Source organism: Rhinatrema bivittatum, chromosome 4 (genome assembly GCF_901001135.1).
Source record: "Rhinatrema bivittatum chromosome 4, aRhiBiv1.1, whole genome shotgun sequence".
NCBI classification, from domain to species: Eukaryota; Metazoa; Chordata; class Amphibia; order Gymnophiona; family Rhinatrematidae; genus Rhinatrema; species Rhinatrema bivittatum.
The window spans coordinates 105377872-105631783 of record NC_042618.1 but is presented as its reverse complement, the minus strand read 5'-3'; the positions used below and the strand labels follow the sequence as shown (position 1 = coordinate 105631783).

Genomic DNA, 253912 nt, shown 5'->3' with positions numbered 1-253912 from the left:
GACAGTGTCAAGAGTTGCACGAAACTTGATAAGAGATACTGTGAGAATTGGTCCCGTTGTTACCATCTTTTACCTGCAGATATACAAACCAGCCTGGTGGTGACCAGATACCAGGTGACCTGGCTGTAGTGAGAGTGGGCCGGCTCTCTGGGCTTACGCCACAAATATGAAAATGATTCCTTACCTAATTTTAGATTAGTCCAGACGGTGGGTTATGACCCCCATCCAGTGGAATGTGCGTCTTGGGGCCGCGGCAATGGGGGGGGGGGGGGGAAAGAGGTTGAAAACCTCCAACATGGAGCCCCTGATGGTCTTTATTTGGAACCAACCTGAGGAGAAAATGCCCAAAAACACACTTACCCCATTTCGGCAGGAGTGGGAGGAAAGCAAGAAAAACAGACAGAGAGAGAGAAGGGACAACTCTGCAAGCCTGAAAGCAAAAAAGTCTCTCGTGGGTTTTTTTTTTTAACTAGTGAGCTTGATCCATCTAAGAAGCTTCACAGAAAAAATAGAAAGGAAATAAGTACACTGACAATATACTGGGGAATCAAAGGTTCCCCTTCTCCTATCTGCTGGAGTCAGAAAGATACTAAAGAGCAGCAGAGGGTGCAGTGGCTTATAAAGTAGCACCCTCTGAAGCTTTGTCTGACTCCATCTGCTGGACGGGGGACATAACCCAACGTCTGGACTGATCCTGGTACGTACAGGGAATCCCATTTTCCTGAGTTGGCGGAGGGAAGGATTTGGGGTTTGCAGTAAGGGCTGCGGTTCTCTTTGTATCTCCATGTATTATCTGTTCATATGCTGTGTACAGAGTGGTTGGTCTCCTGGGAGACAGGGGGGGGGGGGGGAGAGTGTTAGGGAGTACATAGTTAGGATGTGTGGATTGAAAGTTAGATGGATGATGAATGGCTGGAAGTGTTGGGCTGTCTGTGAGAGAGTCGGTGGATGAATGGGGGTGCTTTCATTGTTTAAAAATGAAGATTGCATGCTGGTAATTATGGCAGAGCAGTGGGGGAGGACATGATGGTTGTTTCAATTTTCTCAATGACTACTCACTGTCTCTGGTTTTGCCTTGTATCTGTATGCTATTGTTCTACCTATGAGCTGCATATCTTCTTAACAAAAAGGATTCTGCTAAAAAAAAAAAAAAAAAAAAAAAAAAAGAAAGACGGGTGCTCATATTGAGTGCCCGTTTTAATGTGCGTCTTATTGCATTGGCCCCTTGGTTTGCAGTTTTAAAATATTCTTTGTTTCCTTCATTGATTTAACTATCGACTTTTTAAACAGTGTGGAGATATTGACAAATGAGTAGGAATGTGCTTTCACTGGAAACAAAACAAGAAAAGTAAACATAATTTTGTTTGTTTTGTTTAAAAAAAGTGCCACTGCTACCAAAAGAGACACCCACCTCTGGACTCTCTTCCTTTTGCTGAAAATGTCTTCACAAGAAGGAGCAACTCCTTGCTTGCTCCTGCCACACTGCTGCTGCTGCTGCTCTTGCAAATGGCACCAACAGATTAAAGCCAGTGCCATTATACATTTTTGCTGTTTAAAATGGCAGCTGCTTGGACCATTTGCAAGAACAGCAGCTACAGGACAGGAGAGACTGGGAAGAATTCAACAATAGGGATAGGGGGGTGGAGGGGTTTGACTGGTGCATGAAATGTCTGTGCATATCCCTAGACATGAACCAGCTTTAAATAATACTAATAAACACATTAAAAATATAATAATTTGCAGTGAATTATTAAAGACAATTCTATTCTAAAAATGGGAAAATACTTCTATGTCCTAAAGGAACAAACTCAAGCAGCATTCCCGGGGCACCTCCTTTCACATGTGTTGCAAAAGGATGCCAGCTACTATGAATGCTTAATGCACAAAATGTGTACCAGTAATTACAAACACCACCAATTAAGATTTCAGTGCATTCTCTGCCGCTTTATTGCTAAAACAAAAACAAACAATTCATACATAGGTGCAGAGTTTCCATGATTGGGGTTTTGTTTTTTTAAACATCTTTTGGACATCACAATGGTAACATTACTGCCAGCAAATTCATTGATTCTAACTCCCCTTCCACCTCCACCAAAAAAAATGCATAGGTAGACAAAGAAGCCTCTCTTCTTGAACATTTGAGCTATAGATGCTGCCTCTTGCTTTATGTATTAACATGAGTAATAAGTGCACTGCAGTTCATAAGAGATACATCCCTTTAACATGTAGTTATATTGTTTAAGAACCTTTACCATATCATTTAGACTTAGTAAACTGACAGTCAGAGGGAGATGACATCACAGGAAAATAAAAAAAAAGGCCCTCACGTTCTGTAAAATGTTTACAAGCTACTGAGGTCACTTTGTTGTTCTACAAGTCAGAATCTTGGTTACCATTATGATGCTAAAATTCTAACACAATCTTGGGAATTTACTCACAGCCCCCCCCCCCTCCTTTTTTTTTTTTTTTTTTAAACTATCAAGAGCAATTTTCTTTATTTTAAATGTAGGGATAAAACATTATTCAGGTTTTTATTTATCACTAAAATGTGACTATGGTCTTCCATATGGTGATTTTCTTAGGAATAAGGAGCCAGAAATAACATGGTCACAAATATTCCATGTCGATGACAGATTTTTGCTGTAAACTACTCACTTGTATGTTTCAGACCATTATGGTGAACCTTATTGCTTATGACACCAGTATTATATTTAAACATAGCGCCTAGGTGTCCATTAGGCCATCTCTGATTTGCCCCTGCACCGGGTGGTATATACACTATTTAGTTCCTGTCCTTGATACCCCTTCCCCCCCTTCTACAGTGAAGCTGATAGCCATATTTAAGCCCTTACTTTATTTGGGTCTCAGTAGACTCTCCCCACCCCCCTTCTCTGAAAACTCTCTGCCACCCACTTACTAACACCGCTAGGTTGGCTGAGACATTTGTTTCTTGCCACCACATATGCTTAGTTTGTGCCCACTTTCTACATGCTCGCGGGACAAATGCAAACCAAGCATGGAGGTCAAGGCCAGTTTTCCTATTTGTTTCTGGTATACAGCTTCGGTGCCATGCGCTATCCCTGTGGACAATATACCCCCTTCCTTTTGGAAAGTTAGAGCATTGCCCATTTAAGAAAAAAACCTATAATAAAAAGCAGTAAATTCAAGCTATTGGTATATTAGTTTCTATTGCTTCATTAGTGTATAAATGCATATATCAATTTACTTGTAATACCTACATAACACTATACATTTTGAATCATGCATAATTAGAATACTAATTCTATAGAACTTTGATTCTGTGACATTTTCTTTTTTATGTCCTTACTCTTTCCACCATGACTTTCAGGGTCAACCCTGCCTTTATTGGACACACAAACTGAAGCTCGTGTGACACTGGTTTAACAGAGCTTGCACTAGGCACATGCAAGAAAAACATTTTGTTAGTAAAAATTCACATTTCTGCTTTGGTTAGGAGACACATATGTGGAGTTTAGTATAACTTGGCCTAAATATAATTACAAATACACAAGCATTTATTTTACAAAGCTTAGAAATAAATGTAGAGAAAAAAAGTCCACTAGAAACTTGCACAACTGAAACCCAAATACAGAAAAATATAGGTAAACAGCAACAATGGAAAAGTGTAAGCTCTGTTTATAACATCTGTAGCCTATCCAGCAGTTTACCATAGCCAAGTACTCTTCAACCTCTACAGCAGCAGTGGCCAACTCCGGTCCTCAAAAGCCAGATTTTCAGGATATCAACAATGCATGCACTGCCTCCAGAGTATACAAATCTATCTCATGCATATTCACTGTGGATATCCTGAAAACCTGGCCTATTTGTGGCTCTTGAGGACCGGAGTTGGCCACCTCTGCTCTACAGCAAGGGCTCATTAATAGCCAGGTTCTCCCGTCACTTAGCCTTCAGCGTCATGCAGAAAAGGTACAATTCACTTAAATTCTGGCCTCTCTTTCAGACTTTCAAAACAGCCTTTATTTCATAAAATTCCATCTACAGTCTCTTCTAATTAGTCTACCAAATGAAGCCAATAGTCGAACATTCATTTGTGAACGACAGATCAGAAGTTCTATTCTTTACAGATCTGCAATTTTCTAGCCCAGACCGAGGTGCTCAAACTGGTCCTTGGGGAGCCCCCAAGCCTCTCAGGTTTTTAGGATTTTTCTAATGAATATGCATGAGATTTATTTACATGTATTATCTATGTATGCAAATGTGTTCATGCATATTGATTAGGAATATCCTGAAAACCCAAATGGCGTGGGGAGAGCAAGAACCATTTTTAGCAACCCTGCTCTAATACCATTTACATTAGTGATACTCAACCCAGTCCTCAGAACACAACTAGCCAGTCAGGTTTTCAGGATAGCCACAATGAATATGCATGAGGTAGATTTGCATGCTCTGCAGATCTATCTTATACAAATTCATCACGAATATCCTGAAAATCTGACTGGCTAGGTGTGTCCCACTGACTGGGTTGAGAACCACTGATTTAGATTATTCCATTGAAGAGACCATTGCTTGCCAGCATTCTTCTGTTCAACAAAAACACATTTAGACCAATTGGTATTAAAGCCTGTATTAACTCCTGGATTTTATTTAATATTTGCATATCCCATTTTTATATTGTCTTGGCTTCACTCTGCTCTTTAGTTCATGCTATATCTGTACTTTAAATACTAATGTAAAGGTGGCCAACTCTAGTCCTTGAAAGCCACAAACAAGCCAGGTTTTCAGGATATCCATAATGAATTTGCATGATAGATCTGCCAGCAATGGAGGCAGTGCATGCACATCTATCTCATGCATATTCAGTGTGGATTTCCTGAAAACCTGGATTGTTTGTGGCTCTTGAGGACTGGAATTGGCCACCCCTGCTCTAATGTGATTTCTGCATTGTATTATAATAGGCAGAACCTTGCTTACTAAGGGGGGAATGGGAAGGTAACAGGTGCTTTCAAAACTTTATAAGATAACTAATGCATGAAATACAAATCGGAATGTGACAAGCACATTTTAATTATTTAAGTTGTTGCTCAGTTATTGATTTACTTTTGCTTGTGCTGTTGCTTGAGGCACTGATGCCAGGTACAGGATGTCTTAACCAAAGTCTCCTTGCCACTCACCCCTGAAGAGAAACACAGTTAAAAACAGAAATGTGTAGCAGCTGTATTTTAAACATTTTGAAAAGTGCATGCCACAATGGGTCTATCCACAGGAAATGCTTGTCCCTCAGCACAAAAAAATACCAAACATATGTTTCTCTTTTGTAAGCCCAGTCATCTCAGTTATGTTTTCTTTTCCTGCTAAAACTAAAACTCTCTGGAAGAGGCTCTAGCTTTAAGAACCTGGATTTTGTTTCTCACTGTTTCATTATCTTATAGCACTACTACATACACCAGTCACTGACCCCTAGCTGAAAGGAGGCTGCCATTTCCAGACCTTCATCCCATATCAGCTCAGAACCTCTCAAGGAAAAGCAGCCGTACTACTCAAATTAGCTGTTTTCTTCAGGCACTGCTCCTTACCGAACGCGCAGGCTCATTTGGTAATTACCCTTTGTTCCACTGTACAGTAATTGTTAATGCAATCAGTTACTATTACATGCAAAACAGTTATTGCTACTAAAATTCTATTAATAAATCATTTTATGGCTTTATTTGTATTAGGAATTTTGTTTTTTTTCCTATAAACTGGTGCTATCTTGCATTCCAGTTTCAGAGGTATTTCTTTTCTCAGTTAAGTTACACAATGGATTCTCCCAAGCAATAAGCTACTTGAAGCAATGCTACAGCTAATAAATCTTCAGAACTGAATTGTTAGAATTGGATCCCATGTCTACCAGAAGAGATTCCTCGGTGGAGACCTGCTGTAAAAGGCCAACCTCCAAGAAGTGGTTTTCTTCAATAAGAGAAATTTGTGCATTATGAAGAGCAACCCTAAAGGGACAACTTCAAGAGTTTCATTATACCACTCAGGCCAGGTCCTAGGGATGTGGGGTCATGGGTAAATTAGCTTGGCTGTGTGGCATCTTTAGCTAGGGGGGAGGATTAACAACACAAGCTGACCAGAAAGAGGGAGCAAGTGCAGACTGAGTGGCAAGTATGGGGTTAGGAGTAGTTGCCCAGCTTGCGCTCCCTTAAGACTTCTCTGCTATCTCTTGTAATCGTTGACAAATTCAAACTGGAGTTCCTTCATTCCTGAAGGGGGCCATTTACAGACAGGATTCACTCAAGGAGAAAGATGCAGTATTATTTCCAGATTGACAGTAATAGGCTTCTTTGCAATCCATGTTTACAAAAAAGTTAGGCCCTCCTATGTATAGTTAGAAAGACTTTCAAGAACAGGTGCATGACAGTAGTATGGATTTAGTTTTTTATCCTTTAGTAGTCAGAATATTCCATGATCCATAAGTATTAAGGGATTTTCCCATATTGTATCTATGCCATTGATTCACACAAATTGAGAACTTTATGCTCAAAAGATATTTGCAAGTAAAATTAACGTCCTGTTTAAAAAAAGTGCAGCTCAGATGCCCTGCCTATCTGGGGAAAATATGGAAACCCCTAATATTTGTTTTGGGTTTTGAGGCTGGCCCCCTTAGCTTTGGGTAATACATTCTTATCATAACTGCAATCTGCAGAAGCTCATCCTCTCTCCCCATATTGTCAGCAACACCCAGAACTGGAAGCAGACTGAGCCTATTCCAACTGTGATGTCTGCTTGAACTAAGGACAGGAAGCAAAACACTTGCCCACATTTCAGTCAACATGCTGTCTTATTTAAATATGCTCAAAATCATATATGTAGCCTTGCTCTGCAGGATTCCATGGGGAAAAAGAAAAAAAAAAGTTTCCTTACCAGGAATAGTGTTTTCTATAGCTAGCAAGATGAATTAGCCATTACATATGGGTGTTGCCGGACGACATCACTCACATGTAATGGCTAATTAGGCCTGCTTGTCAATGGAAAACATTAAAATCTTGACAATATGATTGGAAAAACCATGTATATTTATAAAGATATCACAGTGTCTGTTCCACAGAGATTAAGGAATGCTCATAAATGTTAAAATAAATAAATACATAAATAATTCTCTCATGCCCATTGTACACTGCTTTGCCATTACTCCCTTATAACTAACACTGCATGTCAAGGAGAACCAATCCCTTCACAAACAAGACTTCAGGTCTTTTCATAATAAACAAACTTCATTCTCCTAGCATAACTCTGCCTGACATCTGTAAACTGAATGATATAGTGCAAACTATTCATAAGCAAGGGACAGGAGTTATGATTTAGGAGTAGAATGATGATCTGGCTAAGATGCCAGATCATGCTAAAAATATGAGTTATTTCATTAAAATTCACTGACATCTATTGTCTGAAGTACAGTAAAAGTATAATGGAAGTACTGGGAGAATGTAGGCAGACATGGCATTCGAAAACACACACATCTGGACACAGACCACTGATGTCAATCATGTTTCCTCTCAGTCTTTTGAAGACACCACTAACCATGCACACTTAAAAGAGTTTACGTTAAGATCTTTGCTTTGACTTAGGAAACTACAGATGGATCACTCACAAACACATAAATGATCATACAACTACCATACCAGCTGTGTGATCTGGACATAGCCTTGTATATGATCCCAAAGGTGGCCTATCATACCATGCCTCTAGTGTGGTTTTCATCATTGCCTTACTGAGTTCAAAGATGATCATGCCCGATTCTGAGGGAATGAAGGCAGCCCCTTTTTGCAGCTGGTGGTACAAAACCATTACTGGGATCTGCACAACATATCTTGGAGGTTCCCCCCTGCTTGCCCCTATTACTACTTTTCCATCAAATGTCATATTTGATTTATAATCATATTATAATTGATGCAGAGTTAATGATTCATACCAGTGCCTAGGTCTACTGATAACCTAGGATAACAAATTAAAATGCTTTATCTAGTATGGGTAAATATGTTTCAATGGCTTGTAAGAGATAGTTTGCTTTGATTTTGCTTTTCAGACCGATGCTAAAAAGACCATAAACCTCTTCCTTGGGAAGGCGTGCAATCTAGACATTGTCCCACCGAGACCGTGAGCAGGACAGCAGGTTTCCCCACGGCCACTAGGATGATGAGTACTTTTTTTTTTATGTTTGAAGTTTTTAAATGTCTGTGTATGCATGCCTGGCTGCTAGTGTGAAATCATGTGCTGCCTTTTGGTAGCTAATGCTCTTATGACAGCATACCTGTGGTGTGCATTTTATGCAAGTGAGATTTGTGGACTTATTGCATAACACTGTACAATGTTGCAATTGCTCTACATGCATTTAGTGGTAGATTTTAGTTTACTATAGGTTTGATGTGTTGCTATAGCAGGGAAATAAAAGTTACATTCTTGTTCTGGTAAGTGGTGTCAGTGTCCGTGGTATCTAAGGGTCCAAGAAGCAAATAAAAAAACAGGCTATGAATTTAGATGAAAAGGTGTTTGTAGGCAGGTCTTTGGGCAATAATGAAGAAATTAATGAGTGTCTATAGTGATTCTTCCTGCAGGCTCCAAATTTTTATTTTCAGTTTAATCTAAATATCTTTTTTATACTGTATATCTCATGAATAATCTCTTTTTTACAATTATCTGGCAAAATCTCAATATTTTTCACTATTCAGCTTCCAAAAGCCAAAGTGATTTGAGTCCTCTGGAAATAATGATTAGCACAGCTGACCCTCTTCAGAGCCTAACATCTAAAAACTAACATGTTAAAGAAAAACAAATCATGAAAATAAATTACAGCAGCCTGCTAGAAGCAGAGAGATTATGGATTCTTTGCAGGATAAACTGTTCTGACAACTTGTAACAGAACTCACACATGAGGAGGTAATACTGGACCTGGTGCTTACAAATGGGAAGTATTTCTGATGTCATAGGAGGGAATCACCTGGGATCCAGTGATCACAAGCTGGTAAAGTTCAGTTTTAGTTTTTTTGATGTCCAGGATTCCCGCCTTTGAATGAACCACCTCTGCCCGTGTTCTAACTTTGTTAAGATGGAGTACTTCAAGGAGACATTAACTGGATATGATAAGCTATGAGAAGTAGAAAAGCATGGACAAAACTAAAATAAGACAAAAAGGGAAAACAATGTTTTGGTTAATAAAGTAAAGGGGAAAAAAAAAGGCCACTGTGGTTTTAAGGAAGTGGCTGATAAAGTAAAAGAAAAAAGGTTAGCATTCAAAAACTACAAGAGATGCAAGAAAGGAGGACAGGCAGCAATATCTGGAAAAGCTAAGAGAAGCTGGGAAAGTAGTCAGGAGAACAAATATGCAAGTACAAGAAAAACAGCAAATGCAATACAACAGGGGACAAGCCTTCTTTCAGATATGTTAGTGACAAAGGGAAGTGCAAAAGTGGAATTTTAAGACTAAGAGGCAAACGGGAGGAATTTGTAGAATCTGACCAGGAAAAAGAAGAATTGTTTCATATTTCTGCCAGTATTTACTTGGAAAAGTATGGCACAGGACTACAGAAAACTGCCACAAATATGAATGGAGCTGATGTAGATCACATTCAATTTTCAGAAGACTGTGTTCATGAGGAGCTAGAAAAACTATAAGTAGATAAAGCAATGAGACTGGATGGGATAAATCCAATGATATTATGAGAATTTAGGGACGTACTGGCAGCTCCACTGTTTTGACCTTTTCAATGCTTCTTTAAAGGTGGAGTGGTTCCAAAGGACTGGTGGTAACAGGTAGATGAGATTCCTCTTCACAACAGTGGAAGTAAGAAAAAGGCTGGGAATTGCAAGCTGATTAGTCGGACCTCCCTGATGAGTAAATTAATGGAATCTCTGCTAAAAACAGAGGATAGTGCAATTTCTGGAATCCAATAGATACAGGATCCGAGGCAGATTGGTTTTATCAGAGGTAGTTTTGGTCAGGCAAATCTAATCAATTTCTTTCACTAGGTGACCACAGAATTACAATAGGGGAGTGTGCTAAATGTAGTGTACTTTGATTTCAACAGGGCTTTGAAATATGAAATACTTGCCTATAGACAACTTATAAACAAACTGAATGCCTTGAATAGGGACCTTAAAGTAACTGACTATTTCTAACCCAGTCAGTCTAACTGACTGGGTTAGAAATAGAAACTAGATGAATGGGAGGAGACAAAGGATAGCAGTAAAGGCAGTTCACTCTGAAGAATGAAGGTTTACCAGGAATTGGTCCTTGGTCCAGTCCTATTCTGTAACATTTTCAAAAGCTCAACTGCAGAAGGACTATCAAGTAAAGTTTGCCTTTGTACAGATAATACCAAAATTTGCAACAGGGTAGATACCTAGTGAAGCGTGAGGAATGGTCTACAGTTTTGCAGCTAAGAATAATGATAAATACAAGGTCATACAATTAGTTTATAAAATCCTAAGAGAGCAGAATATACAGGGTGACGATCTCTGCACAAAACAAGTGAGGGATCTGGGGGTGATCATATCTGGTGATCTTAAGGTGGCCAAACCAGTAGATAAGATGGCAAAAGCCAGAAGGATGCTTGGATGTAAAGGTAGGGAAATAGCCAGAAGAAAAAAGGAAGTGATATCTCTATATAAGTCTCTGGTAAGGCAATAGGAGGTCAATATTCAAAGCTGGCCATTTAAGTAGCTTAGCTAGATTTAACTTATCTAAGTTATGATATATATTCAACGGCACAGCAAAGTCGCTGAATATATATATGTATACATGCACACTTAGCCGGATAAGGCAACCCGACTAAGTTTAGACCTGGTCTACTGGGGCATCTAAACGTAGACATACACTTATACGTCTAACTCCAAATATCGGTATTTAGGCGTGTAAGTTATATGTCCAACTCTATCCACCCAGTACATGCCTACTTTTTATGCATGTACATTTTAGTTGTATAAGGGACTTAAATGGCTAAGTGGCAGCCGCTGAACATAGGCACATATTCAGTGGCTACTACTTAGCCACATTAAGTCCTGCCTATCTGGCTAAATAGCGCTAAACATGCTTTGAATATTGACCTCTATGTGGAGGAGTACTATGCACAATTCTGGAGACTGCATTTTCAAAAGAATATAAACAAAATGGAGTCAGTCTAGAGGGCAGCTACTAAAATTGTAATTGATCTTCTTCAAAAAGCATACGGGGTAGACTTAAAGAGCTAAATGTGGGTAACCTGGAGGAAAGCGGGGAGATGAGAGATATAAATATCTCCAAAGTTTACATGCACAAAAGGTAGCCTCTTGCAATAGAAAGAACGCTCCAAAATGAGATCATGAGATGGGCTGAAAGATAAAATCAGAAGTAATCCAAAGAAATATTTAATTATAGAGGGATGGTAGATGAATTAAACAAGCAGAGGATCTGTTAATGAGAGAAAGATTGTAAAGCTAAGCTTGTGGTTTGGATGGGCAGATAAAGACCATCTTTCCGCATGCTGTGGGTTTTTACGTATTTTCAAAAATTAGGGTCTCTCTCTATATTTTCTGCTCAAGATTTAAAAGTATCATAATATTTTGATGGTACCATCAGTGCAAACAGTGCCATACAAGGTAATTCACACTCAGACCCTAAAGCCTGATTTTCAAAAGCATTTACATGTGTAAAACTGGGTTTTACACATGTAAATGCACTTTACCTGTGTAAAGTGGGCTTTTGAAAATTGCTACAACATACGCCATTGAATTGTCCATAGGATTTACTCATGTAAAGTGCACTTTACGCACATAAATGGCTTTTGAAATTTGCTACAATAGTATGTTACATTTTCACATGCAACTCCTTTGAAGATTCACCTAATTGTGGGCACACAAAAATGAAAGCAACAGTATAAGAAAGATTCTTGGCTCAGTTCATCATTTCACCTTACTCCATTCCCAGGTCTTCCTTTTATCTAAATATAGTTCTAATATATTTGCACTTTTGGAATACAATTGTATCTTATTATAGCCATAACATCTTACTTTAAAAATCTTTCCAGAGTGCCTTCTTCAGGTGTTCCAAAGAGGATTCATATAGCAGCAGTCCAATTTACTCCGGTTCAAAATAAGGGAACACATAGGAAGAGATTTCAACAAAGTAACCACGCATGCTTCCTCAGGAATGAAAAAAAAAAAAAATCAGAATGTAAAGGGGATCCTAATGGTCTGTTTTAACCATCAACTCAATTATTGAAAAATCTTTTTGCTAGTACTGCTGCTTTATAAATATACTCAATGTCTTCAAAGAAATACTAGCAAAACCATTTTGACATAATTCAGTTAGCAATTAATAGAAACAAAATCACTACCATTCCCCTTTATCATTTTGATTTATATTTCATTCCCTCTTTAGACACCACAACCAATATGAATCTAATTATGGATGTTTATCAGATATGCAAATGGACAGTAACTCAGCCTGACCTTGATTTGTGCCACAGCTCACAAGTTTCAAACTTGTGCTAATTCAACCCTTTCTTTGTCTAAGAACACATTGGATAAGCACAGGGGATTCCTACCTAGTAGCCAAAAAAAAGAGGGTAGAGCCCAAGATCAAATCTGGTCTATGGCACTGCTCCAGTAAGTAAACTGGATGGACCTGAGAGCCCTTAATCTCACGGCATTCTGTGTTCCTGTATTTAAGTAAATCAGACTGCTGCTGTGTTGATCCTCATCAGAATATTACACAGGCAACACATTGATATATATACAGCATGAAGAACCAGCATGGACTTGAGAAAAAAAGTTTAAAAAATGGACAGCAGACATAAGTAAAAAAAAAACAAAACTAAAAACCCTAATTTATTCTATTAAGTGTAGAAGAAAAAAACATAAAAATTAAAAGAGATTAAAATAAAAGAAAGGTTAATTAGGAATAAAACCCAAAGAGAAAGGAATAGCACCAAAAATAGGCAAATCTGACACAGAACTCGGCACTGCTTCTTTAAAGAATATGAACAAAAGAGAATATCCAGAACATGAACTACTGCAGCTATGAAAAACAGGAAGCATAATGCATGATATTTTTTTTTTTTTTTAATGATCCAGCAGTCTTCTTCCTGTTTCTTTGGGCTTCTAGCTCAATCAGAACCAACTTCTAGTGAGCTATAGCACCACATTCTGAGTCTCAACTACCCAGTGACTTTCACCAAACCCTTCTATTACTGATAGTGCATACTGGATTCCAGACTATGGCTCCCTCTGGAATCCAGTATATGTACATACTAAGTCTAGCTAGCAGGTGTCACTGTTGAGAGATGGCCCATAGTCTCTCCCCTTTAGGAGCTGTGAATGCTTAAATCCAGCCACCCTGGCAATCAAATCTGTGTCTTCCATGCACTGTCATTGGGCCATCCGAAGCATGGTCATTCTAAAAGCAGACAACTTATCAATTCTCCTGGCTAAGTATCACTAACAATATTCATATCTGCAAAGGGAGCAAAGAATCACAAAGCTGTAGCTTTATTTTTAATCTGAACATAAAAAGAGTATATCACCAAGCCCAGGTTGGCAATACACTGCAAGACTGTGTATATATTTTTCTTCTTCAAAAGAAAAGATAATTCTAGTTTAGATATGAATTATCATGCACCTAATTCTTCTTTCATTAAAATGTATTTTGTCCACATTTAAAATAAGCTGGACTCCATGCAGTCTAAGCACGCTATTGCTGCCTTTCAGGAAGCATACTGCATCTTTCCATGACACCATTTTTAAAAAAAATTTTTTTTTTTACAATTGTTCATTATAATCACTCCGAAATTGTAAAAGTACTACTAGAATCTCATGCACTGGCCCTAACATGGCACTACAGTTTGCTACAAAGCACTAATGCATATGGAACTATACACATCTCAAAATGGAAGACATTGGTGATTTTGTTGTTCTCAGACAACTTGTAACATCATTTTGTCCACAAGTATTAAAATATACATATATGGATATATGGATATATTGCACATGCCCTTTGTTAGTGTTTGTGTAATGTTGCAAAGGAAAGACTTTGGAGCAATAGGGAGAACCAGAAGATATGTGATGATTCAAACAAAAAGACTTGGGTAGCAATGGCCAGCTCAGCACAGATGTAGCATGTATATGCCACAACAGAACTTTAACGTGAGCAAGGCTAGCAGTCACAAATGTTATTACTAGTCTCTGACAGCATTCAGCCACATGGCTGCACATCTGAAAAAAAAAAAAAAAACACAAACAAAAAAATAAAAAAAACCTACAAATAGCTGCCTACCATTTCCTATTTCAATCATATTTATCAATAAGACTGGCAGCAAAGTATCTACGCCTGTAGCTGAAATACCAAGGCTGGGGCACACCTTCCTCCAATGACAATTTCCAGAATGGGGGCGAGCATAGAGAACTACCATCCATTATTTGGCTACAGCCTCTCCGTTGCTGGCATGCAAACTCCATACTCACACGTCCCAACATACCACAAAAGGAAACGGCAGTTGGAAAAACTGTATTTACTACAAAGGATGCCTTCAAATTTTAACTTGTGGGGCCTACACACTAAGCATTTTTCCAGAAGACCCAAAATGGAAATAAAACCCTTTAGAACATCTGGCCCTTCATGCCAAGAGATGGTGCTGCCCGTAAATCGGTGCCTGCAGATTCAAGAAAACTTGGCCCACAACACGTTATAGGCCTTCTCCAAATATCCCAATCAGTATCTCTATGGCAGTATTTGAGTTATATTCTGCCTTTCAGACATTTCAAAGCAGATTACATTTAGGTACTGTAAGACAAGATAGTGCAGTAAATATTTGTTCAGAGATTACCTCCTTTTCTCTGCAAAGCAGGTCACTATTGCTTGCACAGAGACTCTGATGTAAGTGTGTGTAGCACAAACTGCATATAACTCCTGAACCTAGTCTGATTCTGCTCCAAAAATCTTTACCTCCAAGCCGCAACTCCATTATTACAGTGACAATTATAGCTTCTGAACTAAAATCAGACTCAATAGCATCTCACCTCCCAGCTTCCCCTCTATACACACGCATGCACTGTTTTGCAAAATGTTGCACTTTGCACCTGCTCGCTACATTAAGCAAAAATATCTGTTGCAGATCTTATCAGAAGTAGCTTCTGAGCAATTTCTCAGCTGAAAATAGCAGGCTGTGAACCCATACCCAAAATCTCTTCAAAAAAAAAAAAAAAAAGCAAAACTTAACAATACTAAATTAGCGTTCTCTCCTGATCATCTAAAAAAAAAACCCCTTACTCAAAAGCATTCCAGGCCACAGAATACTAAAGCTGAAGACTATTTAGGGGGCCGACACAAATTTCACTAACTGCATCACTGAGAGATCACAAATGCTGGCGATGAAGAGGACCAAACCAAGGAGAGAGAAGGCTGGTTTGAAAATGTATCCCAATAACTATTAGACCATTTGCCTTACTTCTTGAGGTTATGTACTGATCAAAAGGTCTCATGGTTTTTTTACATCTCCTTCTTGGAAAGAAAGTACAGAAATTACATGAACTTCATTTTGTTGTGCTCATCTTGGTCTGTTGCTGTTTGCCCTGGCTAAGCATTTGTACCAATTTGCAGTCATCTTTTCACAAGAAACTTTAAAGTGGCTAAGAACTGGATCATTTCTTAAATGCCCTGGAAGAAGACTTAAAACATTAGGCAGAAGCACCACCGACATAGCAAGCCTAGTTAAGTTACTTCTCTGGCATTTATCTTTCCTTCTGCATAAAACTCTAGTCTTCTTGGAGCTTCAGATTCAACTGTGAGATAATACATCAATCCATAGGCACTGATGCTCTAGAACACGCTGAATAACTAAATGCAAGCACATGGCAAAACCTACAGTCCTAACTGTGCACATCAGACACAAAGTATCAAATGATAAGTGGGAGATGTTAAAGTGTTAGGTCTTACAACCAGGATCTTTTTTTTTTTTTGTACAGGGAAGAGTTAAGGTGTCATTTTTCTCTTCCAAGTGAAAGGAAATTGTATTGGTTTTGCTGCAAGAGAAACTAGTGAAAGATCCAATTTTCATGGTATCTTGTTGTAGCCGCTAGAATGTTCCAAACCTTAAAAAAAAAAAAAAAAAAAAAAAAAAAAAGTTTGCCATTTTCCATGTCTGAGGTTTTCTGGGATGAAGATCCTACAGCCTTGCTCATTCTGTCAGGAAGGTAAAATAATTTTGTCTTGGAAAGATCACGCACGTGCAGAGAATCCTGAAACTAGCAAACAGTCACGCATCCACTCATCCCATTTGTTCTATATGTTGCAAATTTCAAATGTTTGGCCACAGATTCTTCCATCTCTGGACATTTTTGTCAAGGGATTTCTGAATTATCTTTCCTTATTTCCAGATTTAAAAATGAAAAGCAGGTTTTGGTTTCTTCTTGGAAGACCTGCAGAATCATATTGTAACCCAGTGTGCCAGGCTCAACATCAAATTATTCCACTGCCGTCTTCCTCTTTTAAAACACAGAAAAAGAATATTAAATCACATCATTACTTTCCCTTTAAACCTTCTTTCAAACTACTTTAAACACTGTATTTAGATCCAACATGTTTGGAATTCTGAGTGAACATGTTCGTGCAAGAGGAGGTTATCACAAGAAGTTTAAGTTGTCTCCGTTTCACTGAAAAGGTTGGGATGGCACTAGAGGGATGTTTAGAAACAAATGATGTAATCCTCATAGGTTAACAGCTGGTGTGAATATTGGAGCTTGAAGGAGGTGGGAAGGTAGCAGCCATTGAAGACTTTCCTGCTATATTCTAAGCCAAAAGGGAAGTTTGATCCTTTACATTCCTCTTCGTTCTTATTTTCAGGAAACCAAAGAGACGAACCTTCATTACAAAACACAAGGCTCTTCTCCCAGGGAAGATAGAGAACAGCCCTGCAGAGAAAAAGAACATAGGAAGATTAACATCAGGTGTGAAGTCTAATCTGCCCAATTAAAAATAATAAATGACTCAAGTCTGCAGGAAAAAAAAACCTCCTAGAAGTTTAAGTTCTCATTGAGGTGAGAGGTCTGTCACTAAAAATGTATGCTATAGTTTACAGCAACTATAAAATCCCAATATGATTAGTTTATATGAGTACATTACAATTAATATGGGATACACTTAAGCTGAAATCAGTTTTTACCTACATTGAAAGTATATTTATACAGTCAATATTATTGTATTAGAACATAGAAATTAGGAAATTTTAAGTATTATCTGAATGAACCTATAATTGATTAAACATCTTCACAAGTTAAAACAGCCCCAATCAAATAGACGAACTGAAAATAGTAAGGGCTTAATTTACCCAAATGCTGAAACTAGGTAGGTTCAGGAGCAACATAAGGAAATATGTCTTCATAGAAAGGGTGAAAAATATATGTAACAGCTTCCTAGTGGAGATGATGATTAAAAAAAAAAAGTAAATTAAAGAAAGCACAGAAGATCCTTATTTGCAGAGAAATGAATATAAAGTGGTAATCAAGCAGAATTTGCAATATAGCAACAGGAAAGGGAAGTGGGCAGACTAGGAATGGTCATGTTCTATGTTTAAGAATTTTAACGGGCATAGTTTTCTCATCTATCAGTTAGCATTGGAAGTTGCAGAGTGGTATCTATCCTCCAATCAGTTATTGCCAAAGCTCTCCTAGATTCTTATATTAGTCCTCTGCCAGCTATTGCTTCTACTTTGCCAGTAGATGCACAGCACTTATTCAACTGTGTGTTTATCTGAAATCAGTACAGCCAGCACACGGATCTCCACCACTCGCAGGCCGATGCAATAAAGTGCACCCAACCTGGCGCACAAGTTCACTTGCGATTGGCAGCGGAATCGTCGTGTCTGATGCAGTAAAAAGAGTTTAGCACATCCATATCGGGCGTCCTAACTAAAGCGAATCCCACAGTGTCTGCCACATTTAAATTGCATGCAAACAAAGTCATTAGCTATTACCGCCCGATGCCAGAAAGCATACCCAAGGCATATATTTTTATGCTGAAAATTAGCTCCAGCTTTGGAGGTGGAGTGAAGATTACTTGCAGTGAAGGGCTCATGAAAAACATACAAAATGTGGTCCTCTGTATTGCAATAAGTGTGCCCCTTGTAGGGTAGGGCTGTTTAGAGAGATTAGTATAAGATTTAGCTGTTTGGGGTTAGGACAAAAAATAAAAAAATGTATATAGGGATTAGTTGAGTGGAGCATGATGATTAGCTAAAGGACACCTTAAAAAACCACAGATGATTCTTTTACTTTTGGTAAACAACAGGTATTGCAGATTTCTGTAACTTCATACTAGGAATGCACAATTTAGACCTCCATGTGCCTGATGCAATAAACTTTTGAGCGCCAGAAATGCACATTTCTCCCTAGTGTGCTCTTTTTGTACGCCGCTTCAATTTCATTCTCATTAGAATATTGCAACTGGTGCACGGGGTAAGTGGATGTGCGCACATTAGGAAAATGGGCGCTCAGTACAAGGGCCCATTTCTTGCGTGTATCTTATTGCATCGGCGCGTCAGATTGTTTCACCTTTCTTAAGCTGATGTAGCTAACTATGGTAAAAAGTGTGAACTAAAAACAAATAAAACTTGTCAATTGACGGTTTTACAGGATTAAGGACATATTTTTAGTCTTCTAAATTAAAAAGTGTGCAATACCTCATTTAATTGTTGTCTTGCCTGTTAAGTATACAAAAAAAATTGTGCAAGAATATTCACACACAGGCCGCTATAGTAAAGCGTGCAGGGAAAATGGGCGCTCGGTGTTGAGTGCCCGCTTTCCTAACACGCACCCAGCCACCTTTCCTGGGCGTACAATACCGTATTTAAACAAGGGCGGGGTCATGCTAAAAAGGAAGCGTTTAGGACAACAGTGCGCCCTTAGTGCCTCCTTAGAAAGCAGCGGAAGCCCAGGAGAGGTGGCTGTCAACGGGTTTGGAAAAAAAGGATGCTCAATTTTATGAGCGTCCATTTTCTTAACCCGTTGGCTGCGCACAAGTTAGGAAAACGGATGCTCATAAAATTGAGCGTCCGTTTTCCTAACGTGACCCGCCGGCACATTTAAAAAAAAAAATTTTTTTTTTAAGCTTTTGGTTCCTCCGACTTAATATCATCATGAAATTAGAGCCTTGGGCAGGCTCTAATTTCCGAGTGTAAAATGTGAGGCTCCGGCGCACATTTTTTTTTTCTGTATCCCAGGCAAATAGCTAATAGCCTCGTCAATATGCATTTGCATGTAACGAGCGCTATTAGTTTGTTTTTTTTTTGGGGGGGGGGGGGTGTTTGGACATGCATTTTGAATGTGCTAAACGCCTTATTGTATCAGGGGTAGTGGCTGCGCATCCAATACGCACGTCCAACCGCGGGTAAAACAGAGTGCTCAGCTGAGCGCACTTTACTGTATTGGCCTATTAGAGCTGTACAGGGAGGATTGCTTACAGAATGCATTATTCTCTGATCACAGCGGTGCACACACACACATGGCCATGTCTACTAGAACTACACTACCCAGGCATTAATAATGTAACCAACTCGTACTGCATTTACACATTATAAACTTTAAAGTAGGAACATAAGAGGGGAGAAAGGGCAATAATATAGGCAGCCAGGACATTCACACTCTTGCATCTACCCCTTTACATAATTAAATGATCCACAGAAGCCAAATTGGAGTTAACAAGGGGCTGCAGCTTTAATAATTACAATCGAAGAATGGTGTGAATGGATACTTCTTACTGGGTATAGGAAAGCTCACTTAAGGGTTAATAAGTTGCAGTAGCAACTAGCCATAGCCCAAGAAGAATTAGAGACATTAAGGCGGCATAGAGTGGTGTTGCAATGTCAGTAGTAGCTTTGTAAAGATAAAGTGGACATATATCAAGTGGAGGCAGATAGGGCAGCCGTACAGGCAATACAAATACAGCGACGAGTGGCGCAGGATCTTTCCCGTTGAAGCTGTGTGCTCCTGTTTTTCGGTCGCACTGGGGGTTCCCTGACCTGATGAGTGGCAGGATGCTGATTTGGTATGTATTATAGTCACGGGAAATGAAGTATGTGTGCTGTAAATAAAGCTATATTTTCATTACTGTATATCTCGTATCTTGTATCATAGTGTGTGTGTGTGTTTAGTGAGCCGCGCTACGCAGAAAGTGAAAGGAAATTAGTATAGTGACTTCCTGGATATCCCGGGATGGGAAAATAAATCATCTTACAAGAACTTCGGTCTATAAAAATTAAAAATAAATAAATAAATAAATAAATAAAAAATGCTATGTGAAAACTGAAAATCAATGGTGAAAGTTTTATATGAGCCTTTAATTTGTGTCTGTGTATTCCTTGATCTTTTACTGTGAAGGGCTGATTTGTTTATGTTGGAAACGTCTAGCTTGTGTTAAGAATTTTTCTTGTAATTTGCAGAAAGGATAGTGCATAAGAAAATCTATTGAGTATAGAATATTCTGTGTGTATTTAACTTTAGCATTATGTGGCAACAGAAGGTGACGTTTTTTTAAGAATCACAAGGACACTAAACTAGAATTAAAAGCAGAAACAAAGAGAAAGCACTTTTTGGAGCAGCAGTATGTGGGAAGAACCCATGGCATTCTAATGTCTTAGCAGACTTAAATTCTTTTGATGATATAGAAAATAAGATTTTTAAGTATATCCATGCCATAATGCTCAAAAATAAGAATAAGCAGAGCACAGCCTTAATATGACTATTGTTAAATATTACAAATGCTTGGTCACAACGCCTTAAGATATTGACAGATAGGTTGAGACAAGAAAACTGTAATTGGCTAAAACTGGAGAATTTTTTTTTTTTTTTTGCAGAAGATAGACAATGCTATGAGCAGTGTGAGACTGATTTAAATGAGAAGCTAAAAATTGCTAGTACTTAGAATGAAACTTTAAAGTCTGAAATTACCCGTCTAAATAGTTAATCCTTTGGGAACACCGTAAACCCAAATCCTCCTCTGATTATAAGAATGAAAAAGAAGGTAATATAAAGACCACTGCAAACAGGGGAGCAAATGATCCAGAAGAGGGGGGGGGGGGGTGAGAATTTCGCCACTGCATGCATCTGTGACAGGATGTTAAAGGGAAGGCCTGTATTTAGTTAGAAGTTTCGTGGCATTTGTTATCGATGCAGGAGAAAAGTACATACAGCAAAAAATTGTCACAAACCCCTGGATTTTACATTCAGTATTTACCTTCCCTTCCCAGCAGGCCCGTAGATTAAGTTGGGGGTGGCTGACCACAGTCCTTCTACTATCTGGCACACCCAATACTTACGTGTTTGGCCTCAGCTGATAACCTAATGTAAAGTTTGTAATATTTTAATTGTGCAGCTATAGGTTGAGCAAAAAGATTTTGTAGAAGCAGAGAGAGATCTGTCTAGTAAACTTTTTTTTCCTTTCCCCTCTCTCCCATCTATCCCACATGACTACATTTGAAGGAATGTAAACAATTCTGGTTTCTGTGATTAAGCAATCAGAATCTTTTAGTTAGAAGATAATCAAAGTAGTGATTTTTAACCTTAATGGTGCTGCTCAGTTACTTATAGCTAGCCATTTAATACTTTGTAATGTGATTTAAAAGATTAAAATTAACCTCTCTTTGTATGTGAGATTTTTCTTTTACAGATTTACAAGAATAAAAGCTGCTGTACATGAAGCTGAGGGTTTTTCTTTCTCCTAGATTTTTTTTTTTTTTGAACAGATCTGTTTAAAAATTCTGATTTTTGCTTAATTTTGGATCCAAAGATTTTTGTTTTTACTTTTAAAAGGCCTACATTTTGAGCTCTAATGTTCGATAATTGTTTATTGTCTGTGGTTCTCTGTCATTATCAGGCCTATCCTGTAAAGTGCGGCCGCGTTTACCCTGCTCCTAAGCCGCTTTTAACTCACGTTCCGGCCGCGTTAGCCCTTCCTGCGATCCCGAATCCCCTTTAACCTACTCCTACTGCATCCTAAATTCCCCAGGTAACCCCTTCCGCCCGCGGCATGTATATTGCATGCAAACGAGCGAATTAGCTCGATATTGCATGCAAACGAGCCAATTAGCTATTCCCCTAGCATCCCGTAACCCGCGCCCCGACTAACGCTACCTTTCCCTGCCGTTTTGTCGCCCGTTTAACCTGCAAACTTACCGCCTACCCTGACCCAGGCGGTAGAGGCATGGGTAAGGGTAGGTGGCAAGCTTTCCCCCAGCCCCCGCTCACCTGCCCAGGCCGCGGTCATGGGTGCCGGTCTCCGTGGCAGCCCCAGTCCTCTCCCCTCCTCCCGAAGCCAAAAAAAAAAAGCTTTTTTTTTTTTGGCTTCGGGAGGAGGGGAGAGGACTGGGGCTGCCACGGAGACCGCTTTCCCCCGTGCAAGTAAGTTGTTTCGCCGCTTGTCTCTTCTCCCCCCTCCCGGAGCAGGGCGCGAAAAGCTGCCTTGCTCCGGGAGGGGGGGGGGGGGGGAAGAGATGACAGCGGCGAATCCAAAAAATAAGCGAAAAAAACTTAAAAGCTAAAAGTAAGTTGCTTCGCCACTGTCATCTCTTCTCCCCCCCTCCCGGAGCAGGGCGCGAAAAGCAGCCTTGCTCTGGGAGGGGGGGGGGGGAGAGATGACAGCGGCGAATCCAAAAAATAAGCGAAAAAAACTTAAAAGCTAAAAGTAAGTTGCTTCGCCACTGTCATCTCTTCTCCCCCCCTCCCGGAGCAGGGCGCGAAAAGCAGCCTTGCTCCAGGAGGGGGGGAGAGAGATGACAGCGGCAAAGCTTTCCCCCAGCCCGGACGCTGGCAAAAACTTACTTTTTTGCAGCCATCAGCCCTGAGCAGGAACACGATCTGGCCTGCCTTAGCTCCTCCCGACAAGATGGCCGCCTGCACGGGGAAAGCATGCAATTGGCCGCTGAAGACGTGACGTCACGACATCACGTCTTGAGCGGCCAATTGCATGCTTTCCCCGTGCAGGCGGCCATCTTGTCGGGAGGAGCTACGGGAGCCAGATCGTGTTCCTGCTCATGGCTGGCTGCAAAAAAGTAAGTTTTTTGCCGGCGTCCGGGCTGGGGGAAAGCTTCACCGTTGCTAGTGTCCCCCCTCCTCCAGGAGCAAGGCGGCTTTTCCGCCCTGCTCCGAGAGGAGGGGGGACCCTGAAAAGTCGTTTCGCCGCTGTCTTCGCCGCTGTCAGTGTCCCCCCTCCTCCCGGAGCAAGGCGGCTTTTCGCGCCCTGCTCCGAGAGGAGGGGGGACACTGACAAGTCGTTTTGCCGTTGCTTCTGCGCTGTCAGTGTCCCCCCTCCTCCCGGAGCAAGGCGGCTTTTCCGCCCTGCTCCGAGAGGAGGGGGGACACTGAAAAGTCGTTTCGCCGCTGTCTTCGCCGTTGCTTCGCCGCTGTCAGTGTCCCTCCTCCTCCCAGAGGAAGGCGGCTTTTCGCGCCCTGCTCTGAGAGGAGGGGGGACACTGACAAGTCGTTTCGCCGTTGCTTCTACGCTGTCGCCGCCGTTGCTTCCTGGTATCTGTCATTTCAAATGACATTTGAAATGACAGATACCAGCGTGGCGTGAAGCCTTAGGCCCGCGCACCCAGGATCCTGTATAGGCGCTCTATCCAGTATCCTGGGTTGCGCGGGCCTAAGGCTTTTCGGATGCGGCTTACATTTACATATAATTAGGCTTCAGGATCGAGCGGTAGGTGAGCTGCACTGTGCGGGCGGTAACCGCGGGTGCCGTAGGCACTAACGCAGCTCTTCCTACCGCTCGGTACTGGATAGGCCTGTATGTGTTTTGTTTGTGTGTGTGGTACATGTTACATTGTGTATAAATGAAGACAGAGTTTACTGGCTATAGAAAAGTGCAGTGAATAAACAATAGCTTCTGACATCATTTAAGCGATGCAGTCACTGCTGAAGTTTTATGGACAAAATGTTTTAAATAAAGTTCTAGAGTATAATATGCTAAGGGATGATAATTGCATTTTTTCTTCCCTCTTCTCTTCCTCCTTGTTTTCCTGTTAACTTTTGTTTACTTGCAAGTAAGGGGGTACTGTGGGGTGGGTTTTTGTTTTCTTTTTCTTCCACTTTTCCTCCTTCCACCTTTTGGGGTTTATGTACAGCTTGAGTGAAAGGATGACTAAGTATCTGGGTTGCTTTTGTCTGAATATTGTGTTACTTTATAGGAAACTGGGGAAACAAAGCAGGGATTAGATATTATGTAGCTATTTCTTTGAATTATGATAAAACAATATTGGATATCCATATGAATAGTGTATATAGGGATTATTACATACGAGAGTTTTTTATTTACTTAATTTCGGTTTTTATTCATCTTATATCAGGTATTAATCCATACACACAAACATCTGAATTAGTGCTGGGAGTGCAGCGGCTGTACTTCGAGGACAGCTTCCAGAGTGCTGTGAGACATATTCACATCATTTGTCATTGACCTCATAACTTGAAATCATCCCACCCTTTGCCACAGAAGATACCTTGAATCTTTCATTTTATGGACTGAAGTGCTCAGAATTCCTGTGTTCCATGGGGGTGGCCTTACTTAGACCATGCTTTTAAGTAATATGTATATCTCTTTGAAATATAATAACTGATTATCATGATGAAATATGATTATGATACACTCAGTAATACCTAGTCACACTGTTACTTGCAGATGCTACTATTTTGATTCTCATGTTAATGATAGTCTGAATTGATGCAGTTTTATTGCTCTGTAGTTGCTCTTCTCTGTGTTAATGGTTCAGACAGTAATTTTTTTTTTTTTTGTAGAAAGACCTAGAATAGATTTTTGAAACAGGAATTTGTTGTTGTTTTTTGAGGGTTTTTGGCACCACTAGGGGGTGGGGGGGAGTATGTACTACACCTGCCTTTAACTGTTCCAGATATCTAAAAGAGAAGGAGATTAGCAGGCTGCAGGCTGCCAGTGGGAGATGCTGTTGAGCAAGGACCTAAGACCATACTTCATCGAGGAGTGGAGAGGCACCCAAATAACTGCACATGTGGACGCAGGCTATACTGAGCGCAGTAGGCCTGATGCTGGATCATCAATGAACATTGGCCTATATATATATATATATATATATATATATATATATATATCCTGATGAGCTGGGTGTCCCCCAGAAGTCAGAGAGGCCAACCACATACAACAAGCAGAATGGAGATCGCAATGGATGACAGAAGATACTGAGACCAATCACTGTGGACACTCCTGGCAGGCCACAGGCACGCCTTGCTACTGTTTTAAATTGGGCAGATCTCTGTGTCAGTTAAACTCCAGGGCCATGCAGTTTAGATGGGGCTTAGGTATTGATAAGGATATTCTGACCTATTACTCAGAGGGAGCTTTTCTTGCAAATATGGTAGTAGCCCTTGTTTTTCTATATTTGCTAGTCCTAAGAGGACCAGCGTTTAATGCATGTTTATATCCAACAATTAATACACATTGTTCTGACCAATGTAAATATAGATTAGCAAACGTTTCAACTAAACACAAACTAGTCTGCAGGCCGCACAGTTGTTTCTGAAAACTGGTAAGAACTTAGAGGGAGGGAAGCTGTTTCCACAATCATTTGTAGTGTATTTTATTTATTTATTGATTTGTTTCCTGTGTTACCTCTGTACTTGTTATCTCACCTATTGTGTTCACCAATTAAGTCGACCACACCCTCTTACTATAGCCTCTTACACTCCTGTGGATTCCGGACATGATTACACAAGGGGTGGAGTATAAGGGAAACTGCAGAATCAGCTAAGCGCAGCATGTTTGCAGCACTGACCATCCATCCTTGAGTCTGGAATGCATTGTTTAGACTGGGACTGCTGGCACAGGCCTGATTCTAGGATAATGAGTAATCCTGTCCCACATACACACACTTTAGTTTGACACACACACTTGTTTACTTTAGACTATAAAAGACAAAACAGTTATGGCCCGGAGAGAGAGAGAGAAAATCCGCTTTTCCTTTGCAGACGTGCAAAGTGATGCTTTTCCTTTGCAGACGTGCAAAGTGATGAGACCCCTTCGCCTGTGAAGCTCTCTCTCTACCAGGCTGATGATTAACAGGGTGTTGTGAGTATTGGTTGAGATACAGTGTACACATATATATATGCTTAGAACTATATGCTTAGAACTGTATATTTTTAATGCTTAGAACTATTAAGATTGTATATCAATAAACATATTATTTTACTTTTACCTTGTTCTAGCTTACCTCATTCTTTACAGTCCCCAAGCCGGCTCCGCCCCCACCCGAGAATGCGAACAGCCGCCTGCGCCTCTAACAGCCCCTCCCCTAGCAGCAGAAAGCGCCGCTGAAATGAACTCAGAGACAGCGGCAGCCGGGGGAGCTGCACGCTTCTCTATGGGCCCAGGCACGGTAAGATCGAAGGAAGGGGGGCAAAACGTGCCGCCCCCCCGCGTCCCCAGAAGGAGTATGGGTAATCCCAGAACTCACCGCGGGCACAGAACCAGCAGGATCGCTGCGGCCGGGAGACAGCTCGGCTCCTCCCTCCTCACCGGCATAATCCCCAGCCATGGCCGCTTCCTCAGACTCCATGACGAGAACGGGTAGGAGATAAAAGCAAAAAAAAGGAGGGGGAAGAACAGACAGGGGAGAAAAGAAACAAGGAAATAAACGGAGGAGAAAGGTATGTAAGTAGTTACAAATAAAGCAAAAAAGTGAGGAGAGAACGAAAAATAAAATAAAGAGAATAGCAAGGAATACTGACCACCGATAGAGCCATGCAGCTGAGGAGATACCAGCAAGTAACGCTGCCAGCATCACCCAGCTCAACTCCTCCCCCTGCTTCCTACGTGCCAAACCACGGAGCCAATAGCACCCAGCCAGCAGCCTAAATTATAATAAGGGCTGGCAAGTCAGCCAGCACGTACAAACCCCCTCCGCATCATCCCACCCCACCCCCTTCCCTTCCTAATCCTTAACCCTTGCCTAGCAAACTGTCTGCCTCACTCACCATCCCCCGTTCTCCAACTAGCCGCCCCCCGAGGTCATATCTTTCTGGACAAAAAGGGGCCTGCACCCGTTGTGAGCCTGACACAGAGTCTAGTCGACCTCCCAAAATAAAGAGTGAAATTAAATCATTGTCTTTTCCTTAATTCTCGTCAGACACTGAATGCAGCTGACAAGGTGAAAGCTGTTTCCAGCTCTACCGGTATGAAGACAGACACACACAAGTACCCTTATCACGATTCCAAAAGAGGAAGCCGAGGCGTGGGCGCCTTCTGTACATGTATGTGAGGAAAACACATACATGTGCTGTCAGGGCTGCACAGAGGCCTCGCGCCTGCACTGTTGGTCTGGGTCCCTTGGCATAGGCCTTCTCCCCAGTCCCACCGAAGTGGGAGGTAGTGTCCCTTTAAGGGGAGGCCTAATGGAGTGGGGAGAGGGGCAGGAGGCTTCCCTCCATGCTGGGTCCCCGTGACCATTGTGTGCGCCTCCTCTCAGAGTCCTTGCAGGGAAAGGAGGTAGACTGGTAGAGGGTCTTCTGCAGGCTCCGCGTGCCTTTGCTGCTCCAGCCGTATCTTTCTGGAGCGGTCGGTCCTGTGTGCGCTGCGGCTCCGCTTGGGCTCTTTCATTCTCCACCCACCTCTCGGCTCCTGGAACGCCAAGATGGCAGTGGCACTGTGGCTGTGGGCGCTGGGCTGGCAGCGGCGGCTACTTTTACTCACTGACGGGCCGATACAGTAAAAACTGCGGGAGAGCCTGTGCTCCGAGGCGAGCGCCCACTCTCCTGGGCGCGCGATCAAGTATTTAAATGAGGGCCCGCGGTAAAAGGAGGTGCTAGGGACACTAGCGCCTCCTTTTTGACAGAAGCGGAGGCTGTCAGGGGGTTTGACAGCTGACGCTCAATTTTACCGGCATCTGTTCTTGAACCCGCTGACAGCCACAGGTTCTGAAAATGGACGCTGGCTAAATTGAGTGTCCGTCTTCCAACCCCGCGGGGCATGGGCAGATTAAACTTTTTTTTTTTTTAAATTTTGGGGCCTCCGACTTAATATTGCTATGATATTAAGTCAGAGGTTGCACAGAAAAGCAGTTTTTTCTGTACACGTTCCCTGGGCCGGCAGAAATTAACTTCTGCCTTTGGGCAGGCATTAATTTCTGAAAGTAAAATGTGCGACTTCGCTGCACATTTTACTTTCTGTATCACGTGGGAATAACTAATAGGCCCATCAACATGCATTTGCATGTATGCAGGCGCTATTAGTTGCGGAGGGGGGGGGGGGGGGGAGGTTGGCCACGTGTTTTGACGTGCTATTACACCTTACTGTATAAGGGGTAAAAATAGCGCGTCAAAAACGCGCGCTCGGCCGAGCGCAGCATACTGAATCGGCCCATGAGAGAGCAGGGACACGGGGATCCATGGCGGGGGGAGAGGCGCCATTGGCCAGGCTAGAGCAATTGAGCTGGTGCAAGACAGACACGCCACGGGCATAGAGAACCTCCGACTTTCAACTAAAAACATCCGTACATTGAACTTGGGGGTTGGGTTGCAGCTCCCGGCTGCACTTGTCCTGGACCATTTTGTTAATTATAATCGATTTCTAGTACTTTTCGATCGACGCGATCGGAAGTGCATTTCATACAGTCTGAGACAGACGGCGATTGCCAACCGCTGCAGATGACATGACGGTGACCAACCAAAAGTTAGTATTTGAAAAAGTAATTTTGGTAAAATTGGAATTTTTCTTTTTTTTTGGAGTTGGTGGTTAATCAGAAGACCCATCACAGTGTTGTATTGAAGTTAGTAGTCTATGAACTGGAGCACTAGATCTAGATATAGGTATAGGTATTTTAACTCAAAAAGATAAGATTGAGCAACTGTACCATGTTGGGTCAGATCAAGGTTTCATCGAGTCCAGCATCCCTTCTCCAATAGTGGCCAGCCCGAATCAAATTACCCAGCAGCCTGCAGAAAGTATATGATTGCTTTCCCAAGGAAACCACTTAAGGTTAGAGCGAGCTACGAGCCAGGCAAACTGGAGTTCAAATCATACTGTTCTTCCTTGTGACCTTAAGCAAGTCATTTGACGCTTCGTTGTTTCAGAAACAAACTAGGGCCTACATTCATCATTTTGTTATAAATTTTACATGAATTGAGGCTGTGATAAAAAAGGGGCATGGCTAGGGTAATTTTTGAGTTGCCACAATGCGTGCTATTTTACAGCTTTGCACAGAAGGCTCTTATATTAATCAAGTTATTTATATCACTGTAGGAGGGTCAGCTAGTAACTTGAAGTGAGGTTTTGGTGGTGGCCTAGGGCATGGGGGGCAGTTTTACATGCAGTGGAGGCCTAGGGGCGCGCGCGTGCGACGCGGCCCCGATTGAAGTACCGGCATTAGCGCGAACCTCGGGGGACGTCACCCGCAAAGGATATTTAAGGTCTCAGTATTTGCTAACAGATCAAGTTAGCAAGGGTTTCGCTACCTAAGCAACTCAGCCTCCTCAGACTTACCAGAAGTACCCGCTCCTCGGGGGCCTCACTCTCTCTTTGTTTTTTCATGTGACAGTCTGGAACCGGTACTCGCTCCTTGAGGGCTCTGATCCCAGACTTGCTTCGTATACTCTTCTGCCTGGAAGTCTTCACTACCAACTATATCAGCTACATCAGTGAATTACCATCATTCTCTCTGAGCTTTCCCTGGAACCAGGTACTCGCTCTTCGAGGGCCTATACTTTCCAGCTCCTGGGCTTTAATGGGACATTGTGTGAGTGTTACCATCTGCATACCCTGCCTACTCACTATATCTCAGTCTCTCTTCAGCTCAGCCTCCAGGGATTGCTGTTCCAGTCTCGGAGGGACTACAGCCCAGCCGGGCTTACCAGCTCACTACTGTATCTCTGGTGGTTCAGTATACTGTCTAATAAAAGAACTAGTGTGTGTTTGTCTCCTAACTCAGAGCCTGACCGGTGGTGCCTCTTGGGATCATTCCCCGGGGGCGTGGTCATCTGCCACTGGTCCAAGGATCCACCCTCTACTCTCCTATATAACTACAGATTGCTATCTCCAGCAACTCCGTTAATAACAGGTTGCCAACTCCTATCTGATTGCTCCTCCCATCAGGCATTATATTAACAACACTAGTGCGTGCGCTTCTCAGCGGGAATTAAAAGGGCCGCAGCACGCTAGGGCTGCTGGGCCTCCCAGGATGATGTCACTCTTCCAGCCCTATATAAGGCAAGCTCTGACGGCCAGAGCTTGCCTTTGCAACAGGTTTCCTCCCTCGTTGCCTCTGGCTCCCTTCAAGACCTGGTTCTGGTTTCCTTTGAACTGATTCCAAGCCTAACTTCCGTCAGCCTGACTACGTTGTCTTCTTCAAGCCTGACCTCTGCCTGCCTGACCACATTGACCTCTCCCGACCTGAACTGCACCTGTCCGACTATGCCGTCTGCTTGCTGCCCAGATCTTGACCTCTGCTTGTTCACTGACCATGTCTGCTTGCTGCCCGGAACTTGAACTCTGCCTGACCACTCTCAGATTGACTAAAGGTACTGTCCCCTGCTTTGGCTGACCATTCTGGACTGATACTCTGGCCTTGATCCTCGCTATCCAAACGGACACTCTATTCTGGCCTCCTGTGACCGCTGGACTCTCTCACCTGAACATCGACTACACACCCTTGTTCGTGGTGGGCACGCCCCTGGGCTTCCTCTCTAGGAGACCCTGCGAGGCCCAACTAAGACCAGGCGGCTCGGGTAACCAAGGGCTCAACCTGAGGGAAACCCCGGGTTGCTATTGGCGAAGCTCCAGTAGCCTCTGTCTCCTCCTGTGCTCCACCTCCTGGTGGCAGGCGCTCTCTGGGTCTGACCAGAGGGCCGTACCAATCCTGCACCAGGCCAAGGGTCCACTTCCAGTGCAACAGGTTACAAAGGCCATGGACTCGCTGGAGTCCTCCGCCTTACAGGCCATTCCTGGCTTGGCTTCCAAGGTATAGGCACAGCAGCGATGTCTCGATGCCTTGTCCTCCTCCCTGGAGCATCTGCATGCTCGACTGGATTCCTACCCCGGGATCATTCAGAAGCTGCAGTCAACTCTGGACCATGTGGTAGCGGATGTGAATCGCCTAGCTACCCTTCCTGAACCGGTTAAACGTCCCATTACCCTGCTTGGTGGCTCCTACATAGAAACATAGAAATGACGGCAGAAGAAGACCAAACAGCCTATCCAGTCTGCCCAGCAAGTTCTGCAATTTTTTTTTTCTCATACTTATCTGTTACTCTTGGCTCTTAGTAACCTTTTGGTTCTGTTTCCCTTCCACCCCCACCATTAATGCAGAGAGCAGTGTTGGAGCTGCATCTAAGTGAAATATCTAGCTTAATTAGTTAGGGGTAGTAACCGCCGCAATAAGCAAGCTACACCCTTGCTTATTTATTTACCCAGAATATGTAATTCAGTCCTTGTTGGTTGTCTGTATATAGATCCACTTTTCTTCATTCCCCTTGCCATTGAAGCAGAGAGCTATGCTGGTATATGCGTGAAGTATCAGTCTTTCTCCCCTGCCGTTGAAGCAGACCGGGTTAACCTACAGCAGTTAACCCGGTCATTCTGGATCTTCCATGGCTGCAAAAGCATCAACCTCAATTCGACTGGGCCACAGCTGATCTCATCCAGTGGGGACCGCAGTGTTTAGAGTCCTGCCTGGACCCAATTGAATCTCCCCGGTCCTTAACCGTGGCTACCGCCCTTCCTAATCTCCTTCCTTGCCAAAGGACTCAGGAGACCCAGACCAGTTCCATTTCACCTCGGAGGGATGTCCTGAGGATGGTTTTTGCCCAACTGGAGGACCAACTGGCATGTCAGATGACTGAACATGAAACCCTCATCAGGAAGCATAACCAAGCCATGAAAGGGTTTCTATCCCTCTTGTCCTTCAAGGAAGATGAGGCCCGGAGTCTTCATACCCTTCTACAACAAGAGAAAGAGAAGCATTGCCTTTCTCCGGCTGCAGCTGGTGCTCCAAGTAACCTTGGAACACCTTTTCCTCCATACCCCGTGGGACCTCAGGCCGCAGACTCACACGACCTTGAGGGGATTCGGTACCCAAGCCAACGGAACCCTCTGGCGGGGGGCCTTGATGAGGGGGTACTGTTGCGACAACCAGCCACGGGTTCCGTGGCTGGCTCCCCTCACTTCCTTTCTGCAGCTCTGCTGGCTTCCTTCGGCTGAGCAGCACAGTTGGGATGCCGCCGCTGCCCCCCTTCAGGGCCTATCCCGCGGCCGATATGCCCCCGCCAAGCTCTCCCCTATTTGGAGCTTCCCCTAGTGCACGCGCCTCTCCGCGGGATTTAAAGGGGCTGCGGCATGCTAGGGCTGCCGGGCCTCCCAGGATGATATCACTCTTCTAGCCCTATATAAGACAAGCTCTGACAGCCAGAACTTGCCTTTGCAACAGGTTTCCTCCCTAGTTGCCTCTGGCTCCTTTCAAGCTCTGGTTCCGGTTTCCTTTGAACTGATTCCAAGCCTAACTTCCATCAGCCTGACTATGCCGTCTTCTTCAAGCCTGACCTCTGCCTGCCTGACCACGCTGACCTCTCCCGACCTGACCTCTGCCTTTCCGACTACGTTGTCTGCTTGCTGCCCAGAACTTGACCTCTGCCTGACCTGACTACTCCCGGATTGACTAAAGGTACTGTCCCCCTGCTTCGGCTGACCATTCTGGATTGATACTCTGGCCTTGATCCTCGCTATCCAAGCGGACACTCTATTCTGGCCTCCTGTGACCTCTGGACTCTCTCGCCTGAACATCGACCACGCACCCTTGTTTGTGGTGGGCACGCCCCTGGGCTTCCTTCTCTAGGAGACCCTGCGAGGCCCACCTAAGACCAGGCGGCCCGGGTAACCAAGGGCTCAACCTGAGGGAACCCCGGGATGCTATTGGCGAAGCTCCAGCTAGCCTCTGTCTCCTCCTGTGCTCCGCCTTCTGGTAGCAGGTGCTCTCCGGGTCCGGCTGGAGGGCTGTACCAATCCTGCACCAGGCCAAGGGTCCACTTCCAGCGCAACAAATACCACCTCATCTTTTGACTCCTGGGATAAAATTATCAATGAAATGGCGGATAGCCTATGCCCAATCCAGACAAAAATGTTCCAAAATAAAGGAACACAACTAAACAAAAAAAAAAAAACAACAACAAACACCTTGGTACAGTAAAGAACCAAGGCACACTAAACAGACCTTGAGAAAATCCGAAACGCAATGGAGAAAATACCAATCTACAGAATCCCTAGAAAAATACAAATCCCTATTAACAAAATACAGAGAACAAATCAACAAAGAAAAAAAAAAGAATACTATACCAAACAGATTCATGGTGTTATATTTAATTCCAAATTACTCTTTGAAACAGAAAAAACCTAATCAAGGACCCAGCCATCCTCCTCCACATCAAACAACCATGACTTTTCTAAAAACTCATGCGACGACTATGCTACCTCGCTGTTAAAGAAAAATCAAAATACTAAAATCACAATTCTCTACCTGCTCAACATCAAATGAACCTGAAGAAAAACCTGACAAGTAAAACTGAGCTCATTTGACCCAGTATCTAAACTAGAAATAAACCAAATCATCACAAAAATGAAGCCTGCTACTCACCCACTGGACCCTATCCCCACAAGTACCCTGAAAACAGTGAACAGCATAGTAACTCCGATATTCACAACTATAATAAACCACTCGCTAGCTGAGGGATTAGTCCCCGATAAGGCAAAACAAGCTGTGATTAAACCAATCCTAAAAAATAAAACTGGCTAACTCGATGATTGGAGCAATTACTGACCAATTTTCAACCTGCCTTTCATCGCTAAAGTCCTAGAAAAAGCAGTGTTAGCACAGCTGGAGAACCACCTAAAAGACAACAATATACTATACCCAAACCAATTTGGATTCAGAAAAAAATGCTCAACAGAAACCCTACTCATTTCCTTAGCCGACTCAGTTTTACAAGGGTTTCCCCACTGTTCTATAAACACCAGTATTCTCGACCTTGGACTACTGTAACACCCTATTACTAGGCCTACCCTCAAGTCTACTAAAACCATTACAGCTACTTCAAAATGTCTCTGCTAGACTTTTACGAGGGACAAGGAAATTCAAACATCACTCCCTCACTGATAGTATTACACTGGCTTAGTACAATCCAGAATTCACTACAAAGTATTAACTCTAATTTTCAATATCATCAACATTAACCCTTGTTCATTAGGAGTGACACTTCATTGCACACCACAAAGAGCCCTAAGATCACAAAACAAAGGTCTTGTAACGGTGCCTTCCACTCGGAAACATACCTAATGCAAATAAGAGACCGAATGTTTTCCATATCAGGCCCCAAGTTGTGGAACTCTCTTCCAGAGTCTTTATATCAGATAACAGATAGAAAGAGTTTCAAGCGAGAACTGAAAACATGGCTCTTTAGAAATGCATACGATTTAATGTAAAATACCAAAATGCCAAGACCTCCAACTTCAGTACCAGAGATAAAAGCAGTGGAGTGAACAAGTAATGTTCGATGTAAAGTATAATGTTAGCAGAATCAGAATTGGGATTTGTGTCAACCAAAAACATGAATAAATATGGACTAGATTCTATAGTTATTAATGTGATATTCTAGAATATATATGATTATGATCTAGAATGTGTATTTGTTATGGTGCTAACCTAGAATGTGAATGTTGCCACACAGTATGTGATTGTTGATCAAGAATATGAAGGCTGATAATGTAAACAGTTGTGATCTTCTTTTAGAATGTCCGTATATAAATAAAGCATAAATAAAATAAATAAATAAATGTTTTATTTTTTAGCTTCCCAGGCATATTAGGCCTATGCAAGGACCTGGTTGTGAAGTACTATCTTTTTTTGTGCTGAACTTGGGAAGGACCTTGAAACAAATTCCAGACATTTCTATGAATTCAAGTGCTGCAAAATCATAGACTAAGAAGGTTGGCCTCCAGGAAAACTGCCTGGTGCATGTAGCTACTATTTTTCTCCACTAAGAAAAGAAAACCATTCTTCTTTATAGATATTGATAATACAGCAAGAGCTTATATTGCTGTGCTAGAACAAGAAGCAGGAAAACCGCTCAGAGAATGTTTTATTTTCAGTTTGTTCCCTATTCATATTCTCCAGCAATCTGCTGTACAATGTTGATGTTGATTAAAGAGGAAGACTAATACAGCTTTGTACACAGGGAAAGATACGACTTTAGAGAAATGTTTGGAACCTATACATGCTCTTCTAACTTAATTAAATATGGCACAGTATAGGATGAGGAGCAGTTAAGTTACCAATTGGGGGCAGATCTCTTAAGTGTCCAAGTGTAAGGCAGAAGGATAGCTGAGAGAACAGGAGTCTATTCGATAGATTTAGCTGTTGTTTGTAATGAAGCTTCAGCTCAGCTTACAGGTGATCCATCATCCCATGTTTGGGCTGACAGCAGCATATTTCTGAGGCTTGCTAATGTCTGCTAGCTGTAGCTAGTTAGGTTATAAATGCAGATTCACTTCTTCATTCACTGTTGGGTTTCTAGGAGCTTTGTATAACCACTTTAATTGACTCCTGAGCCTGCCTATGTTAATGTCACTCCTAACACTGGCAGTAACTTAAAGTGGAAGAAACAAGTATTGATTGTGTTTAGGAGGATGCAATTACCCCTGTGATGATTTGTTTTTATATAGCATCTTTAATTTACACAGTAACCCAGTCTTTTATTACTATGTGAGCTTGTATTTGTCTGCTAAGATGATTGTAATTTTAATATTGTTATGTACACTAGTGGAGCTTTTGCAAGGGTAGATGGTTTATAAATTGAAGGCATAAATAAATGCTGCTGTGTAATTCTACCTCAGAAATATACTTAACACTTCTGTGGTGAATTATAGTAAGGACAGCAGAAAAGAACCATCCAGTCTGCCCACTAACGGCCCACGTGCGTAAATAACGGGGGTTATGTGTGTGGCTGGGCCTCGCATTCACCGTGCGCATTTTTGGAAGGGCCCAGCCACACATGTAATCGTTATGTGCCGAAGTGCTGGGCCTCTCCAAAGGGGCAGGTCGGGGGCGGGATCTGGGCGGGGAGGGAGAGCACCATTAGCCATTGTCCCGGTTGAAGTGCGCGGTGGTAGCCAGCCAACGTGCAGAAGATACTGCTCCTCTGGAGCAGAAGTAAGTATAAAAAAAGGGGGGGAGAGGGAGGAAGGATAGGGTTAGGGAACCACGCGTATTTTTTTAAGATCTCCCGTTACGCGCATGACAGACATCCGCCTGCACATGCCTATTATAAAATCGGGCGCGCATGTGCATGCAGATATCGTATTTTATAACGCGTGCACCAACGTGCACGTTATAAAATAGCCGCATCCATGTGTGCGCGCTGGGAACTGTGCACATATGGACGCCCCTGCATGGTTTTTGTTTGGTTTTTTTTTTTTAAATCGACCCCCAAGCTTCTTATGGTAGTATGTGCCATGCCGTGCAGGTTACCCTATGTTTCTCTTAAGGGTAGTAACTACCACTCCGTGCAGTTATCCCCAAGCCTTATAATAACCCATACAAAATTTAATGTTAGCAATATTTTTACTGGGTGATAAGACTTCTTGAAAAGTCAGACAGGGCTGCTTGATGTGCTAGGCATATGGACTTGGCTGTAGAAGCAGTATTGTGCTTCTTCCCATATTTCTGTGTATCAGGACCCCAGCCCACAAAGAGCAAGTTTGCTTACCGTAAACAGTGTTTTATGAAGATAGCAGATGAATTAGCCATGCTGTCTGGGTACGTCGTCCGTGCCACTAGGTGGCAGAGCTCTCATAGATCACCAAAGTCTTTTTGAGAGGTGATCCTCCCTGTATCCTTCCCCTACTCCTCCAAGTCTCCTCAGTCCTTATCCAAGCAAGATGAGATGTAACGGTGGAACTGTCCGGGGAGGCGGGCGGGTCAGCAAGGCTAATTCATCTGCTATCTACCAAAAACACTGTTTACAGTAAACAAACTTGCTCTTTTCACGTAGATAAGCAACATAAATTAGCCATGTTGTCTGGGAGTCCCCAGCTGCAGTATTGAGCATTTGTTGTTTGTGTTATACTGATTGTAATGCGCTCAATACGGAAAGGAAATATAGGCGGACAATTCTCAATAGGTGTTGTGTTGAGAAGCAGAGGTGCTTCCCTGGAGAATAGTCAGTCCCATATGTGCATCATCTGCGGTCTGTTTGTCTAAACCAGACCTGGGCAAGGGGCGGCCCGCGGGCTGAATCCGGCCCGCCTACGGTCTGAATCCGGCCCGCCCACTGCTGAGAGCAGACGGGGAATGAGGCACTGCTGCCTTCCCTTGCAGAGGGAAGGCAGCAGTTCATTCTCCGCTCCCTCGCTCCCCGATTGGCCGGCCAATCGGGGAGCGGAGAATGAACTGGTTTGTTTTTTTTACAGCGTCCGGGGGGGGGGGGGGGGGGGAGGAGGGAGTGACTCGAGCGAAGGCACGCTGTCCGATTGGCCGGTGCTGGGCAAGCCTTGCCCAGCACTGGCCAATCGGGCAGCGTGCCTTCGCTCGAGTTTCTTTCCTACATATGTCACGGAGTTTTTTGCCGGTCCGCGGCGCGCGCTCCCGGTCTCTCCCGCTGCCGTTGGGCTGTCAGCACGTTCAAGCCCAGTGGAAACGGCAGCGGTGTTGGAAGAAGCTGTGGCACCCGCGGCTGGGCCTTTTCTTCTTCCCGCGCCTGCCCCCCCCTCCCGTGACCCGAAACAGGAAGTGATACACGGAGCGGTGCGCGGGAAGGAGAAAGAGCTGTGCCGCGTTGGCTGCAGCATCGGTCTGCGGGGGCTCATGCTGCTGACTCCTTTCTCGATTGCCGGCTGGTTCAATTGCTCGGGGACCGATGCTGCAGCCGACGCGGCACGGCTCTTTCTCCTTCCCGCGCACCGCTCCGTGTATCACTTCCTGTTTCGGGTCACGGGAGGGGGCAGGCGCGGGAAGAAGAAAAGGCCCAGCCGCGGGTGCCACAGCTTCTTCCAACACCGCTGCCGTTCCCACTGGGCTTGAACGTGCTGACAGCCCAGTGGCAAGGGCAGCAGGAGAGACCGGGAGCGCGTGCCGCGGACCGGCAAAAAACTCCGTGACATATGTAGGGGGAAGAGGAAGTGAGTAAGAGAGAGTGAGAAGCAGCCAGCCAGCCTGTGTGTGATTGAGTGGTCAGAGAGCTGATGTGTGTGTGTATGTGAGAGACAATGAAAGTGATTGCTCAGGGAGATGACTGATGTGTATGTGAGAGTGTGAGGCAGTAGTCAGGGAGGTGACTGCTGTGTGTGTGTGTGTGAGAGAAAAAGCATGGAAGTGAGAAGTCTGGGTATGTGGGAAAGCATGAGCATAAGAAGCCTGGAGTTGTGGGAGTGAGAAACCTGGGTGAGTGTGCATGCATGAGAGAGAGAGACTGCTTGGTAAGGTGACTGTGTGTGTGAGAGAAAAAGACTGGTGTGTGTGAATGTGAGAGAATGTGATTCAGGGAATGAGAAGCCTGTGCATGTGGAGAGTGAGCATGGAAATGAGAGAGACTGGTGTGTGTGTAACAGAGAGAAAGTGATTATGGGAATGAGAAGCCTGTGCATGTGAAGAGTGAGCATGAGAGTGAGAAACCTGGGTCTGTGTGAGACACAGCATGGGAGGGAGAAGCCTGTATATCTGAAAGAGAACTTGGGAGTGGGAAGCCTGTGTGTGTGTGTATGCATGAGTGAGATCAGGTGACTGGTGTGTGTGTGTGAGAGAGAGAGAGAGAAAAAGTGATTATGGGAATGAGAAGCCTGTGCATGTGAAGAGTGAGCATGGGAGTGAGAAACCCGGGTGTGTGTGAGACACATCATGGGAGGGAGAAGCCGGTATATCTGAAAGAGAACATGGGAGTGAGAGACTGGTGTGTGTGAGAGAGAGAAAGAAAGTGATTTTGGGAATGAGAAGCCTGTGCATGTGGAGAGAACAAGCATGGGAGTGAGAGACTGGTGAGTGAGTGTGTGTGTGTGTGTGTGAGAGAGAGAGACAGAGAAAGTGATTATGAGAGTGAGAAGACCATATATGCAAGTAGAACACGGGAGTGGGAAGCCTGTGTGTGTGTGTGTGTGTGTATGGCATGAGAGAAACTGTTCAGGAAGGTGACTGGTGTGTGTGTGCCAAAGACTGTTTGGGAGATGATTGGTGTGTGAGAGACAGAAACTGGTCATGGGGGCATGACTGGTATGGTGTGTGTGTGTGAGAGACATGGGCACTAAGGAAGAGGACCATAAGTATAGAGCTTAGCTTCTACTGCTGCTTCTGGTGTGTGCCATGGCCTGCAGGGAAGGGGAGTAGGAGAGCTGCTGGAGGGGGTAAGTAAAGGTGGCTTTAAGTTTATTTTTCTTGACTGCCATTTTAATTGTGTGATGTCTGCTTTTTTGAAATATTTTATTGGTGTTTGGAGAATGTTTAATAGTTTTTATGAGTTTTTAATTGTTGGATGTTATTCTGTTCATAGCTGTTTAGAAACATTTATTCTGCTTATTAGTATAGTTTTACAATTATTTCTGTGTGGGGATCTATAGCTGCTTGCTAGTTCTGTTTTCCTAATAAGAGGTGTATTGGTGTTTAGGGTCTGATGTAATATTTGTAGTGTTGCCTTTTCATAGATAGGGTTGCTCCTGTTTGAGTGTATTCCATAATACAGGTGTAACTGTGTGCGGATTAGTTTATGTGCATTACTACAGATCCTGGGAGTATGTTAGGTCAGTTCTGTGTCTGTTACCGAGATGAGATATTTTGCTAGCATGTAAGCGTTTGTATCGGTCTTATTTGTTGTGTTTTCTCAGAGGACATACATTGGTGGTAAACTGCTGTCTTTTCATAAGTAGGGCTATTGAGAACTGAGTTAATTATATTAGTCCGGCCCTCTAAAACCATCCCAATTTCTCATGCGGCCCCATGGGAAAATTAATTGCCCACCCCTGGTCTAAACAGTAGTGGGATGTGAAAGTATGCAGTGAGGACCAAGTGGCTGCTTTACAAATGTCCAAGATAGGCACTTCGTGGAGGTGGGCAATTGAAACAGCCATCATACAAACCTGATGTGCCCTGGGTGAAGCAGGTAGCATCTGTGAACGTTTGTGGTAACAAAACTGAATGCAGTTGGAGATCCAGGACAAAAGTGTTCTCTTGGATACGGGGAGTCCTGGTGAATTCGGGTAAAAAGAATAAAAAGTTGAGGGCCTCTGCGCAGAATGTGTGCGTTGTTTATAATAGGAGAGGGCTCATTTACAGTCTAATGAATGTAGTCGCTGCTCGCCCTCGTTCGCATGAGGTCTTGGAAAGAAAGTAGGTAGATTTATGGTTTGGTTCAAATGGAATGCAGAAACCACCTTTGATAGGAAGTTAGTATGTGTACGCAGAGTAACTTTGTGGTAAAACTGAAGGTAGGGTGGGTAGTGAACTAAAGCTTATAATTCACTAATGTGTCTCAAAGAGGTCAGGGCAACCAAGAAGAGGACCTTCCAGGAAAGGTACTTGGGATGACAAGTTTCTAATGGTTCGAAGGGTGGTAGCATGAGTTGTTCCAACACTATGTTTATGTCCCACCGTACTGCGGGTTTCTTAGTTGGGGGTCTAAGGTGTAGGACACCTTTCATGAATCTGGAGACCAATGCGTGACAAGAAATAGGTTCTCCATTGAGAGGTGTGTGGTAAGCTGCTATGGCGTTTATGTGTACTCGAAGCGAAGCTGTAGCCAGACCTTCTCTGTAGAGTAGATGGAGATAATTTAGTAGGCACTCTGGTGGGCAGGTGAGTGGATCTGCTCCCTCAGTCATACACCAGGATGCGTAACGTGTCCACTTCCTTTGATAACTGGAGTCTAGTTGATGGTTTCCTCGAGGAGAGAATATCCTGGAGATGAGGAGGGATGTTCAGGTTTTGGATTACGAGCCTTTCAACCTCCAGGCAGTGAGATTCAGGGATGAATGCAGTGGGTGTAGTAGAGATCCCCCTTCCTGGGTAAGCAGTTGAGGGCTGTTGCCCAGGGGTATCGGTTGGTGTGTGGACATTTGAATGAGGTAGCTGTACCAGGGCTGGCGTGCCCATGCTGGGGCAATGAGAATCAAGTCTGCGTTGTCCTCAATGCATCGCTGGACTGTGCAAGAGATGAGAGGTATTGGAGGGAACACGTAGAGTAGGTCTTGGGACCAATCTATGAGGAACATGTCCTGTGCCAGCCGGTGTGGGCTGGGGTATACTGAGCAAAACAGTTTGACTTTTTTGTTGTTCTCTGTTTCAAAGAGATCGATCCGGGGATGAGCCCAAGTGGAGGAAATTCGATTGGCTATCTCTTGTTGGAGTTCCCATTCGTGGGTGTGAAAAATCCTGTTTAGTCTGTTTGCTCTGGAGTTGTTTATTCCCAGTAGGTATGTGGCTTGTACGGAGATTCCTCTGCTGTGAGCCCATTCAATGATTCTTATAGCTTCTTGGCAAAGGTTCCATGAACCTGACCCTCCTTCTTTGTTTATGTAGAATATCGCTACCTGATTGTCTGTATGGATCATGACAATCTGGTTATGGAGACTGTGTTTAAAGGGCATGTCACATGGCCCGGAGTTCTAGAAGGTTTATGTGTTGGGTTCATTCTCGGTTGGACCATCGTCCCTGAGTTTGTAAGTATGTGAGATGGGCTCCCCAACTGAGGGAGATGCATCTGAAGTGAATATTGTCTGATGGCGAAGGGGATGTAGATATGAGCCCATTGTTAGGGCTGGTGGTGTTATCCACCCGTGAAGATCTCGCTTCATGTTGGTTGTTATGGTGACCTTCTTGGAGAGGGGGTTGCTAAATTGGTCCCATTGTCTCTTTAGGCCCCATTGTAAACGATGCATATGAAGACGCGTGTGTGGAACTACATAGATGGCTGCTGCCATGTGGCCCAGGATGGTAAGGATTTGACAGGCTGGGGGAACTGTACTGTCCAGAAGCTGATGGGCGATTGTTGTCAGAGTGATTGCCCAAGGTTCTGGAAGGAAAAGCCTTGTCTTGAATGGTGTCGATATGTGGATCAATGAATTGAATGCACTGAGCAGGTTGCAGGTTTGATTTCTCGTAATTGATGGAGGCCCAGATGGTCTAGGCAAGATATTGTGTGGAGTAAATTGCTTCGCAGGATTGATTGACTGGAACTACTAGCAACCAATCGTCCAGGTAAGGAAAAAATCTGTATTCCTTGGCGAAGGAACTCCACCGCTAGGCATTTTGTGATGATTCTCAGGGAAGAGGAGAGTCCAAACGGTAGTAACTTGTACTGGAACAGTCTCTCGTTCATGGTGAAGCAAAGATATCACCAAGAGTTGGGATGTATCAGTATGTGTTCATAGGCATCTTTCAGATCTAGTGAGCACATCCAATCTTTGGGTTGTAGGAAGGGCAAGATGGATTTTAGGGATGTCATCTTTAATTTCTCCCTTCGCAGGTATTTGTTGAGAGACCATAGGTCTAGAATGGGTCGTAGCCCTCCCAATTTTTTGGGAATGAGGAAGTATTGGGAATAAAATCCTTGTTGGATTTGTGACAATGGTAATTCTTGGATACACTTCTGGTGGAGTAGGTGATTTATCTCCTGTAGGAGAGGTGACTCATGCATCTTCTGATATTTTTGGATGATCAGATGTGGGAGAGGAGGGCGGGTTTTGAAATTTAGGGAATAACCCTTCTCTATTATATTGAGGACTCAAAGGTCAGATGTAACTGTTCTCCAAGCTAGTAGAAATTGCGATAGTCTGCCACCCATGGCGTGGTTCGGTAGCAGTGGTGATGCTATTCTTAAAAACCTGGTTGGTTCTTGGATGGGTGAGTTTCATTGACTGTTTTTGTTGACGTGGAGCTTGGGGGCGTTGGCGCGGCCCTGGTTGCTGATATGGTTGTTGGCGGCTGTGTTGGTAAGGCTGTGGGCGATATGAGGAGTAGGGCCTGTAGGTGCGACGGGGATAGTTAGACTTCTTGAAAGATGGTAAATGCCGTCTTTGGCCTTCTGGTGGGCCAGTTAAGGACATGACACTATGATCTCCCCCCCCTCTCACCCAAATCATCGGCCTCACTGCTCTATCTTTAGTCCTCCTAAATGTTCAGTCTCTAAACAAAAAGATACCCCTTCTCTGCAACCTTCTCACCGACCAAGACCCAGACATCTGTGCTATAACAGAGACCTGGCTAAAGGAATCTGACACTGTTCTCCTAAACCAATTTCCATCTGAAACACACGACATTTTCTCCATCCCCAGGCCAAAAAGGAAAGGAGGTGGTTTACTTTTAATCATAAAGAAAAAATTTAACATGATTCTCCACCCCATCCCCCCCCGCCTAAAATTGAAATAGGCCTTTTCAAATCCCCCTCTTTACAAATATGTCTCATTTATGCTCCCCCAGGTACACTTCATACCAACCCTTCAACCCTTATAGAATATATTGCAACTAACATCTCCATTGACATTCCTGCAATCATACGTGGTGACTTCAACCTGCATGTTGATACTTCCCCCCGCACTCCCTCATGTGATGCTATTCTCGATTCATTAAATGCTTTAGGCTACAAGCAATCTATCCATTTGCCCACTCACAAGGCGGGTCATACCCTTGACCTCCTCTTTACCAATCCCCTCATACAAACTGACACCCCCTCTCACACACCTATCCCCTGGTCAGATCATCACCTTATCAAAACTGAGCTCTCCATCAAGACACCTACCTGCCATGATAGTACAAAAAAAACCCCATACATTACAGGAAAAACTGTACCAGAGATGACCTTATATCAGCCATCGCTAACAAACTTGACAATCTAGAACTCACCAATGTAGACACAGCTCTTGCCTCTTGGTATGACATCACCAATAATATAGCTAATTCTGCCTGCCCCCGGCAAACTAAACTTATCTGTCCTCAAAGTAACAAGAGTAAGAAACCTTGGTACTCCCAAGAGCTAAAAAACCTTAAACACCACCTTCGAAAATCTGAAAAGATTTGGCGCAAGGATCCCTCACACACACACCTGGCACAATTTAAAACCTCCCTACATCTATATAATGACAAACTTAACATGACAAAACGAGACTTCTATGCCAACAAAATACACCAATTCCAATACAACCCTAAAGTACTATATGATTACGTTAACTCACTTACCAAGACGGCTGCCCCCGACATCCCTGACGTAGTAGCCAAATCCAAATGTGAAGATCTAGCCACCTTCTTCCAAACCAAAGTAGACAAGTTACTTTCAAAGTTCACCCCTTGTGCCAGTCCCATCAACATTGTCGAACCCGATTTCATCAATACAAAGACTTGCAACAATACTACTGTTCTCTCCTCCCTAGACTGCACCTCAACATTAGAAATAGAAACCTTTATCAAGAAAGCCAAACCTTCCACTCACCCATCTGACACCATACCCACAAAACATCTCCTCACAATACCCAATATTATTGCTAAACCATTAACAAATATCATTAACCTCTCCATTAACTTGGGACAGGTACCTCTCCCCTTGAAACAGGCTATTGTCAAACCCATCCTAAAGAAACCCAAACTTGACCCCTCTGATCTAGCCAACTATTGCCCTATTTCCAATCTTCCATTTATTGCTAAACTCCTTGAAAAAACCGTTAACAAGCAACTCACAGAATACCTTGAAGACAATCACATCCTTGCCCCCGCACAATACGGCTTTCGGAAATCTCATAGTACTGAGACTCTTTTACTTTCCCTAACAGACCACATTATTAAAGGATTTGAGAAAGGACAATCATACATACTAGTCTTCCTTGACATCTCCTCCGCATTTGACACCGTCAGCCATCCCATTCTCCTACAGCGGTTGACTGAAATAGGCATTACAGGTGTTGCCCACAACTGGTTCAATTCATATCTCAGCAATAGAGATTACAAAATTCAGCTAGGCAATCATGTTTCCAAGGCTATCCCCCTTAATCAAGGTGTCCCTCAAGGTTCATCCCTCTCTTCAACCCTCTTCAATATTTACATTCTACCCCTCTGTCACTTCCTATCCAGCCTAAATCTCCCACACTACATATATGCTGACGATGTTCAGCTCCTCATACCCATCACTGACTCTATTTCTAAAACCATGGATTTCTGGAACGATACTCTCCAATCCATAAACAATCTCCTTTCTTCCATCCACCTAGCTCTCAACACTACTAAAACTGAAATCATGCTCATCTCACCCCTTAACCACTCGATCCTTCCCCCTCTTTCACAGTTCCAATTTGCACAACAAGTCCGTGATCTGGGTATCATTCTCGATGGGCATTTCACACTGAAGAAATTTATCAACATACTAAAAGATGGCTTCTTTAAACTTCATACACTAAAAAAACTAAAACCCTTACTACACCCCTCCCGATTTCCAGACAGTGCTCCAAACCACCATCTTCGCCAAAACAGACTACTGCAACTCCCTTCTCCTCGGCCTTCCTAACAACGCCATTCACCCCATTCAAACTTTACAAAACACAACAGCCCGAATCTTGACCAACTTACGCAGACACGACCATATTACACCTGTTCTAAAAGATCTACATTGGCTCCCAATAGCTTCCCATATACAATATAAGACTCTCTCACTCATCCACAAGGCTTTATACAATCCTGAAATGAACTGGTTTAATGAATCCTTCTGCTTACACCAGTCTAATAAGCCTACTAGACATGCACATCTCGCAACTATGCCCATCCCTTCCCCTAAACTCTACAAACTAGCATCTACCAGAGCCCGTGCAATATCGATAGCCGGGCCGACCCTTTGGAACACAATGCCAGTTGAACTACGGCAAGAGGAATGCCTCAAATCATTCAAGCGGAAACTCAAGACCTGGCTCTTCGCCAAGGCATACACCTAATTTCTCCCTTCCTCTCCACTGCCCACCCTTCCTCTCCTCTGCCCCCCTCTTCTGGCCCTCTATCCCCTCACTTCGCCCTTCTCCTACCTTTTTCTCCCCCCCTCACCTCATACACTTTTTCTCCCCCCCTCACCTCGTTCCCTTCCCTCTGCTCGCCACTCCCCCCTCTCCTCCTAGCACCCCTAAACTGCTTATCTCTTAGTGTCTTCCTTTTGTACATATGTATATATTTACAAACCTCGTTGATTATTTAATGCAAATTTCCCCTTGTTATTCACACCCTCATTTATTCATTTGTTAACTTGTTTTATTTGTTCAATGTAAAGCGCCATGCCTGTGTTACACTGTAAACCGATGTGATATCCTGGATGAATGTCAGTATATAAAAATTTTAAATAAATAAATAAATAAATTAAATAAATGACCAATACTTTCTGCTCCTTTAGCTACCATCTCCGTTAACCTGTCACCAAAGAGGTTATCTGGAGGACATGGAAGATCTGTCAGCTTCTCATGGACGTCATCTCTTATTGCACTCAACCTGAGCCAAGCCATGCGTCGTGCTGTGATAGCATTTGCAGTGGCCTTCGCCGATGTCTCAAATCTTTCGTATATGGAACGAAGAAGGTGGCGAAGGCCCGTCTCCATGTCAAAATGTTCCTGAGGAAGGTGGGCATCAGATGAGGCATCTTGCAAGATTGCCTTCAATCTCTTAAGCCTCTCTAAGTATTGAGTGACGTAAAATTGATGTTTTTGGATTTTTGCGTTTAACATGCCAGATGAATAAGATTTCCTTCCAAAATCATCTAAATATTTGAGGTCTCTTCCTGGAGGAGCGTTAGCATGGAGCTTTGATTTCCTTGCTCTTTGCATTGCAGATTCCACAACAATGGAATTATGGGGAAGTTGCACTGTATTGTAGTAAGGTGAATCCCTTATGCGATATTTTAAATCTGTCTTTCATGAAGTTGGTGGTTAAGTGAAAGGAGATTCCCATGCCCTTTGCATTAGTGAGTCAAGAACGGTATGTGCGGGAAGTGCTGTAGGCTCTGACGGGGTATCAAAACTTTTTAGAATACCCATCATTTTCTGTATGGGATCAGGAATCTTTTTAGTTTGAACATTGAGTTGTTGACCCACCTTCTCTAAAAACTGTGAGTAGGTAAGGTCTTCTGGTGGTGAAACTGGTTCCAGCAGAATCTCGGCTGGATCGGATGGGTATCCCATAGATGTGTCGGACGAGATAGATACAGGAGGAGAAGGCATGTGAGGATGATGTTTTGGTGTAGGGTCCAGAGCATGGGGCCCTTGCGGAGGTTAATGGAGCCTCAGAAGGCCTGTCCGTTGGTTGACTTGGTTGTTCTACTGATTTCAGGAACTGAGACAAAAATCAGTGATATCTGAGAGATTGCCTGGGAAGCCATCCCCAATGGAGGGGGCAGTCTTGATTGCATTGGTTGACCTGCTGGGGGAAGTACCACCAGTAGTATGTCCAAATCCAATGTTCTGGGTCAGGTTATGTCGACTTGTGGCCAATTGACTTTCTCATACAGTGGGTCCTGCAGGCTGGAACTTGTGTGGAGTCTGGATGCCATGGAGAGTGCAGAAAACACCTCTGACAAGGATGAAGCAGCATCAAAGGGCCTTGGGGGAAGAGGGATCTCCCTCTGATTCTACATTTATTAAGGGAGAAGGTCTCTTGTGACCGGAGGTGTGTTTTTTTATATGGTCTGGAAGCAGGCTGCATCAGCAGCATCGATACAGATGGACTGGGAAGTGGTCCCGTGGAAGGCTGCGTTGGCAGCACTGATAGTTGATGCGATATGCGTCAACAGGGGACGCTGAATCGGTGATGGTGCATCGATGGGAATAAAATCTGGTGCACTGTGCTCCGTGCATCAGTCGCCCTTAGAGGCATCGATGCGTCAGTGCTTTCCTCTTGCGTTGGCATGTCCATGCTTCGATGGAATTTTGTGCTTCGGTGTGGCTAGCGCATCTGCCGCACCATGCATTTACTTTGGACAGGTACTTTTTGGCGCCAAATCAGAGGGTCCAGGGGGATCTGCTGAAGCTACTAGACGGTGAGAGGGAGCTTTTGAGCACCCGGGGATGATCTTGTAGAGGCCTCTGATGGGGCATAAGATCCCGATGTTGTACGAAGCTGCTCAATCCTGGCAGCTCTTTGCCTCTGAGCCCTTGGGGACATGCGTCCGCAGTCCCGGCAGTTAGCCTGGACATAGTTTGGACCTAGGCATATGTAACATAACTGATGCCCATCCGTGACAGACATTTTTCCACAGTGGCAGAATTTAAAGCCTGGTGGACGATGCATAGTGAAGAATTCTGCCAATGCTGAGACAGTTTGATGGGTTTTTTTTCTCAAGTAACAAGTTTCTCACAGAGAGAAGAGAGCTCCGCGTGTTCTCTGTTGCACAGAAAAAATTGGACTGAGGAGCGGGGGAGGATACAGGGAAGATCACCTCTCAAAAAGACTTTGGTGATCTTTGAGAGCTCCGCCATCTAGCGGCACGGAGGACTTACCCAGACAGCATGGCTAATTCATGCTGTTTATCTACGTGAAAAAGTCAGATGTGGGTTGTTTGAATATAATTCCTCTTCCCCACCCTCAAAGAGGGGAGTGATGATGATGCAATCTTCAAGGCTTATTGGTTAAGGGTAATAATCCTGTGCCTTTTGTTAAGGATAGTAATTGCTGCTGCATGCAGGTTAACCCCTTGCTTATCAGTTCTCCAGACTGTAAACTCAGGGCCCTAGATGGTTCTTGTCTAAATCCAGTTCCCCTTTTCTGCAGCTGCTGAAGCAGAGAACAATGATGCTGTTGCATCAAAAGCATCAAGGTTTATTGGGTAAGTGTAGTTAAATGATGCAGCAGCAAGTTACTACCATGCATCCTTTTGTCATTTCCATCCTCAGCTCTTAATGATCTACAGTGTTTATCCCATGTGCCTTTGAATCATTTAACTGTTTTCATAATCACCTCTTCCTGCAGGGCATTCCAGACATCCACCATTCCTCTGCGTGAAGAAATAATTCCTGAGTCATCCCCCTGAAGTTTATTTTCATGACCCTTAATTCTGTTTTCTTTCCAACAGAAAAGGTTCAAAGTGCATGTATCATTATAAACTTTCAGGTATCTGAAGGTCTTATATATTTATTTAAATTATTTAACAACCACCCTTTCTATGTTCAAGGCAGGGTACAAAAGAACATACACAGTGAATACAAAAATAAAAACATTAACTTAAGGGAAACCAAAGTACATTTAACATGATTCATCAAGTAATACAAAAACAAATCTGAAAGTGGTAATATTCAGACCATTACACTGAAAATGCCTTTTGACACAAATACATTTTTTTTGGAAAGCCCTAAAAACTTAAGTTCTTTAATTAGTCTAATCTCCTTCAGGAAAAAAATTCCAAAGAAGAGGGCCAGCAGTAGAAAAGGCACACTGTTTCCTCAAAGTGGACTACCTTTGGCGAAGAAACATGTAATAGACTTTGGCTCAAGGATCTTTCTTATTTATTTATTTGTTTGTTTGTTTGTTTCTTATATACCGAGGCACGTTTGCAAAACATCACCTCGGTTCACAAAGTAACATAACTTAGCAACAAGCTTTACAATAATAATAATAATAACTTAGAACAAGCTTTACAATAATAACATTAACAGGTAGCGGTTTATAGGGCAGGGGATGATAATACGAGATATATATACAAATGTACATGTTAGTTTTAACAATAACGTTATATAAAGCAATCAGGAAAATCAGCAGGGTGAAGTGAACGATGGGGGGGGAAGATGAGGAGAGGACCTAAAGAGGTTGGGAGGAGGGGGGAGAGGATAGCGAGGGTGAGGGTCAATTGGGTAGGGAGAGAAAAAGAAAGGGCGAGGGTCAGGTGGGCGGTCGGTTGGGCAGTCAAGTCATATCTTAGGTGAGAGACAATTCGTTAGTCAGGGTATGCTAGTTTGAACAGCCATGTTTTAAGATTGTGCTTGAATTTTTTGTGGCAAGGTTCCTGGCGTAATTGGGAAGGCATTTTATTCCAGTGGGCGGTTCCTGCGATGATGAAAGATCGCTCTCTAAAGGTGGTATGCTTCATGAACTTTGGAGAGGGTGTCTGGAGTTTGGCCAGGTGATGCGTTCTTGTGGGTCTTGTCGGAGCGTGAAGCAGGAGATGTTCAGGGAACCATCGCATGTCATGGTTATGAATGGCTTTGTGTATGAGAGTGAGTACTTTATATACTATCCTGGAGGCTACGGGGAGCCAATGTAATGATTGAAGGACGGGAGTAATGTGGTCATGACGGTGAGTGTTGGTAAGGATGCGTGCTGCAGCATTTTGTAATAACTGTAGAGGTTGTAGGGTACTTTTTGGTAAGCCTAGGAGGATAGCGTTGCAATAATCAAGTTTGGACAGGATCATAGCTTGCAGAACTGTGCGGAAGTCAGAGGTATGAAGAAGAGGTTTGATTCTCTTCAAGGTGTGGAGTTTGAAGAATCCGCTTTTTATGGTGGCTGAAATGAATTTTTTTGAGATTAAATTGATCGTCTATCATAATGCCAAGGTTGCGGACTAGTAGGGTAGGAGGGCAACTGGGTAGTGAGGGTGTGGGGGAGAGACTGCATGAAGGGTTGTTGGGAGGGGAGAGAATGAGTAGCTCTGTTTTGTTAGTATTGAGTGCAAGGAAATTATCGGAGAGCAGTTTATTTATCTCAGATAGCGCAGAGTTCCAGATCTTCATTGCGTTTGCAATGGAATCATTAATAGGGATGAGTATCTGCACGTCGTCAGCATATATAAAGTGCTGGATACCCAGTTTCGAGAGGAGTTGGCAGAGGGGGAGGAGGTATATATTAAAGAGTGTAGAAGAGAGGGAAGAACCCTGTGGTACTCCTTGAGATAGTTTGACAGAGTTAGATTTGTTACAACCAATTTTTACACTGTAGCTTCTGTCACTAAGGTATGATTGGAACCATAGTAGGGCTGTGCCAGCAATGCCAATTTCCATGAGGCGTTTGATGAGTGTGAGGTGGTTTACGGTATCAAATGCCGCAGAGATATCTAATAGTGCAAGTATGTGGGATTGTCCGTTGTTCATGGCTTTAAGTATAGATTCTGAGAGGGTGATGAGTAGTGTTTCTGTACTATGGTGTTTGCGAAAACCATATTGAGATGTGGAGAGTATGTTGTGTTCATCAATGTATTCAGTGAGTTGTTTGTTGATAATCCTTTCCAGTATTTTGGAGAGGAAAGGGAGGTTTGATACTGGGCGATAGTTGGCTAGTTCGTTAGGATCCAAATTAGGTTTTTTGAGAGTGGGTTTGATAATGGCGTGCTTGAGTTGCTTTGGGACTTGGCCTAGGGTAATGGATTTGTTCAGTATGTTTGCGATGTGTTTGGCTGTAGTAGCTGGGTTTGTGAGTAATATTTTGGTAGGCAGGTTGTCTGAGGGGTGATAGGCGGGTTTGATTTTTTTGAGAGTGGTTTCAATTTCTAGTGCAGATGTGTTTTCGAAGTTCAAAAGTGAGGAGTTCTAATGTTCTAGTCAGACTTATGTATTTTCAAAATCACTGCAATCCATGGTGAGGAAATATTATTAGAGCCGGTATGAAATTGAGAGCCAGTGAAGCAAGTTTAAAACTGGGGTAATGCGATTACATATAGGGGTTCCAGTTAGTTGAGCTGCAGAATTTTGAATAATTTGCAACAGACAAATTATAGAAGCTGGAAAGCCAAGAAAGAGTGAGTTGCAGTAGTCAAAGCTGGAAAAAAGAAGAGACTGCAAAACTGTTCTAAAATCGTTGGGGGTCTAATAAAGGCTTCAAATGAGAGAAGAGACGTACTTTGAAAAAGGAGGCTTGTGTTAGTGTTTTAACATGGTCCTGCTTTGAAAGAGAGGGAGCCGTAAGAATACCCAAATTACAAGCTACTCGTGATAGTGAGATAGTCATGTTTGAAGACAATTTTGTCCAGAATAGTGGAAATGGGAAATCATGAAAGAATCATAATTTCAGCTTTTATAATATTAAGAGCAAATTTATTTTGAGTAAGCCAATCATGAATAGTAGAAAGGTAATGAGACAAATTCCTCTGTAAGAGTCCATGATATCTTAAGAGGAAAGAAAAATTAGATACCATCTGCATATAGCTTATAGCATCGGTTCTCAATAGGTGTGTTGGGGCACACTAGTGTGTTGCAAAGTCCCAGCAAGTGTGTTGCAGAGCCAGGAGAAGACTGATCTTTCCTCATCAGTCTGGGCAGGGGTTGGCTGACTTCTCTTTTATTGGGTATGACAGGAAGCTGCTCTTGCTTCTTTCTCCTCTTCCTGGCCAATGGGAGGTTGTTCCTTCCTCCTTCACCCAGATTAGAGCACAAAATCACCAGCTCCTATTCATATGAGTAGCAGCTGCCTAGTGGTTAGAGCAGTGGGCTACAAACCAGGAGACCAGGGTTAGAGTTCCACTGTCGCTCCTTGTGACCTTGGGCAAGTCACTTTACTCCCCATTGCCTCAGGTACAAAGTTAGCCCTCTGGGGACAGGGAAATAACTACAGTACCTGAATATAATCCACTTTGAAGTGCTGAAAAAAAGTGTAAAAAGCAGAATATAAATCTAAATAAATAAAATAAATATGGGCCCAGCAGGACACCAACTTTATCTTCCTCTGCCTGGCTCTGAGGCTACTGATGCTCTCTTCACCCCATGGAGCCTGGATGTGAAAGCAGGAGCATAAGGGAGAAAGGTGCGTGCTCTGTAGATCTGCTGCCTCTCCTCAATGCTTCTTGTCCTCATCTACTGCTGCTAAAGAGGGAGGGAGACTCCCCAATGACAAGTCTTTTCTGCTGGCTAGAAGCCAGGAGGGGGAAATTTAATGGGAAGGAAGGCATGGGAAGATGGGGAAAGGAGGTTGGTTGGTTGCTGGGTAGGGAGTAGAGGAGGGAGGGGTTGGGGGACACTGGGGTATGCTCAGCAAGAAGGGGAAAGGAAAGAGGTGGTTAGAGGTATTCTGGGAAGGACAGAGTTGAGCACAGGGAAGATGATGTGGGATGGGGGTGTCAGAAATGTTGGACAGCAATATGAGCATGTGAGGGGATGATTGAGTAGTTGGGAGAAGTGACGTCGGCGTTCGCTGATGCACTGCCTTGAGCGCCCAAATTGCATTCATTCACCTTCGCCGGCGCTCAAGGCAGTGCATCAGCGAACGCCGTCACACGCCGTGACGCCAAACGTAGTGACGTCACGCCTCGAGCGGCCAAACTGCACGCACAGGCTGAATGCACACAGGAGAAGTGGCCGCAGCTGGAGCGATCGTGTCATAGGGCCCGTGCAGGCATCCATCATCACCGGCGGGGCCGCTTTCGCCACCGGCTGCCCTCGGGAGGCAGGGGGCAGCCCTCAGGAGGCAGGGGAGCTGTGGTGCGTCTCCGGAGGAGGGCTGCAAGAAAAGTAAGTTACACTTCACATGTTGCTTTTCTCCTTTTTCGCTTTAGTTGCTTCGGGAGGAGGGTAGAGAGGACTGGGCTGCCCCTTTTTCGCTCACCGGCCAGCTTGCGTTGCTTTGGGAGGAGGATAGAGAGGACTGGCAATCCCGAGCGATGGAGAACCTAGCGTAGGAGAACTGTCCACTTCCTGGTACCTGTCATTTCAAATGTCATTTGAAATGACAGGTACCAGGTTACTGTATAGGCGCTGTATAGTGCTCTATTCAGTAAAATGGATTGCACGGGCCTAACCCTTCTCAGATGCGGCTTGCATTTGCAAGCTATTTAAATACAGTATCGAGCGGTAGGTGAGCCAGACTGTGCGTGCGGCAAACGCAGGTGCGCCCGGCACTAACGCAGCTCTTCCTACCGCTCCTTACTGTATCGGCCCGATAGTTAGGAAGCAGGGGACTCCTGTGGATGCAGAGCATGCACTTATATTAAGTAAGATGGTCATGTGTTCAGTGTGTCACACATGTGAGCATCATATCGGAGGTGTCTCCTCATAGAAAAAAGGTTGAGAACTACTGGCTTATAGTGTAGTCCAAGGCTAGGCAGAAGAAGGCATAATGGGTTCAGAGAGTTGTTGAAGAGTGCCATCACTAATGCAGAGGCTTGGGGAAGACCACAGCTGAGCAGGGTCTCATATAAACAGCTAACTTTCTATAGTGTTATTTTCCAATTTTATCTGATCTGCTATAATTTTTAAGTATGGTATAAATTTCTCAAAGAACACTGTCTCATTACCCTATTTTCCATATCAATTTTCTTTATCTAAAAATCTTAAAAATGAGTTTCTGTTATGTAAAATTGGCAAGGCCAGATTCTGTTCAGGTTACAAACATCTCAGGTCAGGAATGTCATATTGAACACTGCAATATTGCTACTTTATAGGCCCACACTGATATTAGAATTCCAGTGTAACCTGAAAGGTACGTTCTACTTGCCTGTCTGCAAATTATAAGCTGCTTTATTATACCATGGTGTAATAAGGGGAAGTTTGCCTGATGGTGGTACAGACAGCAAATTTGGTGGCCTAAGACTCTTTGCAGCAAAATTTCCAGCTATCTTGGAAATAGTGATTGTTAGAAATCTATGTATTAGTGGTGGCTGGCATATGATTTTTGGATATGGTTTGATGACTTGTATACTGAGTTGTGCTGTAATGTCTTCCTGATGGCTCAATAAAACTATTAAAAAAAAATACAAATAAAGCCTCCCATTATCACCATAGGCTTAATATGGGATGCTTTAACTTGCTGCTATGAAACAAAAAGTCAACTGAGAAGACAAACAGATGCCATTTAGAACTACCAAAAAGATTTAACAGTTAGGCTTCCAAGATTTAATTTTAAGCTTTAAAACCTCAATGTGCTTCAGGATAATATAGAGACATTTTCAAAAGAGGCACCAGATGTTACAAAATAAGATAGAAGGCTTAGACAATGCAACAGGAGGCAGGAAGATCAGGCAGATTAATTTTCCAAGGAAAAATCTGAAGCAGCTGTTCAAATGATAAAGCAATATTATCTGGAGATTTTAAAGATTGCCGAGAACTTATCTATTGCCAAGACTTACTATTTATCATCAGCTAAGAGTGCCTCATACGAATTCTTCATCACAAGATCCTATGTTATTTTGAACTTAACTGATTTTCTTGAAAATTCGTTGCTGAATTGTTGATTAGGACTTTATTCTATAATTTTTTCATAATAGATCCATTCCTTTTCTAGATGTAAAAAATATTTTTTTCAGATGTGGCAAAGGTAACATGCTAGGAGGAAGAAGTTTCTGTTGAGATCTGGTGTGCTACAATTGGGTTATTTTGGTTGAATTTTCCCTGTAAATGTGTGGTTAAATTGAATAGGGTGAATATCTCTCATACATACAGCAGTCCACTATTCACACTATCTGAAGGAAATTTCAACCAAAACTAAGCAATAAATTGCCAAGGAAGCCTCCAGCAGCAACCCACAATCTGCAACTTACTCTCCAACCAAAGACGAAACCCTAGGAGCCAAGGGCAAAGGTAAAGCTCTGATTGGATCATGAAGAAATAAAATGAACTAATTCAGAGGGATCAAAAAAACATTTTTTTCTTGGTGTGTATTTCCACTTGTTTGTGTTCTCTAAGCATGTTCTGTTCAAGAATGTTTCTTGGTTGTTAATTTAAAATTCAATTAAAAAAAAAAGTTTTATAAAATGTGTATATTATTCCACTTTTATGAAGTTTGGGTAGTTGAGATAACTATCCATACTTTTTCCAGTGTCAGGCTGCACCAACAGTTGGGTGATCATATTACAACACTCGTCTCTTGAAATTTCCAAATAGGAGAAGATCTGAAATTGTCTTGCAGCCCAATAGCACAAAATTACAAACAGAAGGTACGATTTTTACACTGCAGCATTTATTTAAACAACTGAAGCACACACAGCCCAGAGTCGAGTGCACAAATATGTCTAGCCACAACCAGAGAAATATCAAACTGATTTACTGCTGAATTTTAAATAAGGGTACTCACCAACACAGAGTACAGACACCTGTTCCTCCACCTGCTTGATTTGCACTGTGGTCCCAAAAAAAAAACAAAAAACCAAAAAAAAACTAACAAGAAAAAAAAATAGTGCAGCTTACTTGTGAATACATCTTTTTTTCCCAGAAAGATAGCACCGTGTGCTCTTCACAGTACAAATACATCTCAGTTGACTGATTAGTGTCTTAACATTTCTTCCCTTTTAACAGAATTCCTCCTTGGCGTAAACTAGAGCAGAGTGCAAACTGTACTCTCCATTAAGACAGAACTGTTTGCCCACGGCCTGTTTACTTCCTGCACATGTTCCCTGTGGCTCAGCATCACAGAGTAGCTTCAGAGACTAAGAACAAAAATAAAATTAAAAAATGTACAATGGTAAAATACACATTTATTAAGCATATGCATCTCTTTAGCATGCGCTTAGCCTACCCTAGTACACGCACAAATTACGTGCGCACCAGAGATACACCTAACGCAAAATGAATGACCAACAAATGCACATGCCTAACATTGAATTAGAATTATGCAAAATGTTATTTTCCTAAAGTAATCAGGCATTGTCCAAGCCATATGGTACTACTAAATGATATTCTAAAAAGCAATTCAAGTTTAAAACTCATTAACAAAAAAACCAAACTGTCCTCTCCCTGAACAAAAGAATTTAAGTAGATTTATAAAACAGTATTGAGAAATACAGTAGTGAAGCTGGGCCAGTCTAGCTGCTGCCCTAAGTCTTATCAGTGGAGAAGTGGGGGGTGGGGGAAGGGTAATATAAGCAAGAGGTGCATTAGCAGGACTGCCCTGGATAGCTAGGTACAGTACCAAGTGACTGGCACAAGAACATACCCGATGTGATCAGCAATGTGCCATATACATTATTCAGCTCTTCAAGAATTTCTAAGACATCTTCTGAACCAATCCAATCCATTTCATAATGGTACAAACATCTCGTCAGTGGTCCCAAGGCCAAAACAGGAACACAAATGTACTGCACAAGCACTGTTCCACCCCACCGCCTCTTGATACTAGACTCCAGCAATGTGAAAGACTGTCAGACTTGGGACACAGCTTTCTGTCATTGGATTAGGATATGTAGATTTGAACATGCTGTGTACCAGCTTTTATTTTGTAAAAAGATTACATAGGGTACAGTAACAATCCTTTCCTCTTTCCACACCTGTCATCTCAATCTAGTTACAGCATCCTATATGGCACTCACTCCTTACAGTTTCAGAAAAGAGCAGATTAACTTTGAATCCAGCCAGTGCAAACACTGGCTAGGATAGAAGTGCTGAAGGAGAGATCTCGGTAAAGAAAATCTCTTCACAGAGAACAGGTCTTCAATCCAGTGTTCCTCCTGCAGCAACCCCAGTTATAGCCCCTGCAGGAGAGACAGATATGCTCCCAAACCACACACTGGCTCTGTGTTAATATCCATTTAAAATTTCCTGTCTGCAGGGTGTTCCCTCTCTCCCAAGCTCAGATATTATGTATGCTATAGGGTGTAGCTGGTATTTGAGAGACTTGTTTATATAAAAGCCATAGTGGCTTGTTGAATAGGTAATGGGGGGAACTGAATACAGTAATGCTACTATATTCATGAACTGAGAAGTTTGGAATATAAATGAGCTTGGACAATGGAGGGGGGGGGGGGGGAGGAGGAGGAGAAGAGATCATTGCTGCAGGAGGAGTACTCTGGGAATCAGAGTGAAGGGGAAGGTAGACCTTCCATTGTTGTCCTACAATGAAGGAGGGGCTTCTATGCCATCAATGCAGGAAGCGGATGCTCATTTTCTGCTCAACGTCCACCTTCTCCAAAACCTGCAAGAAAACAAGGATATGAAATGAGGCAGAGCGAACTATGGGGCGGATTTTCAGAGCCCTGCTCGCCTAAATCCGCCCAAAACCGGTGAGCCTATTTTACATAGGCCTACCGGCACGCGCAGAGCCCCGGGACTCGCGTAAGTCCCGGGGTTTTCGGAGGTGGGCGTGTCGGGGGCGGGACCGAGCGCAGCGGCGTTTTCGGAGCGTTCCGGGGGGCGGGCTCGGGGGCGTGGCTACGGCCCGGGGCGTGGCCGCGCCCCCCGCCCCCAGGTCGCGTCCCGGCGCGCTAGCGGCCCGCTGGCGCGCGGGGATTTACTTCTCCCTCCGGGAGGCGTAAATCCCGGTTAGGTAGAGGAAGGGAGGGGAAGGTGAGGGGAGGGCGTTAGAGAATTCCCTCCAAGGCCGCTCCGATTTCGGAGCGGCCTCCGAGGGAACGGGGGTAGGCTGCGCGGCTCGGCGCGCGCCGGCTATACAAAATAGATAGCCTTACGCGCGCCGATCCCGGATTTTAGCGGATACGCGCAGCTCCGCGCGTATCTACTAAAATCCAGCGTACTTTTGTTGGCGCCTGGAGCGCCAACAAAAGTACGCCTATGCGCGCTATTTGAAAATCTACCCCTATGGTTCTAGTCTGGGCTTCTCTCCCAAACCCTAGCATAGAGGTAGGCAACTCCAGCCTTGGAGTGCCACAAACAAATCTGGTTTTCAGGATATCCACCATCACTATGCATGAGGTATATTTGAATGCACTGCTTTCATTATATTCAAATACATATCATGCATAGTGATGGTGGATATCCTGAAAACCAGACCCGTTTGTGGTACAGTAGGCCTGAAATTGCCTATCCTAGCCTAAGCTAAGAAACCAAAGCCCTGAGCTGGATGTGTAGCTATTGGCCAGAATCTGGATACAGGCATACCAGAGTCGGAGGGAGCTACAGCTTATGATCCCTAGCCAAGGACTACTGCTACAATGAATGGGCAAGATAGAGAGGAAGGGGCTATAAAACAGGAAAAATACTTCAAGTGGCTGCAAATGAAAGCAGATAGCACCGTAGCTCAATGGAGACCAGCTTCCAAAGCAGCAACAAAAACTGCCGGACAAAAAGAAAAAAATAAGCTGGATTTATAGAATAAGTCTGTCACTGGAGATAGATGAGGCCAAAACATTTACAGAATTAAAAAAACAAACAAAAAAAAAACCCAACCTAGAATAAGAACAGATCCTGGGTTGCAAGGAAGCAAGGGACAGGGTAAGATTGCATCAGAAAGGGACAGACTCAATGGGCTTTGTGGTCTTTTTCTGCTATCATTTCTCTGCTAGTTTTCTGTTACCAGAGCTGGGGCTGCTGCAGAGGCAGCGTTCACAGCACCTGGAGGGAGGACCAGCCATTAGACAACAGTGATACCTGATGGCCAAATTTAGGGCCCACAGCTGCAGGGTTCTAAAAGGAGCCCTTGTCCATAGCCCCAGCCAAAGACTGTTGCTGCAATGATTGGGCTGAATTAGGATGGGATATAAAATAGAGGAAAAGAAGTCCACAGCTAGTTGTAAAGGAAGGCTCTTATTGCTGCATTCCAGCCCTAGTTCCAACTAAGCTGGAAGCCCAAAGGAGTAGGAGACTGCAAGATCCCTTAAAAAAAAAAAAAAAAAAAAAAAAATCCAAGAACTAGTTTTAAAAATAGTTTTTATAATATTGTCACATCAGTATTGATGGTAGAATACCAAAACCCTTGTCATAAGCAGTAGTTTCCTGACCTTCACAAATTCTGTGAAGGAGATGGCACTGTCCCCATCCTGGTCAGCCTCCTGGATTGTCCGATCGGCAATGCTGCCCAACTGTTCATCTGAAATGTTCACCCCAACCATCATACGCAATACCTGTGGGGGCACAAGAGGTTGAACATTACACGTACTTTGGATTCCAAGACTATTTTCAGCATTCCGCATGTGCTTTCCCAAAACAGCAGTCTTGAAGGTAAAAATTAGGCTTCTTACCTGCTAATTTTCTTTCCTTGAGTCTTAACAGACAAGTCCAAATCATGGGTTTTTCTCCCCCATCAGCAGACACAACAAAACCTTTGCTGAGACTCCGTCAACATAAGGAACTGTGTCACCTGCAGTCTCTTAGTATTATGTTATCAAAGCTAACTCCCCAATGAGCACGGTTGAGAAAATAGAAACATGTCTGTAAACCTCAAAAAAACTGGCCCCCTTTACCAAAAAGAGTCCAATAACCAACAAATCGTAGCCATACTAACACTTCATAGCATAACACTCCGTCTAATCTATGTACACAGAAGAACTAGATAAAGGCTAACTGGGTGGGGCTCTAGACTGGTCTGGTAGGAGTCAAAGAAAATTTGCAGTAAGCAACCTAATTTTGCTTTTATCATTGTCCCACCAGACCAATCCAGACCCATGGGATTTACCCAAGCTACCCTTAACCTGGGAGGGAGCCAGAAAAGCCTTCTCTCAGAACGCTCACCTCAAAAAAAAAAAAAAAAAAAAAAAAAAAAAAAGTCTGCATCTCTAGCTTGCACATCCAAATGATAATATTTGGAAACCGTGCAACAAGGACCAAGTTGCCACCTTACAAAATGTTCTATGGCAAAACTGGTACTCTGCCGAAGGTGGAGCTTGGGCTCTAGTGGAATACGCCCAGAGACCCTCAGGAAACTACTGCCCTTGCAATTATGTGCCATAGCACAGTTACTCACCTTGGAAAGGTGTTGAGGTAGTGTGATTGGGTTTGAATAGGGACCAACATTTGTTAATCAAGAGAGCAGTGAGTCACTCTGGCTGACTAACTAAGTGTTAAGGTTGTGTGTTTGATGTGAATAGGTATCATTCTTTGTTAATCAGCACAGCAGTGAGTCACTCAGGAAAACTAAATGAAGTGTACATCTCCTAAGGGATTGTTTTGCACTAATTTACCTTAGAAGCACATTATAAATTAGAAGGGAAGAGCTCAGTAACCCACATTCCAGTGGGAACACAGAGAGGAGAGGATCACCTTGCTGGTGGCTGAAAGGAATCAGTAAGTTTTAGCTTGGGACATTGCCCCAATACTTTTAAAAAAGACAAAGTTAACTATTTGGGAATATTATTTAGTGTGTCTGTGCCTTTAATAGTCAGAATGTTGCGGTCGCCACCGCTTCCCCTCGCCTTGGGCTCAACCCTGCATACCTCCGCTTCAGGAACTGCCGCGTTCCGCCGACGCTGGACCCTGGGGGCTTCTCTCACTCCACGTGGCGGCCGCCATTACGTGCCTGCTTCTCCTCAGTCGCGCGCGAAGACACCCGTCTTGAGTGCTCAACTCCCGGAAGCCTGGCCCCGCCCAGGTCCCGATATAACCCGCGTTCAAACTCTCTCTCATCGCCTTGCAACGAGGTTCACAACTGCCTAGTTGTCCTGAGTTGCGCTCCTGTTTCTCTACGGTTGCCTGCCTCTGACTCCGGTTTGCCTACGACCCCGCTTCAGCCTGCCGCCTGCCTACGACCCCGCTTCAGCCTGCCGCCTGCCTACGACCCCGGTTTGCTACAGACTCTGCTTCAGCTACAGCCTGCTTCAGCTCCGGTTTGCTACAGAATCTGCTTCAGCTACCGCCTGCTCCAACTCCGGTTTGCTACCAACTTCGCTTCAGCTCACAGCCTGCCTCAGACTCCGGTCTGCTACAGTTCCGCTGTCGCCTGCTGCCCTGTCATCAGCTGGCCCTCGGCCCTGTACTGCCGGGTCCTGCTTCCCGGGTACCTTGGACTTCCTATACTTCCAGTTTACTCTGGTCCCGGTCTATGCACACATCTGCCTCTGGTCTTTTTTTGTGTTATATTTCATTGGCTTTACACCTTTAGATTTGGTGTTATAGATAAGAAAATTATTTCTTACCTGCTAATTTTCGTTCCTGTAGTACCATGGATCAGTCCCCCGTCCAGCAGATGGAGTCAGACACAGCTTTGAAGGGTGCTGCCTTATAAACCAGTGCACCCTCTACTACCCTTCAGTAATAAGAATATCAAAGCAAGATACACAGAGAAGGATGGATCAAGGGAACCAAAACACTAACTTCAAACAGTGTGAATAGAACAATTAGAAACTCATGCCAAAGGGCATACTACAAACTGATGCCAAAGGGCAAACTTGCAAAAAGAGATATTGAACGGCCCCATAAGAGAGGGGCTACCGCAGAGGTCAGAGAATAGAGATGCAAAGCAAGGAAGTCGAGCAGTAAATCCCAAACAACTATCCCAGTCAGGCTTAGGGAGGGCATCTGGACTGATCCATGCTACTACAGGAACAAAAATTAGCAGGTAAGGAATCATTTTCTTTTCCCCGTACGTACCAGGATCATTCCAGACAGTGGGATGTACCAAAGCTTCCCTACTTCGGGTGGGCTCTTGATAGTCCTGCTCGAATGATCCTTTCGCCAAAAGACGACGACTGGATGTTCAAGCAATAGTGTCTAGCAAAAGTATGCAAGGATTTCCAGGTGGCCGCCCGGCAAGTCTCCTGGGCAAAAGTGGACTGACACTCCGCCCAGGGCGCCACCTGAGAACGCAGCGAATGGGCCCTGACGCCCAACGGGGTTTGTTGCCCTGCTCCAATATACGCAGTCACAATGGCTTCTTTAAGCCAGCGAGCGATTGTTGACTTTGGGGCTTTGGATCCCTTTTTGGGACCATGCCAAAGGACAAACAGATGATCTGACAGAGGAAACTGTGACCGCCAGGTAACGGATCAGGATGCGTTTGACATCAAGCTTACGGAGCTCACGTGGCTCAGAGGAGAAAGAGGGGAGCTCCACAGTCTGATTCAGGTGAAATGCCGAAACCACCTCAGGCAGAAAAGAGGGCACCGTACGTAAGGTGACACCTGAATCTGTGAGTCGGAGGTAGGGCTCCCTGCAGGACAGCGCCTGGAGTTCTGAACAAATGGCCATGAGGAAAACAGTCTTGAGTGTGAGATCCTTGAGGGTAGCGTCATGCAGAGGCTCGAAGGGAGGACCTCCCAAGATCCTTAAAACTAAGTTGAGGCTCCAGGAAGGACAAGGAGCCTGAAGTAGAGGCTTTAGATGCTTCACCCCCTTGAGGAACCGGATGATATCCGGGTGAGAGGAAAGAATAATTCCCTCCTGTCGATGGACCAGGGATCCAAGAACAGAGACCTGAACTTGCAGTGAGTTGTAGGCGAGACCCTTCTCCAGGTCCGCCTGGAGGAATGAAAGGATTTGAGTGACCGAGGCCGTCCGTGGTAAAGCTGAATGGGAAGCGCATCAGGATTCGAAAACCTTCCACACTGACATAAGCGAGGGACGTAGACGTCTTCTGAGCCTTGAGGAGAGTTGAAACTACGGCCTCCGGATATCCCCGGCGTCTCAGTCTACGCCTCTCAAAAGCCAGGCCACAAGACAAAAGCGATCTGCCTGGTCGAAAAATACTGGCCCTTGATGAAGTAGTCGTTGAAGGTGGCCGAGGCGGAGAGGGCCGTCCACCGCTAGGTTGATCAGATCCGCGAACCACGGACGGCGGGGCCATTCCGGTGCCACCAGAATCACCAGACCCTGGTGGACTTCGATTCTCTGAAGGACCCTGCCAGCAAGAGGCCACTGTGGGAACACGTAGAGGAGAAGGTGACTTGGCCATGGGAGCACTAACGCGTCCACCCCTTCCGTGCCGTGCTCTCTTCTGCGACTGAAGAACCGCAGCGCTTTTGCATTGTGGGAGGTGGCCAAGAAATTCCAGGTGAGGTGTCCCCCAATGCTGGATGAGAAGCTGCATCGCCTCCTTGGAGAGCTCCCACTCCCCGGATCGAGACGTTGTCGGCTCAGGAAGTCCGCCTGAACATTGTCTACTCCTGCGATGTGAGAGGCTGCCAGCCGTGAGAGGTGGGCCTCCGCCCAGGCCAGCAGCTTGTCATCTCCAAGGAAACATGACAACTTCTCATTCCTCCCTGGCGATTGATATACGCTACCGTAGTCACGTTGTCCGAGAGAATCCTGACCGCCCGATGATGGACGAGAGGGAGGAAACTTCGGCGCCAGGTGAACAGCTCTGGTTTCCAAGCGATTGATTGGCCATGTGGCTTGAGACCTCCTCCATTACCCCTGGACCGAGCTAGTTTGACAGACTGCCCCCCAGTTGGAGAGACTGGCAACCGTGGTAACCACCACCCAGTCCGGTATGTCCAAGGGCATTCCCTGCGCCAAGTGGAGCGGGTCGAGCCACCAACGCAGGCTGTCTCTGGCGGGCTGCGGGAGTGGAAGGATGGCTTGGAACTCCTGCGACACTGGTTTCCAGTGGGAGAGTAACGCTCTTTGGAGAGGCCGCAAAGGCCCAGGGTACAAGATTGATCGTGGAAGCCATGGATCCCAGGATCTGTAGGTAATCCCAAGCCGTGGGCAACAAGAGGCAAGAGAAGTGTTGAACCAGCGCAGAGAGTGCCTGGGCGCGATCTGGCCTGAGGAAGACCTTGCCTGTTGCTGTGTTGAACCGTGCCCGCAGGAAGTCCAGTGACTGCGAAGGAGTAAGTCTGCTCTTGGTGTAGTCGATAACCCAACCAAGGGATTGCAAGAGCTGTACCACTCTGATGACCACCTGCTGACTTCGCTCGAACGAGCCAGTCGTCCAGATACGGGTGAACTAGAATTCCCTCCCTGCGGAGAGCTGCCTCCACCACTATCATTACCTTCGTGAATGTGTGGTGGGCGGTCGCCAGACCGAAGGGTAGCGACTGGAACTGAAAGTGCTGCCCTAGAATCTTGAAACGTAGGAAACGCTGATGCTCCTGGAGGATGGGAATGTGAAGGTAAGCCTCCATCAGATCCAGAGAGGCCAGGAATTCCCCCCGATGGACAGCCGCAATCACAGAGCGCAGGGTCTCCATCCTGAAGTGAGGGACCTTCAGCGACTTGTTGACCAACTTGAGGTCCAGAATTGGGCGGAAAGAACCCTCCTTCTTGGGAACCACAAAGTAGACTGAATAATGGCCGGAGCCCAGTTCCATGGGGGGCACTGGAATTATTGCCCCTAAAGCCAGGAGTCTGTCGAGAGTCTGCCGCACAATGAACTACTTTTGGGAGGATCCGCAGGGAGAGAAGAGGAATCTGTCTCTTGGGGGTTGAGCAAAGTCCAATGCTTAGCCGTGCCTTAGAATATCGAGGACCCACTGATCCGACGTGATCTGTGCCCACTCCTTGTAGAAAAGAGAAATCCGGCCCCCGATCTTGGGAGTTGGGGAGTGGGCCAGTCTGGCATCATTGTGGGGGCTTAGAGGAGGCAGCCTGCGCCATCCCGTCCCTTGCCGGTCTGCAGCCTCGAAAGGGACGGGACCAAGACAGAGCGAGAAGAGGGCGCCCTAGGTGTGGCCTGTCTGGTGGTGAGGAAGCGACGTTGACCACGGAACCAGCTTCTGGAGGCATTGAATGATCTGGTAGTTCACGGCCGATCTTCCGGGAGCCTATGTACCGTGTTTTCTCCGAGAGATTTGATGATCTGGTCCAGATAGCTCCAAAAAGGAATTTCCCTTTAAAAGGCAGGGATCCCAACTGTGTCTTGGAAGCAGAATCAGCGGACCAGTTGCGGAGCCAGAGAAGATTGCCAAAAAATACCCCAAAATATGTTTTTTGTCCGTGCTAGAAAAATCTCACAAAAATACAAAAAATGGTTTTGAGATCAAAGTTTTAAAAACAAAAATAAAATTAAAAAATTAATCTTTGATAAAATAGCATTTGAGAAAGATGAGTGCTCCAGCTGTGGTAGCTTCAAGTTGTCACTGGATAACCTTCAGGAAGAGAGTGATAAAATTTTTACTTCTACCCTGCCATCAGAAAAACCAGTAGGATACAATTAGAGCCTCTCAGTTGCTTAAGCTAAGCTACTTTATGAATTCCACTTTAAAAAAGGGAGATAATGGCAGGGTGAAAAAAGAAAATACAACTGTCTAAAGTCTGTTCAAGGACAAGAGATATTTTCATACTTGTAGCTGTCAGGGCCAGCTTTTGGGATGTGCAACCTGTGCGGCCACAGAGGGAGCTGCTGTACCATCTACTTCCCCACCAGCCTGTGCCCTTCCTCAGCATTCACTCTAACTTCCAGAAGTAGCTAGCAGCCAATCCAACAGGTCCAGAATGCAGCCACCTCCTGAAGAATGGAAAAGGTGGAGCTAGCTGTTCTATGCTGCTGCCGCCATGTACAGAAGCACTCGAGAAAGAACTGCAAGCTCACAGCCTGCACAGGAACCACTAAAGCCAAAGCCCTAGAGTTAAGGAAATGTCACAGCCTGTAAAGGAGCCACTGCCACCAAGCTAAAGCAGGAGGGCAAGAGTGGACTAGGGTTGCAGGGACATTATGATCAGTCTGATGGGAGGGATGGGGGAGTGGTTAGAGCAGCAGGCTGCTAATCAAGGAATCCAGGGTTCAAATCCTGTTGCTGCTTCTTGTGACCTTGAGCAAGCCACTTTTCCCTCCATTGCCTTGGGTACAAACCTAGACTGTAAGCTCTCTGGGGACAGAAAAATCCGCTTTGAAGTGGTTGAGTAGTCACAAATAGAATATTAAAAAAACACCTTATTTTTTGATTAACAGCGAGACAGAGGGCTGTGACTGACAGAGGATACACCAAGGCCAAGGGAGGTGGGAGGTGTGGAAGTCTTAAGGCGGTACCGAATGATGGGATGAGATGTGCGAAAAAAAGCTTCTGAGCACTGTAGGGGGGAGGGGCACCAATTTCATATAGGGTACTGGTTAGCTAGAATTGGCCATGGTTATATTTTTATTTGCCTTCCTGTGCAAACTCAATCCAACTCTGAACATATCAGACTCAAAAACTCTGCAAGAAATAAATATCACAGAGAAATAAACATGGCATAGCTACAAACTAATCTTCATAAAAATAATATCTGAAAGACCTACAAAAACAATAATCCCCAAACAAATGTTCTTGTTAATTAAGCTTGCCACCTATAAGGGGGTAAAATGAGTGAGTCAACAGCCTTGCAGTGGCATAGAGAGGAGGGGGAAGAAGTGGGGGGCCAATGCCTCTGGGTACTAGACTTAAAAGGGGTCACGGCAGCAGGTAGCCATCGCATTCCCCCGCTGCCGCAACCCTCTCACGCCTCCCTGCTCCTACGAATCGAAGGATTGTGGTCTGCTTCTTCTTCCTCAGCTGTCAGCACTTGATTATGCCATTCGTGTGCCAGCAGTCGGGAAGGAGGAAGCAGCCCGCGCTGCAAGGCCACAATCCTTCGATTCTTAGGAGCAGGGAGGTGTGCGGGAGGGGACTGCAGCAGCGCCGCAGGGATGAGTGAAGTATGGAGGCTAAGTGAGAGGGGTTTGCAGCAGTGCAGGGATGCGTTTGTTACCTGCTGTGAATGTGGGGGAACATGAACTGTGACTTAGTGAGGCGACATGGGAGGGGGAACAAGACTGCTGGAGAGTTGGGAGTCCAAGAAGCAGAGCCATAGTGTGCCTGTGGTCAATATGACCATGGCCATAGGCGCTGCTACCGAAGGGTACCATGGCGCCACCAGCACCATCAAGAGCAGCGACTGACAGAGGATATACAGAGGCCAAGGGGGGTGGGAGGTGTGGAAGTCTTAAGATGGTACTGAATGATGGGATGAGGTGTGCGAAAGAAGCTTCTGAGCAGTGTGTGTGTATATGGGGGGGGGGGGGGGGGGGGGGGGGGGAAAGAGGGGCACCAATTTCACACAGGGTACCGGTTAGCTAGAACTGTAATAGACAGTGCAGCCAGTGGGGTGTAAGCAAGAGAAGGAACAACACGGATAGAGGTTTTCTCTGGGAACCTAATATCTTTGCAAGAGTGAACACAAGTGCGAGTGAGAATAGTTTCTGTGGCTCCTTTCTCCAAATTCATGACAATCTCAGGGTGAATGGAAATAAAAAAAACAAACGAAAAAAACATACCATAGATGGAGAAAAGGAGTTTTTTTTTACTCCTTATTAGTTTCATTATTGGATGTTATTTGATGTCTGCTGTTCTGAAATATTATATTGGTGTTTTGGGAAATTTTATAAATATTTTCATGAGATTTTAATTATTGAATGCCCTATTCATTAGTTGTTTTGATATATTTATTCTTTTTATTAGAATGGTTTTACTATGATTTTTCTTGATTTCCTTGTTTGGTCTTCTGTGTTCTGTATGTGTGACCAAGATGAGGGATTCTGTTAGTGCATGGGTTCTGTGTTGGGCTCTATAGTTCTTTTTTCAATCAGAGGTGTTTCTGTCTTCTAGGGTCTATTGTAATATTTGCAATGCTGAACTTTTCTGGATAGTGTTATTACTGTTTGACTCCTGAGGGAGTTAGAGCTGCTATATGACATGACAAATTTGGTACATATGCACGGATTTTTGTTACTGAGATGATATGATTTGAATTATTTTTGTATGGTGATTTGTATGGGGAAATAGTCATTTAGTACTGCCACTTCTATTAAGTAATGTTCTTCTTTACCACGGTGCATTTTTCTAGCATCAAAAACTTTTTATTAGTTGGTCTGGGAATGAATAATTCTATTCTATGATTTATGCAAAAATGAATGACTGACAGTACAGGTATAAGAAATTGGCGGGAGGCTAACAGCATCTATGTGAGTGAGCTAGAGTAGGAAGACCAAACTTTGAGCCACGCCCCCCTCTTCTATTCATGCAATTGGTTGGGCCTCCCCCCTCCCCAAGATTGGTAAGGGGGGTGAGGGGGTACAGAGAAGTTGCAAATGCATTGGCCCCTGGGCACCGGAGACCCTTGCTACACCACTGCGGCCTTAGTTTCTCATAACTCCAGACTCTGCCACAGAAAGGGTCTTTAAAGAGTCGTATCTACATATCCAACCCTAGTCACACAGGCCATGGCAAGGCACAATCCAGGTTTGAAAGCAAACTTCTCCTTTGCACAAATGTAGAGAAAGCCAGAATAAAATAGAATAATTTAAAAAATAAAAGTCTGAAGAAAGAACAGAGTAAAGATCTGTATCCCGACAAAATTAGATACAAAACTGATGTATCATCTATAACATGTGAGCTTACCTGAAGGAGCTCATCCCGAGAAATTCTGTCATCTTTGTCCAAGTCATAGAGACAGAAAGCAACTGGCAGGAAAAGGGGAAAAAAAAAGGTCATTCTATCTTCCTAGTCTTAAGAGCTCTGTGGAACAAGTAGGGATGGAGGTTCTAAGGATTAACAATTTGTGGGATCAGAAAGGCTGAAGGACTGCACAGCTGCAAGGCTTTACTTGAATGTCTGTAAAAGTGCTTGAACAAGCTTGAGTACTCGCTTAATATCAGGCCCTCCTCTTTAAACAGAGTCTCTTCCAGTGTAGGGGCCCAGGGAGATAATACAAAAGGGAGGAGGAAGCATGTGCTAAGCACCACGAACAGAATAATAGTTTTAAGGTCCACAGGGCAAAGTACCATTCATCTAGTATCAATTCATTTGATTATTTGTAAGTTGTTTTTAAGCAGCTTTTATGCAGTTCCTCTGCATCACTGAACAGTCACGTCTACATGAGGGGTTGGAGGAGGCAGTATTCATACCCTAGGATGTGGGGGGAGAGGACCCCCAGCCATTGGACAGTACTGGCAGCTAGTGACTTGTCTTAGGGCACATGCATACCGGGATCTGGGGCCCCTGGCAAGGCACTTGGTCACTGAAATGACTGACTAGAGAGAAGGGGGTGGGGGTGTTTAAACCACCCCCAGCCAGGCTCAAACTCCTCCCCTGCCTCACCACAAACAAATCCCCCACCTCCAAAAATGGTTCTAGATGTGAACCAAGGCTCTAATTGCATTGCCCAAAAAAGGCTGAATGCAACTGAATTGAAATCCAAAGGAGAGGGAAATTAAACAAACATCACACGCTAGCAGTGCTGGCAAGGCAGCAAGTAGACTCTTACAGCGAAGTTTGTTGTTCCGACTATTCAGTGGTTCTGGGCCACTTAGATCTTTGTTCTTCTCATTATCCTCGATAGGCCGAAAATGAGCCAGGGTCCTCATGAACCCACGGAAGTTTACTTGGTCCTCCCTAGAGGGAAAGAAAGGGGATTTACAAAACCACACATTTTTTTCTCTAACTGGACACCATATTTATCCACCTCTCTCTCTATTATAAAAAATGTTAGAACCTGGTTGAGCATCATAGCACGTTTCCACATGCACGAGCATAGTGATGCTCACCTACAGCTGCTGAGAGCAGGGTTGCTGGGATCAGTACCGCAGGTCCAGCAGTGCAAAGATTCCCATGCTCCACCCATGAAAGGAGAAAAGCAAAAAAGCAGCAGTGGCAGGGTAAGTGGATTTCCCAGGCTCCATCCTTTATAGGAAGCAGCTTAAGCTGCAAGATTTTTTTTTTTTGGGGGGGGGGGGGGGGGGGGCCTAGTAAAGTGAAAGAGGAGAGACGGGAAGAGAAAGTGGGATCAGCACTATGACTGAGATCAGCATCAGAAATGATGATGGGGGACAGGGAGGTTCATGCTCCTCCTGCAGCAGGAAGCAGCCAAGAGAGAGGGAGCAAGGCAAGTAAGAGAGTGAGATGAGGAGTACATATGCGCCCCCCCCCCCCCCCACAAACACACATCCACCCACCACTACTATACACACAAGCGCCAGCTTTGTGGGTGCTTGAGCACCCACAATATCATCTTTATTTATTTAGATTTATATTCCGCTTTTTGCACTTTTTTCAGTGCTTCAAAGTGGATTACATTCAGGGACTGTAGGTATTTCCCTATCCCCAGAGGGCTTACAATCTTAAGTTTGTACCTGAGGTAATGGAGGGTAAAGTGACTTGCCCAAGGTCACAAGGAGCGACAGCAGGACTCGAACCCTGGTCACCTGGTTCATAGCCCACTGCTCTAACCACTCCTGCATTTCTGTGAATTGGAGCTTAAAGCTCCATGCTACTAGGAAGTAGCAAGGAAGTGCTTCTGCTCCCGCCTCCCCCTGCAGCCTATTGAATATCTGACCAATAATCTGCAGAGGGCTAGAAAGAAGCAGCAATGTAGGATAGACTGCCTTCCTGAGGAGCAGTGAAGATGCAGAGTACCGCTGATAGAGGGGTCTGGGAAATAGAAAGAGTGCAGAGGAGCTATGATGGGGGAAAGAAGGGCTGACGGGTGATGGGGAGGAAAAGCTGGCTAGGACAGGACTGTGAGAGAAAGGGGCTGATAATGGAGCTGTGGGAGAGGCAAAAGAAGCAGAAGAGTAGATTGGCTATGAGAGAGGACATGCATTGTGATCAGAGATTAGGCAAAGGGAACTTAAGAGGTGAAGACTGGGAAAGGAGCTGTGTAGGACAGAGAGGAGGGGATTTGACAGGGGAGGTAAACCAAGGAATCATGGTGGAGGAAAGATGCAAAAACAATGAGGAGAGCAATGGAAGTGGCCGGAAGGCATGAGATTAGGAGAAAGTGAGCAAAAAATAAGGAGCGGTGGAGACATCTGGTGGATAACAAGATATACACATTGAAGAAAAATAACAAATGATAAAGAAATGAGAGTAAAGACCAGAAAAGAATAAGGAGGCAGAGAGGAAACTAAGAGAAAATCAAGAACAAGCAGAGACAGAAATTCAGACTACAGACACAAAGGTTGGAAAATTATTTTAAGGGTGGCGATGTGCTAGCTGGGACAGGTGGTATTTGCCCATTTCTTCCAAGCCCGTAGTCACAGGGATAAATACTGTATTTTACTGGAAGGATGAGAAGGGGGGGGGGGGGGGGTGTAATGTGGTGGCATGCGATGCTCCTGGGCTGAAAATCTCTTCAAAAGTTGCTTTCCCCTTGGCAGCTCCAATATTGAGAATGGCTATGGTCAAGGTTTGACAAAAATAAACACACAAATCCCCTTATATCCCACAGGATACAGCAGTTCTCTGGAGTGAGTGACCAATTGCTGCTCCTACAGTTTGAGAGTCCATGCTCTTAACAAAAAAGTAGTGTTTTTTGCACTGTGCCCCAAGGACCACCCCCCCCCCCCCCCCTGTCTCTTGCACTGGCTCATTCTTATTACAAAGTGATGTGGAGGAGGGTTTCTGACTCTTGGGTGACCAAAACCAGTTCAGGTCAGAACATCTGTTGACCTATAATTGCAGGAGATGGTAACAGTAGGTGAGATGGGTAACTGGACAAGTTAAAAAGTCTGAGCATCATCATGTAATGGAACAGGTTTCAATAGAACACCCCCCCCCCCCCCCCAAAAAAAAACCAAACAAACAATCTCACATTTCTCAGCATAAGACCTGGCTGACTAAAGGGAAAAAAAAAAATCTTACATCCATAAAAGGAAAACACAAACCCCCCCCCACACACACACACTCACTTACCCCTCAGGGAAGAAGGCATTGATAATCCTGTCTCCCAGTGGGTTGATGGCCAGCTCTGGAATACGCTGGAAGTCCTCCCGGCTGCAGACAATGGGAAACGGTCAGTACAAGACAAAAAGGCAAAAGTTTAAGAAAATGTAGAGGAGTATTTCTAGATACAGGAATTCAAATCCTGGTCTTCAGACTATAATCCCACATTAAATCAAACTAGAATGCATCTTAAGGAAGGGAGAGGGCTTCCTAGTTGTAGTTTATTTCCAGAAGATTATTAATAATGTACATATTAATAAGGACTCCCTGTTCCTACAAGAATAGGATCTTAAAGGCACTGCCTAGTGTCCTAGATATAGCGCACATGTCTATTGAAAAGGATAAAAGATAGGAGATATGTTTTGGCCAAACGTTTTTACAAAAAAATACAGCATTAAAAAAAAAAAAAAAGAAGGGAGGGGGCATTATGAGGCCCCATAGTGAGTTGGAGAGGAGCAGGACAGGCGACTGCTGTGCTATGAAGACTGAGTCCTGCCCCACAGCGTTCTGATGCCAGAGGAGGAAGAAATGTGGCATAGCCAGCAGCAAGTGAGGCATGGAGGCACAGAGCTGCAGACTGGGAGTCCACTTTTTCAGTGCCTTAACTGTTGGCAAAGGGAGCCAAGGAGAGTGAAACAGGTACAGCATAGCAGCAGCCCTCTGAACCACACACACATACACACTCCCCCCCCGCCCCCTCCCCTATGCTGGCTGAAGAGGTGCAAGAAGGGAGGGGCAGAGGGTGCAGTAATGGCCAATGGGAGGTTGTGAGGGGGAACCCCTGCCCCAGCTCTGCTCCAGCCCCACTGTTTGAAATAGACTCGTCAAATTCTTTCGAAAATAAACAAACAATGTATTAGGGTAGAGGAGCAGAGTGTGAAAATGGCAAACCAACTTGGATAAGAAGTGATATCTTGCAAGCAGTCAAGCTTGTGCAACTGACACTGAAATATATCCTAAGCTTGAGCCTACTGGGTGGACAACTTGGTCCTCATCTATTATGCTAACCAGAAGCACTGACAGCAAGGCACCGGGGACTATGTGGGAGAATTATTTTTTTCCTTTCATTCTTCCTCTTCCCTCAAGCTCCACCATCGCAGTTGTAACACTCTGGCTAAAAGGATATGGAGCCATGTACAGGTTGCACTGTTTCACCCAGATGTGCTGGTTGTGTAAAGCTACAGGCATGCTGAGACCTGGATACTTCACACTGGCGACACACAAGAGCTGTCAGAATATTCAGGTCAGCCTTAAGGAGAAAAGGATAAACTGAAATGAAAGCTTTAAGGGGGTACTTGTGGTTATATTACCATCTATTCTATTAATACATGCTCCAGTCTCTTAAATGGAACAGTAATTTAACAGAAATCATTTGCACAGTTGTAATGAGACCATAAAGTAGCTGAAGTCAGTGAGGCAAATCATTAGCCATCTTGTACCCCGAGGCTTACTTTCCTGGGAGAGCAGCTGGAGACCTGTGCTTACTGGCCCAAGCTGGATCACACAGAGGACAACGGCTAGTAAAAGTATCAGCTAAACCATCACTTTGGTTTTTGATCCTCTTTCTTTTTCATCCTAATATATTTTATTTCAAAAGCATGTCCAACCTTTTTCAAATGAAGGAAAGGCTATGCAGCTTGTACTAGGACTAAAGTCTCCATTTTAAGAACCTCTCCTTCCAAATCCATTTTATATTCTTGCTTCATTTACCAGAGCAGTGCCTGCCTTGAGTTCTGATGACCATCAGCACAGCAACACCTACAGATTCCTAACCAGGGGAGCAACCAACTAGAAAAGTTTAAAAAGTACCCACAGTTTAGAACAAAGCATTTCTTTAGGACTGAAATACAAAAATTAAGCAGCTCTTGGAAGCTTTTTTTGCCTGAAAAGCACACTATATATGGATTTCCATGCTTTAGCACCATATTGGTTCTCACTGGGAATTTCTAGTACTCTGTAAAACGGAGCAATAAGATGTAGTTGTTAGAAGATAAGTCAGCAGCATTACAGTCACTGATCTGCACACAGACTATGTGACAAGGCTTCACAAGGAGGGTTCTGCTCTATCATCTGACTTGTAAACTTATTCTCAACACTTTGAGGCAGCTCCCTGGAAAAGATGTTACCCAAGTTGAGAAAGGATGTCATGAAATTAGAGCAAAATAGCCAGGAATTATATTTGTATACTGCCATACTTAGACATAGTCAAGATGCTTTTCAAAGAATCAAAACAGAATTCAAGTTGAAGAAACAAAGCAATAAATGTAAAAAGTCAGTATCTGGTACAGGAGAAGATGTGAAGCCTAGGAAATAGTGGAGGAGGACTGACTGGTAGTCTCATCCCAGATCTGAGCATGGCCCCAGGAGGAGAAAAAAAAAAAAGACTCAATAAAAGGGAGACTATGCCAAACAGGGAGCTACCACATAAAAATCCCAAAAAACTATTTACGAACCAGGATAAGCCAAAAATCAATAAAAGTATGAGAATCCAGGCCAGCATATGCATACTGGGAAACCCAAGACTGAAAATAGAAGTAGGGCAGGCAAGATGCTGTTCCACAGAATACACAATATGCTTTATAAAAAAAAGGGGGGTGGGATCTGTAAGTGAATGCATTAATAGAAAGGAAGTCACAAGGAGATGGTAATAAACACGGATGACATAAGCTGCTGCCTGAGGGGAGGGCTGAGATGGCACAATGCAGGTCAAATCACTAAGATGGCCCTGGGAAGGGAGAGGTAAGGGTCCCCTTGGAGTTTGCCCCTTTTGATGACTGGAAATGCTGTGGAAGTGGGCAGGCAGAGGTCAGAGTTTCCAGATAAGAAGGTCAGTGATGATATTTCTAGGAAGCTGGGAACCCCATCATCCTGGAATGTGGGAGATAAGTGAATGGCAAGGGTCAGTGCCTAGTGCCCTCTCTCAGGGCTAGTGCAAGGGTATTAGGTACTCTGCGAACCTTACAGCCTCACACCCATCCTCCCCAGCTCTCACCATGCACACAGTTAAACATTATGCATTTATAACAGATTTTAAAGGCATTCAAAGTACGGTTTTCTGATGTAAAAATATCAGTTTCAATAACATGGATAGCAAATTTTGCTTACCTGATGTAACAGGTGTTCTCACAGGACAGCAGGATGTTAGTCCTCACAAATGGGTGACATCGAGGATGGAGCCCACCACGGAAAACTTCTGTCAAAGTTTAACAGAACTTTGACTGGCCCCTACTGGGCATGCCCAGCAAGGCACTGACCCTGCAGCCAGCAGGGGTCTCCCTTCAGTCTGATTTTCAAAGCTACAGGCAGTGCCTAGAAAGTAAAAATAAAACGAACCCAACACCGCGGGGTGGCGGGCGGGTTTCGTGAGGACTAACATCCTGCTGTCCTGTGAGAACACCTGTTACATCAGGTAAGCAACATTTGCTTTCTCACAGGACAAGCAGGATGGTTGTCCTCACAAATGGGTGAGTACCGAGCTGAGGATGTCCTGACCTGCACCAAATGTACCCAACGATGTGCAACAGGCACAACAACTGGGGTGGAATTTGGGAAAGGGCATCCGCACCCTACTGGGAAGGTGGAAGGGTGTTGGTACATCATGTTGGAAAAAAGGTTACGCAAGACAGATTGGCCGAAGATGGAGTCTTGTCTTCCAGCTTTGTCCAAACAATAGTGGGCTGCAAAGGTATGGAGAGAACTCCAGGTTGCAGCCTTACAGATGTCAGGAAGCGGCACCGATCGAAGGTGTGCCACTGAAGTCGCCATGGCCCTCACAGAGTGTGCTTTGACACGGTCTTGGAAAGGAATGCCAGCTTGCTGATAACAGAAGGAAATGCAGTCCGCCAACCAGGAGGAAAGAGCCTGCTTACCCACAGGTTGTCCTAACTTGTTAGGATGGAAGGAGACAAACAATTGAGTACTCTTTCTGTGAGCAACTGTACGGTCTAGATAAAACGCTAGAGCTCGTTTACAGTCTAGGGTATGCAGAGTCTGTTCCCCAGAGTTGGAATGGGGCCTGGGAAAAAAGATAGGTAGTATGATGGATTGATTGATATGAAATTCAGAAACTACCTTGGGTAAAAATTTAGGGTGAGTGCGGAGTACCGCCCTGTCCTGCAGGAGTTTAGTGTAAGGCGGATAGGTGACTAAGGCCTGTAACTCACTAACCCTGCGAGCTGAAGTAATAGCCAACAGGAATAATACTTTCCATGTGAGATACTTCAATTCACAGGAGTGCAGAGGTTCGAAAGGAGGTTTCATAAGACGACCAAGAACCAGATTAAGGTCCCAAGATGGGGCCGGAGGACGTAAGGGTGGCTTCAGATGGAGCAAGCCTTTAAGAAAGCGTGTCACCAGGGGTTGTACTGAAATAGGGACACCCTCTATACCTTTATGGAAGGCGGCTACCGCACTGACATGCATCCTAATGGAAGAGGTCTTTAGACCGGATTCTGATAGGTGCCATAAATAGTCCAAGAACTTAGAGATTGGACAGGAAAGGGGATCAAGGGACTGAGAAGTGCACCATGATGTGTACCTTTTCCATTTGTATGAGTAAGACTTTCTTGTGGAAGGCTTTCGTGAAGCTATCAGGACCCGAGAAACTGAATCTGAAAGGTTAAATGGTTGAAGGACTAACCTTTCAACATCCATGCCGTCAGGGACAAGGCTTGGAGGTTGGGATGGAGGAGGCATCCGTCGTTTTGAGTGAGAAGATGCGGGTCCATTCCCAGAGGAATGTGCCTGCGGATGGAGAGATCCTGGAGTATTGGAAACCATACTTGGCGTGGCCAGTAAGGTGCTATCAGGATCATGGTTCCTCCGTCCTGGCGTAGCTTCACGAGAGTCTTTGACACAAGAGGAAGTGGAGGGAATGCATAGAGCAGACCGGTTGTCCACTTGAGGGAGAATGCATCCCTCGGCCGAGAGTGCTGGCTCCGAATGAGAGAGCAGTAATCGTCCACTTTGTGGTTCTGAGGGGACGCAAAGAGGTCTATGCGGGGAGAACCCCACTTGTGAAACAGAGTGGTCGCTACCAGAGGATCGAGTGACCACTCGTGTGGTTGGAAGACACGGCTCAGCTGGTCTGCCAATACATTGTCTACTCCCGGCAGGTAAGTGGCCCTGAGGTACATGGAGTGGGAGAGGGCTTCCGCCCAGATCTGCGCAGCTTCCTGACATAGAAGGAAGGAGCCTGTGCCTCCCTGCTTGTTTATGTACCACATGGCCACTTGGTTGTCCGTCTGGATTAAGATTATCTGATGGAATAGATGATCTTTGAAAGTTCGGAGCGCATAGCGGATTGCTCGAAGTTCCAGGAAATTTATCTGGTGTTCGGCTTCCTCTTTGGACCATAATCCTTGGGTTTGGAAGTCGTCCACATGGGCTCCCCAACCGATGTGAGAAGCGTTGGTGGTTAGGATTACTTGCGGATCCGGTGGAAGAAAGGGTAAGCCCTGAAGGAGGTTGACCTGAGTCGTCCACCAGGTTAAGGATAGGCGTAGCGCCTGTGTGACTGTGATAATGGAGGACAGAGGCTGAAAAGCTTGAATCCATTGGTGTCGTAGAGTCCATTGTGTTACTCTCATGGCTAGTCGGGTCATGGGAGTGACTTGAACCGAGGATGCCATGTGTCCTAGGAGAATGAGGAACTGGCGAGCCGTGGCAGTGTGTTGCGACTGGAGCTGGCGAGCTAAGGACATGAGAGTGTGGACTCATTGAATTGGAAGGTAGGCTTTTGCCTGTAAGGTGTCCAAGTCTGCCCCAATGAAGGATAAGGTCTGAGATGGGACCAAGCAGGATTTCTCGTAATTGACAAGAAACCCTAAGGAAAGGAGTGTGTGAATTGTTAATTTTAGGGAGGATTGAGCAAACTGAGGGGTAGAGGCCCTGATGAGCCAATCGTCCAGATAGGGGTAGACGTGGACACCTTCCTTCCTGAGAAATGCTGCTACTACTATGAGACACTTGGTAAAGACTCGTGGAGCAGATGCCAGACCGAAAGGTAGTACCCGGTATTGATAATGGTCGTGGCCTATCAGAAAACGCAGATACTTGCGATGAGATTGTGTTATCGCAATGTGGGTATAAGCGTCCTTGAGGTCGAGAGAGCACAGCCAATCCCCCTTTTGCAACAGAGGGAGCAAGGCGCCCAGGGTTACCATCTTGAACTTTTCTTTTTGCAGATACTTGTTGAGGGCCCGAAGGTCCAGAATTGGACGAAGCCCCCCTGATTTCTTTGGTATTAGGAAGTACCTGGAATAGAATCCTTTCCCTTGTTGACAAGGAGGGACGGGTTCTATAGCATTTGATTGTAGAAGAAGGAATACTTCTTGTTGTAATTGAGTCAAATGGCTGGTTAGACTCCATGCCTGAAGGGGCGGGGAGTCTGGCGGAAGTGTTATAAAGTTGAGGTGGTAACCCTGTGCGATAATTGCTAGCACCCACTGATCTGAGGTGATCTGTTTCCAACGGTGTAAGAAGTGGTACAGACGACCTCCCACAGGGATGTGTGGAAGAGGGAGTTGGCTTGTGCTCAATACAGGGAAGTCAAAGGCCCGCCGCAGGCCCAGGAGGTGGGGCTACAGTAGGCCCGTGCTTTCTCGGCTGACGAGTCTGAGGCCTGTTAGAGGACCGTGCAGGACGAGCCCTAGTTGACGGAGGGTAGTAGCGGCGTGGTCGAAAGAACGACTTTTTAGAGTCCTTCTTTTGCGGTTGCTTGGAGATCACCTCAGGTGGGATAGACGAGAGTTGTTTCAACGTCTCATGGTGGTCTTTTAACTCTGCCACAATCTGTTGAATTTGTTCTCCAAACAAATTGTCGCCTAAGCAGGGTAAATCAGCAAGACGATCTTGGACCTCTGGGCGAAGGTTGGATGACTTTAACCAAGCCCAACGTCTAGCTGAGATGGCTGTGGCTGAAACCTTCGTGGAAGCATCGAATATATCGTAGGCAGTCCTAATCTCGTGCTTCCCTGCCTCAAATCCCTTGTGAAGAAGGGCTTGAAGTTGCGGTTGGTACTGGTCCGGCAACGTGTCAGCGTAGTCTTGCATCTGCTTAAGGATAGCTCTGTTGTATTGAGTCATATAGAGTTGATATGAAGCTATGCGTGAAATCAACATAGCTCCATGGTACACTTTTCGTCCCACACTATCCAGGAATTTGTTGTCCCTGGTAGGTGGGGTAGAAGAGTGCGGCTTAAGACGCTTGGCCTTCTTCTGTGCAGACTCAACTACAACAGAGCGATGATCCAGTTGAGGCTTTTGGAAACCTGGTGCTGACTGGACAAGGTATGTGGAGTCAGCTTTCTTATTAACTGGAGACACCGATGAAGGAGATTCCCAGTTTTTCTTGAGCAGATCCAAAAACACCTGGTGTATAGGGATGGAAGCGATGATTTTTGGCGCATCCAGAAATTGAAGGAGTTCCATCATTTGGTGTCTATCATCGGCTTCAGATTGTAACTGAAAAGGTACAACTTCTGACATCTCTTTTACAAAATTAATAAAAGAGAGATCCTCAGGAGGAGATCTTTTTCTACTCTCTGTAGGAGATGGCGGCGAAGGCAAATCTGTGTCAGAAGATGTATCATCATCATCACCCCAGGTATCGTAGGGATCATGTGGGGCTTGTAGCCCTGATGGACCTGGCTGAGGTTCTGAGGGCATCGATGGAAACCGAGGTGGAATCGGTGCCATAGGTGGAATCAGAAATGGCATCGATGGCTTCGGTGCTGCCGATGGAATCGGTGTCTGGCGCGGAATCGATGGAGCCGAAGGATATATCGGTGGAGATATGCCAGGAGGTACCGATGGAACCACCCCGGAAGGGGGAATCCGAAACGGTGTTTCTCCTGCCGATGAGAATCCAGTCGGAGACGGTGGTGTTGTCGATGGCACTGGAATCACCGATGGAAGGGCCATCATGAGCGCCTCCATACGGCTGAGTAGCGGTGCTAACGCTTGTATCAACGGCTCGGTGGTCGGTTCCCTCCTCGGTGGCGAAGCCGGTGCCGGTGTCGGTGCTGGGGACGGCACTGGAACCGGTGCCGGAGACGGTGCCGATGGAGGTTGTAATTTCTTCATCGCTTTCTCGATGGCCTTCTGGACCAGCCGGTCCAGTTCTGCCCGGAGACCAGGGGTAACCATACCCGGCTCGACGGGAGAGGGAGGCTGAGGCAGGGCCGGAAGTACCACCGTAACCGGTGGGATTACGGCCCCCGCACCCCGGGAGGGTGAGGGTTTCCTCGATGCCAACGAACAAGACGTGGAGGATGTCCGGTCTGTTCGCGGCTTCTTTGTCGGTGGCTCGGCTTGGACAGAGGTCGATGGCTGTGGATCCTCGACAGGCCGAGACTTGTGCCGTCGATGGCGATGCTTTTCTGTCCGGTCCCCTCACCCATCCGGGGAAGGAACGGGAGTCGATGGCCGAGAAGCGATCGATGGCAGACGGTCACCGGAGGGTTGGCGATGATGGTACAACTTCGACTGTGCCGGTTCCGATGACGTCGATGCTATCGATGGCGTTGGGGTGGGTGCATGGAAGAGGAGCCCCATCTTCTCCATCCTGGCTTTGCGACCCTTGGGTGTCATTAAGGCACATTTGGTGCAAGTCAGGACATCATGCTCACTACCCAAACACATTACACAAACCCTATGGGGGTCTGTGATGGACATAGTCCGGGTACAATCCGGACAACGGCGGAACCCCGTTGCCATGGCTGGAAGCCAAAATTTAGGCTGGGGATCGGTAAGTGCCAACAGGCCTCAAGGGCCAAAATCGACAGCAGTCGATGGAAGAAGGCAAAAAACTTACCGGGTTCCGAAAGATGATGGTTAGAGAGCTCCTTTCACCGCGTGGCAACTGCTGCGTGGAAAAAAGAAGACTGAAGGGAGACCCCTGCTGGCTGCAGGGTCAGTGCCTTGCTGGGCATGCCCAGTAGGGGCCAGTCAAAGTTCTGTTAAACTTTGACAGAAGTTTTCCGTGGTGGGCTCCATCCTCGATGTCACCCATTTGTGAGGACAACCATCCTGCTTGTCCTGTGAGAAATTATATTTACATGCAGTGCTTTGGTGACAATGAGGAAACCCTGCAAAAAAAGGCACTTGGAGCCCAGAGGCCTATTGTAAAAAGTGCATTGGGTTTTGGGCTTGGCCCTCAGAAAGCCATGAATAAACTGAAGTACAACTACAATATAGTAAACATCCCAAATCAAAATGACCTTAAATGCCAGCACTCAAGAAGGAAGAACCCTACACATGAAAACTGCCACACTGCAAATATTACACCAAGCCCTAAAACATTAATACAGCCTTCTACTAAGAAAACAGACAAGCCAGGCTGCAATAGATCCCTACACAGTAGCAGGAAAACCTTACCTCCATCACACACCAGAACATAGACAGATCCTCACCACAGGAGTATTTTAAGGGGCACCTTTTGCTGCCTCACAATAGAACTGCCCCTGACATAAGAATAGCAGGTTTCACCTAATTCAGCCAAAGCAAAAAAGTTCTTCCAGGTTTTTTTTGTCTCTTTATAAAAAATTAATTAAAAATTGCTTACACAACAGGGCTCTAAATGATGTACATATACTTACATGAAGTCAGTAGCTTCTTAACCTAGCTTCTTTCCTGTTTACTTGCTTTACTTCTGTGCCCTTTTATTTAATGGAGAGGCCAGCAAAATAATGAAGCAAGAAAGAGGAAAAAAAAAAAGAAGAAAGAAGTTTAAATACTTATCCAGATCATGAACAGGTTTTTCTCTGGTATCCCCTTACAAAAGTGGGAAAGGTTGAATTTTCTCTATATGTTCCCCCCACTTTATTTATATTTTTTGGCAAGATTGGCTGCTAAGAGAGAAAATTAACCTGGTACAAGAGGGAGATCAAAAACACAAGTACATTAATATCTTCCTCCTCTCAAGCAACAAAACAGAAAAGAAAAATAAACTTCTCCAAGTGGGTTCTGGACTGGTCTGTCAGGATTCATAGAAAGGAAATAGGTAGGTTGAAATTTCCCCTTCCTCTGTCCTGCCAGACCAGTGCACAAGTGTGAGATGTGCCTAAGCAGTGTCTACTCCGGGTGGGATGAGGCCTCAATGGCCCCTAAACCTTTTCTGTTGAAGAACTAATCCTCCCCTTGCCTTCAAGTCCAGTTTATAATGCTTTACAAAGGAATGTACAGACAACTATGTAGCCACCTTACAGATATCCTGTGGGAAACCAATTTCTATTCCACCCATGATCAGGCCTGATTCTTGTTGAATGAGCTCTCAATCTGGGTGGTATCTATGTGCCTTCCCCAATGTAGGCCACCATCCCTATCACGGAGACCATACATAAAACCATATCCTACTGGAAAAAATGCCTCTCATCCATCAACGATCTGCTAACCAGCCTCAACCTGGTGCTAAACACCAAAAAAACGGAAATTCTCATCATAGCACCAGATCAATCTGCCCCGCCAACATCCAACAACTCTCCAGACACCTCAGGATATTCCACCGCACCTCAAGTCAGAGATCTGGGTGTACTACTTGACAACAAACTCAGCCTCAATAAATTCATAAATAACACCACAAAAGAATGCTTCTTTAAATTACAAGTGCTAAAGAAACTAAAGCCCCTTCTACTATATAGGGATTTCCGCACAGTACTCCAAGCCATCATTCTAACTAAATTAGACTACTGTAATTCACTCCTGCAGGGCCTTCCAGCATACACTACCAAGCCACTCCAGATGGTTCTGAATGCCACTGCAAGGATCCTTACCAATGCCAAAAAAAGGGACCATATCACCCCAATCCTACAGCATCTCCACTGGCTCCCCATCAAATATAGGATCCAGTTCAAGACCTGCATGATTGTTCACAAGGCACTACATAACATCTCCCCCCTCAACCTAACTTTCCAGCTTCAACTACACTCTTCTAACAAACCAACCAGAAGGGCATACCAGAACAGAATGATCACCCAATGATCATCCGCCTAGAACCGTGCCATACTACGTTCAAGGTGAAACTCAAGACTTGGCTCTTCCTTCAAGCTTTCCCAGAGAGCTAAAGCAGGAAGAACAAACATCCAGCCTTGTCTTACCACAATAATGTAATGCTCACATTGAGTCAGTTTTGTTCCAAGTTGTTATCTAAGTTGATCTTAGTTGTTTCTTAATATAATATATTATACTGTATTATAGTTCTTCTGTTCATTATATTATATTTGATATGTTCCATGTAAACCGCCTACCCGGCGATAGTTATCTCTGTTAAATGTGAACCGGAGTGATATGTATTGTATACAGGAACTTCCGGTATATAAAAACCAATAAATAAATAATTGCTTCCTTGATCCATCTTGCAGTGGATGTTATGGATGCCACCTGGCTCTTTCTTTGGCCTCCATACAGAACACACAATGTTAGATTTCCTGAAGTAATTCGTGATCTTGAGAGATCACAGCATCTGACATCTAGAAAGCACAGGCTTCTCTCTGCTTGAACATGCTGTCCTCTTAAACGTGGGCAGAGATATCTCCTGGATCATAAGGAACTTCAACACCACCTTAGGCAAAAAGAAAGACTGGGCAGATTGTGATCCTGTCTTCCTAAAACAGTAAGTAGGGATCCATGCATGACAGTGCCTAGAGCTCCAAGATGCTCCTGGCTGAGCAGACTGCTATCAAGAATACCATCTTCAGCACCAGTCCTTCAGAGAGGCTTCTTTGAACAGAGGATTCAAAGGCTGCTTTTGTTAAGGCCTCAGCACTAGGTTGATTCCACACTGGTACTACCTGCCTAACAGGGGGTTGCACATGTTTCATTGCTCTAAAGTGTGCCACATCTGAATGGGCACTCAGAGGATCCTTCCACTTGCCTCTAACATGTTAATGCTGATACCTGTACTATCAATGACTATGTTGCTGTCTCCTTGTTTATCTGTAAACCAATACGATGTTCTCCAACGAATGTCGGTATAGAAAAAGCTTTAAATAAATAATGCCAGAGCCTTGCTTAGTTCTTCTTGCAGAAAATCTAGGACTGTCTGTACATGTGATTTGAATGGGGAAATACCTTTTTTCCTGCATCAGGTCTCAAAAGGTTTCCAGATCCTACCATGTGTCAGTTATATGGAGTGTTTTCTCACTCTCAAAAGGATTGAGAACATAGCATCTGAGTAGCTTTGATTTTTAGTGTCCTCCTTTCAATAGCCAGATTATAAGAAAATAAGGGGCTGGATCTTCCATCACTGTCAGATCCTTAAAGGAGAAGGCCCCTGGTTCCTTCTAGTTTGAGTGGCCTCTCCCTCCTCAACCTTACCATATCTGTGTACCACAGGCCCCCTGGCCAGTCTGGTGATACTAGAATGATCCAGCCATCGTGATTTGTCACCCTTCAAAGTGTCCTTGTGATTACTGGCCATAGTGGGAAGACAGAGTAGCTCGCTAGATGACCATGACTTAATCAACGCATTTATTTCCTCTGAGCCATTTTCTCGGGTTCAGCTGAACAATTTCTTGGCTTAGGCGTTCCAATAGGTCACCATCAGATCCCAGCAGGACTGCCCCATGCATCCACTATGCTCGCAAATGTCTCCTTAGACAGCTCCTATTCCCCTGGATCCAGTGTATGTTGACTGAGATAGTCTGCCTGCCTGCTCTTGCTATATGACTTGTCATTAGTCCTTTTAGGTGAGCCACTGCCCAGCTCATCAGAATTCTCGTTTCTCTACCTGCGAGCTCTGAGTGCCCCCTTGTCTGTTCACATATGCTACCACCATAGCACTTTCCAACAGCAATCTTTCAACCTCCCCCTTCAACTTGGGGAGAAAGCTGTCAAATGGCAATCTGATTGCTTTTATTTCCAGGCAGTTTAATCGATCAAAAGGATTCTATTCCTGACTACTTGTCCTGCGCTACCTCTTCTTTGCAATGAGCCCCCCAGCCTACCATGCGATCGTGAGTCACCATCACCCATTTGGGCGAATCCAGAATTATCCCTCCCAACAGGCTGGTGTGATTCAACCACCACTGAAGATTTCTTCTGGCCGCTGCTAGTATAACAAGTCTTCTTGTATCCCCGACGCCACGGGGGACCACCATGCTGGTAGCACCCTTTGCATAGAGAACATATGAGCCTTTGCCCAGGGAACTAGATCCATGGCAGTAGCCATTGAACCTAGAATCTGCAGATAAGCAGGAAGCCCAAGGTGAGGGCCTGCCACCAGTTTTCTCACTTTGGCTTGTAGCTTCATGACTCTTTCCCAGGTCACAAAGAACTTTCCCAACCTCAACATGCCCCCAGATACACCAGGAACTGGGAAAGCTGTAATGGCTTTTGTCTTCATTCATGACCCACCCCGTAAGGACTCCAAGATTTGCCTCACTGAGTGGACTGCTCATTTTCTTGCCTCAACTTTGCCCTCACTAGCCAGTTGTCCAAATAAGGGTAGACCAAAATGCCTTCTTTCCTTAGTGCCTTGTCCAATAGAGGATCCGGCACATCATACTTCATACAGAATGAGCACGCCCTTGAGCTCTATCGGATACCATACTGGAAGCACTTCCTGCGTCTGTATGCTATGAATCCACCAGCAGAGGAGGATTCTAGCTGCTATCACTGCTTCTCACTCTGCATTTCTCTTGTGCAACTTTTTTTCGCCCAGCACTATACAGGCAGCAATAAGGAAATAAACTAGACCCAAACAGAAATTGGATTTCGAGAGAGGGAAGAACAGTTTTACCTGGTGTCCCTGGCTTTTGTTGTTCCTGCTATTCCAGACCAACCACAACAAGTTAGCGGCAGAGATATGATAGAGGTCTTTAAAGAGTAGATGGGAATCTGTTATTTACTCTTTCGGATAATAGAAAGACTAGGGGGCACTCCATGAAGTTAGCATGTGGCACATTTAAGACTAAGCGGAGAAAGTTCTTATTCATTCAACACACAATTAAACTCTGGAATTTGCGGCCAGAGGATGTGGTAAGTGCAGTTAGTGAAACTGGGTTTAAAAAAGGTTTGGATAAGTTCTTGGAGCAGAAGTCCATTAACTGCTATTAATCAAGCTGACTTAGGGAATTGCCTCTGCTATTACTGGCATCAGTAGCATGGGATTTTCTTAGAGTTTGGCTATTGGCCTCTTGTTAGAAACAGGATGCTGGGCTTTATGGACTCTTGGTCTGACCCAGCATGGCAATTTCTTATGTTCTTACTTCATATCCTGCTATCCACAAAATATACAAGCAAGTATCACATCCAAGAAAGAAGACCTTCTCTGCCACCACTTGCTGGTGAATTAGTGCAATCCTACTTGTCTGGATTGAGCTGGCAGGACAAAGAGGAAAGACTAGTTTTGTTCCTTCTTCTAAAGCCTCCTCTTAGGATCATCACTGTTATTTTTAGGCTTTCTATAAGATCAGAGAGATAATGTATAGCAAAATATGCTAAATCAGCCTGGTCATCCCAATTAAAAATCAAGCATAAGTTTGGAGTAGTGCATGGTTCAGAGGCTAGCAACCAATTCTGGGCATCCAGGCTCTGACTGTGAAGGGGTAGATAGTGCAATAAAATACACTATACTCACTGATACCAGGATAGAGAACTGAACCAGTCAAGAAAAAAAAAAAGTGAAGTGGTAGAGGTTTACAAAAATAAAACCAAACCAGTAAAAGAATTCAAGGAGGAATGGGAGAATCCTTAGTTAAGGAGAAGGTAGAGATCATCTGGGGCTTAAGACAATGCAACAGAAGTAAACTGGATAGACCAGATGGGCCTTATGTCTTTATATGCCATCATAGTCTCTGTTTCTATTAAGGTGACTTTCAGAATCAGAAGTAACTATTCAAAGCCAACAGCACTGATCACTCTTACAAAGTAGTAAAAAAAACAAAAACCCAGAAGCAGATACTGATGCACTAAGAAATGTGTTATGGGATAAAACAAACCTCTAGAAAAAAAAATGAATACATAATAAAGGCCTGGGATCATGATAAAAGTTTAGTCAGTGTAACACTGCCTTGATGGCTGCGGCAGTTATAGAACGCCAAGAAGGGGAGGGCTCCTTCTTAGCACTTGCTGCTGATTTTAACTAAGGGATCGGCCTAATTTCACCTTCAGGAAGTCTATCCTTATACCTCCGGGCTGAGGGAGTCTTTGCAAGATTTTATTTTATTTTATTTTTTAAATATTCTGCTTTTCAGCATTTCAAATCAGATTACATTCAGGTACTGTGGGTTAAAAATATATATACACATATTATAAAAGCTCCTAGGCATGCAAACACTACCATTCACAGACTATTAAAGTCCACAATTAGTGAGAACAATTATGGGCCAAGGTAAAGGAGTGCCTCTACAAACAAGATGCAGGATGACGACCAGGAAAACCTGCTCTAGTGCCAGCAGATAATGTAACTTTCTTTCCCTGGCCGCTTCCTCACCATGCATCTTCCAACACAGATGAAAGGAGGATGGGCCAGGAAAGCACATGTCCCAAAATACAAGAAACACCCCACTTCACTCATCTAGGAAATAAGAGCTTTACCAACAAGATTTATACTAGTCAGTTTGCCAGACAAACCACCACACATTTACAATCTCTGATGCTACAGAGAAAACTGTCATCTCCTTTGTTCCCAGACACCCACCCTTCTGGCTAATGCTAAAGCAGCCACACTAATAGCATTGCTCACAAGATCCACCTCTTATTCTCAATTCTCCTTCTGGATTAGGATGCTCTTACATTTTTGTAATGAAAAAAAGGTATGTACTTATGACCACACCTCCATTTTTATGAGTGTCTTAAGTCCACTCCAATTATTCCTGCTTTTTTCATGATGCACATACACTCTTGTGAAGCCAGCAGGGGTTAGAGTGAGGGTCAATAAAGCAGTGACCAATTTATTTGGATTTTCAGAGTGATAGGGAGGATTTGGGCAGTAACACCCCCCCCCCTAAAAAAACACAACAAAAAAAACCTAAGCACTAACCCAGCTGTTCCCAAACTTTCTATGCTTGCAGCTAGATCAGCTGGGTTTAAGGTTTTGGGTTTTTTGGCCCATATGCAGCTAGGAGAGGTGGCATGGCAAAGGCTGCACACCCACTGGCAAAAGAGGAGTGCAGTAGGTGGAGTTTCAGCAAAAGCTGCAGTGTCTATGGGGTTTTTAGCATTCCCCTGCCAGCAGAAGAGGATGTAAACAGGGGAGAAGCAGAAGATGTAGCAGTCTCTGGTCTGGGCAGCCACACTACTTTCGAGTGCCCACCACAAACCTGGAAGAGGGCCCAAGAAGAAAACCAGCATGAGGATTGCTGATCAGCTCCCACTATTGTGGCAGGCTACAGGGACCCCAAAAAGCATGGACAGCGGTTTCAGCACCTATCACAAACCTGGCTGCAATACTGGACTATGGTGCTCCTGAAAGCCGCTACCACAAAGGAAACTGGCCCAGCTCAGAGGCGAGCGAGCAGTGCCAGGGTTCAACTTGGCCAGCTCTACCCATTGCTGGTAAAGGGGGAAGTTTTAGTCCTGTGACTAACTCAGAAGTGGCAAGCACTGTGGGAGAGGAGTGATGTTTCTACCCAGGCCAGTTTCAGTGTTCCAGAAGTCCAGGAACAGGGTACAATTAGACTTAGCTACTAATTTTCTTTCCTAGAGTCCTAAAAGCCCAGTCCATTCCAGTGAGATTTTCCCTCCTACCAGCAGATGGCAGCAGAGTGCGAGACGCCTTCCTATATAGCTGCTTGGTCCAGCAGGAAAGAAGTCAGTAGTCTGTTGTCCAAGCTTGTTCTCCAATATGTGGCTCCATTTTCACCCTCCCCCCCCCCTTTTTTTTTTTTAAATTAAATGTCAGTATGACCTAAAAAGAACACACCCCGGATAATCTGATTCTCATCCATTTAAATTAAAGGCAGTCTCCTGCTTGAATCAGAGTCCGCTTTTTCCTTTCACCGGGGAGGATTTCTCCTATGTTGCGTTCTACCTTCTTGCTACTTCTCCCTTCTTTTTATCAACATCTCTCTTCCTTCTTTCCATTTTTTAATGGAAAATGGAAAGTGCAAGAAAAGCAATTAAAAGAAAAAAAACCAACAAAAAACCTTATTATATTGGGTGGGTTCTGAACTGGGCTGTCAGAACTAGAGGAAAGAAAATTAGCAGGTAAATGTGTACTTTCCTCTTCATCCTGCCAGTCCAGTCCATGCCAGTGGGATGCACCAGATCTGAACTCATACCAGGTGGGAGATCACTTTCAGGACTCCCATAGCAAAACTAGTCTCCCTTTTCTCCTGAATGTCTAGCCTCTAATGCTTTGTGAATGTGTACACTTCACACGCATGTCTGCTGGGACAACTGCTCTGTATTCCGCTGCCTGCACCCTTGTAGAGTGAGCTCTCAGGCCCTCTGGCAGAGGCCTATTTCTCAACACATACACTGAAGCTATGGCCTCCTTGATTCATCTAGCAATCAATGCTTCAGACGCTATTTCTCCTTTTTCACCTGCAAATAGGACAAACAACCTATCTGATGTTTGGAATTCATTTGTTCTCTCTAAATAAATCAATACTGCTCTATGCTCCTCTCTCTCAATCTCACTGCCAAGGCTTAGAAAAGGCAGAGTGTATCTGATTAAGGTAAAAGGCTGACACTACCTTGGGCAAAAATGAGGGTACTGACCAGATGGTCAACTTTTTTATTTTGAAAAAGACAGGTATGGATCCCTGCATGACAGGGCCTGTAACTCTGAAATTCTTCTGGCCGAGCAAACTGCCACCAACAGGGCAGTCTTCAACTTCAGGTTCTTTATCAAGCTCTTCCTGGGAATTCGAACAAGGCCCCTAGTTAGAGCCTTCAGGACCAGGTTTAAGTCTCACAGTGGCACCAATGTCTTGAACAATGGCTCTACATGCATTGCATCTGTTAAAAACTGGACCACATCAGGATACCTGCTATGGACCTGTCTTTCAGTAATCCTCTGTAACAGGAAATTGCTGATTCTTGGACCCTTAGTAAATTCACCTAGTCTCTTCTCTAGTTCTTTTTGTAGAAACTGTAGAATCATGGCAATCCCTGTTTTTTGGGATTCTATTATCCTCTGCATACACCAACCCTCAAATATTCTCCAGATTTTGCTGTTTGTCAGGGACATGGACCACTTCCTGGTCTTTAATAGGGTTGTAATCACTTGGCCTGAATAGCTTTGCTTTCTGAGCCTGTTCCTCTCAATAGCCAGGCCACTCCATAAGCAAGAACCTCTCTGATCTTTCATGATTATTGGTCCTTTTTCAAGTGGTCCTTTACCTCTTTGAGACTGATGGGACTCCCCATCTTCAGTCTGATTAGATCCACATACTAGGGTTGTGTAAGCCAGTGATTAGAATCACTGGGACAGTATGATGTGCTACTATTCTGAGCACTCTTCCCACAAATATCCAAGACGGAAGATGTACAGTAGCCTGTCCGTGGGCCACTTTTGGGACAATGCATCTATCCCTTCAGATCCTGCCTCTCTTCTCCAACTGAAGAACTTTGTTGCCTTAGTGTTTGCTTGTGTGGCCATCATGTCCCATTGAGATGTCCCCAAGCAGAAATTCTGGCTGTAAGCCTCTTCTGCCAGCTCCCACTCTCTTGGGTTCTAATGCCTGGCAGCTGAGAAAGTCAGCATGAGTATTGACTGCACCTGCTATGTTGGCTGATGAAATATCCTGTACATATTTCTCTGCCAGGCTCATTATCTTGCCTTCTTCCTATGCTATTTGTGGACTTTTGGTCCCTCCTTGCCTCTTCATGTATGCCACACTTGTGGCATTGTCTAACAGTACCCTGACCACCTTTCCAGTTAGTCTCTGTCAGCCTCATCGCCCTGGTCTCTAAATGGTTTATTGAATATAGCGCCTCCCTCTGGGATCATATGCCTTGAGCCACCAGTCCTTCACAGTGCACACCACATCCAACAGCTTGTGTCTGTCATCACTGTTATCCACTGCGGAGGCTCTAGGCTGGTGCCTATATCCAAGATGGCCTTGGAGAGCCACCATTGTAGGCTACTCTTGACTAGTGCAGACAGGTGTATCTTTTTGTCAAAGGTTCTGGCTTTGTGGAAACTACCTGGATAACATGGCCCTTTGTTGCAGTCTCATTTGTGCCTTTGCCCATGGCACCAATTCAATTGATGCCATCGACCCCAATACCTACAGATAGGTCCATGCTTGTGGGGACTATGCTCACGAGAGCCCTTTTCTTCCAGTGCAACCTCTCTCTCTGACCTTTGGTTAGATACAGTTTCGCTGTCCTTGTATTGAATTGTGCCCTAGGTACACTAATGATGAGATGAAAGGACCTGATTCTTGATTCTGTTTACTATCCAACCCAAACTCTCTAGCACTTGCATAAATCTGACACTTGGTACCCCTCCTGAAAGGAATTGGCTCTTATTAGCCAATTGACCAGATACAGGTATACATCGATAACTTCCTTGCACAGGAAAGCTGCTACTACCACCATTACCTTCGTAAATGTCCTCAGTGCTGTTGCTAGGCCTTGAGCTGAAAATGTCGCCCGGCCATCACAAAATGCAGAAAACGCTGGAACTCCTCCCTGATTGGTATGTGTAGATATGCCCAAGACATCTGCGGGCTAGTCATCTACGAGTTTTCTGCTTCTGCCTGGGCTCATATCATCAAGGCCCTGGCAATATACCCCTACCCCCAACTAATGCCTGTAGGGCAAGCACAGAGAATGTGAAGGCCCTTTTTAGCAGAGCTTCTTCCTTTTTATCTTGGGAATCCTTTCACATCACTCCTCCTCCTACTGGAATAGTAGTAGGTTGTTTTTTGGGTTGTTTTTTTTTTTTTACCAGTTGATACAGCCACATCCATCTTCAGCAGTTGCAGTAGCCTATCTTTATCCTGCTGCTCCACAAGTACAGTTTTTGCATCTTTCTACAACTTCTCAATCCCAATTCTGGGACTTCCCATCCTTCTGCTAGCATATCCTGTATTGCCGAGTGAATAGGGGAGGCTCAAGCTGATTTTCTAATGCCCCTCAAAATGGGGTTTCCTTTATGCTTAGGTCCCTTAGGCTGTTCCTCATTAAGACCTAAGACCTGCAAGACCTTGGTTATAAGGGACCTAAGCTCTTTTGTCCTAAACAACCTAACTGCTGAATCCTCTGGCAAGCCTTTGGGGTCATCGTCCTCTTCTGCATCAGAGTTTTCTGAGGCGAGCATCTTTCTCTAGCAGGTTCTGAGGCTGCAGCAGCTTTCTGTCCAGTTTATCCAGATTCTTGATGCAGTCTAGAGTATCTCTCTCTCGCTTTTTCCTGCTCAAAAATCACAGGGAATGCCACCACGGGTGAGCTGCACTACTCTTGAGGCCCCAGCCCCACCCACCACATCCACTGCACGTAGCAATTCTTATAGGAGCCCACGACGCTTGGGATGCATTGGGCTCCACACTTACTGCGCTTTCTCCCCCATCCATCCCTTCATGAAGTGGTGATCCTGGAGAGAATCAGGCTGGATCTATGGTCAAAGACCTTCCTCTAGGCATCCACTAATACTGCCATGAAAGGTTTTTTGTTTTGTTTTTCTTTTAAGCGACAGCTTTCTATATGCACCAGGAAATATAAGGAGAGAACTCCCAATTACTCTGGGGAAAGGAAGATCAGCCCATAGGAAGACTGTGGTCTGGAAGGGTTCACAACCCAGCCTTGGCTAGATTTGGGGTGGGAAATCACACCCTTATGAAGGCCATTGCCCTAGAGCCATGCTTCCTTCTTTGTCTGCTGACCCAGCAAAGTGCTACCAACTGCTGGAGGCAGAGACTTCTGATGCTTTTCGTGATCGGGTCAGCCTATATAGGAGACATCAGAGAAGGGAGTCTCACGCTCTGCCTCCATCTGCTGGTAGGAGGGAAAATACCACTGGTATGGACTAGGCTGGCAGGACAAAAAAGAAGGTTTTAAAGGGAGCATTTCTTCAGCGTGAATGGCAGAAAAGGAAGACAGAAGAAGAGGTGAGTGTGTTGAAAGGAATAAAGAGGGAACAAAAAGTATATTTGGGAGAAGGGGTGTGAGCTGGAGTGTGCGCCACATATATACCTCACCCTGCCATTCCCCCAGGGGATGCAACATAGTTGTCAACTTCCTAGAAGTATAACCGACATTATCTGTCATACCTCTGGAAATCCTGCCTCTTGCCTTCCCCACATTTTAAATTACAGAAAGGAGTAGACTCCCGCCCACACTCCCCTCCCTGTGATTTCAAATGTCATATATGGCCTTTCACTGGAAAGCTTTGGGGACCCCTGCACCAACACCTCAAGAGGAATTAGCATAGTTGATAAAAAAGAGAAAATGGATTTTGCTTGTTGTAATTAGCAACACTGTCTATAAAATATCTGTTACTAATACTGCTTGATTACTAAAATCCCTCATATTTAACTGAATGAAGCCAACGCTCAAAGATTTTCCCCCAGGCCTCCTTTGTTCTCCAGAGGGAAGGATATGGTGTGTGACAGGAAGCTCAGGGCCAGGAGCTGCTGTTCTGCATGAATGAAACCTTGCCTCCAAGGCTGCAGAGAAAAAAAAAGTTTTTACAGCTGCAACAGAATATATCCAGAGTCTCCAATAGCCAACACCCAAAGGACTACACCCTGCAGAATGAACACACATACTATTTCATAGATCAGTTAAACTTTCAATGTAAAGAGAAAAAAAGGGCTGGCACAAATTGGATCTGAAATAGATATTATGATCTTAGACCTATGCCAAGAAAGTGATCATCATGATGTTACATAGAGGGTGTTGGGAGAGTGAGGCTGCATATTTATACAGTCTCACATAAGATGTCACGAGACAGAATTGATAAATACACAAAGGCATTTTTTCAATGAAACAAAGCAGACTTTCTTTTTTTTTTTTTTTTTAAGTTCTAGAACTAAGGAAAAACCCCTTCACACACTATGCCTTCTTATACAATTTACCCATAGTGGAGCACATCAGCCAAAATCACCCTCTGACAATATTTAAACAAAATCATCTCACGAATGCCTCTTCCCACCAGCGCTCTTCACTATCAGGACGATAGGAGTTTTACCTTTCCTGTGAGGTGTGGCAGTAGCTTGGGGGAGGGGAAGATACAAATAAAATATTTTAATAGAAGTCTCTAGAAATAAAATCTTATGCCAGAAAAACCTTTGTTCCCAGACATACAGGGTGAGGGTGCACTAAACCCATGGACAGTGTGCTAGTATCTCCCAACTCTTATGATAAGATCATGCATGAGGCAGCTTACCAGAGGGTCCCATTCTCTCCTTTGTCCAGGCTAGTGAACCGACTGTACAAGCGAGTGATCTGACTGTGGGAAACTGGAGGGAAAAAAAAAAAAAAGATGGAGTATGAGCCATAGCCAAGCACCAAACTCAGCTCCAGAATGTAGCACAGCCCCCCCAGGCTGAATGCAGCAGGGTCTTAGTCGCCACAACTAGAGGCAGTTTAGATTTAATGAAAGACTTATCCCAAAATGTCATTCCCAGGGAAATGCAATTCAAAATGTTAGACAGAATTATAAATCTCACAAAGTAGATACAATTGTTTAAAAACTAGAGAGCAGATGAAAGTCTCCAGTGACTGCCGATGGTAATGTCATAAAATATCCCAAATGTGAAGAGATTTAGTACATTTCATCTCCAAATCTTCAGAATGTAATGTGCCTAAACACAGAAAACATGTATCATAGGCATTATACAAAAAAAACAAACTGCCTGAAAAAAAAGGGACACACTGGACACTGCAGGCCAGATGTACTAAAGGATTTTTTCCATTTTCTATCTATAGAGAAAAAAAAATAATGAAATGCTGTGGTCTGTATTATGATTGCTTGGATTGACTCAAACCCCATTTATCTTTACTTGTGGAAAAAGAAAGACATTTGATTACATGGAACTGAAATTGGAAAGCTGTGCAGCAAAATCTTGGAATATTGTGTTAGAAAACTACCTGTCTAGGCTAAAATAATAACATTTTGAAGCTCTTAAACATTTAGCTTGGTTTGTGTATTCTTAGTCAAAAGTTTTAAGTTGGCTAATTAGGATTCAGTTCTTTACAAGTGAGGGCCAGAAATGATTGGTAATGTTTAATTGGTCGTGTAGCTTGTGACAAGATTCACATCTACAGAAGCCTCCAGAACAGTGTAAAACTTGTTACCTTAGTGCACTGTTGATAGGAAAATCTTTTGGCTGAACTTTTGAAATATGACAAACTAATTTGTGCAGATCTCTTCTACATTATCTCTACGGCTGTTACTACACACACAGATGCACAAAAATATCCTGGAGTACTTTACATTACTAAAAGTTCAGTCACTTCTAAATTAGGTCTTTATTAAATTCTTGTGTTTTGTTAAAAGGATCAACTTAGATATTCATGACAAATCTGGTTATCTGTATAATTAAAAAGGTGCTATCCCCCCCCCCCCCCCCCAGCTGACTGATATAATCCACAAATTATAGGAGGGACAGACAGGGGGAGTGCATGATTACAATTGCAGAATGCGGCTGACCTCATGCACAAAAGAATGCCAACACTAACCAGGCTCTATTTTAAGTCTGATTATGGGCAGCCCTCCCTCTTTTGAATGTTACAACTTTTTCTCTGGTTCCCCCTGGCAGAGGCATCAAAGCCTAAAAAGCTAAAATTTAGGCTCCTTTTGGAGCCACTAGACCTGGCTTTAACAAAGGCCATGTAACTTCCATATATGAAAGAAGCTCAAAAACTCTTCTCTCCCTTTTCTAGGGTGATCTGATGGAGTGGCTGCAGTAATAAAGAGGGGGAAAATGGGTGGGGAGCAATCTTCAGCAACACAATCACGTGCAGACCAGGGTACATCTGCTCAAATAAAGAAATAAAGCTGGGAGGGAAAGGGGGTCAACACTACAGAGTAAAGGGCCCTCCAATCCATAGGGCTAGACATTCAAGTTCAGAGTCCAGGAAATTAGGGACACACCTGACTTTTTAAACCTTCTGTTCCATTAGGATTTCTGTAAGAAAAGCTGGCCTGCAATTCTTCTGTACAAACAAGATGAGGGGGGCTGTTTAAAATGTAATTAAAAAAAAAAAGTTCATCCACAATTTCCTCAAGAACAGCCTTGAGTCGCAATGGAGTGGGAGTGGCTCATGCAGTGCGCAATGTCACTAACCAACCATAAAGAGGGAGGGAATCTATGACTTCCCAGGAACAGCTGGGGAATTGTAGGGGAGTGGCTTCAAGAACTTCACAAGAGGACTCTGTAATAAAATTATTGGAATCCATGCTATTGCTTAAGTGTAGTGGGTTTTTTTTGGAGCCGGTAGTTTCTCCTTTTTCTTCCAGCTCAGTCAAAACCAGTATGGAATCCTGGCACCGTGAACCTTCATTCACAACCACCCAGAATGGTTTCCCTATTTTAAATAGGCAGACATCCCACCGTTCCTAGCCTGGTCACTGCAGCAAGAGTCCTGAGGTTGGGATCCATGCACCTGGGCTCCTTAAAGAACCTGATATCACGGCTCTAAATATAGCTACCAGGTGTCACCCTTAATGATGAGCACAATGCCTCCCCCTCAGGGACCGAACATTACCTTCACAGCATCCCCATCTTACCCAGTGTGCAGAAGACCTGATCTGGGAATCAAACCAGTGACCTTCCACAATGCAGCATGAAGCTCTGTCACAGATCAACTGGGCCAGCCCCTTTATTTGTAGTTTTGACAAGCAAAAAAAAAAAAAAGCCACACCCCAGGTAATTCATATTTTTTACTTTAAAGGCATAGGTCCCCTTAAGTACCCCCAAAATTGGGCAAACTCCTTCAGGTTGACCAGGGAAGGGTAATTTATATTGAGTTTAGAATCCCAATTTATTTTTTTTTGTTAACTCTTTATACTCCTCAATTGAATAACAGTATGCCTGCAGTAGTTTTAATGAAATAGTACTTTGATGTGAAAAAAGTCAAATACTTGTAAAATTAGTTGTTAAAATGTGAAAGAAATATATTTTAATTTGTATTAAGTAATTCTTAAGGTTTCTTTCAATTATAGAGCCCAACACAGTTGCATATTTTCAAGCACACAGCTGTTCTAGAGAGAGTGTTAACCACTCTGTGGTTTTCAGCACAATTTTAGATTTTACAGTACATGCACAGTCTGTTTTAAACTTTTGTTTTAAGGATTTTGTTGGTTATTGCATATAATTGTATGTTCATTTGAAAAACATTTACTATCAACAAAACTCTATAATGAGTTTTTTAAAATTGTATAATGCTAACAGTAATGGAACCACTGTTCTCACAAACTGTACCATCAAAACTTTGAAATAATTGACAAAATGCTTAATTCTTGACTATACTTATTACAGAGCATAATTTTTTATACAAATGTTTTCTTCTTTCAATTATAAAGCCTTAAACATAGATGCATCAGCCATTCTACAGTGATGACAATTTTGGCAGTTCTAGTGTTAAAATCTCATTCTCTCTGTAAAATGTTTAAGAATCAACTCAAACACAAGGATAGCTTTAGAAATTTGTACAACAGAAAGGGTCCGAGAATTTAAAAAATCTGGAATAAAGACAGAAGAAATATCTGTCACAGCCACAGACGGAGCCTTATCCTCCTCCTTCCTCATGCCTAAAGGTGCTTTTATCTGCAACATGAAAAGCTCTACCTGCAGGTAATGAGCCTTCCAGCATTTTTTTTTTTTTAAACACTTCCATGAAACAGCCCACTGTGGACATTTTAAAAAAAAAGTCTTCCATTTCTGCTTTTAACTGGATTTTCAGAATTAAGGGTCAAATAAGTTGTAGGTGATAATTTTTCACTGGACTAAATACATCTGTGCTTTACTTGAAAGAGCTATCCTTTCTCCATCAGATCAGTGAAGAAACAGCACAGTTAACTGGAGTTTAAATAGTACATCTTAGACTGCCTGTACAGCCATTACAGCTCAGTAAAGGGAACAGGAGGTGGTGAAATTGCCAGAGGTGGTACGACAGTAAAGTTTTACAGTTGAAAGGGCCTATTTCTGATACTGGGTAAGAAAGCCTGTGTCCTTATTAAGTCTTTTTCTGTTCAGTCATCCTAATTTCAAAGGTTTTCTGTTCTTATATACTAAGAGGAGTATTACAGACTGTTCAGTGGTGAGTATGAGCCTGAGTGACTTCTTACAGTGTCCAAGACACTTCCTACTAGAGCATGATGGTTGTCCACCATCATGGACAACAAAACTATCAATTTGCCTGATATATAGAGGGGAGGGCCACCTCAAGATATAGGTTTTTTTTGCCCTTATACTTACCGATGCAAAAAAAGTCAAAATACAGACTAGCTAAAACATTCCACCCGCATCTAGTGTGCGGTTGTTGCCATCTTCGGAGGGTTTTTTTTTTCCATTGATCATGTTTCCAGGGATTTGGGTGATTATCTTCTAATGATATATACTATATTTACTCTAACAAGCCCAAGACAACAGTTCTAGTCAATTCCTTACAATATTTTCATATTCCATGTCATTAAAGATACTTTTGCTATATGTTCATGTGTAAGAAATGCTGGTTAGATGATGTATGAAAGCCAGTGATTAGAATGGTCATGATCCGAAATATAAGCTCTAGCCCCTGCCTTTTATTGCTTTCACTGCTCAAGGTAACTCATGCACCAAAAGAATGTTAAAGCTGTGACATCAACAAATGCTATGCAGTTATTATTGAGTGGCTAAAAGAAACTACAGATAGAAAATGTATTAACAAGGAAAGCCCAGACTATAGTATATTTTACTGTTCCCTTTAACTTAAGTAAAGTGAAGTAGCAGCCTAGTGATTAAAGCAGCAGTCTGGAAACCAGGGTTCAAATCCCAAGGACACTCCTTGTGACCTTGGACAAGGCACTTCACCCTCCACTGCCTCAGAAACAAACTTAAAGGAGAGCCCACAGTTGCATGAAAATGTTACTCCCGATGCAGCAAGTTTTGCACTGAAAAAAAAAATGTACATGTAAAACTGTATGTTCTGTTTAGTACCTTCACATGGAAGTCCATGCAAATGAAGCATTAGCTATTATCCCCTGATGCAGAGAGGTGCGCTGGCTTAACTCCTGGTCATAAGTGGAGTAAAGTTTTCAGTGCAAATGTCACACTCTATAGGCAGAAGTAGAATTTCTAGTACTGGGACCCATAATTGGGATTTCTGTGCATATAAATTTATATAAACATAAATCATGTTTTGTCTGCATAAAAGTATTTGTATACATAAAACATGTACAAGAGGCTCACCTAGTTTAAAATGTGAATTCTGCCTATTCTGTGTGCCCATTTTCCAGTCCACATACTTCAACTCTAGATGCATTAGCGCAACAGCTTACTGCATTCGAGAGTTAAACTTTTTTTTTAAATCTGTGCATTAAACTGTGAAGACAGTTTTAACCCACACATTATTGCATCGGCCCCTTAGTTTGAAAGCCCTCTGGGACTGGAAAAATACCCTACAGTATCTAAATATAATCTGCTTTGAAATATCACAAAAGGCTTAATATAAATCTAACAAAATGTAAGTATACTGGATCGAATGCTCATAAGAGCTAACTTTTCAAACAAATTATTCCTCCCTGGACACAGCAATGGCATTGCTCAATATTGGGGGGGGGGGGGGGGGGGGGGCGCTCAAGCACCCACAAACTGGCTCCTATTCCTATGCTAAGGGTCAGGGTCTCGTAGGAATAAACACCACAGAGCATTACAAACACGTTTCATTCTTCTCCAGTATGTAGTTAGATAACAAAATCTGCTCCCTTTTCCATTAAAAAAAATTATATATATAAAATAAAACTTTTATGCAGGTCTGAATCATTTTCATAAGAGCACCTCCAAGAAGGGATATTTGAATACTCATGGTCTAATTAAAGACAGCGTGTAGAAGTGGTACAACAAAGATATCAAGGAAATGAGGAAGGTTATCTCTGTTGTATACGAGCCCATATGAACAGCGACGGATGGTAAACTACACTGGAAAAGCAATTGCAGAACGGACAAGATGGTCCCCTTGGTCAAGGGGAGGCTCAAACACCCGACTCCATCGGAAACAAGCAGCTCGGGGATTAATCGTTAACTTCTATCAGAGCACCAGCACAGCTCGAGCTGAGTAGACGCCAGAAAGATGTGATTGTTGCAATAATGCCAACACAGGAGAAAGGCAGCTTGCCAGCCCAGGAGATCACTTCGCCCTTCACTTTTCTTACGGCAGTGGCAGAGATCAGGAGCGTGTTCAACTCGGCCAAATTATTCCAAGCACAGAGGCGGTCTAACCTTGGAGCCTCCTCACCCTCCAATTCCCTGACAACACCAACCCAGCACTGCCTCCCCACGAAACCGGCGTTAACTCGAGTCCGGGGATCCGCGGCCCGTTCCCTGGTGCAGCCTAGGATGCCACTTACATCCGGTCTCCTTCTTAATCTCCTCGATTTCCTCATCCCTCAGTAAGGTGGAAGCCCGCGAGCCCATCCTCCGCTAGCCCTCGTGCACTCGATCTCTCTCGGACGAAGGACACAACTCAGCGCAGTTCGCAGGAGACGCAAGCTGACGTCGGGCTCCTCTCCTATTGGCCGCTTTACTCCCTTTCAACCGCAAATAAGTAATAAGAAAGAGCCGAAAGGTGCTAAGGGTCCACCGGCTAAACGTCGCACCGACCAAAGGAAAGACGCAGCGGGATTGGCTGGCAAATAGCGCTTCATGCCCCGCCTGGTTCTTCATTGCGCCCGCAGCCGCAGAAACGGTTGGTTACTGGCAGTGCCCCCAGAGAAGATAATCTTAAAAGGGCAATGCCACTGTGGCCGACTTACTTAAAGGGGAAATGGCATTAAAAGAGCAAAAAGGGAACGGGGGGAGTTGAAGACAGTGAGACCACAATGTACAGGGCATAATCCATCCACCCCAAAGGTTCAATAAACCAACTTCTTACGAACATAATTTTCAAAGATATCTAACCTGCAAAAAAATTATGGAAACCTTCTAAAATGAAAATCTAGATTGGACATATATGACGTTTGCTTTTTACATAGAACATAGATCTTTCTGTGCTAGCATAGGAGAGACCAAAGGCAAGGACTCTAGTTTCTTGCCATAACTCGGGTTATATTCTGTATCAAGAATTAAAACATTCTACAGCAGGGTTTTAATGTCCTGTGATAATTTATTGCAGAAATTGGTTTATTATTCCACATTATGTACGAAGCAAAACATTTAAACATAATGAAAGTTTTCTAGCCTGTTTATGGATGGATTGGGTTTTTCAATTTGTTCCGCTACTTTCTCTTTTTCTTCTACAGCAAATTTACAAAAGACACTCAAATTGCTTATATTTGTTGAAGACCCTTAAAAATTTGTTTCTGGTTCTACAACTTAATGTTAAACCAACATCAACTTACAAACTGATTTGCGATGACATAAAACTTTCAAAATTTGAATGAAACAATCCCTTCGTGTCACCCAACTTTTGTGGTCCATTCCAGCAATTTCTGACAGATAATGTTAGAGTGAGTTACATAAAAAACATAAGAACATACTTCTTGACATATTGGGTCAGACCAAAGGTGCATCAAGTCCAGTATCCTGTTTCCAACAGGAGCCAATCCAGATCACAAGTACCTAGTAGGATCCCAAAACATCTATAGCTTCCATGTTGCTTATCCCAAGAACAAGCAATGGCTTTCCCCAAGTCCTCCTTAATAATGGTTTATGGACTTTTCTTCCAGGAACTTGTCCAAATCTTTTTTAAACCCAGCTACAAACAGCTTTCACCACATCTTCCCACAACAAATTCTAGTTTAATTATGTGTTGAGGAAAAAAAATATTTTCTCTTATTTGTCTTAGAATTTCAGCAGTTATACAGCCTTATCCTACCTTCATGCTGCCTTCCCACCAGCAGTGGGAGAATATGTCTCATCACTAGTCTTTCATGTTTCTCCTCACTACCCTCGCTACAACCAAGTCCCAGCCCTAAGTAAATCCATCTTGCCTTAGTAACCTTGTTTTCTCATGGTGTCACTTCTGGTTCTGTAACCTGATTCTTGTTCTTGCTTTGCCTTGTGGCCTACGGGCCTTCTGCCTTGAGGCCCTCGGGCTTATCATGCCTTGTTCTCTGTCTTGAGGCCTTTGGCCTATTCTCTCTTGGATCCTGCCTTGGGGTATTTGGGCGTATTCCATCTGTTCCAAGCCTTGCTGCCTTCAGGTTTCTGTGTTTATTGTTCTGTGTTTTTCATGTCTAAGTCCTGCCCTAGACTGCCTTCTTGGTCTTGTCCTGTTGGTTCTAGTATCCAGTCTTGCTTGTATCAGACTGCTATCCTTGCCTTGTCTCACTCTTATCTAATTACATGTCCTGCTTGGTATCCAGCCTTGCCTTGTCCTGCCAGCCAAGTCTACTTGATGCAACCTGCCTTTGTCTCAGCCTTGTCTCCAGCCTACCTTGTCCAAGTCTTGTTGTGTGGACTCACCACTATGATATACTGCTGCCGCAGAACCAAAAGCTCAACCTGAGGGTGAGGGGGCTAGCTAGGCGGAAGACTGGCCCTTGTCTTGCTCAGAGTCCTGTCTTGTACTCCCTTGCTGCTCCCCAGGTGGGTTTCTGCACTCCGGGCCCCGTAATTTCATTGAATATCCCCTAGTGTTTGTACTTTTTGAAAGAGTAAACAACCAATTCACATTTACCTGTTCCACTCATTGTTTTATAGACCTCTGTCATTATATCTCCCCTTGCCCCCTTCGTCTCCAAATTGAAGAGCCCTAACTTCTTTAACCTTTCCTCATAGAGGAATCATTCAATCCCCTTTATCATTTTGGTTGCTCTTTTCTGTACCTTTTCTAATTCTGCTATATCTTTTTGAGATGCAATGACCAGAACTGCACACAGTACTCAAGATGTGGTCACACCATGGAGTGATATAGTGGCATTATGATATTCTGTTTTATTCTCCATTTCTTTCATAATAATTCCTAGCAATCTATTTGCTTTCTTGGCCACTGCCATACACTGGATTCAACATATTATCCACGATGATGCCTAGATCCTTTTCCTGGGGGGTGACTCTCAAAGTTTAACCTTGCATTGTGTATCTATAATTTGAGTTGCTTTTCCATACATGCATCGCTTGCAGTTGTCCACATTAAATATCATCTACCATTTGGATGCCCCAGCTCCCTGTCTTCCATTGATACAGGCTTGCCCACTAATTCAATCTGGGCTCTACAAGTAATCCAGAATGCAGCTGCTTGAGTTCTTACTGGTCCTTGCTCCCACCATCATATAATTCCTGTTTTGAAATCATTGCATTGGCTTCCTATTGCATGGCACATAAAATACAAGGTAGCCTCTATTGTTCACACAGCCTTAAATAATGAGGCTCCCTTGTGCATCAGTTCTTTCTTGAAGGTATATTTTCCAGTTTGTGCTCTTCATTCCAGTAGCCAGCGATGCTTGCAGTTCCATCTCCTAAGTTATTTCATCTTAGTGAGATGCAAGCGAGAGCTTTCTTGGTAACAGGCCCTACATTATGGAATTTGCTTCCAGCCCAGCTTCATGATGCTATAGAATGCCACAAGTTGTTCAAAAAACATAACAAAACTTTTTTGTTCCAACAGGAGTTTGATGGAGTAGGTCACTAGAGCGCAGAATTATTTTTCAATTGAGGTGTGATGGATGATTATTTTTGTGTTAGTCTGTGTCAGAGGTGGGCAAACTACAGCCCACAGACCAAATCCATCCTATCAATGCCTTTCTTATGGCCCACCTAGATTTTACAACTGCTCCATTATGTGTGGCTGGATGTGCCTGCCTCAGTGACAAATGGTCGCCCTTATTGATGCAGTAAAAAGTGTGACATCAGGCAGGTCCGAGCTTGAGCACAATGGCCTAGAGAGGATATGCTCCCACTGCGCGACAGTGCCATTTAATTTCATGCTGGCAGGGCTCCCAACCCCCTGCCAGTGATGAACGACCCAAATCGGCAGTCCCATGATGGCACACTAGAGGTTCTCACTCCCGCCACCTTTATCCACAGGTTTAACCCCTTAAAAAATGAAGCACATTTGTTAGGCAAGACTTCCCTTGGGTAAATCCATGTTGACTGTGTTCCATTAAACCATGTCTTTCTATAAGCTCTATGATTTTGATCTTTAGAATAGTTTCCACTATTTTTCCCAGCACTGAAGTCAGGATCACTGATCTATAGTTTCTCGGATCGCCCCTGGAACCCTTTTTAAATATTGGGGTTACATGGACGATTTTAATGATAGGTTACAAATTTTAACAAACAGATCAGAAATTTCATTTTTTAGTTCCTTCAGTACCCTAGGATGCATACCATCCGGTCCAGGTGATTTGCTACTCTTTAGTTTGTCAATCTTGCCTACTACATCTTCCAGGTTCACAGTGATTTGGTTCAGTTCGTCTGAAGCATCACCCTTGAAAACCATCTCCGGAATTGGTATCTCACCCACATCCTCAATAGTAAACATGGAAGCAAATAATTAATTTAATCTTTCTGCAATTGCCTTATCTTCCCTAAGAGCCCCCTTATCCCCTTCAGTCATCTAACAGTCCAACTGACTCCTTCACAGGTTTCTTGCTTCAGATGTATTTAAAAAAGTTTTATTATGAGATTCTGCCTCAACGGCCAACTTCATTTCAAATTCTCTCTTCGCCTGTCTTATCAATGTTTTACACGTAACTTGACAATGCTTATGCTTCATCTTATTTTCTTCAGATGGATCCTTCTTCCAATTTTTGAAGGATGTTTTTTTGGTTAAATAGCCTCTTTCACTTCACCTTTTAACCATGCCAGTAATCGTTTTGCCTTCCTTCCACCTTTCTTAATGTGTGGAATACATCTGGACTGCGCGGCTAGGATTGTATTTTTAAACAATGTCCATGCCTGTTGAACACTTTTAACCTTTGCAGCTACACCTTTCAGTTCTTTTCTAACTATTTTCCACATTTTATCAAAGTTTCCCTTTGGAAAATTTAGTGTTAGAGCTGTAGATGTACTTATTGTCCACCTTCCAGTTATTAGTTTAAATTTGATCATGTTATGATCACTATTGCCAAGAGGCCCCACCACCATTACCTCTTTCACCAATGTTGCGAGCGCAGCCTTCGGGAGCCGATGGTGTGGGCTCGGCGCGCATCACTTCGCTCATAGGAGAGCGGAACCCTTGGGCCACGGGGCGCCTCAGGTCAGGACACGAGTCGCATCCTTGGTGAGGTGTGTGTGCAGGAATGGGCGGCATAGGAGCAGAGCTGGACAGAGCTTGGAAGACTGGACGTAGACATGGAGACTTGGACGTAGACTTGGACGTGGAGACTTGGAGACTTGGACATAGACTTGGTCGTGGAGACTTGGACGTAGACTTGGAGACGTGGACAAGAAACAAGGAGGGATGAGCAAGACCCTCAGGCGCTCTACACAGCATGTGGGGCTGGTCGTGGACCAGCTATAGTTACACAATGTTAGGTTCCATATTGGGTGCTATAACCCAAGAGAGAGATCTAGGCGTCATAGTGGATAACACATTGAAATTGTCGGTTCAGTGTGCTGCGGCAGTCAAAAAAGCAAACAGAATGTTGGGAATTATTAGAAAGGGAATGGCGAATAAAACGGAAAATGTCGTAATGCCACTGTATCGCTCCATGGTGAGACCGCACCTTGAATACTGTGTATAATTCTGGTCGCCGCATCTCAAAAAAGATATAATTGCGATGGAGAAGGTACAGAGAAGGGCTACCAAAATGATAAGGGGGATGGAACAGCTCCCCTATGAGGAAAGACTAAAGAGGTTAGGACTTTTCAGCTTGGAGTAGAGACGGCTGAGGGGGGATATGATAGAGGTGTTTAAAATCACGAGAGGTCTAGAACGGGTAGATGTGAATCGGTTATTTACTCTTTCGGATAATGGAAAGACTAGGGGGCACTCCATGAAGTTAGCATGTGGCACATTTAAAACTAATCTGAGAAAGTTCTTTTTTACTCAACGCACAATTAAACTCTGGAATTTGTTGCCAGAGGATGTGGTTAGTGCAGTTAGTATAGCTGTGTTTAAAAAAGGATTGGATAAGTTCATGGAGGAGAAGTCCATTACCTGCTATTAATTAAGTTGACTTAGAAAATAGCCACTGCTATTACTAGCAACAGTAACATGAAATAGACTTAGTTTTTGGGTACTTGCCAGGTTCTTATGGCCTGGATTGGCCACTGTTGGAAACAGGATGCTGGGCTTGATGGACCCTTGGTCTGACCCAGTATGGCATGTTCTTATGTTCTTACACTGTCTCCGTCGTGCTCTACACAGCCGGATGGCTGGTCACAGACCACGAGGAGAACGGAACAGGCTCAGGAAGTCTCTTAGCACAGGGTTGCAGCGACCCCCTCGGATCCTCCGCAGTTGGGATGGGAAGACAAGATAAGACCTTGGAGCTTGACAACTCGGATTAAAAACGGGGAATCTCTGGAGGCATGGGTCCTACAGAATCTGGAGCATTAGGACCAGATACATGATGGAACTTGGGACAACAAGGAGACTTGGAACATCAGAGGCTTGGAACATCAAGGGTCTTGGAAAATCAAAGGACTTGGGCATAACTGGATTGGAGTCACGGCTGTCTCTCTGGAATGCAGTCACGGACTGTTATGGTTTTGAGGTGTTGGAGTGGATTCTTGGGTACTCAGTGATGGCCACTCCCACGGGGAGGAGCCCCATGAGGAACCGCAGTACTAGGCTAGACTCTATACATGCAGACACAGAGAATTTGTATTTATTATACAGCTTGGTGGTACCGCCCAGGGAGCGGCAGCAGTGAGGTAACCCAGTAGAAGTAGTCCAGGGGTCCTCAGGAGAGGAGACCAGTCCCACACTCGAGTAGATGGTAGGCAGCGCAAGGTGGTAGAGGAAAGTCCCGGATGTAGACTCCGAGTGCTGTAGCAGAAGGTGAGACAGACATGACAAGGTTAGTTACTCACTGAAGTGGATAGCTGTATTGATGAAGATCCTGGCAGGCAGAAATAGTTGGTAAGGCACCAAGGCAAGGAGAGCAGGCCCTCGAGGAGCGAGTATCCGATCTTCCAGATAGGTACCTGTAAGAGAGCATAAGGGCCTCCGAGGAGCGGGTACACAGGTTAGTGATGAATTACCCCGAAGGGCAGAGAGAACTTGCTGCAGCAGCTAGTAAGCGGCAGAGCAGCTTAGACCGGAGGCAATCCAATCCTTGCTAACTCAGTTTGTTAGCAAACGAAGGACAGGCTAAATACCAGGATGTGATGACGTTACTCGGAGGGGACGCCCCCGAGGTTCCCGCCATGACGTGGATAAAGACGTGGGTGGCATGCGCGTGTGCACCCTAGGAGGCCCTCAGGAGAATCATGGCGAACACCATTGCCATTGCCGTTCCGGGGACGCTGGAGAGAACGGCATGAAGACGTGGCAGCAGCCATCTTCCCAAGGCTTGAGGAGAGAGAAGGAAGAAAGGTGAGGCACAGAGGTCGAAGCTGTCTGAGATCAACGGACACAACACAGACGTCTCTCAGGAATAGACTCACGGACTTTTTTCAGGAATGGACTCATGGAGCATAGACATCAGGACATGGAACAGACATTAAGATATAGGACAGACATCAGGATTCGGAGTCACGAACATCAGGACATGCAGCAGACATCAGGATCTGGAATCACGGACCTCCAGACTTGGAACAGGCATCAGGCTGAAGAGTTACGGACATCAGGACACGAAACAGGCATCAGGCTGAAGAGAAGTCTTCAGAAGCATTTGGATAGATGCGAAGACAATGAAGGAATGGAGCAAGGCCCTCTTATAGTGTAGACCCAGGAAGAGGGCGGAGACTGACAGTCGGTGGGCTGCAGCCACTTCCTGTTGCTAGCCCTTTAAAAGGAGGAGAGAGGCACTGCCGCATGCCTAAGGAAGGTCCAGAAGCAGGCTGCAGGACCCTGGAGAGCGGCCCTGCAGAGCAGGAGGAAGCAGGTCTTGTCGGCGGCATTCTAGCCGCATGGGAGGAGGGCCCAGAGGCAGGCGACGTCTGTGGCATCCCTGCCAGGTCAGAGGGCAGGGCTGGAGGCGCCATCCAGCCATGGAGAACCTAGAGGGCGGCCTCCTGCTCACGAGGGAAGCGGCACCCGAGGGCAGGCAGGCCCGACGTAGTAGCGGTGGCTTCCAGGCCGCATGAGGCCTGATCGTCAGCAGCTCCAGCCGCGAAGGCAGCAGTGGCTCCGAGCCGCGAGGAGCAATGGAGGGTAAGGCCCTGTCCGCGGGTACCTCGGGCAGGGGCGCAACCACCAAATCCTGCATTCCACTAAGAATTAAAACTAAAATAGCTCCCTCTCTTGTTAGTTCCTGAACCAATTGCTCCATGAAGCAGTCATTTATTACATCCAGGAACTTTATGTCTCTAGCAAGTCCTGATGTTACATTTACCCAGTCAATATTGGGGTAATTGAAATCTAATAATAACAGAAGCAAACCTTGCACATAAGCAAGTATACGGGATCACTGGTGCAGGAAAAGAGGTATGATTCCATGAAAAATTTTTAAAGCATTTTTATTTAGAAAGTTCAAAAGTCCTTACTGTGGCAACTCCATACAAAATAACAAACAAGAGTAACAGGTCCCCCGACACGGTCCGTGTTTCGCGGAAGCTGCATCGGGAGGGACCGGATGACATTCAAAATCTTTAAACAGTCATCAGGAGCGCTCCTGATGACTGTTTAAAGATTTTGAATGTCATCCGGTCCCTCCCGATGCAGCTTCCGCGAAACACGGACCGTGTCGGGGGACCTGTTACTCTTGTTTGTTATTTTGTATGGAGTTGCCACAGTAAGGACTTTTGAACTTTCTAAATAAAAATGCTTTAAAAATTTTTCATGGAATCATACCTCTTTTCCTGCACCAGTGATCCCGGGTAATTGAAATCTCCCATTATTATTGCACTGCAAAATTGGTTAGCTTCCCTGATTTCTCTTAGCATTTCATCACCTGTCTGACCATTTTGTCCAGGTAGACGGCAGTATACACCTATCACTATACTCTTATCCAACACACATGGGATTTCTACCCATATAGATTCTACTGAGCATTTAGTCTCTTTTATGATCTTTAACCTGTTGTACTCTATACCCTCCTGGACATAAAGTGCCACACGCCCACCAAGTTGATCATCCCTATCATTGATGGGGCATGGTGAATGGGCAAAAGCTATTTCAGGGAGTGAAATGAGTATATGTAGAGGTGGCGGGGTGGGGGTGGGGGGTTGCATGAGTGCCTGGAGTCAGTGTAAGTGTGCACATTGAGTGAATGTGTGTGCATGGAGTGGTTCTGCACATTCTACCCAGCCCCAGTATCCCCTTTCCCTGGTGCTCAATGTTCTTCATCCCCTCTTCCTTCCATAGTGCTTCAGTTTCCTTCCCCCTCCCCCAGATTACTCCCTAGGTGGGCCCAACATACAAGTATAATGCCCTATTCGCAATAGAGAGTAAGTGACCAGTTTGTTTTTTTTTACTTGTATCCAGTGGGATATTGCAGTTGCTGTCTAGCATTTATGCAGTTGTATCAGAAGGCAGACCCCTACAGCCAGTGAGTGACTCCATGCTGCACTGCCCAGTAAATAAAACACTTATAAAAATGATAAAGATACCAGAGTGTGCTCTATGCAACAGTAATTCTGATTTGTTTGGTTTTTTTAAATTGTGGTTGAACAAGGATTTCTAAATAGCTAACAGGTACAAAAGAAGCTAGCAATACTCTAATAATACATACGCATAGCCAAGGTTCCAGATTTCCTGCAACTGAGATTCTGCCACAAGGGCTGAAAAATTCTGCAGCACAGTTCAAGATGTAGGGGAAATTTTGTGAAATCTTAAATTTCTATAAAGTTTAATTTAAATGCAATTTTTATTGAAAAAAAATATATTTTAAAAATAAAATATTTTCCCAACTTTTGTTGTGCATGGCTGATTTTATTATTCTCTAACTTTTTATTTATAAAATAAGAAAGACATACATAAAAATTCCTAAAATACTATAGAAAGTCTTTTTAGACAGGGAGGATAACTTTCAAGGAGCGTGCAAGCGCATACAATGTACATATATGAGCTCACGAGCATGTCCGCAGCTATTTTATAATGTGCATGTGCATGCATGAGCAAAATATAAAATACGCAATTCTTTTATAGAAAATGTTTGCGTTTATATTAGGTATTTGCATAAATGCACACATGTATTTATTTATATACTGCCAACAATAAAGCCCTAGGCGGTGCACAATTCAACATTCATAATAAAAACAGCAAAGCTAACGAAGACACAATAAACATGAATGAAAAGATCAAAGAAGAGAAAAGGCCTGCTCGTAGAAAAACTGTTTAATCCCAAAAGCACCTTCCCTTTCATAATGCATAAACAAATAAGGCTTTATCCTCACTTTAAATGTTTTGTGCAGTCTGATACACATAATTCAAAGGGAAGAGAGTTCCATAGAACCGGAGCTGCCACTGAGAAGGCCCATTTTCTTGTCTCTGCAAAACATGTTTCACGCTCTGAGGGAATTTAGAGTAGACCTCTTTGTGATAAGTGTAAAGCTCGTGTTGGATTACTTATTCTAACAAGACCATTAACCTGTGGGAGGGAATCTAAGGCTAGTTACTTGTGCACCAGCATTGTTGCTTTATAATAAACTCTCCATTGATTTGGGAGCCAGTGAAACTTGCAAAGAATTAGAGAAATCAGGTGATCATAAGAACATGCCATACTGGGTCAGACCAACATCAGGAATGTTAAACCTGTTGTAGTGTTAACCTGTTGTGTTATTGTGTATGTTATTTTGTAATTCACCCCAAATTTGGGAAGGTGTGTCTAAGAAAAATTTTAAATAAATAAATAAAATAGATGGGCAAATGATGGGAGGAGCCCCGTGAGGAACCGCAGTACTAGACTAGACTCTATACACGCAGACACAGAGAATTTGTGTTTATTATACAGCTTTATGGTACTGCCCAGGGGTGGCAGTAGTGAGGTAACCCAGTAGAGTAGTCCAGGGGTCCTCGGCAGAGGAGACCCGTCCCACACCCCAATGATGGTAGGCTGCGCTGGGTAGAAGAGAGAGTCCCGGATGTAGACTCGCAGCACTGAAGCTGGAGGTGAGACAAGCTGACAAAGGTTAGTTTACTCACTGAATAGATAGCTGTATTTGATGAAGATCCTGGCAGGCAGAAGTAGTTGGTTTGCAGGCACCAAGGCAGGGAGAGGAGGCCCTCGAGGATTGAGTACCCGGTATCTCAGTTAGGCACCTGAAAGAAAGCATAGGGCCCAGAGGAGCGTTAGGTTAGTGGTGAATGGCCCCGGAGGGCAGAGAGAACTTCCAGCGGCAGCAAGGAAGCAGCAGAGTAGCTTAGACCGGAGGCATTCCAATCCTTGCTAACTCAGTTTGTCAGCAAACGAAGGGCAGGCTAAATACCCGGATGGCGTGACATCACTCGGAGGGGCCGCCCCCGAGGTTCCCGCCCTGACATGGATAAAGACGTAGGTGGCGTGCGCGCGCGCACCCTAGGAGGCCCTCAGGAAAAACATGGTGAACACTGTCGCCGTAGCCAGTCCGGGGACACCGGAGAGAGCGGCATGATGATGCAGCAGCAGCCATCTTCCCAAGCTTGTGGAGAGAGAAGGAAGAAAGGTGAGGCACAGAGGTCGAAGCCGTCTGAGACCGACGGACGCAACACAATGATACAAATCTCTAAGTATTTCCAGCAGATACCAGGGTTAATGGTGGATGCTAATCTTCAAGAATTACAATACGAGTTTATGAAAAGAGTCTATTTGGCTCTCATCTGGCTTTTTAAGGCAGGGCTTGTGGCATCAGACTTCTGCCTTAAGCATAATGGTGTCTGGGGTCCTGTCCCATAATTCAGAGTTTTGGGGAAAAGGTGAGAAAGTATTTAAAAAAGGTTTTGGAACAACCTATTGAATTTCCCCTAGAAGGAGGTTCTATCTGATAATAATGTCACTTTCAGAATTAAGGGATGGGGTACTACTGTTCTTGTCAGAAAAGCCTGCCTGATAGGGAAGGCGATCATACTTATGGCCTGGTGCAAACACACTTCTCCTGCTTTCTGGCCTTGAAGCAGCATGCTTTGATACAGCTGGAGAATATGAACACTGCACAGTCCTTTAAATGTAGTCTGTTTCATACAGATATGGGATAAATACTTACAGGCGTGCTTTCCCAGGGCAAGGTAAATTGTGCTTAATTACTTTTGAGGTGACTTCCTTATATTTTGAATACACAGTCTTTGGGGATGGCTACCCTGTTTTCTTTTTAACTGTCTTATTTAGGGATTCCACAAATTTGATGTGTATGGGAATGGAGTTTGCCTACTTTAGATCTCTATATTTTTAAGGGGTGGGATGCAGGCAGGAGGTGTTGCGCCCGCTGATTGCAGATGGCTGCGACCGCTCTGCCTTACCGCTTTTCTTCCCTAGTTTCCCTCTCTGGGAAAGATGGCTGCCTCCGGTGCCGAGGGCCTTGGCATCTCCAACTTAGTATGGGCGTTCCAGTCTGCCATGTTCACTCCTGTGGCCTCCTAGGGGGCGCGTGCGCGCACATCTCCTACCCTCATATACACTTCATGGCGGAAACCTCAGGGGCGTCCCCACCGCATGACGTTAATACCTCAAGGTATATCAAGCCTCCGTTTCGCTACCACTTTTGAGTTAGCAAGGGCTTCGGTTTAGCTACTCTGACCGCTCTAAGCTGCACGCTTAGAAGCCGCTTTCACTCCAAGGGCCTCGCTCCCTCAGAAGCTCTAGACACCCGCTCCTCAGGGGTCTCTTGCTTCCAACTACCCTTCGGGGTTCTCTACTAACTAGACAACCACTCCTCAGGTGTCTTTCTCTCTCTTCTACATTTCAGGATATCGGACTATCAGGTACTCGCTCCTCGAGGGCCTACCAGCCTTTGTATCCTGTACCATGGAACTTCGGTCCCACCACTTCATCACCAGGAAGACGCCCACATTCCTGTGAGTACCTCTACGATCCGGTGCTCCAATACCACCCACCAGCCATGGCATTACCCGCACTGCGGGCTCCCACCTATCGAGAACATCTGGGTGAGATTCTACATTCGAGCCTGTTGAACTTATTGGCACCTTGTGGATCTCAGTGCCTTACCTTCCTGCCTACATCATCTATCTACAGCAGTACAATAAAGCCCTCCATCCATACTGTGTCTGCTATTTGAGTTCAGCCTATCGCTGTGGTTCCCCACGGGGCCCCTCCCCGTGGGCAAAGTCATCTCCATAGCAACCAAGGGTCCACCATGCCACAAACACAACAGGAGGGAAGCAGTGATAAGTAAACTGCATATCTAGTTAATATTTCTGGTTAGGGGTTATAATGAAAGTAATGATGTATGTTATATTATTTTGCTTTTGATTTGGTATGCAAGTTATCAATGCATGCCAGATGTTTGCACTGATGGTGCAATAAAAAGTTTGAAAGTAGTAAGATGAGGATCATGGCAGAATCAGTAGTATTTCATGATTCTTGCTATATTTTTTGTGATTTTAGCTCCATTTTCAGCTACTTTAAAAAAATATGGGCTTCTCTCCCAGTCCCTTTCTCTCCCCATTTCTGGGTAATCACATCCACCTATAAACTGCTAATCTATTGATGTTTAACATTTTCCAAGGCACCTCTTTAAGAGCTAGCGTATAAAACCTGTTCAGCCATTTCAAATCCAAGGAAGAGGTACTACTTAACTGATAATTTCCTTTTCTTTATTAAGGACAGGTGAATCCAGAACCAGTGGGTTATGCACTTCTACCAGCAGATAGAGATGGAGCAAAGCTGGCATCACAGTATATATACCCCAGCAGTGACATCAGCTGCCAGTAATCTTTGCAAAAGCCAATTGTGGGCAAACTAACAAAAGCCTGATTGCTAACAAATAACCATGCCAGCACTCAGCCAATAGGAAAATACTGAGCTCAGACAAGCCATGTAATAACACTAGCCTAGGGAAGGGAGTAACACTTATCAGTAACCCTGGAACACACAGCCTCGCAGGAGGGCAAAGCACAAACATCTGGCAGCCAAGGGTGGGAAGGTGGATCCACCTGTCCTTATTAAAGAAAAGTGGGGTCCACAAAGCAGATTGGAAGACGGTCTGTCGAAGCCAGAAGGCGGAACAGAAGCAAGACAGATCAGTCGCCTTAGCTTGAAGATATTTGATATTTTTATAGTTTGGTCTAATTTTTTCAAGAGACCAGAACTCGCACCTAGCAAAATTGATTTATACCAACATTTAAAAAAAAAAAAAAAAAAAGTACAAAAATGTATCTCCTCTCCATTCTTTTGGCTCTCTGTTTTGTTCTATACATTTTTCTGTTTCATTCCATAAATACAAAAAAGTTTTTTGTTCTATATATTTTTATGCACGTATTTATGTTTTTATATGGATATTTATGTATTTAAATTTATGAGTTATTTATAATTATTATTTATTATTTATTCATTATTCTTTATGTGAATTTTTCTGTTATTATAGTATACCGTATTTTTCACACTATAAGACGCACCTGACCATAAGACGCACCTAGGATTTAGAGGAGAAAAATAAGAAAACAAAAATTCTGTCCCCATGAGGGGCTCTGTACAGAGCTCCCCCCCTGGTGGCTGTCCGTGGGATTTTTTTTTGTTTTGTTTCTTATAGTAAGGCAGAGAACATCCACACAAGAACTCACACTCGCTGGTTTTCTCTCCCTCACATACATACATAGGCTCTTTCACACTCACTAGCTCTCTCCCCCACTCAACTCACTGGCTCTCCCTCACATATACACATACCCACAGACAATCACACACTCAGACTCTCCCTCATACACACAGCTCTCTCACACCAGTTATTTTAAACTTTCATGACTGCTCCAAAGTTCAATAATAAATAGAGCTATATTACATTGATTAGGAGAGCAATTTGCTCCTAATATTTCAGCAGGTAGCCACTTAATCAGCACAGTCAGTAATTCTATTTGCTTTTCATTAATTTCAGCTGTCAAACTGCTAATCAGTTCTGAAAAGCCACATTGCTTCATATGCAAGAAACATTTTATCAGAAATCACTGATACACACAAAGAACCAAAAAAGCAAAGGTCTGTGTCATGTATTCTCCATCCCAGGCAGTATACCACCCCCATGACCCTCCAATACATCCAAGCAAATGAGAAGGAAATGGCCTGCACCAACCACAAACCCCGATGCCATGTATTGTCCTCTGCCGGCAGAGCCCGAGCTCCCCGCTGGTCTGCCGTTCCTGGGGTGCATCTCACTGCGAAGATCGGCGCGGCGCAGGTCAGACATCAGCTGTTAGAACCGCGTGCGCTACGGAGGCCCCTCCAGTTCAAACAGCTCCCTGCCGGTCTGCTGTTCCCGGAATGCATCTTGCTGCGAAGGCCGGCGCAGCGCAGGTCAAATACCAGCTGTCTGAACTGGAGGGGCCTCTGTTGCCCACGTGGTTCGGGTGGCTGATGTCTGGCCTGTGCTGCGCCGGCCCTTGTGGCGGGGTGCGCCCCAGGAGCAGCAGACCGGCAGGGAGCTCGAGCTCCGCCAACGGAGGATGACACACAGCATCGGGGCCCATCTCCCTCGCATCTGTCCAGACGCACCAGAGGGTCGTGGGGGCGGTGTGCATTTGACCTGCGCCGCCATGCTGATTGAGCTGAGTTGGGGGGAGGAGGAAGGGGACGGCGCGCAAGAGGGAGAGACGCTACATTCGCTCCATAAGACGCACAGATATTTTCTCCCCACTTTTGGGGGAAAAAAATTGTGTCTTATGGAGCGAAAAATACGGTATATACTAATCCTGTGGACAATGCCTGTTTTTAACTTTTTTTTTTAATTCTGTGCTTATTTATTTTTATGTTTATTTTTAGCCCCGACGCAGCCACTGTACGAAACTCGGCCAGAGTTGGGTTCTATTTTAATTTAAATATATGTGCAAATAAATATCTTCAAGCTAAGCTTCTGTTCTGCCTTATTAAAGAAAAGGAAATTATCAGGTAAGTAGTAATTTCTCCTTTCTTAGCGTTCAGACAGGTGAATCCAGAATCAGTGGGATGTACCAAAGCTACTCCAAGCAGGGTAGGAGGCTGCTCATGGTCCAGTCAACACCACACGCGCAAAAGGTTGTATCCTCCCGGGTCTGTACATCTAGGCGGTAATGCCTGGAAAATGTGTGTAAGTCCACCCGCATTGCAGCTCAGCAAATGTCAACGAGAGGCAACAATTTAACCTCTGCCCATGACACTGCCTGAGCCCTAGTGGAATGAGCCCTAACCTGACAAGGCAACGGCTGCTCAGCATCCACATATGCAGCCGTAACTACCTTCTTAATCCAGTGGGCTATTGTAGCCCACAACATCTGCTCACCCTGTTTACTTCTCCTGTGGAGAAAAAACAGGTGATCCGTCTTCCTGAGAGGTTCAGTAACCTCCAATAGCTCAAGATATGACTCTTGACATCCAAGGGCCATAACAGGTGATATTCCTCCATTTCTCCTTCCCTGTCCAGAGACGGCAGGGAAACTGATTCAAGAGAAAATCTGAGACCACTTTTGGCAAAAATGAAGGAACAGTATGCAGCAGTATTGCCCCTGGAGTCACCTGCAGAAAGGGCTCCCGGCAAGGCAAGGCCTGCAGTTTGGAAACCCTACGCGCAAAACAAATTGCCACAAGAAACACTGTTTCAAAGGTCAGTAACCTCAAGGAAAGGCTACACATTGGTCGAAAAGTAGGGCCCGCCAAAAAATCCAAAACTAGATTAAGACTCCACAAAGGCACCAGCAATCGCAAAGGGGGATGAAGATGCTTCACTCCTTTTAAGAAACGGGCCACATCTGGATGAGGTGACAAGGGTCCACCATTCACTTGACTTCGAAAACAGGAAAGAGCTGCCAAATGTATCTTTAGTGAATTAAGAGCCATCCCTTTACTCAATCCATCCTGCAAAAATTCCAACGAGGTGGAACCCCTCAAGCTTCACACCAAGCCTCAAACAGTCACCAAACCCGCACATAGGCTAAGGAAGAGGAGAACTTTCTAGCTCATAGCAAGGTGGCAATCACAGTAGCAAAATATCAACACTTCAGCAACTGAGCCCTCTCAAGGGCCATACAGTAAGATAAAACCAAGTCAGATGTTCATGAAGATCCAGTCCCTGCCAAAGCAGATTCCTGTGAGCCAGAAACCAGAGAGGAGAGTCTACCAGGAGCCTTTGCCAATCTGGTGCCACCAAAAGCACCATCCCCGTGTGACTCTCAATCCTCCAAATCATTCTGCCCAAAATGGGCCACGGGGGAAAGGCATACAGTTGCCTGCCCTCCGGCCACTCCTGCACAAAGGCATCGATGCCCAAGGACCTTTGATCTCTCCTGTGACTGAAGAAGCAAGGAATCTTCGCATTGCGAGACGTTGCCAGCAGGTCCAGAAATGGAAGGCCCCAGCGATCCACTATGAGCTGGAATGCCTTGTTTGATAACACTCATTCTCTTGGATCCAGACTCTGTCTGCTGAGAAAGTCAACTCTTACATTGTCTTTTCCTGCAATGTGCGAGGCTGAGATCCCCTGAAGATGCACTTCCGCTCATTCCAAAAGTTGGGCTATTTCCTGTGACACTTACTGGCTCTTTGTTTCTCCCTGCCGATTGATGTAAGCCACTATTGCCACATTATCTGATATTATCTGGACCGCTCAACCCTGCAATTGGTCGCCGAATTGCAAACATGCCAACCAGATGGCACGGGTTTCTAGCCGATTGATGCTCCAGAAAGACTCTTCTATACTCCAGCGGCCTTGCACTGTCAGCTCCTGACAGTGAACTCTTCAACCCTGGAGACTAGCATCTGTCGTGAGAACTAGCCAGTCCGGTGATCTTAAGGAATCCCCCTTTCTTAGATGTTCTGCTTGCAACCACCATTGAGGGAGTATGCAGATCTTCATTGGTAGGTGGAGCCGAACTGAATAGTCTGGAGACTGTGGGTTCCAACAAGACAGCAGAGTGCACTGAAGAGTATGCATATGCACCCTCGCCCATGGCACCACCTCCAGGGTTGCTGTCATCAGTCTGAGAACCTGTAGATAAAACCACACTGTGGGACGTATTATGTGCGTCAATAGTCGCACCTGTGCCATCAGCTTCTGAATTCGGCCCTCAGCAGGAACACCCTGTTCTACTTTGTGTTGAACTGAACACCGAGATACTCCAGTGACTGCGATGACTGAAGCTTGCTCTTGGCCAGATTAACCATTCAACCTAGTTCCTGCTTCAAGGAAATCACTTTGCGTGAGACCTGAAAGCTCTCTTCCAGACTCTTGTTCCAAATTAGCAAATCGTCTAAGTATGGGTGTACCAGAATCCCATCCTTTCTCAGCTCTGCCATTGCCGCCACCACCACCATAACCTTGGAAAAAGTTCTGGGCGTGGTGGCCAAACCAAAAGGTAGCGCTCGGAAGTGATAATGATGCCCCGAAACCGCAACACGCAGAAATCGTTGGTGTTCTAGCCAGATGGGAATATGAAGGTATGCCTCGGACAAGTCCAGAGATGTCATAAACTTCCCGGATTGTACTGTCATTATCACTGAGTGGAAGGTTTACATGCGAAAACAAGTCACCCGCAAATAACGGTTGACCCCTTTGAGATCCAGGATGGGATGAAAAGAGCCCACCTTCTTGGGCACAATGAAATAAATGAAATATCGGCCCATATTTTTGTTAGGGTTCTGTGTGTTAGTGGGTCGAGCGATGGTACCACCCAGAGGGAGGAGCCCTGTGAGTCTCATCGTCGGGGAGGTGAGGTCTTGGTGATGTCAGACACAGCTGTGGAACAGAGTCTTTATTATATAGAGAGAAAGAAAGACACTATCCGAGGAGCGGGTAGTGTCAGAGAACACAATGTCTGTATGGTGGGGTATACCCAGAGGGAATACCTCTTGAGAGTAGTCCGGTAGTGGTCTGCAGAGCGGGGTACGCCGGAAAGGTCCTCCGATAGAGATGGCTTGGTAGTGGCCTACAGTGCAGGGTACGCCAGCAGAGTTCCTCACGTAGAGCAAGGATGGTAATGGCCCGCAGCATGGGGTACGCCAATGATGTCCTTTGGTACGATGGTTTGGTAGTGGCCTGCAGCGCAGGGTACACCGGCAGAGTTCCTCACAAGAGCAGGAATGGTAGTGGCCCGCAGGGCAGGGTACGCCGTAGGCTTCCCACTGATGTTGGTAAAGGGGAGACCCACAGTACCAGGTGTATGTAGGAGAACGCAGTAGTGGCCCGCAGCGCAGGGGACACCGGAGAGAGGTAGAGATGCGAGACGTCAAAGTACTCACGGCAAGTAACGTTCTAGCAACAGCCCTGGAGCACAGGGTGGAGCGATAGTCCCAGATAGAAGGCCCTCTGAGGAGCGGATAGCCAAGATAGGAAAGGGCCCCCGAGGAGCAGTACCTGGAGGATGTATCGCCAGGGTAAGTGCTGAGTCGGAGTCCGTAGCGTGAGGTGCGGAATCAGCAAAGAGGAAACTCATTGCCAAATTGTAGGAGATCAGGTTCAGTCAGCTTAAATATCTGGGGTTGGAGACGTCAGAGGGGGACGCCCCCGAGGTTCCCGCCAAGTGGTGTTCTAGACTGACCTGCGCGCGCCTAAGTAATCATGAGGTCAAGACGGCGGTTGGAAGCTCCCACGCCGTCCCGGGAACGCCAGGCAGGTCGGCAGCAGATGGCGGAGGCCGCCATTCTCCCCAATGGAGTAGTATCGGAGAAAAGAGAGGTGAGCAGAAGTGGTTGCAGCCGTATGCGACCGACGGGCGTAACAATTTTCTTGAGACATAGGCACTGGAACCACAGCCTACAGGCTGAGGAGTCTTGACAACGTGCACTCTACTACCTGTCTCTTCTGCAGACAACTGCAGGGAGACACCATGAAAACGTCCTGAGAAACTCCAGAGCATAGCCATCTCTTATCACCTCAAGAACTCACTGGTCTGATGTGATCTCAACCCTCCTCCAATAAAAAAAGTGAGAGGCAACCTCCTATCCTGTTCCCGGGAGTGGATCAGCACAATTTCATTGAGAGGCTCGGGGTGCTTCACCACCCGAGCCTGCGCCCTGTCTTGGCTGTCTGATATGAAAAGACTGAGACCTACCCAAAGATCGAGTCCTCTGAAAGGCCGCTCCTCTGTAGGGTCGAAAACATTTGACCCCCCCCCCCCCATTATGACCTCTCGGGCTGAAGGAGTGTGGTGCCTTTCTTATCTTCTGGTAACCGAGGAACCTGGGACTCACCCCCTCTTACTGGCCATTTCTCCAGCTCACTCTCAAACAACAGTGAGCCTTTAAAGGGCAACTTCGTAAGGTTAGACTTCGAGGTTGTATCGACTGACCAATTTCTCAGCCATAGCTGATGCCTAGCCGCTATTACCAAAGCCACTCCTCTGGCCAAAGTGCAGACCAAATCACAGCCTGCATCTGCCAAAAAGGTAGGTGCTGGCTCCTTTTTCTGCCCTGGAGTTCACACCAGATTCATCGATATCCTGAGAGCAGTAAACAAGAGCGAGCCACCAGGGAACAACTGGAAGCTATCTGCAAATTCATTGCCATTGCTTCAAAAGCCTGCTTAAGGATAGCCTCAATTCTCTTGTGCATCCTTCAAGGCCACTCCCCCTTCTATGGGGATAGTCGTCCACTTGATAACAGCACACACAAGCGCATCCACCTTTGGAAAGTTCAATTGCTCCATCGTAGCTGGATCCAGGGGGTACAGTCCTTCCAAGACTCATCCCCCTTTAAAATTAGCTTCCAGGGCGCCCCATTCAAGAGCAATCAATTCTTGAATGGCCTTCATAATAGGGAAGAAACAAGAGGCTTTACGCAAAGAAATCATAATGGGATCTTTTTTTGGCTCAGACATGGATTCAGCACCAAAAACTCCCAGCATCTTCAACGTCTGGAAAATCAGAGCCGGTAACTCATCTCTATGAAAGAAATGCAACATAGTTCTATATGGTTCCACTCTCGGGTCAAATTTCCCCATCTTCCAGGGAAGCAGGATCAGCTTCATCATCCGTGCCATCTGGGTTCCCATCGTGGAGACCCGCAGCAGATCTAGGCTTACTCTGATGCTTACCTGCAGCACCAGTTGTGCGGGAATCCGCAGCCTGCGATCCTGACCTGTCAAGGCCAAGGACTGTGCCTGAAGAAAGGACTGCAGCCCTTGAAAAAAATTCTACCCAAGAAAAGCAGAGGGATTTATTTTATTTATTTATTTAGATTTATATTCCGCTTTTTGCACGTTTTTTTTTTCAGCGCTTCAAAGTGGATTACATTCATCCATGCCGAAACCCGGATGCATTGGACCTGCGCCCACTGAACTACCTTCTCCCACTGATGAACCAGCTAGGGGAATTCCAAAATCAGATGACACCTCTGGCTCCTCTTTTTCCATTCTCGCACCAGGCTGGGAAGAACCGGGCTTAGTAAAATCAGACTGAGATAATTCCCCTAGAGCCTCCAAACAGCGCTGACACAAAGGTTAGAGGGAACACCAGGCTGGGATGCCTGAATATTTATTTATTTTTATATACCGACATTCAAACTGAGATATCACATCAGTTTACAAATAATAAATGCAGCTGCTTATAATGGCTTCACAGTATGACAGGGCAAGGCTCTTAGGCTTCTTTGCTATGGGCGCCAACAGTCTGTCAATACATCCTAACAGGTATCTGATAATAGTTATCCAGCTTTGTTCATGCTACAAAAAACTAGGCGCCCAAAATTTAGGGGCTCAACACTGTACCTTGATAAGTGCAAAACGTGAGCTCCCACCAGGACGTTCAGACAGTGCGCACAAATAAGTGTGTGTGTGTGTGCGCACAAACTGAGCACCCCAGTAGGCGCCCCTATGCGCCCAACTAGGCACACAACCCGGACGCCCAAACGAAGGCACAGCTGGGCGCTCAAACATGAACTGACGGAACAAAAGAAGACAGTCTTGTATGCAGAAAAAACATGCAAAAACACCGCAATGGCTACCATGCAACAAACAAGACAAGCCTGAGAGTGGGGCCTAGCCAAAAAAAAAAGGCTGCTTAACCAGCCACGCTGCCCATGTCCCCTAATCTCCCCTAAAGGCAAGAACGAATGTTGGATTGGCACATCAAGCACTGAGACTGGGGGGGGAGAGGAATCCCTACTTAAGTCCCATTCTTCTTTTTTTTTTTTAAATTACCCTTTTACCTGAGCTCAGCCCGTCCCGGCTGAGTACACAGTTGGTCTCCAGCTGCGGGGGAATAGGGCAAGGACCTTCACCGCCATGCTCAGCCTCCTGCACCCGATTCTTGCCTTTCGGCCTTTTTTTTTTTTTTTTTTTTTTTACAGCTAAGTCCACGCCAGCTGAAAAACCAGCTACCCACCAAGGCTCTCATCTGAGGGAAGGATCCAAAGAGATCACCTCAGGAATTCTCAATTGAGGGAGGGACCATAAGGACCACAGGAGAGTGGGGCAAATAATTTTCCTTCTTCTTTTCTCCTTAAAAATTTTTAAGCAATCTCCAGTAGGGATGTCAGCTTTGCTTCGTCTCCATCTGCTGGTAGAGGTCTATAACTCACTGGTTCTTGATTCATCTGTCCGTTAATATACCAAATTGTGCTAAAATAACTAAATACATTTTAGATTACAATTTTTTAAGATGAGTGTATTATGAATGTATGTGAAAGATGCACAATGGATAGCAGCCAAGTTTGAAGCTCTAACAATTGACACTACTGCCCAAAAGGTTCAAACGTATTATTTCATGCCTTTTTTTGTGTCTGTTCCAAACAAGAATTTATTAAAGAATCCAATCTTAATCTTAAGCAGAAAGGCAAGAAAAATCAAGAAAATTAAACTACAATTCAAGAAAAATAAAGCACAACTTCTCAGTCAGTTCAGAACTTCCATATAGCTACTCACTTTCTCGTGTCACATAAGTCCAAATGAAGATTTTTTTCTTCTCTGGTCTTCAATGAAATCTTTTCCTCCCTTTAGGTCCCATTGAAGAACAGAAAATGTGTTCATCTCTAGCATGCGCTCACCCATTGGCTTCAGCCTGCCCTGGAATGAAGGGTGTTCCAGTTGGCCATTAGTCCCCACCAGAGTCACTTCTACTCTCTGCAGTGAAGCAGTACATCTTGATCAACTGAGCTCAAAACTCTTCTGAAAAATTTCTCCCTCTTACTCTTGGAGTCATCTTATATACTCTTTGGGGAAGGGTCTTCCTTCCATGCACTATCTCCCTCAAACCCCCTGCTGGAACGTTCTCAATAACAAAGGATAGTACCACATAGAGAAACCAGGCAGGGATCTAAGTAAATTCTAGTACAAGTCCTGATTTAGGGTCTGTGTAAGAAAAGAAAGCGTCATTAAAACAAGACCTGTATAGAAATGTATTAATTAAAATACCAAGATCTTGCAGTTCGAAAAATGATTTTTCCTCGTATATTAACACTGACAAATTTAGTGTCCTTTTAACCTAGGTTTTTTCACTTTTGCGATGGCTCCGCGTGGCGCTCTCACGAAGTTTGGCTCTCCCGGAGCCCGTACTGTGGCTCTTTTTTTTAATCATACGCTTGAGCTGCGAGCGCGCGGAACGTCGGGTTAGTAAAGGGACCGCGGTTCCATGGGCAGGAATAAGAAGGAGTGCTGGTTTGTTTTTTTGATTTTTGGACGTGGTTATTCGAGACTCCCAGAACAGAGCAATGGCGCGTGGTTCCAGTGCGGAAGGCCTCGCGGGCTCCTCCGCAGACTAAAGATCGGTCTGCTACGTCTTGGGTTTAACGGGTTCGGGCTAAGGTGCAAAGGGCCAGTCTCCGGGTGACGATGTTCCTCTTGGAAATCGCTGATGAGGAGTGACGAGTTATAGCTTAGGGAGCCGCTGGCGGGAAGGGGGCAGTGATACTGATACAGAAGGGGGACGCGCACGTAAAGGGTACTGGTCATATTTATGTTTTTTTTCTCTTAGAAATGGTGCTTTCTGCCAAAGGATGGTGTAAAGCCTCTGTGATCTTTTTTACCGGGTACTCTCTTTGCAGGACGTCTGGATTATCGGCTGTCAGTTCTCTCGCGGATATCAGCTCCCCGATCCTCCGTTATATGACAGAATTATGGAGCCCAAGATAGATCGCAGTTTTCTAAACCGGATTCTGGGAAAGAAAATGAAAATTACCCTGACTTACGGTTCCTTTCAGGGTATCTTACTGCAAGTGGATCCCAGTAGAACCATTCTCCTGAGTGAAGGTAAAATGCGGCGCTGTCCCATGGGTATCCTAGGGGAGGTAGGATTTGCAAATTGAAGGAGAGGATGACGTTTCGTCGTTGTGGTATTCTGTGCTAGTTGAAGGAGAGCTTCCATTTAGCATAAAGGATTTGAGGACAAATGTACTAAGTATCACTGTAACTCTGTGGAATGGGACTTGGGGAATGTTTAGTTCTCAAGCAATCAGGTGGAACTTCTAGGCAGAACTAGGCCCAGTATCTGCTTGCATCCTAGAATGGGTGCCCATTGGAAATATTCAAACACAAGTAAATGCATGTGAAAAATGTGTGACAAAATCCACTTTTCAAAGTTGAAGTTTAATATGTGATTATTTTCAGTTAGATATTTACATATTAAATAAGACACAATCATGTTGTACATTGGTAGAACCTGGTTTCTGATGAGGTAAAATGCAATCCTTGAGGTGCAATTATGAATGAGCCATAGATACTAGGCCCTGTTGTGAGTGTTCTGCAATTGCTTATTGTCCCCCCACATCAGTCCAGAGGCTTGTGTTTTTCTCCCCTACCAGCAGCTAAGAGATAGAGAAGTAAAATTTTGAAACTGTTAAGCCAATGTGCCACCTAGTTCCTCAATATTCTATCTCCAGCAGATGGTAGAGGTGCAAAACCTGCAGTCTGAAGCTTTGAATTTAAAAAAAGACAAATTGCTCACAGGGATGTTATGTTCTGAGGAGAGCCATCCCCCTGGTAGAGTAGGGTGAGCAGGGGGTTGGTGGCCTTGAATTCTCGCTGCCCTGAGGCTGTGGGAAGATTGATATCAAGCGATCTGGCACCCTCCTTTTCCCCACACTTCTCTCTCTCTTCTTCTCTAGGGAGGTCCACGGTGAAGACATCAGGAGGGAAATAAATATGTTTATTTCAGCTGTTTTGCCTTGGGGGAACTGTCTTATTTATTTTTTAAAACAAACAAGCATATGGGAGATAGGCCTGCTTGGCCCAGTGGAGCCATCTATTAGGGAAGAGAATCATAGTAATGTAGTAATTATGGCAGAAAAAGGCCAAATGGTCCATCCTGTCTGCCCATCAAGCCTCTTATGGTAGTATCTTCCATGCTGTGCATATTACCCCCCCCCCCCCCCTTTTCAGTTAAGGGTAGTAAATGCCACTCTGTGCAGTTATCCCCAAGCCTTATGATAAGGATAGTAATGTTTACAATTAAAACCCAGCAACTATCAAACCCATACAAAATTACTGCTAGCAACATTTTTGCTGGGTGAGGAGACTTCTTGAAAATTCAGACAGTGCTTTGCTTTTGGACTTGGCTGTAGAAGCAGTCATGAGCTTTTCCCCTATGTCTGCATATCAGTACCCCAGACCTTAAAAATCAGGGTCTGTGTTGGTTATCTGAATCCAATTCCCCTTTTTCCCTTCTGTTGTCGAAGCGGAGAGCAATGTTGAAGTTGCATCAAAAGGATTGAGACTTATTGGTTAAGGGTAATAATCCCCATGCTTTCTGTTGAGGGTAGTAACTGCCGCTCCATACAGGTTACCCCCATGCACCCTCTTCTTCATTTGTCCTCTAGTATTTAGGGATCCACAGGGCCAGATTTTCAAAGGGGTATGGGCGTACCCCCCGAAAACCTGCCCGAAGTTCCCCCTGCGTGCGCCAAGCCTATGTTGAGTAGGCTCGGCGGCATCCGTAAGTCCCGGGGCTTTCCTGGGGGTGTGTCCGGGGCGTGTTGCGGCGGCGCATCATTTGGGGGTGGGGCGTGGTTACGGCCTGGGGCGTTTTGGGGGCGTGGCCGAGGCCTCCGAAATGGCTCCCGGGCCTGGGAATCGCGTGCCGGTGGCCAGCCCGGCGCGCACAAGTTACACCTGCCCAAGGCAGGTGTAACTTGTGCAACAAAGGTAGGGGGGGGTTTAGGTAGGGGAAGGTGTGGGGGGGGGGGTGGAAGGAAAGTTCCCTCCGAGGCCGCTCCGATTTTGGAGCGGCCTCGGAGGGAACGGAGGCAGGGTGCATGGCTCGGCGCGCGCAGGCTACCGATTTTGCACAGCCTTGCTTGCGCCGATCCCGGATTTTAACAGATACGTGCGGCTACGCGCATATCTATCAAAATCCTGCGTACTCTTGTTTGCGCCTGGTGCACGAACAAAAGTACGCGTGTGCGCAAATTTGTAAAATCTACCCCACAGTGTTTATTCCATGCCCCTTTGAATTATTTGACTTTTTTGTCTTCACCCCCTCTGGAAGAGCATTCCAGGCATCCACCACTCTGTCCATGAAGAAATATTTCCTGGTGTTTGTTCTGAGTTGTCCTCCCAATGGAGTTTCATTTCGTGATCCCTAGTTCTACAATTTCTTTTCCAATGGAAAAGGTTCAAAGTTCTTGAATAATTAAAACCTTTCAAGTATTTTATGTTTGGCCAGCTGCGGGGTAAACCCATGACCGGCTCAACTCACTAGCAAGGTCCCACAATGATCACGACTTTGATGCCGCCATGCTCCAGCTCTTCCCTGGGGTTCTCTTAGGTGCATGCATGCAGCATGCAACAAAGCTTAAAGGGAAAAGCCATGTGACACTTGATGACATCACTGGCCCTGGGGGTATTTAAGGGCCTCACAAGCTGCCAGCTATTACCTCAGCAACGAGTCTCCTGCCTAGAGCAATGCATGTTGCTCCTGAGTTCCAGCTTTGCTTTGCCCAGCTCGCCTCGTCCAGTGTCTCCTCATCTGTCCTTATCTATTCTTTGGCCTGATATCCTGGTATTAACTTCTTGCCTTGGACCTGACCATGGTTATCTGATGTCTGGACCTGACCACACTTACCTACCACCTGGATCTGACCATTGCATTGAACATGACTATGCTTGCTGTCTGCCCTGACCCTCTGTCTGTTCCCGGTACCTTCAGTCTAATGCTTGTCCTGACCCTGTGGTGCTCTTGGAATTTTGTTCATCCTATTGCTCTAGGGACCCGCCTAAGTTCTGCTGGCACCAGAACTCAAAGGCTCAACCTGCGGGGGAGGCAGCTGGTATAGGTGAAGTTCCAGTCTGTCCCTCTTCGGGGCGTGTTCACCAGCTGTCAGCATAGGCCTCATAGGTTCTCCTACGAGGCTGCGTCAACTACGCCACAGCACTAAGGGCTCACTCCCATGCCACTCATCGCGGGTATCTGAAGGTCTGTATCATATCTCCCCTGCACCTTCTTTCTTCCAGAGTATACATATTTAAATCATCTAGCCTCGCCTCATAAATCAGAACGGGTGAGGCCAGGGATTTGCTGTGCGCTGCTGTGGGGCTGATTATTTTTCTTTGAGTTCCTTCTGCTGAGTGCAAGTTGGCCCAGGTCCCGGTTTGGCAGTGACCGTGGAGTGTGGGATATGCAGATCATTTGGGGCTAAGAAATTGCATATGAGCGTTTCAGGGCTATGCAGCCAGTGTATATTTGGTGGGGAAGTCAGCTCAGCATCAGCGATCATGGCCCCGGAGGGGAGAAAGTTGTCCCGATCAACTGAGACTGATAATAGTTGCTCTTCTCTGCAGTACAGAAGCTTCAGCCATTTTAGTGTCTGTACCCATGGTGCAGAAAATAGAGGAGGGGCCTGCTTCCCCCTCCTCCATTATCCCCTGCTGTGCAGGCCTTCGATAGTGCCCAAGATGGATGGGGGAGAAAACTTCAGAATGCAGCTTTTTCCACTGATTTTGTGCTATTGATGCACAAAGTCTTTTTGGCAAGAAAAAGGAAATTGGGGATGCTTTCCTGTTCTAAAGGTCTCCCATATCCAAATAAAACTTGTAAGGTGTCCTCCCAAGAGGGTCCAGAGGACTCTTGCATATTCCCAGTGGTAAGTGGCACTCCAATTGGGAATTGGAGGAGTCTTGGGGGGGGGGGGGGAACCCCTTGTGGGACCCCCCAGAGGCACGAAGATGAGGACAAGGACCCTTGGAGGAGGAGATTTCTGTGGTGGAAGGGGATGATCACAGTGGTTCACCTCTTCTGCAAGGAGGAATTATTTCTCATGATTGCCCAAGTTTTAAAAGAGTTGGGCATTATGGAGGTTTGGGAAGAGTCAGAGCATGAGGGAGAAGATACCATCATGGAAGGCCTCCAGGGTCCACAAAAGCTTTTCTCTTCCATCATATAGTTAAGAAGCTGGTCTCTAGGGAGTGGTAGAGGGATGGCAAAGCTTTACCCGCTGCCTAGGATGCGTTGGAACTCTTGAAGCTGCTTAAGGTGGATTCGTTGGACTCAGCGGTGACTAAGAAGACCACCATTTTGGTAGCAAGGTCAACTGCACTGAAAGATGCTCAAGACCAGAAGATGGAAATACATCTTGAAAACAGTTTGAAGTATCGGCCTTGGGCATACGGATGGCTGTGTGCACCAGTTTCATGGCACAAGCCTGTTTGCGCTGGGTTCAGCATCTTCAGGATTCAGAGGCAAGAGCTTCTCTTTCATTGAAGCAGACAGAGCTTTTGGAATTGACAAAGCCTATATTGTGGATGCTTTGTATGACTTGCTGCTCACTTCAGCCCAAAATATGATGCCGCTGTTTTGGCTAGGAGACTCCTATGGTTGCGTAATTGGTCAGTGGATATCTAGTTCAAACTGCAGCTCGGCAGTCTTCCCTTCAGAGGCAAGCTTTTCTTTGACTATCTGGAACAGCTGATGAAGCACTTGAGCGAGTCAAATGGACATATATTACTCTAAGATAAGCCCAAGGGAAACTAGAAGAGTTTCCCCAGAAGACAAAGATCCTGGGAGGTGAGAAGATATCAACCAGGCAGGGGAGCTTTCTCTCAGAGGCAGGCATCTGCCAAGCTGCAGTCCTTTTGGGGATCACGAAAGCCTGCCTGTGACTGCTCCGGTCCTGGTGCCGGAGGGAATAAAAGTGAACAGCAGAAGAGAGCTGAAACCTCATCTGCATATCCTACCCAGCAGCCCCCGAAAGAAGACTCCACAGGTCACGGCAAGTGACTTCAAGCTCTACGCTATACCTTGCAGAAACCCTGTACCAGCAGCAGAAAAAGACCGGAAGTGTGTATCTAATGGCACCTGCACGCACTACTCTTTATTGTACATTTACTGCAAGTTTTATTCAGAAGGAATTTAATTCAAAACAAAAGTCAATAAGGTCTTTCTTATTTCTTTCAAAAGGTAACAAGCTACCAGCAATTGAAGGATGACTGGGAAACGTATCACCAAATCTGTCGCCGCTGTTATTAGTTCTAGTGTTGTCCAGACAGATGTCCTGATCCACAGTGAGGAGCCAGTTCAGTGTGAAAAGTGTCTGCAGATCAACTCCCTCAGGAAAGAGGTGGCAGAACTCAAAGAGGAGGTGGCAAGATTGAGAAGCATCCAAGAGAATGAGGATTACATTGATGAAATGCTTATCAAGGCATCTAAGATGGAGAACTTAAGCAGAGTGGAAGGCAAAACTGGTTCATGAGATGATGCTGAACCTAGATTACCAGAGCTTCTAGACCTTATACCATGGCTCTGATTTCCCTTGAACTAAAGAACCAGTATACAACCCTGGAAGAGGAGGAGGAGATGTCATCCCATGATGGGGAGGATCAGGATATGCAAACCCCAAAACTGTGGGCATAGCAACCACTGCACCTAGGAGGTGGAGGGTAGTGGCTTTTGGTGACTCACTTCTGAAAGGTATAGAATCATCCATCTGCCAATCAGACATGTTGTCCTGGGAAGTTTGCTGTCTGCTGGGTGCCAAAATTCAAGACATTACAGAGAGATTGCCGAGAATCCTCAAGTTTACTGACCACTATCCAGTGCTGCTTATCCATGTTGGCACGAATAATACTGCAAGGATTGTATCAAAAATGACTTCATGGCTCTGGGAGAGAGGGTAAAACAGGTGCACATGTGGTATTCTCAATCCTCCCAGTTAAGGATAAAGGCCCAGGCAGGGAAGCTCACATTCTGGAGATAAATGAATGGCTTCATAGATGGTGTCGACTTGAGCGTTTTGGCTTCCTGGATCATGTGGTGATATTTCAAGGATTGCTGAGCAGAGATGGGATCCATTTGTTGAAGGAGGGGTGCAGCGTCTTTCAATATAGAATGGCAAACTTAGGCCTGGGTTTTCTATCGGCACATGGCTTTCTGAATCCCGGGGTGGCGAAGTGGGGGGTGGGCCTGCGAAAGCCGGCAGCGATCGCACCACCATGATGTTATCGCTGCTGGCTTTCGCACCCAATAGTGCCACTGTGAAAGGTGGCACTATTGGGCGCGTTATTGGCGGCGATAACGGGTCGTACCTTATCGCTGCCAGCGAAGTTACTGCCGCGTCCACCCCGACGCCGTCCCAACTCCGCTCCTATCAAGCTATCACACACGAAAAGAGACTTTTCGCGTGCAATACCGATAGAAAATGACCCCCTTAGTGAGAAGAATCATCAGGGATGGGTAAACAAAACCCTAATGTAAGTAAAACATTAAATACTCATATAGAAATGGGAAATATGGGGAAAAAATGCAATAAATGGAAAGCTATTTACCCCAGTGCTCATAGTACGGGAATAAAGTCCCAGATCTAGAGGCAGTCATGAAAGAAACTGATTTATATATGGTAGCTGACTCAGAGACCTGGTACATGGAAAGCCATGACTGGGATACAGTTATACTTGGCTACAATCTATTCACGAAGGACTGGGTAGGAAGGAAAGGATGAGGCATGCCATTATTATAAAGAATAGTATTAAAGCAACAGCATTGCTGGGTTTACAAGGTGAGGAGGAGGCACTGTGGGTTAATCTGGAAAGGGGGAATGGAACATCTGTTTATATTGGTGTAATATGCAGACCATAAACAAGACCTATTCAGACCTCCATCACAGACAGAGAAGATGGATTGAGATTTAATGGAGCATATTCACAGGATTGTTGTGAAAGGGGAGGTGCTGCTGCTAGGGGATTTTAATCTTCCAGATGTAGATTGGGATATCCCAACTGCAGTATCTTCTAGAAGCAGGGTGATCCTGGATTCTGTGCAAGGAGAAATGTTCTGTCAAGCGGTAACAGAACCTATAAGGGAGGGGGCGATACTGTAACTGGTGCTTACAAACGGGGATAGTATTTCTCATATTGTAATGGATGATCACCTGGAAACCAATGACCACCAGATGGTGTGGTTCAATATTAGGATGCAAGAGATGAAGGTTCATTCTAAGGTGAGGGTCCTAGACTTCAGGAAAACTAACTTTCTCAAAGTGGGGGAGTACCTGAAGGATTCATTAGCTGAATGGGGAAATCTAGGGGAAGTAGAAGGGCGGTGGGAAAAACTGAAAGGAGATATCATAAAGGCAACTAATCTTTTTGTTAAGAATGTAAATAAAGGGAAGAGGAAAACGAGACCATTATGGTTTTCTAAAGAAGTAGATGAAAAGGTAAAGGAGAAGATTTAGCATTCATAAACTGCAAGAGATCGCAGAAAGAAGACGACAGGCGACAATATCTGGAAAAATTAAGAGAAGCTTGGAAAGTAGTCAGGAATGCAAAAATTCAAATAGAAGAAAAATTATAAAATGATAAAATGGGGGGACAAGACCTTTATTTTATTTATTTACTTTTTTAAAGATATGTTGGTGATAGAATGAAGTGCAAAAGTGAGACTCGACGGTAAAGGGGAGGCTCATGAGGAAAAAGCAAAATTGCTTAGCAAATATTTCTGTTCAGTTTAAGATTGGAAATGAGGTAAACTTCAATTTTCAGAACAGTGTTCATGAGGAGCTAACTAAACAAAGTAGATAAGGCATTTCACAAGGCATTAGCGGCTGGATGTTCAGTCGCCAGAGGCAGCTGGTTTTGGAGAGAGTGTGCTGCATGCGACTCTGTTTAGGGGCACTTGGGTACATCCCATGTATCTGGACTGCTCTGGGGCACAATAAGGAAATCCAAAATTGGTTTTTACCTGTTCATTTTTGTTCCTTGGGATCCACAGATCAGTCCAGAGCCCTACTGTCTCTGAAAAAAAAATATTCTCATTTGTGTGCAAACAGATGTTTTGAATCTCTCTATTTGCAGGGCTCCAATTTGGGGGCTTATCCGCTAAGTTCTTGGCGTGGTTACAATACATACTGAGGGACTGCGAGGGACGCACTGGTTTAAGTAACACAGCTTCAGCAAAGCTTTGCTTCTCAGTCTCCATCTGTTGATATGGGAGGAAAACCCATGTGGGACACAAAGAAAGGAAAACTGGATCTTACCTTTTTTTTTTTTTAATTCTTTATTTATATGATTTACAGAATAAATTCCAATTATACACATTGAAAAGATCAATACAAATTAAAGAAAAAAAAATCAATTAATTATTCCATCTTCCCCCCTATCATATTTCACTATTTAAGCGGTAATACAGTGAGATCCAAGATATAAAAAGTACATTATCTATACAATTATTTAGAAAATAAAAAATTTAGGGAGGATACTGAACATTCTATCTAAGCTCGAGACTTAGGTTACACTGCCCACATTCTTATGGCTATCTATAAATATACGTAGATGATCCGGTTCATAAAAAATATAGTGGGCATTATTCCAACTTAATACAGATTTGCAAGGGTATCTTATTGTTATCTTGGCACCCATCGACCTTGCCTCCTGGCACATCTCAAGCATCTTTTTTTCTCCGAATTTGTGTTGGTTTTGTAATATCCGGAAAAATCCAAATTGTTTTCCGGTAGAACAGCTTTTCCCTATTTCGCAAAAATAATTTTAAAATCATATCTCTGTCCATCCTGAAGACAAATGAAACAGAAACTGTTCCTTGTGACTCAATTTGCTCTTCCATTGGTGACTCAAGAAAAGCTGTTAAATTACTGCCAACATTCAATGGTAGGTCAGCCAGACTCGGTTTATTTACGAAGTATATATTTGCAATTAGAGGCATTACTTCTGGGGAAACTTGAAGGGTTTCTATCAAGTACTTCTTGAATTGATCTCTCAATGAGATCAACTTCACTTGCGGAAAATTTAAAACCCTTAAATTCAAATATATTTGTAAATTCTCTAGATTTTCCAACTTTCTAGTATTTTCCAAGTCAGATTTTTCAAGATTTAATTGAACCCCTTGCATCGCCTCAAGTTTGGAATCCAATTCTTTAAATTTTTCTTCATGCCGTGCTATCACAGGTTCAATCTTTTTAATATTCTTCTGGTTATTATTCAAAGCCAAAGTTAACGAAGTAATTGCTTTTTCTAAAGTTATCAGGGCACTCCACACCGTCTCTAAAGTTATTACATTTGGTTTAACCAGTTTTTGAATGAGGCTAGTGCCTACCTTTGCTCTTCGACAAACTTCTGAAATTTGTTCAATTTCGTTGGTCGAGTCCCCTTCCTCCATCGGATTGAAGCTGGCAGCACTTGGTATTTCATTGGCTCGTCTCTCCCTTCTACCTTCCAGGCCCTGTTGTTGCTCTGTTTCCACGGTGCTTTCCTCAACTGCGCTCGCAGCAAGCAATCCTCTCCCCACCTCCGTTGCCACGCCCTTCTCCAGCAGCAGCTGGTGGGCTGACCAGCCTAGGTCTTGGATGTTGCTGCGGGTCAGAGGAGAGGGCGTCTCAGGCACTCCAGGGCTCAGCAACGTTTGAATATCCAGGGGTAAGTCAGCGTGTTCCCTGCTCAATACCCCAGCGGACCCACCTGGAGTAGAAGCTGCAGTCTGAGCAAAGAAGCCCACTATCGTGGGTTGGGAAGGTGTCATCATGGCAGGCACCGAGGAATCCTGTCGGATCCTGCCTTTCCTCTTAGTGTGTGGCATGAAAAATCGAGGAATGAATGCTGTATAGCAGAGCGAACTTTACTGCGACCTCTCCCTAGGACGCCATCTTGGATCCCCTCCTTACCTCATTTTCTATGTTCAAGGTGGGTTGGATCTTGGGCAAGTTTTTTTTGCTGTTAAAGATCCAAGCTGACGGGTTGGAGGACGGACAATTTATTTTCCCTGTACGTACCCGGATCAGTCCAGACTCCTGGGTTTTGCCCCTCCCCCCCCTCTAGCAGATGGAGACAGAGCAGTTATCAAAACAAACGCCGCCTATAAATAGGATGGAGCCACCTACAGTCCGGCAGTATTACTCTGTCTCCAGCAGATGGTGGAGGTGCAAAACCTACAGTCTGGGCTGTGAGCTTGGTTGTTTTTTTGTGGTTAGTCAGGCTTAGGTACGTTTTTTTGTTTTTAGTTTCTGGCTAATTTCAGCTTTAATTAAAATAAATAAATAAATAAATAAGAAGAGGAACTTTGTGGCAGCACAGTGGTCTGTGGCCTCCCAGGGGGTCGTGAGGTTCTGAGAGAACCATCCCCCACTGGTCTGAGGTAGCTGCTTCACAGGGTTGAGGGCCCTACTTTGCCTACTTAGCAGCTTGGGTGTGACACCGGGGAGCCCGGTTCACTCCATCAGATGGGATCAGCACTTTGGACCACTGCCGGGCAAGCTTTCTAACTTAAAAAAAAAAAAAAAAAAAAAGTTTTGGTTTCGTTTTTGTTTTCCTCAGCTGCGCCGGCTCTCTCTCACTCCCTGACTCAGCGCAGCATTATCTGCTTATTTACAGCTTTAATTTAATTTTATTTAATTTCTACTTCGTGTGGGAATTTTTTCAGTCACATCCCGATGTTGCGTTCATCAGTTTGCCGCGCGGCGGGTTCGCCCGCGTCTCTCTCGGGAGGGACTTTGCTCGGCATGCATCCCGGGGGGAGGGATCGGGAGCTGTATGGAGTGAAAAAAATGTTAAATCAGCGAAAACCAAGTCTGCCCGAGTCCCGGTGAGGACAGCTGCTGCAGATCAGACTGAGGCTGATCTGTTCCCGTTCAGAGCGGGAACGGAAGCCATTTTACAATCATTTAGAGTTGTGACTACTACAGCGCCAGGGGAGGGGAGGGGGTTTTACCACCTCCTCTTTCTCCTCAGCAGGTTTTTCCAAGGGATAGGGAACCTTTGCTACCTGATTCCCCTGATATGGAGGATAGCCCTGAGGGGGGCCTCCGACGACTCTTCTTCCTCTTTCTCCTCACAATTTGTATTGCTGCTCCATAAGGCTTACAAGGAGAAGAAGTTAGAAAAGCATTAGCCTGGTAAAAAAAATTTGCTTCTCCGGGTTCTAAGCTCACTGCTAGGAAGCGGCCCAGGTCCAAGGAGGGTGCGGAACCCTCTCAGCCTAAGCTTCTCTGTTGCACAGGAGTTTCTCTGCTTAATAGGTATACTTTGGGGCAGGATACTGGTCCAGATGTCCCTGATCTCCAGCCCAAGCCTTCGCAGGGGGTGGATGTGGACCCTGATTTACAGTCACAAGGTACATTGAGAGGCGCGCATGGGGCGGAAGGGGATGACTCTAAGGTGGTCTGCCTCTTTAGGAAGGAGGAGTTGGGTCCTCTTATTCCTTCTATTTTAGCTGAACTGGGCATTGAAGGTCCCCCAGAGGAATCCAAATTGGGATCTATGGGAAGGAGGAAGTGACGTCACCTCAGGAGATGGCTGCATAAATCGAGAGTTCCTCAGACTGCTACAAAACTCCCTGAAATTAAAACCACCTGTGATAGTATCTGATTATAAAAACTCACGGAACAAGTCCTCTACTAGCAAAGATGTCTACGAGAAGGAAGCAAGTGGACTTTAAGAAATTCTCATATCAGAAATCGGACGAAGACGGGAGACCGCCGGCAGCAGACATCTTGGCGGAGGACGAAACAGCTCTAGCAGGGGCTGAAGGCCCTGACACTCTGGATACTCACGTGGATGATGGGGACCCCCCAACCAAAGCTGAGATGCGATCTTGGTTTGCGGATCTGAAAGCTGAAATAGTGAATAATACACAAGATATTATAAGAACATAAGAAAATGCCATACTGGGTCAGACCAAGGGTCCATCAAGCCCAGCATCCTGTTTCCAACAGTGGCCAATCCAGGCCATAAGAACCTGGCAAGTACCCAAAAACTAAGTCTATTCCATGCTACTGTTGCTAGTAATAGCAGTGGCAATCCATCGAGGAGCTGAAAGGTGAGCTAGCTGAACACAGCCGTCGGATTTTTGAACTAGAAACGCGTGTCGACGAGAACTGTGAGATTATTAAGGTTACCCGGGATCAGCACACTCACATTACCTCTGAACTGGAGCGGATTCAGGATAAAATGGAAGATTTAGAGAATCGGTCGCGGCGCCAAAACCTACGATTCCGGAGTGTCCCGGAGACATCGGAAAATAAAGATTGCATGGCAGTTGTTCAAAAAATATGCGCCATGTTGCTGGCTTCTGAAGCGACTCAAAGCAGTGAGAATGCCGATGGGGAACTTAAGTTTGACAGAGCCCATAGAGTTATGGGACCTCGAGTTGCTAATAAGCCAAAAGATATACTGGCTTTCTTTCATGACTTTGCTAAAAAGGATCAGCTGGCGAGCATAGCAAGGAAGCAAGCCACGTGGCAATGGCAGGGATCGGCCATCATGATTTTTGCGGACTTCTCGCCCACCACTATCAGGAGACGACAAGAAATGAAGCTTATAACAGACTCCCTGTGGGCGAACAATGTTCGATACCGATGGCTCTTCCCTTTTGGGATGAGCTTTTCATTGAAAGGTGAAACTCATAGTGTAAAATCTCTGACAGAAGCAGCAAAAATACTACACACTGCAGGATACTCTGGTTTTGAGCAACTGCAGAAGGGGCCAAAAATTAATGGAAACAGAGAAGAGTTCCCGCAATGGCAGAGGGTAACTAGAGGCAACAAGCGTTTAAGAAGGAACACAGATGCTGTGCGGCTGCAAAGTGACGCTACTTGAGTTTCCTGACGGCGCTCCAAGTTTTCATGCGAAGACGCTCGGGTTTACTCCAGGGCTAGCGGTCCGATAGGCGAACTGGCTAATGGTGGTATAATTGGACTGCATTTTTCAATGTGTTCAGGGTGGTTATCTGAAAGTTAAATGTTGATTGACTACATTTCAGGGTTTCTTTATGAGGTTGAAAGGTTTATACCTTATTTATCTACGGTTGGGGGACAAGATGCAGTCACGCTGTGATGGCGGATTCCTCCTTTCTTGAGACAAGTTGGATGTTGGGCGCAACACCATTTGAGGGGATTGTGGTAAAGCGGGAGGGGGGTAGGGGGATGGGATTTGGGGGAACTCACGCACAGCACACCGGTTGTTATAATCAAGCACTGTTTAATGTTATCCTTGAATACAGAATGCTTAACTCTGGAAATCCTACGCAGAAGTGCATCAGGGTCCTTGATCTCATACAGCTCCGGGACTGGGCCCTTAGATATACAGATAGATGGTTCTATTGAATTTTTTATCCCTTAATGTAAAGGGATTAAATTCTCCTTATAAACGGCACTGCTTATATTCCGAATTGACTAGTTAACATACTTCAATTGCCTTTCTCCAAGAAACCCACCTAAAAAGGCGCCATGAAAGCCTCCTTAGACATCCCTCTTTTCCTGCACAATATTGGGCAGCGAGACCATTATCTCACAAATATGTAGGTGTAGGAATTTTAATTACCAAAGATGTGATGTTTGAGGAGTTTGCTTTACATACTGATCCGGATGGACGCTACCTTATTTTTATTATTGCAAATGGGGGGGGGGGGGGGGGAATATACCTTAGTCAATGTATATGTTCCAAATAATGGACAAGGTATTTTTCTAAGCCGTCTTAGTCACATTATAGACAAATATGCAGAAGGACATCTAATAATGGGGGGGGGGGGGGGGGACTTTAATCTTACTTTGAACCCCTTTTTGGACAACTCCCGGGGCACTGCAAATACACCGAGGAATGATTGGGGGCTTTTTAAATCCTTTATGTCGCACTTGAATTTAGTAGATGTATGGCGTGTATGGAATCCCAGAGGACGACGCTACTCCTTTTACTCAAGAGCCCATCAAACTTACTCCAGGATTGATATCTTTCTTATTGCTAAAAGTTGTATTAATACGGTGAGGGATCCACAAATTGATTCTATTACATGGTCTGACCATGGACCGATTTCCTTCCAATTAGACTTGAGCTCCTATGATAGGGACAACAATTCTGGAAATTAAATGAGTCTGCTTGGGGATGATGCTTTTGTTCAGAAACTTCAAGCCGACATAAAGGAATACTTGGATTTTAATGAAAAGGATGGAATATCACCTATGACGTTGTGGGATTGTTTAAAGGCAGTATTAAGGGGGAAGTTCATAGCTCGGGGAGCTTACTTAAAAAAAAAATTAGGATGAAGGATAAAACTGACACTTTGCAATTGCTACATCAAATTGGACTCAGGCACCAAAGCTCTGGAGACGTTACGCTCCTGGCTGAAATGGATAGATTACGAGCCCATCTAGAAACATTGGAAGCGGCCCAAATTGCCCATAAACTTACCATAACTAAACAATTGTATTATGAGGGGGGAAACAAGGCGGGGCGTCAACTAGCTAGGAAATTGAAAAGTTAGCAGACACAAAATAATATAATTAAACTGAAAGATGAGCATGGGGAACTGCTGACTTCCAACGCTGATATACGGAAACGATTTATTCGTTTTTACTCTGATTTGTATGCTACTGACCAATCTATCAAGGTCACTAAGATTGACGAATATTTATCTAAGTCTAATCTCCCCGTTCTTCTACCTGCTAATCAGGAATGTCTGGATCAGGATATATCTCCTGCTGAGGTCACTTGGGCTATAAAGGACCTGAAAATGGGGAAGTCCCCGGGATTGGATGGCCTCACAGCTGCCTTTTATAAAACATTTGCTGGGGAAGTGACACCTTTGTTGGTAAAACTCTTCAATGCTCTACAAGGTTCCGTATCTCTTTCCTCATCTGCTAACCTGGCGCGGGTGACTATACTGGCTAAACCGGGGCGAGACCCTACTGTGTGTGGGTCTTACCGCCCAATCTCCCTTATAAATTTAGATATGAAGATCCTAGCAAAAATTCTGGCAAATAGACTCAATAGCTTACTTCCCCAAATAATTCACTCTGATCAATCGGGCTTCATACCAGGCAGAATGGCATCCGATAATGTTCGGAAAATAGTAGACCTTATGTGGTGGGCTCGTGATCATAACATCCCGTTGTTGTTACTGGCGATCGATGCTGGAAAAGCGTTCGATTATGTTCATTGGCCATTTTTATTTCAAACCATGAGAGCTTTTCAGTTTGGGGAACGTTTCATTTGGTGGATTCAGAAAATGTATGAAGCCCCGAAGGCGTGTTTAAAGATTAATGGTGGGTATTCTCAACCGTTTACCGTGGGCCGGGGTACCCACCAGGGATGCCCACTCTCCCCATTACTTTTTGCTATTTTTTTAGAACCTTTCACGAATCAAATTAGGGCCAATTCTCACATCCATGGGGTTGGGGTGGGATCGTTTTCATCAAAATTATCCTTATTCGCTGATGATATCCTCTTTACCATGACTAACCCAACTCAATCGCTTATTGCACTTACGGAAGAAATATCGGCCTTTAGTAGAGTTTCTGGTTTTAAAATAAATTGGGGAAAAGTCTGAACTTTTGAATGTATCAGTCCCCCAGGTAGTGGTTGACCATATCAAGAAATCTCATCCCTTTAAGTGGGCAAAAGGAAAACTTAAATATCTAGGGATTTATATTGGAAGTGAGAAGGATCTCTTTCAGCTGAATTACCCTCCTTTGCTGGCAAAAATATATAAAGACTTAGAAGAGTGGGATCGCTACCATATTTCTTGGCTGGGGCGCCTAGCTATACTAAAAATGAATGTCCTACCTAGGATCCTGTATCTGATGCTGACATTACCAGTCGTAGTATCCACAAAACTAATTGAGAAGTGGCAAGGCAGAATTTTCAAATTTTTATGGAAAGCTCGGAAATCCAGGGTTAAGAAACAGACTTTGTACCTACCCAAATCTCAGGGTGGGCTGGGCATGCCAAACCTCCTGGGATACCACGGTGCAGCACATCTTAAGGTAGCTGTAGAGTGGAATAACCTTTCCAAGCCGAAGCCTTGGGTACATCTGGAACAAGAGATGGTGGGGAGCTTTCCAATTTCGGCTCTTCTTTGGCAAAAAAGATCATCCTGGAACCCGCCTATACGTTTACCTGAGTCTGTGCAGGCCACTTTAGCCGTATGGAACAAATGGAGGGTCATGCTTGTTGGTCACAGACAATATTTCCAGAGCACACACCTTTTCCATCATCAAGCTTTTAGTTATGCTGCACAAACATTAGTATCTAAAAAATGGATAGCGAGGGGCTTATTTAGGATTTTACATATCTGGGAACCAGGGGGGATGGTACCTTTCCATCCCTTAGACCCTTAGAGATCGTTATAATCTTGATGAAAAAGATCATTATTTCTACTTACAAATCATGCACTTTGTTTCCCAAACCCAGATGAAAGGGGAGCTTTTGCTGGGGATACCTTCATTTGAGGCTCTTTGCCTGCAAGCAGCTAAAGCATGTAAGCATGTTTCACGTCTGTACACTATGCTAGTTGGGGATCTTTCTCTCCAATCACCCCATATTGTGGCATGGGAAAGGGATCTTCATGAAAATTGGTTGGTGGAAGAATGGAAACGCATTAGCCAATCCTTAGGGAAGGGTCTTATTTTCTTCTTCACACATAGAAAATGGATACAAGATGTTATATCGGTGGTACCTGTCTCCAGACAGAATACACAAGATGCAACCTACTATATCAGATCACTGTTGGAAGTGATGCCAGGAACCAGGTACTTTCTTTCATATGTGGTGGAAGTGCCCTAAAATTCAAATCTTTTGGATGTCGGTATCTCAATAGCTGACAGCAGTCTACGGTAGTGACATCTCACTCACACCTTCTCAAGCACTACTAAATAGGGACAACACTCGCGTATCTAAGGTTCAAAATGTTTTTATTAAGTTTGTTGTGACCGCAGCTAGAGGGGCTCTAGCCCATCTGTGGAAAGACCCTTCGGTACCCACTATACAGGAAGTACAAAAAAGGATGGTCCACATACATACTTTAGGGGAAATTACCGCACATAAACATAGGACCACTTCTAAGTTTCAAAAAGTGTGGCTTCCTTTACCTCAATGGCATTCGAACTCTTCTATCTAAACTAGTATGCTTTAATCTTGTTCTAACTTTGAATATTTTCACCTTCCCTGTAGTTCTTACTCACAGGTAATTATGGGTCTGGACTTTTGCAAGTGAACTCTACAAACTGTTGGGTTTAATGGACTACTCTGGGGTTCTCAGATATCTCTGGTTGCTGTATGCTTCTTTTACAGATAGTGCTTTGTACACATGTTATTCCAGGGTGCTGATGTTACCATACCATAGGTCATCAAGCGCCCACTTATATTAATGTACGTCAATTTACTTTGTGTTTTCTTATGAAATGCTGTGTGCGTTTGGGGTGGGGGGGGGGGGGGCAAGGAGGGAATGGTTTACAAACTTCAATATACACTTGGCATATACTTTGTGAGCTGTACGGCAGCTATAGTAGGTTGATTTATGTATTTGAATATCAGTTGGCATGCCGTTGATATGTATTTTCTTATTGTCAATAAAAATATTACAAATAAAAAAAACAACAAATTGGGATCTATGGATCCGGTATCGCTAGGTCTGAGAGGCCCTGTTTTCCCTTTCATTTCTCGGCTATGGACTTGCTTTTCCGGGAATGGGATACCCCGGACCTGGGCTTGAAGGTGAGTAAGGCCATGGATAAGCTATATCCTCTGCTGGAGGATGCTTTAGAGCTGCTATGAGTGCCCAAGGTAGTTGCGGCAGTGTCTGCAGTTACCAAGAAGACCACAATTCCTGTTACATGGGCTACAGCACTCAAGGACCTGCAAGACAGGAAGTTGGAGTTGCAGCTTAAAAGGATATTTGAGGTCTCAGCACTGGGAGTGCAAGTGGCTATATGCGCAATTTTGCCTTGCCCCGCTGGGTTCAACAGTTACAAGCCAACGCCGGTTTGTCAGCGGAGGAGGCGGCTCAAGCAGGCCGTCCGGAAGCTTCAGGGGCCTACAGTGTGGAATCACTACATGACTTATTGCGGATGTCTGCCAGATCCATGGTTTCGGCGGTCTCTGCTAGTCGACTCCTCTGGTTGAGAAACTGGTTGGCGGATGTCTCCTCCAAGTCACAGTTGGGATCCTTGCCTTTCAAGGGCAAATTACTTTTTGGTAAGGACCTGGAAGATATGATCCAGTCTCTGGGAGAGAATAAGGTTCATCGGTTACTGGAGGATAGACCAAAGTCCAGAGGCTCCTTTTCGTCCTGGGCCAGATTCCTTGGAAATCGAAGATTTCGGCCATGTAGAGCGCCTGCTTCTTCTTTTCGGCAGGCCCCAAACAAGCAACAGTCCTGGTCCCAGTCCTTTCGCGGCTGCCGGTTCAGCAGACCTGGTATATCCCAGTCTGCTTTGGGAGCCAAGTCTTCACAATGAAGGGATGCCGGCCCATTCCCTGGTGCCTGCGGTAGGGGGCAGACTGTCCCTGTTCTTCGAGGAATGGGCCAAGATAACAGACAAGTAGGTGCTTACCGTGATAAAACAAGGTTACGCTTTAGGTTTTGCACGGCGCCCTAAAGCAGACTTCTCATTTCTCTCTGCGGTTACGACACCAAGCGTCGGGTGGTCCTGGACACCTTGTACCGCCTTCTGCAACTGGGGGCCATTGTTCCTGTTCCTCCGGAGGAAGCTCGATGTTCGCAGAGCTTTGCTGCGTTACCTAGAGGTTACCAATGAGTTTCGTGTGACTGACCATCTTTTTGTGCTCTGGAGCGGTCCTAAACGAGGACAGCAGGCGTCCAAAACTACTATAGCTCGTTGGCTAAAAGAGGCTATTAGTTCGGCCTATATCCTTCGTGGTAGATCCCTTCCTACAGGTCTGCGTGCCCACGCTACTCGTTCGCAAGCGGCGTCTTGGGCAGAGTGTCAGATGGTATCACCGCAGGAGATTTGCAGGGCGGCTACGTGGAAATCCTTGCATACTTTTGCAAGACATTACAGACTGGATGTCCAGGCTCCAGTTTCAGGAGGATTTGGAGAGGGAGTGCTTTGAGCGGGCCTCTCCAGATCCCATCCCAGGTAAAGAGGCTCTGGTATATCCCAGAACATAAGAACATGCCATACTGGGTCAGACCAAGGGTCCATCAAGCCCAGCATCCTGTTTCCAACAGTGGCCAATCCAGGCCATAAGAACCTGGCAAGTACCCAAAAACTAAGTCTATTCCATGTTACTGTTGCTAGTAATAGCGGTGGTTATTATCTAAGTCAACTTAATTAATAGCAGGTAATGGACTTCTCCTCCAAGAACTTATCCAATCCTTTTTTAAACACAGCTATACTAACTGCACTAACCATATCTTCTGGCAACAAATTCCAGAGTTTAATTGAGCGTTGAGTAAAAAAGAACTTTCTCCGATTAGTTTTAAATGTGCCACATGCTAACTTCATGGAGTGCCCCCTTGTCTTTTTATTATCCGAAAGAGTAAAAAACCAATTCAAATCTACCTGTTCTAGACCTCTCATGATTTTAAACACCTCTATCATATCCCCCCTCAGCCGTCTCTTCTCCAAGCTGAAAAGTCCTAACCTCTTTACACTTTCCTCCTAGGGGAGCTGTTCCATTCCCTTTATCATTTTGGTTGCCCTTCTCTGTACCTTCTCCATCGCAATTATATCTTTTTTGAGACGCGGCGACCAGAATTGTACACAGTATTCAAGGTGCGGTCTCACCATGGAGCGATACAGAGGTAGATTGTCCTACAGCACCCTGACCGATTTCCCCTTGAGGATTGGAAAGAAGGCTTGCAATGCCAGCCATTATGCCCTGGTCTCCAGACGATTGATGGAACATTGATATGACATTTTCCTTTTTATTCACCATTCCCTTTCTAATAATTCCCAACATTCTATTTGCTTTTTTGACTGCCGCAGCACACTGAACTGACGATTTCAACGTGTTATCCGCTATGATACCTAGATCTCTTTCTTGGGTAGTAGCACCTAATATGGAACCTAACGTTGTGTAACTATAGCATGGGTTATTTTTCCCTATATGCATCACCTTGCACTTGTCCACATTAAATTTCATCTGCCATTTTGATGCCCAATTTTCCAGCCTCACAAGGTCTTCCTGCAATTTATCACAGTCTGCTTGTGATTTAACTACTCTGAAGAATTTTGTATCATCTGCAAATTTGATTACCTCACTTGTCGTATTTCTTTCCAGATCATTTATAAATATATTGAAAAGTAAGGGTCCCAATACAGATCCCTGAGGCACTCCACTGCCCACGCCCTTCCACTGAGAAAATTGTCCATTTAATCCTACTCTGTTTCCTGTCTTTTAGCCAGTTTGTAATCCACGAAAGGACATCGCCACCTATCCCATGACTTTTTATTTTTCCTAGAAACCTCTCATGAGGAACTTTGTCAAATGCCTTCTGAAAATCCAAGTACACTACATCTACAGGTTCACCTTTATCCACGTTTATTAACTCCTTCAAAAAAGTGAAGCAGATTTGTGAGGCAAGACTTGCCTTGGGTAAAGCCATGCTGACTTTGTTCCAGGAGTCTGGACTGATCCGGGTACGTACAGGGAAAGGAAAATTTAATTTCTTACCTGATAATTTTCGTTCCTGTTGTACCAAGGATCAGTCCGGAATCCCGTTCATCAGAAACATGAAAGAAAGGGAGAGTCTGCTCGGTTCTTATATACTTTGTTATTTCAGATTGGCAGAGATGTGAATTTTTGTCATCAAGTGGTTCTCAAGGTTCTGGTCCTAAGAGGGTTCAGTGGACCGGTTTGTTTCTTTTATTGTATATAGTTATGGTTTTGAGAGTTCCATTCTGCTTTGACATTGAGTAATACTGCCGGACTGAAGGTGGCACCAGCCTATTTATAGGCGGAGTTTGTTTTGATAACTTCTCTGTTTCCATCTGATGGGGGGGGGGGGCAAAACCCAGGAGTCTGGACTGATCCGTGGTACTACAGGAACGAAAATTATCAGGTAAGAAACTAATTTTCTTTTCAGGTTGTGTGCATCTTTTTTTGTAATGGTTCAGGATAATATAGTGAGAATTCTTGGCCAATTAGTTGGTTTTAATTTTTTTAGATGTGGTAAATTTTGAATTTCTATCTTGTGTTTTACAAAATACCCTCTCAATAAAATGCACTTATATATATGAGACTGTAAGGTTGCAGGAAGAGAAGTACAGTAGCTTCTGGAGAATAATGTTTTCAAATCTCATTGACTGCTCAATTAGAGCTGGAAATCCTAGTTCAACTTCTCTTTAGTGGGTTGAAACACTGATATGAGATCTTCTCTGACAGGCAACTTGAGACAAAGTAGATTGGCTGTTGTGTTAGTCTACTTGAATGCACAAAAATGCTATATACATATAATACTATATATATATATATTTGTTCTTGTTTTATTTGTTAGCCTCATTTCTAGGCAACCTGAGGAAATGAATTTCCTGCCTTTCTCAGAAGTAATATTGATCACTGAGGATTTCATTTTTGCTACTTTAGTCAAAAGTGTTTTCTGACTGGGAAGCTCTGGATTTGAGTCTACAGCTTCTCTGCGTGCACACCAGAGATTCTACCACTTCCTTAGCTGAGCTAGAAGAACCCTACCTAATTTAGTCTGACTTCTCATATCTCTTCCCTTATTATGCTGCTGTGTTACAAGATCTTTGGGTATACAACACATTTTCATAAAGCTGTCTGTTGACTGAAATGATTCTGTGCAAGTTCTTCTTGTGCTCTGTTACTCATAGCTAGGCAAAGTTGTTCCCATGTACTATACAACTACTGGAAAATGCAGTTGTTTTGGATCCTGTGGGGTTTTTTTTTTTGACAGTACCTTCTTTTGATAGTTCAACATTTATATTATTATGCTATGACAGATATTTATTATGTTTTTTCCCTTCAGTTAAGGACTTAGAAACCAACAGGAGTCTTCCAGGAGTTAAACTATTTTTTGGTCGTGACATAGTAAATGGTAAGAATTTCTTTTGTTTGTGTAGTATGGCATTAGATCCTGTGTAGTGTCACACCAAAAAAGCAGCCACAAGTAGGGAAAATGTTTGGACACAAAGTTGTCTTCAATAGATGTCTATTTCTTCTCTCTGCAAAATGACCAGATCAGGGCATGTTTAAAAAAAAAAAAAAAAATCCACAGCAGAGACTACGCAAGTGGTAGAGCAGAACATAGTAACCACTTTTTATTTTTCCCCTGTTAGTCCTGAGTACAACCAAAACAAAATGCTTAATTTGGTTTTCCCTGTACATACCCGGATCAGTCCAGATTCTGGGGTTTTGCCTCCCCTCCAGCAGATGGAGACAGAAAAGTTTTGACAGACTCTGCCTTGAATGCCAAGGTGCCACCCACAGTCCGTCAGTATTACTCTATCTCCAGCAGATGGTGGAGGTGCAAAACTCAGTCTGTAGTGATTACTTAGTAAAAAAAAAAAAAAAAAAGCAGTCTTAGATAGGACTTTGGATTTAATTTAATTAAAAAAAAAAAAACCAAAGAAGGAGAGCAGCCTCCCAGGGGGGGGTTGACAGGTCCTGAGGGGACCTTCCCCCCCCCCCCCCCCACCGGAGTGTGAGGCAGCTGCGGCTAGGGGTTAAGGGCCCTATTGTTAGAGTGCAGCAGTGCTTAGGGTGATACCGGGGAGCCCGGATCACTCACCCCAGCAGGACCAAGACCCAGGAGTTACCGGGCAGGTTTGAGAAAATAACGCCTTGCTGACCAGTTTTTTTTTCTATTTCTTTTCCTGGGCTCTCCTTTGCTTCTCTGCTGCGGCTGAGAAGCAAAGCTTTCATTTTCATTGCCGTGTTTTTGCTGACTTTAATTAAAAAAAAAAAAAAAAAAAAAAGTTTTCTTTGATTTTTTTTTTTTTTTTTTTTTTGCTCTCATGCCGCAAAGGGTGTCGTGCTGCGAGTGCGGCTCTGTGCGAGCGCGCATCTCAAGGGATAGCTTATGTTTGGCCTGTCTCCCCTGAGGCGAGGGAACCTCCGCAGCTGCCGGGTGGGGGGGGGGGGTAGTTCTTCACATGCAATCAGTCTTGCAAGCGTTCGGGAACCTGCAGTCTCCTTCCCCCAGTCAGTTCCTGCTGAGCGCGGGAAAGGGCGCCATTTTAGATTCCTTCATCTCAGCGGCACAACTCATGATGGGGGAGGGGATTCTCCCGCCACCATTGTCTCCTCAGCAGCCAGCATCACGGGGCAAATTAGCTGTGCTTGCTGACTCAAATGCACAGGGGGATGACACTGGGACAGATTCGACTGCTCTTCATAGTCTTCTTTTTCCTCAGACTTTATTTTATTATTACATAAGGCCAGGAAGTCCAGCAAAAAGCATTCTGCTGGCAAAGTGGCCATCTCAACTCCACCTTCCAAGGCCAAGAAGTGGTCCACATCTGAGAAAAAAGAGGAAGTCCGCTAAAGGAAAGCGCTCCTTAAGGACAGTGACGCCCCAGAACGATTCGGACATGTCTTTGGACACTGCTGATCCGGATGTTCAGGACCTACCAGCCCAGCCCCCCCCCCCCCCCCCCCCAAGAGTGCTGCTCGCAAGTCCCATGTCGCCAAGGGAGTCGACTCGAAGATAGTCCGCCTATTTAGGAAGGAGGAACTTGGACCTCTTATTCCCGCTATTTTAGGGGAATTGATGCTCCACAAGAAGAATCTCGGTTAAGTTCTATGGATCCTGTGTTGTTGGGCCTGAGGGGTCCTCCTACTTCCTTTCCTTCCATTTCTCGATTACTGACCTGTTGTTCAGGGAATGGGACACCCTGGATTTTGGTTTGAAAGTCACTAAAGCGATGGACAAGCTCTATCCCTTGCCAGAGGAAGCTTTGGATGTTCTTAGAGTTCCCAAGGTGGCTGTTGAGGTGTCAGCAGTCACGAAAAAGACCACTATACCAGTCACAGGGTCGATGGCCCTCAAGGATTTGCAGGATCGAAAGCTAGAGCTTCATCTTAAGAAGATCTTTGAGGTCTCTGCGCTGGAAGTCCAAACAGCAATGTGTAGCAGTTTTTCTTTGAGAGCGGGCCTCCGCTGGGTGCAACAGCTACAGGCCAATGAATCACTGTCTGAAGGAGAAGTTCTTCAGGCGGGGCGCCTTGAAGCTGTGATTGCTTATAGTGCGGATGCCCTTTATGACCTTTTACGGACTTCGGCTTGGTCCATGGTTTCTGCTGTCTCGGCACGTAAATTATTGTGGTAACTAAACTGGTCTGCAGATGTTTCTTCTAAATCCCAGTTGGGGTCCCTGCCTTTTAAGGGCAAGCTCCTTTTTGGAAAGGAGCTGGAGGACATGATACAGTCCCTAGGCAAGAATAAGGTTCATTGACTGCCAGAGGACAGACCAAGGTCGAGAGGATCCTTTTCTTCTAGGTCTCGTTTTCATGGGGGTCGAAGTTCTTGAGCCCCCCCCCCCGAACCTCCACTTCCTCCTTTCACAAGAATTCTAGCAAAAAGTCGTGGTTTCAGTCCTTTCTTTGGCAATGCTTCGGTAGACCTGGTAACACACAGTCCGCACAGGGAGGTAAGTCTCCACAATGATGTGCGGCCGGGCCATTCCTCTGTTCCGGTTGTAGGGGGCAAACTGTCTCTGTTTTATGAGGAGGGGACTAAACTCACATTGGACCAGTGGGTTCTCTCTGTGATAAGACATGGCTACGCTTTAGATTTTGCACGTCGGATCCGGCATTAGTTCCTGGTCTCACCATGTGGATATGCAGCAAAGCGACGGGCAGTAAAGGAGACGATGCAGTGTCTTCTCGACCTCTGAGCAATTACACCTGTGCCTCCGTCAGAACAGCGAAAGGGCCGCTACTCCATCTAATTTGTCGTACCAATAAAAGAGGGGACCTTCCGGCCCATTCTCGATTTAAAGCAGGTCAACAAATGTCTTCAGATCCCCCACTTCCGCATGGAGATGCTGCGGTCCGTCATTGCTTCAGTTCGACAGGGGGAGTTTCTGGCATCCCTAGAACTGATGGACGCGTATTTACACATCGCAGTCCGGTCCGACCATCAGAAGTTCCTGAGGTTTACTATCCTAGGACATCATTATCAGTTTCAAGCTCTGCCCTTCGGCCTTGATACAGCACCCAGGACATTCACCAAGGTAATTGTGGTGGTGGCAGCGCAACTATGCAGGGAAGGATTGTTGGTACATCCATACTTGGACGATTGGCTGATGCGAAATTGGAGGCACTTTGCCACTCAGCGGTCCACCAGGTACTTCAGCTATTGCGAGTGCTTGGGTGAGTTGTCAACCTTGCCAAGAGTCGTCTAATTCCCTCCCAGTCATTGGAATTTCTGGGGGCTCTATTTGATACGCAACAGGGCAGAGTGTTTCTGACGTCAGAATGGAATGTCAAGCTGCAAGGTCAAATTCAAGTCTTGCTGTCCAAGCATCCTCCAAAAGTCTGGGATTACTTGAGGGTCCTGGGCTGAATGACGTCTATGCTGGAACAGGTTCCATGGGCTTTTGCGCACATGCATCCTTTACAATCAGCATTGCTTTCCCGGTCGAATCTAGCTTCCAATCAATTTCATCTACCCTGCCTCTGACGGAGTCCGCACGATCCAGTCTGAATTGGTGGCTACTCTCTGACAACTTGAGTTGCGGGGTTCTCTTAGTAGTTCCAGAATGGATGGTGGTCACCACGGATGTGAGCCTCTCTGGTTGGGGAGCAGTTTGTCTTGGGAAGTCCTTGCAGGGCCAATGATCCCAAGAGGAGTCTCAATGTTCCATCAATCGTCTGGAGACCAGGGCATAATGGCTGGCATTGCAAGCCTTCTTTCCGATCCTCAAGGGGAAATCGGTCAGGGTGCTGTAGGACAATGCGACCATGGTGGCTTACATCAATCGCCAAGGAGGAACAAAAAGCCAGCCAGTAATCTTGGAAGCTCGCCAGCTAATCAGCTGGGCAGAGCAGAACCTAGTTAGCATAGCGGTGTCCCACATAGCTGGGGTCGACAACGTTCACACGGATTTCCTCAGTCGACATCGACTCGATCCAGGAGAGTGGGAGTTGGCCGACAAAGCATTTCAGCTCATTTGCGACACGTGGGGCACACCCTGCATGGATCTGATGGCGACGTTCAAGAATTCCAAGGCCCCACGCTTCTTTACTCGCCGCAGAGACACGGGAGAAGAGGGAGTAGATGCTCTGGTTCTTCCCTGGCCGACGGACATCCTGCTTTACGTATTCCTGCCTTGGCCCCTAATCGGCAAAGTGCTCAGGCAAATAGAGCTCCACCCGGCGGAAGTGAACCTAATAGCTCCGGAGTGGCCGCGTCATCCATGGTTTGCGGATCTGGTCAATCTAGCGGTGGCGGGTCCCCTGCGGTTTCAAGATCTTCCAAACCTAATGCATCAAGGGCCTGTCTGTTTCGACCAGGCTGATCTCTTCTGTCTAGCGGCAAGGCTTTTGAGAGGCAGTGTCTGAAGGGAAAAGGGTATTCGGACGCTGTTGGGACTACACTTTTGAGGTCTTGTAAAACTTCCACTTCCCTGTCTTATGTCAGAGTGTGGAAGATCTTCAAGTCTTGGTGTGTAGAGCGAGAGATTGTTCCTACCCGGGTGTCCGTGCCGGATATTTTGTGTTACCTTCAAGCTGGGTTAGCTAAAGGCTTATCGTGTAGTTCCTTGAGAATAGAGGTAATAGAGAGTCTGCTCGTTCAGCATTTGTTTACTTATTTATTTATTTATTTAAAGCTTTTTTTATACCGATTTTCGTGATACAAATCAAATCGGTTTACAGGGAACAAAGATCTTAACAATAACATTAACAATCCACATTAAATATTAACTAGAAGGAGAAGAAAGTTACAATAAAACAAGGGAATACAACTGGGAACTGGAAAAGCAGGGGAAATTAGATAACTAAATACAATTATATAAGTGATAGAATCTCGGGAGGTCTACTTCTGGTCTGCAGATCAATTTTGTTTACTCTAATTACCAGGTTTGGCTCACAGTTGGAGTTGGTGATCCAGTTCAAGTTTACGGTTCATGTATATAGTTTGGTTTTGAACCATTCTGCTTTGACACTGAGTAATGCTGATGGACTGTGGGTGGTACCATGGCATAAAAGGCAGAGTCTTTCAAAACTTCTCTGTCTCCATCTGCTGGAGGGGAGGCAAAACCCAGGAGTTTGGACTGATCCGTGGTACTACAGGAACAAAAATTATCAGGTAAGAACCAATTTTCTTTTTGAAAAACTGTTCTTGAAAGTCAGAAACTACTGCTGAAACTGAAACTACTACTACTACTACTTCTGACTTCTGTAGTTCCACTAATGTATGTTGAGCCGTATAGATGCACATTGAGAGAACCACACTGAAAGTCTGAATAAAGTAGTCACCAGACAGTAGCCAAAGAGGGAAAGAGACACTCCAAAACCAATAATTGAACTGGCGAAGAAGCTTATACAAATAAGGGTGTCAGCAAGCTGGGATTAGTGCAGGTCCTCTATGTTCTGTATAAAGAGGATACCCTGAACTCTCAATCATTCACCCTAAGAAACTATAATGTTTCATAACATAGGTCTTTTTTTTTTTATATTCTTTGCCAGTCCCTTCTCTGTAGAGCTTACAATCTAGTCAAGGCACACAAACAAAGATTTCCTCAAAACAGAGATTTCCTCTTCATCCAATCACACTAGTCCAGACAAGTGGGTTATGCGCACCAACCAGCAGATAGAGACAGAGATCAACAGGCTCGCTGATATAACTCCTTATATGCATCCGTGCTGACACCGGTATTCTCTTTCTCCAGCAGATGGTAGATAAGCAATCTGTGCTGTGGATTTGGGCCTGGTAGACTGGTTTCTTGGAGCTCCTGAGATGAAAAACTAGTTCTCTTTCTGTTGAGTTTAGATAAAAAAAACCAAAAAAAAAAACCAAACAAACAGACAGGAACTCCAGAGGTATAAGAATGCACCTTTCTTCTGTTGAGTAATCCAGAACCATGGGACTTGGGGAAGTACTCCCTCCTCCTCCTTCCTATCTTTACAAGAGAGGGGACTATTTCTTTAAGGTTTCTCTGCTTCTGAAGCTGGTACAATAAAGTAAAAAAAAAAAAATTGGAGGACCTGCTTCAGTGGTGGCATGATGCAGTACTGCAGGAGCAATGGTTTGGCTCTCTGGGGACAGTTTTCACTTCTCTGCTGGGGGGGTTATTGTAATTGGGCTGCATTTCTCAGTGCTGCAAACTGCATGGTCTAGTTGGTGCCATCAGTAGAGAACAGGAGGACAACCGTATTCTGCACAGCCTGCCACATTTGGAAGATGCAGGGGGGCAGTGTGTTGTGGCCCGGGAGGAGCTGCTGAATTGAGATTTTTTTTTTTTTTTGCAAGTGGGTGGCTCAGGATCTGGGACACAGTTAATAGGGAAGTGGATTCCCAAGTGTCTCAAGAGACCCTAGCAACTGTTAGTCACAGGGCAATGAATTGGAGGGCCAGGCTGCCTTCTCTTATTCCAGAGCGTCGTCTTAATTCTGCATTGCGCCAGAGGTCATTGGCTGCTTCTAGAGCAGTAGAATCTGTTTCCCCCTGCACTGAATGCTTCCTCTTTGCCCTGGGTGATAATCTCGCAGGAATTTATGGACATACAAGTCTTCTGTATGGAGCAGGGTACTACCCAAAGGAATATCATGTCCCCTTCCAGGGCCCTCTACCCATGCAGATCCCCTGAGGAAAAAAGAGAAGTAAGGTGATCTTAGAAAAGGGCATTCCAGAGGAGGAATTGTCTGTATCAGAAGACTGAAAGTTTTTAAGAGATTTCCTCTGGGAGATAGTGAGGAAGAATTGGAGGAAGCTGAGGTTCTTCCTAAGGGAGAGGATCACAATTCTTTGCTTCTCTTTCATAGAGATGAAATGACATCACTGATTTCTCAGTCCCTTAGCTTGTTGCCGATTGCTGATGACAAAAAAAAAAAAAGTCTCTTCTCCCAAGGAGAATCCTATTATGATCAGTTTAAGGAAGTTCTTGTGTTCTTCTCTATTTACCAGATGGTGCAAGGTTTGATTTAGACTGGGTGGTTCAGGAGGCTCATTTTAAAGGGGCCTGTTCGTTCGACAAGCTGCATCTTCTGGATTCACAGGTGAAGGAAAAATGTTGTTTTCCCAGGGTGGATGCCTTGGTATGCTCGGTGACTAAATAAACCATCATCCCAGTGGAAGATGGGGTGGTTCTTAAAGATGCTCAGGACCGAAGAATAGAGTCTCTGCTTAAACAGGCTTTTGATGCCGTGAGCATGGCTCTTCAAATCTCTGCATGTTGTATTGTAGTGAGATCTGGGCTGCGTCTACTGCATGATGCTCATGAGAGTTAGGGGAGGCTTGTCAGTCACTGGAACTGAGAGCTGCATACTTAGGAGATGCTGGCTACAATTTGGTATGCTCCTTGGCCAGAAGAATAGCGACCATAATAGCTCAGAGAGTTCCCTGGATGTTTAACTGGTCAGTGGATTCTATCTCTAAGACTAATTTGACCAAATTGCCATTTAAGGGTAGTCTCTTATTTGAAGAAGATCTGGAAAAGATGCAAAGGCGACTCAAAGATGCCAAGGCTCCCTGAAGGTAGAATAAGGGTGCTATCTTGGAGTTACTCACCTTGCAATAGTAGGTTTTAAGACTTCAGTAATATCAGACAAGGTTGGAGCTCTTCTGGACCAGTCTAGGCCTTATTCCAAGTTCCAGTCCTTTTGTTTGAAGAAGGGATCTGCAGGATCCAGCTCCTTTAGAGTAATGCAATGAGTGTTTGGGGGCCCTATCTCCAGTGCCAGAGACAGGCAGCCATCTGTCTATTTTATGAGAGTTGGCCCAAATCGCAATGCACCAGTAAGTCCTGGAAATTATAAAAAATGAATATGCTCTGGAATTCACTTGTCCAGTTTCTGATGCTTTTATGGTTTCCTCTTGTCATTCAGTCTGAAAAAGAGCAGCTGTAAAGTCTACTCTATAGAGACTTCTCAACTTAAGAGTGGTATTTCTGGTGCCTAAAGACGAGGACGTTTTGAGCCGCTTCTTCATTTATTTTGTGGTACAGAAGAAAGCAGGGTCTTTCCACCCCATTTTGGAACCGAGGCGAGTCAGCGACTTCTTGAAGGTGGTTCACTTCAAGATGAAAACCTTAAGGTCCGTGATTATGGCAGTGCAGAAAGGAGAACTTCTGCCATACTTGGATTTGATGGAGGCTTATCTTCATGTTCCAATCCAGAAGGATCATCAGCACTGCTTCCACTTTGCAGTGCTATGTTGGCATTTTCAGTTTCAAGTCTGCCCTTTGGGTTAACGGCCCCAAGAACTTTTTTCAAACATAGTGGTGGTGGCTGCGACATTGCATAAGGAAGGTATTTTGGTTCACCCTTAAGCAAAGTAATTTCAGGAAAGCATATCTGCTACTCAGCAGGTGATTCAATTGTTACAGAAGTTGGGATGGATTGTCACTTTCCCCAAGAGCAATCTTCAGCTGTCTCAGACACTGGATTATCTGGGACCTCGGTTTGATATGAAGATAGGATGTGTTCATCTATTGGAACAAAGATTTAGTTCTGCTAGGAATCCAGCATTATGGTTCTACTTGCAAATTCTGAGATCCATGGCAGCAGCATTGAATCTAGTACTGTGGGCGAGGAAGCATGTGCCCTTCAGTGGTGGAATTGGTGACCCCAGTCTGGATCATAGGGACATTAGATGCCATCTTGTCGGGCTGGAGGGGGCACACAGTCAGAAGCTGTTTTTCTCAAGGACAGTGACCCCCAGAGGTTGGAGAGAGCAAGGTTGGGCCTATGTCTCTGGTATAGATCTGTCGTCGTCCTCCTCCTAGGTGGAATGTTTCCAGGGCCTGAAGACCTTTCTGCAGGGGTGCCTAGCGAAGGTGAAGCAACCTACTATGTAGGGATCACATGCTCAGGCCTCCCATTTGTCAGTCATTGCAGGCAAACACTGCAGGGAGGCTTTCCCTGGTAATGTTCAAGGGGATGTGGATTATGAAACAGAGGATTCCGATGGAGAATTGGCTTTCTCACCTCTAGAAGTATGGCCCATGTCTTTTGGCTCAGACCCTGAATATGCTCAGTGTGGACAGAGGTCAATTTAAATTAAGCATCCTGTTTCTTTTCCCCTGTATCCAATTCAATAATTAATTGGCCTTCAGTGGAATGCCCTGGAGGCAAGTTTTACAAAGGGAGAGAACCAATTTTCCTATATTCATGTATTTCGTGGCTCCGGGGGAAAAAAAAAAAAGGAAGGGATGTTTCGGCCGATATTGGATTTAAAGAAGGTAAATGCGTCTCAAGGTTCCCCGTTTCCACATGGAGACTCTGAGGTCCATCATAATGGTGATATGAAAGGGAGAGTTCTTTGCATCTCTTGACTTGATAGAGCACCAGAGATTCCTGAGGTTTATGGTCCTAAGGGAACATTTTCAGTTTCGAACCCTTTCCTTCAGCTGGCAATGGCACCACATATCTTTACCAAGGTGATGGTGGTGGTAGCAACCAGTGCAAAAGGAGGGTGTGTTGGTGCATTCATTTCTGGACGACTGGCTAATTCATGGGAAATCGGAGGACCTCTGTCGAAAATCGGTGCAAAAGGTACTGATGTGCTTGAAATCTCTAGGATGGGTGGTGAGCCTAGCAGAGCCATTTAGTCCCCTCTCAAACTCTGGAGTATCCGTGAGCTCAGTTTGACATGCTGGCAGAGAGAGTTTATCATGGAAAGAGATTGCTGAAATTGCAGAGTCAGATTTGACAACTGTTAGAGCTTTTGGTGCCCAGGGTCTGGGACTATTTACAGGTCCTGGGTTCTATGGCATCAACATTTGAATTAATGCATTGGGCGTTTGCACATGTGTGGCCTCTGCAGGAGGCTCTTCTCTCCTGCTGGAATCCGTTATTGGAAGAGTTTCATCTTCCTCTTCCATTAGAAGGGGAAGCTAGGGCCGGTCTTTTGTGGTGGCTTACGCGCACCAATCTCAAATGTGGTACAGAGTTGGAGGCTCCAAATTGGGTAATAGTCACCACTGATGCAAGCCTCTCTGGATGGAGGGCAGGTGTTAAAATCAGTGTGCGCAGGGCTAGTGGTCAAAACAGAAGACCCCCATTGGCCTATCAATAAGTTAGAGATGAGAGCAGTGCGTTTTGCATTGCTTGCATGTCTGCCATGGTTATGTGGCCGTCCAGTATGGATCCTATAGGACATTGCGACGACGGTGGCCTACATTAATAGTCAAGGCGGAAACAAGAATCAGGTGGTGGCTTGAGAGGCCTGGGAGTTGATTCTTTGAGAAGAACAGCTCTTGAGGCGACTGGCAGTGTCTCGCATTGCTGGCGTGGACAACATTCAGGCAAATTTTCTCAGTTGGAGAAAGTTAGACCCCAGGGAATGGGAGCAGTCAGAGGCAGCAATATCTCTCTCATCCAGGGAAGATGGGGGTATCCCATATGAACTTAATGGCAGCCAAAGAGAACACAAAATCAATGCTCTGGTTCTGCCATTGACTCGAGAGATTCTTCTTCCTTTCCTCCGTGGCCTCTGGTAGACAAGGTATTGCGGTGGATAGAGAAACAGCTGGGCATTATGATCTTGTAGCTTCAGAGTGGCCATGTCAATCATGGTTCCTAGATCTGATCAACATGGCCATAGATGGGCTGCTGAGATTCGGACATCAATCAATCAACTCAACTCTTCTCTACCAGGGCCCAATGTTTTGTTTTTTTTTGGGTCAGGTGGTTCACTTCTGTCTTGCGACTTCATTTCTGAGAGGAGAAGACTGAGACAGAGGGGATATTCTGAAGCAGTTATTTGCACCTTATTGCGGGCTAGGTGACTTTCTACATCCTTGGCGTATGTGCGAATTTGGAGGGTCTTTGAGTCCTGGTTTGCTGTTGATGGAGTGCAGCCTCAGCCTGTTCAGGCTATGGGGTCGCATATTTTGGCTTTCCTACTGGAAGGTTCTGTTCAAGGGACTGGCGTTAACTCTCTCTGAGAGTCCAGCTAATGACATTGGGTTGTCTCTGGGGTAAGGTGCAAAGGTATAAGAACATAAGATATGCCATACTGGGTCAGACCAAGGGTCCATCAAGCCCAGTATCCTGTTTCCAACAGTGGCCAATCCAAGTCACAAGTACCTGGCAAGTACCCAAACATTAACTAAATCTCAAGCTACTATTGCTTATTAATTAATAGCAGTTTATGGATTTTTCCTCTAGGAACTTATCCAAGCCTTTTTTAAACCCATTTACACTAACTGCCATAACTATATCCTCGGGCAATGAATTCCAGAGCTTAATTGTGTGTTGAGTGAAAAAGAATTCTCCGATTTGTTTTAAATGAGCTACTTGCTAACTTCATGGAGTGCCCCCCTAGTCCTTCCATTATCTGAGAGAGTAAATAACCGATTTACATTAACTTGTTTGAGTCCTTTCATGATTTTGTAGACCTCTGTCATATCCCCCCTCAGTCATTGCTTCTCCAAACTGACCAGCCCTAACTTCCTTAGTCTTTCCTCATAGGACAGCTGTTCCATGCCCCTTATCATTTTGGTCGCCCTTCTTTGCACTTTCTCCAATGCAACTAATTCTTTTTTTGAGATGCAGCGACCAGAATTGCACACAATATTCAAGATGCGGACTCACCATGGAGAGATACAGAGGCATTATGACATCCATCATTTTATTTGCCATTCTCTTCCTAATAATTCCTAAGAACATAAATTTCCATACTGGGTCTGACCAAGGGTCCACCAAGCCCAGCATCCTGTTTCCAACAGTGGCCAATCCAGGCTACAAGTACATGGTAAGTACTCAAACACTAAGTAGATCCTATGCTACTGATGCCAGTAATAGTAGAGGCTATTCCCTAAGTCAACTTGATTTATAGCAGTTAATGGACTTCTCCAAGAACTTCTCCAAACCTTTTTTGAACCCAGCTACACAAACTGCACTAACTTCATCCTCTGGCAACAAATTCTAGAGCTTAATTGTGCGTTGAGTGAAAAATAATTTTCTCCGATTAGTCTTAAATGTGCTACTTGCTAACTGCAGGGAGTGCCCCCTAGTCTTTCTAATATCTGAAAAAGCAAACTCTCATGATTTTAAAGACAATAAAAAAACGGCAATCAAAAAACATTTCAATATATCCTCTTGTCAGCACAAGTGGATGTTATACAGTTTCTTCAGGGAGCTAAGAACTTGCATCCTCAGGTGCAGAACATTTGTCTGTCTTGGAATCTGAATCTAGTCCTTAGAGAATTATGTGAGGCTCGGTTTGAACCACTAAAGAGGGATACATTTAAGGGCTTGACTCTTAAAAGGGTATTTTTGGTGGCTATTTGTCCAGCCAGGAGAATTTCAGAGCTACCAGGCGCTGTCGTGTCACGATCCCTTCCTACAGATGTCTGATTTGTGGGTATCTTTATGCATGATGCCTTCTTTTCTGCCTAGGGTAGTCTCCGTATTCAGTCTTAGACAGTGGAACTTCCAGCATTTCTGGATTTGGATTCCTCTATGCCTCACACGGAGGAGCTTAGGCTCTTAGATAGGAGGCATGCATTATTGAAGTATCTAAAGGTCACTAATGATTTCTGTAGAATGGATCACCTTTATGTAGGGCAGATCGCCTCTTTGTACTGTGGAGTGGTCCAAAGAAGGTAGGTTAGGCTTCCAAGGCTACAATTGTGCAGTGGCTGAAGGAAGCAATTGAGTCGACTTGCATTTCTAAAGGGCGCCTGGTGCCAGGGGGTTTAGGGGGCATACTCAACACGTTTTCAGGCAATCTCCTGGGTTGAGTCACAACTGGTGTGTCTGCATGAAATTTGTAGGGCGGCTGCTGGGAAGTCGTTGTACACTTTTGCTAGGCATCATCGTTTTGATGTTGGGGCTCTGGGTTCCATGTGCTTTGGTGAGATTGTTCTATGAGTGGAACTCTCCAGATCCCATCCAAGTGAGTTTAGGTACATCCCAGGAGTCTAGACTGATCTGGGAACATACAGGGAAAGTAAAATTGGTTCTTACCTGCTAATTTTCTTTCCTGTAGTACCACAGATCAGTCCAGAGACATGTCCATTTACTTGGTGGGGGAGAGTCCGCCACTTGTACTGTTGCTTTGTATATTGTGTGGCGGAGTTGGAGGTTTTCAATGCTGATTGCTTATATTAAATTTGGAAAATTAGTTTTCTATTGTCTTTTTGGGCAACTTCACCTTTTTCCAGCTCATTGGAGGGGAGGGAGTTTGTTTAGAAATTTATGGTTGTTGCTGTCCTCTTGGCTTGGGTACAGGTCAATACTGAGGGACTGCAGGTGGCACACTGGGTTATGTACAGTGTCTGTGAAACTTTCTTTGTCTTCATCTGCTGGCTGGGAAGCAAAACCCATAAGTCTGGACTGATCTGTGGTACTACAGGAATGAAAATTATCAGGTAAAAACCAATTTTCCTTTATTCTCTTCCTCTAAACTTTTGTCCCTCTGGAGGGTAAAGGCAGGTGATTTATCCAGCAGCTGTGCTTCCCCTGCTTCCAGCTGCAGTGTACTCTTCCCTGGCCTTACTTCTGTCAGGATGGAATTTAGGAATGCCCAGCTTGCTTGCTGTTCTTTCAAGACCTGCACCCAAGCAGTCTGGAGCTTTGTAAGGCTCTCTTGTGGTTGCCTCTGGCCTTCAAAATAGCTTTGAACACAGGTTCTATTTCTTGCTCAATCATGCTTTCCATAGACAAGGCTGACATCCTTGAGATCTCGTGTAGAGCAGCTGGCTTGCTTCTAGAGGGCCATACTTGTTCGATCGCACACTTCACATACTGTTCCTTTTTTTTTTTTTTCTCTGAGGAAAAAGGTAAAAATCAAACCCTGTTTGTCCAGCAATAACTCACTTTATGGACTCTGACTGGTCAGGCGGAGCTTTTCTTCTTGCCTGCAATAATACTTTTAAAGCTATTTTCTTTTTCTTTATGCTCCAAGACACAGATGTGTGTATTAAACGAAAAAATGTTAAGCTGTTTAGCTTCTGAGCTCCCTGCTTCACCTGGAAGATTTGGTTACAGCCTATGAGCAGGGCAGTAAGGATTCAGCTGAACTGTTTTATGGATAGGAGCCTTTGTTTTCAGTTTGTATTTTGTTTTCCCTGGGAATTTATCGGGGTTTATTATAACAAAAGTGGGAGAAAAATCAGTGGAAAAAATTAGTCATTTTTTCCCCCCACTGATTTTTCACCTGTTTTGTTTCATTATAAGCAATGATACATTCCTGGGGAAATAAAATAAAAATGAAGGTCCCTATCTGTGGGTAGGTTTTCAATAGGACTTCTATAGAAAAAATTAGGTAGAAAGCTATAATGTGCTCCAAGATCTACCACCAGTGTTTAGGGGACGGTCTAACTCAGGGATAAGCAACTCCAGTTCTTGAGTGCCACAAACAGATCTGGTTTTCAGAATATCCATAATGAATACGTTGGATACCCTGCCTTGTTGTATGCAAATATATCCTCTATATTCATTGTGGATATCCTAAAAACAGACCTGTTTGGCACTTGGACCAGAGTTGCATAGTGGCTTGATCCTAGGGATGTAATCTCATGGGGAGTAGTGGTATAAGAGCTGGGACATTAGTCGCGTCACTGAGCAAAGCTGTTGAAAAGGAATCTGGTTTGTGTTTCAGTGGAACTGATAAATGAGACAGAGCAAGATGCCTTGGAAGATACCACACCTGCACCTATTAGGTATGTCAGACAGAAGAGCCTCCGATCTGCGAAAACTTGGTGTGTGAAAAATTGTGCACAGGAGTACGTTTTAGCAGGTCAGAAACAAATATCCCTCCAGTTGGACACTATCTCTTTTTGCAGCATTGGAAAAAATTTGCTGCAGGCTGAATATTTACAGACATTCAAACATTATTTTAACTGGATAAGTGCCAGTATTCGGCCTTGTCTGGTTAAGTTAACTGAATAAATGAGACCTGTTTGATAGCAGGTCTAAAGTTAGCCAGATAAAATATATCTGGATATATTCAGTGGCATAACCATGCCGCTGAATATCCCTTCTAAGTTAGCCAGATATCTTTGAATAGTGGGCCCCAGGTCCCTGAGATAACATTACTCTATCTGATTAGTCACTCTTCTGTTTTGCCTCCTTATTAAGCTTACCAGACCTCAAAGATAATTTGTGTAATAAGATATTTTTTCCCATAGATAAGTAGGCTGAATTAGCCATGCTGTCTGGGACATCTCCGGGTGGCCGAGGCAGAGCTTCTCAAAGATCACAAAGCTTTGCTCTGTGCTGTTGCGTGTTCTTTCCCGCACTGCTCCATGTTTTCTCCTCAGTCTGTTTTTTTTCCCGCGTTGCAGGCTGCATGCAGGGCTTTCACTCCTATATCCAAATTTATTTTTCGAGCTAAAAACAGCACTTTTCAGTGCTCTAGCATAGCTCCAAAACCGCCTGGCTTTAAATTCTGCCAGTGTGTTATCTTTGCCTGGGCCCGGTGCATGACCAGTCCTCCTGCAAGAACTGTGGTCAGATGTCGCCCTGTTACCAGCGCCAATGTGCGCTGAAAACCGCCCACCTGAGGGAAGAGAGTTCGTGGACCTATGCTCTGCCATCGGAGCACCTGTCAGCTCACTCATCTCCGGGGTTGCGCTCGGATCGCCCAGAGAAAAACTAGGGGACCCTCCCTTAGGCTGCCTGAGAAAAGACCAGGCCAGGTGAGTCAACCCCCCATGGTGCCCATGCGTGCCCACGCTTCCCTACAGAAGAAGGTGTTGGGAGACGTGCCGCCAAAGCCAGCGCATAAGTCTGCAGTGGCCAGCGTCGAAGCACCGCACCCGGGAGGCACCACTGCCAATCGACGCAACACAGAGTTCGAAGCACTGTGCATGGGAAGCGCCGTCAATGCTTGCGTCAAACTAAGCATGCACGCATGGATGAGTCGTGACTAGACGCACTGAGGTGTGTCATCTGACTTGACGTAGGCGGGATCATCGAAGCAGTTATCGATGCAAAAGCCATTAGCATCGAAGCCAGTGACGCAGAAGATGTTGGAGTCACGACTCGTACTGAACTCCTCGACTTCTTAACTGCCTCGTACGCATTCACCAGTGGTAGACCCTCGGGTCATGTTCACCCCTGAGGAGACTGTGGAACTTGGTTTCTCTGAAACCGCATGGGAATGAGAGGGAATGGCTGCTCCACACACTGGACTGCAAGAGAGCCTTAGCTTACTATAAGTGTAGGACACATTCTGAGAAAATGACTTCTCAACTGTTTCCTTCAGTTCGAGTGCTCCGCGCCTCCTGGTGACCAAACGAACCCTGTCCAATTGGATTTCTGCTACACCAAGAGATCAGCAAAACTTTCTAGCTCGCCAAAGGCATACCAAGTAAGAGCGGTGGCATCTTCAGTGGCTCATCTCCACAAAGTACCTTTGCTAGACATTTGTAAAGCTGCCACGTGGTTATCGCTACATATTTTCACGGCTCATTACTGTCTTGATCAGCAAGGCTCTTTGGACGCAGCGCTGGGCTCGGCAGCACTACAATCAGCGACAAGATACAGAGACTGTCCACAACAGAAGTAGGTTGGGTGCACAGTAACAGGCTAGGATAGTAGGACTATGCTATGCTCCATCTATGAGTCTTTAGACTGCGCTCACAACCTTCAGCTGGGGACTCCCAGGCAGCATGGCTAATAATTCAGCCTGCTTATCTGTGGGGGAAAAAGCACGTTTGCTTACCATAAATGGTGTTTTCCGTAGATAGCAGGATGAATTAACCATGTTGACCCGCCCACCTCCCTGATCAGCCTCTAAATTAATTGCTTCGCGTGATGAGCTGTGTTATGGACTGAGGAGAAAACATGGCGCCTCGTGGGAAAGGTTGCGCAGCAGCACAGAACAAAGCTCTGATCTTTGAGAAGCTCTGCTTCGGCTGCCCTGGAGGGACGTCCCAGACTGCATGGCGAATTCAGCCTGCTACCTACGGAAAACACATTTTACAGTAAGTAAGCTTGCTTTTTCCATTCTGAATGAAATAGTTGATTTCTAAACTTGAGACAAGAAAAAAGAAATGGTTTAAGAGATGCCTAACAACCAAACGATTGAGAGGCAGCTTTGTTTTACTATTGGTGCATAATTAAACTGGTTTGGAAGAAGAGCTTATAATCCTGCTTGCATTCATATATATTTAATAATACTTAGCGTGCACTCATTTGAACAAAAAACACTACTGTGTATGTATATAATTTTTGTTAAGGGTAAGTTGCAGGACAGGCAACTTCTCAGATCACTTGCACATAACAGATGAAATGGTCCAGAGATTAAAGATCCTTCTGGCTGTGGCTGTTTCACTCTTTGTGCAGTAAGGAACAGTTTGGAGAGACAGTGGCAATGGATGGAAGCCAGATGGCTGGATGCGCTGTGGAGGGGCCTGCCTTTAATTCCCAGAAGATTTGGACCTGCCCCACAAGTGCCTTCAAACAAGAGCTAGCAGGTAACTGAGTGAAAGAAGGCGGCATGCAGTATTATGGTCTGTAACTTGAACAATAAGCTAAAGCAACTCCCTGCCCTTAGCAGGCTCATTTCTTCTGAAAAGGAAAGAAGAAACGGGGATTTGAATTGTGCCTCTGCCTATGCGCCAGGGAAGAGGTGGCTATGTTTTCCCTGCAGCCGTATCTGCTTTGCATTGTGAACAATTACAGGGCAGTCCTACCAGGAGTCTTGTGGAGTTCTCTGGTGCCTGTAGATTCTAGGCAAATGCTCAGATTGTGGCAGGAGTAAGGCAATAACCTCAGTTTGGTTTTGTTTCTGTTACAGGGACAGAAGATGTGGAATATGTTGTAATTGATGGCTTCCAGCATAAGTTTGGCCCTGTTGTGAGTATGGCTTTGCACGGTTTTCTTCATCTAATCTGACCAGATTGATTATTTATTTATTTATTTATTTATTTGTACAGTTTTATATACCGTCAATCGGGTTAGCCATCATAACATATGCATGTCAACCAGCAGATGGAGACAGAGATCAACTGGCTTGCTGATGTAACTCCTTCTTATATGCACCTGTGCTTGACTCTATCCTGCTAGTATTCTGTTTTGGGTTTTTTTTTTTTTTGTTTTTTTAAGATGCGATGACCAGAACTGCAGATATTTACTCAAGGTGCAGTTGCAGAATGGAGGGATACAGTGGCATTATGATATTCTCCATTCCATTCTTAATAATTCCTAGCATTCTGTTTGCTTTCTTGGCTGCCGCTGCCGTACACTAAGCATAACATTTCAACATATCCATAAATTATTTTCCTGATTGGTGACTCCCAGTGTGGAGCATTGTATTGGGTTGTTCTTCTCTACATGCATCGCTTTGCACATTATTTTTTGACAAGTGATGGCAATATTAGTGCCGGAATAAAGCATATACCAGTGAGGAGAGACTTGTGGCAAGCATGCCCAGCGTGCCATCTGTGCTTAGGTCCACTGAAGCCATGATTTCCAGTTGGAAGTAAATGAGGTCCTTCTGGTACTGGTAATTCCAGTATGTGGTCTAAAAGATTCCTCCTCCTCACTGACTTGGGCGCTGCATTCTTCTTAGTCTGAAAGCTGCTACTGGAATTTCTGAATGCATCTGCAGCTCTTCATTGAAATACAAAGAACTGAAAAAAATGCATTATATCAGGTAAAAGGACAGTTAAATTCACTAATGCTTATCAATAGCATGGCCATCTTCATAGTACAATCTGTTCCGTGTATACAGAATGAGGTTAGAATGGACTGCCACATATATCTGACGAAACAAGGAAACCCAGAATCTTTGCCTGTAGCCTCCATAATGATACTGTGAATACAGTAACTATTGGAAATGGTTGCAGTGTACAGTCACTACTGCTAGGAATGGATTTAACCTGTTGCCTAAAGACCAGCAATGCCTTTTCTGAATGATTTTCTGATGCCTTTTCACATATTGTACTGTACTGCAAAATGTTATCAAGCATCTTTAGCCCTCAGCACCAGAGTTAAATCCATAGCTCATTGAACTGCACTATTTTTCCTTGCCTCAGGAACCAGATAAAAAGCACTAACAGCTGTTGGCTTTGCACACTTTATGTGGGTTGGACTGTGTCTAAGAAAAGCAGTATAGAAAATAACATATGGATTTATATTTTCTTGGTATCAAGCATATTTCTAATATGTCAAGGAAAGAGAGGAAGGAGAATTGGTTCTTACCTGCTAATGTTTGTTCCTGGAATACCATAGATCAGTCCAGGCTCCTGGGTTTTGCCTCCCTCCCAGCAGAAGGTGATAGAGAGAGTTTCACTGACACTGGCATATAACTTGGTGTGCCAACTGCAGTCCCTCAGTATTGACCTGTATCCAAGCCAAGATTCATCCCATAACAATCTTAATGAAATAGAAAACAACCTCCCACAACGAGCAGGAGAAAAGGCGAAACCCCGCCTTGGAAAAAAATCTTTTCTTTGCAACTCCAAACCAAAAGAACAAACTTGAAATCCTGAGTAGCTCTGCAGCCTGTATACAATAGAAATATGACAGAAATACGAGTGGACTCTCCTCCACAACCAGGGTGGGACTCTGGACTGATCCGTGGAATTCTAGGAATGAAAATTAGAAGGTAAGAATCAATTTTCCTTTCCTGTTCATACCCGGATCAGTTTAGACTAGCGATTCTCAACTGGTGTGTCGCCATGCACCGGCAGGGGTGTTGCGTGCTACCCGCAGTCAGCAGGGCCAAAGACCTGAGCTGCAGGTCGCTGCCGGAGACCAGGCTGGCAGGGCCGAAGGCTAGCTGTTCAGCTGTATGTGTGTGTGAGTATTTGAGATCAGAAAGGTGCTTCTGTGTATGTGTGGTGTGTATGTGAGACAGGGAGGGTGCTGCTTTGTGTGTGTGTGCGAGAGAGAGATGGAGCTTGTCTCTGGCTGGCTGTGGCTGTGAAGGAGAGAGGGGATGTGTATGTGTGAAGGAGACTAATCAGGGAGATGATTGGTATGTGAGACACAGAACCTGGTCCTAAGGGTGTGACTGAAGTCTGTTTGTGTGAGAAAGAGAAGAGGCTGGTTGTGGTCCCTAAGGAAGAGGACAGTGAGGACAGCTTCAGCAACTACTGCTGCTTCTGGTGTGGCCTCGAAGGGAAAGGAGTAGGAGAACTGCTGGAGAGGGTAAGTAAGGGTAGCTTTTTAGTTCATTTTTCTTGATTGATTGCCATTTTAATTGGGTATTATGTGAGGTGTCTGCTATTTTTTGAAATATTCTATTTCCTAGCGTGTAGCAGATGGACTCAGTACAAATGGGTATAGTGTGCTGGTGCTAGCAGTTGGAGACGGATCTGACGTCAGCACGTAGTACATATACCCCTGCAGGAAGTGCAGACGCTCAGTAATTTCCGTCTCCAAAGCAGTTTGGAGCTACCTTACGCTCACTGAGCGTTTTTCCAAATTCTAACGACTAAATTCTTAGAAGAATCCTACCTGAAGACGAGCCCTGCACTCCTGTGGTGATACCCTCAGGTCCCTCCCCCAGCTGAGTTTCCCGAGGTGATTTCCGTGGTCCCTCGGAGGTAAGAGCCTCGGTCCGGTGGCCGGATCGCGGCAGGGACCTAGCCCCCGAGTGAGAAGGGCTCGGGCGCGGCATAGAGGCAGCCTCGGTCCCGATCCGTTCGCGGTGAGGACTTGGCCCCCGAGCGAGACGAGTTCGGGCGCGGCTTAGAGGCAGCGGGTGCACTTCCTCGAGCGCGGCGGTGACAGTACTCACCCTCTCCCCCCGCAGCCGGAGATCGCCCGGGTCGCAGCCGGGAAGCGCCGAAGATCAGGTAAGGCGTACATCTTTACTTTACTGGTCTCCGAAGAGCGAGGATTAGCGGGGTCTGCTTACGTGGCAGCCCGCCAAGGAGGTCGCCATTTTGCCTGCCTGCTCGCCATCGCCATCTGCCCTGGTTCGCCGCCTCGATCTAGCGTACAGACTAAGCGCACAGGCATCGGGCGCGTATGTTAGGCGCCCGACAGTGATAGGCGCACATTGATAGACGCACGTTCATAGGCGCACATTGAAAGGCGCATACTTTCAGCTGAGAGCACACCGGAGCGTACAGATAACAGACGCGATGGAGCGTATGAGAGCCCATGCGTCCGCAGAGCTGGCACCTCCAGAATCAGGCATAAGAGCTCTAGGCCTCTGCTCAGCATGCCACCTCAGAGCCACACAGAGCGAGGAAGCAGACTCCCTATGTGCCCAATGTGAGGAGGCCCTGGGAGTTCCAGGCCAGGGCTGGTCCCAGCCCAGATTGACTGCCAGTTCCTCAGGGAACACCCTGAACCTAGCAGGCCGCGGTGAGCAGCCAGGGAACCCTACAGACCTGGTGCCCCTACGGCTAGAACCTGCTTCGCTCTCCTGGGTGGAATTATTCAAGGGGATTCACGCCTTTGTCAAGATGCAGTCTGATCCCCGAACGGACCCATACGTACCGGATGACCTAGGCACGGCCACCCGCCACCCGGAAGCCCCACTTATGGGGACTCAGATTACTCTGAGGAAGAAGGCAAGCTCCCTGAGGAGGGAGAACTTCCCTCGGGGATAGAGCCGTATCGAATCATGAGACGCTTCTTTCTTAAGGAGGATCTTCCAGACCTGGTCTCTCAATGCCTGTTGGAGCTGGCTATCCCGGGCCCTGGCACCCCAGGGGAACCTAGAATGAACCCCCTGCTAGAGGGCCTGCGTCAAACGGCTCACCATTTTCCCCTCCTACAAGCAGCACAGCAGCTAATCGATCTGGAGTGGAATGCGCCAGAGGCCTCATTCAAAGGGGGTCGGGTTTGTCTAGCATGTACCCCCTGGACCCGGCAACCAAGGAGCTGCTGGCGTGCCCGAAGGTAGACGCCATAGTTAGCGCAATTGTGAAGCGCACCACCATTCCGGTGGAGGGAGGGGCGGCCCTCAAGGATGCACATGACCGGCGCATGGACGCCATTCTGAAACAAGCCTTTGAGGTGGCAGCCATGTCCCTACGAATTGCGACCTGCTGCACCGTGGTGACGCGTTCCTGTTTATCACAAGTCAGGAACAACACCCTGGGAGAAGAAATGGAATCAACCCTCTCGTTCCTCACTGACGCTGCCTCCGACTTAGTCCGTACAGCTGCCAAGGGGATGTCATCCTCAGTGGCAGCCAGAAGACAGCTCTGGCTACGAAATTGGTTGGCCAACTCCTCCAAGACGTGCCTTACAAGAATGCCCTTTAAGGGATCCCTCCTGTTTGGCAGCGACCTCGAGAAACCGGCTAATAAATGGGGCGCATCTCCATTACCCAGTCTACCAGAAGACAAGTCAAGGAGGAACCAGCGCCCTTTTCCTAGACCATCCAGAGGTAGAAGCTCTCAATGCTTCAACCCCTACAGGGCTCGCTACCAAGCACCTCGTTCTCAGACCAGGGACCAGTCCTTTCGGACCAGGCACAACAAGAGGGGAACCGGCTCAGGTTCGGGTCCCTGCTGCACCCCACAATGAGAATCAGCCGACCCATCTGGGGGAAGAAGCCATAGGGGGCAGGCTAACCCTGTTCTACCACAGGTGGGTCGACATTACTTCGGACAAGTGGGTCCTCGCCATTGTCCGGGAAGGGTATTACCTGGACTTCCTTCATCTCCCTCCGGACAAGTTTGTGGAATCTCCTTGTCCGCCCCTCAAGAGGGCGGCGCTGGAAGCTACCTTGGGGAGGCTCCTGTCCCTAAAAGCCATAATCCCAGTGCCTGCATGGGAGATAAATTCTGGGCATTACTCCATTTATTTCATCGTACCCAAGAAGGGGGGCACCTTCAGACCCGTCCTGGACCTCAAGTCAGTCAACCGGCACTTAAAGGTCCCAGGATTTCGCATGGAAACTCTGCGGTCAGTCCGAAGTGCAATACAGCCAGGGGAGTATCTCACATCCCTGGATCTGTCAGAGGCTTATTTGCATATCCCAATCCATCGGGATCACCAGCGCTACTTACGCTTCAAAGTCCTGGATCAACACTTTCAGTTCCGGGCTCTACCCTTCGGGTTAGCCACCGCGCCGCGGACCTTTACCAAGGTAATAGTAGTGGTGGCGGCGTCACTCAGGAAGGAAGGCATTCTCGTCCATCCCTACCTAGACGATTGGCTGATCAGGGCAAAATCACCGGAGGAGAGCCACCAGGCACCCAACAGAGTTATCTCTTCTGGAAAGCCTAGGATGGGTAGTCAACGCGAACAAGAGCTCCCTACAGCCTTCACAGTCGCTGGAATACCTAGGAGTCCGATTCGACACCCAGGAAGACAAGGTCAGCCTGACCTCCAAGAGGAGATCAAAACTCCGGAATCGTTTGCAGAATCTGCTGAGCACCACCCGGCCCACAGCTTGGGATTACCTACAGGTCTTCGGCCTAATGGCCTCCACTCTGGAAGTGATACCATGGGCACGGGCGCATATGAGACCGTTACAGCGCGCCCTCCTATCTCTGTGGAGCCCATGATTACAGAACTACACCGTGCATCTACCTCTACCGGCCAGAGTACGGAATCAGTTACGGTGGTGGCTGCAGCCCGGCCACACGAGCCGGGGGTCAAAAATGTCCTCCCCAACCTGGACCCTGCTCACTACCGATGCCAGCCTGAGCGGCGGGGGAGCACACTGCTAAGAGCTAACCGCCCAAGGGCGGTAGAACAGAGAAGAGTCGGGGTGGAACATCAACCAACTAGAGGCACGGGCAGTCAGGTTAGCATGCCTGCGATTTGCCCACAGACTTCGCAACAGAGCAGTCAGAGTAATGTCGGACAATGCCACCACGGTGGCATACATCAACCGACAGAGCGGAACCAGAAGCCGACAGGTATCCTTAGAAATAGCCCCCCTGATGGCTTGGGCGGAAGCAAATCTCCAGGACATCTCTGCCGTCCACATCGCCGGGAAGGACAACGCCACGACAGACTTCCTCAGCAGAGAAAGCCTAAACCCGGGGGAATGGCAGCTGTCGTCCACGGCCTTCCAGATGATCACGGATCAGTGGGGGACGCCGGGCATGGACCTACTAGTGGACAGGTCCAACGCTCAAGTACCCAGATATTTCAGTCGCAGGCGAGATCCTCTTTCCCAGGGGATCGACGCCCTGGTGCAGCCATGGCCTCAGGGGATCCTGCTATATGCCTTTCCCCCATGGCCCCTGCTGGGCGCCATTATACACAAGATTCAGCGGCACAGAGGCCTAGTTCTTCTGGTGGCCCCGGACTGGCCAAGAAGACCCTGGTACTTAGACATGAGAAGACTACTGGCAGGGGATCCTCTACCCCTACCTCCTCACAGGGACCTGCTGCGGCAAGGTCCCATCCTCCATGAGGATCCAGTTCAATTCTCTCTTACGGTCTGGCCATTGAGAGGGCTAGACTGAAGAAAAGAGGATACTCGGGGCCGGTAATAGATACACTCCTCCGAGCACGCAAGTTCTCCACATCACTAACTTATATAAGGATCTGGAGAGTATTTGAAGCCTGGTGCGAAACTCGCAGCACCAATCCACATGCCGCTAAAATCCCCATCATTTTGGATTTCCTGCAAGATGGACTTCAGAAGGGTCTGTCCCTCAGTTCCATCAAGGTTCAGGTGGCAGCGCTATCCTGCTACGGCCCCAGGAGTGACGGGAACAGCATTGCCACACACCCAGACGTTTCACATTTCCTGCAAGGAGTCAAACACATTCGCCCGCCACTGAAGTGGCCAGTGCCCCTGTGGAACCTCAACCTAGTTTTGGAATTCCTAGCGGGACCGGCCTTCAGACCCCTCCGAGGCCTGTCCCTCCATTTGTTAACCTTGAAGATGGTGTTCTTGCTGGCCGTATGCTCAGCACGCCGCATCTCAGAGCTACAAGCGCTGTCCTGCCGCGATCCATTTCTCAGAATCACTCCAGGGGCTATCCATCTTCGCACAGTTCCCTCCTTCTTACCCAAAGTAGTCTCACACTTCCACCTCAACCAAACCATATCCTTGCCAACCACGGAAGGTTTGAAGAAGTCAGAAGAAGGTCGAAGACTGCACCATCTCGACATCGGCAGGCTGCTGTCCAGATACCTGGAAGTGTCGGAAGCAGTACGAAAGACGGACCACCTGTTCGTCCTTCACAGCGGGAAGAAGCAAGGGGAAGCGGCCTCATGGGCAACCATCGCCCGCTGGATCAAAGAAGTTATCAAGGCGGCCTACGTAGAAGCGGGAAAACCACCACCTCTACGGGTCAAGGCTCACTCTACCAGAGCGCAAGCGGCCTTCTGGGCAGAAACTAGGATGCTGTCGCCTGCAGAGATATGTAAAGCGGCAACGTGGTCCTCCCTCCATACCTTCTCCAGATTCTACCGTCTGGACGTCCAGGCCAGGGAGGATACGGCATTTGCAAGGGCAATCCTAAACGGACCTCGGGCAGCCTCCCACCCAGTCCGGGAGTAGCTTTTCTACATCCCACTTGTAATGAGTCCATCTGCTACACGCTAGGAAATGGAGAGATTACTTACCTGATAATCTCGTTTTCCTTAGTGTAGGCAGATGGACTCAGCATCCCGCCCGGCTGCCGATATACATGGGGTTTCACCGATTCAAGGTAAGCCATGTTTTCCTATATAGGGCATCCACCCTGCCGGGTGTCGACGCCTTCCGGTTGAGAATACTGGCGGCCTCCATCTACTATCAATCGGTCAGGTTAATCATGTTTGGTTAATCAATCGGTCAGTCACACATATATCCATGAAGCTTTTGCAAGGAAGATTACTGAGCTGCTGCACTTCCTGCAGGGGTATATGTACCACGTGCTGACGTCAGATCCGTCTCCAACTGCTAGCACGAGCACACTATACTCACTTGTAATGAGTCCATCTGCCTACACTAAGGAAAACGAGATTATCAGGTAAGTAATCTCTCCATTTTTCCCTATATGCATCACCTTGCACTTATCCACATTAAATTTCATCTGCCATTTGGATGCCCAATTTTCCCGTCTCACAAGGTCTTCCTGCAATTAATCTGCTTGTGATTTAACTACTCTAAACAATTTTGTGTCATCTGCAAATTTTATTATCTCACTCGTCGTATTTCTTTCCAGATCATTTATAAATATATTGAAAAGTAAGGGTCCCAATACAGATCCCTGAGGCACTCCACTGTCCACTCCCTTCCACTGAGAAAATTGTCCATTTAATCCTACTCTCTGTTTCCTGTCTTTTAGCCAGTTTGCAGTCCACGAAAGGACATCGCCACCTATCCCATGACTTTTTACTTTTCCTAGAAGCCTCTCATGAGGAACTTTGTCAAACTCCTTCTGAAAATCCAAGTATACTGTATCTACCGGTTCACCTTTATCCACATGTTTATTAACTCCTTCAAAAAAGTGAAGCAGATTTGTGAGGCAAGACTTGCCCTGGGTAAAGCCATGCTAACTTTGTTCCATTAAACCATGTCTTTCTATATGTTCTGTGATTTTGATGTTTAGAACACTTTCCACTATTTTTCCTGGCACTGAAGTCAGGCTAACTGGTCTGTAGTTTCCCGTATCACCCCTGGAGCCCTTTTTAAATATTGGGGTTACATTTGCTATTCTTCAGTCTTCAGGTACAATGGATGATTTTAATGATAAGATAAGTTACAAATTTTTACTAATAGGTCTGAAATTTCATTTTTTAGTTCCTTCAGAACTCTGGGGTGTATACCATCTGGTCCAGGTGATTTACTACTCTTCAGTTTGTCATTCAGGCCTACCACATCTTCTAGAAAAAGATGTAAGGCAGAGCGGTCGCAGCCGTCTGTGACCGATGGACGCAACAGAAAAATCGGTGATAAATGCAATAGGGTAACTGATATATCCGAAAAAGTGGTTGTAGAGTAAGACAAGGTTAATGAAGATTGACAGAGCAATTAAGAAGTGCAATTGAATATTCCCTATATGTGCAAGAAGCAATAGATGAGATACATTGATCGGATGTTCCCTGTATGTGAAAGCAATAAAAGTGGTGATAAGTGGATCCCCTGAGGAAACCATTGGGTGAAACCGGAGTCTCTTGTCAGGAGTGTCTTGAAAAACAAGGAATTGAGTGTTGTTGAAGGGAGTACATTGTAAAGGGAGCAATTTTGAGAAAAAAAAGGGGGAGCATTTTGAGTTTATGGAGAATAAGAAAGGGAATAATCTAAAAAAAAAAAAAGTAGTTTAAAAGATAGGATAATAGAAAAATTGTAAAAGAAGGGAATTTAATTAAAATAAAGTTGCTGTTAAGTGTTTATTTTTAATATTTTGATATAGTGTGCAATATGTATTATTGATGGTATCGTTGTTTGAATGAATGTGGTATGTATAAAAGAAATGTTTTTGTAATAAAGTAATGAATATTGTTTAAAAATACAAACAGGTATATATTGTATGATTACTCATGAATAAGACTACAAAGAACTTTAGACATGTCTTTAAAAGTATCTGCAGTTCTAAAGTGGATGCAAGTTGTAGGCTTAATTGAGATGTCTCATGGAAATGTCCAAAAAGCTAACATATAACTGCAGCAAATACTTCGATTATACGCTAGCAACCCAGCCAATTCAGTACTCTCCGACACGGGCTATTTTTTTTTTGCCTTCTTCAGGGGCTCTTCATTACATATGGGCAAAGGCTCTTTCAATTCTAAAAAAAAAATATATAGTACAGAATCAGCAACAATCGTTCATTTCTTGGTATTATAGACCAATAATGCTGCAGTTATTTGTGTTGAAACTGTCATTTCTACCTGCCCCCTAACACTATGAAACATGCATTCAAAGGCATCTTTTAAAATGTTTCCGTTAGTTGTTCTTAGCCAATCACCAGGGCACTCCCTTCGCTCTGCTTTCTCCGGTAGATCATCACCCAGTGGAGGGGGGTAGAGAATGATGAAGAGATGCTGGATCAAGAGTCCAGTGGTACTGAGGACGTTTGTACTGCTCCTCCATAAAGCCTATTTAGCTAAAAAGGAAGCAGAATGTAAGTGCTCTGCCCCTCAGAAGGCCCAACACTCTACTAAGAGGCCTAAAGTGGCTAGGCAGTCAGGTCAGAGGAAATTCTTCGACTTCTTAGCCTGGGTTGCCCCTCAGGTGATAAGGATGATACCTTGGACAAAGCAGAAGATACAGAAGGTCTGCAGGGGAGGTCCAGGGGTTGATCCGGACAAGGATCCTGTGGACATGTTATCAAATACCATGCTTGATGCTGAGGTGGTCCCTGTCACTGATGGGGATGATCCTAGGGTGGTGAGATTGTTCTGTAAGGACGAACTGCGGCCACTGATTCCCCAGATGTTGGATGAGTTGGGGATTAAGGTTACGCAGGAAGATTGACAATGAAGGAAAGAACCCTTTCCTGGATGGACTATGGGGGCTGCCTGATGCCTTTCCTTTACCAAAGAAAGTGAAGAAGTTGGTTGACCGGGAGTGGGAATCTCCTGAGGCAGGTCTTAAGGTAGCCAGGGCTATGGCTAAGTTGTATCCCTTGCCGGAACAGACCTTATAGCTTTGGAGGCTTCCTAAGGTAGATGCGGTGGTGTCGGCAATGACCAAGAAAACTACCATACCAGTGGCAGGATCAGCTACACTGAAGAATATCCAGGAAGAGGCTGTTTGAGGTCTCAGCTTTAAGCCTTCATGCCGTGGTCTGCGGGAGCTTAATGTAGAGAGCCTGCTTGTGCTGGGTCCAAAAGGCACAGGAGAAGGAGTTGGGGACTGTGAAAGTTTCCATACAGGCTCCTACTTGGAAGCTGGAATGGCCTAGGTGGCAGATGCACTATATGATATGGTCTATACTTCCACCAGGAATATGGTTGCAACATTGGTCGGTGGATGTGTAGTCTAAAGCACATCTATGTAACCGCCCTTTTAAAGGAAAGCTGTTGTTTGGAGAGTATCTGGAATAGCTGATGAAGCATTTGGGGGAGTCGAAATAAGTTGCCCAAAGATAAGACTTCCGCCACATGCTCATTTTTGAGACACGAGGTTTCGCTCCAACAGGAGTTCTTTGCCTACAGTGCAAAAGCAAGGCTCGGGAAGGCAGCAATTTTTTCAATGGCCACGTAGACCTTCCCATGATGGCTCCGGCCAGGGGGCCTGAGGAGGTAAGGTTACCCAATGAAGGCAGGCTGGTCTGCTTCTCCTTGGAAGCCATCAGGGGGAGACTATCCCTATTTTACGAGGAGTGGACTCTGGGTTCTGGAGGTGATAAGAGACTGCTATGCCTTAGAATTTTCATGCCTGATCAGAGAAGCCTATGTGGTCTCCCATTGCACTTCCCGCATTAAGCAAGAAGTGATGTGGGGCACTCTGCAGCAGCTACAGTGCCTGAATGTGATTATTCCAGTTTCCCCTCAGGAGCAAGGACTAGGGAGGTGCTCAGTGTATTTTGTAGTTCCCAAAAAAGAGGGGACTTTTTGACCCATCCTTGATCTACAGAGGGTTAGTGCGGTGCTTTGGGTGCCATACTTTCATATGGAAATGCTGTGGACAGTAATAGCGGTTTGCAAGGGAGAGTTTCTGGTGGTGTTAGATTTGACGGAAGCTTAGCTACATATTCCCATAAGATCAATCATCAGCGATTCCTGAGGTTCATAGTGCTAGGGGAGCATTTTCAGTTTCAGGCCCTTCCCTTTGGATTAGCAATAACCCCACGGACTTTCACAAAAGTGATGGTGGTAGTGGCCGTGATACTCAAGAGAAGGAATCCTGGTGCACCTGTACCTAGACGATTGGCTCATCAGGATGAAGTAGGAATTGGGAGTGGTCGCTCAGTTCGCATCATACAGCTGCTGTGGTCATTAGGCTGGGTGGTGAACCTGGCGAAAATTCACCAGGAACCATTCCAGTCGTTGGAGTATCTGGGGGCTTAATTTGATACCTGCATTGGAAAAGTGTTTCTTTCCTCAGAGAGGGTGCTCAAGTTGCAGGCTCAGGTGCTTCAACTTCTGTGGCTTTCAGTTCCCAGAGTCTGGGACTATTTTCAGGTCCTCGGTTCCATGGCTTCTATGCTGGAATTGGTTCCATGGGCATTCTCTCACATGCAGTCTCTCCAGATGGTGCTTTTATCCCGTTGGAATCCACTCTCGGAAGAATTTCAGCTTCCTTTGCCAGTTCAGGGGGATGCCAGGTCCAGTCTCTCATGGTGGCTGGCTCGTCCTGATTTGAAGAAAGGGGTGGACCTGGAGGTTCGGGATTGGGTGGTGGTGACCACGAATGCCAGCCTCAGAGGTTGGGGAGAGGGGCAATATGTCAAGGAAGGATGGCCCAAGGTCAGTGGTTGCCAATGGAAGCACCCTGGTCAATCACCTGGTTGGAAACAAGGGCGGTTCACAAGGCGTTTCTAGCTTTTCTTCAGCTCATTTAGGGATGAACAGTGTGAGTGTTGGGCAATGCAACAGCTGTGGCATACATCAGTCATCAAGGCGGATCGAAGAGTTGCTTGTTGGCTCAAGAGGCTCAGGGTTTGTTTATCTAAGCAGAAAATTATCTAGCAGGAGTAGCAGCATCTCACGTGTCTGGAGTGAACAATGTGAAGGCAGACTATCTCGGCAGTTAGCAGCTGGATCCAGGGGAATGGAAGTTGTCAGCGGAGGCCTTTGCCTTTAACCAGGCCAGATGGGGCAGGCCACAGTTGGATGTCATGGCGGTTCGAGAGAATGCTAAGGCAAATCGGTTTTTCAGTTGCCAGAGGGAGTTTGGCTCTGAGGGAATTGACACCCTGTTTCAGCGGTGTCTGACGAAGCTTCTGCTCTGTTTTTCCCCCATGGCCTCTCACAGGCCAGGTATTGTCGTATCGAACGTCATCCGGGCAAGGTGATACTCATGGCACCAGAGTGGCTGTGCCGGCTGTGGTTTGCAGATCTGGATCATCTTGCTATGGATGAGCCACTTGCTAAGCCCATCTGCATAAGCTGTTATGACAGGGGGCCCATCTTTTCAGAGCAGGTGGATCACTTTTTCTTGCTTCTTGGGTTTTGAAAGGTGTCTGTTTCGCTTGAAAGGGTACTTGGAGCCAGTGATTGCAACTTTGCTCCAGGCGAGGAAGCCTTCCACTTCTTTGGCTTATATCCGGGTTTGGAGAGTGTTTGAGTCATGGTGTTTGGAGAACGTACTACAGCCATTGCAGGTAGTTATTCCTCAGGTCTTAGCCTTTTTGCAAAGCGGCTTAGCAAAGGGGCTGATCTATAAATCCTTCTGAGTACAAGTGACAGCCTTAGGTTGTCTTCGATGTAAGCTGCAGGGGAGGCAGTTGGTGTCTCATTCGGATGTTGTGTGTTTTCTGAAGGGGGCAAAGCATTAGCGCCTGCCAATCCAGAGGATGTGTCTGGCATGAAACCTTAATCTGGTTCTTTAAGTTTTTTGTGGACCTCCCTTTGAACCGATTAGAAGGGCATCTTTGAAGAATCGCACCTGAAGACTGTTTTCTTGATAGCCATTTGTTTGTCTAGGTGGGTTTCGGATCTTCAAGCGTTATGTAGCCCTTCCTACACATTTCGGAGGATGGGGTATCGTTTTGTTCCATCCATTCCTTCTTGCCGAAGGTTGTTTCCTCATTTCATCTCAACCAGACAGTGGAGCTGCTGGCTTTCCCGCATTTGACGTCTGATACTCCACTTACGAAGGAGCTTCACCTATTGGATGTTCGGCAGATTCTATCTTAAGGTGATGAACACTTTTTGGAGATCAGATCATCTCTTTATGTTATTCAGTGGAGTGAAGAAGGGAAATAAAGCTTCCAAGGGCACGATTGCGTGATGGTTGAAAGAGGCAATAATTTCAGTCTATATCTGTAAGGGTCGATCGGTCCTGGAGGGGTTGCGGGCGCAGGCAACCTCCTGGGCGGAGTGTCAGCTGGTATCTCTGCAGGAGATTTGTCAGGCGGCGACATGGTCTTCTCTTCACACTTTTACTAAACATTACCATCTGGATGTTCATGCGCCAAAATGGGCTGCGCTTGGGAAAAGTGTATTGCATACGGGTCTTTTGGGTTCCCAACCAGTGTAGAGGGGATTGGGTACATCTCACTTGTCTGGATTGATCTGGATTGATCTTATAATTTTCATTCCTGGAATACCACAGATTAGTTCAGAAACCCAGCCCCCTTGATTTTTTGAAAGACATTCTTCACTTCTGGATATTGTAAATGCAAATTTATAAAGATTGACTTTCAAAGATTGAACATAGGTTAGGGTTGCAAATTGTAATGATCCTTGTTATGAGAGAGGGGGCCTTAGTTTTAGGGGGCTCCAGCTTTGCCTCTGCTCGCCCAGAATTATTGGGTTTTTAAGATTGAACATCTTGGCTTGGGCACAGGTTGGTTCTAAGGGGACTGCAGGTGGCACTCGATTATGTAGCAGTGTCTGAAAAGCTTTTATTCTCTGCCCCCATTTGCTGGTAGGGATGCAAAACCAACTTGTCTGGACTGATCTGTGGTATTCCAGGAACAAATATTAGCAGGTAAGAACCAATTTTCCTATGAGGGTTTCTAAAATGGAAAATACAGCTCTGGACCACTCATGTATTTATTTGGGTTTTTTACTCACCTTATTGAATAAGAAATTCATCTAAGGTGAGGTACAGCATATTATAAAAGCAATAATGCAGTATGACGTATTAGACACCTAAGTTACACTGACTCATGTTTGAACATTTCTCAGGCAAATGACTTGTCAGTCTTCTGAGTGCAAGTTTTAGATGTCTTACTTCCATGCAAGGTTTAAAAAACTTAGAACAAAAATCAGCAAGTTGATATCCCCTCTATTCGTCCCCTGCAATCGAGCAGATGTTTTTGAAAAGCTGTATGTGACCACACTGTTTTCCTTTAACTGGTGGGTGGGAATGAGCTAACACACCCTTCCTTCTCATGCAGATCCGGCACATTAAGAGTCAGAATGTGATTAGTGTGGCTGCAGAGGGCTTGAATCTGTGTCGAAATGGAAAGCTTTTCTGGCTTCAGGTAAGCATACAAAGAATTACAGGTTTAATTGCTTGCTTCTGGGATAGCTCCATGGCTCTGGTAGTTTGTGTTTTCCACTGTCATGTAGTAGATTCTGAAGCAGGGGTCATTTTAGCCAAATTTTACATGCCCTAAATATCTTAGTACAGGTGGTAAAATATTCCAGCTTTGTAGTCTATTTCTGTTCCTTGAGCACTCTCTAGTGGCTGTTTTGGGAGTTATACAAACCTCTTGTCCGCACTTAGCCATAGAACAGCATTTTCCAACCGGTGTGCCGTGGCACACTACTGTGCCATGGCTGAAGTGTAGGTGTGCCATGGCTTCAGTCTTTTTTTGCCTTTCCCTCTGGGCTTGCATGATGTCCTCCCACCAGCGGGGGGGGGGGGGGGGTGGTGTCAGAGAGCAGAGATAACCAGCAGCTGCTCCTGTTTCCCTTCTGCTGTCTCTCAGTAATAGAAACTGCAGAGGGTTCTGTAGGCTTGTGAGACCAGCTGACCCCGTGCAGTTCAGATTGCAGAAGGAAGCTGGCGAAGGTGGAAGAAGTGGCACTGGGTAAAGCTGCTCCTACACTTCTGCTATTCAAGGATCGGGGGTAGGGTGGGCAAAGAGAGCTGAATGTGCCACCAGGTATGGGGGAGAGAGAAAAGGGAAGATGATGATGCCAAGGGTTGAGGGAGAGATTGATGATGATACTTCAAAGAAATGAGGAGGAGAAGTAGAGGGATAAGGAAGATGATGATGATGCCAGGGAGTGAGGTTGAATGAAGGTGATGCAATGGGGTATATCGAAAAGGAAGAAAGGGGTGGGGGAGAGAGTGGGAAGGTGATGATGCCAGGGGTGAAGGAGAGGACAGGTGATACCAGGGGGTGGTGGGAAAAGGAAGAGAAAATGACTAGCATGGAGGGGTTGGAGAGAGAGAAGTTAATGATGATGCCAGGGGAGTAGGGACGGGTGGAGGGAGAGGGATTTTGATGATGCCATGTGGTAGAGACAGAGGGAAGGAGATGATGCCAGTGGAAGGAGATGGAAGGTGAGGATGATGGCAGGTGAAGAGATAGGGAAGGTCATGATGATGCAAGTAGGTGGAGGGAAAGGTGATGGAAAGCATTGATGCCTGGAGGTGGGGGAGAGGGATGGCAGGAGAGGGAAAGTGATGATACCATGAAGAAGGAGGGGGATGGTGGTGATAATGCAAGGGAAGGGGAAGAGATGGAGGGAGAGGGAAGATAATGATGATGCCAGGAGGGGGAGAGAATGAGGGCTAGAGAAAGTGATGATGATGCCAAGGGGTAGGGGAGAGTGAAGGGAAGATGATGCCAGGGGAGAAGGGTGATGGTGATGGTGCCAAGTGATGGGGGGAGGGAGAAGATGATTATGATGCCAATGGGATGGGGGCAAGAGAAGAGAAGGGGATGTGTTTGGAGTGCCACAACAAAGTGAACCCAGTACTGGGTATGCCATGAAGCAAAACAAGGTTGTGAAGCACTGCCACAGAGGTTGTGTTCAGATAGAAACTGATTATGACATGGAAGATATATAGGAAGATAGATATCATGTTAGATAATTCAGTTAAAATACATTCCTTCATAAGTCACACACAGTAGAGCAGTTCATTTGAGAGCCTGAGATCATATCCAATGCCCTAGCTTAAGAGTGGCGTTCATTCTTCTCATGGCAAAACAAACCCACTTGGCGAGACTAACCCAAAAGAGAGCCATCACCATTGCTTGCCTGTAGTCTGAAATTGCATGAGTGTCCTATAAATTGGAGTATGGAGGTGGGAAAGTAAGAAGCTCTTTGTTGAAGTTTCTTAAGGGAGAATCCCCGATGAGGTAAGAACATAAGACTAGTGCTAAAAACAAGAAGCCTCTTAGAGGGCAATTTTAAATAGACTGCCTAGCTGCAAAGTGCATGCATACTCTGCAGCTGATTTCTCTTTGAAAATGAGGCGTGTGTATTTTGCACTTCCTGTTGTGGGCAGACAGGTAAAGTATTGCTCCTGCATTTCAAAAGCAAATCTATGTGCACTGTACACCTTCCTGTCCTACCCCCTCTGACCTAAACACACCCCTGCAAACGTCTGTTTTTAACCCGGCTAAAAGTACACATTTTATAGAAGCCCTTGCATGTTTTTAGCTGGGCAGAGAAAGGCAATTTTCAGACCGGGCGATCAAGCCAGATAAATGGCTTACAAAATTGCCCTCTTACTATACAGAATTTAGGAGTTGGTTGAACAGATGTCATGCAAAGGACTGTCCCACAGTCTGCACTGCTCTGCACTGTCAGCATGGAGCAGAAGTAGAGATTCTTTCATAGCTGATTGAGGGGCAGTGTAAGTGTGTCGTTTTTTTAATATGTATTAATGGCTGAAGTTAGTGAGATGCAAAGGAAGGCATGCATGACAGCAAGCAAGTAACACAAAAACACTCTCATTAATGCGCTTGCAATTAGATTTTGTGCATATTTACCCTGCCCTAGGAGGTAATGAGCTCTTCTACATCACCTTACATCATTAGCATTGATTTAGGATAACACTAATGCAAGCTAGTTTATGCACATTAACTATAGGTGTTTAATGTCATTTACCATAAACATACTTTAGTACTTTGGCCCTGATTTATTTTTTATTTTATTTTTATTGAACATTAAATATTATATATCAAGAAATATACTTGAAAGCAGGAGAAAAAACCCCATCAGTAATTTAAAAAAAAAAAAAAAGAAGAAAAACTCAATTAACAGAAAATAATACTCAAAAGTACAAATTCCAATAATGGTTATAAATTCTTTCACATCACCAGGATATAATTCAAGGAAAAATAGTTAATAATATACATTCAGTACCAGTATATTTTCTAAGTGGGAATGATCAGAATCAATTAACAGAAGTGGCAGATGTAAGAACAACTGGAGAATTCCTATACTACTAACAAGGTAGCTCTCTGCTGAATTATTGAATCAGATTCTTCTAAAAAAAAAACAACTAGTTAAATCCATAAGTTTAACCTTAAATTTACCCTCCACTTGATCTACCTTTTGGGAGTCATGTCTTCTTAGGTCTGGTATATAATAGGCCTTAAGGACATAAGAACATAAGAAATTTCCTTGCTGGGTCAGACCAAGGGTCCATCAAGCCCAGCATCCTGTTTCCAGCAGAGGCCAAACCAGGCCACAAGAACCTGGCAATTACCCAAACACTAAGAAGATCCCATGCTACTGATGCAATTAATAGCAGTGGCTATTCCCTACGTAAACTTGATTAATAGCTGTTAATGGACTTCTCCTCCAAGAACTTATCCAAACCTTTTTTGAACCCAGCTACACTAACTGCACTAACCACATCCGCTGGCAACAAATTCCAGAGCTTTATTTGCGTTGAGTGAAAAAGAATTTTCTCCGATTAGTCTTAAATGTGCTACTTGCTAACTTCATGGAGTGCCCCCTAGTCCTTCTATTATTCGAAAGTGTAAATAACAGAGTCACATCTACTCGTTCAAGACCGCTCATGATTTTAAAGACCTCTATCATATCCCCCTTCAGCTGTCTCTTCTCCAAGCCATCCACATCTACTCCGGGCCTTCCTAGGCACATGTGCATGCCACCGGGCCCTCCTTTGAAGCCTCCTCAGTGGGAACTTCGGGAGTGTCCCTGATTGTTGACATCATCAAATCAAGGTACTTAAGCTCCACCTTCGCCCCCAGCTAGCCGACTTGGCAATGAGTTCCGTATGTCCAGGGCCGGTGCAAGGGTATTAGGCGCCCTAGGCGAAACGTCAGCTATGCCGCCCCCCCCCCCCCCCCCCCCCCCCCCCGCCTCCACACACAATTAACTTACATTGTGCATTAATGAAAATAACGAAGTCTGTATTTATAACAGAACACTTATTTGACATTTTTATGCCATGTAAACCATTGAGATGATTTGTCTTATCGACGGTATAGAAACTCTTTTATAAATAAATAAATAAAAATAAATAAAATAAACATAAACCAAAGCTATACTTGTTGCTCAAACAAAAAAAGCAGACACATCACATAATATTAAATAATTAAAATGGCAGTCAATCAAGAAAAATAAACTTAAAAAGCCATCTTTACTTACCCCCTCCAGCAGCTCTCTTACTCCTCTTCCATTCAGGCTGTTGCACACACCAGAAGCAGCAGTAGTGGCTAAGCTCTATACTCATGATCCTCTTCCTTAAGGCCCATGTCTCTCACACACACACCATATCAGTCATGCCCCCATGACCAGTTTCTGTCTCTCACACACCAATCATCTCCCAGTCTTTGACAAACACACCAGTCACCTTCCTGAACAGTTTCTCTCATGCCATACACACACAGGCTTCCCACTCCCGTGTTCCACTTACATATATGGGTTTCTCACTCTCATAATCACTTTCTCTTTCTCACACACACTCACCAGTCTCTCACTCCCATGCTTGTTCTCTCCACATGCACAGGCTTCTCATTCCCATAATCACTTTCTTTCTCTCACACACATACACAAACACACACACCAGTCACCTGATCTCTCTCATGCATACACACACACAGGCTTCCCACTCCCATGTTCTCTTTCAGATATACAGGCTTCTCCCTCCCATGCTGTGTCTCACACACACCCAGGTTCTCACTCCCATGCTCACTCTCTTCACATCCACAGACTTCTCATTCCCATAATCACTTTCTCTCTGTTACACACACATACACCAGTCTCTCTCTCATTTCCATGCTTGCTCTCCAGGTGCACAGGCTTCTCATTCCCTGAATCACATTCTCTCTCTCTCACATTCACATACACACCAGTCACACCGTCACCTTACCAACCAGTCTCTCTCTCATACATGCACACACACACAGGCTTCCCACTCCCATGCTCTCTCTCACATAATCAGGCTTCTCACTCCAATGCTTTCTTTCACATACACCCCCACCACACCAGGCTTCTTACTTCCATGCTTTCTCACATACCCAGAGTTCTCACTTCCATGCTTTTTCTCTCTTTCACACACACACACACACACATCAGTCACATCCTTGACTGTCTCACACATCAGTCATCTCCTTGAGCAGTCACTTTCATTGTCTCTCACATATACACATACATCAGCTCTCTGACCAGTTTCTCTCAATCACACACACATGCTCTCGATCAAATACATTCTCTCACTTACACACAGGCTCTCAATCACACACAGGCAGGCTGGCTGCTTCTCTCTCTTTCTCTCACTCACTTCCTCCCCCCCCCCCCCCCCCAGCACAAATGGTAGATGCAGCAGCCGCCTCCTCCAGCCCCCGCAGGCCAAGAAGGAAGAATCCCATCGGCCGCGGGAGGCTCATGCTGCTGACTCCTTTCCCGATTACCGGCTGCTTCAATTGCTCGGGGGCCGATGCTGCTGTCGCCGCTATTTTTTTCATGCGGCACTGCTCTTTCTCCTTCCCGCGCATCACTTCCTGTTCCGGGTCAGGGGGGGGGGGCGGGAGGAAGAAAAGGGCAGCCGCGGATGCCACAGCTTTTTTTTTTTTTTTGCACCGCTGCTGTTCCCGCTGGGCTTGAACGTGCTGATAGCCCGGCGGCAACGGCAGCAGGGAAGAAAGAGCAGCGGGAGAGACCGGGAGCACGCGAACCGCTGGGGGAGGTCAGATGGGTCTTTTGGGGCGGGATGCCGGCAGTGGCTTCGGGGGGGCGGCGGCGGCTTAATGCAGCTCTTTTAATTTTACCGGGGCAGCGGCTGAGCGCGGCTCTCTTAATTTTACCGGGGCAGTGCCGCCCCCGGGAAGCTGGCGCCCTAGGCGACCGCCTAGTTCGCCTAGTGCTTCCGCCGGCCCTGCGTATGTCTCTACTAGCTCCTGCCTCTGTGTTCCTGTGGCTACACTATCGAACTACTTGGACTTTGGACTCTGTCTGGTACCCACTCCTCGGGGGCCAGTGTGCGCACTCCACGGGGACCTGGTCTCCTGGCCTCCCCCTCTCCTTGGGCTGGCCCTGCGCCCTCCTGAAGTCCTACCCTGCAAGGCTCCCCGCTCCTCGGGGCTACTCCCTGGAACACCTTTACCACTTGGGAGTTCTACCTCAGTGCTTCCCCGCTCCTGTGGGGCTCCTCCCTACAGGTGGTAAAAACTCTCACCTCAGGGAGGAGCCCCACAAGCCCACACCATCAGGAGGCGAGGTCAGGCACAGCAGGGAGCTCTGGGTAGACTGTGGAGAGGTCCCAAGGAGCCAGGAGGGATTCCCACAGTAGACTGGTTGGTGATAATACCTGGGCAGAGACCCCGAAGGGTAGGCCGCAGAGCAGGAGGTGAGAGACTGGCCGTGCAGGAGGTGCTCTGGAGAGGCAACCCCCGAGGGGCGGAGCTGCGCAGCAAAGGAGGTTCTGATGTAATGATATAGGCCAACCCGTGGAGCAGGGAAGCCCGAGTCAGGGCTCCGATGATGACATGTGCTCAACCCCAAGGAGCGGGAAGCACTGACAGTCTCTGTATAGCACAGAAGCACTGCCCCGAGGAGTGGGGAAGCGCTGACTGTCTTGTACAGCACATAGGCACAATCCAGAAGATCAAGAGCTCTATAATGTGGCATAAACTGTCCAGGAATAAAATCAGGATTACCCCAAGTGGGATGAGAAGATCAATTCCAAGGGAGATTTAACCTTGTTCTTAGAGCTTTCCATGCAGCACGTGCAGCAATAACCCACATAGAACTGGATAAGTAAGGTGGTAGATGAGAACATACAATAAAGAGACTGGAGCAACTAACGTGGACTCCATCGAAAAGTCTGAATAGAGGCTAACTCCTCAATCCAGTCACCAATACACCGCAGATTACAAGCATATATTATAGTATTTAAGATTGGGAAAGCCACCCCCCCCCATCCCCTCTGGGAGCCTTCATTGACATCCTAGCATGCTTACCTCTTCAAATAAATTTGGACCAGACCTTTTGAAAAGCTGAAATAGTTTTGTTAGTAAGATGGAAGGGAACCATTTGTAAGACATAAAGCAGCTTAGGCAAAAGCATCATTTATTTATTTATTTATTTAAATTTCTTATATACCGGCATTCGCGATGGGAGTCGCATCATGCCGGTTTACAAATAACAAGGTGTGACAACAGAATAAATACTTAATAACTTAAAAACATTAACATGTGATAGAAGAATAAGGTAGCAGTTACAATAAAACAGGGATAAAATGCAACTTGGAATGAAGAGAAGGCAAAAGAGAGATTAACACTGAGATAACAAAAGAATGACCAAGGTAAATAAAACCAAGGTAAATAAAACCTGCCTCATTAAAAAAAAAAAAAAAAAAAAAAAAAAGAGAGAACATTATTGAGTTGTCAAAGGTTGTTGATTACCCTGACGGGAGTTCTTAGTTGCTTGAGTTGAGAGTGGGTTCAGTTGGAGTCTGGAAAGGCTTTCAAGAATAGCCAGGTTTTAAGTCTTTTTCTGAAAGTGGGGAGGCAAGGTTCCTGTCTCAGTTCTGGTGGGATAGAATTCCACAAGGTAGGTCCTGCTGTAGAGAAAGCCCTGTCTCTGAGAGTCCTATCTTTATGAGCACGATACGCCCCATAAAGGAAAGGGGAAAATGCATCCACTTTTCACACTTACTCTGAAAATCCGTCAAAAGAGGCTGGATATTCAAGTGATACCACAGTTTAGGATTCCTATGCAGTTCTAAGCCCAAATATTTGTTTATCCTTCGCCTAATGCAAAGGAAAATCTGGTTCCTCATTCTACAAATTCCCAGCTAGGTCAAGAGCCTCTGACTTACCTAAATTCAATTTTAAGCCAGAAAAACTAAAAAAAAATCACAAAAAACAGTTAAAATATTTGATAAAGATTCCCGTGCCCTGGGCAAAAACAGCAGAATATCATCTGCAAAGAGAAGAGCTTTAAGAAAGAGGAAATTGAGCACCCCTTCTGCCGCTTCAACGATGGCATTTAAGGTCATAAGAGGGGGACAAAATAAAAAGCAAGGGGGACAAAGGACACCTTGTCTAGTACCCCTTTGTAAGGTAAAAGGAGCTGAAAACAATTGTTAACCCAGTCCCGGGCCTCAGAGTTAGAATACAGTACAGAGAGAGCATCATAGATAAACCCCTGAAAACCAAAAGAGGGGAGAAGCCACTGTAGGTAAGACCACAAGACCCTATCAAATCCAATTAATATTGGGTCCACAATCACCACACGTTGCCAGTTTTCCAATAAGGCAAGAACTCTACAAATGTTTAACACTGCCCTTCTCCCATGTACAAATCCCGCTTGGTCCCGAGAGATGAGAATCAGTAAAATCCATTTCAGATGATTAGCAAAGATCTTTGTATACAATTTAATGTCTATGTTCAGCAGTGAGATGGGGGTATAAGAAGTATTCAAAGTAGCATCCTTTCCAGGTTTCAGCAAAATTATAATGACGCTTTTCAATTGGTCAGGCATCTGACGGTCTTGAACCATGGCCTCAAATAAAAGCTTAAGGCTCAACTCTACATTGACACGCAGGACCTTATAAAAATGTGCCGTCAGGCCATCTGGGCCAGGCGATTTCAATGAAGACAATTCCTTAATAGCCTGCTGAATTTCTGACACATGAAAAGCTTTGTTCAAAAACTCTAATTGGGTAATTTAACACTATGCAAGAATGCCTGCATATTATCACAGTGAGCCTCCTCGTCTGTATATAAAGTTTGATAGTATTGCCAAAAAGCTTCACTAATAGCCTGGGGATATGTACACTTCACTCCCCCGGGACCACTGACATTCGGGATAAATGAGGAAGTAAATTTAGCTTTAACTAGATTAGCCAGCATCTTACCAGGTTTGTTCCCATAGAGAAAAAAACTACATTTTAAATTAGAAATGGAGGAGAGCGCCCTATGATGTAGTTTAATCATTGAGTAATTTATGTGCAGCCCAATATTCTTTCCTAAAGCTTGGGGACTTATCAGAAGTTAACTGCTGTTGCAGAGAATGTCAATTGTGAGAGAGAGAAAATGTCCCTATCCAATTCCTTTTTTTTTTTCCTAATAGTATAGCTAATAATTTCCCCACAGAGTACCACCTTAGTAATTTCCCAAAAAAGAACAGGGGCCTCTATATACTGGCGATTATTATAGGCATACTCCTCCCATTTCTCAGTGAGAAAAACCTTAAAAGTTGGGTCCGTGACCAGCTACCTCGGCATTCTCCACTCTGACTGTCTGTCTAGGATGGCATCCACTATACAATTAAAATCTCCCCCCATTATTATTGGCACATTTCTCAGGGATTCGAGAACACTGACAACCTTCGTAAAGAAGGCATGGTCATATCTGCTGGGAGCATAAATGGAAGCCAAATGAATAGGTTTGCCAAAAAGGAGGTCAGAGATTGTAGCATATCTGCCTTGAGGATCAGAATAGATCTGGAAGAGCTGGAATGCCTCATTTCTGTGGAGCAAAATAGCCATCCTACATTTCTTGGTTGTGCCGTGTGCTGCAAATACCTGGGAAACCCACCTCTTTTTAAGCTTAGAGTGTTCTGCATCAGTCATATGTGTCTCCTGAAGAAAAGCAATCTGACATTTCAGTTTATTTAAATGGGAAAGCACTTTCTCTCTCTTAACAGGGGTGCCCAAGTCAGCAACGGTTTTGCTCCCCATGATCAAACAACCAAAAGGACTAAAAGGGAGAACTGCCCTCATAAGAAGTGCAACTGAGACCACAAAGGGGACCCATAAACTTAATTGAACCACCTCACACCCAGAGAAAAGAAAATGGCCCAGTACAAGATCCTCCCCCTGAGATGAAATAAACCTTTCTTCCTCCAACCCACTCTCTCCAATACCCCCCTTCCCCCTCCCCTCCCCCCAATACAGAAATCACCTACCAACTTAATCTCCCACAGGTAGGCTAGAGGTCAAAAGGATGTGTAAGGGGACCACCTCCCCATCAAAACAGCTATAACCCTATGAAACATGCAAGAAGAAGAGAAAAGCAAGAATCATAAGGAAGCTCGCATGAAAACAAAAGTGGGCTGTTAACCACCCCGCATGGATTATTAGGAAAAGGCAGTACAAAATCAGTTAACTGTCACAAAAAATAAAAATTAAAAGTAATGCTCCGTCGCTAGGAGGAGCAACTATCAAAGACCAGTATCATCAGGAGCTACGCAACTCGTGCAGCTTGAAAAATTAAGATACGCAATCCAGCAAGACGCACATGTCCATTTATAGGTCTCCAACAACATCGAGAAAATGGACCTCCATGAATCCCAATCCCATAACAAATAGTAAGGGCGTTACGTCTTCCAGTAGTCACAAAATCAATTAACTGTCACCGAAAATAAAAAGTACCGCACCATCGCTATGGGAAGCAACTATCAAAGTCCAGTATCATCGGGAATTTCATCGTCTCGTGCAGCTTGAAAAAAATGAAAATATCGCAAACAAGCAAGATGCACATAAACATCTAAAGGTCTCCAGCAACTTCTGGGAAAATAGACCCTCATGGGGGGAAAAAAAGTTAAAAAGGCAAATGAGGGCATGAGATTGTACCACCAAAGGAATCCAAAAGAATGATCATCACTAAAGGTTCGACCCCGATGTTAAACAGACAGGTCCCCAAAATTAGTAGCTCAAAAGGGAAGCCATGCAAGCATGTATTTCCGTGAATCCCACCACAACAAATAGTGAGGACGTAGTAGCTTCCAGGCAATACAATTAGTGAAGAATTAGCTAAAAAGAAAAGAAATTAACTCATTCGGAGTGAATTAACAGGGTGGGTACAAATTTCTTTGCTTTCTCCACGCCTTTAAAATCCATACGTTTTCCTTGATACCACACATGCAAGTACGCAGGATATTGTAAAGCGAAGCAAATGTTGTGTTGCACCAGATTAGAGCAAACAGGCAAAAATGCATGGCGCTGCAACATAATTCAAAGACGTCCTGAAAAATAAGGACTTTCTGGTTCCTGTACTGCAGAACTTTCTTCTTGTAAAATGCCTGCAAAATCAAGCCTTTGTAAAGAAAATGAGATAGCTTAGCTTAGCAATGATAGTCCTCAGCCTTGTTTGCCCTGCCAGTTTAGGCCTAATTCAGTGCTCTCGTTCAAAAATCATTTTACCCTGAAGGTGAGAGAGTTCCAATTCCTTTAGTAGCCAATCCTCCATAAGCTTGAAAACATCAAGGTTTGTGTCCTCAACAATCCTCATAAATCAGAGATTAGAGTGGTGTTGCCCGTTTTTCAAGATTGTCAATTTTATCCTCTTTCTCTGCCAGGGATCTTTCAAAGGCATGCACACGACCTTCAAATTTCAAGGTGTCCTCTTGCACCTGTGAAATTCGCCCTTCAGCGTGGTCTAATGGTGGGCCAAATTCAGTGAGAGAGGATTTCACCTCCTCAATTTGAGCCGAAATGTGGGTAGATTTGTCGGCTAGAGCTTTTACCACCACATCTGTTAGCTTGATCACCAGCGCTGAGTCTGTCTTCTGCTTCCGCTGCATCAGGGGCATCCGCCATTTTTATAGATATGGACTTGGCCTTCGCAGGCACATGGACAGACATACCGTGCAAAAATAGCGCAGTTCAAAGGTTCAAACAATGCCTCTCACATTTGCACACCGTTTAGGATCAAAAACACCACCAAAGCTCAAGGAAAGTGAGGAATATAAAATAGAAAGAGAGATGGTGCCCGGAGCTCCAAGCTGTGTGACTGCTCAGACCTACCGCATCATGTGACCCCTGAGATTCTAAAGTTATTACAGCAGGCCTATCCTTTATCACAGGAGTAGATATCACAGTTCCTGTTTCAAACTGAGACCTCCCATCCATTAAAGGAGTAAGAGTACCCTTCCCCAAGTCTCAGTGATATAAGCACCTCTGGTGGATTCAGTCCTATGGGGCTAAGAGAGACTAAGGTCTCAGAAAGAATAGAAGCGGTGCTTCAACTTGCCCCATTTCTTGACTAGTAAAATTAAAGGCCTCCAAAGTTGGTTGGGTCATTTGAGGGGTAGAGGGAAGACTAACCTCTGTGTTCCTTAACTTTTCTTTTCCATCACGATGGAGATCTGAAGAAACAAGAAGATCATCCACCAAGAGTTGCATAGAAGGGCGTGCTGCTTTGATGCGTGGCTTTGTCGCGTGGTGCATGCCACTGGACACCTCGATCTTATAGAGGCCAGGTTTAGGAGACGACAATAGTGGTAGCCAGATCCCCGGATGGAAACATAGCAGTAGGTAGTTCCTCCTCCTTGCTCTCTACCTGGCCCTTATTTTTTAAGTCAGCTGGTTGGCAGTTGTTCAATTAAATAATGACAAAGCCTAAAATGATCACTGGAACACTTTTATTAAACAAAAGAGAAATATCCAAGAGCCCACCAACAGTTACATTTTGCTTTATAAGTATTTTTGATATAAAAATAATATGAGGGTTTATTTAAAACCTATGATGGCATTTTTGTGCCCTTAGTCCAACATTTTTTAATATAATTATTGTTGGTGGGCTATCTGAAATTTTTCCTTTTAACAAAAAATTGTGTTCCAGTGACCATTTTGGGTTTTATTATTTGCTTGTTCACTGGAAATTGCACAGGATTCCTCTGATCACAAATAAAACAGCCTGCCAGAAGCAAGCTCTGGGCTTGCTTTTTTCCTAGAGCTGTGCCCCAGGAACTCAATAACATATACATGTTCTAACCTGTCCCATCATTAAAGAGTAGCTCCTCCCTGGAGCTTGTTCTCTAAATATTCATGAAGTTCATGTTCCGTTCACCCTGACTCAGACCCTCTATCTTCTGACTTTTATGTTGGCATTAGTAAACACTAACTAAGTAAAACTCGGGCTTGTAAGCTAGCCATTGAGTGCCTTGACAGGCCTGGTCAGACACTGAAAAGAATACATTGTGACTTGTTTTTGTTATCCTGGGAGCAGAGCTGCTGTTGCAGGGTGGGGTGACTAGAAGCGATCGTTTTGGGCACAGAGTTTTGGAGGGCCTCATACTGCCATGGTAGCCCCACCCCTGGCACTGTAATTTCATGTTAACTTTGGAATGGAACCACACATGTCAAACTCTCCCAGACAGGTCAGCCATGTCTGGAAGAGATTGTCCCTTTCTGTGTGCCCCATGTTTGCATATGGTCTCTTTATACCTGAGGTGACTCTGAGCCTGCTCTTCCCAGACATACCAGTGTTTCGCTTCAAAGGTGTTTGGATGAAAGGATGAAAGCAACTTAATTTATTGAATGAACCAACCAGGTCCTTTATTCTCTTACAAATGGAGGGTCATTATTTTGTTGTAGGTGGCCACGCAGAGGCAGGTTTATCTGTTTGACATTTCCGTTTTGGGGGCTCGAGCCTTTAGGAATGGGCTCCAGACAGTATTGGAGGACAAAAGCATTTTAAAGGTGAGAGAAGTGTGCTCATGCTAATATTATTGAGATGCCTTCTGTAGACATGAAGAAATGGAGGGCAAGGGTCAATTTACAAGCTTATCCTTTACTTGTTTAGGTCATCCATGACTGCCGTTGGCTCTCTGACTGTCTATCTCACCAGTACGGGATTGTTCTCAGCAATGTTTTTGACACACAGGTACACTACAGTTTTGGGCTAATATTCAAAATAGAGCAGCTTCCCAACCTGGTCTAGGAGTTTCATCTAGCCAGTCTAGTTTTGTATGCATGAGATAAATTTGATATCCCAGATTAGCACAATGCTGGTGGGTGAATTTTGCAAATAATGGTGGCACAGACATAGTTCAGAGTGATGTGCGTGGGTTGCTGAGCTCTAGAATAGAGCATCAGTAGATAATACGTAATGTACAGAAAACACATATGGTTATCTTGCCCTGTGCTACTGTCCTGCTTCCTCCCCCTCTCCAATCCCAAACTCTTTCCCTGCTGTCATGATCCTCAAAGATTATTCTCCTTCAACCAACCAGCTTCCTCCTCTGAAGCCTTTATCCCAAGGTGGTCTGCTTCCGGTTCTTGATCATGTACTTCCCCAAAGGCTGAAGTGTGTGGCGCTTGTGTTTTATTATATTGCAGTTTTAGCATGGATTTACAGATCCAAAGAACTGCTGATGTTGCCTTGGGATTAGTATGCCAATTGCATCCTTTTAAGAACAAAAAAGGTTCGCATACTGGGTCAGACCACGGGTCCATCAAGCCCAGCATCCTGTCCCAACAGTGGCCGATCCGGGTTTTTTAGTGTTCAGACAGGTGAATCCAGAACCAGTGGGTTATGCACCTCTACCAGCAGATGGAGACGGAGCAAAGCTGACATCACAGTGTGTATATATATATATATATATATATACCCCTGCAGTAACATCAGCCCCACCAGTTTTCTCCATCTCCAGCAAATGGTGGACATGCATCTCTCTACTGGGGATTGCTTAAAAAAAAGTTTTTCAAAGAGAACAGAAGAATTATTTGTCCCGCTCTCCTGTAGTGATACCTTATGGTCCCTCCCTCAGTTAAGAATGCTTGAAGTGACTTCTTTGGATCCTTTCCCTCAGATGTGTGCCTTGGTCTGGTAGCTGTTTTTTCAGCCGGCATGGACTTAGCTGTGTGTGTATAAAAAAAAAAAAAATAATAATAATAAAATAAAACCCAGCGGAAAGGCAAGTGAGTGCAGGATGCTGAGCGTGGCAATGATGGCCCTTGTCCTCTCCCCCCGCAGCTGGAGAACAATCTTGTACTCAGCCAGGAGGGTTGAGCTCAGGTAAAGGGGTAACTTAAAAAAAAAAAAAAGAGGGGAAGGGGAGTTAAGTAAGGATTCCGACCCCCACCCCCCCCGACTCCGGCCTCTGTGCTCTGTGCACCGATCCAACTGTTGTTCCTGCCTCTGGGGCAGCTTGGCGGGTTGAGCAGCTTTTTTTTGGCTAGGCCCCACTGTTAGGCTTGTCTTGTTCGCCATGTGGGAGGCCATAGTGGCGAGTTCGCACGTTTTTTAGAGTGCAAGACTGCTCTCTTTCAGTTCTGTCGGTTTGTGCTTGTGTGTCCAGGATGTGTGCCTGGTTAGACGCGTAGGCGCGTCTATGGTGCACCCCGTTGGGTGCGCGCACTTATTTGCGCACTATTTGAGCGTCCTGGTGGGAGCTCAGTTTGGTGCTTATCGAGGCACATTCAGGGCAATTCAGTAAAGTCCGCAGGAGAGCTGGCGAACGCCTGCTCTCCCGGCGCGCACAGGCCACTCGCCTGTGCGTGCGATGCTGTATTTAAATTAGGTCTGGCAGTAGAAACGGGCAAAAGGAGGCGCTAGGGACACTAGCTTGTCCCTAGCGCCTCCTTTTGGCCCGGAGCGGCGGCTGTCAGCGGGTTTGACAGCCAACGCTCAATTTTGCCGGCATCTGTTCTCAAACCCGCTGACAGCTACGGGCTCGGAAACCGGACGCCGGCAAAATTGAGCATCCGGTTTTCGACCCAACAGCCGCCGGCTGACTTCAAATTTTGTTTTCTTTTTTTTTTTTTTTTTCTTTTTTACCCTTCGGGACCTCTGACTTAATATCGCCATGATATTAAGTTGGAGGGTGCACAGAAAAGCAGTTTTTACTGCTTTTCTGTGCACTTTTCTGGTGCCTGAAGAAATTAAAATGTGCTGCTTGGCTGCACATCTTACTTACTGAATTGCGCGGGCATACCTAATAGGGCCATCAACATGCATTTGCATCTTGAGGGCGCTATTAGGTTCGGCGGGTTGGACGCACGTTTTCCGCCCCTTACTGAATAAGGGGTAAGGGAAAATGCGCGTCCAATGACAGGTTAACAGTATGCTCTGTCAGAGCGCTCTGTACTGTATCGGCCTGATTGTTGGGCATCTAAATTTTGGGCGCTTAGTTTATTTGCAGCGTAAAAAAAAATAAAACAGCTAAGCCACTATTGACAGAATGGTGCCCATTGTAAAAAAAAAAAAAAAAAAAAAAGCCTAAGCGCCTTGCCCTATGTGCTGCTTGTCATATTTGGGCATCCCAGCTTGATGGTCCCACTAACTTGTGTCAGTGCTGTTTGGAGGTTCAGGGAGAATTGCCTCCATCTGACTTTGCTAAGCTTGGTTCTTCCCAGCCTGGTGCAGGAATAGAGAGAGAGCTGCAGAGGTTTTGCCTGAATTTGGGTCTCCTCTAACTGGTTCGTCAGCAAGGGAAAGTAGTTCAGTGGGTGCAGGTCCAATACCTTCTGGTTTTGGAATGGATCCCTCTGCCTTTTCTTGGGTAGAATTATTTTTCAAGGACTGCAGTCTTTTCTTCAGGCCCAGGCCCCTGCCAATCTTGACACGTCAGGATTGCAGGCTGCAGATTCCTGCATGCCTAGTGAAGTGCAGTGGGTAAGCGTTGGAGTAAGCCTAGATCTTCTACAGACTTCCCCCGACAGGGACTCAGATGGCTCGGATGATAGTCAATCCTTCCTCCCTGGAAAAGGGGGAAAAAAGAGATGATGTGCTCTTTCAGCACGAGAGGTCATACTAGGGGGTTCAAACTTTTTTGACCCTACAGAGGAGCTGCTTTTCAGGGACTTGACCTTTAGGTAGATCTCAGTCCTTTTGTCTCAAGCAGACCAAACGGGACGCAGGCTCGGGTAGTGGATGACTCCAAGCCTTCCAGTGTGCAGACCCACCCACAGAAACAGGAGATAGGAGGTTGCCTTTCCTTACTTCTTCAGTTGCAGGAGAGATCCAAAGTCTTTGGGCATCAAATGTCCTCATGCTGGAGTGGCTGGGGGACAAGCTGCTGTATACCATTTTCCCCCTTGGCCCTTGTTGGGCAGAATGATTCAGAAGATCGAGAGTCTCAGGGCAATGGTGCTTCTGGTGACTACAGATTGGCCCAGAAGACCGTGGTATGCAGAATTGCAAAGGCTCCTGGTGGACTCTCCTCTCCAGTTTCCGGTGCACAGAGATCTGCTATGGCAAGGACCTTTCTTCTCGAAGATCCAACTCTATTTTGTCTTATGATATGGCCCTTGAAAGGGCTCGGTTGCTGAAGTGTGGATATTCTACTGCGGTGATTGCCACCTTGCTACAAGCAAGAAAGTTATGTGCGGGTCTGGCAAGCATTTGAGGCTTGGTGTGAAGATTGGGGAGTTCCTTCTCATTTGGTTAAGATCCCGTTCATTTTTTAATTTTTTCAGGATGGATTGAGTAAAGGGTTGGCCCTTAATTCATTAAAGGTAGAGGTGGCAGCTCTTGCCTGTTTCCGAGGTCAGGGGAATGATGGACCTTTGTCGGCTTATCCAGATGTGCCCATTTCTTGAGAGGAGTGAAATATCTTTGTCCTCCCTTGCAGTTAGCAGTGCCCTTATGGAGTCTTAATCTAGTTTTGGATTTTTTAGCAGGCCCTCCTTTTCGGAGGGCCTGCTAAAAAGTTGCTGATCTTGAAAATGGTGTTTCTGGTGACAATGGTGTTTCTGGTGACAATTTTTTCTGCGCATTGAGTCTCCGAACTACAATCCTTGGCTTGATGGGAGCTGTTTCTACAAGTAATTCCAGGGCCGATACAGTTGCTGTTCCTTTCTTTTTGCCAAAAGTGGTCCCGGAGTTTCACTTGAATAGCCCTCTCGATTAAGGAGGGAGTCATGGCTGCCTATGTGGATGCTGAGCAGTCATTGCCTAGTCAGGTTTAGGACTCTTTCCGCTAGGGCTTAGGCACTGTCACGTGCAGAGGTTAGATTTTTGTCTCCTGTTGACATTTGCTGAGCTGCAAAGTGGTCCTCTTTACATACCTTTTTCAGGCATTATCACCTGGATGTGCAGGCCCTGGAAGACATAGCCTTTGCATGTGCGGTTTTGCCTGGACTGTGAGCAGCCTCCCACCCTGTTTGGGAGTAGCTTTGGTATATCCCACTGGTTCTGGATTCACTTGTCTGAATGCTAAGAACGGAGAAGTTACTACTTACCTGATAATTTCCTTTTCTTTAGTACAGACAGGTGAATCCTCCTTCCTGCCCTTGGCTGTTATGAACTCTGCCCGCGGGTCTCCCCGCGAGCAGGCTCACTTACCCACGCTGCTTTTCTTCGCCGACGCGGCAGGACGCCGCTGTCGGCCTGCCCACGCAGCCCGGAGGCCGCCCCTGTCTCTCCTCTTCATCGCGGCCGGAGCCGTGGACTTTCCAGCTTTCTTCGGGGCTGGGAGTGCCCCCGACACTGTCGTCTTCTTCGCAGCGCTAGGCCGCAATCCCCGGTGCCATCCGGTGGCTGGAGCCGCCCCTGGGGCTCCCCGCAGCTGCTGGAGCCGCTGCCGACGTCAGGGCCTGCTCCTCAGGCCCTGCCCTGCTTCCTACACAACTATGTCGGTGCAGGCCGCAGTCCGTGGTCCTGCACAGCTTCCTGCTCTCTCCTAGGCGCGCGGCCGCGTCTTCTTTCAACATTTAAAGGGCCAGACACAGGAAGTGTCTTGGCCCCACCTTGGTGACTGTTTCCTGTACCAGCCCTATAAAGGGCTGCTCCGTCAGTTGTCCAGTGCCTTGCATCGTGGTGTCTTCACTCTGGAGGCTCCTGCCTGCCAGAGCCTTTGTAAGGTCTTCTTGTCTTGTGGAGCTCCTCATCTTGTGATGTCCTCTCGTCATGCCATGTCATGTCTTCGTGCCTGAGGTCCTCGTCCAGGTGTCCTGGTGTCTTGATCTTCTACGTCCTGGTGTTCCTGCCTTCCTCGATGTTCATTCCTATGTCTCATCTTCGCTCTCGAGCCTTCTGGTCCGGTAGGCCGGGGGTCCCTCAGATGAAGTATTCCTGAGTGGACTAGCCTGCTGGTGGACAGTGGTCCTGTGCTCCTGAGCCGTCATGTCCTGGTTGGTTGTTCCTGCGCTGTCTCGTTCTCCTCGTGGTCCGTGACCAGTCTGCAAGGGCTGTGTAGGGCGCGCAATGGGACAGGGTGGTCCGCGACTCAGTCCCGCGGGTGGCCTGAGTAGGGCGCCCTGAGAGACAGTGCCAATGTCCGCCTTCCTTGCTTCTCGTCTCGTCTGGATTCCAAGTTCCTTGTTGTGTCTGCCCTTCAGCGTCATGTTCCTGATGTCGTAGCATCGACCCTGGTCCGGGATGCCGTCGCATCGACCACTGGTCCGTGATGTCTTCGCTTCAGTCTTGGTGTCAAGTCTCGTCTGCGATGCCGTTGCATCGATCCTGGTGTCACGTCTCCATAGTCCTGGTGTCATGTCTTCAACCCAAGTCTTCGTGCCATGTGATGCCGTTGCATCAATCTTCTTGTCTTCGTGTCAAGGTCCGTCTGCCCTCAACCTCAGGCCAGGCCTGCTGCTCCATGCTGCTCGCAGCAGGTCCGAAAGGGCTCGGAATGGTCGGAGGACCATTCACCTTCCAACATCTTTGGATGTTGGCCATGGGAGCTTGCCGGCCTGGCGGAGGGTAGACCATCAGCCATGCGGAGCCACCGTCAACCCTTGGCTCGGCCTGGAAGGTCTGGGTCGGGCTGAGGCCCATGGGCACACTAAACCCCCAGTGCACAACAGAACGCAAGGCCTTCCGAGGCCATTCTCAACATTGGCTGCTGGAGGGTTGTGCTGTCCTCCTGCATGACTGTGTGTTCCAGGGATTACAGGTAAGTGTCAACCCAATCCCTAGTCTAGTGATATTACACTTTTTTTCTGACCTCAATGTTTTCCTGCTGGCTAAGTGCTGGAATATTTATCTGTTAATAATCAAGTTTTGTTAGTTTATCCACAGTTGGCTTTTGAAGAGAATACTGGCCGGCTGATGTCACTGCCATCTGCTGGTAGAGGTGCATAACCCACTGGTTCTGGATTTACCTATCTGTACTAAAGAAAAGGAAATTATCAGGTAAGTAGTCATTTCTCCTTACAAGTATCTGGCAAGTACCCAAAACATTAAGTAGATCCCAAGCTTCTAATGCCAGTAATAGCAGTGGCTATTTCCTAAAGTAAACTTGATTAATAGCAGTTAATGGACTTCTCCAAGAACTTCTCCAACGTTTCTTAAACCCAGCTACACTAACTGCCCTAACCATATCCTCTGGCAACAAATTCCAGAGTTTAATTGTGCGTTGAATGAAAAAGAATTTTCTCTGATTTGTTTTAATTGTACTGCTTGCTAACTTCATGGAGTGCTCCCTAGTTCTTGTATTCTCCTAGAACAAGCAGGATGGTAGTCCTCACATGTGGGTGACATCAGATGGAGCCCGGCATGGAAAACTTTGACTGGCAGACTGAGCATGCCCAGCCTGCTGCTATCTGCGCATCCACCTGAGATCCCCCTTCAGTCTCTTCTTTTCCGCGGTGCAGTAGCCTCGTGGTTGTTGAGCTCCAAACACTTGAAAGCGTTTTTGCTAAAACTTTTAGGGTTTTTTCTGCGTTGGGTCCCCCTTCGCATTCTGTTCCTCTGGTAGGTACCTGTGGCTTTTGCCATCCGTTTTTCGTGGTCAATTCCTGACTCCTGCCTTGGGTTCCCGTCAGTCATCAACCATGCGTCGACCTCTTTTTTTCGATAGTGTTAGATTTTCGACGGTGCCCTTAGTGTCCGCGGGCCATGTCCATCACGGATCCGCATGAGGTGTGTATCCTCTGCCTGTGGGCCTCGCACGACGTTCAAGCGTGTTGTTTGTGTGATCGAATGACCCTCAAAAGGCGTCGTGCACGCCTAGATAAAATGGAGAAGCTTTTTGGCTCTCCAAAATCTTCCTTTTTGGCGTCAGTGTCTTCCACACCTAAGGGAACAGTCTCCATCGCTTCCTCTGGCGGTCCCTCTCTCCAGTACCCCCTAAGGATCGAGGAGAGGGAGATTGATCCTCTGTGGTCTCTCCCCTCCCCCTAACCTCGGGGTTGTCTTTGTCCTTGGCAACAGGGAAAGACCAGGCCGAGCACCGGAAACCCAGGAAGCATAGACACCAGTCACCGTCCCGACACTGTTCCGGTTCCAGAGCGGCATTGGCAACTGCCATCAAAGTGGCACCGGCCACCGGAGACCCCATCCTCTGGAACCCCTGCTAGCCCGAGACATTCCCCACTGGCAACAGTGCTGGGCGCTGTGCCTCCTCGTGATCCCTTCGAGGATGTGCCAGCGATGCCTTGCCCCCCCTCCATCAGTCCTTACTACCTAGGACTTTCAGGAGGAGTTGGACTGCAAGGTGCAATCGGCGGTGCTCAAAGCACTTCAGAGAGTCAAGCTGCCGGTGTCACGGCCCCATACCGGTGCCCGAGCCTCTGCTTTTGTTGTTCGCACCTCTGCTGGAGCGTCTGGATGTCCTTCTTGGCGCCCTACCGATGCAACCAGTGCCCGAGAGGCCTCCAATGCCTCCTCGGGCACAGACTCCCTCCACCGGAGCGATCCCGATTCCCGGGTCCTCTGAGGAGGATGAGGCCTCGGGACCAGGTGCCCACGCCCGCAGTTCCCCAGGCCACCGCTGGTTCCTCCCGGTGTACCGTACCCGATGCTCCCTCGATGCCTGGGGGGGGGGGGGGGGTTCCAACAATGCTGTCTATGCCTTGGGCCCAGGCCTTCTGTCCCTCCTGGTCCCCACCCTCGGCATCCAGACCCTAGTGAAGAGGCGGGTCCCTATGACTCATGGGGCGATGATTCCTCGGATGCGTCCTCTGAGTTCACTGATGACCCCCTCGCGGAGCCTTCCCCTTCAGAGGAACAGTGTCTCTCTCCGCCTGAGGACCTGTCTTTTGCCAGCTTTGTGAGGGCCATGGCAGAGGCCATTCCCTTCAACCTCCTGTCGCAGGAGGATACCAGTCATAAGATGCTGAAGGTCCTTCAGTTTATCACTCCAAAAGAGGTCGTGGTGGTGCCGGTCCATGACATCTTTAAAGAGCTCCTCCTCTGATTATGGGAACATGCGGTGTCGGTTGCCCCGGTGTACAGGAAAGCTGATGCGACTTATCTGGTTTAACAGGCCGTGGGTGGAGTCCGTTCTTAAGAAAGCCAGAAGCTACCGGACACACGCTTCTGCCCCTCCGGGGCGCGAACACTGGGAGCTCGACGGCATAGGGAGAAAAATGTTCCAAGGGGCTATGCTGGTGAGCCGTATTGCGGTCTACTAGCTGTACGTGACCCAATACGATCGCACCCTATGGAAGCAAGTCCAGGAGTTTGCTGAGGGCCTTCCTCAGCAACAGCAAGAGTCCCTTGCAGCCATTGACTTGCTGGGACTCGAAGCCGGTAGACATGAGGTCAGGTCCACCTATGACATCTTCAAAACCGCTTCCCGCCTAGCCGCCGGTGGAGTTGGCGCTTGGGCCTCTGACTGGATGTTCAGGATAGGCTCACGGACCTCACCTGTACAGGAGAGAACCTGTTTGGGGGTAAGGTGAAGGAGGTTATGGCGTAGCTGAAAGATCAGCATGATACTCTTCAGCAACTCTCCGCCAGTCCCTCAGAAGGTCCTTCCACCGCCAGGAAGTCCTCCAGGCCAGGCTCTCGCAAGCCCTTCTAACGGTCAAGGAAATACTTCCCTCCGGCTTCCCGTACTTGCCCACCTCCTAGGAGAACACGTGTTTCAGATAATGCGGAGTTGCTTACCTGTAAGAGTAAATAACTGGTTCTCATTTACCCGTTCAAGTCCTCTCTTGATTTTATAGACCTCTCATATCCCACCTCAGCCATCTTTTTTCCAAGCTGAACAGCCCTAAAACCTCTTTAGCCTTTCCTCATAGGAGAGAAGTTCCATCCCTTTATTGTTTTGGTCACCCTTCTCTGAACTTTTTCTAGTGCAACTATATCTTTTTTTGAAATGCGGCAACCAGAATTGCACACGGTACTCAAGATGTGTCTCACCATGGAGTAATACAGAATACTATGACATTCTCTATTTTATTTAGCATTCCTTTCCTAATAATGCCTCACATTGTTTGCTTTTTTGATGGCTACAGCACATTGAGCTGAAGATTTCAATATATTGTTCACTATGAAGTTCAGATCTTCTTTTTCCTGAGTGGAACTCCTAATATTGAATCTAATATTAAGTATGGGTTACTTTTCTCTGTGTGCATCACTTTGCACTTCTCCGCATTTAAATTTCATCTGCCATTTGGATGCCCAGACATCCAGTCTCACAAGGTCCTCCTGCAATTTATCACAGTCTGCTTGTGATTTAAGAACTCTAAATAATTTTGTCATCTGCAATTTGATCTTCTCACTTATTGTCCCCCCCCTTCCAAATTAAACTAGCCGTAATGCCTGTTAAAACGGGCGAGATTTGCTGTGCTCCAACCATCCCAACTCATTCCCCCTTCCCTGGTGGCGGAGGGACGGGCTCAGGCTGTTGTCGGTTCGACCTCCCCCCCCCCCCAGCACCGTGAAGGGCCGGAGGCGGTGGTTGTGGCAGGAGATGCAGTGGCGGCTGAGGGGGATCTCCGAGGCATCTCACGGCTGTCCCTTTACGTGACGGTCCGGCCATCCCAGCTCCCTCCCCCCTTCCCCGGCAGCGGAGGGTCGGGCTCAGGCTGTTGTCGGTCTGACCTCCTCCCCCTCCCCCCCCCAGCACCACGAAGGGCCGGAGGCAGTGGTGATGGCAGGAGATGCAGTGGCGGCCGAGGGGGATCTCCAAGGCATCTCACAGCTGTCCCTTTACGTGACGGTCCGGCCGTCCCAGCTCCCTCCCCTCTTCCCCGGCAGCGGAGGGACGGGCCCTGGCTATTGCTGGTCCGCTCTCCTCCCCCTCCAGCACCGCGAAGGGCCGGAAGCAGTGGTGGTGGCAGGAGTTGCAGCGGCAGCTGAGGGGGATGTGGTGAGGCTTCGCACTGTTGTCCCTTGGTGTGACGGTTCGGCCATCCCAGCTCCCTCCCCCGGCGTCTGAGGGAAGGGCTCAGGCTGTTGGCCCGATCGCTCTGCCTTGGGCGTTAAATCAGCACATCGCTCAGAGCTCTCTCTTCCATTCATGCATGGGCCCGTCTGTCACAGCCGCTCTGTACTGCGCATTCGCGGCATCTCCGTCCGAGCTCTCTTATAGGTATGATATGTTAAAAAGCACCAGTCCTAGTACAGATACCGGAGATACTCCACTCTTACCTTTTTCCACTATTCCACTTTTTCCACTATGAAAACGATTTCATCCTACTCTGTTTCCTTTATTTTAACCAGTTTGCAGTTCACAAAAGGACATTGCCTCCTATCCCATGACATTTTAATTGGTGTGTCTCATGGGGAACTTTGTCAAAAGCCTTCTGAAAATCTAAATACATTGAAGTCATTCTTCAAAACTAAACATTTAGATGGCTAACTTACCATTTAACTGGATAACTTATGAGTTATCCATCTAAATGGTTTTGATATTGACCTTCATAAATCTACCTGCTTACCTTTGTCCACATGTTTATTAACCCTTCAAAACAATAGATTTGTGAGGCAAGACTTCCCTTGGGTAAATCCATGCTAGCTGTGTCCCATTCAACCATGTCTATCTATATGTTCTGTGATTTTGTTCTTTAGAATAGTTTCCATGATTTTTCTCAGTTCTGAAGCCAGGTTCACTAGTTTATAGTTTCCCAGATCACACTTGGAGCCTTTTTTCAATATCTAGTTTACATTGGTAACCCTCCAGTCTTCAGGTACAATGGACGATTTTGTTTATCTTTCTAGATTGCAGATGTTTTTCTGTTTTCTGTGGGAACTGGTGGCTTCCTCCCACACTGTATCAGCACACTGGAGGAGAGCCTGATTCGCTACCTGGGATTGTCGTCTGGGAAGGTCTCCTTTCTGAAGCACAAACAGCGAGTTCTCCAGGTAAAGGATAAGAGCTAATCACCTTCTGTCAGCAGCTCTTACCTGGTGCTTTTATCTGCTATTATGTGTCTGGAAAATGTCTCTTTCGGAGGTAGCTAAGTCCACGAAAACTGTTAGGGATTTTGAAAAATAAAAGTTAAAATGAGGCATAGTATCCATCAGGACTTTAATGGGGAGATTTTGACGTTGGAGACTAGAAAGTCCTAGGTGAAAACTCTGGGAGAAGAGTTGAACTTAACTTGTACCTTGTGGCTTTCTGGTCAGGAAGCAGGGAGGGACAAGATTCAGTCCCTAGCCTTCTGGGTCAGAGGAGGATTTTGCTTGGGAACTTCATGGATGACCGTTCCGTTAGGTATATAAAGGACCCTGAGAATAAGAAAACTGAAGCAAGGGGATTTTAAAAAGTTCGTAGAACAGACGACATCAGTAAGCTAGTTGCCTAAAGGTGAAATGGGGTCATCAAACTGTTCAACAGGAAAAAGAAATTCCTGTAACTCTGAATGATTTCAAACAAACAGGGTTGGTTTAGTTCATGTGTCAACAGTTTGGTCCCAAAAAGGAACAGCATTGAGGCATTTAATCACTTTTCTGTTTTGAATTATTATTATGAGGCAATTGCATTTAGGGTTAAAAATATTAATGGAGCAAACTGTAACAAAAGGGTCAGTTTTCCTTTTGCATTCTTAGGCATCCATGTACCAAAGGGTACTGGCATTAACTAATTCCTAAGGATACTAAGGTATTTGCAAGCACATTTACATTATGTGCCTCTCTCACACTCTCTTTCTCCACTTCATTATTTAGTAACACTGGATGTAAGGCTGAAAAGTTAACCACATCCCAGGAGACATAGTTAAGTTAGCAGTCATACCTGGGCCTGAGACTAAAAACAACCTCTTTGCACCTGCTTCACCCATTCACTCCTTCCCTTTTTCCTCCTTCCCTCTCCCCCAGCACTTCCCAAAGGTGCCAGTAAAATCTTCATACCATGAGGGAGATCATAAAAATTCTGAAGATCGCACCTTTCCTGAGACCAAAAAAATTGACAACCAGGGTACAGAAATAAAATGAAAAATAATATAATTTTTATTTACATTTTTATATTTCTCTTTTTGATTCTTCAAAATGGATTACATTCAGGTACTGTAGGTATTTTCCTATCCCCAGAGGGCTCACAATTTAACTGCCTGATTCACAAAGGCTTTTTTCCCATTCTGTGTCTGTGGGAAAATACCTTAATGAATCAGGCCCTAAATTTCTCCCGTTCTCATTCTTTTTTGACCTAAGGAAGGAGTTTTAGCTCCATAAGCTTGTTAAGAAATGTATTAAGGTAATCCAATAAAAAGGTATCGCCTTGTTTTGTTTTATTTAACTTTTATTTCTGTGCATTCAAGTGGACTAACATGGCAGCCACACTACTTTTTAACCAGTATGCTCTTAAAGATTAATTGTAACTTTTTATCCAGAGAAATGATTATCCATCCAAATTTATTTTCTTAACATTTGTGTAAATGCATTTTTCAAAAGACTGCTTCAGTGTACTGTGTGACTTGGCAAGAGATATGCATGAAATAATCCTCTGCAAACATTTTGCATTCCTGTTTGTACCTCAGATCAGTCCAGACAAGTGGGTTATGCATCTCTACCAGCACATGGAGGCAGAGAACTAAACACTTTTCAGGCACTGCTACTTATCCGAGAGTGCCACCTGCAGAACCTCAGTATCTATCTGTCTCCAGTAGATGGTAGAGGTGCAAATATGCATGTCTATTCTTTCCTATTTTTTTTAATCTAGTTAGTTTAGGGAAAGAAGAAAAGAAGAGCTCCCTGAGGTGCTAGGTTCCTTCGTGGGCCATCTCTCAGGTTGAGCTGGGCGAGTGGGGGTTGGTAATCCCTGTGCTGCTTTAGCCCACACCATCCAGGGTTAGGAAAGCCAGGGGTCCTGATTCCCTTCTTTCCCTGAAGGCTCCTTTCTCGAGGATCAGCCGATAACCACCAACAGGAAAGTATTTTATTTCTTATGTATTTGTTGGCAGTGCTGTTGGGTGCCTATAACTTTATTTAAAAAAAAAAAAAGGCAGGCTGGAGATAAACAGGTGCTTTCTGTTTTATGTAGAGCCGCAGCCAGGTGTTTAGTTGCAGGCTGTCGGATCGGGGGAAAGGATGTATTTTTCTTTGCGGGGCTGTTATACCTGTAATTTCCTGGTGGGTCGGGCTGCCACGTTTACCTTCCTGTGCTGAGTTGCGACTCACACTGTGCCACATGTTTTCCCCTCCCCTGCATGGTGCCGACATCAGAATGCGCCAAAACCTGCAAGGCCTGCGGCAGTACTTGATTGCGGCTCAACTCGCCTATGTGTTGTCGTGACGCTGCCATGGGGGGGGAGGGGCCCTCGACAGACAGGAGGGCTACCTGTTTGCAAGGCCTGGTAAAAGGAGTCGCTGGGGGAGATTTTGTCTCAAGAGTTCGGAGGGCTGTGCAGGATTCGATGCAAGAACCAGCCCAGGAGCCCCAGGACTCTCTTCCTCCTCTTTCTCTGGCAGTGCAGGCCAGGACTGAGGATCAGAGGATGGAAACTGAAGCTGCCTGAAGAGGAGGACAACAAAGGAGATTTTTCACAGTTTGTTTTACCAATGCACAAGGCCTTTTTGGCCAGAATGGGTGACGGGGCCACACTATCTCTCCACCAAAAGCGGTAGCCCAATTCTAAGAAGACTAAAAGGTCTCCGGTCAGGCGCTCGGGCTCCCTTCTCCACCAATTGGGGCTCAGTCACCTTGATGGGGATTTGGATTCAGATGACTGGTTGGACAATCTGGATGAGGATTGGACGGATGTGGACCCTGATGTTTAGGGGGATGAGTCGGCAGAGCACAAGCTTGGAAGGAGCCGAGACAAACCTGGGGATTTGTCTTGAGTCTGAGGAGGTCCCTGTTGCAGAGGGGGACAACCCGAGAGTGGTGAGTCTCTTCCGCAAGTAGGAGTCGAAGCTGCTTATTTCTCACGTCCTGAAGGAGCTGGGAGTGAAGGTGTTGTGTGAGGACTCAGATAATGGAGTAGATCTGGTTTTGGATGGTCTTTGGGGTCCTCTTACAGCTTTCCCTTTGCCTAAGAAAGTAAAAAAGTGGACCAGAAGGGGAATGCTATGGAAACTGGGCTGAAGGTCGCAAGGGCAATGGCAAGTTTGTATCCCTTGACAGAGGATGTCTTGCAGTACTTGTCTTTGCCCAAGGTAGATGCCTTGGTTTCAGCAGTCACCAAGAAAACCAGCATCCCAGTGGTGGGTTCCACTGCGCTAAAGGACATCCAGGATCAAAAGCTGGAGATCCAGTTAAAGAGGTGTTTGAGGTTTCAATCTTAAGCCTGGGTATGGCCATCTGTGTTAGCCTGATGCAGAAGGCCTGTTTACATTGGGTGCAGGAGCCTTCAAGGCAGATGCTCAGATAGCTCAGTTAGAAGCTAGCATTGCTTATGTGGCAGATGCCTTGTATGGTTTCATTAGGACCTCTGCTAAGAGTATGGCATCTACCTTGGGCAAAGACAAGAACTGCAAGACATACTCTGTCAAGGGATACAAACTGGCCATTGCCCTTGCGACCTTCAGCCCAGTTTCCATAGCATTCCGCTCCCGGTTACGCAATTGATTGGTGGATATGTGGTCCAAGTCTCAACTCTGTAATCTCCCCTTTAAAGGGAAGCTGCTTTTTGGCGAAAATTTGGAACAGCTAATGAAGCAGTTGGGAGAGTTGAAAGGAAATAGGCTACTGGAGGATATGAAGAGCAATAGGAAAGCTTTTTCAGCTCGATCACATTTTCAGATTGTGAGGCATTTTCGTCCCAACAAAGGTTTTGTCCTCTCAGAAGTCAGGTTCCGGGAGACAGCAGTCCTTTCAAGGGTCCCAAAGGCCAGCCAGGGATAGTGCAGGTCAGGGGGCCGCAAATAGTAAGACCTCACAATGAAGCCAGATTGGTCCACTCTCTCGAGTAGTTGGTCGGGAGGGTGGCTGACTCAGTTTTACCGAGAGTGGACCAAGATTACCATGAACTAGTGGGTTCTGGAGGTAATAAGAGATGACTACGCTTTAGAATTTTCTCACCCCATCAGGGAAGCCTTCATGAGTCTCACTGCTCGTCCTTGGGCAGCCTAGAGGCAGTTCGAGAGACCCTGTGTTGCCTGCAGAGGTTAGGGGCAATTGTACCCATCCCAACAGCAGAGCAAGGGCAAGGAAGATTTTCAGTTTACGTTGTTGTTCCCAAGAAGGAGCGGACGTTTCACCCCATTCTAGACCTGCAAAAAGTCAGTGCAACGCTGCGGATTCTGTATTTTCGTATGGAAACGTTGACAGTAATAGCAGCGGTTCGCCAAAGAGAATTTCTGGCCTCTCTGGATTTAACGGAGGCCTATCCGCACATTCCCATTCACATGGGACATCAGAAGTTCCTTCGATTCATGGTGCTGAGCCAGCATTTTCAGTTTTGGGCCCTTCAGGCTAACTATGGCTTCATGGACCTTCACAAAGTTTATGGTTGTGGTGGCGGCCACGTTGAGAAGGGAAGTTCATCCTTATCTGGACGACTGGCTTATTTGGGTGAAGCTGGAAGTGGAGTGTGGCCAATCAGTTCAGAGGGTACTGGAGATGTGGACTCTGGGGTGGATAATGAACTTGTTGAAGAATCATCTTGTTCCGAGTCAGTCTTTGGAATATTTGGGGACATGATTCGACACCCGCTTAGGCAAGGTGTCTAGCCTTTAATTTCATTTGCGTATGGTGACTGCCCTAGGATGCTTTCGCGGGAAAGTTCAAGGAAGGCCCTTGGTGACTCATCTGGATATTGTGTGTTTTCTCAAGGGAGTTAAGCACCTGCAACCACTAGTTCAGAGGGTTTGTCCTGCATGGAATTTGAACTTGGTGTTGCGGGGTCTTTGTGGGCCTCTGTTTGACCCATTGCGGAAGGCATCTTTGAAGGACTTTACTTTAAAGACTGTGTTTCTAGTAGCTATTTGTTCAGCCAGACAGATTTCGGAGTTGCAGGCCTTGTTCTGTAGAGAGCCGTTTCTGCGAATTTCGATCGATGGGGTCTCTCTGAGGACTGCTCCCTCATTTCTACCAAAGATGGTCTTGAGTTTTCACCTTAACCAGTCAGAACTTCCCGCATTCCCGAATTAGGAATGGGAAGGTCTGCTAGCAAAGGATCTTCACTGCTTGGACGTATGACAGATGCTGTTGCGTTATCTTAAGGTGACAAATTCCTTTCGGTGGTCGGATCATTTTTTTGTCCTGTTTGGTGGCGCAAAGAAGGGAACTGAGGCTTCTAAAGCCACCATAGCTCATTGGTTAAAGGAGACTATATTTTTGAACTATCTGTGTAAGGGTCATGATGTTCCAAGGGGGTTGTGGGTGCATTCAACCAGAGAGCAGACGACCTCTTGGGCGGTGTGTCAGTTGGTGTTACTGCAGGAGATTTATAGGGCAGCCACTTGGTCGTCTTCTCATATTTTCACCAAGCATTATCATCTGGATGTTAGAGCGCCTCAGGAGATGACTTTCGGAGAGAGTGTTTTGAGAGCAGGTCTTTCAGATTTCTGCCCAGTATAGGGGAGCTTGGGTATATCCCATTTGTCCGGACTGATCTGGGTTAAGAACAGGAAAGGAAATTTTGGTTCTTACCTGCTAATTTTTGTTCCTGTAGTACCACAGATCAGAGACTCATCCCCTCATTTTGGTTTTCTGAAATACAGCATAACTGTGAGTGGTTTTTTCTGAAGAATTTACAGCTGTATATAGTTGGGTTCTAGGACCTATACGAAGTTGGTTTTCTGTGGCTTTGGATGTGAGGGCTCCAGCCAATCTTACTTGTTTGCCCTGGGAGGGACGTCATTAGTAGAGCTTTTTTTTTTAATCTACATTTGCTTGGGTATAGGTCAATACTGAGGGGACTGTAGGTGGCACTCTTGGTTAAGTAGCAGTGCCTGAAAAGTGTTTAGTTCTCTGCCTCCATCTGCTGGTAGGGATGCATATCCCTCTTGTCTGGACTGATCTGTGGTATTTAAGGAATGAAAATTAGCAGAATGGGGTTCCTGACATTTTTGAGCCATGTGAGTCGGAGTGTCAGTGATACCATTTTGGATCTGGCAGTATTGCCAGCAGAAATATTATCTTCTTCCTCTCAGTGAAGACTTCAGTAACACCTTTGAGGGGGTAACTGGGTTCTAGGGGTAGAAGTGTGAGGATCCCAGAGGCCCAGCATTGATTTTTGAGGTGAGAAGAGAGAGAGGTGCTGGAGGGCCCTGGAGACCCAACATTGACTTGGGGCTGGGAGGTGATAGGTGGTACTAACTGTTCTTTTCCTAGCGTGTAGACAGATGGTCTCAGGACCATCTGCTGGCAGGGGAGCATAAACCCACTGGTCTTGAGTCCATCTGTCTACATACACTAAGGAAAACAAAATTATCACTTAAGTATTTTCTCCATTTCATTTGGACCAGTTAATAGAGGGAAAATTGACCTACCCATGTCAGCCTTGACATAGTCATGCTCTCTCATCACATTGTGCATCTTGTTATTTTAATAATGACTGGGACTGAGAGTTACTTGAAGACACTTTAGTCTTTGAGTGTTGAGGTTTGGGTAAGGGGAAGAGAGTGAGGGGAATTATTGTAGTTTCCCAACAATCTCTTGGATGTATACCTAACCAGTCAGGTTTTCAGGATATCCATAACGAATATGCATGAGGTAGATTTTCATATATCAGAGAACCAACCATTATATGCAAATTTCACTGGAGCCATTCTGAAAACCCAACTGGCTAGGTGCACCTCCAAGAGGTTTGGGAAAACACTGCATTAAGATATAGTAGTAGCTTGACTAAGGGTGTCACTTTCCTTTTGGTCACTTAAGCTCATAGTGTAAAAGTTTCATGGAGACTGTGATGGAGCCATGGGGGGCAATATGGAGGGAAAAGGTAACTGCTATGGGAAACAGTTATTCCTGTGCTGTGGTCTTTACCTTCTAGTGCTATAAACTGCACTTATTGTGGTAGGGCCTGTCACATAATTCATTAGCACAGTTCCTAAAATCCATTAAGGGTTAACCCCTTGGGCACTGGAAGATCCTGCCAAGCACTGCACAGGCCTCACCCTCAGCAGCGCACATGACTTTACACTGGAAACCTCCTACTTGCTACTGGATTCCTACTTAATTCTGGAAAGTATCCTGCCCCACAAGTTATCCCTTGGTAGTTTCTATGGACACTACGACACCACAAACACAATTCCCAGAAATAACACCTACAGATCAAACACAAAAATGCTGATCAGTAACTTACTTCTGTGGGTCCCTGATCAGATATAGGGAAGACAGTAAATGAAGGGAGTGGGGAGGAGGAAAAGGGATTTTACAAAACACTACCTATCAAGGTATATAACTAGCTAGCACCCAACAAAGTTCCAGTAATAGTCTGTTCACAGGATACCATTCAGAAGTGCGATAGTCTTGAAATGGGTCTGGTTGGCTATGATTCTGGCCAAGACCAGAGCCATTGCAAGAGATGGGCAAGCCAGGCAACTGCCCAGGATGCCAGAGAGAGGTGCAGTGCCCCTCTGCCAGTGCTGTGCCTCTCATCTTCCCCCAGTCCACATATCAGCTGCTTGATCCATGCAGCACTCAAGTGCTATACAGTTCAAACAGCTGATCATTGAACTGCACAGGGTGCAGCAAGAATAGCAGAGGTGTCAGTACCTTGGCAGGAGGTGTAGCTGGCCTGGGAAAGAAGGGAAGAGGTGCGCAGAGACTAGGAAATATGGAGGGAGAGAGCAGGAGATTCCTAGGACCATCAGCAGTAAGCATTGATGTGGTTACTTATTCATGAGTGGGGAGAGTGGATACCCTTCAACCACAAGAGGTGCTGTTTAGACCAGCAATGACCCTGGTCAAGACTAGAGAGTTCTAGCATATTCCTAGGCAGTTCTCTGTGGACTATTTCTGTATGACTAATCAAAATCTAAAGCACTGGCATTCTGTTACAATATTACAACTCCATGAGGATATTTAACAGATACAGTTCAAGCCTCATTTTGGAACTAATGCAGCAAGGCTATAACCCCTTCAGTCCTGGCTGACTCAAAAAAGGGATGCCTCCAGCTACCAGGTGCTATAAAATACTGCAGAATCTTACCCAAATCAGAATAGCACTTATATGGAAGCTTAAGAAAGGAAAGTAGTCCTCTTTGGGAAAGATAAAGTCCACAGAGCATAATGGGGAATCGCAGTGACATACACAACCTCATTTCCTCACAGCTTCTTTTCAGGCTTCTGTGACAATAGATATAGATATCTGTCGTAGGAAACTCAGAGAAGTATGTTTTGTGTTTTGGGGGGTGCAGGCAGATCCCAATGTATGGCTGCTGCGTCCCACTCCGCCGTCGCTGCTGAAGGTATTGGCATTAGAAGTTGTGTACCTGCTGCCACTCCGCCTAGTCCTGATGGATGAGTTGATGTCAGACTTTGTATCCTTGGTGGATGGGTACCTCGATGCATATCGGCAGAACCCACCAGGCCTACTTGGGAGCATTGAGGTAAGTTCACTATTGTCTGTCCTGGGTCTTGGTCGCTGCACTAGCTTTAAATAACAAACAGTTTCTAGAAGACTGGAGACTACTAAATTCGATCTTTCTTAGCATTCAGACAGGTTAATCGACACAAGTGGGGTATGCACCTCTACCAGCATATGGAGATGGAGCAAAGCTGACATCACGGTATACTCCTGCACCAACATCAGCCCACCAGTGTTCTCAGTCTCCAGCAGATGGTGGACGTGCATCTCCTTACTGGGGATTCTTAAAAAAAAAAAAAAAAAGAGAAAAGAAGGAAATTAATTCGCCCCACTTTTATGGTCCTTCCTTCAGTAGCGTTTTCCTGAGCTGATATCTGCGGATCCCTCCCTCAGATGAGTGCCTCGGTCCGGAAGCTGGTTTTCCGGCATGGACTTAGCTGTAGAGAGAGAAACAGCTGAGAGGCTTGTTAGTGCAGGAAGCTGAGCACGGCAGTGAAGGCCTTTGCCCTCCCCCCACATCCGGAGACCGACTGTATACTCGGCCGGGACAGACTAACCTTAGGTAAAAAGTAAAAAAAAAAAAAAGGGTGAGGGTTCCATTCCCCTTCTGGTCTCTGAGCCTCGGCACACCAATCAACATCCATTCCTGCTTCCAAGAGAGCTTGGGAAGTTGTGGCAGCTTGGCGGGTTGAGCAACCTTTTGGCTAGGCTCCACTCTCTGCCTTTGCTTAGATGTCACGTGGTAGGCTGCAGTGGCATTCACGTGCTTTTCTGTACACAAGTCTGCCGCGAAATAATGTCTGAAGTCAGTTTGTGCTTGCGCGCCCAGACGCATCTAGGAGCTATGTGGGTTTGAGTAAAATGTGTATGATCTAGTAGTGGGGTTACACTGTCGCCATATATCTGCAAGACCCCATTTACTCATTTGAAAGGATAGCTCCTTTCGTTCCTTTAGATTGTGATAGCTACTATCCCTTGAGGCATCTAATTTAGGGTTACGGATAAAATTTAAATCTCCTCCTACTATCACTGTGCCTTCAGAATGCAGTTCCAATATTCTGTTTATCTCATGCATAAAGACATGCTGATCCATATTAGGAGCATATAAAGTCATTATTGTAAACACTTCCTTACCAATTCTCGATTTCAAAACCACATACCGCCCTCGTACATCTGCTATGTGTGTAATATTGTCAAAAGTAAGGCTTCGAGAAACAAGGATTCCTACACCTGCATATTTCGCAGCTTGCATGCTACTAGCCAAATATTAATGTGGATATTGCGCAGATGATAGCACATACTCATGCCTACGCTTAACATGGGATTCTTGTATAAGCGCTATTGTAGCTTTATGATGCTGTAAATCTCTAAAAAGGAGATTACGCTTTCTGTGTGTTCATACCCTTAACATTAAGGGACCACACCCGTATAGTCATGATTATTTTAGTATGAATGGATTTTGCAAAATTCAGAACCTAATGGAAGTTGTTACCTCCCTTATTTGAAGCTTCTGAAAAATGTGAGGTGTATGCACCCAACCCTCCCTTCCCATCCCCTCCTGATAAATTGTCCACCTCGACCCCACTGTGGACCACTCCCCTCATTGGGGGTCAGCAACTCACAAGAGAGCCCCCACCCACTTCACCCCCTCCCTCAAGGTTAAAAAAAAACACTGATAGAAAAGAAATGTAAAATTTGCAACTATAAACACTGATTATACTCATTAAAAATCATATCTTCAACACTGAAATCAAAATATGTTTGGTTAAACGCTGTTAAGATTAGGAATGCCCCTGATCCCCTCTCCTCGTTCACGTTAAGCACAATAGTAAAAGTCAATTTGGATGAAGTTCTATAGATCAGCCATCGCCAGCTGGGGTTGGACGAGATGTAGCAGGTTGACGTTCCAGTCTACGGCGGTTTCCTGCGTGCTGCCATCTTGGTGTCACAGCAACATTTACTGGTTCTTCCTCAGCAGGGTGTGCATGAAAAGTAATTGGTAGGTTGGCTTGCTTAAAAGCTTTCTCAGCATCTTGCACCAACTTTATCCTGTAGGTACTGCCATTGACAGAAAATAAAAGTCCAAACGGAAATAACCATTTATACTTGATGTTTTCTGATCTCAGTGCTGTGGTCACTGCCTTCATCTCGCATTGTTTTTGCAGTGTGAGTGGTGCCAGGTCACTGTATATTGATATCTTGTGTCCTTCCCATGTCCAGTCTGGAGAGTTCCTTGCTGCTGCAACAACTTGCTCTTTGGTTTTATAGTTGTGCAGGCATACTACAATGTTGTGAGTTTTATTAGGCATCTTAGGCCCTAAGGACCTGTGCACCCGCTCGATCTTGATCTTAGCTTCCAGTATCTCTCTACTCGCATTGGCATTTATTTTCCTGCAGTAACGACTGCATTACTGTTTTTGCAACACTTGTACAGGCAACATATTCCTGTGCCTCTGGGATGCCTCGTATGCACACGTTACAGTGGCGCGAGTGATTTTCTAAATCCTCCAGTTTTTCCATCAGCTTGGCATGCTCATCTTGAAGTGCTTTATGCTGGGAGTCAATCTTTTGCAATGGGTCCTCCTGGCCTTCCAAACACATGTCCATCTCATCTACATGATGTCCTAGAGCTGCTACATCTTCACGGACTTCAGAAATTGACGCTAGCAATTCTGCTTTGTTGTTTCATGTCCGCTCTTATATCCATAAACCATTTGCGGCGTTCATCTTGGGTTGGTATCTTCGAGAGGCCTGCAATGTGTTCATGCTCTGATGCCACATCGGCGTGCGCCATTGCGGCCTGCTCATTTTCCTCTACTGAGTCCATTGCATTTTTGGCATAGGAGAATTGCTTTAAATCAGTCATTTTTCGTTTCGATGCCATCAAGGAGAGGTATAGGTGCTGTTGGTATGCTTTGCGAACTGCAAAAAGCTAGGATGGTACAGATTTGTTGCAGATTTCCTTGAGTTGTAGCGGGAGCTCACGGGTTAGGCGGCTATTCTCCTTGGTGATGTCACGCGCCCCCCCCCCCCCCCCCCGTTCCTTGTCTTTTAACCAGTTTGTAATACACGAAAGGACATCGCCTCCTATCCCATGACTTTTTAGTTTTCTTTGAAGCCTCTCCTGAAGAATTTCAGGGTAGTGCCTTACGGCCCCACCACCCTGGATAAGCACAGTCTCGTCTGTTCTCGGAAGCTAAACAGGGTTGAGTGTCAGTTATGGCTGATGAATTGGTGCCAAGACAATTTCAGTCTAATCTTATGAAATGACCTTTTAAAGTATCACTCTGGTTTGGGAGTGAGATATAAAAAACAAAAGGCCAATAAGAGAGGAGAGTCCCAGGTTCCTCGGTTACCAGAGGATTAAAAGCAGGCACCATGCTCATTTGGCGTGATACGTCGTGCTAGGGGTTTTCAAACGTTTTCGACCCTACAGAGGAGTGACTTCTCATAGGGCTTGACCTTTGATAGGCCTCAGTCCTTTGTCCCAGGCAGCCCAGACAGGGCGTGGGCTTGAGTGGTGGGGCCCCCCGAACCCCTCAAAGAGGTTGTGCTGATTCACTCACAGGGGGTCACTTGTCTTTCCTTTTATTGGAAGTGGATCGAGATCACATCAGACAAGTGGGTTCTGGAAGTGATACGAGATGGCTTATGTTGTGGAGTTTCTCAGTGTTCCTCGGGATGTTTTTGTGGTGTATCCCTGCAGTTCTCTGCAGAAGAGTCACAGTGGAGTGTACATTGTCAAGACTTCTCAACCTGAGGGCTGTGATCCTAGTGCCCATGTCACAAGATAATATGGGCCTGTATTCCAATTAGCTCATTGTACCCGAAAAGGGGGGTTCCTTTTGCCACATCCTGGATCGCAGGTGAGTCAACCAGTTTTTGCAAGTCACTCGTTCTCGCATGTATAACATTGCGCTCACTGATAATGGCAGTATAGTCGGGAGTTTCTTAAGTAAGAGGCATATGTGCACATTCCCATCCAGCTGGAGTATCAACTGTTTTCTGCGTTTCGCTGTTTTGGAGTGACATTATCAGTTTTTAAGCACTATTATTCAGTTTGGACACCGTGCCCAGAACTTTCTCTAAGGTCATGGTGGTAGTGATGGCATTCTGTTCCACCTATACTTCAACGATTGTCTATTTCATAGCGTCCAGTCAGATGAATCCAGAACAAGTGGGTTATGTATCTTTACCAGCAGATGGAGACAGAGCAAACTGACAACACAATATATATTCCACTGCAGTGACATCAGCCTGTCTGTATTCTCCATCTCCAGTAGATATGGACGTGCATCTCCCTACTGGGGATTGCTTCAAATTAAAAAAGGAGAAATAAGGAAAATAAGTTCAGCCTGTTCTCTTGCGGTGATACCAAAAGGTCCCTCCCCCAGTTGAGAATTCCTGAGGTGATTTCCGTGGTCCCTCAGATGAGTGCCTTGGTCTGGTAGCTGGTTTATCAGCAGGCATGGACTTAGCTGTTAAGCAGCTGAAAGGCAGTGGGTGCAGGAAGCTGAGCGAGTAGGTGACAGCAAATGCTCTCTCTGCCCGCAGCCGGAGACCGTCTCTGTACTCAGCCAGGTAAGGCTGAGCTCAAGTAAGTTTTGAAAAAAAATACAGACAGAGAAGGAGGGGTTTTTGGTGTAGGGCTTCTTCCTTTCCCCGTTCTCCATGCTCAGCGCACCGTTCCAATGTTTGCCCCGCTATGTGGGAGGTTGAGGGTCGTGGGCAGCCTGACGGGTTGAGCAGCCTGTGTTGGCTAGGCCCCACTCTGAGGCTTTTTTGCTGCACGCCATGTGGTAGACCTCAATAGTGTTTTGCGTGCTTTCTTTAGGCTGCCCTCTAGAGGACTGTCTGTTTGGTGTGTGCATCTAGCATTGCGTGCAAGTTTTGGATGCTTAGGCAGGCCCACTAGTCTGTGCGTTGTATGAATGACGAAGAAAGAAGAAACGTCAGAACGAGGAAAACGAAACCTAAGCAATGGAAAAAACACCAGCTTCCGCATATGTAACAAACGTAACGACCAGCAAGGAGGGCAGTACAGTCGCTCCCAGAAAGAAGGCATGTACAAACACATAGCAATTGATGATTGGACAAGGGAGAAAGGGACGAGGAGACGTAGGCACCTGGTGATTGGCCGATGGAAACCCTTATAACGCTGTGCACGGACGATAAACCAGTGAGTAGGTTTGAGCTTACGCTGCTTGCCTGTAATGCTTGCTACTCCTAAAGAAACCACGCCTTTCTTTATCTATAATACATTTTTCACTTTGACTTTTAGAGCTGGTCTTTAATTGTCTTCTTTATCCAGAACTATACATTCTAGTGCCGTGACTCGGATCCCCGGGAAGCCCTGATCAAGCCTCCGCGGGAGGTCCACTTCTGGCGCTCGGCGTGCGGTGGCCGCCTGCGAAGACCAGCCAGTCTCAAGTGTCTTTGAACATGACTGGTGCTGGTGAGAAAAGCTTTACGGTGTATACTTACTCGGCGGGACCGTGACTTCTTACGGTGCCCGACTCCTTTTGTCGCCAGCCTTGACCAAGACGTCGGATCAGGTACCCCAGATGGGACCCTGTCAGACCCAGAACACCTGCCATCGATAAAAGTTGGAGACCTAGTGTGGAGAAAAAATTATACACACGAGCTAGAAAGATCCCGTGAATGTGGGACCTTTTACAGTTTCTGCAGTTACCCTGATGACCGCCAAGACACAGTGTGGACTCACCTTAGAGACGTCCGCCCACAACCGCAACTGACGGATCCAGATTGCAACTCAGACTCTCAAGGATAATCGCCCCCGTTTTGAAAACCTGGATAGAAACCTGGACTGAAATGCTTCATCAACCTTTGTTCTTCTGTTTTGATACCTGGACGTGTGTTATTTTGACCCTTTTTGTTGTCCTTATGACCCTTGCCCTTTTCCTATATTTTCAATTTGGCACACATGTTCTGTGATCAATAATGTTATCCAGTTGGTTTGTTGAAACCCCCCTTCTTTTGCTCAGTGCTCTCACATTACCTGTGTGTATAGGGAACAATTCAGCTCTTCCATGTGATGCTTGTGTCACAACAACCATAGATGGTATGACCAAAACCTCCACACTGTTATATAAGATACGAATGTCAGGAAGCTGTCACATATTGCACTTACAATTCCACCCAATACAGTGTGTGTGTGCAGCTAAAGGACAGGCCACTTGTTTTCACCCCACTGAAAATCCCGCCCAGCAATGGCTGCAGGTCCATAAAGGGGACACGTCCCAAGGACAGCTTTTGACATCTGTTTATTGCCCCTCATCGACAAACCTGTCTCCCTCCTCTTTGAAGTATGCTCCCTGATCCCGGTATGGAACTTAGTTTACAGTTGTGGCAATAACCTGGCATGGCACCGCACCTACATGCTTAACCACAAATATATATGTCCAAAGAAGTGGCCCAACTTGTATATGACTAAATCCCATTGGTTACTGAGTGAGACCCATTCATTTTGCAGAAACTGGGATTGTGTCGCTTTCGCCACCTGGCATATACTACCTTTAGGTCAGCTTCCCTGACACTGGTACCAGCCATGTCGAATTGTGCACTGAGTACCTGAAATAAGGTCAGTGTCATCCTTTTCAAACCCTCTGAATTCCTCCAAACTTGGGGCAATGTTTTCGGTATCCGAATTTATGGTATGGGAACCGATCCAGAGGGGCTCTTTTACATTCATGAGGTCACCACCCGCAAGAGTCCTTTGGAACACTCTGCGGTTTTCAAGGAATTTTACCAACATATCCAAGAGCCTTTTCCCATATCCCAGACAGCACGAGATTTGTTCATAGACTTTGCCAATGCCATACCCATGTCCCTGAATGTTTCCAACCGTTATGTTTGTGGGGGCACCAACATTGGAGACATTTGGCCCTGGGAGGCAAAAGAGTGGGATTGGAGCACCCCGTACAATGTTTCTGGCATCCAATTGCCACACAGGTCCGGAAAGACCCAATGGATACTAGCCCATTCAATCATACCCACCTGTTGTATACATAGACCTTACGCCGCAGTAGGCAACTCATTTTGCCTGTCACAGTCCACCTTCAACTACACAATGGGAACACAAATTGGAATCTCCCATTGGCCTAACTCTTCCACGATCCCGAACTTTACTAATTGGGAAAGTTGGCCCTTTCATGACCTCACCAAGGGGAAAGCTCCCCCGAATTGGACTGCCCCTCATGGGCTATACTGGATATGTGGTGCTTACGCGCACTCTTCCCTGCCAAGGGGATGGTTTGGGACTTGTACTATGGGCACTATACGCCCCTCCTTTTTTCTAATCCCTCTACAGATGGATCAACAGTTAGGAATGCCCTTGTATGGCACCTATTCAGGATCAAGGAAGAAACAAGACCTTAAGATAGGTAATTGGAAAGATGATGAATGGCCTCCAGAGCGAATCGTGGCCTATTATGATCCTGTCTCCTGGGCTCAGGATGGCTCCTGGGGCTGCTGAACCCTGGTATAAATGTTAAACTGTATAATAAGGTTACAAGCTGTTGTTGAGATAATTACATATGAAACTGCAAAAGCATTGCGAATACTAGCTACACAGCAAAAGGGTTTCCGGAATGCCATCTACCAGAACCGCCTAGCGCTAGATTACATATTAGCCTCCGAAGGGGGGTTATGCGGAAAATTTAATCTCAGTAACTGTTGTCTACAAATCTCTGTAACTGTTGTCTCAGTAACTGTTGTCTACAAAGGCGAAGTCATTGAAGAAATCACTCGAAATATGATGTCTATTGCTCATGTACCAGTACAGACATGGAAGGGTTTCGATGTCCGCGATCCTTTTGGATCCCTGGGATCGTGGTTTTCCGGATTAGGCTCGGGATTGAAAATTCTAATTGGATCCGTATGTACTATAGCCTTGTTGGGACTCAGCGTCTGTTTATGTCTGCCATGTCTCTGTGTCTGCCTACGGAAGTGCCGAGATCAAGTTTCCGAAATGCTGGTAACACAGATCAGTGCCCGGATCATGTTAAATGAAGCAGAAACCCTGAATCTTATGCTCCTGGACTCAAGTGATATCAATGGAACATTCCCCCCCCCCCCCCCCCCCGCAGTAAGTAACCATCTGTGACAAGTAGCACATTGATACGAAGTCGGGTAAGCTTCTCACCACCGAGAAATAGCCCTGGTTATGTAGAACAACCTAAGACAGGCGATGTGCGACGCAGATAGGTGTGAAGGGTTCCTAGGCGAAACCCTTCAAGGGGGGAATGTATGAATGATGAAGAAAGAAGAAAGGTCAGAACGAGAAACATGAAACCTAAGCAATGGAAAAGACACCAGCTTCAGCATACGTAACAAACGTAACAACCAGCATGGAGGGCAGTACAGACGCTCCCAGAAAGAAGGCATGTACAAACATGTTGCAATTGATGATTGGACAAGGGAGAAAGGGATGGGGAGACATAGGCACCTGGTGATTGGCCGATGGAAACCCTTATAACGCTGTGCACGGACGATAAACCAATGAGTAGGTTTGATCTTACGCCGCTTGCCTGTAACACTTGCTACTCCTAAAGAAGCCACGCCTTTCTTTATCTATAATAAATTTTTCACTTTGACTTTTAGAGCTGGTCTTTAATTGTCTACTTTATCCAGAACTATACAGCTTCCAAGTTAAGAAGTGCCTTAAGTGGCCGTCTGCTTACCTGTGCACACAAGTTGAGTGTTGCTGGACACTTAAGTTTTGTATGACGCTTAGGTTGGATGTCTAGAATTTTTGAATGCCAAGAATTTTTTGGATGTCCTTAAAAAAAAAAAAAAAAAAAAAAATTTAAAAGCAGCTAGACTCGCACCTCTGGCTGCCTATTAGTGCACTGCTGATTTAATAGCGCCTATATCTAAGGAACCTAGGCACCTTTCTCTTTGCACTGCTGTCATATTCGGGCATTGCAACCAGGAGTGCCTGTTGTCTTGTGCCAGCGCTATTTGGAGTCTCAGGGAGATTTTATCTTCCTCTGATTTCACTAAGCCTAGTTATTCTCAGCTGGATGTAGGTCTGGGTAAAGATGTTTCAGCTGGGCGCACCTGATTTTGGAACTCCCCTAACTGGTTCTTTTGCAGGGGAAGGCAGCTCAGTGAGTACACCTCAAATACCTTGTGGTCTAGATACTTCTACATTTTCATGGGTAGAATTTTTCCATGGATTGCAATCCTTTCTTCAGGTACAATCCTCTGCCCCATCCAATGCTCCCAGCAGAGTCGCAAGTACAAACCTTGCTGGGACCTACTGTTAAGTGCCGGAGTACTCCTAGAGAGGCAGTGGGACTGCCCAATAGAGATCTGGATGGCACGGATAATGTCGCCAGTCCTGACTCTCTTGAGCATGGTGAAATTCCTCCAGGGTTAGAACCGTATTGGACTATGCTATGGTTCTTTTATAGAGATGAACTGCTGGCCCTGATTTTCCAGACCTTGAAAATACTGGGAGTACTTGGGGCAGATTCCATATCTGAGCCAAAGAAAAATCCCATTTTGGTTTCTTTGTGTAAAGCTTCTTGTTTTTTTCCTTGTGATGGAAGCCATTCAAGAATTGATTGATCTTGAGTGGGGCAACCCAGAGGCTAATTTCAAAGGAGATTGGGATTTTGGAAGGCCTTGTATCCTCTGGATCCAGTGGTGAGAGAGGGTTTGTTTTTCGAAAGTGGATGCACTTGTATGTTCAGTCTCCAAGCGGATGACTATCTTCCTAGAGTAGGGGCAGCCTTGAAGGATGTACATGATAGAAGGACTGAAACTATCCTTAAACAGGCATTTGAAGCAGTAGCAATGACTTTTGCAAATAGCTTTTTGTTTTTTCCCTAGTAGCTCGCTCTTGTTTACTTCTCTCTCAAGAGGTTGATGATTCTGGAGTGAATTCTACAGCTGTCACCTTTTGTGGTAGATGCAGGCTGTGATTTGGTCTGCACCTCAGCCAGAGGGTTCTGTAATAGCGGCCAGACATCAGTCCGCTGATGCAACCTCCAAGACTAGGCTTACGAAATTGCCCTTTAAAGGCTCACATTTGTTTGGGAGGGAGTTGGAGAAACTGGCCAGTAAGTAGGGCAAATCACTGGTTCCTCAGTTACTGGAGGATAAGAAGCAGACGCCATGGTCGTAAACAGGGATGCAGTGACTCAGTGATTTGGTGGGAGTTTTGAGTAGGGGGGTGTGAGATGGTTCAAAAAGGTGGGGAGGGTTGGAGAAATGGTGTGAAGAACCTGGTGGAGCTGGAGAAGTTTTGGAGGCAGTGAAAAGGGAGGGAAGGAGAGACAAATCTGGGAATGAGCAGAGGGAAGGTGACCTTCCTTTTATTTCCAAAAGACCCAGATTGTCCACTGTCAGAGGCCGGAAGCTGGGCTTGATGAACCATTACCATTGGCCTGACTAGAATGGCACTTCTTATGTTGAGAGGAACAGGTCTATCAAGGGGGGCAGAGATGGTGAAAGCAGGAATAGGTGGCTGGGAAGGGGCAGAAGAAAGGGGATGAGTGAGGGAAGGAGCTGGAGCTGTTGAAGGGTGGTGAGCTGTTGAAGGGTGGTGAGTACAGACAGAGGAAATAGGGGACTAGGGAATGGGTGAAAGAATAGAAGGCTGAGAAAAGAGGGAAAGGGGAATGGGAGGACTGGGAGTGGGTGACAGTGGTAGATAGGCAAGAGGTAAAAATAGGGAGCTGGGGGACAGAAGGAGGAGAGGTGAAATCTAGTTACAAGAGGATAGAGAAGCAAGGAAGAAAGAATTGGAGAAAGCAGATGAAAGTTCAATGCCAGAGACAGATATAGGGAAAAAAGAGAAGACAGGAAGAGAAAGGAAATGAAAAGGACTTCAAAGACCAACAAAAGAGAGACCAGAACCACCCTGATTACAAAAACAAAAAGCTTAGAAAAGGTAGAAAAATACATTAATTTTCAGTTTTTAGTGACTGGATTATGTCGACTTTGGGAATATGCATTTGAATTTTGTATTTTGATCAGTACTGAAGGATTTTCTCTCTCTGGTGTTGTGCTACATGCAGGGTCTGGTTTCTCAGGGTTTCCATTTCATTTGTAGCCTGAATGTTTCTCTTTCTAGTCCGTGGTGGTCCCTTATTGTCTATTAGGTAAAGGCCTTCTGTATGTGTGATAAAGGAGATGTATTCTGCTGCGTGTAGTTTCTGGGTAGAAATCTATAGTGATCTGACTTCTGTATTCCCTGTAAAAGTGTGGTGGTTGGTGGTCTAGGGCCCAGTGTAATATTTGCAGTGCTGCCTTTTCATAGGTAAGGTGGTTGCTCTTTGAGTCCTGAGAATTAGTGCTATTATAGCATGGTAAATGCTAGATGGCTTCTGCATGTCTCTTTCACAAGGTTTAGCATTATTTCATAAGGTGTCTGGCAGAGGAGGGATGTCGTTTTGCTGATACTGAGGTAACAACAAATTTGAATATGTATTTTCTATGGTGAATTTTAGAGGGGGGAAAAAGCCTAGCTTTAATTTGCATCCATTGTTGATTGGGGTTAGTGGGGAACTGAGGTAGGGGCAGTGCGTGGATATGAGGATTGAGGGGGGAAGAGTAGCAACTGCGGGATTGAAAGGGGGTGTGGGGATGGGAATAGAGGACAGGGACAATATGAGCTTAGGGTTTGGGCAGCAGAATGGGGAGAATAGGAACTTAGATTGAGTGTGAATTGGGGGAACAGTGGAAATTGGGAGAGTGGGTGGAGGTGTGTTAGTTGGGCTGGAAAATAGGTGTAAGAACGCTGGGGAGGAGTAAGGAGGTAATGTTGAGGGGGTCAGGTAAGAAAGTGGAAAGCCTATATCCCAGTTGCCCTGAACCTTCAGTTTAATTATCAAAATTTGGGGGGAGGGTGTGTGTGTGATTGGGAAGGATCGCTGGGCCTGTGCCCCAGATCTTTTAAGTACCTAGCAACATCCTGGTTGGGGGGCAGAAACTTGTGAATGGTGGAGCAGTGGGCACTTTGCAGTTGGGTGGTTACTAGTGGGGGGTGTTAGATTGTGTGTGTGTGGGGAGTTTGAGTGAGTGTGTAACATATAGGGGTAAGAGAGAGAGACTGAAGGGTGTTGTAGGATTGAGAGGTGCTGTAAATGGCCTGAAGGACTGGAGAACTGGTGAAAGTCAATAGAAAAGGATTGGGGGCTGTGGAGTGGTGTCAGGAAAGGGATTGGTATGTGAAGGGGGTGATAGATAGTGGGAAGGGAGCTGGGGAGGTGGTGAAAGGGGAAGCCGGTAGTGGGTAAGAGACAGAAGAATGGGCTGGATGCCAGGAAAGGAATGAATGACAGCGAAGGAGCAGGGGCTGGTGAGGGGATGAGAGCACAGGAAGATAGATGAGGATAGGATGAAAATAGAGAGTGGTGGAAATGGGGAATTAGGGAATGGGTGAAAGACAAAATGGGAATAGGATTCTGGAAAAAGAATGAGGGAATGGGATGGTTAGAGGGAGTTGTGGTAGGAGATGGAAAACTGATGGATAGGTGAGAGGTGAAAAGAGGGAATCTGAGAAGAGGGCGAAATTTAATTCTGAGTGGATAGAAAGGCAAAGGAGAGAGAAATGGAGAAAAAGAAAGGGAAGAAAAATGTGAGGCAAGTGTATAGAAGGAAGGGAAGAATACAGGAGAACAAATGGAAAGTGGAATGGAGAAGACTTAATCACAAAAATAAAATGCTCAGACAAGCAAAGGAAGAAAATATTTTTAGAGTGTGGAATATATCAGCTTTGGGTATGTGTATTTCTTATATCTTCTCATTTTGCTTAGTTGAGGAAGAAATGCATTTGTTTCTTTTTCTCTGGTGTTGCACTGCATGTAGAGTTGGATTTTTTGGGGTATTCATTTCAGTTTTGTTTTTTTTAAATTTATATTCTGCTTTATTGGCAATTCAAAGCGGTACTATAAGTATTTTTGTCTACATTTTCCTGTTTTTAATTTGTGGTCACTTTCTTTAGATAAGGGTTGGTTTGTGCTCTGTGTGTGATTGAGGTGAGGGATTCTGCTGGTATGTGTGTCTGGTTTTTCTGTTTTTCCAGTAGAAGGTGTATTGGTGTTCTAGGGCCTATGGTAATATTTGCAGTGCTGCCACTTTCCAGGTACAGTTGCTGCTGTTTAAATCCTGGAAATGTGTTATGGTTTGGCAGATTTTCTATTTGGCTTTTGAATGTTTTTTTGTTTTTTTTTTTGAAGGATTTTGTGTTACTTCAAAAAGTTTCTGGCAGTGAAAGATGTTTGTGTGGCTTTTAGTGAAGTGACACTTAAGAACATAAGAAATTGCCATGCTGGGTCAGACCAAGGGTCCATCAAGCCCAGCATTCTGTTTCCAACAGAGGCCAAAACCAGGCCACAAGAACCTGGCAATTACCCAAACACTAAGAAGATCCCATGCCACTGATGAAATTAATAGCAGTGGCTAATCCCTAAGTAAACTTGATTAATAGCTGTTAATGGACTTCTCCTCCAAGAACTTATCCAAACCTTTTTTGAACCCAGCTACACTAACTGCACTAACCACATCCTCTGGCAACAAATTCCAGAGCTTTATTGTGCGTTGAGTGAAAAAGAATTTTCTCCGATTAGTCTTAAATGTGCTACTTGCTAACTTCATGGAATGCCCCCTAGTCCTTCTATTATTCGAAAGTGTAAATAACCAAGTCACATCTACTCGTTCAAGACCTCTCATGATCTTAAAGACCTCTATCATATCTCCCCTCAGCCGTCTCTTCTCCAAGCTGAACAGCCCTAACCTCTTCAGCCTTTCCTCATAGGGGAGCTGTTCCATCCCCTTTATCATTTTGGTTGCCCTTCTCTGTACCTTCTCCATCGCAACTATAACTTTTTTGAAATGCGGCGACCAGAATTGTACACAGTATTCAAGGTGCGGTCTCACCATGGAGCGATAGAGGCATCATGACATTTTCCGTTTTATTAACCATTCCCTTCCTAATAATTCTTAACATTCTATTTGCTTTTTTGACTGCTGCAGCACACTGAGCCGACGATTTTAAAGTATTATTTTTATTTATTTATTTATTTATTTATTTAAATCTTTTCTATACCGTCGTTTAGTAGTTTCCGTCACAACTGTTTACAATAGGCACAAACAAATAATGATGCTGAAACGTTACTTTACACAAGTGCCATATCGGTCCGGTACATAGTTTTTTAAAATAAGATAAATGTAGTGTGATAAGATACTGTACAGTGGTTTGTTTTTTTTCGGAATTAAAAGCAATGCTAATTTTATCAGTGTCACTTTGCCTTATATTTTTATTTATTTATTTATTTAAGTTTTTTATATACCAACATTCAAGACGGTGGTCCCATCATGCTGGTTCACAAGAAACAGGGGTGAAACTTTACCATTTAACAAAAGTGCAGAAAAGCAGTTACATAAAACAAGGGAAAACAATAACTTGGAATGAGAAGTGAAATGAAGATTAGATAGTAAAATATAAGTATAAATAACATTTTGAAAGGTGGCTGTTAACGCTAATACTAGCGGAGCTTGTTGTGTGAAGGGAGATTAGATGGGGTTGGAGTTAGGAAAGGCCTGCGTGAACAGCCACGTTTTGAGTCTTATCTTGAATGTTGAGATGTTGGGTTCCATTCTAAGATCCGGGGGAATGGAGTTCCATAAAGTTGGACCGGCTGTGGAGAATGCCCGATCTCTAAGCGTGATGTGTCTGGTAGTCTTGGCTGGAGGTACTTGAAGTGATCCTTTGTAAGCATCTCTTGTCGGTCTTGTGGAATGGTGTAATCGGAGGGGAATATGGAGATCGATTGGGGCTAATTGATGGATGTTTTTGAAAATGGTGAGAATGGCCTTGTAGATTATTCTGAAGTGGATGGGCAGCCAATGGAGGTCCATCAAGATAGGTGTTATGTGTTCTCTTCTCCTGGTGTTGGTGAGTATACGGGCGGAGGCATTTTGTACCATTTGTAATGGTTTGGTGTGTGATGAAGGGAGACCAAGCATGATGGTGTTGCAATAGTCCAGCTTTGCGAAAATGATTGATTGTAGGATCGTTCTGAAGTCATGTGTGTGGAAGAGAGGTCGTATTCTTTTCAGCACTTGGAGCTTGTAAAAGCAGTCTCTGGTGGTTTTGTTGATGTTAGCTTTCAGATTTAGGTGATTGTCAATTTGAACTCCTAGATCTCTCACTTGTGTAGTGCTTGGTACGGTAGGATGAGTGTATGTGATGGAGCTGTTTTCTGGAGTGATGAGTAGAAGTTCCGTTTTTGATGAATTTAGTATCAGGTTGAGACTTGTAAGAAGTTGTTTGATGTTTTGGAGGCAGGATTCCCAGTGCAACATTGTTTTTGTGAGCGATTCTTCGATGGGGATCAGGATCTGAATATCGTCAGCGTAGAGAAAATGTTTGAGATTGAGGTCAGTGAGAAGTTTACATAAGGGTAACAGATAAATGTTAAACAAGGTAGGAGACAGGGATGAGCCCTGAGGGACTCCTATGGCTGCGGGGTGTAGAGAGGATTCTTTATTATGAATCTTGACCTTATAACCTCTGTTGCTGAGGAAAGTTCTGAACCATGATAGGGCAGTGCCTGAAATACCTATGGCTGATAATTGGTTGATGAGAAGGGTGTGATTGACCGTATCAAATGCAGACGAGAGGTCGAGTAGTATCAGAAGGAAGGCTTGTCCTTTGTCTAATCCTAGGATGATGTGGTCAGTCATAGAGATGAGGAGGGCTTCCGTGCTTAAGGTTTTACGGAATCCGTATTGTGATGGAAATAGAAGGTTGTTGTCTTCAATGTGGTTTGAGAGTTGTGAGTTTACCAGTTTTTTCCATTATCTTGGCTATGAATGGGAGGTTAGCTATCGGTCTGAAATTGTTAGGATCGTTTGGGTCGAGATTTGGTTTTTTGAGAAGGGGTTTGAGTGAGGCAAGTTTGAGGTTGTCCGGGTAGAGTCCTTGTGTGAGGGAGCAATTTATGATGTCTGCCAGGGATTTGGAGATAGATTCTGGAATTGCTAGTAGTAGTTTGGTTGGGATGTGATCCGAGGGATGAGAGGATGGTTTCATTTTCCTAAGAATTCCTTGGATCTCAGCGGATGAAATTGTGCCAAGTTCTTCTAACCGAGTATAGTTGCTTGAGGGTTGAGGAGTAGTTAATGGAACAGTGGGGTTCGTGGGGAGCTGCGATAGGAGAGTATTGATTTTGTTGTTGAAGAAAAGAGCTAGTTCTTCTGCTTTTGATTGAGCTTGATCATGTGTAATCTCAGGTTGGTTTACTTGTGTGAGGTTGGCTACATAGCTGAAGAGGGCTTTGGCATCGAAAATAAGGTCGTGTATCTTCGAGGCGTAGTAGTCCCTCTTGGATCTTAGGGTGCTTGATTTGTATTGATGCAGAGATGATTTGTAGATTGAAAGGGTGATGGTTCCTGGGTTTTTGCGCCATTTAGCCTCATTTTGTCTTAGTTGGAGTTTGAGCTTTCTTAATTCTGCTGAGAACCATGGCTGTCTTTTGGAGGAATTCTGGTGTGGTTTTTTTGTAATAAGCGGGCATAGCTTGTTGGCTATGGTTTCGGTGATTGTGTTCCATGATTGAAGTGCTGCGTTCGGATCAGTAAGGTCCAGTTGGTGGAGTAGCGGAGATAGGTGATTATTAAGGTCTTCAGGGGAGCAAGTTTTCCTGTATTTGAAGGAGGGCAAAGGAATGCAAGCCGGGTTGGTATCTTTAATAGAGAATGAAGTAGTTATGAGATAGTGATCTGACCACGGGACCTTTGTGCAATTAGGTGTAGAAACTGACTTGATTGCAGCGTTAACGAAGATCAGGTCTAACGTGTGGCCGGCTTTGTGGGTGGGTTTATTAACTATTTGAGTGAAGCCTAGCGCTGTGAGAGCAGTGAGGAGAGTTTCACAGTTAGGTGATGGAGTAGGGTTATCAACGTGCATGTTGAAATCCCCTAGAATGATGGCTGGCGAGTCAAAGTTGATGAGGGAAGAGGTTAATTCAACCAGTGGTGAGGCATCTGATTCCAAGAGTCCTGGGGGGGCATATACGAGAAGGATTTGTAGCTTGTCTGAGGTGAAGAAGCCGAATTCAAGTTTTGAGTTGGGATTGGATTGCTGTAGCGAGAATCTAAGGTCCTTTTTAGTTGCTAAAAGAATGCCTCCTCCCTTTTTTTTATGACGAGGTAGCGAGAAGAAGTCGTACGCCTCTGTAGGTAGTTGATTAATTATTGCTGTGTCTGCTGGTTTTAACCATGTTTCCGTAATTGCACATATCTCCGGTTTTACCTCGATGAGGTAGTCATTCAATATTACAGACTTTTTTGTAAGGGATTGAGCATTGAAGAGGCTTAAAGAGAAAAGGGTGAGGCCTAGAAGTTGTGTGGAAGGAGAGACTGAAATTGAAGAGAGGGATTTGAGGTTGTGTTGTTGGGCATGTCGGACAGAAATTCTTTTAGGTGGAGTATTATGTTGGAGAATTGGAATTGTGAAAAATGGGGCCATTTGTGGGGTCTGTGTTGTATGAATGTTTATGGCTTGCTGGAGGGGCTGGGCGATTGCTGGACGAATGCTGGAGCGGCCGGACGCTTGCTGGACGAATGCTGGAGCGGCTGGACGCTTGCTGGACGAATGCTGGAGCGGCTGGACGCTTGCTGGACGAATGCTGGAGCGGCTGGATGCTTGCTGGACGCTTGCTGGACGAATGCTGGAGCGGTTGGACGCTTGCTGGACGAATGCTGGAGCGGCTGGACGCTTGCTGGACGCTTGCTGGACGAATGCTGGAGCGGCTGGACGCTTGCTGGACGAATGCTGGAGCGGCTGGACACTTGCTGGACGAATGCTGGAGCGGCTGGACGCTTGCTGGACGCTTGCTGGACGCTTGCTGGAGAGGTGGACTTTTATTCCCTATGGCAGAAACGGTAAATCTGTGTCTTTGCTGGCTGTTGCCTTTGTTGAAGATTTAGGTTGTTCCGCGAGTAAGGCACAGGGCCACCTCGGGGCTCTACGAAGGGGCGAGACAATAGCGATAGCGCAGGCCTTCCACCGACCGCGGCTCAAGAGAAGAGGGAAATGGCGCCGGCTGGGTCCAGATTTAAAGCCCCTCAAGGGCTGGCTCCTATTGGAGGAGCTGGAGCGGTGGGCGGGGCTCCCGTTTTTCGGCGCGGTTTTTGTAAAGAGTTTCTCTTGCAGGTCAAAGAAGAAAAGCTGTGCTTACGGATTTTGCCGCGCTAGTCTTCGCCGAGCTCTCCCCGGGTGGGGAGCGAGAAGCCCAGGCCTTCCCCCGGCGGGGCTCGGCGCCGATAGCGCAGGCCTTCCACCGACCGCGGCTCAAGAGAAGAGGGAAATGGCGCCGGCTGGGTCCAGATTTAAAGCCCCTCAAGGGCTGGCTCCTATTGGAGGAGCTGGAGCGGTGGGCGGGGCTCCCGTTTTTCGGCGCGGTTTTTTGTAAAGAGTTTTCTCTTGCAGGTCAAAGAAGAAAAGCTGTGCTTACGGATTTTGCCGCGCTAGTCTTCGCCGAGCTCTCCCCGGGTGGGGAGCGAGAAGCCCAGGCCTTCCCCCGGCGGGGCTCGGCGCCGATAGCGCAGGCCTTCCACCGACCGCGGCTCAAGAGAAGAGGGAAATGGCGCCGGCTGGGTCCAGATTTAAAGCCCCTCAAGGGCTGGCTCCTATTGGAGGAGCTGGAGCGGTGGGCGGGGCTCCCGTTTTTCGGCGCGGTTTTTTGTAAAGAGTTTTCTCTTGCAGGTCAAAGAAGAAAAGCTGTGCTTACGGATTTTGCCGCGCTAGTCTTCGCCGAGCTCTCCCCGGGTGGGGAGCGAGAAGCCCAGGCCTTCCCCCGGCGGGGCTCGGCGCCGATAGCGCAGGCCTTCCACCGACCGCGGCTCAAGAGAAGAGGGATATAGTGATTATAGTGATGGATGATCAGACAAAGTAATATAAAAAATAAATAAAATACAGCTACACGCGTCTTGCTTTTGTTCATATCTCGCACTTCACCGGCTTCACTATTCACCTACTCTCTTTGATAGGCCTTCTTAAATAACCAGGTTTTTAGGTTTTTTCGAAAGGATTTGTTGTCGCTTTGTAACCTTAATTCTAAAGGCATGGTGTTCCATAGTATGGGTCTTGCCAGTGAAAGAGCTCTTTCTCTTACTTGTGTGTGTCTTGCTGTTTTTATTGATGGAATTGTAAGAAGTGCTTTGTTAGCTGATCTTAGATTTCTGTTTGGTACGTGAACGCGGAGGGCTGTGTTGAGCCACTCTGCTTTTTCATTGTGTATTAATTTATGTATGGTGCAAAGTGTTTTGTATTGAACTCTTTGTTCAATTGGGAGCCAGTGTAACTCGGCTAAGGTTTTTGTGATGTGGTCATTTTTACTTTTTCCTGTCAAAATTCTTGCCGCAGTGTTTTGTAGAATTTGTAATGGTCTAAGTGATGTGTATGGTAGACCTAGTAGTAAGGTATTGCAGTAGTCAGTGCTTGCAAAAATTAATGCTTGTAGCACTGAACGAACGTTTATAGTCGTTAGCAGCGGTTTGAGTCTTCTGAGAACCATGAGTTTGGAGTATCCCTCTCTCACTTTTAATGATATATGTTGTTTTAGGCTTAGTTCAGAATCGATTATAACTCCTAGGTTCCGTACTTTCTCTGCTAGTTCTATTTTTTGGTTGTTTTTGATTGTGAATGTCTTTTGGATGATCTCATTCTTTTTGCGTTCTAAGTGTAGGAATTCTGTTTTTTCAATATTGATTACTAGCTCCATTTGGTTTAGTAGTTGTTTTATGATATCGAGGTACATATTGGCTAAGTGTAGTGTTATCCACTATGATGCCTAGATCTTTTTCCTGGGTGATAGCTCCTAATATGGAACCTAACATCGTGTAACTACAGCAAGGGTTATTTTTCCCTATATGCAACACCTTGCACTTGTCCACATTAAATTTCATCTGCCATTTGGATGCCCAATCTTCCAGTCTTGCAAGGTCCTCCTGCTTGTGATTTAACTACTCTGAATAATTTTGTATCATCCGCAAATTTGATTACCTGACGCGTCGTATTCCTTTCCAGATCATTTATATATATATATTGAAAAGCACCAGTCCAAGTACAGATCCCTGAGGCACTCCACTGTTTACCCTTTTCCACTGAGAAAATTGACCATTTAATCCTACTCTCTGCTACTTTCTGTTTCCGGTCTTTTAACCAGTTTGTAATCCACGAAAGGACATCGCCTCCTATCCCATGACTTTTAGTTTTCGTAGAAGCCTCTCATGAGGGACTTTGTCAAACGCCTTCTGAAAATCCAAATACACTACATCTACCGGTTCAACTTTATCCACATGTTTATTAACCCCTTCAAAAAAATGAATCAGATTTGTTAGGCAAGACTTCCCTTGGGTAAATCCATGTTGACTGTGTTCCATTAAATCATGTCTTTCTATATTCTCTACGATTTTGATCTTGAGAATAGTTTCCACTATTTTTCCTGGCACTGAAGTCAGGCTCACTGGTCTATAGTTACCCGGATCGCCCCTGGATCCTTTTTTAAATATTGGGGTTACATTGGCCACCCTCCAGTCTTCAGGTACAATGGATGATTTTAATGATATTTTACAAATTTTAACTAATAGATCAGAAATTTCATTTTTGAGTTCCTTCAGAACCCTAGGATGCATACCATCTGGTCCAGGTGATTTGCTACTCTTTAGTTTGTCAATCTGGCCTACTACATCTTCCAGGTTCACAGTGATTTCGTTCAGTTTGTTTGACTCATCACCCCTGAAAACCATCTCCGGAACTGGTATCTCCCCAACATCCTCATTAGTAAACATGGAGACAAAGAATTCATTTAGTCTTTCTGCAATGGCCTTATCATCCCTAAGAGCCCCTTTAACCCCTCTGTCATCTAATGGTCCAACCGATTCCCTCACAGGTTTCTTGCTTTGGATATATTTAAAAATGTTTTTATTATGAGTTTTTGCCTTTATGGCCAACTTCATTTCAAATTCTCTCTTTGCCCGTTTCATTTCAAATTCTGTTTCATTTCAAATTCTCTCTTTGCCTGTGACTTGTTGAGAGGGACGGCCTCTAAGGCCTTGCATTCTGTTAAGTAGGACGGCCTCTAAAGGCCTTGCATTCTGTTGAGAAGGGGGTGTTTTAGTGTGCCCTTGGGCCTCGGCCCGAGCCTACACCTACAGGGCCGAACCGAGGGTTGAGGGTGTGTCTCAGCGTGGCTGACTGTCTGACCCTCTGCCAGGCCTGCAAGCTCCCAAGACCAACACAGGATGATGTTGGAAGTTGAATGGTCCTCCTACCATTCCGAGCCCTTTCGGACCTGCTGCGAGGTACAGCATGGAGCAGCAGGCCTGGCCTGAGGTTGAGGGCAGACGGGCCTTGACACGTAGACAGGACTATGGTCGATGCGACGGCATCGCAGACAAGACGCTTGGTTGATGCGACGGCATCACGGACGAAGACGCTTGGTTGATGCGACAGCATCACGGACGAAGACACTTGGAACTTGACAACAGCTGGGAGGAAGGACATTTGCACGGTCTCTCAGGGCGCCCTACTCAGGCCACCCGCGGGACTGAGTTGCGGACCACCCTGTCCCACTACACACCCTACACAGCCCTAAGGCTGGTCACGGACCACGAGGAGAGCGGGACAAGCGCAGGGAAGACCCAGGCAATGAGGAACTCCAATGACGGAATCGGTGTCACCCGAAGCTCCATCTATGGCTGGCGGGAACAGAGGCTCAGGAGCACAGGGACAATCCCACCTGCAGGCCACCCCATTCTCCGGCACACATCATCCGAGAGAACAGGCTCAGGAGCACCAGACGAAGACGCAGGGAAGAAAATCCGGAAAGGCAGGCACATCAGGATGAGGAAGATCATGACGAGACATCAGAACATGGATCGGGACCTCAGGCAAAACACCAAGACATGAAGACGTGGTAGAAGGCAGATGAGACGAGGAGCTCCACGAAGAACAGAAGACCTTACAAGGCTCTGGTAGGCAAGAGCCTCCAGAGGGATGTCGCTCAGATGCAAGGCAACGACAGACTGAGAAGATAGCCCTTTTATAGGGCTCAAGCAGGAAGTCCACTCCCTAGGTGGGGCCAGCACACTTCCTGTGCCTGGCCCTTTAAATCTGGCAGAGAGGCGCGCGCCGGCGCCTAAGGAGCAGCAGAAGCAAGGCTGTGCAGGACCGTGGACAGTGGCCTGCAAAGCGTCATCGCGTAGAGACGCAGTCAGGGCCTGAAGAACAGGCCCTGACGTCGGCAGCGTCTCCAGCCGCTGCGGGGAGCCCCAGGGGTGGCACCAGTCTCCGGATGGAACCGGGGCTTTGGGGCCTAGCGCCGCGAAGATGGTAATGGCGTCGGGGGCAGTCCCGGCCCCGTGGGGAGAGGCAGGAAGGCCGTGGCTCTGACTGCGGAGAAGATGAAGATCCGGGGCGGCCTCCGGGCCACGAGGGGCAGGCGAGACCGTGGCTCCGGCCGCGCAGGAGGCCCGATGGCCGCGTCGGGTGAAGAAGGCAGCGTGGTAAGTGAGTCTGCTGGCGGGGAAACCCGCAGGCAGCACAGTTCAAAACACTAGAATCTGAATTTGTTTTTGTATGGTGAGTTGATGTGGGCCTGTCTCTTGAGTATCTCTTTTGGGTATCTTAGCAAGGGCAGTGGCGAGGGAGCAGGGGGCATCTCATCCTATCCCATTCCTTGCCTCAGACAGTAGATTGCCTTGAGTCATTCCTGACTGCTGGCACCAGTTACCGATAAAGTAAAACTCTGCATTGTTCTGGGCTGCCAACACTCTGAATTGCCTCCCACAGCCTGACATCATCAAAAGCCAGCCCAATGTTGCTCTATTAGAATGTCAAAAGAGATATTTTGGGCCTGGTCTTTATTGATACTGTCAGGCTGGGGAGGTAGCTCAGAGGATTGGTAACATGGCAGCAGCAAATTTTCTGTTGCACCACCAGCTTCATAAGTCACCCTACGCTCCTGGGCACATGGACTACTTTTGCTTATATTGGAACCTCTCTGTTGGGATGCCTAACTCTCATTAGTATCTTTTGAAGATACCTCCCTCTGAACCATGCGCTGCTGAGCAACTGTCTGCCTTCCTCCTTACTCTAGTTTAAAAGCTTCTCTCTCCTTTTTTACAGGTTAGTGCCAGCAGCCTAGTTCTACCTTGGTTAAGGTGGAGCCCATCCTTTTGGAAGAGATTTCCCCCATCCCCAAAAAGTTGCCCAATTTCTTACAAAACTAAATCCCTCTTATTTATTTATTTATTTGTTGTTTGTTTGTTTATTTATAATTTTTTTAAATACAGATATCCGTTTGCACATCGTATCGGTTTACAAATAACTTGGAACATTTAGGCATAGCCTTTACATGGAACAATAACTATATGAAAAAAGGAACAGTAACTATTAATTAATTAGGTACAGCATAACAAATCACAAGATCAATGGCATAGAGTAATAACACTGATTAAAATCTGAGTAAGCATGATATTTACATAAAGATCGAAGGTAAAGAGTGAGATACATGACTCTTAGTCAGATAGTCAGATCCATGCACTATTGTCAGATCTCTGCACTATTGTCAGATCCATGCATTGAGATTCCAGAGCTCTGCCTGCTTCTGGAGTCCTGCACATGGAACAGGGAACATTTCAGAGAATGGTATCCTGGGGATGGTGGTGCCCACATGTACCATGACAGCCGGCTCCTTCCCAGCACTCCCCACAATCCTATCTAGGTGATGTATGAGGTCCGCCACCTAATGTGGACAAGTGCAAGGTATTGCATATAGGGAAAAATAACCCTTGCTGTGGTTACACAATGTTAGGTTCCATATTAGGAGCTACCACCCAGGAAAAAGATCTAGGCATCATAGTGGATAATATTTTAAAATCGTCGGCTCAGTGTGCTGCAGCAGTCAAAAAAGCAAACAGAATGTTAGGAATTATTAGGAAGGGAATGGTTAATAAAACGGAAAATGTCATAATGCCTCTGTATCACTCCATGGTGAGACTGCACCTTGACGGTGCCACTTCTTGTCGAGACTTCTTCGGTGGCGGCTCGGACGGTACCGAGGTCGATGACTTCGATTTCTCGATGGTCCGAGACTTGCGATGTCGATGACTATGCTTCTCCCTCCGATCCCCTCGATCATCGGGGGAGGGGACGGGAGTCGATGGCTGTGGAGACGTCGATGGCAGACGGTCACCGGGAAGTTGTCCACGATGGTGCGACTTCGGTGCCGGTTCCAAGGACGTCAGCCCTGGTAAGTGGCTTATTTAGCCCCTTAATTTAGTGAATAAGTTAGTTCTTTTGGCTGAGTTTACTGTTCCTGATGGGTTGGAAGCATGAGTGGTTGATTGTAAATGATAATGTTCAAGTATAATCAGTTTGTCCATAGTTTGGCTTTTCCAGAGAATACTGGTAGGCTGGTGTCGGGGCGGGAATATATATCCGTGACGTCAGCTTCTTATTCCATCTCCATCTGCTGGCAGAGGTGCATAATCCACTGGTGGGGATTGGCCTGCCCTCCTGAGAGAAAAGGAAATTATCAGGTAAATAGTAATTTTTCCTTGTAAGGGCTTAGGGATGCATAAATCAGAGTCCTATAAATTTATGTGGTGTATACTCTGGTAATCTGGTAGTGACCTGCAAGCGGATAATTAGACTCTTGATAAGGGCTGGGGCAGTCATTTGTTTTAGATAAAATCCTGAGTTCCCAGAGATCTTTTCACTATGAAAGTTTCACTTGACTATAAATCAAAGAATGAGAATAGGGGCAAGAGGGAAAGCCAGACGTTAGAATTACCTAACTTATGCTAGCTTATTATTCAGACACACACACTAAAGAATCTACCTCACTATTCACCTCTCCCCCAAACTTTCAAGATTTCCCAAAGCAATAACTGCTGATTTTCTTCAGCCACCAGCAAAATCTTCTTCTCCTATCAATACTCCCACAGGAGAGTTTATTTTGTATGTTTTTATAACTGAAATGCTTTGTTCTAAGTTTTTGCTAGGTTAGCAAAAGTGAAGTGATAATTACATCGCATGAGCCTCCCATGTTCATGCCATATTCAGAACCTGTCATGGAGTCCTTATTGAACCAGCTTTATCTGTTTTCTAGGGGAGCTGACACTTATTTTAACTTGTAGAAACCATTCATCATTTAAACCAGATAAATTAAAATGCATAGAAAATTATTTTCTAAAGTATGTAAATAGAAATCTGTATGTCAAAAGTAGAAATAAGGATTTTTTTTTTAAATTTTAAGCAGGAAGTTTAATCCTCTTGGTTTAGCCATGTTTGTAATGTAATCATGTCCCCAGTGGGGTTCGTAGCATGATGCTACCCCTCCATATTGTACAGAATCTCAATCAAAAAGCTAAGAAGAGACTCGGCTCAGATCCTGCATGTGGTTCTTAGCTAAAAGGCTGACAAGGAAAGGTTTAACCACCTGTCAGAAATAGGCCTTATGGTTAAAATCAAGTGTTACATCAACATAGAGTTTTGAGCTATGAGCTGAACTTGGCTATTTGGCTGAGATTGAATGCCACCTGACCTCCATGGGGTACATGTTGATCTAACAACCACTAGCAATGTAAGAGGATTAAACCTTCTGTTAAAAAAAAAAATATTGGGATTAGAGAGCTTTGAAGAGTCTTATGTGATTTCAGATTTTGTTTTTTGCTCAGTAAGCAGGCAGAATTAGCCATTAAGATGGGGTCAGTATCGGAAGACTTATGAGGGGGAGGCTTAAGGATCTAAATATTTATACCCTGGAAGAGAGGAGGTGCAGGGGAAATATGATACAGACCTTCAGATACCTGAAATGTTTTAATGATGCTTGAACTTAGAACCTTTTCTGTTGGAAAGGAAACAGTAGAACTAAGGGGGGATGACTCAGAACTAATGTCAGGAAATATTTCTTCACAGAAAGGGATGCCTGGCATGCACTTCCGGAGGAGGTGGTGAAGACTAAAACTGTCAAAGAATTCAAAGGGGCATGGGATTAACACAGTGGAACCCTAAAAGCTAGAGGCTGGAAACGAAAAAAAGGGTGCATGGGGGTAACTTGCTGGTGTGGTAGTTACCACCCTTAGCAGAAAGCATGGAGATTACTACCCTTAATAAACAAGCCTTGATGCTTTTGATGCAACTGCAACATTGCTTTCAGCTTCGATGGCAGGGGAAAAAGGGGAATTGGGTCCAGATTATTATGGTCTAGAGAACTGATAAACATGGGGGGGAGAGGAGGATTAACCTGCACAGAACAGCAGTTACTACCCTTAACCGAAGGCATGGGATTATTACCCTTAACCAATAAGTTTTGATGCAACTGCAACATTGCTTTCCACTTTGATGGCGGTGGGAGGTGGGGGGAGAGGAATTGAATTCAGATGACAACCAACATGGGCCATGACTTTTTTAGTTTGGGGTACTGATATGCAGCCATAAAGAGAAAAGCCCAGAACTGCTTCTACAGCCAAGTCTTTAAGCAAAGTACATTAAGCAGCACTCTGAATTTTCAAGAAGGCTCATCACCCAGTAAAAATATTGCTAGCAGTAAATGTTTTATGGATTATCATATGGCTTGGGGATAACTGCACAGAGTAGCAGTTGCTACCCTTATAAGAAACATGGAGGTAACCTGCACGGGGCAGCAGATACTACCATAAAAAGCTTGTTGGGCAGACTGGAGGGACCATTTGGTCCTTTTCTGCCATCCTTACTATGTTACATGTGGGTGATGTCATTTGGTGGCACTGAACGGACTTGTCTTTCCAAGCTGTAGAGCTTTGATCTCTACTGAGCATGTGCAGGAGTTCCCACACAGTAATTGCCTCTTGAGTCTCCTCAGTCATTTTCTGTCTGTACTTAGTTTCTCTTCTAGTTTTCTCTTCAAACTGTATTTTTTATTCAGAAATCTCCTTCTGCCTGAACTGCTTCAGCAGCCACCTAAACAGCACTTTTTAAGTGTTATATAAAAAAAAAAAAAAAGAAGAAAGATATCAGTGCTGAGAATTTTTCAACTCCCTCATAATGGTGGGCCTCAAGAAAAAAACAAGCATGAGTGGGTTTAAAAGTTGCCAGTGTGGAAAATTTACATTTCTCACAGATGGCCACGACTTTGCTATTGTTTTGAACCGGACCACAACCAGAAAAATTGTTTAGCCTGTGGACAGATGTCCCCACGCTCATAACATCCAGGGCCTTAAATAATGGAAGAGCTGCATAAATCTCAAGAGTAGCAGCCATTCTTCCTCCCGCAGTGCAACATCGTCTGCCTCTTTGGGAAAGCCCATGAATCAAAGCTGCTCGAAAACTCCCCATCTGGAAGGCTGAGACTGTGGGGACGAGTTCAAATGCCCGGAAAGCATCGACACACAAGCAGCATTACTCTTGAGTCACCCCCCATGCACTAAAGAAACTCAAGCATTGAGGGACATTGAATGCAACACCCTTTTTCGGCACCGCTGATGCAGTAAAATGCATCACATTGATGTATCTGTGCACCATAGCTCTGCATCTATGCTTTCTAAACACGATGCTGCCAAGCAGTTGAAACACAGCGCATCAATGCAAGCAGAGTCATTGATGCACAATATCAGTAGCCATGTATTCAGTGCATGGTGGACAGACGCATATGATGCCTTCTGTTCTGACACAACCTATGATGCGGCATCAGACACTGATACCCAGTTCATTGATGCAAATCATACCAATGCATACAGACTTTTCTGACGCTGTTCTCTCTTCTCCGCATCAAGTGCTAGTACACCCAATTCATGACAAGATACATTCAACACACTTCTTGTTTTATGAGGTACTGGGACAGTCTTAGACCACAAGATCTCCATCTGGAACCGCAAAAGAGGCTGCAACCCCATCCTGGGATCCAAGAGGGTTTCCAAGCCAGGATTTTGTAGGTCATCCAAGATCGACCAATGAAGGGGTCAAACTGCTCTTACAGGCCCCATTGGTTCAGAGAATAAACTTCTCCAAAGTTAATAACGGGAGATATTTGCTTACAGATGAGAGATTCAATCCTGGCTATAATATCACTCACCTCCAATAAACTGACTATTACATACTGGGAGCCAATACTGGTTTTGGAAGAAAATGTCCCTCCACCAACCCATGGCTTACCAGCAAGTTGCAGGTATAGTGAGGAATTTCTTTACCTCCCTAGCAAGAAAGACAGATGGAACTCTCCAGCCTCTCTCTTCCACCATAGCATCAAAATTCCTGAGACTGGAGTCCCAGACTTACCTTTAAGAGTGTTTTTCATTATTGGAACCCCATTTCCGAGTCTCCTCATCAACACATTTAGTTGCAGCAGAGTCTACTCATTCGGAGGTCACAAACAAAGGAACTCCCATCATCCCCTTCTTCCTCACTGACATCATGGCTTAGTGAACCAGAGCCCCCTAGGAAGGGAAGACAAATCCACTGGGATACCCTCAGGCCCTCTCCCAGACCTTCTGGAACTCTTTTCCCCTCCAGAGGACCTAATCTACTCCAGATTTGTGGATAAGTTTGAAACAGCCTTCGGTATTCAAGTCTGTAAGGACAAAGACTCATGAACAGAACTTCTTGGTCTACTCAAGATCATGAATACACCAGCTGAACTGGTTGCCTTACTGGTTCATAACATTCTAGCGGCATTGCGCATGAAGTTATGGGCAATGCCCATCTAGTGTTCTCCAATGTATGGAAAACTAGACTTCAAATTTTGAGTCCAACATTCTCCCAGTTTTGGGGTAGTCTACCTTCTGCACCAGCCAGCTGTTAAGTTGGATATGAAAAAGGCAAAGAAGACACATATTTACTCCAGTTCTCCATCAAATAAAGATTGTATGCTACTTGATAGCTTCGGAATAAAGGCATTCCAGGCTGCAGTGCTTTCTGCCTATATTTCTATCTACCAGTTCCATATATAACACTGCATTCATGATCATCTCCAAAAGCTGAAACTGTATTTACTCTGGTCAGACCAAAATACACTCCCACAGCCTTTTTGGGATGCAGAAGAAGTGGTTAGCCCCCATTCCGTTTAGTGTAAGAATCCTTAGATTTTGCTGCCAGAGCCTCCTCAACTTCCATTGGAGCCAGAGGCATAGCTTGCCTGTGAGCCAGTTCCATCAGAGAGAATATTCACTAGAAATTAGCAGGCCTCCCGTGCTTAGGAGACCACCTCTTTGGAGAGAGACGGTCTCATAGAACAGAGATCAAAATGTCTCAGTTCAATTTCTGTTGCTGGCCCCGGAACAGCCTGCTCAATTGTGGTGTCATTACTGCCCCAACAAGAAGCCATACTATCATAGACAGCCTTTTCAACTGAATCAGCTCCCACCTCTTCTGCAATTGTGTAAGCAACAGTTTCTGGCCAGGGCCAGACAGGAACACCATTAGCAAAAAACTACCCATCAGGCCAACCTAAACCAGGGCCCAGGTTTTGATCATGTTGATCAATCCTCATCCTATCTTCCATTAGTGGGACAAGTTTAGCATTTTAGTGACAACTGGCGCCACATCACCCAAGACTCTTGGTTTCTCAGCATAGTGCAACATGAATACTGGTTACATTTTTCCCTATGCCCATCCTTTCCCTGTTCTTCCAGTTTTCGTCCAGATCCTTCAGGAAGTGCAATCACTTATCAACCAACAGGTGGTGGAGATCCCCCACTGATTCGTAACAATAGCAGGGTTTCTTCTGTTATGAAATTTGAAAGGATGTGAACCCTAGTCTGAGGAGGAGTTGATACTATCCGAGGAGACGACTCCCCGAGTTCCCTCGTCGAATGGCGAAGCTGAGGTAAGGTGGAAACCAGTAGATCTTCACCCCTGGAAACCCATGGTCCCCCCAGGAGGAGCCCGTAGAGACCTGGACCGCTGGGATTTAGGCGAACCTTGAGAGGAAGAGGTCTCGTAATGTTGGAAGCAAGGGCCAGCTGGATCTTCACCCTTGGAAGCCCGTGGTCCCCCCGGGAGGAGCCCGTAGGGACACGGACCACTGGGACTTAGGTGGCCCTTGAAGAGGGAAAACTCGTCTAAGTCCAATCTGAGATCCAATGACAGTCGACGCTTGCCAGTATGAAGTCAAACACCAAACTCATCCAGGAACAGAGGTTCTGATACCAGAGGCACCAGAAGACTCACGGAGTGTGAGCAGACTTGTTGCCAAGTCAATGAATGGAAGGAGGAAGTCTCCTTAAATACTTCCCTGAGCCTGACCCTGACCCTACTGGAGCAGCTGAAACCACTTTAGAGGGCGAAGCCCCTTTAAATCTCTTCAGGAGGCGTGGCCTCACGCCTAAGAGCAGGGCAGGCCAAGACCGATCCCGGAAGCGCACCAGTGTGGCCCAACGCCGCGAGAGGGAGGCTGGAGGGTGCCCCCCCCCCCCGCTGGAGGGCCCCGTAGGGACTCAGCCCCGAGAGCGGGGCCGAGAGAGGAGAGCAGGAGCCCGGCAAGAGAGTGCTTCCCTGCCGCTGCTGTGGCATCGCTGGTGGTCCTGCTACTGCGAAGAGAGGTAAGAGGGGCCAGCCACGGACGGCCGCGGCTGGCTGCTACAACACTACTCCGTATACTTCCTTGTTTCCAAGAAATACAGGGGATGCATCTGATCCTGGACTTGAGGCCTCTCAGCAACCAAATCTGAGAGAAATTCAAAATGAACTCCCACATCACGATCCTCCAATTCATTTAAGAAGGTGAATGGATATGTGCCTTGCATCTCAAGGATGCCTATACTCATATTCCAATTCACATGGCCCATTGATGCTACCCACAATTCCAAATGAATTTGTCCCACTACCAATACAAAATCCTTCCATTCTGTTGTGTGAGTTTTCACAAAGTGCCTTGCTGTAGTTGCTACTCATCTTTGTACCTAGATGACTGGTTATTAACAGAGAATTCTTAAGACACTGTTCTCCACTCTCTAAATGCAGCCATAATTCTCCTGCAGAGCTTGGAATTCCTCCTCAGCTTTGAGAAGTCCAGTCTGCAATCCACTCAGACCCTACAGTTCATAGGTGTGACTATAGACTCCTTGAGTCAGTGTTTCTTGCCCAGTGACCAGAGATCCACCATGTTTTCACTCAGTGGACACTACTTTTCAATCTGCAATCCATGGCCGGCAACTTTGTCATACTATGTATATGGCTGCAGCTATCCATGTCATACCATTAACATGCTTCTATACGTGGTAGCTAAAGTGGGGTCTATGTTCCCAATGGGATCAGCTCACTCAACCTCTCCTTGGGATAAGCAGCATGGAATCTATCTATCCCTTTGGGATCCTGCTAGGTACTTGTAATCTGGATTGGCCACTGCTGGAAACAGGATACTGGGATTGATGGATCTTTGATTACAGTATAGCAAGGGGCACAGTATTGCAAGTCTTATGTTCTTATGTTCAGTAATATGCATCACATCATCAGTGACTGGATGAAAGAATTGCATTGGTGGTTATGACCTCATGTGCTATGGGCTGCTGCCCCCCTCCACTTGCCTCCACACCAGTTTGTTCTATGGAGGCTTCCACGAAAGACTGGGGAGCACATGTGGAATCCCTCTATATACCCAAGGACTATGGTCACCTCAGGAATCCCTTTATCAGATCAATCTATTAGTGCTACGAGTGATATGACTCACCCTCATCGTGTTCACCCTTCTCCTCTAAAATAGCACCCTGATTCAGATGGACAATCAAGTTGTGATGTTTTATGTTAACAAATGTGGAGAAACATGATCGTGGCTTCTCTGCCAATAAGCCCTAAAGATCTGGAACTGGGCAAAACAGAATCATGGAACTCGACATGCCACTTATTTGCCAGGCATTTCCAACGTTGTAGCAGATCATCTCAGCACAATGTTTCATCACATGAGTGGTCTCTGTAGCAATTATTAGCAAACAGACTGTTCGACTTATGGGGTCTGCCAACAGTAGATTACTTCGCATTGCAGCAAAACACAAAATTAAATCAATTCTACATTCTTCCAAGCGACCTCAGACTCATAGAGGACACTTGTCTTCTTGATTGATGCCAAAGTGTTCACAAATACCTCTCATTTCAAAATGGGATCGAGCCCACTTGATCCTAATAGCACCAGCGAGGCCCTGGCAAGTTTGGTATGTGTATCGTTTCAGATTTTCCAGCAGTTCTCCCATTTTATGAAAGGTCTCTGGCATGTCAAACCCATGATTCAGAAACCCCCTGTTCAGTGTGACCTAAATGTGGTTCTCTCTCAAATGATGAAGCCTCCTTTTGAGCCTCTAGAAACTGAAGTTCTTAACCTGTAAAGCACTTTTCCTTCTTGCAATCACCTCAGCGAGAAAGGTAATGAACTTCATACTCTTGTCCACTACCCCCATATATTGTTCTATCACAACCACATGGCCCTCCGAATTGACACCAAGTTTCTACAGAAGGTACTCTCAGTTTTGTATATAAATTAATCTGTTGTATTTCCTACATTCTTCCCAAGGCCCCATATGCATGACAGGGAGAAAGCCCTTCATGCTCTAGATTGCAAACAGGCTCTAGCGTATTACAAATGACGTACTCATTTTCATTGTAAATTGAATCAACTCTTTGTCTCCTAAGACCCTGTTCACCTTGGAGTAGTGGTTGCAAAGTGAACTTTATCCAATTGGATAGCAGTGTGCATTCATCACTATTACACCTTGACTGGACTTCAATTTACAGACTTGGTCAAAGCTCACCAAATGTGGGCCATGAATGCTTCTATTTGCCCACCTCCAAGAGGTGCCCTCTGAAGATATCTGCAAAGCTGCAATGTGGTCCTTGGTCTACAACTTCATATCCCATTACTATTTTGATATCAAATCAAGAATTGATAGTAGATTTGGACAAGCAATTTGCAAAACCTGGTCCTGCTGTAGTCTGTGATCCATGGTGGAGTCTGGGTTGCTTACTAAGTAATCGCTCACTGCAGCCCTCAGCTTGGGACTCTCCACATGTAATGACAATTTCATCCTGTTATCTACGGAAAACACTGTTTATTGTATGCAAACATGCTTTTTGTTAGAGAAGTCTACAGGACAAGTTTCTTTAGGGGTAATGTCTCCAAATTGATTTGTTTTGTGTGCACCATGATAAGCATGAACCTCGCTCATAGCCAGAATATGTTGGATACTATCTGTCTCTCAAATTTAATGCTAGTACTCACCTCAATACTTGTATTGTGCCAAGAAAAAGCTTCCTTCTGGTAATTCATAACATGTAATATGTATACAGGCAGTATTTTTCACCTGGTGCTCAGAGCAGCTTCTTCTCAAGTGACATATAATTCACAGCTAATTATACCCCCACCCATTTACACAGGCAGCAAACCACAACCTGCAGATATCTGCCCAGACTGGTTTTTGACCACACTTAGTTTCTAGTACTTTTGCAGTTACCCCCCACCCAGAGGTCCAATTCTCAAACAATAACATAAATTCCAATGCTGGGAAAGAGGAGAGGTCACTTTTTCTTTCTTTGTATATCAGAATTCCTCCGCACTCAGGCAAGCCAATCCACACCAGTGGGTTATGCACTCCTACCAGCAGATGGAGATGGAGTAAAATTGATTTGCTGACATCACTGATATATAGTCCTGCCACGACATCAGCCCGCCAGTATTCTCTGTCTCCAGCAGATGGTGGACATGCATCTCCCTTGTGGGGATTGCTTGTGGATTTAAAAAAAAAAAAGACTAGGAGAAGTTTCAAACGCACCGCATCAGCTCTTGAGGTGACATCCATTTGGTCCCTCCCTCAGTTAAGCGTTTTAAGTCTGGAAGCTTGACCCAGCGTAGACTTAAAATAAATAAATAACTAAGAGAATGGCGTGCTTGGTGGTGGAAGCTTGTGCCCTCTTCCCCCGTAGCCAGTGAACCAATCATGCTCTTGGACAAGGAGGGCTGAGCTCAGGTTTAAAAAAAGTAGAGAAGTTTTAGGCCCCCTCTTTCCCCCGCTGCCCCCCTTACCAAGTCCTCCTTCCCTCAGTTTTTTCCTCTGCGTCTCTTACCGCTTTTCCCTCTCATTTCTTTGGGGAGTTAGTGCAGAGTGGAGGTGGCACAGGCTCGGTGGGTTGAGCAGCTTTTGTCTAGGCCCTGCTTCAAAGACTCTGTTCAGTCAGCCGCATGTTAGACCGCAGCAGCGGGTTTTTTGTCTTCGCGCTTATGCGTATGCTCACATTCTTGTCATGTGCCAGTGTCTTGACAGTGTTTACATGCACGGGTACTTGTGTGTAAGGCCTTGGCCTAGATTTGAGCACTTGTTTGCGTGGGTACACCTGGGTGCTATTGGTGTGCACACAGGAGGCCGCCTAGAGCCAAGTGAAGGAAAACTGTGGTACCAGGACAAAAAAGTCTAAATGCCTTGCTGTCTGTGAGGCTTGTCATATAAAAGCAATCCAGCTATCGCTCTCTCTACGCCTGTGTCGGCGCTGTTTAGATACTCAAGGCAATTTAACTACTACAGACCTTGCCGATATTGGGACATTCCCCTCCGACTGTGGTGGCTCCAGAGGGGAGTGGGGTGGGAGATGACATTGCGGACAGTTCCCCTCTTGTTCCCGATGGCAGAGGCATCCCTGAGAGAGGGGTCGGAGAGTGTCAGGTTTGGGCCTGGTATAGATCCATCCTCCTCCTCCTGGGTCGAATTTTTCCAGGGCCTGCAGGCTTTTCTGCAAGGGGTGCCGAGCGGAGATGAAGCCACCTACTAAGAAGGGATCACTTGTCAGCCACTGTGGGCAAACACCTCAGGGAGGCTACCCCTGGAGATGTTCAGGGGGTTATGAATCATGATAGATTGGATGACTCCAATGGGGACTTGGTTTTCTCCCCTCTAGAAAAGGGAGAAATTATACCTGATTTGGAGCCACATCGGACTCTACTCTGGTAAGATGAGTTGCTGAGTCTGTTTATTCAAACCCTGAAGATACTCAGTGTGGACGGAGGTGACATTAAGGGCGTATAAAATAAAGATCCCATGTTGGTCACTTTATGCAAAGTGTCCTATATCTTTCCCTTACTGGATCCAATTTGAGAGTTAATTGACCTTGAGTGGAATGCCACGGAGGCAAGTTATAAAGGGGGACATGCTTTAGGGGGTTTATATCCCTTAAAACCGAAGGCAAGGGATCAGATGTGATTCCCAAGTGAACTGCCATCCCAGTGGAAAGAGGGGTAGCTCTAAAAGATGCTCAGGATAGGAGGATTGAGGCTATCCTTAAACAGGTCTTTGAGGCCATGGCAATGAATTTGCAAATTACTTCTTGCTGCTGTCTGGTAGTTTGGACTGGTTTGCATGTCACTCAAGAGAAGCAAGGTGCGAGGTCCAATGGTGGATCGGCGATGGAGCAGGGAGTCGCATTCTCTTATTTGGAAGTGAATTGGAGAAGATGGCAAATAGCTGGGGTGAATCAAAGGTTCCTTGATTGCTGGAGGCCAAGAAGGCTGCTTCAGGGATTCCGGTCTGTTTTGTCCTAACAGAGGAGCAACTATTCAAAGGTCTAGTCCCTTTGGAAGATCTCTTTGTCCTTTCGGCCTAAGAAGCCTTGTAAGGATGCAAGCTCCGGGGCCCCTCAATCTTCCGAATGAAGGTGTGGGGGCTCACCTACTGGATCAGAAGATAGGCGGGAATCTATCTTGGTTTTATCAAAGGTGGGCCCAGATTACAATGGACCAGTTGATCCTGGTAAGGGTTGGCTATGCTCTAGAATAAGAACATAAGAAATTGCCATACTGAGTTAGACCAAGGGTCCATCAAGCCCAGCATCCTGTTTCCAACAGAGGCCAAACCAGGCCACAAGAACCTGGCAAGTACCCAGACACCAAGAAGATCCCATGCTACTGATGCAATTAATAGCAGTGGCTATTCCCTAAGTCAACTTGATTAATAGCAGTTAATGGAGTTCTCCAAGAACTTATCCAAACCTTTTTTTGAACCTAGCTACACTAACTGCACTAACCACATCCTCTGGCAACAAATTCCAGAGCTTAATTATGCGTTGAGTGAAAAAGAATTTTCTTCGATTAGTCTTAGCTCTCGCACAAGTCTGGCTGGAAGACAAGCTGCTTGGATGCCTTTCCTCTGTGGCCTGTGTTGGGCAGAATAGTTCGCAGGATTGATGGCCACAAGGGGCTGGTGCTCCTGATGGCACCGGATTGGCCCAGAAGACCATAGTATATGGATTTGCGAAGACTCGTGGTGGAAGTTCTTCTTTGCCTTCCGCTGCACAAGAATCTGTTGCAGCAGGGGCTTGTCCTTCATGAAGATCCAACTCTGTTTTGTCTTATGGTGTGTCCCTTGAAAGGGCTGGCTTGTGGAAGCAAGGTTGTTCTTCTATGGTGATTGCCACCTTGCTATGTGTTCGGAAGTTGTCCACTTCCTTAACCTACATGCGAGTTTGGCAAGTGTTTGAGGCTTGGTGTGAAGATTGTGGTGGTCTTCCTCATTTAGTGAAGATCCTGCTCATTTTGGAATTTTTGCAGGATGGGTTAAATAAGGGGTTGGCCCTTAATTCCTTGAAGGTACAAGTTGCAGCTCTTGCATGTTTCAGAGGCCATGTCAATGGTGAGTCCTTATCTCATCCTGATGTGGCTTGCATCTTGAATGGTGTGATTCATCTTCGGCCTCCCTTGTGGTTACTGGTTCCCTTGTGGAATCTTATCCTGGTGTTGGATTTCTTGGTGGGTCCTATGTTTCAACTGCTGCATAGTCTTTCCTTGAAAACAGTGTTTCTGGTGGCAATATGTTCTGCGCGCAAAATTTCCGAGCTGCAGGTCTTGTCTTGCCGGGAGTCTTTTCTTCGGTTGACTCCAGGACTGATACAGCTGTTTACTGTTCCTTCTTTGTTGCCTAAAGAGGTCTCTAATTTTCATTTGAATCAGTCCATTTCATGTCATCATTGGATAAGGGAAAAGATGTGGGAGAGTATCGCCTGTTGCGTCCTTTGGATGTGAAGACGACATAAGAACATGCCATACTGGGTCAGACCAAGGATCCATCAAGCCCAGCATCCTGTTTCCAACAGTGGCCAATCCAGGCCATATGAACCTGGCAAGTACCCAAAAACTAAATCTATTCCATGTTACCGTTGCTAGTAATAGCGGTGGTTATTATCTAGGTCAACTTAATAGCAGGTAATGGACTTCTCCTCCAAGAACTTATCCAATCCTTTTTTAAACACAGCTATACTAACTACACTAACCACATCTTCTAGCAACAAATTCCAGAGTTTAATTGTGCGTTTAGTGAAAAAGAACTTTCTCCGATTAGTTTTAAATGTGCCACATGCTAACTTCATGGAGTGCCCCCTAGTCTTTCTATTATCCGAAAGAGTAAAAAACCGATTCACATCTACCCGTTCTAGACCTCTCATGATTTTAAACACCTCTATCATATCCCCCCTCAGCCGTCTCTTCTCCAAGCTGAAAGTCCTAACCTCTTTAGTCTTTCCTCATAGGGGAGCTGTTCCATTCCCTTTATCATTTTGGTCGCTCTTCTCTGTACCTTCTCCATCTCAATTATATCTTTTTTGAGATGCGGCAACCAGAATCGTACACAGTATTCAAGGTGCGGTCTCACCATGGAGCGATAGAGGCATTGACATTTTCCATTTTATTCACCATTCCCTTTCTAATAATTCCCGACATTGTTTGCTTTTTTGACTGCCGCAGCACACTGAACCGACGATTTCAATGTGTTATCTACTATGACGCCTAGATCTCTTTCTTGAGTAGTAGCACCTAAAATGGAGCCTAACATTGTGTAACTATAGCATGGGTTATTTGTCCCTATATGCATCACCTTGCACTTGTCCACATTAAATTTCATCTGCCATTTTGATGCCCAATTTTCCAGCCTCACAAGGTCTTCCTGCAATTTATCACAATCTGCTTGTGATTTAACTACTCTGAAGAATTTTGTATCATCTGCAGATTTGATTACCTCACTCGTCGTATTTCTTTCCAGATCATTTATAAATATATTGAAAAGTAAGGGTCCCAATACAGATCCCTGAGGCACTCCACTGCCCACACCCTTCCACTGAGAAAATTGTCCATTTAATCCTACTTTCTGTTTCTTGTCTTTTAGCCAGTTTGTAATCCACGAAAGGACATCGTTACCTATCCCATGACTTTTTATTTTTCCTAGAAGCCTCTCATGAGGAACTTTGTCAAAAGCCTTCTGAAAATCCAAGTACACTACGTCTACAGGTTCACCTTTATCCACATGTTTATTAACTCCTTCAAAAAAGTGAAGCAGATTTGTGAGGCAAGACTTGCCTTGGGTAAAGCCATGCTGACTTTGTTCCATTAAACCATGTCTTTCTATATGTTCTGTGATTTTGATGTTTAGAATACTTTCCACTATTTTTCCTGGCACTGAAGTCAGGCTAACCGGTCTGTATTTTCCCGGATTGCCCCTGGAGCCCTTTTTAAATATGGGGGTTACATTAGCTTTCCTCAATTACAGATTACAAATTTTTACTAATAGGTCTGAAATTTCATTTTTTAGTTCCTTCAGAACTCTGGGGTGTATACCATCCGGTCCAGGTGATTTACTACTCTTAAGTTTGTCAATCAGGTCTACCACATCATCTAGGTTCACAGTGATTTGGTTCAGTCCATCTGAATCATTACCCATGAAAACCTTCTCCAGTACGGGTACCTCCCCATCATGTGGTTTCTGGAGATTTCTAAACCTTTCCGAAAGACAGATCGCCTGTTTGTCCTTCATGGTGGAAAGAAGCAGGGCGAACCAGCTTCACGGCTACAATAGCTTGCTGGATTAAGAAGGTAGTCTTGGCTGCATAGGTAGAGGCTGAAAAGCTGTTGCCTACTCAGGTTAGGGATCATTCCACTACGGCTCAGGCAGGGTCCTGGGTGGAAGTTAGATTGTTGTCTCCCGTCGACATTCACCAAGCTGCGACATGGTCTTCCTTACACACTTTTTCCAGGTATTATCGTCTGGATGTGCAGGCCTGGGTGCAGTGTTGACTGGACTGCGAGCAGCTTATCACCCTATTTGGGAGTAGCTTGGGTATATCCCACTGGTCCTAAGTCCATCTGTCTACATGCCAGGAAAAGAGAAATTACTACTAGATAATTTAGTTTTTCTTAGTATAGACAGATGGACTCTGCTTCCTGCCCTTGGTTGCCGCATGGTTGATTTATTATGTTACTAATGTTATTATGTTATTATGTTATTATGTTATTATGTTACTAATGTAAATACCTATACCTAATGTTATTCTCTTTCTTTTCTTCTCTCCTCCCAGTTCTATTACCTTGTTATTTGTAACTGCTTCCTTCTACACAAATAGGTTATTGAATTGTTTACTGTACACCCCTGTTATATGTAAACCGGCATGATGTGTTTGCAACATGAATGCCGGTATATAAAAATTTTAAATAAATAAATAAATAAATAATGGTCCTCCTTTGGGCTATGTGTTTCATGAGTTTACTGGTAAGTGTTCATCCAGTCCCTAGATGGGGGTACATACATTTATTACATGAGTTCAGTGTTTCCTTTGGATGAGTACAGAAATGGGTGACTGTTTTTAATCAAGTTTTTTGCTAGTCTGTTCACAGTTGTTTCTGAAGAGAATACTGGTGGGCTGATGTCGCTGTGACATCAGTTTGCTTCTTCTCCATCTGTTGGCAGAGGTGCATAACTCACTGGTCCTGAGTCCATCTGTCTACACTACAGAAAATGAAATTATCAGGTAAGTCAGATCGAATGTCGGTATATAATAAATAAAATAAAATTAAAAAAGTAGTAATTTCTCCATATGGTTAAGTAGATTAAATACCAGCGCTGCAAAACATATTGAGAACCAGTTGGCTAGAGATAGCCTGAAAGTGGGCAAAACTTGTGGGATTTGCAGTTGGGAAGATTTCTGGTGAACAGATATTAGAGGATGAGTCTCTGTTATGCTGATCAAATGCTCCCAGGTCAGCAATGTACAGCAGTGAACATGTTAGAGATCATTGCATTATTTTCAAGAGATGCTGAGTAATCTCCAATGTAAACAAATACTCATCCTTATTGAATTGTTCCTTTTAAATAGTTCTCCAGCATGGAGTTGCCAGATGAGCTGTGTCACCTGACTGCCTTGCAGGAGATGCGCAGAGAGAAAGCTGTGAAAGAATTCAAAATGAATGAGAGGGGCCTTCTGGTTCGATCCCAGAACAGTGAACAAGAGGAGACAGAGGACACTAATGACATGCATACAATAAACCTCCAGAGCCCTATTTGGCCCAGCAGCAGTCAACACTTTAAAGGCGAGGGAGCAACACCCAAATCTCTTGCATTACAAGAGAAGCTCTTCCTAGAAGATGGACTGTGGCTTTCCAAGAGGTGCAAAGATATGGAAGCATCTTCCAGCGGTGAAGTTCAGGTGCAAACACACCATGCTCAGGCAGGTTTCTCACTTCAAGCACAAATGGAGACAATGCAGATTAAGGATAAGGAAGAAGGCAAGAAGCAGAGCACAACATATGCTGGCATCCCTTTAATAGTCAGCAGCAACTATGGGGGCCCATTCCAGGTTCTGAAAAAACCCCTCTCTCCTACCCTGCCGTCTTCTTCTGGCCTTCAGGCAGAAGGGGACAAGCCTTCCTTTCGACCACTGAGAACAGAGGCTCCTGCAGTTCGCTTTGCTCAACTTCTGCAATTTGGCATCCGGATGCCTGCACCAGTCTAAAATCTCATTACAGCAGGTCTTTTTGATAATGTTCATCTAAATGTATTTGTGATGTGAAATATACAGATTGTACTTTAAAAAAAAAAATGAAGCAGGAATTTTTCTTGATTCTGCTTTTGTGTATGGTGATCTTCATAGTGGGGTGTTGAAAAAGGAGGTGATATAATTCACTGAGCCTTATTCATAGAAACAGAGAAAGTACTGGCAGATAAAGCCCTGTCTGCTTATCCACATCTCCTCAGTACCTTCCTTTCCCTCATTGATCCTCTGTGCTTTCCTATCTTTTCTTGAATACTAGTACCCTCCTTCAAGAAGGACTTTTTCATAAATACTGATTGAATAAAAGTCCATTGTTCCCCAGCACATCTGTATGAGCACCACCCCCTCCTGAAGAGGCATAATGGGATT

At 45.3% G+C, this 253912-nt stretch overlaps 2 protein-coding genes and 1 long non-coding RNA gene across 7 annotated transcripts; 1 reads left to right on the top strand and 2 right to left on the bottom strand.

The window, feature by feature from the left end:
* Positions 1–1917: 1917 nt before the first annotated feature.
* On the bottom strand, positions 1918–26780 carry LOC115090032. The gene is made up of 2 exons (XR_003856290.1): positions 26466–26780; positions 1918–16905 (listed from the first exon to the last, which is right to left on the bottom strand). It is a non-coding gene; the product is annotated as an uncharacterized LOC115090032 (long non-coding RNA).
* A 29051-nt stretch (positions 26781–55831) lies between these two features.
* CHP1 (calcineurin like EF-hand protein 1) lies at positions 55832–100896 on the bottom strand. Its single transcript, XM_029598608.1, has 7 exons — positions 100619–100896; positions 94454–94526; positions 72142–72222; positions 69716–69843; positions 68851–68912; positions 59563–59685; positions 55832–57800 (listed from the first exon to the last, which is right to left on the bottom strand). The coding sequence occupies exons 1-7, from the start codon at positions 100683–100685 to the stop codon at positions 57747–57749; spliced, it is 588 nt and encodes a 195-aa protein (XP_029454468.1). The 5' UTR covers positions 100686–100896; the 3' UTR covers positions 55832–57746.
* Positions 100897–123835: 22939 nt separating this feature from the next.
* On the top strand, positions 123836–253612 carry EXD1 (exonuclease 3'-5' domain containing 1). Of its 5 annotated transcripts, none has more exons than XM_029598605.1 (12): positions 123836–123916; positions 124352–124556; positions 146464–146532; positions 161212–161272; positions 163902–164032; positions 164356–164414; positions 179435–179521; positions 192802–192906; positions 193010–193090; positions 204044–204187; positions 212570–212761; positions 252869–253612. In XM_029598605.1, exons 2-12 carry the CDS (start codon positions 124424–124426, stop codon positions 253502–253504), a joined length of 1698 nt encoding a protein of 565 aa, XP_029454465.1. In that variant the 5' UTR covers positions 123836–123916; positions 124352–124423; the 3' UTR covers positions 253505–253612. The 5 variants fall into 5 exon arrangements, with proteins under 5 accessions (XP_029454465.1, XP_029454462.1, XP_029454467.1 ...); XM_029598602.1 differs by having other exon boundaries at positions 123848–123965; XM_029598606.1 differs by lacking the exon at positions 123836–123916 and adding an exon at positions 123966–124075.
* Positions 253613–253912: the final 300 nt, after the last annotated feature.

Bases quoted from the DNA above. Each gene is read 5' to 3' on its own strand.
- CHP1 (XM_029598608.1), bottom strand. From the start codon at position 100,685: ATGGGCTCGCGGGCTTCCACCTTACTGAGGGATGAGGAAATCGAGGAG. The intron at 72,223-94,453 runs GTAAGCTGCCTC...CATTGTCTGCAG, and splicing joins GGAGAGAATGGGACCCTCTG to CCGGGAGGACTTCCAGCGTA. The intron at 59,686-68,850 runs GTAAGCTCACAT...GTGCCCCCACAG, and splicing joins CTCGGGATGAGCTCCTTCAG to GTATTGCGTATGATGGTTGG.
- EXD1 (XM_029598605.1), top strand. From the start codon at position 124,424: ATGGAGCCCAAGATAGATCGCAGTTTTCTAAACCGGATTCTGGGAAAG. The intron at 146,533-161,211 runs GTAAGAATTTCT...TTTGTGTTTCAG, and splicing joins TGGTCGTGACATAGTAAATG to TGGAACTGATAAATGAGACA. The intron at 204,188-212,569 runs GTAAAGGATAAG...TGGGGGGTGCAG, and splicing joins ACAAACAGCGAGTTCTCCAG to GCAGATCCCAATGTATGGCT.